General features: G+C 33.3%; 6 protein-coding genes across 14 annotated transcripts in view; 4 read left to right on the top strand and 2 right to left on the bottom strand.

Annotated features, from left to right (window-relative positions):
- The window catches only part of LOC127717647 (alpha-1,6-mannosylglycoprotein 6-beta-N-acetylglucosaminyltransferase A-like), a 106,052-nt gene extending 31,642 nt beyond the window's left edge, over positions 1–74,410 (top strand). For 2 of the 4 annotated variants that reach the window (XM_052223373.1, XM_052223374.1), the window contains exons 3-20: positions 2,042–2,141; positions 5,178–5,348; positions 6,546–6,596; positions 13,837–13,919; positions 19,098–19,187; positions 20,257–20,334; positions 21,439–21,609; positions 26,792–26,858; positions 29,960–30,062; positions 43,064–43,198; positions 51,444–51,577; positions 52,419–52,543; positions 54,077–54,094; positions 59,552–59,716; positions 60,426–60,572; positions 62,129–62,248; positions 64,229–64,412; positions 66,523–74,410. In XM_052223373.1, the coding sequence (XP_052079333.1) occupies positions 2,042–2,141; positions 5,178–5,348; positions 6,546–6,596; positions 13,837–13,919; positions 19,098–19,187; positions 20,257–20,334; positions 21,439–21,609; positions 26,792–26,858; positions 29,960–30,062; positions 43,064–43,198; positions 51,444–51,577; positions 52,419–52,543; positions 54,077–54,094; positions 59,552–59,716; positions 60,426–60,572; positions 62,129–62,248; positions 64,229–64,412; positions 66,523–66,782 (2,202 nt within the window). In that variant the 3' untranslated portion in view covers positions 66,783–74,410. The remainder of the gene's footprint in view (positions 1–2,041; positions 2,142–5,177; positions 5,349–6,545; positions 6,597–13,836; positions 13,920–19,097; positions 19,188–20,256; positions 20,335–21,438; positions 21,610–26,791; positions 26,859–29,959; positions 30,063–43,063; positions 43,199–51,443; positions 51,578–52,418; positions 52,544–54,076; positions 54,095–59,551; positions 59,717–60,425; positions 60,573–62,128; positions 62,249–64,228; positions 64,413–66,522) is intronic. The other 2 variants (XM_052223376.1, XM_052223375.1) reach the window with 2 other exon arrangements.
- Positions 74,411–145,520: 71,110 nt separating this feature from the next.
- Positions 145,521–164,676, bottom strand: LOC127717646 (uncharacterized). The gene is made up of 5 exons (XM_052223372.1): positions 164,575–164,676; positions 157,746–157,838; positions 156,921–157,052; positions 154,246–154,917; positions 145,521–151,387 (listed from the first exon to the last, which is right to left on the bottom strand). The coding sequence occupies exons 2-5, from the start codon at positions 157,830–157,832 to the stop codon at positions 151,076–151,078; spliced, it is 1,203 nt and encodes a 400-aa protein (XP_052079332.1). The 5' UTR covers positions 157,833–157,838; positions 164,575–164,676; the 3' UTR covers positions 145,521–151,075.
- Positions 164,677–187,328: 22,652 nt separating this feature from the next.
- Positions 187,329–214,013, top strand: LOC127717645 (heat shock 70 kDa protein 12A-like). 3 transcript variants are annotated; one of them, XM_052223369.1, is made up of 12 exons: positions 187,329–187,417; positions 190,312–190,403; positions 203,335–203,464; positions 203,880–203,930; positions 204,586–204,664; positions 205,511–205,578; positions 206,982–207,051; positions 208,916–209,105; positions 209,689–209,986; positions 210,750–210,971; positions 211,842–211,998; positions 212,894–214,013. In XM_052223369.1, exons 3-12 carry the CDS (start codon positions 203,363–203,365, stop codon positions 213,925–213,927), a joined length of 2,271 nt encoding a protein of 756 aa, XP_052079329.1. In that variant the 5' UTR covers positions 187,329–187,417; positions 190,312–190,403; positions 203,335–203,362; the 3' UTR covers positions 213,928–214,013. The 3 variants fall into 3 exon arrangements, with proteins under 3 accessions (XP_052079329.1, XP_052079330.1, XP_052079331.1); XM_052223370.1 differs by lacking the exons at positions 187,329–187,417; positions 190,312–190,403 and adding an exon at positions 194,549–194,700; XM_052223371.1 differs by lacking the exons at positions 187,329–187,417; positions 190,312–190,403 and adding an exon at positions 198,945–198,975.
- Positions 214,014–226,845: 12,832 nt separating this feature from the next.
- On the top strand, positions 226,846–235,097 carry LOC127718686 (uncharacterized). Its single transcript, XM_052224741.1, has 9 exons — positions 226,846–226,977; positions 228,886–229,015; positions 229,516–229,566; positions 230,619–230,697; positions 231,048–231,094; positions 231,560–231,620; positions 233,033–233,135; positions 234,913–234,962; positions 235,087–235,097. The coding sequence occupies exons 2-9, from the start codon at positions 228,920–228,922 to the stop codon at positions 235,095–235,097; spliced, it is 498 nt and encodes a 165-aa protein (XP_052080701.1). The 5' UTR covers positions 226,846–226,977; positions 228,886–228,919.
- On the top strand, positions 235,096–243,426 carry LOC127717644 (heat shock 70 kDa protein 12A-like). Of its 2 annotated transcripts, none has more exons than XM_052223367.1 (4): positions 235,096–235,210; positions 239,614–239,835; positions 240,603–240,759; positions 242,326–243,426. In XM_052223367.1, the coding sequence occupies exons 1-4, from the start codon at positions 235,190–235,192 to the stop codon at positions 243,327–243,329; spliced, it is 1,404 nt and encodes a 467-aa protein (XP_052079327.1). In that variant the 5' UTR covers positions 235,096–235,189; the 3' UTR covers positions 243,330–243,426. The 2 variants fall into 2 exon arrangements, with proteins under 2 accessions (XP_052079327.1, XP_052079326.1); XM_052223366.1 differs by lacking the exon at positions 239,614–239,835 and adding an exon at positions 235,950–236,171.
- A 5,043-nt stretch (positions 243,427–248,469) lies between these two features.
- On the bottom strand, positions 248,470–287,876 carry LOC127717643 (uncharacterized). Of its 3 annotated transcripts, none has more exons than XM_052223365.1 (6): positions 287,276–287,876; positions 281,945–282,091; positions 277,662–277,794; positions 276,664–276,858; positions 272,688–272,885; positions 248,470–248,607 (listed from the first exon to the last, which is right to left on the bottom strand). In XM_052223365.1, the coding sequence occupies exons 1-5, from the start codon at positions 287,863–287,865 to the stop codon at positions 272,688–272,690; spliced, it is 1,263 nt and encodes a 420-aa protein (XP_052079325.1). In that variant the 5' UTR covers positions 287,866–287,876; the 3' UTR covers positions 248,470–248,607. The 3 variants fall into 3 exon arrangements, with proteins under 3 accessions (XP_052079325.1, XP_052079323.1, XP_052079324.1); XM_052223363.1 differs by lacking the exon at positions 248,470–248,607 and adding an exon at positions 260,187–261,350; XM_052223364.1 differs by lacking the exon at positions 248,470–248,607 and adding an exon at positions 260,187–261,223.
- Between the last annotated feature and the right edge of the window lie 482 nt (positions 287,877–288,358).

The following is a 288,358-nucleotide window of genomic DNA, read 5'->3' as shown; positions in this document are numbered from 1 at the left end:
AAATTTGGGGGGGGGGATTTTTTTTCCTTTTTTTTTCTTTAAAATTTTCCATTTTAAATTGGTTATTTCTGATTTATATATAAAAACATATAATAATGATATGGTTTGAATAGGTAAATTAAAAATTTTTAAGTTCTTAGACCACTTTCATTCTGTGTCAGAAACCTATGCTGTGTCAAATATTTAATTACAATCAAAATCCAGTGCTGTATCAAGCTTGAATGTTGTGTCCATACTTGCCCCAACTGTTCAGGGTTCGACCTCTGCGGTCGTATCAAGCTGCGCCCCAGCGGAGCATTTTATTTTTTTCTTTGTAAATTTTCCATTTTAAGTTTGTTATTTCTGATTTATATTTAAAAGCAAATAATAATGATATGGTAGGAGATACACACCAAACAGGATGTGTAAATTATTATATTATAAGTATTGTGCAATAGCAAGAAATTTTCAATTGCACAGTATTGCACAATAGCAAGAAACCTTCAATTGCACAGTATTGCGCATGCGCAATAGCAAGAAATCTTCAATTGCACAGTATTGCACAATAGCAAGAAATATCCAATAGCACAATATTGCGCAATAGCAAGAAATTGTCACTTGTACAGTATTGCGCAATAGCAAGAAATATTTAATTACACAGTATTGTGCAAAAGAAGATACTTCGTATAAATTGCTTATTTCTTGACCAATTTCAATGGGGTTTTATTCTTGAATTCTTGGGGTTCTTTAATATGCTGAATCTAACCACATTTAGTTTTTGGATTTTGGGCCCTGTTTTTAAATTGGTCCACATTGAGGTCCAAAGGGTCCAAAGGGTCCAAAATTAAACTTTGTTTGATTTCATCAAAAATTGATTTATTGGGGTTCTTTGATATGCCAAATCTAACCGCGTATTTAGATTCTTAATTTTTGGTTCCGTTTACAAATTGGTCTACATTAAGGTCCAAAGGGTCCAAGATTAAACTTAGTTTGATTTTAACAAAAATTGAATTCTTAGGGTTCTTTGATATGCTGAATCTAAACATGTATTTAGATTTTTGATTATGGGCCCAGTTTTCAAGTTGGTCCAAATCGGGGTCCAAAATTAAACTTTGTTTGATTTCAACAAAAATTGAATATATGGGGTTCTTTGATATGCTGAATCTAACCATGTATTTAGATTTTTGATTTTTGGGCCCCATTATCAACTTTGTCCACATTGAGGTCAAAAGGGTCCAAAATTAAACTTTGTTTGATTTCATCAAAAATTGAATTCTTGGGGTTCTTTGATATGCTGAATCTAACCATGTATTTAGATTTTGGATATTGGACCATAATAGGTGAATGTCCAATTTAAAATTTTTAAGTTCTTAGACCACATTCATTCTGTGTCAGAAACCTATGCTGTGTCAAATATTTAATCACAATCCAAATGCAAAGCTGTATCAAACTTGAATGTTGTGTCCATACTTGCCCCAACTGTTCAGGGTTCGATCTCTGCGGTCGTATCAAGCTGCGCCCTGCGGAGCATTTTATTGAATTTGCATTGATATTGAATCCTTCAACTTCACTCAAAATTTTAAAATTCTATCTTGAATAGTTTTTGAAACCAGTAAGATAAGTGATCAGAAAACGGTCTTCAACCGTAGACATATTTTCTATAGAATATTTATACCCCGCTTTAAAAAAGTGGGGGTATACTGTCTTACCTCTGTCTGTCCATCCATCCATCCGTCCATCTGTCAGTCCATCCGTCAGTCCCACCGTCGGTCCCATGAATATTTTTCGTCACATTTTTCTCGGGAACTACATTACAATGATTTCTGAAATTTGGTTTCAGGGTTTATATGAGTCAGCTATACAGTGTGATGCGTTTTCAGATTCATCACTCAACAACTTCCTGTTTACCTTATACCTTTTAGCGGGGTCGGAGTATTATTAGTGAACAGTAGCTCACAGATTCACTTGTTGTGTATACCTCTATATCATGTAAATTGATCTTAGTTTAATAAAGTGGTGAATGATTAAATTGTATTAAATAAGTAATATTGTTTATTTTTAGGCTGAAATCATCCGACTAAGTGAGAATTATGTGCGAGCACTCGCCCGGGAGAATTCTGACATCGTAGATGGTCCGTATGCTGGCAGATTTACAGCTTATGGTTTGTTCACTATATTGTTATGAATATTTATAGATGTGGTATGATTGCCAACGAGACAACTACTACTGATTCATTATTATTCTTCGGATACCAATTGTCATGGTTTTTGTATTCTTCGGATACCAATTGTCATGGTTTTTGTATTCTTTGGATACCAATTGTCATGGTTTTTGTGGGTAAACATGAACCACAATTTAAATGTTTAATGAAGTATACATTTTTATATGCTTATATGCAGACTTGGGCAAAACCAAATATCAAATATCCACAATAATACAAATTACCCTAGGCCTCAATCCACGAAAATTCGTACCCACTATTATAAATGAATCCACGGTATCCACCAAAGACCAAAGGATGAGGATGTTACAGCTATACATTTATATGTCATTGTCCTGCCTTCAGCAATGATCAAAACCTATACTGAAATGACAGGGGGATGTGGTATGGTGCTGTATTATTGACATTGGGACAACTTTTCATTATTCATTGTTGGTTGCTTAACGGTACGACAAACTTTTAACTTAAGAACAAGAATCCTAAGAAATACATGTCACCATATGGCCTTCAGCAATGAGCAAAAACTAAACTAAAAAAATAAGGAGATGCTGTATTATTGCAAATGAGACAACTATTGACAAAAGACTAAAGAACAAGATTGCTAACAAATTCAGGTCACCATACAGACTTCAGTAATGAGCAAAACTTTACTGAAAAAAGTAAGGAGATGAAAGTGTGATTGCCAATGAGACAACTAATTATCCATGAGATTCCAATTGGTGTGGATGTAATCAACAGTACAGCCTTCAACAATGAGCAAAACCTTTACCCTAAAACAGTTTAGTCATCTATATACTGCCCTGTATAACAAAAAATGAAACAAACCAACAGAAAACTAACAGCTTGATCTAAGATTAAAACATTATCAAAAACAATTAGGATAAACAGCAACCATTGGATTACTTACTTCTGGCTTGAGACAAGCATATAAAGAATGTGGCGGGGATAAATTTTTATGCCCCCGACACAGGCAACAGGGGTATAAAGTGTTACCCTTGACCTTCGTCTCTCTGTCCGTCTGTCCAATTTTCTTTTGTTTGAAGCTTGAGTGGGGTCATATGGTCCTCAGACACATTCTTCTTTTATTTTATATATCATGTTTTTATAGGAATAAGATGATGTGGTATAATAACCAATGAATCATATAGTAAGCTATAAAACGATAACAAAATGTGTAATGATTGAAAAAAGAACACCCAACTGTACCAAGTCTGTTAAAGAATTATTTTAGAAGATTTAGTCAACTCAAAATGGTTATAGAAAAATTTAATTGAATTTAGAAGTTCTGAATAAAATATTAGCATATATATATATATATACATGATAAGTTTTATTATATCTGAATGTTTTAAGTTTATTGTCATGAATATGTAGATGTTTTGTATGGCTAATAAGAAATGTAATTCTATTAGTGTAAAGCTAATGACTCTTTTATTTACAAGATTTCTGTATAGTACTTTTTAATATGGTTTAGTGGGAAAAATATTTTAAATGAAAAATTATGGTTTCATGCTCTACTGATCAAGTTTTTATTTGTTATGATGGTTTCTGATTTTTAAACAAGTTTTTACTGATATTTAATTTTAAGACTAAAATTGTTTTTGAACATGTTGAATATAAAACGTTATTGGAAAATGTATCCTGTTTAATGATATGAATTTTATGGTTGATTAATTAAGAGAAAAACTGAACTTGATGAAGGAAATTATACACTTATTTTATCTAATATGAATTTTCAGTAAATATTTTGCAGAAAGCAATCTTTGACACCACATTACCTTCCTGTTGAATTTTTATGAATAAAAGATTGACTGTTGTTTACTTAATGTCGAATGACAAATATTTCATGCATATCAAGGAAGAAATAAAAAAAAAAAACAATGTTGTATAAACGCCCCAGCAAAAATTTATTAGAATCAAAGGATTAAATATAAATGCTATGTTGAAGACCGTGCTTTGACCTATAATGGTTTACTTTTATAAATTATGACTTGGATGGAGAGTTGTCCCATTGGCACTCATACCACATCTTCTTATATCTATATATGTAAACTTTCAAGGATGCTAATATTCTCGGATAGTTTTATATAGAAAGCATCAGACAAGATGAGGGGAAAGAAATTGATTGAGATGTTTTTTCTTGACTGTATTTTTAGTGTTGTTTGTCAACTTTTGTTGTGTCTTTTAACTTTTTTTGAACATTGTTGGTGTGCTCTTTAAGTCTTTTTCTTGTTTGACCCTCTAGATTAGTATACACAATCTCTCAACTGGTGCTTATTCCCGGTAAATTTTGACGTCATTGATGTCCAATGAAACATTTTACCCAGAATGACCTTAGGTCAACTGGGGCAGTTTATTTATAAAATTGTTATTGGTAGCTATCTATCAATAAATGATAATAATAGATAATTATTTATTTTATACTAAGTAGTAAATACATGTAAATTGTATGTTAAATACGATCAATGACAATCATACTGTATCATCCATCCATGATGATATCAATATCAGCACGGTTGTAAAGGCTTTATCACAACCTTAATCTGTGTGACGTCATGTCATCGACTGAAGACTTTATCAAGCCCCTAATCTGTATGACGTCACGTCACATAAAAAAACATCTGCTTGAGATCTATATAATAAAGTGTATATGATATGACTTTTTCAATATCACTCACAGTATCAACCCTCAACCAATATCATCCCTCAAGCAGAGCTCTCGGGATTATATTGGTGTCTCAGGTTAATACGGATGTGATATTGAAAAAGCCATATAATATTCTCTATATATATATCTTAAGCTGAAGCATCCATAACATGATACACATTTGTTATACATTTTGTAGATAGAAGCCCACATTAAGCTCCGTATTATGATGTCTTTATTTTTGAAACTAAACGTTGTTGCATTGCTTGACAAGTACGTAGAAAGATTAACTTCACAAAAGAAGATTATAATGAAATATTATTTTTCAGATCTGAAGAAGACTATAGCTGTATTACTGGAAAGCATGTTGGACAGAATAGATCATCTAGAAGCTAAAGTTAACATTACCAGATTGGGTGGATTGTTAGGCTTATCGTCCAATTTATCACAACATCAAAATAATAATGTCAATCCAGCTAAAGGCATCATTAACGCAGAAGGTAATTACAATGTTTTAGTATGAAGGAAATGTAAAGCTGAGTCCTTGTCTGTCAGTCGTTGTCACATGACCTGGACCTTATTTCCAGGCTGTAATTGTCAGATAAAGTTCAAGATTAGGACTATTCTTTAGTACTGTAACTATGATATGTAGACTCCTTGTTTCGAGTCTGACATAATTACATATACATGTGAAGAATGTAGATATTTGTCTAACATATGCCCCTCCTTTCTTTTCATATGATAATTGTTTAGTTAAGTTTTTGTCTTGCCTGCTAGTCAAAGGCATACTGTTGTTATCAATGGCATAAACAATTGTTATGCCCCACCTAGGAGCAGTATGTTTTTCGTTCTGTGCGTCTGTTTCGTTCGTCCGTCTGTCTGTCCCGCTTCAGGTTAAAGTTTTTGGTCAACATAGTTTTTGATGAAGTTGAAGTCCAATCAACTTGAAACGAAGTACACATGTTCACTATGAATATGATCTTTCTAATTTTAATGCCAAATTAGAGTTTTGGTCCCCATTTCATGGTCCACTGAACATAGAAAATGATAGTGCGAGTGGGGCATCCGTATACTGTGGACACATTCTTGTTTTTATCAATCAATCAGTCCTATTCACAATGACTGGAATATATTTTCAGGGATTTTGATCCTTGCTGAAGTGCATATACATGTATCAATAGTTTAAATAGATTGCTTTTGTTAAAAAATATTTTTGTTTTGGAAAGGAGGAAAAAAAGACGAAATAATTAACTGAAAAGTTAATGCTGTGGATTAATTTATTATAGTGGGTACCAATTTCATGGATTGAGGAAAAAATTTATTTTCGTAGATATTTGATTTTGTGGTTTGCAAATGTTTGTATACAAGCATATAGAAAATTTATATTTAGTTGAACATTTATATTTGTGGTTTCCCTAACGTTAGCTAAACAAACAAAATCATCTTTTTTTGGAATTCCTGATAACATGTTCTCCCTCATAACTATTTTATGTGTGATATAGTGCACTGTAATTCCTGATAACATGTTCTCCCTCATAACTATTTTATGTGTGATATAGTGCACAGTAAACCCTGTCCTTTTATTTTATTTGTTAAAAATATTCTTTGTGTGCATTTAAAAAGCATATGAATGAGTTGGAACAAACCTTGAATAGAAAGTAGCATATAAATATATGATCGTGAATTGATGTTTTCAGAGGGAATAGGTAGCTGGCTTTTTGGCAGAATCAGGCATGCCTTAGGAATTGGTAATGCTCACTTGTTACATATTTTGGACTTTGCTTTCTTTACTATACAGACCATTAGAAAGTTTATTATTATGTTTGCTGTTGGTTTTTTAAATCAAATTGAATCTTTATAACACTTTAAGAAAAGAGGAAACTAACGTTATCTTATTATGTTGAATGTATGCAAAACATATATGTCATGCAATTCAAATTCACGCTTACTGGTGTATGGTAAATTAACATGAATGTGTGATGATACTGATAATAAGTGGCTGCTTAACATCCAGTGACAAGTTTAATCATGTTCAGGCTGATAACATGTTTACCCAGACTGATTTTTGTCTTGCCTTGACAGAGTCAAAAAGCGAAACATATGTTTCCGGTGGCGGCGACGGCAGTGGCGGCGACAGCAGTGGCGGCAGCGTCAACAATGTATTAGTTTGTGATTAGGTCTAGTTCATGGTGAACCACTAGTGGTAGGTCAATGATATTTGGTATGCAGTTGTATTAGCATTGGCACATCTCATTACCATGGAGATTATTTGGCCCCGCCTCTCAGTCAAGGTCTATTGACTTTGAAACTTTTCATAGTTTACATGTATTAGTTTGTGATTAGGTCAATCTATGGGGAACCACTAGTGGTAGGTCAATGATATTTGGTATACAGTTGTATAAGCATTGGCATATCTCATTTCCATGGAAATTATGTGGCTCTGCCCCCTTAGTCATGGCCTATAGACTTTGAAAATTTTGCCAAGTTAACATGTATTAGTTTGTGAATAGGTCAGTTCAAGGGGAACCATTAGTGGTAGGCCAATGTTAATTGGTGTTCAGTTGTATAAACATTAGCACATCTCATTTCCATAGAGAATATTTGGCCCCGCCCCCTCAGTCATGGTCTATTTACTTTGAAACTTTTGCTTAGTTTACATGTATTAGTTTGTGATAAGATCAGTTTGAGATGAACTGCTAATGTTAAGTTAATGATATTTGGTATGCAAATTTATTGGCATTTGCAAGTATCGTTTCAATGAAGATTATATAGCCCCACCCCTGATCATGGTTCATTGACTTTGAAACTTTTACATAGTTTACAAGTTAATGTTTGTGTTTAGGTTTGTTTAAAGGGAATGACATAATAAGTCAATTGTATTTGGTATGCAGTTGTATTAGCATTGGCACATCTCATTCCATGGAGATTGTTTAGCCATGTACCTTCAGTCATGGTTCATTGACTTTGAATATTTGCATAACTTACATGTTAAAGTATTGCTATTTTGATTTCAACATTTGCATTATCAAAATTACAAAAAGGCGAGACATATCTCTGTGATAACATGCAGTTTATTCTTACTGCATGCTGACCGGTCTTTGATCTTACACTTAAATGCAGCTTGCTTAAAGGAGAAGCAGTGAATTCTAATTTTGAAGTCTTTGGTTTGAACTGGCTGGGCATTGAACCCAAGAAAATATGCACTCAGATGGAGCAGGCTACTTTGGAGACCATAGAGGTGGTCTATGATTATGAATTAGGAAGATTTGCTATTGATTGATTGATTGTTGGTGTTTAATGCCCATTTCAGCACTATTGGCTATTTTGTGGAGGTAAGTTTTTATTCGTGGAGGAAGCTAGAGTGCCTGGAGAAAACCACAGACCTTCAGCAGGAAAACTGACTATCCTAGCTATATATATATAGTCAATTAAGGTTGGAATCTAAATGCACCTGCCACGTGCTTGGTTTCGAACTCACAAATTCAGTGTTTACAGGCTAATTAAATTCTTAGAACACTCTGCCTCCGAGGCCCAATGATTTACAGATACCAGACTTTTAATTTGTTATCTCTGTTATGTTTAGTTCATTAACCGATTTTAATGTTATTATACTAGTGGTACAATAATTGTTTTATTGTTGTCTTTCTTTGCAATTGGCAGCTATATATATTTCTGTTTAAAATTGAGTAGTAACATCTTTGGGCTTCAATAGCGCTGAAAATTTCCAAAAATTAGGAAAAGCATTGATACATTGTAGCATAAATAGTAATTGTATATTCAGAATAAAGGCTGATATTAGCTTATGCTCTGGCTTGAAGGCATTATTTACTGTGCTGTTGTTTTAAGTGACAACATTTGGGATATAACTCAGATTTTAACCAGAAAATTGTTAGTTTTGGGAACATTTTGCTATTTGAAATAGAGCATGAATATCACTCAGAACTTATTTTGCAAGCTTCTTGTTCTATTTATATATTACCAATGGGACATAAATTTCTTAAATTTCCTGCATGCTAACATTGTATGGCTTTATTACCAATGAAATGAAAAGTAACTATTTTAAACGTAAACTTCAATATTTTATTAAATGCATAGATTCAAAATTAAATTCTTCTAATAAATAAAATATTTAAATACATTTGAAAAGAGGGCTAAAATGGCCCAAATTCTTACCTTCTATGAAAAATCCTGTATAGGTCAAATTGTTTAAGGAACTTAAACAACCTAATTGTTTTTGTCGAGCCTTCGACTTTAGTCGAAAAAGCGAGACATAGCGATCCTACATTCCGGCGGCGTCCACAAATATTCACTCTGTGGTTAAAGTTTTTAAAATTTTAATAACTTTCTTAAACTATCCTGGGTTTGTACCAAACTTGGACAGAAGCTTGTTTATGATCATAAGTTAGTATCCAGAAGTAAATTTTGTAAAAAAATAAATCCATTTTTTCCTTATTTTACTTTTAAATGGACTAAGATTTTCTGCCAGGAAACAACACATTCACTCTGTGGTTAAATTTTTTCAAAATTTTAATAACTTTCTTAAACTATTTTGGATTTGTACCAAACTTGGACAGAAGCTTGTTTATGATCAAAAGCTAGTATCTAGAAGGAAATTTTGTAAAAAAAATCAATCCATTTTTTCCATTTTTTATTTACTTTTAAATGGACTTAGATTTTCTGCCAGGAAACAACACATTCACTCTGTGGTTAAAGTTTTTAAAATTTTAATAACTTTCTTTTACTATTTTGGATTTGTACCAAACTTGGACAGAAGCTTGTTTATGATCAAATGCTAGTATCTAGAAGGAAATTTTGTTTTCTTCCAGTTAACATTACATTCAGTCTGCAGTTAAAGTTTTTAAACATTTATAAGATTCATAAACTATCCTAGATTTTTACCAAACTTGGACAGAAGCTTCTTACAATCAAAAGATAGTATCAAGAGGAATATTTTTATTGATTTACTTCCTCATTTTTGTTGAGCCTGCGAATTAACAGAAAAAGTAGGCGAGACACTGGGTTCCGCGGAACCCTTACGAATTTTTTTCAATCACTAATGCCTCGTGGTTCTTTATAGATGTCTTTAGGAATTTTTATACGACCGCAAAAAATTTTTTGGGATGGTATAATGGTATGATGTCATCGTCTTCTGCGTCTGCGTCGTCGTCTGAAGACACATTGGTTTCCGGACAATAACTTAAGTTTAAGTGAATGGATCTCTGTGCAATTTTTGAAGAAGGTTCAATACCACAAAAGGAAGGTTGGGATTGATTTTGGGGATGATGGTCCCAACCATTTACGAATTAGAGGCCCAAAAAGGGGCCCAAAACAAGCATTTTTCTAGTTTCGGGATAATAACTTGTGTATAAGTATTTCGATTGCTCTGAAATTGTACCACAATGTTTAATACCACAAGTAGAAGGTTGGGATTCATTTTGGGGGTTAGGGGGCCAACAGTTTAGGAATTAAGGGCCAAAAAGGGGCCAAAAACAAGCATTTTTCTAGTTTCCAGACAATAACTTGTGTGCAAGTGTATGGATATCTCTGACATTGTACCACAAGGTTCCATATAACAAAGGGAAGGCTGGGATCGAGTTTGGGGTTAAAGGCCCCAAACATGTAGGAATTAGGGGCCAAAAAAAGGCCAAAAACAAGCATTTTTCTAGTTTCCAGACAGTAACTTGTGTGTAAGTGTATGGATCTCTCTGAAATTGTACTACAAGGTTCCATAGTATGATACTACAAAGGAAAGGCTGGGATTGAGTTTTGGGGTTAATACTCCAAGGGGGGTTTCAAAAAGTTGGGGGGGGGGGGGGAATATTTTTCCTAATTTTTTTAAGGGATTCATATTTTTTTTCAAAATTTTTAAAATTTCAAATTTTTGAAAAGTTTCAAGAAGAAATCTTCAATTGCACAGTATTGCGCAATGGATTTATAAGATCTTTGACAACATTTATTTTGTGTGAGAAACCTATATTATGTCAAAAATTTGATCACAATCCAAATTCAGACAGTATCAAGCTTGAATATTGTGTCCAAATTTGTTCAGGGTTCCACCTCTGCGGTCGAATCAGTCTGCGTTCAGCGAAGCATTTTATTTGTATTTTGCTGCACACCAAAATTTGGTTCACACGTACACACAGACAAATTCTATTCTGTTCCGAGTCAGGAGCCTGTAATTCAGTGGTTGTCAGCTGTTACCAGTCATTTCCAAGGTCCGTCAGACATGCGGCAATGTCCAGTAATAAATGGTTTGGTCCAGTAAAATTTCATCAATTACTGGACCAAATGACCAGTGTAAATGTAAGAATTTGTAATACTCATAATTTAAAAGACTACTAAACCACTGACTGGACGAGTAATGCTTGAACAATTACTGCCAATACTGGACCAAAAGACCACTGAGGTAAAAAAAAAACCTTCAGAACCTCTGTGTTACTGTTTATCATCTTTTTTTTTGTTTGTTGTTTTGAACATAAATCTGGTTGTTGGTTTTCTCATTTGAATTGTTTTAAATTTTGTTATGTGAGGACCTTTTACGCTTGCTATGCTGTATAGGTTTTGTTGCAGGCTTTACTGCAATCTATAGTTGCTATAAACATATACGTCATTTTGTCACGATATTGGTAATATTACCACATCTCTTTATTTTATATTTATTGGATAGAAGAATGACCGTTAATGATATTTCATATACAAACAATAAAAATATTGTTTACACATATTAGTGATATTACAAATTGATAGAGGCATTGAAACGATTTCAAGCATAGCAATTTTACTGAATTTTCACCCAAAACATTCCTTCATTGGTATCACATATGTATTATTTTATAAAAGTTCAGTATGTTTATTGGGGCCTCGGTGGCCGAGTGGTCTAAGTAGTCGAACTACTGTATCACTAGGCAGTCAACACTGAGGTTGTGAGTTTGAATCCGGCAAGGGGCAGGTGCACTCGACTCCAATCTTAATTGACTAGGATTGTCAGTTTTTCTACCGGTGGTTCTCCAGGCACTACGTCTTCCTCCACCAATTAAAACTGACTGCCAGGAAATAGCACAATAGTGTTGAAAGTGGTGTTAAACACCAATCAATCAATCAATCAATCAGTATGTTTATTAACAGTGGCTATAATTTGCTTTTGATTTCATGGTTGCATCATTGCTATATATATGCTTTTTGCAATTCAATATTTGTTAGTATGCTGTTATTACTAATATTATGTACATATACATATACATGTGTTTTAAATTTTTACTATCTATCATGCCTTTTGGGTGTATTTTTATGAATTTGCATTTTAATTACCACCATAGATATGGGTTGCTGGTCATGTGCTTAATTTGCATATAATACCTTATCACAAATTATTATTTTTTTATATTATTATGTGTTTGCTTTGATTGATTAATGTTATTCATATTAATTTCAAATTGTTGACATATTTGCCATGGCAAAGAAATTGTGTGTTGAACCTTTCAGAAACACATATGTATTTTGTTTCAATTCAACCATATTATTGTAAAAAAAAATATGTTTCCAAAAAGTTGAATGTTGTCTCTGTCTTTTACATGTTGTACCAGTACCATTATCTGCATTTTCATCTACTAAAGATAAAATATACATATGTCAGACATTTATTATTAATGATGAACAAAACAAAATATCCACATGATTTTCCAATATATGGTAAGGCTGATCACAACCTTAAATGACATGACACCTAATTAAATAAACAGCTGATCACAACTTGTGCATGCTAAGCCTTAATTGACATGACACCTATTTAAATAAACAGCTGATCACAACTTGTGCATGCTTAGCCTTAAATGACATGACACCTATTTAAATAAACAGCTGATCACAACATGCGCATGCTTAGCCTTAAATGACATGACACCTATTTAAATAAACAGCTGATCACAACTTGCGCATGCTAAGCCTTAAATGACATGACACCTACTGTAAATTCAGAAATTATTGCGATGTTTTTATTATTGCGAAAAATGCGACAGGGTTATAATCGCATTAATTTAAACTCTCATTTTGAAATTTTTTATATGAATTAAACATGATTTTTTTCTCAATATCGCAAATATTAAAATCGCATTTTAGTTTAAAATGACAAAATCGCAATAATAAATGCACGCAATAATTTCTGAATTTACAGTATTTAAATAAACAGCTGATCACAACTTGTGCATGCTAAGCCTTAAATGACATGACACCTATTTGAATAAACAGCTGATCACAACTTGTGCATGCTAAGCCTTTAATGACATGACACCTATTTGAATAAACAGCTGATCACAACTTGTGCATGCTAAGCCTTAAATGACATGATAGTCTTACAATAAGGTCCTTTTTGAGTTCATGTCATCACACTGAACATTTTCCTGAGGTCAACACTTGATGGTCATGGTCATAGTCAATTCTGACTGAGGATATACTGTAAATTCATGAATTTCTGCTTGCATTTATTATAGTGATGGTTGAAAAAAAATGGACAAAATTAATTGTGAATATTGAACAATGAACACATTTATTGTAATTGTTGACCAATGGAAAAAAATAGTTACTGTAAATTCAGAAATTATTGAGAGGTGTTTATTAAAGCGAATAATTCTACTGGGTGAATATCGATATCGCAATACATGTAATAAGAACTCGCATTCTGATATCTGATACATATATCTGTATGCAGATTTTCCTGAAATCACGATAATTAATCTTGCATTTTTGTCCATTTTTCAAAAATTGCAATAATTTCTGAATTTACAGTATATCAAAATTTAATATGTGAGTTCTTATTTTTGGAATTTTTTTAATTAATCAAGAATCATTGATGAACACAACAGAACAAAATTTGACTGTACCGGTACTGTGTTGATTTCAATGGTGTTGTTCTATTTTACAGTTTAATAATTAAGTTAAAACAACTTTCAAGTTCTGAATTGAGTTGTAAATGTGATATTGACTATTTTTCAGATGTTATTAACGGTGTCACACAGGAATGTGCCTTAACTGCTGAAGATAAACAGCTCTTTCCCAACTGTGAAGGGAAAGTTATGGTATGAAATTATTTATAAGTGTCTATTCCAGTGTGGCAAACAGAATGCCTTTTAGTCGGATCTTGTTTAAACTGTGTACTGGTGTATTGACAGAAAGTCCAAAAAGAAGTCAATACATTTTTATGGCTATTTGATATCGTGGTTTTGCCAAAGTCTGCATATAAGCCTATAGAAAATTTGTACTTTGTTAAACTTTTAAATTCTGGGTTCACCTATACCCATGAAATCTAGAAAGTTTTTATCCCATGAATAATAGTGAATCCACTATATTGTTGATGACTTGGTTTGTATCTGGGATGTGGATAAATGCTTAATAGAGACATCCCAACTAAAGACATTACTGAGACTTACCTATTATCTAGGCAATCAATTTGTAAGGCCAATGGAAGAAGTACACCACTAGTGCATGGTCCCATTGCTTTCTATGTTAAATTCCTCAATTTCAAGCAGACACAGCTCTTTTGTCTTAAGTTCAAATAAAGTGACAATCACAGCATGGTGTCTTCTACTGAAAAAAAATCAACATACCTTTAATTACATATAAGAGAGACAGAGATGCAAACAGTTTTTTTTTCTGTTAGATATTGGGGCCTACAGGGTAGCAAGTTTTGTCGGACCCATCAATTTTTTGCCAGACCTACATTTTTTTATATCAGCTTTTTATACAGTAAGAGAAAGAAGATAGGATGTCTTTACAGTGACAGCTGCTTTAGTGGATTGTTTTTAGAAAATATCTAAAATTCAATTGAGTTCTTTTATTTGATAATTACTAATTTTTTATACGACCGCAAAAAAATTTTTGTGGTCGTATATTGGTATGACGTTGGCGTCGTCGTCGTCGTCGTCCTCGTCGTCGTCCGAAGACACATTGGTTTTCGCACTCTAACTTTAGTTTAAGTTAATGGATCTCTATGAAATTTTACCACGAGGTTCAATACCACAAAAGGAAGGTTGGGATTGATTTTGGGGGTTATGGTACCAACAGTAAAGGAATTAGGGACCAAAAAGGGGCCAAAAATAAGCATTTTTGTAACTTCCAGACATAACTTGTGTGTTAGTGTATGGATCTCTCTGACATTGTACCACAAGGTTCCATATCACAAAAGGAATGCTGGGATTGGTTTTGGGGGTAATTGCCTCAAAATTTTAGGAATTAGGGGCCAAAAAAGGGGCAAAAAACAAGCATTTTTCTAGTTTCATGACAATAACTTGTGTGTAAGTGTATGGCTCTTTCTGAAATTGTACTACAAGGTACCATATCACAAAGGGAAAGCTGGAATTGAGTTTGGGGGTAATTGCCGAAACGTTTAGGAATTGGGGGCCAAAAAGGGGCCAAAAATAAGCATTTTTCTAGTTTCCAGACAATAACTTGTGTTCAAGTGTATGGATCTCTCTGAAATTGTACTGCAAGGTACCATACCACAAAGGGAAGGCTGGGATTGATGATGGGGGTAATTGCCTCAATATTTTAGGAATTAGGGGCCAAAAAGGGGCAAAAAACAAGCATTTTTCTAGTTTCAGGACAATAACTTGTGTGTAAGTGTATGGATCTTTCTGAAATTGTACTACAAGGTTCCATATCACAAAGGGAAAGCTGGGTTTGAGTTTGGGGGTAATTGCCCTAAACGTTTAGGAATTTGGGGCCAAAAAAGGGCCAAAAAACACATTTTTCTAGTTTCCAGACAATAACTTGTGTTCAAGTGTATGGATCTGTCTGAAATTGTACTGCAAGGTACCATACCACAAAGGGAAGGCTTAAATTGAGTTTGGGGGTGATGAATCATAAGGGGGTTCAAAAAATTTGGGGGGGGGGATTTTTTTTTTTTTCCTTTTTTTTTTCTTTTAAAATTTTCCATTTTAAGTTGGTTATTTCTGATTGATATTTAAAAGCAGATAATAATGATATTGTAGGAGATACACACCAAACAGGATGTTTAAATTATTATATAATAAGTATTGTGCAATAGCAAGAAATTTTCAATTGCACAGTATTGCACAATAGCAAGAAATCTTCAATTGCACAGTATTGCGCAATAGCAGGAAATCTTCAATTGCACAGTATTGCTCAATAGCTAGAAATATCCAATAGCACAATATTGCGCAATAGCAAGAAATTGTCAATTGTACAGTATTGCGCAATAGCAAGAAATATTTAATTGCACAGTATTGTGCAAAAGAAGATACTTCGTATAAATTGCTTATTTCTTGACCAATTTCAATGGGGTTTTATTCTTGAATTCTTGGGGTTCTTTAATATGCTGAATCTAACCGTGTATTTAGTTTTTGGATTTTGGGCCCCATTTTTAAATTGGTCCATATTGAGGTCCAAAGGGTCCAAAATTTAAACTTTGTTTGATTTCATCAAAAATTGAATTATTGGGGTTCTTTGATATGCCGAATCTAACCGTGTATTTAGATTCTTAATTTTTGGTTCCGTTTTCAAATTGGTCTACATTAAGGTCCAAAGGGTCCAAAATTAAACTTAGTTTGATTTTAACAAAAATTAAATTCTTAGGGTTCTTTGATATGCTGAATCTAAACATGTATTTAGATTTTTGATTATGGGCCCAGTTTTCAAGTTGGCCCAAATCGGGGTCCAAAATTAAACTTTGTTTGATTTCAACAAAAATTGAATATATGGGGTTCTATGATATGCTGAATATAAAATGTATTTAGATTTTTTATTTTTGGGCCCCGTTATCAACTTTGTCCACATTGAGGTCAAAAGGGTCCAAAATTAAACTTTGTTTGATTTCATCAAAAATTGAATTCTTGGGGTTCTTTGATATGCTGAATCTAACCATGTATTTAGATTTTGGATATTGGACCATAATAGGTGAATGTCCAATTTAAAATTTTTAAGTTCTTAGACCACATTCATTCTGTGTCAGAAACCTATGCTGTGTCAAATATTTAATCACAATCCAAATGCAAAGCTGTATCAAGCTTGAATGTTGTGTCCATACTTGCCCCAACTGTTCAGGGTTCGACCTCTGCGGTCGTATCAAGCTGCGCCCTGGGGAGCATTTTATTTTATTGTGTACCACTGAACTGCAGGCTAGGGCCATTCTCCATTTTTTTGACAGTTCTCTAAGATTTTTAATTGATTACAACTTTCTCAGGAAAGTGAGGACTGAAAAGTCAATTCAGTTTTAAATTTCCCTCTTTAAAGTTCCCAGTTACAACTCTCATCACAGGGATACATGTACTTACAAAAAATCAATCAGATTGATATATATGCTGTGTGCAGCTTGTTTCCAGATCTTACTTTTTGTTATCCTTGTATATTTTGATATATTTGTAAATTGCATGAATAAATATGTTTAAACTTCAAAAAGCAACATTTGAAAATTTTATAATTTTTTTACCATTATGTTGGTACACAAAATTTTGTTTTAATGGAAGACTACTTTTCATATAATAAATGTCACATTTTAAGTGTTCAGATACATTAACTTTTATTTTGGTGAATAATTACTCATCAATTGAGGTGCTCCTTTATTGGAAGAAGATTCGCAATACAGTTACAGTTACAGAAAGAATGAAAACTGCCGTTTTTCTCTCCAATCTCATGTATCCCCATTGTTTACCGCGAAAGTTGACCAACAAAGCATTGATGTTTGAATCATATGATCTACAGCAAACATACTAACTAACTTTAATTAATAAATTTTCAACAAGGCAAATTTCAATTCCCCACTCAATAGGTTAGCACCAAAAATGCTAAATCTTACTAAAATCCTAGAGAACTGTCTGCTGGTCATTAGGTCTTGCACAAAAGCCAAATTTGCCAGACCTACTCAATTTCTGCCCCCTCGGGCCGACAGGTCCGACGATAAGTTGCATCTCTGGAGAGAACTCAGGTTCGCAGAACTTCGGATGTACCAAAACAGGTTCTTCAGATTTGCCTCGACCAAATGTTATGAAACTTATACACAATTCTTATTTCTACAAAACACAGATCAAGATTGAATTTTGGTGGCGTCACTTTTACCGTTCTAGAGTTATGCCCCTTTACAAATGGAAAAATTGCTGAAATATTCGTTTCTGTTCTCTTAAACTTAAGTTTGCCTCAATTAAATGTTATGAAACATAAACACAATGCTTATTATCACAAAACTCAGATCAAGTACAAATTTGGGTAGTGTCACATTTACAGTTCTTGACTTATGTCCCTTTTTAACGTTATATGCAAGTGGGGGCATCATCTGTGTCCCATGGACACATTCCCCATTTATTTCATTATTATTCACATGAGATTTAAATATATTCAATTACCTCTAGGGTAATTGTTTGATACAGTGTCACAATGAAACCTTTTCAAAATGCTAGCCAAATATCCATTTACCAATAAAAAGTGCCAGACATATGTCGAGTAAATTTTCATGTATTAAAAAGAAATTTCTGTATGAAATACGAAAGGTTGGAAATATTTGCCGCAGCTTGAAATATAGAGATGTCTTGGTCACACAAAAAAAGAAGAAAATAAATAAATGAAATACATGTAAGATGTTTTCATAATAAGGGCCATACATACTAAACTTATGTGGAATCAGTAAATTTAAAAACTGCTTTTTATGAGCCACAAATCCTTAAAACAACAAAATGACATATAGCTATGTACAATGCCATTTATTTGTTACAATGCTGAATTCCAGAATTGTTGTTAATTAAGGATCAAATACTTTTTGTAGAGTTGTAAGTCTGTAAATGAATCTTTTTGTACCATTTTGTGTGTACATAATTAATTTCCAGAAATACTAAAGATATAACTAAAAAATCCAGCAAAAGTTCTCTGATTAATAGAGTTAGCCCCTTGGTAACATTAATTATATGGAAAATTGTGTTATACATGTTGTAAGTGCTCTCACATGTACAATTCTTGCCAGATTTTTATCAATTAATATCAAAGGTTAATATCAGCAATGTATTGATCACTTTCAAAAAACAGTGTGGATTGACTTTTTTTTTTAAAGGGATATACCCCTTAGAAATATTAATTATATGGGAAATTGCACTGAAAGTGCTCGCAAACCTACATTTCTCTGAGGTATTTATAAAAAGTATTTGAGAAGAAAAGCCTATTATTTTTAGTTATTTCCCTTGGACAGATAAAATATGTGATGGGCTACATTGGAATATTTTCCATTAATTAATATTCTATTCTGTTTGTTACAGTGGATGAGGCAGATGTGGACATCAGATCCATGTTATGGAGGGTATGGTGTGGATGGCTCAGAATGCTCGTTTGTTATGTACCTCAGTGAAGTAAGTTGGTAGCTAATTGGATTAATGGGCTACTTAACATAGGGCTGTTTCTAAATTGATTGTGGGTGGGGTATGGGAGGCACCTAAATTAATTAATTGTGGGTGGTTGCATTTTCCTTAGAATTTTGGAAGAATTTGAGTAAAATAAAAATATTTATATTAAGCATGGTTGGGGTCCAAAAAAAAATAATTCCTATGTCTCCCATGCATTTAATTCTGGAACAGCTCTTAGATTGTACTCAAAAATGGTTTTCAATAATGAAAATAGACCATGGGATAGGGTAAAACACAAAACAGTACTATAGTCTTGTTATTTACCAAGCCTCATGGCATCTGTATGGAATAAAACTAAGAAGTGGTACAGTAATAAATTGGCTTTGTGTTTGCCAACAAACGACCTTTAAAAACATGAAAGCCAATGCAAGGTCATAAACATAGAATACAGACAACATAACATTCTTACTTTGTACTATTAACAACAGTATTTTAATATTGCTTAGCTTAAATTAATTAACAAAATATTTGATCAATTGAAGTACAGGAGGTCATAGGTTAAATCCTTGACCAGTTCCAACTGAATTCTTTAAAATAGTACAACTTATTCTCCCCTACATGAATAGGGCTAGTAGGAAGACCTAAGCATGGTCAATTCAAATGTTACTGAGGAGGGAAGACTTTTACCTTTTACATCTACATTGTACAATTACCCAACAACACACTGATGACTGTACATTAAAACCCTACGACAAATGTTTGTCTAAGGGCTGTTCCAGATTTAAATGGATGGGGGAGGGGTTAATGGGAGGCACTTTTTTTTTTACTTTTCGCTTTACTTATAATTCCAACAAAGTTCTAAGGAAAATACAACCACCCATATGTTATTAATTTGTGTGCTTCCCATCCCCACACCTTATAAATTTTGGAACAGCCCTTATTCTAATTTTGAATATGGATAATCAAACAGTTGACAGAAAAAAAAGTCATAAAAAAATTTACTTATGAATATTAAATGTGATATTAGAGGAAAGTATGCAACTAAAATTTTACAAATGTTTTGATATTTTCACAGGTTGAAGGATGGTGTCCCAAGAAAGCATGGAGAGGAAAAGTACAGATACTTCAAGAAGATACAAAATTGATAAGATATGTAAGAAAAAGAGTTTTTTATTTCATCTTTTTCATTTCAAGGAAAAAATTTAAAAAGGAATTTCAATCTGTCCTGAACCATTCAAAAACTGTCGACAGTTTCTGTAAAGAAATAGCATTTACTGTGGATTCATTTATTTCCGTGGGTACCAATTTTCATGGATTCAAGAAAACTTGCATTTTCATGGATATTTAATTTCATGGTTTTGCTGAAGTCTGCATACAAGCATATAGAAAATTTGTCATTCGTTGAACATTTAATTTCGTGGTTCACCTTTACCCAAGAATTCCACCAAAATTGGTTTCTAACGTATAATACTAAATCCACAGTATAGGAATTTAGGAGATATGATGTAATTGTATTTGCCAATATAACAAATTAATCTAAACTCTACTCTTGGTATTTAATGCTAAGATGAGCCTACATGTAAGCTGTATTCTCCCCAGGCAGATATGACGCTGTGGTCTTTCATAATTAATTGCCGAAAATAAATATTGAATTTTCTCATTGGTCAATTATAACAATCTATTTTGATACAACCAATGAGCGTGATGAAAACACGAGGTAACTTGCAATTCACAACTACAAATATTTAGGAAGTGCCTGTCTTTGTTACTTTGAATAGGAAAATTTAAATAAAAGGATATGGTAAAGGCTTGAGACGAGTTGGTTGCTACCAAGCTTTAGACAGAAAATAAATTCATTATTCAAGTTTGGAATTGTCAGGATCCATCAAAGAGGCCTTCACTATAACTGAAAATTGAAAATTATGCAGGATTGAACACTATTAGTTAATAATTTAATACCAAACCTACTAAAATCAAATGTTGATATAGCCTGTTAATTCAGAAATTATTGCGAAGTTTTTATTAATTGAAATAATGCAATTTGGTGAGTATCACTATAATATATACTCCCAATTCTGATATTTGATACACTGTATGTAGCCATTCTTAAAATTGCAATAGTTAATCTTGCATTTTTATTCATTCTTCAAAAATGGCAATGATAAATAATTTCTGGATTTGCAGTATAATCTTGCAGAGTAATAATACTTTCATGATGCAAGCAAAAATCCCCCTATTATGAATTTATCTCTTTCAGGCTAATATAAGTACAGATATAGAAGAATTAATGAAAGTATTGGTAGATCCGAATGAAAGACAGGGATATGCTTGGATCAGAATGAGAATACGGAGAATGTGGCCAAGGTTTAGTAAAGCTATGAAAAGTCTCCAATTAAAACAAGATATGAATGGCAGGAGGAAGAAAAAGGTAATACATATTTAGATATTTCTCTTTATGATGCCCGTTGCAGGAGAAAGAGTCCTATTAATTTTAAGGTCAATACCCCAAAGTATTAGGTCAACTATAATTTGATAAGATCCCTATTGATTTTGAAGTCACTTGTTCTAATGTCAAGGGCATAGTTGCTAAAAACCGATTGTATAAGACCATATTACTATCTAAAACCATATTAGAAATGGATTATACACTGAATTAAGAGAAAAAACTATGGCATCTGTTCATTTTAAGTTTTTATACGACCGCAAAAAAGTTTTTGTGGTCGTATATTGGTATGACGTTGGCATCGTCGTTGTCGTCGTCGTCCAAAGACACATTAGTTTTCGCACTCTAACTTTAGTTTAAGTGAATGGATCTCAATGAAATTTTACCATAAGGTTCAATACCACAAAAGGAAGGTGGGGATTGATTTTGGGGGTTATGGTACCCACAGTTAAGGAATAAGGGGCCAAAAAGGGGCTCAAAATAAGCATTTTTGTAACTTCCATACATAACTTGTGTGTAAGTGTATGGATCTCTCTGACATTGTACCACAAGGTTCCATATCACAAAGGAAATGCTGGGATTGATTTTGGGGGTAATTGCCTCCAAATTTTAGGAATTAGGGGCCAAAAAGGGGCAAAAAACAAGCATTTTTCTAGTTTCATGACAATAACTTGTGTGTAAGTGTATGGATCTCTCTGACATTGTATCACAAGGTTCCATATCACAAAGGGAATGCTGGGATTGATTTTGGGGGTAATTGCCTCCAAATTTTAGGAATTAGGGGCAAATTTAAAAAAGAGGCAAAAAACAAGCATTTTTGTCGAGCCTTCGACTTTAGTCGAAAAAGCGAGACATAGCGATCCTACATTCTGTCGGCGTCGGAGTCGTCGTCGTCGTCGTCGTCGGCGGCGTCCACAAATATTCACTCTGTGGTTAAAGTTTTTGAAATTTTAATAACTTTCTTAAACTATCCTGGATTTCTACCAAACGTGGACAGAAGCTTGTTTATGATCATAAGATAGTATCCAGAAGTTAATTTTGTAAAAATAAAATTCCATTTTTTCCGTATTTTACTTATAAATGGACTTAGTTTTTCTGCCAGAAATATTACATTCACTCTGTGGTTAAAGTTTTTAAAATTTTAATAACTTTCTTAAACTATCCTGGGTTTCTACCAAACTTGGACAGAAGCTTGTTTATGATCATAAGATAGTATCCAGAAGTAAATTTTGTAAAAAAAAAAATCCATTTTTTCCTTATTTTACTTTTAAATGGACTTAGATTTTCTGCCAGGAAACAACACATTCACTCTGTGGTTAAAGTTTTTAAAATTTTAATAACTTTCTTTTACTATTTTGGATTTGTACCAAACTTGGACAGAAGCTTGTTAATGATCTAAAGCTAGTATCTAGAAGGAAATTTTGTAAAAAAATAAATCTATTTTTTCCGTATTTTACTTTTAATGGACTTAGATTTTCTGCCAGGAAACAACACATTCACTCTGTGGTTAAAGTTTTTAAAATTTTAATAACTTTCTTGTACTATTTTGGATTTGTACCAAACTTGGTCAGAAGCTTGTTTATGATCAAATGCTAGTATCTAGAAGGAAATTTTGTTTTCTTCCAGTTAACATTACATTCAGTCTGCAGTTAAAGTTTTTAAACATTTATTAGATTCATAAACTATCCTGGGTTTTTACCAAACTTGGACAGAAGCTTCTTACAATCAAAAGATAGTATCAAGAGGAATATTTTTATTGATTTACTTCCTCATTTTTGTTGCGCCTGCGATTAACAGAAAAAGTAGGCGAGACACTGGGTTCCGCGGAACCCTTACGAATTTTTCTAGTTTCATGACAATAACTTGTGTGTAAGTGTATGGATCTTTATGAAATTGTACCACAAGGTTCCATATCACAAAGGGAAAGCTGGAATTGAGTTTTGGGGTAATTGCCCAAAAAGTTTAGGAATAAGGGGCCAAAAAGGGGCCAAAAATAAGCATTTTTCTAGTTTCCAGACAATAACTTGTGTTCAAATGTATGGATCTCTCTGAAATTGTACTGCAAGGTACCATACCACAAAGGGAATGCTGGGATTGATTTTGGGGGTAATTCCCTCAAAATTTTAGTAATTAGGGGCCATAAAAGGGCAAAAAACAAGCATTTTTCTAGTTTCATGACAATAACTTGTGTGTAAGTGTATGGATCTTTATGAAATTGTACTGCAAGGTTCCATATCACAAAGGGAAAGCTGGAATTGAGTTTGGGGGTAATTGCCCTAAACGTTTAGGAATTTGGGGCCAAAAAACAAGCATTTTTCTAGTTTCCAGACAATAACTTGTGTTCAAGTGTATGGATCTCTCTGAAATTGTACTGCAAGGTACCATACCACAAATGGAAAGCTGGGATTGAGTTTGGGGGTGATGAATCATAAGGGGGTTCAAAAATTTTGGGGGGGATTTTTTTTTCATTTTTTATACGACCGCAAAAATTGAAAATTTTTTGGTCGTATATTGGTATGACGTTGGCGTCGTCGTCGTCGTCGTCGTCGTCGTCTGGCGTCGTCCGGCGTCGTCCGAAGACACATTGGTTTTCGCACTCTAACTTTAGTTTAAGTGAATGGATCTCCATGAAATTTTACCATAAGGTTCAATACCACGAAAGGAAGGTTGGGATTGATTTTGGGGGTTATGGTACCAACAGTTAAGGAATTAGGGGCCAAAAAGGGGCCAAAAATAAGCATTTTTGTAACTTCCAGACAATAACTTGTGTGTAAGTGTATGGATCTCTCTGACATTGTACCACAAGGTTCCATATCACAAAGGGAAGGCTGTAATTGATTTTGGGGGTAATTGCCTAAAAATTTTAGGAATTAGGGGCCAAAAAAGGGGCAAAAAACAAGCATTTTTCTAGTTTCATGACAATAACTTGTGTGTAAGTGTTTGGATATTTCTGAAATTATACTACAAGGTTCCATATCACAAAGGGAAAGCTGGAATTGAGTTTGGGGGTAATTGCCCGAAACGTTTAGGAATTGGGGGCCAAAAAGGGGCCAAAAATAAGCATTTTTCTAGTTTCCAGACAATAACTTGTGTGCAAGTGTATGGATCTCTCTGAAATTGTACTGCAAGGTACCATACCACAAAGGGAAGGCTGGGATTGAGTTTGGGGGTGATGAATCATAAGGGGGTTCAAAAAATTTGGGGGGGGGGGGGGGGGGGGGGTTTTCTTTTTTTTTCTTTTTTTCCTTTTTTTTTTCTTTTAAAATTTTCCATTTTAAGTTGGTTATTTCTGATTAATATTTAAAAGCAAAATAATAATGATATGGTAGGAGATACACACCAAACAGGATGTGTAAATTATTATATAATAAGTATTGTGCAATAGCAAGAAATTTTCAATTGCACAGTATTGCACAATTGCAAGAAATCTTCAATTGCACAGTATTGCGCAATAGCAAGAAATCTTCTATTGCACAATAGCTAGAAATATCCAATAGCACAATATTGCCCAATAGCAAGAAATTGTCAATTGTACAGTATTGCACAATAGCAAGAAATATTCAATTGCACAGTATTGTGCAAAAGAAGATACTTCGTATAAATTGCTTATTTCTTGATCAATTTCAATGGGGTTTTATTCTTGAATTCTTGGGGTTCTTAAATATGCTGAATCTAACCGTGTATTAAGTTTTTGGATTTTGGGCCCCGTTTTTAAATTGGTCCACATTGAGGTCCAAAGGGTCCAAAATTAAACTTTGTTTGATTTCATCAAAAATTGAATTATTGGGGTTCTTTGATATGCCGAATCTAACTGTGTATTTAGATTCTTAATTTTTGGTTCTGTTTTCAAATTGGTCTACATTAAGGTCAAAAGGGTCTAAAATTAAACTTAGTTTGATTTTAACAAAAATTGAATTTTTAGGGTTCTTTGATATGCTGAATCTAAACAAGTATTTAGATTTTTGATTATGGGCCCAGTTTTCAAGTTGGTCCAAATCGGGGTCCAAAATTAAACTTTGTTTGATTTCAACAAAAATTGAATATATGGGGTTCTTTGATATGCTGAATCTAACCATGTATTTAGATTTTTGATTTTTGGGCCCCGTTATCAACTTTGTCCACATTGAGGTCAAAAGGGTCCAAAATTAAACTTTGTTTGATTTCATCAAAAATTGAATTCTTGGGGTTCTTTGATATGCTGAATCTAACCATGTATTTAGATTTTTTATTTGTGGGCCCGCTATCAAATTGGTTCATATTGAGGTCAAAAGGGTCCAAAATTAAACTTTGTTTGATTTCATCAAAAATTGAAATATTGGGGTTCTTTGATATGCCAAATCCAACCATGTTTTTAGATTTTTAATTTTGGGTCCCGTTTTTTAAATTGGTCTACATTAAGGTCCAAAGGGTCCAAAATTAAACTTAGTTTGATTTTAACAAAAATTGAATTCTTGGGGTACTTTGATATGCTGAATCTAAACATGTGTTTAGATTTTTGATTATGGGACCAGTTTTCAAGTTTGTCCAAGTTGGGGTCCAAAATTAAACTTTGTTTGATTTCAACAAAAATTGAATATATGGGGTTCTTTGATATGCTGAATCTAGCCATGTATTTTGATTTTGGACATTGGACCATAATAGGTAAATTAAAAAAATTGAAGTTCTTAGACCACATTCTTTCTGTGTCAGAAACCTATGCTGTGTCAAATATTTAATCACAATCCAAATTCAGAGCTGTATCAAGCTTGAATGTTGTGTCCATACTTGCCCTAACTGTTCAGGGTTCGACCTCTGCGGTCGTATCAAGCTGCGCCCAGCGAAGCATTTTATTTTCTTTAAAATTTTACATTTTAAATTGGTTTTTTCTGATTTATATATTAAAGCAAATAATAATGATATGGTTTGAATAGGTAAATTAAAAATTTTTAAGTTCTTAGACCACTTTCATTCTGTGTGAGAAACCTATGCTGTGTCAAATATTTAATTACAATCCAAATTCAGTGCTGTATCAAGCTTGAATGTTGTGTCCATACTTGCCCCAACTGTTCAGGGTTCGACCTCTGCGGTCGTATCAAGCTGCGCCCCAGCGGAGCATTTTGTTCACCTTTATATTGGGATGTGGGTAAGTGAGCTTGCTTACTAAAGGTTCTTTAATTTATTATTGTAGATCTTGGTACATTTAGGACTCTTATCCAAACAGTCAGGATGGAAGTTTGCTGAAAGTCAGTTTAAAGGTAAAATGCAATGTGCTTAATATAATATCAATACCAAGCTTTTTATCAGAGACAATTTGACTTACTTAGGGCTGTCCCATTCAAACATACATAGTACTGAACAGGCAAAGTAATGCATTATATTACACATTACATTTAAAAAAAATTATTATCAGAAGAAACATACATAAAACATTTTATTCTGCAATCTTGGTAACTATTAAATAGATATTGTAAAACTCCTTTCATTGCCCTATAGACCAAATGACAGCAGTCAAACAAATGTGATTAGCTTCCTGAAGGTTATAATACAATTTTTTACATACATCCTTGGCCTTAGTCTGTATCAATTTAAATGAGAGATGTTTCCCGCTTGGAATTTGAAAGTTTGGGTTAAGATTTTCTATAAATTTTCTAAACTTTTGCTTTCAACTGTTGAAAATGGGAGTAAATCACTCAGTCTGTCTGTCTGTCTGTCTGTCTGTCTGTCTGTCTGTCAGTCAGGCAAATCAGTTTTCCAGACTTTTTTTCTTTCTGCTTGAAGATATTGATTTGATATTTGGTTTATTGATTTATCATGACAAGTTACAGGTCAAGTTCAATTTTCACGATTTTAGCTTTTCTCTTTGTTCAGTAAAGCCCTTTCCCTAGAATTAAATATTTGATGAAATACTTATTAATTAGTAGATTTCTGTTCAAAGGGAAATAACTCACTTTTTAAAAGACAAAATGACATTTTGGATTTTTTTCCTTTTCTTTGGTAAATTGTTTGAAGAATTTAGTGGTAGGTTTGTTGGTCATTCTTGAAGATATTGATTTGATAATTAGTATATAGTTTTATCATGACAAGTTACAGATCAAGTTGGAATTTTGTTCCAGTCTGATGATTTTGTGCAGAGTTATGGTCTTTGGACATAGAAAATTCACTTAAATAATCAGTTTTCAACAGTTTTTTTCGTCATGCTTGAGGATTTTGACTTGATTTTTTTATGTAGTTTACACCATGATAAGTTATAGATCAAGTTAGAAATTCGTTCCATTACAATGAATTTATAACCGGTCGGGGACTATGTATTGCCATGCAATACTCACAGAATGCTTGTTATCCCTGAAATTTGTAGCAATAAATAGCACTATCAGACAAGAAGTAATGCTATATAATGCCATGTAATGCATAAATTACATGCATTTTTGCCATTGTAATGTATTACATTACAATTACATGTAATGCGTAAAATTTGGGTTTTACACATTACATGCATTACTTGGGGAAATGTAATGCATTACAGGGCATTACAATTACAAATAATCATTACCCCATGCCTGGTACTGAAGGAAGTCTTTTTGAAAACTAGGTAACTGTGAGGGGAAGTTATGGTATGAAATTACTTATAAGTGTCTATTCCAATGTGGCAAACAGAATGCCTTTTAGTCAGATCTTGTTTAAACTGTATACCGGGGTATTGACAGAAAGTCCAGACAGAAGTCAATACATCTGTATTCATATTTTTCCTGTCATAGCCGACTATACGGTACGGGTTTTTATCATAGTTGAAGGTTGCCTTTAATTGCTTACATCCACTTCATTTGTACTTTGTTGGATATTTGTCTTATTGGCAATCATACCTCATCTTATTTTTATATAGAGGCAATTTTAGAATTTCTCTTACACTTTCACTATACAAAAACATCCAACCCAAAGATAAGATTTTGAAATTCCATGTATTTTTAAATAGAACACCCAAATCAATGAAAAAAGATGAATGTATTAGCTTGAAAATTGTTGATACCTCTCAATAACTACTCTTTGTCACCATCATGGTTGAAAATTGTTGATACCTCTCAATTACTACTCTTTGTCATCATCATGGTTGAAAATTATTGATACCTCTAAATTACTACTTGTCACCATCATGGTTAAAAATTGTTGATACCTCTCCATCACTACTCTTTGTCACCATCATGGTTGAAAAAATAGCATAAAAAAAGCTACTTTAAATTCAGAAATTAATGCATGCATTTATTATTGCGATTTTTTAAGAATGAACATTAATGTGAGTTTAATCATTGCGATTTTAGGAAAAGCTTCATACAGATATATGTATAAGATGTCAGAATGCTAGTCCTTATTTTTGCGATACTGGAGGAGTCGCAGTATTCGCATTAATAAAAACCTCGCAATAATTTCTGAATTTACAGTATCGACTTTAAAAATTGAAAAGTCAATTTATCCATTCATACAACATGAGTTAATCTTGTGTAATAACCAAATAGAGCTGTTCCAAAAATAACTGTATGTGGAGACAATCAAAGGCCCTACAAACATCAGTCCATAAACAGGAAAAATTTGGACAATTTGTGACAGGATTCATGGTATTGGAGTGATTGGACATGCTTATCTTCAACATTTTCATGACAAGTTACAGATCAAGTTCAAATTTTTGTTTCGGTCTAATAATTTTGTGCAGAGTTATGGTCCTTGGACTTGAAAAATTCACTCATATATTCAGTTTTCCACACTGTTTTTAGTCATGCTTGAAGATATTGACTTGATATTTTCTTTTTGTTTACACCATGACAAGTTATAGAACATGTTAGCATTTTGTTCCAGTATAATGAATTTTTACCCGGTAGGGGACTGTATTGCCATGCAATACTCTCAGAATGCTTGTCATTATTAGAGGGTGAATAAAATCCATAGGGTATTCAGCCTTCGGCCTCACCCTCTATGGATTTTACTAACCCTCTATGGAGTAGGGGGTCAGTAGCGAACCATATAACTTATAGTAGGTGGACCTTTAGGAGAACTTGTACAGTGCAGCGATCAGGCATGGATAATATTGTTATTATTATTATAATCTGTATATTTGTAGGTGGACCTTTAGGAGATCTTGTACAGTGTAGTGATCAGGCATGGATGATATTGTTATTATTATTATAATCTGTATATTTGGAGGTGGACCTTTAGGAGAATTTGTACAATGTAGTGATCAGGCATGGATAATATTGTTATTATTATTATAATCTGTATATTTGTAGGTGGACCTTTAGGATAACTTGTACAGTGTAGTGATCAGGCATGGATAATCTTGTTATTATTATTTAAATCTGTATGTTTGTAGGTGGACCTTTAGGAGAACTTGTACAGTGGAGTGATCTTGTAGCAACTTTGTTTTTATTGGGGCATCAATTAACAATAACCAGTGAAGCAGAACAATTAGCAGGGTAAGTTAGAACTTGTACAGCATTGTTGTACAGTGGAGTGATCTTGTAGCGAATTTGTTTTTTTTTTGGGCATCAATTAACAATAACCAGTGAAGCAGAACAATTAGCAGGGTAAGTAAGCAGAATTTGAATGATGGAGACATAAAATGATGATTTCTCGTCAGCACATCATTTAACTGTTCTGCATAAAGAGGGAATTAAGTAAGTGTGGAGAATTTAATGATAAAGACTTTGTGGGATGATTTGATTGCTTGTTATTTAACTGTGCAAAGAAAAATCTAGAAAAAAATGAGACCTGTAAGTTTTATGTGAACTTAAAAAGATTGTATGTGATTTATATAAAGCATTGTATATCTTGTGAAGTTTCAGAGCCTACAGAGACAATTGCCAAATGGTTAGTGGATATTAGGGGCCCTTCATGGATTTATTTATGCTTGATTTTTCAAATTTTCAGGGGTAATTTTACAAGATGCATATCTTAATGTGATACTGATTCTGTTCACATTGGGTTATCCTGCTTACTTCTTTAAGAGATTTCTGATGGAATGTTAATAATAAATTAAAAGTTGTATGATTATTTTTATGCCCCCGCCGTAGCAGAGGGGGCATTATTTTTTAGAAGTTGCATAAAGTTCAAAGTTGCTTCAAAATTTTGACTTTATTTATGTCTTAAATTTCTGTGTTCAGTGTCATTTGTTTCCATAACAACACTATTTACTTTCTAAGAAGGAAACATATTTGAAATTGATTGCAGGCAGTCAAATACTTTTTAAGTAGATAAATGTTTTAATAAATGAAGATGATTTAAGATTCATTAAAGATTTGGTTCTTGATTGTTGTACTTACAGTTGTTTTCATCAAATCAATTTTTCAGAAATTATTGGACAAAAAGTAAGCTTGTGTCTGGTAATTGACCAACCTGTATCAGAAAAATATTTTTAACATTTTTAATATGCACAGACTCCACTGTATAATATTTGTGTATTATTTCACTACATCCACCATTTTCCAAGTAGGGGTTTATTTATTTGGAAAGTCTGTAATTGTAATAGTGAACCAACACCTGAAGTAGTTATCTTACGGTAGGGTAATGAAGAGTGGATACCACAGAGGTATTCACAGTTGTCTTTGAGAAATTGAGAATATATCGACATTGAAGACAACAACACTCATAGATTACCATATGATAATGCTTTTAATGGTTGACTTTTTTCACCGAATAGATCAGCGTCATCATGACAATAATAAATGTTTTTTATTTATTTGTGATTTAAGGTAACTATTGTCAGTCAGTTGTTGCTTTTGATATATTTTGATATGACACATATGAGCTTGTCCATTGACATTTTTTATAGACTATTAATGAAAGAAAGGTATGGGTACACATGCACCCTATATATATCCCTACCTACAACATTAGGAGAAGAAGACAGTGATATTTCTAATAGCATGCCTAAGATAGATTTATAGATAAGATAGATAGGGGGAGGGTTGAGATCTCATAAACATGTTTAACCCTGCCACATTTTTGCGCCTGTCCCAAGTCAGGAGCCTCTAGCCTTTGTTAGTCTTGTATTATTTTTAATTTTAGTTTCTTGTGTACAATTTGGAGTTTAGTATGGCGTTCATTATCACTGAACTAGTATATATATTTGTTTAGGGGCCAGCTGAAGGACGCCTCCGGGTGCGGGAATTTCTCGCTGCATTGAAGACCTGTTGGTGACCTTCTGCTGTTGTCTGTTCTATGGTCGGGTTGTTGTCTCTTTGACACATTCCCCATTTCCATTCTCAATTTTATTATTGTAGGAAAAATACAGAGAATTTTTTTTTTCTCAATTTTAACATATTTTGTTGATAATCACATGCATCATAAAACCTATGCTGCTGAGGGAAGCAACTTAGAGGTCCCAAGTTTATTACAGAATTTGAATTGGCAGGGAAAATATAAACGAGAAAAAAAAAATGCCCATTATTGAAAATGATATACTATATCATATCTATATATATATATATAATAATGTTTACTCTGAAATAAATTTTTTTTGATACCATTAATACAGAGAATATTCTGTATAATTCTTGAAAGATAAGTGGACAAAAAGTACTGATAAACAGTCAGAGCTCTGACATAAACAAGTCAGAATAAAATGACTTCTTCAAGTCAGAAAGTGTTTTGAAATTCTGACCTGTACGCGTCAATTTTTGTTTTGCGTAGTTTTCACTCGAGTCCGTCAAACCAGAAGTTATTTTGAATTTGCCGCCGATCTACGACACATACGATCACGTGGTTTTTTGCAAGAGATCACGTGTTTGAGAGTCGTTGTTTTGGAAGTGTCTCGAACGAGAAGTCATTGAATATTATATTGATTATTTACGATTTTTAGTGAAAATCTAGGTCATTGTGGGCATTTTTAGAAAGGTAATTCATATTACCTCCGTATTTTCATGGGCATTTTTATATTTTTTGCCTATAAAGAAGTTCCTTGCAAGTAATTTTTTTGCTGTTTCATGAAGGCGCGGGACCTGTAAATACGGACGCGTGGTCTTTGAGATGACCTGGTGTTTGACAATTCTGACTTGTTCAGGTCAGAAAATGTTGTTATGATAATGAATTGTTATTTTCGGGAGATAACTCGTGTTGTCTTAAACATTATTAACATTATTAACCTGTCATTGCAATTTAAAAAGTAAAATTATTGCTTCGAGCTGAACATCGTCACGTGATTTTTCTATTTTTAAACTCAATCACGAATTGATTTTTTAACCTTTCTGATTCGTTTCTCCCTATGAGAAAAACGATCATTGTGAATATTGATATGATGATAATGAAACGAAAATGGGAAAAATTTTAATAAAAGAAAAAGGAAGGGAGGGGTTTAACTAAAGAACCCAAGGGTTTTTTTTTATTTTTAAAGTTATAACTTGAGAACAATAAGTGATGCACACACCTGGTCTTCATTTATGATCATGGGACATGATAAAACAAATCAAATGAAATGTAGGGCAAGTCTCCAGGGATCACCCCTTTCCCTGTCATTTCTCTATTCCTCTTCATAATGTCAAATTGATTTGAATGAAATATTCCGGGCTAGTCTCCAGGTTTACCCCCACCCCCTGCCATTTGCAAATGTTCCTATATTTTGTAAACGGTAGAGATCCCCACCCCTAAACCATATATATTCCTGTATGGGACAATTTAACAAATCAAATGATATGTTGGGGAGGTCCCTGGGGGTCACCCCTACCCCTCCTGTTTGAAAACTTGTAAACGGTTGAGTTCCGCACCCCTAAACCATATATTTTCTTGAATAGGACAATAAAACAAATCAAATGAAATATAGGGGAAGTCCCTTGGGGTCACCCCCACCCCCTCCTGTGTGAAAACTTGTAAACGGTCCGGATCCCCTCCCCTTAACCATATATATTCTTGTAAGGGTCAATAAGACAAATCAAATGAAATAAAGGTGAAGTCCCTGAGGGTCACCCCACCCCCTCATGTTTGAAAACTTGTAAACCGTTGAGATCCCCACCCCTAAACCATATACATTCTTGCACAGGACAATAAAACAAATCAATTGAAATATAGGGGAAGTCCATTGGGGTCATCCCCATCCCCCTTTTTGAAATGTTCTGGATCACCACCCCTAAAGGTAAACCATATGATATCCCTGTTCGTCATTTCAAGAAGATTTGAATGACATGCAGGGTCAAACCCTAGGCGTCACTTATGCATAACACTTTACTAGACAAAACCAATTTGTACTGGAACTTGCCCAATGTCAGGCAACCATGGGGATGACGAATTATGGGAGCTTTGTTTGGGAGACTTCGTAACAGCATCCTGTTACAATTATTTCTTGTTTATTTTAATCTGCTGAGAGACCACCTTAATTTACATATTATATTTATCAGTGTTTGTGCAAACAGAATTGTCTATTCAGTATTATTTTCCTCTCACATGCATCACATCTTATTAATTACGTGGATATAGGAAGATGTGGTATGAGTGCCAATGAGACAACTCTCCATCCAAGTTACAATTTATAAAAGTAAACCATTATAGGTCAAGGTCCAGCCTTCAACACGGAGCATTGGCTCACACCGAACAGCAAGCTATAAAGGGCCTCAAAAAATTACTAGTGTAAAACCATTCAAACGGAAAAACCAACGGTCTAATCTATATAAAAAAAAAAAAAAATTTGGCATATTTGTTTTCCTCTGAAATTACACATCTATAATTCTTAACCCAGATGCTTAGCCACAGGAAGCATTTACCTTTTATTTGAGACATAGATAGTCTTTGTTTCTACAGAAGTGAGAAGAACATTGGAAGTCAGAATGTTCTGACTTATAAAAGTCTGAATGTTCTGATTTATAAAAGTCTGAATGTTCTGACTTTATAAGGTCAGAAAGACTCAGAATGATCTGAAAATACTGACTTTTTTCAATGTTTAGAGTATTTTAGAATATGAATGCACTTGTTATGCTAGTACCATAAGAAACCCTGACAAGATTTTGTTCCCAAACAACAATTTTTAAAGATATTAAGAATAACAAGTGTACAATGGAACATAAATTACAAAGTTATAAGTGTTGTGAAAAAAGCTATTTAAAAAAAAAATCAATAGATAGTTATCTTTCAACTTTTACATGTATTTAAAAAACAGTGAAAATATTATGGATTATATGTACGGCTTCTTGAAGGACAACAAAGTCACCATATTTGGTCTGAATTTGTATGTTTTTTCTCCTCAAAATTTTTTTAACATTAATAATGTCGGCTTTTTTCTTAACTAATTTTAAACATTCTTAATTATAATTAAATTTCCCCAACATTTTGCTTACAAACTCTTTAATTTCTAAAGTCAAATTGAAAGTTGTCTTCACAGATTCAATGTGTCTGAAAATGTTATATTGAAAAAACAATACTTTTATATCCTCAAATAAAATGGGCATACCATGAGTTTAATGGTCATGCAGATATGCAATCCAGGATGTTAACAATCAGAGTTTAGATTACGGTCATATAGTAATAGGCAGAGTTTTTCTTATATAATCAATAACCAGAGTAAAGATAATTCATTAATAGAGGTTTAGTTTAATATAAGTAATAAACAAAGCTAATTAATACACTTGCAATCACATACATGTAGTTAAATTAGTAAACACAGAATATTCATACAGAATTCAGACAGAAATACTGTAATAGGTCAAGTCATTAGGGACGACATCAAAAGTTCAATGAAGGATAAAAAACTTAATTCACATCACATAGTTTTTTCACTGACCCACCCACCCCCCACCCCCCTCTTAACTTAATTTGGGAAAGATTGATTGACCAATATGGATTTATGTAAAATCGATTTTGGATAAACAAAACTTGCAGCAACTTTAACCCCACCCCCACCCCCAAACAATTGGATTTAAGTTTTTTTATCCTACATTGGTCTTTTGATGGCGTCCCTTAGAATGTGCTGACTTTGTACATGTTGTAGTGATAGTTATGGCACCCATACAACATATAGGAATCAGTCAAAAGGAGAGAAAAATTCCCGAAATTTGTCACATAGTGAGATTTGTGAGTCGGAATAACAAAATATAGACTCATTAATCTCTCTATCTTTTCAAAAATTATGAACCAGATTTGATGCATATCCATTTAGTTTTTGACGGATTCTTTTAAGTCAGAACATGATTTGACCTGTTTGAGTCAATTTGCAGAACAAAATTTCCAATCAAAGCTATGTGTTCTTCCTCTTAGCCTCCTTTTGAATCTGCCACTGTTGAGTTTATTAATTGATTTTTCCATACATTATCATTAATATCAAATGGCAATGCCTGACTTAATAATTTCAATAAATTTAGTTTTTGACTGATTTTTTAAAGTCAGAACATGACTTGACCTGTTTAAGTCAATTTGCAGAACAAAATTCCCCATCAAAGCTAGGTGTACTTCCTTGAAGCCCTGCAATGCCCGGCTTAAATATTTCAATAAATTTATTTTAGTTTTGGACTGACTCTTTTAAGTCAGAACATGATTTGACCTGTTTAAAACAAAATACATTTAATATTGAATATACCAAATAAACTTTTTTATAGTCCTCATTATTTTGACTTTAGGGGACTTTATTCTCTCTGTCTTTTATCTGGCTCACCCATACATTTTTAAATCAATATGACAATACTATACTTAAAAGTTGTAATAAGTTTAGTTTTGTTTGACTCTTTGAAGTCAGAACATGATTTGACCTGTTAAAGTCAGTTTACAGAACAAAATTTCCAATCAAAGCTAGGTGTACTTCCTTCAAGCCCTGCTTCTGAATCTGCCATTTTCGAGTTTATTATTTGATAAGTTTTTTAGAAACAATTAAGTCAAATGGTTATTTATTTTAGGGGATCTTACATATATTTCTAGTGTCTTTTATCTGACGTTCCCATACATTCATTAAATAACATATGGCAATGCCCAGCTTATATATTTCAATAAATTTATTTTAGTTTTGGACTGACTCTTTTAAGTCAGAACATGATTTGACCTGTTTAAAACAAAATACATTTAATATTGAATATACCAAATAAACTTTTTTATAGTCCTCATTATTGTGACTTATGGCGACCTTATTTCCTCTGTCTTTTATCTGGCTTTCCCATACATTTTTAAATCAATACGACAATACTAGACTTAAAAGTTGTATTAATAAGTTTAGTTTTGACTGACTCTTTGAAAGCAGAACATGATTTGACCTGTTAAAGTCAGTTTACAGAACAAAATTTCCAATCAAAGCTAGGTGTTCTTCCTCTAAGCCCCCCCCCCCCCCCCCCCCCCCCCTTAATATGAATCTGCTACTGTTGAGTTAATTAATTGATAAGTTTTTTTAGAAACAATTCAGCCAAATGGTTATTAAAATATTATTTTTTTTGGCAACCACAAGTTCTATGTGTAAACTTAACAGAAAAGAAAAGTCATGAAAATACAGAAATAAAATAAAATTTTAAGATAATTTGATGAAAATCTTTAAAAACAAAATGCATTTGATATTGAATATGCCAAATAAACTTTTTTATAGACCTCATTATTGTGACGTAAGGGGACCTTATTTCATCTGGCTTTTATCTGGCTTTCCCATACATTTTAAAATCAATATGAAAATCCTAGACTTAAAAGTTGTAATAAGTTTAGTTTTGTTTGACTCTTTGAAGTCAGAAAATGATTTGACCTGTTAAAGTCAGTTTACAGAACAAAATTTCCAATCAAAACTAGGTCTTCTTCCTCTAAGCCCCCCCCCCCCCCCCCCCCCCCCCCCCCCCTTTTCCCTTTATCTGAATCTGCTACTGTTGAGTTAATTAATCATGTTAATTGATAAGTTTTTTTTAGAAACAATTCAGTCAAATGGTCTTTAAAATAATATTTTTTACAACCAAAAGTTCCATGTGTTAACTTAACAGAAAAGAAAAAGTCATGAAAATACAGAAATAGAATAAAATTTTAAGATAATTTGATGAAACTTGTAAACAAAATACATTTGAATACTACATATACCAAACAAACTTTTTTTTATAGTCCTCATTATTGTGACTTTATTATTGGGTGTCTTTTATCTGTTTTTCCCATACATTCTTAAATGCATATGACAATGCCAGACTTAGAAGTTGCAATAATGAGTTAAAGTATAGTTTTTGACTGACTCTTTGAAGTCAGAACATAATTTGACCTGTTTAAAACAAAACACATTTAAATATTGAATATACCAAATAAACTTTTTTATATAATCCTCATTATTGTGACTGTAGGGGACCTTATTTCCTCTGTTTTTTATCTGGCTCTCCCATACATTTTTAAATCAATATGACAATACTAGACTTAAAAGTTGTAATAAGTTTAGTTTTGACTGACTCTTTGAGGTCAGAACATGATTTGACCTGTTAAAGTCAGTTTACAGAACAAAATTTCCAATCAAAGCTAGGTGTACTTCCTTTAATCCAAGAAAGTCCTTGCTTTCCGACTGCTTCTGAATCTGCCATTTTCGACTTTATTATTTGATAAATTTTTAGAAACAATTAAGTCAAATGGTTATTTATTTTAGGGGATCTTAACATATATTTCCTGTGTCTTTTATCTGACGTTCCCATACATTCATTTAATATGATATGGCAATGCCCGGCTTAAATATTTCAATAAATTTATTTTAGTTTTGGACTGACTCTTTTAAGTCAGAACATGATTTGACCTGTTTAAAACAAAATACATTTAATATTGAATATACCAAATAAACTTTTTTATAGTCCTCATTATTGTGACTTATGGGGACCTAATTTCCTCAGTCTTTTATCTGGCTTACCTATACATTTTTTAATCAATATGACAATACTAGACTTAAAAGTTGTAATACGTTTAGTAAGTCAGAACATAATGTGACTTGTTTGAGTCAGTTTGCACAACAGTGTTTACCTCAATGAAATATTAAAATAATAAATGTTTTGCTCTTAATACATTTAGCTTAAAGTGGATGAGAATATATCTTTTATTAACATAGTCTTATCATGAATAAGTGTCTTGTTTTTCCTTGGAAGATTTGAAGTATTGTCATGGTACTAGTAAATGTATCCAATATTGTATTTTGTAAATCTTTTGATATTCCGAAAATTGTATGATCCATTTTTTCTCACCTGGTTTTTCTTTGTATTTTGAAATAATTGAAAGTGATGAGATAAATATATTATGTTTAGATTCTGGAAAGGAGAAGGTATGATGTCAGATGAGCCCCACTTTTTAAAACTCTTTAATTCCAAACTAGTAATCACCATATTTTTATGGAGATTGATAACAAAGTGGTAGTAATGACTGCTTCAAATCAGAACAAAAATGACCTCTCGAAGTCAAAATGCATTAAAAAGGGGCATAAGTCTTATTAGAATATGAAGATATTAAGTCACAATATTTTGTGCAAAAGCTGACCTGTGGAAGTCATTTTATGATAAATTAAAGTCTGACATAAACTGACCTGTACAAGTCATATTCTGTTGAGTGCAAGAAGGGAGACAACACTTACATCAAATTATATCTGACCTATGGAAGTCATTTTATTCTGACTTGTTTATGTCAGAGCTCTGACTGATAAATGATAGAAGTTTTATTGTATAATTTTGATAAATTAAATAACTATGGAAAATGCTGTTAAAAAAACTAACTTTCCCCCTCTTTTTCACCTGTAATTAGCCCTTTAATTTTGACAGCATAATATTATATTTTAGGGGATTCGATATGTAGCTTCCCTTATTTTATTATATTTAAAGTTTATGATATATTTATTCTAGCTTTATACTAACACACAAATCACCCATTTAGGGACATTTCCGTTTTATTTCAAGGATAAGGTACAGTTACAGGCTTATATGGCCCTGCAAATTTACCAAAAATAAAACCTTGCCTTTTTTAAGCCTCAAGAGAAAGTTTTTTCAGCAATACAAAACAGGAAAGTTGAGACAATACAAGAATTCACTGTATTGTGTTGTCAGAATAAGTCTCATCAGTAACAGTATGATTTTCCTACATAGGTGATACATGTACAGGTATGTTCAAAAGAGGGACTTGATAAAAAGTTGGACTTGCTTAAAAGAGGGACTCTTTTCATACATTTATCTTGTATATATCAAAAGTTGGACGCTCAAAAAGAGGGACTCTTTTCATACATTTATCTTGTATATATCAAAAGTTGGACGCTCAAAAAGAGGGACTCTTTTCATATTCATTATTTTGTATATATATAAAAAGTTGGACTTGCTTAAAAGAGGGACTCTTTTTGTATTCATTATTTTGTATATATAGAACAACAAAAACCTTGTACAAAATCAAAAGTGAGCCAGACATCCAGACCAAATATTTTTTAAATTTATTTACCTGGTTAATGTACATGATAACATTGGATGAATCATACATATTACAATAAATATCATGAAATCAAAAGTTTAATTAATTACTGTGGGTTGATATATTTTTGTGGATTCATATGTTTTCGTAGGTACCAAATTTCTTAGATTGATGGAAATTGCATGTTCCTGGATATTTTATTTCATGGTTTTTCCAAAGTCTACATACAAGTCTAAAAAAAAAGTTGTATTTCCTTGAACTTTTAAATTCGTTGTTCACCTGTATCCATGAAATCTACAAAAATTGATTTCCCAGGAATAATAATGAATGCACGCAGTGGCACATGGCTTCTTCATGGAATGGCTAAGCCTATACAGTGGTGATTTAGACTCCAATATTTTATAAAAAATAGTCACCTTGATGGCAGATAGGTGGAAAACTTGTCATTACCTCCCTTGCTTCTGACCCCTGAGGTTAATTACCTACCTTTCCTTTGGATGTAAAACCAATTCTATATTGAAGGAAGACATATAGATTGGTTGTCATCACAAATTTATTTTATACATTTCCTTATTTCATGCAGTTCTACCATAATTGGATTCAGGCAAATCATGATTATTTTTAGATATAGTCATAACATGGGCATGTTTTTATGCCCCACCTACGATAGTAGAGGGGCATAATTTTTTTTTGGTCTGTGCATCCGTTCTTTCGTTAGTCTGTTCATTCGTCCGTTCTTCTGTTTGCTCGTCCGTCTGTCCAGCTACAGGTTAAAGTTTTTGGTCAACATAGTTTTTGATGAAGTTGAAGTCCAATCAACTTGAAACTTAGTACACATGTTCCCTATGATATGATTTTTCTAATTTCAATGCCAAATTAGAGTGTTGATCCAAATTTCACAGTCCACTGAACATAGAGAATGATAGTGTGAGTGGGGCATTGTGTACTATGGACACATTCTAGTTTAGTAATTGGTTTATGATATATTGGGTAGTCAGTTTGGATTCAAAATCTTGAAGAGTCACATTAAAATATTTTTGTATTGATCTTGCCTTTTTTATATTTTGCCAATTAAAATTGTTTACAGCTCTTTTCATAATGTTAGCAAGGCAAAGGTTTGTTTGGCTTATGCTTTGTTTGTATCAATGTTTGCTCAAGTATTGTAATTAAGATTGACATCTGAAAACAACATAAAAAGGAGGATTTAAACTTGTATACATCAAATTTGATTGGACATTATCAAATAATCAAATTTATCTTTACACTGATTTAACTCCGCCTACTTATATTGTTTGCAGATGTCAATCTTAATTACAATGCATGAGCAAACATTGAGACAAACAAAGCAAGCAAGCCAAACAAACGTTTGTCTTGCTAGCATTATGAAAAGAGCTGTAATTGGTAAGGAAACTTGTAAACTCTTTATTATTAAGGATGTTTTTTAAAATATTGTCATGAATTGATAGTATATGAATAATGGAACTTAAAAAGTAGAAAATAAATGACCTGTACGTGTCCTTGTTTTTGAGATATAATCAATTAAAAATTTGGCAGGCAATAATTCTTTCTAAACTTTTCGTATATATATAACATTGGCACCTTTTTAGCTCACCTGTCCCAAAGGGCCAAGTGAGCTTTTCTCATCACTTGGCGTTCGTCATCCGTCGTCGTCGTCCGTCGTCGTTAACTTTTACAAAAATCTTTTCCTCTGAAACTACTTGGCCACAATCATCATTGGGGTATCTAGTTTAAAAAATGTGTCCGGTGACCCGGCCAACCAACCAAGATGGCCTCCATGGCTAAAAATAGAACAAAGGGGTAAAATGTAGATTTTGGCTTATATCTCTGAAACCAAAGCATTTAGAGCAAATCTGACATGGGGTAAAATTGTTTATCAGGTCAAGATCTATCTGCCCTGAAATTTTCAGATGAATCTGACAACCCGTTGTTGGGTTGCTGCCCCTGAATTGGTAATTTTAAGGAAATTTTGCTGTTTTTGGTTATTATCTTGAATATTTTTATAGATAGAGATAAACTGTAAACAGCAATAATGTTCATCAAAGTAAGATCTACAAATAAGTCAACTTGACCAAAATGGTCAGTTGACGCCTTAAGGAGTTATTGCCCTTTATAGTCAATTTTTAACCATTTTTCGTAAATTTTTGTAATCTTTTACAAAAATCTTCTCCTCTGAAACTACTAATACAAATTTAACCAAACTTGTCCACAATCATCATTAGGGTATCTAGTTTAAAAAATGTGTCGGATGACCCCGCCCACGAAACAACATGGCCGACATGGCTAAAAAATAGTACATAGGGAAAAAGGCAGTTTTTGGCTCATATCTCTGAAACCAAAGCCTTTAGAGCAAATCTGACAACAACCAAAATTGTTCATTAGGTCAAGATCTATCTGCCCTGAAATTTTTAGACCAATCAGGCAACACGTTGTTGGGTTGCTGCCCTTGAATTGGTAATTTTAAGAAAATTTTGCAGCTTTTGGTTATTATCTTGAATATTATTATAGATAGAGATAAACTGTAAACAGCAATAATGTACAGCAAAATAAGATCTACAAATAAGTCAACATGACCAAAATTATCAATTGACCCCTTAAGGAGTTATTGCCCTTTATAGTCAATTTTTTACAATTTTCATAAATTTTGTAAATTTTTGTAAATTTTTACAAAATATTTTCCACTGTAACTACTGGGCCAAGTTCATTATAGATAGAGATAATTGTAAGCAGCAAGAATGTTCAGTAAAGTAAGATCTACAACACATCACCATCACCAAAACACAATTTTGTCATGAATCCATCTGTGTCCTTTGTTTAATATGCACATAGACCAAGGTGAGAGACACAGGCTCTTTAGAGCCTCTAGTTTCTTTCAAAAACTCTCAAAAAATAACAAATATTTTATAAGATTTTTCAAGTATGGCTTTTAAGCTATATGCAATAAAATTATAGAAAGAAAAGTAGGGATTAGTGGGCAAAATTTTTATTGGAACTACATGGATAAAACCAGAGGATTCTGAATATCTGACAAAAAATTAAAAACATGAGTAGAAAACATCCTTAAATTGGCCAAGTTATTGCTTACGTTAAACTAATATGTACTTTGTCTTTTCAGGATTTTAAATAAACTCCCAGCAGCAAATTCTCCTTGCCAGAGTAGAAAAGAGCTACCTGTTGATATTATATATACTGACATAGTTGGTTTGCGGCAGTTTAAAAAGCATGTCAAAGGTGGCTATGGTAAATTTAGGTAAGAACTTTTGGAGAATTAGAGTTATTACTCAATAGAAGATAATATTCCGGTACTGTAAACTCATTAGTTCTCATGTACTGTTATGCAGGTTTATTTATCACTGCTTTTACTAAGTTATCAATTTTTGCATATAGAATTACTCTGTGTTGTATTTTGCTAGAAATACAAATTATTTAGATTTATTTTATTGTGTTGTTTGGCTGCTTTAATGTCTAATTGAAATATACCCACAGCTCTTTTTATCAGTGAGTTCCCTAGCACCTGATTCCCAAACTGACAAAAGAATTTCTGATCAATTTTGATACTTAGATTTGTGAAATTTAAGAAAAGGTTATTAAACTCCCAAAATTAAAAAAAAAATTGCCTTTTTAATATTTTTAGTTTTGGGTTGGATTAGGGTAGATGATGGGAAAACCTGCCTGACCTCCTCTATCTGGTCTCATGAGATTTTCTTCAGCTTATGCATGAAAATAGCAAAGAATAGTATACAATGTTGGGGCTTTTTATAGCTGACTATGTATACAGTATGGGTTTTTCTCATTGTTGAAGGGTTTACGGTGGTCTATAATTGCTTACATCCACAACATTTGAACTCCGGTTGAAAGTTTCTCATTGGCAATCATACTACTGTCTATATCTGATTTTTATAATGAGAATTATTATTCATAATGTTTGGAAAATCTTGTTAAAAGGTGTTTACTGAGGAAAAGTAAAATGGTTAAGGTTATCAAAAAGATAGGTATAATTGTTGAGCTATAGATGTATAAGTACTGTTAATTATGAATTTTCTGCATGCATTTATTATTGCATGAACAATGGACAAAAATGGGAAATTAATTCTAGCGATTTCAGTAACTGCTGCAGAAAAATAATATCAAAATTTAAAATGCTAGTTTGAATTTATGGAAAAGTACCCAATTGCAATTTTTGCAAAAATGAAAATATCACAAAAATTTCTGAATTTACAGTAATATATATATATGTAATGGTTTATTCATACTGCCTTGAAATTTGGCCATTACCAGTGCAACCCTGTTTCATGCAGTTTTGTTCATATTTTCCTGTTTTAGTTGTCTCTGATTCTAAAGATATTTGGGTGAGGGGAATTTTCTTTATTTTATCTTATTTTAGCAATTAGCGGAAATATATCGCTCCAGAAATTTTCCACTTTATTAATATAGTAGTGTTAAAACATATGACAGTGAGGAATATGAAATTTTCACATTTTATGTTAGAGAACACATAAAGATCTATATGGGAGATTCAAGAAGAACACATCTTATAATCTAATTACACAATAACACATACAATGAAAAGGTCAGAATACTGTAAATTCAGAAATTATTGTGAGGTTTTTATATGACCGCAAAAAATTTTGCAGTCATATATTGGTATCACTTCGTCGTCGTCAGCGTCGTCCGAAGACATTTGGTTTCCGGACAATAACTTTAGTATTAGTAAATAGAAATCTATGAAATTTAAACACAAGGTTTATAACCACAGAAGGAAGGTTTGGATTGACTTTGGGGGTTATGGTCCCAACAGTTTAGGAATAAGGGGCCAAAAAGGGGCCCAAAGAAGCATTTTTCTAGTTTCCAGACAAAACTTTTGGAACGGTGTATGGATCTCTCTGAAACCATACCACAACTTTCCATACCACAAAGGATTGGTTAGGATTGGAGGTCAATTCGCAACAGCATAGTGTATTGCACAAAAGCAAAAAAAAAAGGGGGGGCATAGTGTATTGCACAAAAGCAAAATATTGAATATAAATTCAAATCATATAACCAATTCTAAGTTCTTTGACTACAGTTATTCTGTGTCAGAAACCTACTATGTGTCAAATATTGAATTTTTGCCCCAACTGTTCAGGGTTGGACCTCTGTGGTCGTATCCAGCTGCGCTCGGCGAAGCAATTTATTATCATTGCGAATAATGCAAATGGTTGAGTATCTCAATATTAGAACTCGCATTCTGATAACTGAAACATAGATCTGTTTGCAAATTGTAATAATTAAACTCACATTTTTGTCCATTCTTGAAAAATTGCAATAATTTCTGAATTTACAGTATCATTATTGCGAAAGTATTGATCCTTTTCCACAGATTTACTTGAACGTTACTTGAACGTTACCTGTCCATTTAAACTTTTGTAAGTTCTTTTGTTCCATCTAATAAACACAATAGCTATTGTTCTCTGAGGAGTTTATTCAATGGAACCTTTGAATTTCTTCTAAGAGAAATCCATCACTCATTGATTAATTTACCTGAACAAAAAATTTAACTTTCAATGTTGAAAATGCATGTACCAATACTAAATAAGGACACACAAAACTGCTTGGGATGTTGTATTTATTCAATATCGATAAAATATTTTCAATGTGTTCAAAATAAACACTGATTCAAACATTAAAAGTTGATTGCAGTTTTGTGTGTCCTTATTTAGCAAATGTTTAGTATTGGTACACGTATTTTCATCATTGAAAGTTAAATTTTTTGTTCAGGTAAATTAATCAATGAGTGATGGATTTCTCATAGAAGAAATTCAAAGGTCCCATTGAATAAACTTCACAGAGAACAAAAGCTATTATATAAGTGAACTAACAAAAGTTTAAATACCTTGACCAAGAGGAGATGACTCTGTGGAAAACTTTCATTTGGTTGGTTATAACACAAACTTCATTCTCAGTGTTAGATGGAGATGTTTGTCATGCTTGATATTAAAGAGAGAGGAGACGATACAAAGTGGAAATCAAAAACCACAAGTAGATAAAAAAGACCAACACCATAGCTAATCGAAATATGACAAAAAGACTCAACAGTCCACAAAACACACAGAAGTATTTAAAAGATCAAGCTACACGAACCTTACAAAATTTATTCAAGTACAGTTTCAGAGTCTTTTTGTAAACTTTTTTCATTAAGCAAAAGTTTCAGTATATATAAGTATACATAATGATATTCAAACAGAAAGTTAATGCAGGAACACAGGTGAGTATTGAGCTTAGGATCTGGATTTTGTTGTTTTGTCCAACATAGAGAGTACACAAGGTGTAAAATTAAAAAAGAAGTGGGGAAATTTTACCATTTGGTCAGATTTTAGAAGTGTGGTTTTGTGAGCATCTGCAGACAAAGAATTAATATCCCCTGTAGTTAACATGGGCAAAAAGTTACATGAAGAGTTCATAATTATATGTCAGGCAACCGCCCTTCTCCCAATCGCCTCGCCATTAATACCATTAAATGACCATGGTTACTGTTGGTTTACTGTCAATTCATCATGATCATTATTCGTGGGATATCACTTTTTGTGGATTTTGTGGGCAAATGTGAACCATGAATTTAAATGTTCAGAGAAGTACACATTTTCTATAGTCTTGTTTGCAGATTTTGGCAAAACCATGAAATCAAATATCCATGAGAAAACATTTTTTCCTCAATCCATGACAATTGGTACCCACAAAAAGAAATGAATCCACAGTATATAGTTTTTAACCAGGATAAGAGTTATTGTGTATAAATGTGTCAGTGTGTTTGTCAGATGGAACCTGTTTAGCACTTTAAACCACCCTTTCATAATAAATTGGCGACTAAATGCAATCTACTCCTTAACACATGGTTCAGTTTAAAGAGACTTCAGTATTACACAGGGATCAATTTACAAAGGCTTTTGTTTGACACTTTTTTTAGCTCACATACAGTGCAACCAGTTAGTTGGTCCTACACAATACTTTGATCAGTAACATAGTTACACAGGTTTCAGTGTAGATATGTTTCTGTGTAAAACAGAGTTCAGTGTAACATGTGTAAACAGGGTTCAATTTAGATCGGCTTCTGTTAATGCCAGGTTTAAAATAGAGGCGAAAGATACCAAAGGGACATTCAAACTCATAAGTCAAAAATAAACTGAGCAACACGAACCCCACCAAAAACGGGGGGTGATATCAGGTTTAGTTTAGACAGCTTCCATTTAAAACTGGGTTACTCTTAGACAAGTTTCACTAGTACTGTACAACAAAGATCATTTGATCTGATTTCTACTTTTTCATGAGCATGTCCATTTTTACCAATCAACGATCTCTTCCATTTTCCTTATCCAAAAATCAGTGGCTACAAATAGACAAAGATCAGTGAGTAATATTGTAAGAGCTGTTTTAGTGCAATTAAAACTCCATTTTGAAAGTGTTGTTATTTTTAGTAAGAAGCAGAACAGGTAAGAGGTCACCACCTGATCATGTGCATGGCTGGTCACATGATATTTCTTGTTGATTTAAATGTAAATATTCGTTTCTATAGCAACCAGTTTGGCTTTTGTTTCTTTATGACTTTTAAATGTGCATATGCCTTTTATATTTATGTTCTATATTCCCAGTATTCTTGATACCTGAGTGATATATAAACATGCAAGTCTGGTCTTGACAACATTTCTAAATGACTCCCATCATGCATTTCCCTAGCTGCAGAGCCGTAGCTCTTTTGTCCTTGTGATAATTTTGACAATATGCAAATTGCACAAATCAGAAATCATAATGAGGACCATTAGAGTTACGGTTCTGCAGCTATCATTTCCCTAGATTAGTCTTCTCATCAGTGACCTCCTCAGTGATCTTTATTGCACTTATGGATGTGATCATTCAATCTCCCTTACAAGAGGCAGTTGTCCATTGAGTTTTTTCTGTGGTTGAAGGGGAGGTTAAAGTGCAAAAATTTAGTTGGTCCTTTATGATACTGGGGATCAGTTAGACTAAAACATGAAATCAGCAAAACAAACTACTTGGAAGTTATTTATTCCATATATATATATATATGTCGCTATGTTAGAGCTAGTTATCGTCCTTGATATTTGATGCTTTGAAGAATGCAGAGAACCTTAAACTTTGCTTACATGCATGTGCAGAATTTAGGAAATTGAAGTCAATGGAATGGCTATGCTTATGAATGCAGAGAACCTTAAACTTTGCGAGATATAAATTTTCATGGCTGAGTTACATAATGATTAATGAATTGCTTGAGACAAATGCTAAAGTTTACACAAATATACAAACTCATTGATAATGGAATTCTTCTCTCAGAAAAATAAATGAAAAACTACTTTTTTTAACTCAATTGTCCTAAAAGGCCATACAAGTGTTTGCCATCACTTGGAATCTGTTGTTGTTGCCTGTCTGTTGTAAACATTTACAAAGATCTTCTCTTCTGAAACAACCTAAACAACTTATTTAGACTGGCCGTAACCAAGAGATGTCCTTATAACCTTTGTTCAATCATCCCACAATTTGTATTTTCAATTTGTTTAAAAGGAGACTTGGTTTATATATCAACAAGACTGCAACCCAATGACAAAAATAACCAAAAGGTATCCAGAGGATGTCTTCAACAACATGATATAGGTGTCTATACAGCATGACGAAATCTCAATTATTCCAAGTCTATCAAAGTTCAATAAATTTAATGGAAACAATTAATAAAATCTGCCATTCACACCCAATTCTCTAAAAAAAGCAAAACATTGAGATATGACATAATTATGACAACTAGTTCCGTGGGATCTTATATGATTTAGACCTGTTAATTGTTGATTACCCAGGGTACCACACAATGACCTCTATATGGTTTATACCTGTTAATTGTTGATTACCCAGGGTACCACACAATGACCTCTATATGGTTTAGCTTTTTGTGACAGTTAGATGGTTTGGTTTACATTTGTTGTTCAATTAGAGTCTCATATAAAATAACATGTTTCTGGAATAACTTCTATCAAGTAAACTTGATACAAATAATTTGGGAAAAACAAAATATGTGAAGTACAATTATGAACTTGCCACTCAGGGGCATTGGCATAGATAGATACAGTGTTACTCATTATCTGTCCTTTTGTCATTCAGTAGTACACCAGGTACATGTATTTGGAATTTTAAGTTATTGATTCTAAGTTATTGATTGATTGATTGATTGGTGTTAAAAGCACTGTTGGCTATTTCATGGCGGCCAGTTTTAATTGGTGGAGGCAGCTGGAGTGAACCACAATCTTTAATTGGTAGGAAAACTGACAATCCTAGTCAATTAAGATTGGAGTCGAGTGCATCTTGCACATGCAGGACTTGAACTCACAACCTCAGTGTTGACAGGCTTGTGATACAGTAGTTGAACTACTTAAACCACTCTTCCACCAATGCCCCTTTAAAGTTATACATGTAAATATTAAGCAAATTTAGGTTTACAAGTAGATAATTGTGAGGACTGAGTACCTATTTTGATTCAAATGCCCTATTTTATTAGGAGTTATGGCCCTTGGAATTTGGCAGCAGAATGTGACAGTAATGTTGTCCCTACACACAGAGATGCTTTTGAATTACAACCCATCTTTCTGATCATTCTCTGAATAAAATAAAGATTTATAGCTATCAGTAAACCCCCTACACATCTTGTTTCTCTGGATTACAATCCCTCTTTCTGGTAATTCTCTGGATGAAGTACACTAATGACTACCAGTATACTATACTCCATTGAATCAACTCAATTCCTCTGTCTTCTCGTACATTTAATGTTGGTAGTTTAGTAACTTCATATTTTTTTTCACACATTTTCTTCTAATTTTTGAAATGATATATGTTTTTCATTGTTTAAATAAAAAAAGAATATGGAGTAGATGTCGTGATTTTTATTTGTCCACATAAGACATTATGCACATTTATTTATTTCCTAAAAATTTTTTAAAGTCTTTGTGAATCAAATTGGGCAAGAGTTACTTCCCTTTTTCACATATCCTGTCAGAGTAAAAAGAAGAAGGATGCTGGAGCCCTATAGTTTTAATTCGATAAAAAAATTTATATACAACAATTTTCAAGTAGCTTATTAGAAAAGAAATTATTCGATCTGAGATAAGTTTTCCCATTTAAAAAATTTTTTTTTAAGGTTATTTGCCCCTGATTTGTAGAGTAATTCATCGGCGAGATTCTCATTCCGTGCCGAGTGAACTAACGTGATTTCATAGAGTTGCCAATCTCTGTGTATATATGTCCCTGTAACTTAGTAGGATCACAACATTCTTGACAATGTATTATGAACATATTTTTATTTTTGGTAAACTAGCAATGAAATTTTGAAAAGTCCTTTAGTTTCTGAAACAAATTATTGAAAAATTATTGTAAGTTCAATCTCAACTTGGTGAGACATGAAAGTACTCAGAAATAATTTTTGTACCAAAACTTAAAAAAAATGTAAATTACCATAATATAAAAACATGCATTGAAAGTAGTGTAAAATCAGAAATTTGTGTGTACCTTTATTGTACAATGAATAAACATGCGAGATTTTATAATCATGATTTCTGGAAAAGCTGCAGATATTTAATGTTAATCATTCATTATACTATGCTGGGCATTGATATATTGAAAAATAATGGAATAAAGGATGTTTGCTTATCTGGTTTTTGATTTTTTGTCAGATATTCGAAATCTTCTGGCTTTACCCATGTGGTGCCAATAAAAACTTTGCCCACTAACCCCTACTTTTCTTTCATAATTTTATTACATATAGTTGTAAAAGCCAATTTTGAAAGTCTTATAAAGTCTTTGTTATTTTTTTCTAGTTTTTGAAAGCAAAAAGGTGCCAATAACAAATGTATGAAAAATTTAGAGAGAATCTTTTCCTGCCAAATTTTCAATGGCTTATATCTCCCAAAAAAAAAAGGGACACGGACCTTGCAACTTGTTCTGTTTAATTAGTTTTGTTATATATATACTATCAATTATAACAGTCTTTTAAAAAGCTTGTTATTTTTAAGAAATAACTGTAATATTTTTTCTGTCTATGAAGAAATAACATCAAAAATGTGATGCACACTGAATAACCCGCGTAGCGGGTTATTTTAAAGTGTGCATCACATTTTTTATGTTATTTCGAATAGACAGATAAAATATTACAGTTATTTCTTATAATTTAATTCTAAATTCCATTTTAAACCGGAGTAAACAATGAAAAAACGTTGATGACGTCACGGTCACATGACTAAATTATGTCTATGAGCTGATAAACAAAACAACGTCAGCCAATCAGCAGACGCGTTACATCCAAAATTAGATTATTGAAATTTAGTAGCGAACATCCTTAAAAGCTTTGTTACGACATAGTATTTACAGTACTCTGACATCAAACTAGTACCAAAACACCAATTTTACCATGATACTTTTTGGACTGTTTGGTAAGTTAGTTAACATTGTCTGCATTTCTTTTTCAGTTGTTTACTAAGAATAGTGGACTCTTTTGGAACAGAGCCAGCATATAACTTGAGGTCGTGGGCGAAGGCACATAAGATTCTCACCACGTGGGGAGGGCAAGATTTACAGCCACAACAATTTTTCACTATGTTTCGTAAGTCTTTATTAGAGGAAGATAAAAGATATTAACTCTTAACTAAAAACTAACAATTAAAAAAGTTCTTGACATTCATGGACAAGTTGAAGAATTAAGGGGGAAGAGCATAATTGCACACATCACATATATTTTCAAGTTTCATTTGCTTTTTCAATTTTATGATAGAAAATTGGCCTACACTAGGCATTGAAATATTGAAATATGAACATTAAGGGTATTTAAAGATTTGTTAAGGTATAGCATTTAAAAAAAAAATTAAATGTGAAAGTTTACAAATAAGGGAGAGAACTCTTGTAATTTTATAGATAGATTGAAAATCTCTTAATTGATCAATTGTTACTAGCTTAACATCCAGTGGCAATAATTTCATGCATATTTGAGACAAGAAACTGTAAACAATTATTTCAATAGGAAGGATTGATGCAAGATGGGATGACATGGATGAAGGGTGGGAAATTTGAACTGCCACCTGAAAATAATGGTATGTTTGATAGGGGAGAAATCTTGCTTGCCAAAAGCCACCTATTAACCACTGAAAGAGTTCTTTCAGGTGAAGAGAGGTTGGCGTTCTCTCTACACAAGACATCAGATTTCAATTCACCGTTCTGACCCATCGTTGCTGCAAATTTATACATCCAGCATACCCAAACAATCCCACTTTGTCAAGAGTTTAACTGCTGGTCAGAAGTAGACCAATGTCACCATATTTCTTTACTTAAGTTACCCATATGGTTATTTACATTGAGGAACTGTCCAATTTCTCAAGGGTTCATTGTTCAGAAATGAATTTGGACTCAGTATCATAAATTTAGTCAGTCTGTTCTTTTTTTACTTTCAGCTCATAGTCCAGATAATTCTTTCATGGGATTTGTAGTTGAACAACATTTAAATGATACCAATGTTGTAAAGATTGAAAGGAGAAATCAAGCTTTAGTTTATGGGAAAAACGAATATATGTGGGAGGTTAGTAGAATGTCATCATTACATTACTTACAAGAATTGAACCAAATTAAGGAGATGTACTGTCTGGAAAATAGATGAATCCACAGCACATAGTCTTATGTATCAAACTTACTATGACTTGAATGCCTTTAGAACATTACATTCTTGTTTAGATTGCTCCATGTCATGGTAAGGTCAAATGCAAGAATTTCTGAAGGCACACCTATCAATTTCCAAAATAATCTTGTATACTGTAAGTGCAAATTTATTTCTTGATACAGCTTTTTAAGATGACATGTTACTTTATATAGATGTTATTAAAAATTACTTTCTGTTTATTCACTTCTTTTTGGAGCATGAGCTGACATCAGTGCAATCTGTGATTAATTTGTGTGTCATGTATGCATGTTAACTTCAGATTGTGTAAATATATTTTGGATTTTATCACAAATAGATTGATCTTCTTAGTATACATGGTATAAGCCTCCTTTTTGAGGAGCACCACCATGATGTATGGTTTAAAGGAAGACATTTAGCACTTGCACCAACTTTATTTTTTATCTGATATTTTTGTTTCATGTTATTGAATTAAATATGCACTTAAAGTATTTATTGGTATATGAAAAAACAAGATAAGAAACAATATCATTTAAATTTTTATTTTACATTTTGTGAAATTTGCGAGACATAGCGATCCTACATTCCGTCGGCGTCCTTGGCGGCGTCCACAAATATTCACTCTGTGGTTAAAGTATTTGAAATTTTAATAACTTTCTTAAACTATCCTGGATTTCTACCAAACTTGAAGAGAAGCTTGTTTATGATCATAAGATAGTATCCAGAAGTAAATTTTGTAAAACAAAAATCATTTTTTCAGTATTTTACTTATAAATGGACTTAGTTTTTCTGCCAGTTAACATTACATTCACTCTGTGGTTAAAGTTTTTAAAATTTTAACAACTTTCTTAAACTATCTTGGATTTGTACCAAACTTGGACAGAAGCTTGTTTATGATTAAAAGCTAGTATCTAGAAGGAAATTTTGTTACAATTTTGTTCCATTTTTTCCGTATTTTACTTATAAATGGATTTAGTTTTTCTTCCAGTTAACATTACATACAGTCTGCAGTTTAAGTTTTTAAAACATTTATTAGATTCATAAACTATCCTGGATTTTTACCAAACTTGGACAGAAGCTACTTACAATCAAAAGATAGTATAGAGAGGAATATTTTTATTAATTTGTTTTCTCATTTTTGTTGAGCCTGCGATTAACAGCAAAAGTAGGCGAGACACTGGGTTCCATGGAACCTTTACAAATTTTTTTTTAATGTATAAGTACTTAGCATGCTATTTCATTGTTAATGTATACATACTTAGCATGCTATGAATATAAGATAATAAATCTATGCACAGTACAGCATGCATGGTTTGTTTGTGTGTGTTTGTTTGTTTTCAGACAATTTGAAACAATATTAAATGATGCAAATAAGTCGGTATGACCTTAGACCCCGAAAATAATTACCTTTGACCTATTAACCTTCATATCTTCCAGGACAATGATTTAGTTCAGGTAAGGTCATGGTTTTGGAGTTGCCGTTAAAGCATAAACCATTTCGCTGTTAACAAATTTTCTTGCAAGAGGTCAGTTATATTTAAAAAGTTCTAAAAGTAAACAAACTTCAGGCAAAAAAAGAAAATTCTTGTAAGGCAACCACAGATTAATCCAATTTCTAATTTACCGTTGCTAGTTTTCAACAATAAGTGTGTTTTTTTAAATTCTTTAAAAAATGTAAATAGAAACAGTTGCGGATCCAGGATTTTGAAAGGCAACATTATGAGTAGAAATTGTAAAAACCTATATGTAGCTACATGTCCACTGATGAAAATTGACCACATGCAAGAAAATTTGCGAACATTATTATGAATGGGTTTTGCTGTTAATGAAAATTATGTATTAAATATGTTTAATTTCAACACTCTTTTTATAGATGTACACTTGCTTTATAATGTTGCAGAGTGATTTTGTTGTTTTTATTAACAAAAAAGTCTCTCATTAAGAGGGAATATTAAACAGAGTGGTGTTGATGGGATTTTTATCACTGGAAATTTCTGTTATTATAGAGATCCTCTTTTTAAGTTTCTTCCCTTCAATATATGCTGATTTTGATTTTAAACATTTTTTTAAATTTTGGTGTTTGAATATAATAGAAATGAACGATTCCTTTGAAACAGTGGATTTAAAGGGCTATTTTTTATTATAACTGTTGATTTATACTTTTAGTTGATGTCTATTTTTGTAATTTGAAAAAGCATAATTTCATGGTTACATCATTTGCTTCTATCAAAGTTATTATACCCGCGCTTTAAAAAAGTGGGGGTATACTGTTTTACCTCTGTCTGTCCGTCCATCCATCCAACCATCTGTCCGTCCATCCATCAGTCCGTCCATCTGTCCCATGAAATTTTTGTCGCTTTTTTCTCAGGAACTACAGTACAAGAGTTTCTGAAATTTGGTTTCAGGGTTTATACAAGTCGGCTATACTGTGTGATGCTTTTTCAGATTCATCACTCAACAATTTCCTGTTTACCGAAATATTGGGACGAGGGTATCATCAGTGAGCAGTAGCTCGCAGTTTCACTTGTTTCTCTATATTTTTTTATGTTTTCTATTTCATAGTTTTCCCCTCTAATCAAAATCAATGAAAATTGTAAATAAAAAAAATCCATAGTGTTTGAAAATGAAATTTATAAAATTGAAAAAGAACCAGTTTTTATAAGGCCAAGAAACACGCTTGCAGAGCATTTCTACCTATTTCCATATAAGATATATATAAAATATGAGCAATTGAGCAACCATGTTGTGTTTGATTTATGTTTAAAATTGATTTGCCTATTTTTGCAGGTATTAAATGTTATAATGTCAGTTAATGTAATAAAGAGATGTTGTCCAATAAAAGTTTAATGTGATTATGATACACTAGTAGAAAGTCTAAATTACATTTAAAAGTCAGTTTCAAATTCAATGCACCAGTGCATTTATTTATAAAAGAATAGAAATTTTGGCTGAAAGCATATTTAAAAAGAGATTACGATAAATTATTGTGAATCAGTCAAGATGTTATCCATATCAGACCCTTGGCTATCAACTCAAGTTGATATGATAGTTTTGAGATGATATGGAAAATTATATTCTATCAATTTTAAATTTAATTGGAATTGAGAAATACCGTACTGATGGTATTGCATGGCTGATAGTATATAAAATGGAAAAATGCTTGGGACCAGAGAGCTTCTATTGGGATGATGATTTTTCTTGAAGACGGTAAGACCATTTCAGTTCTCACATGCAGGGGCATAATGTCCTGTATAAAATAAGAAGATGTGGTATTGTTGCCAATGAGACATCTATGCACCAGAGTCAAAATGAGATGGATGTAAGCAACCATAACTCACTAAACAGCATTTAACAAAGGGCAAAACCCTTACCCCACAGTCAGCCACAAAAGGACTTGCCACAACAAATTGCCAAACGAAAAAAATCCTGCCAGACCTTTGACAGACTTTTCCTTTTTTGGTTTAAAACTGACCATGGCATGCATAATCTATTTAAAGAATATGTGTTGTAAGTGATGATTAATGGTTTCAGAGTTCTCGAGTTTTCCCTTGAGGTCCTTATAGATTTTGTGTAAAATTGTTTTGGTTACCTTTGCAAAATTTTTGTGATCAGGACCTTCAGACAACACTTTTCTAGAACTCTTTATAGGCTTTATGAATAAAAGTACAAAAGTAGCTTAACCATTTCACAAACTCTGTAAGCAAATTCAGACAGGAGATTATAGGTAAAGGGTCACTCTGTAAGCAGATTCAGACAGGAGATTATAGGTAAAGGGTCACTCTGTAAGCAGATTCAGACAGGAGATTATAGGTAAAGGGTCACTCTGTAAGCAGATTCAGACAGGAGATTATAGGTAAAGGGTCACTCTGTAAGCAGATTCAGACAGGAGATTATAGGTAAAGGGTCACTCTGTAAGCAGATTCAGACAGGAGATTATAGGTATAGGGTCAGCGTCTCAGAAAATGTTTACAGATCATGTCAATATTGTATGGTTCGAATATTCTTAACTTTGATTATTAAATGCAGCAAGGTTTAGATACCTTAAATATAACGCTTCAATGTCTAATTGATTATTTGTTTTAAATTTGAAAATATGATATCAAGTTGTTACAAACTAGAGTAACTATTTTGTAACTATTTTGGTAGTAAAGAATAAGCTTCATTCTATGATGCTCTTAATTCAAGTATATTACCACATCTGTTATAGTATATAAAGAATAGCTAGTGAATATTAATTAAACATGTTAAATGTAATGAATTTAGTGAAGTGTTATTATACGACCACAAAAAAATTTTGGGGTCGTATATTGCTATCATGTTGTCGGCGGCGTCATCGTCATCTGCGTCGTCGTCGTCCGAAGACATTTGGTTTCCGGACAATAACTTAAGTTAAAGTGTATGGATCTCTTTTAAATTTGACCAAAAGTTTCAATACCACTAAAGAAAGGTTGGGATTGTTTTTGGGGGTGATGGTCCCAACCGTTAAGGAATTAGGGGCCAAAAAGGGGCCCAAAACAAGCATTTTTCTAGTTTCAGGACAATAACTCGTGTATAAGTATATTGATTGCTCTGAAATTGTACCACAAGGTTCAATACCACAAGTTGAAGGTTGGGATTCATTTTGGGGGTAATTTTTATACGCCCGTCAAATTTTTGACGGGACGTATTATGGTATACAAATGTCCGGCGTCCGTCCGTCTGTCTGTCCGTCTGTCTGTCCGGCGTAAACATGTCGCACCGTAACTTGAGAATGACTTATCCAAATTTCATGAAACTTAACATAGTTGTTTCTTATGATGGTCAAACGATCTGTATACTTTTTGGTGAAAATAAGATTAAAACTTTTTGAGTAATTACTAAAACAGGTGTGTGTTTTTTTTCACATGTTGCGCCGTATCTCAAAAACAATTTATGATTTTTGCTTAAAACTTTACACACTTCTTAGTTATATTAATCTTGAGATCTGTATACTTTTTGGTGATGATTCAAAATTTTATTTTAGAGATATTGAGTATTTTGTTAAAAAAGGGGGAGGGGTTTTTCACATGTCGCGCCGTATCTCAAAAACAGTTTATGATTATTGCTTAAAACTTTACACACTTCTTAGTTATATTAACCTTAAGATCTGTATACTTTTTGGTGATGATTCAAAATTTTATTTTTGAGTTATTGAGTATTTTGTAAAAAAAGGGGGAGGGGTTTTTCACATGTCACGCCGTATCTCAAAAACGATTTATGATTATTCACACACAAGACGACGGGCGTATCATGCGCTCATGGCGCAGCTGTTTATTTTTTTTGGGGTACAATTTTTAATCCTCAAGATTTAAGAAATTAACAAGAAAATTTCTTCAAATATTTATATTTGGAAAGGGGGGGGGGGGATGGGGGGGTAAAAAAAAATTATTGGGGGGGGGGGGGGTCAATTTTTTGTCTTCAAGATTTAAGAAATTGTCAATTTTCAAAATAAAAATTTGGGGTCACAATTGCTATTTCTTTGTATATAGTCTGAAAACAGATTCAATAAGTATTGCGCAGCAGCACAGTGTATTGCACAAAAGCAAGAAATCTTCAATTGAATATATATTCAAATCATATAACTAATTTTAAGTTCTTTTACTACATTTATTCTGTGTCAGAAACCTATAATGTTTCAAATATTTAATTACAATCCAAATTCAGACCTGTATCAAGCTTGAATATTGTGTCCATTTTTGCCCCAACTGTCCAGGGTTGGACCTCTGCGGTCGTATCCATCTGCGCTTGGCGAAGCAGTTTATTCAATTATCAAATTGAATGTCACTAGTCCCCTGTTAATAGCTATTAGGCTTTCTTATTGAGGCTTGTTTCTTTTTAATTTCCCTTTCCCATCTGCTATGCTTTTGTAAAGGAAATTGATGTTGTTTTGACCTCTATGTATTGATTAATATTTCACTTGCCCTTGCTCATAATAGGAGCAGGTTACCAGGTGATGTTATCAGTATATTATACAAATATTACATAATTTGCCTCATTGGCAATCATACCACATCTTCTTATTTTAATATCATTTAGATTGATTGGAAAATTGTTGGTTGCTTAACATCCAGTGGCAAATATTTCATTAAGACAGCAACCCAACATTATGATAAAACATGAAGACACATGCAGAGGTGTTTAGTAAATAAAATGGCTCTTTTCAGGATAAATAAGTTTCTTTATGTGTGTTTTAATAGTTTAATGCTTTAACACTAACACAGTACTGTCAAGGCAAAATTTTAAACATGAGACTTGAGAATTACTCTGATAATTTGTAGTAGTTAAGAGTTCACATTGATATCATGTGTCATCATGTGTTCAAGATCCTTAATTTTTTTTTCATTACTGGTATTTTTAACTGATATATAGATTAAAATGCATAATGTTTCTATGTTTGTATTCACACAATTTGAATTTTCCAGAAGGTTCTGGGAATTTTGGTGGTTAAATTATAAATAATTGTTCACAAAATTAATGGTTTTAGAATTGCAACTACCTTATTTTGAGACTTTCAGACTGAGAGACTTTCAATATACATTTTTTTTCAGATAAGTTTGTCTTGGTTGTATAAGGACTATACAATTTAGGCAGCTTTGCATAATTAACATTCTAACCAAAGTTACATATCCTATACAATTACTTTATGATATCAAGTCATGAATTTTAATACTGTAGATTCAAAAATATTGGCCATGTTTGTGTTTCGAGTTGTGAAATTTCATACAATTAATTGTATGCAGCATTTCCTAAAATAGATAATAATGATTAATGCACACACATAGTTGCTGAGTTTACAGTAATTGAATAACCATTTAAAGCTTTTTAAATGGGAGAATGCAGATGATTGTTGAAAATAATAAAATTTAAACATGTTCTTTAACTGTATATTTACAGGGTAAGGCAGCGTACTTAGACGTCATTAAATCATTGGTAGAAATACATGGGACAGTGTATATAGATACAGATGCTAAAAATAAAACTCATACCATTCCATCGTATGTAAATAATCATGGGTTATTAAATGGAGAAGATCTACACACATTATTACGTCAATCAAAAGTAAGTTAAAAAAATGAACGAATCTATCAATATCAAGTACTGTTCGCTAACTTATTTACGCAGATGCTTTGTTTTAGGTTTAGCCCTTTCTAGTCCACTTGACGGCGATCACAATTTTCAAATTTTCTTGATGTAGTTAAATAAGGAAAGATCCAAGTTTTACATATTTGAGACAATTTATTTTCATATTATTTATGTACTCTCGAAAAAATAAATCACTCCCAAAAATTTGTTGGTTTACAGTATTTGCAAATCTTATAAGAATTATATGTGTATATCCTTTCCAGATTGTTAATCAAACATTTTCTATTGAGATTTGATTCACGTCAAACATTATGTAGTAAAGCCATTGAATCTGTATTTCTTATGGTTGAATGAAAGAGTCGATTTAAAATATAATTTCTAATAATTTGGCCAAGAAATCACACTTGGTCTATTGAATACAAAGGTTTATTCAACTGGTCACAAATAATTATGTTTTACAGTGATTTCTCTCCACCAATTGCAGTTAGTTAAAATTGTGACCAAATTACAGTCAAACTGGTTAGAAACTTTACCACCCTACGTTAGAAGAACTACAGTCATGAGTTGTACAGTTTGATTTAATGAAACATATTGTAATTTAGTCAAAATTTTTAACAAGCTGCTATTGGTGGAGAGAAGTCACAGTAAAATGTAACTATTATAATTTGAACAATTTTATTTACAGATATTTATAGGACTGGGATTTCCCTATGAAGGACCAGCCCCTCTAGAAGCCATAGCAAATGGTGCTGTATTTATAAATCCTAAATTTAACCCACCTCATAGTAGTAAAAATACCAAATTTTTTAAAGGAAAACCCACAGAACGCAAGGTATGTATTAAGTACTGTAAATTCAGAAATTATTGCATGCATTTATTATTGCGATTTTTGAAGAATGGACAAAAATGTGAGATTAATTATTGCGATTTTAGGAATATCTGCATACAGTTCTATATATCAGATATCAGAATGCGAGTTCTTATTATTGTGATACTTACCCTGTCGCATTATTCACATTAATAAAAACCTCTCAATAATTCCTTAATTTACAGTATTTATTAATGATTTAATTTTTGATGTACACGTCTTCTGATTGGCTGAAAGTTTTTTGTCTATCAGCTCTTAGACATTATTTGTCATGTGACCGTGACTTCATCAACGTTTTTTCATGATTTACTCCTTGGAACTGGAATTTAGAATTAAATTATAAGGAATGACTGTAATATTTTTTCTGTCTATTCGAAATAACCTAAAAAATGTGATGCACACTTTTAAATAACCCGCTACACAGTTTATTCAGTGTGCACCACATTTTCGATGTTATTTCTTCATAGACAGAAAAAATGTTACAGTCATTCCTTAAATAATTTTTAAACCCCTACTCTAATATTCAGGGCTATATTGTAATCATCCTTGTCTGTTGTCTGTTCGTCCAACAAATATTTTTGTCACACTTCTCAAGAACTATTGAACTGAATGACTTTATATTTGGTAAGCAGCTTTTGTCACTGGTGTGTTGTAACATATGATATCTTTTGGATCTGTCAGATATCTACTTCCTGTTTACTGACACTTTGAATTTTCAATATGTTAGATGAAAATGAATATTTTTGTCACACTTTTCTCAGGAACTACTGAACAAAATTGCTTCCTATTTGATCAGCAGCTTAACAGTAATATGTTGTAAAGTATGGGCACTTTTTAGATCTATCAGACATCTATTTCCTGTTTACCAATACTTTGAATTACAAATGGGTGTATGCTTAACAATGAGGGATGTAACTTCTTGTGTTATCTCTTTCCTAGAAGAAGAAAATATTAGATGAAGTAAACGGAAAGCTAACCATTTAATTCACAAATTAATTTCTTATTTGGAACAAGCATTTTCAAATAAAAGTTTAGGGCCAGTTGTTGATTTAAAAGAAAACTTTTGTAACCAGCCTTGAAGCCTATTTGACCAACCGCCATTAATATTCACCGCTAACTACAATATCCGTTAACACAATCAAGATAAAATCTCTTATCAAGTAGACACAGAGTGAAGTCAAGGAGACTTTGTAATTTTTTTTCACCCCTCTTTTAGAAAAGTTTGATATGAGAAAAAAGTCAAAGTTTAAGCATGTGTGCTAAAAAGCTACAAAAAATTCAAGGGTGATAATTCAAATCTTGAACTGAATACAATTTGAGTAATGATAAAAAAGGTAGTATAATTTCTACCTTTGCAGTATTGGTTAATATTCACATTTGTCAATATTTTTATGGTATTAATTGGCAACTGTCATGTGAAAAATTAACTGAAATAATCCAATGCAAACAAAAGTTATATGATATGTGTAAATAAATTTGTTTAGATTTTTGGACATTAAAATTGTTTGTATTTTTTGTAGTTGACAAGTCAACATCCGTATGCAGAACAATTTCTTGGTGAACCATATGTATATACTATAGATATAAAAAATATACAGCAAGTCAAAGATACAGTGTCAAGAATATTACATAGAAATGAGGTCAGTTATAGATTAATAACTGGTAAAGACAAATTACTGGGCAAGAAGCAATTTATATACATGGAGAAAGCTTATTTTGGAGCTTTTTAGCCCTTTAAAATAAAAAAAAAATGAAACCATTATGGAAGTTGAAAGGTCTTAATTTGAATTACAGGAGATGTTGGGTATGTTTTCATGGTGATAACATATCAATCTATATAGAGCTAGTCTAAATAAATGCCAAAGCTTACCCATTAGTATAGCTAACCCATTAGTATAGCTAACCCTAACACTAGCCATAATTCTAAAACTTTACCCTGACCTAGAACACGCCTTAACTTAACCCTAACCATAAATGAACCCTAATGACAAAGTAAATTAAGACCAGCAACCCATTTACACAACAACACCAAAAATCATCAAGGGTTTAATATGACTGTCAAGACGATGAGACAAGTGTCAATTCAATATGTCAAGACGATGAGACAAGTGTCAATTCAATATGTCAAGACAATGAGAAGTGTCAATTCAATATGTCAAGATGATGAGACAAGTGTCAATTCAATATGTCAAGACAATGAGACAAGTGTCAATTCAATATGTCAAGACTGAGACAAGTGTCAATTCAATATGCCAAGACGATGAGACAAGTGTCAATTCAATATGTCAAGACAATGACAAGTGTCAATTCAATATGTCAAGACAATGAGACAAGTGTCAATTCAATATGTCAAGACAATGAGACAAGAAGTGTCAATTCAATATGTCAAGACAATGAGACAAGTGTCAATTCAATATGCCAAGACAATGAGAAAAGTGTCAATTCAATATGTCAAGACAATGACAAGTGTCAATTCAATATGTCAAGACAATGAGACAAGTGTCAATTCAATATGTCAAGACAATGAGACAAGAAGTGTCAATTCAATATATCAAGACAATGAGACAAGTGTCAATTCAATATGTCAAGACAATGAGTCAAGTGTCAATTCAATATGTCAAGACGATGAGACAAGTGTCAATTCAATATGTCAAGACAATGAGACAAGTGTCAATTCAATATGTCGAGACAAGTGTCAATTCAATATGTCAAGTCAATGAGACAAGTGTCAATTCAATATATCAAGTCGATGAGACAAGTGTCAATTCAATATGTCAAGACAATGAGACAAGTGTCAATTCAATATGTCAAGACAATGAGACAAGTGTCAATTCAATATGTCGAGACAAGTGTCAATTCAATATGTCAAGTCAATGAGACAAGTGTCAATTCAATATGTCAAGACAATGACAAGTGTCAATTCAATATATCAAGTCGATGAGACAAGTGTCAATTCAATATGTCAAGACAATGAGACAAGTGTCAATTCAATATGTCAAGATGGTGAGACAAGTGTCAATTGAATATGTCAAGCTCTAAATTATCTGAAGTCTAGAAAAAAATGTGACTGTATACCATCAAAGATCTACCATCAACATAAAAGCCCATGTAGGAAATAGTGATAGATGTCTTCTAACATTGTTCCTAACTTTAAAATATTTGTGAGTACTCAATCCTTTTACTCTTAATCATCTTAATCAGTGATAAACATTGGAGAATTAACCATAAAAATCTGTTTAGAAAAAGCACTTTAATAACTCAATTTTACCAGAATATTTTAAAAAAACCTTCTATTCAAATTTGTGTTAACTCACTTTTATTACTGACATAAATTGCAAGCTTAATTAAAAAGGTCAAATTTCAGTTAAAAAGTAAAAAGGTATATGCCCATAAGTTGTCTCCAAATTTGTGGGCTAGTATTTATAGAATAGCTAATCCAAGAATTTGAATATAGAAGAATACTCAATGAGACAGAACAACATATTATTTCACCATTGTGTGTAGCATATGAGTTTATTATCAGTCTTGTTTGGTCAGGAGTTGAATAATTTTCGAATATGTTAAAATCCTGTATAAACAGCAACATCCTTTAGAATTGTTTTTAATCAATTTATTTTCAGTTTCATCCTTATATGCCATACGAGTATACAGAGGAAGGCATGTTACAGAGAATGAATGCTTATATAGAACACCAAAATTTCTGTCAGTTTCAAAAACAACCAGCAAAATGGCCTCCAAATAGTGCTGTTAAGTTTATACTTAGTGAAAAAGGAGTCTCATGTAAAGATGCCTGCTGGGCTAAAAGTAAGTTGTTGTGTAAAGATGCCTACTGGCCAAAAAAGTAAGTTTCATGTAAAAGATGCCTGCTGGGCTAAAAGTAAGTTTCACCTATAAGATGCCTGAAGGGCAAAAAGTAAGTTTCATGTATAAGAAGCCTTTAGGGCAAAAAGTAAGTTTCATGTATAAGAAGCCTTTAGGGCAAAAAGTAAGTTTCATGTAAAAGATGCATGCTGGACCAAAAGTAAGTTTTATATAAAGATGCCTGCTGGGCTAAAAGTAAGTTTCACGTATAAGATGCCTGGAGAGCAAAAAGTAAGTTTCATGTATAAGATGCCTGGAGGGCAAAAAGTAAGTTTCATGTAAAAGATGCCTGCTGGACCAAAAGTAAGTTTCATATAAAGATGCCTGATTGTCTTAAAGTAAGTTTCATGTAAAGATGCCTGCTTTGCTTAAAGTAGTTATCATGCTAAAGATGCCTGCTGGGCTAAAAGAAAGTTTCATGTAAAATGCCTGCTGGGCTAAAAGTAAATTTCATGTAAAGATGCCTGCTGAGATAAAAGTAAGTATCCTATATGTGGAGAATGCCAAGTTCGCTGTATGTTCATAAACATATACAACAAGTACAGTTGAGGTCAAGGTCGCTGTATGTTAATAAACACATACAACAAGTACAGTTGAGGCCAAGGTCGCTGTATGTTAATAAACACATACAACAAGTACAGTTGATGCCAAGGTCGCTGTATGTTAATAAACACATACCGTATAGCGGGTTATTTTCGCGGGTGTAAAATTTCGCGATTTAGGGGCAACAAAGTATACGAAAAATTTTGGCGGTTTTTATTTTGGTGGATTCTTTAATTCCAATTAAATATTTTGGCGGATACTGAACTGGTTGCAGTTAAAAAGTTTTAAAAAATGACAAACACAGGTCTATTGTTATGGTTAAATGATTGTTTTACCTGCATGTCGTCTTATTTATTGATTATATTTTGATACAGTTAATCAATAGAATACCGGTGCATAGTTATTTGTCACAGGTGTACAAACTTCTTGTAAATGTTACGATTGATTAGTTATGAAATTGACCGGACCTTTGATGTACTAATTAGATTATAAAATTATCATGAGTGACTTGCAACTCTTATATAATTTGACACTAATCAATAAGGATAAAATACCTGACAAGCGTACCTTACACTCTTATATTATTATTTATTTTATAATGTAACCAAAAGACTAATTAACACCTAATGGCCAGTGAACAATGGCATTTGGCATTTATATTGTTTAAATTAACATAAACCGTTATTGATCCGTCGAACGGGAAAAATATATAGTTTACAAAACGCTTTAGCTATTAGAAAGAATCGAACGTATGCATAAATTTTAGCGGAGTTTATTTTCGCGATTTCTCCTGACCCGCGAAAATAACCCGCTATACGGTACAACAAGTACAGTTGAGGCCAAGGTCGCTGTATGTTAATAAACACATACAACAAGTACAGTTGAGTTGTTGATCTGTTACAAATAAAGGCAAAAGATGCTAAAGGGATAATCAAATCTCATCATTTATAATGAAGAAAGACCAATAATGGTATGGCAAAAAGACCAGTGGTTATCTCAGGTGAACCTGAAGGGCAAGCAGATCCTGCTCCACAAATGACACCTGTCCTGTATTCCAAATTCCTTGTTAAGTCTCATTTGGTGATATCACTAAAAAGAAAAAGGGGAACAAAGCAATATTTGAGCACCTTTATTTTGCAGCACGAAAAAAAAACAGTATCTAATATGAAATTGATAGTGTAATGTCAAGTTAAATTTTTATTTTCAATATCAAACCACTTATAAAGAAGCTTGTGCTATAAAGGAGCACATAATCCCTTTAAAGATCAGCAAGTGACTACAAAAGTAATGTAATGACTTCTAAAACTTAACCAATAGTTTGTGTCTTTATAAACAGTATCTAACATGAAGTTGATTGCAGGGATAATGTAAGTTTAAAATGTTTATGCCTTTCAAAGAATTAGAAAAAAGGGTTTTTTTGCTACTGGCACCAATATGCTTAATTTTGTTCAAAAATTCTTTGCAGTTGAATTTATAAGAAAAAAATATGAATTTGTTCTTTTCTTTTCAGATTTAATCTGTGATCCTAGTCACTTCCGAGATATAAACTCTAAGGAATCGTTGCTTGAAAGCGGATCAACATGTGCTCAAAGTAAAGAACTTACCGGAATTCTCTATCCATCATTTAATACAGTGACTAACGAGTGTGAGACTCAGAAAGAAGAATTCTTATTTAGTTGTGTTGGTGAACACTTGGAATTACAGAGACTATGTCCGTGTAGGAATTATATCAAAGGTCAAACAGCATTATGTCAAGGTTGTGAAGTATGATGTTGCCATGGATACAGTTAGAATGACATTATGTGATATTGTACCAATGTTTCATTGTTCAGGTCTGAAATTTGTTTTTGTTTAGAAATTTTGATTTTTTTTTCTGTAGGAGAAAATCAAACCATCTCATTTGTGGTGAGGTGTGTATTATCTATTTGGTACAAATTTTAGACAATTGAAGATATATTGTAGTTAATTTTAGGATTATTCCATAAAACTGTATGGGTTGGGTAGGAATGGACTTCCCAAATCACCTCACAACCAACATACTTTTGGTAATTTAACATACATCATTTGGACTTGCAACCTTCAATGACCCATGTTAAAAATGTCTTTCCTATCCTCCCATGATAATTTGTAGTTAGTCTAACAAATGTATTATCTGTTTTTAATGATGAGGAAAATTCCTCGTTATAACACTATATTTTAGAAATACACATTTTATTGTTTGATATCAAATTGGAATGTTGAAAAGGTGCTCATGTTTATAATGTCTGAATTAGTGCAATGTATCTGTTATTTTGTGACAAAATCCACATTTCAAAATTTATCTTTTTAATATATATGTCTACCTTGATATATATGGGGGAAATATGCAGTTTTTGTGAAACATATTGGAAAAATACTCTTAAAGAATAAGCATTCATTGTATTGTAATCTACCATACTTTATATAATAGTGGGGACATTGTCCATTTTCTGTTTATTGCCTTAAATATCCATTATTTACAGAAAATGTAATGCAACTAAACATTTTGGTGAATACATTTAAAATTATAACCTAGAAAATTAAGTTTATTATTATATTAATGATACCATCTGATTTGATATACTAGTAATCCTTTGATATGCATTTTCAAAAACAGCAATTCAAATCTGAAGATCAAGAACAGTTTTAAGTTTAAAGATGTGATAAACATCGCATTTGATTTAAACATCCTCAATTTATTTATGCCATTTGATTAAAATTCAGATCAAGTGCCCAAGCTTTGCTTACAAGGATTTGAAAACTCTTCATTCTACTTTCTGTTTTAAACACCTTTGGGGACCCTCTGGATTGTTCAGATCAACACACACCTTCACAAATTTGAAGGCTTAAATTTCATTGGCTGATGCAATAGTGAACAGAACAGAAAGTAAAACAGAGCTTTGTCAGATCCTTGTAAGCAAAGCTTGGGACACAGGATTTGTATTTTAATCACATTCTTTATTTATGTAAACCCGGAAAATATAATACATGTATAAATATTTAAATGCCCTCAACTTAAAAGTCAATGCTGTATAAAAGATATATGATCATCTACTTGCCCTCAATTATTATGGTGCAATTGAAATCATTATATCACTGACATTTCTGTATTATTTTATATGTTATAAAATATTTATTAAACATTGATTAATATCTATGAAGGTAGATTATTATTGCATAATTATTTTTTGTGTAGATCTCATTTATTGTTAACCAAAAATGAAACTTTGAGAAAAATTGGGAATGTTACTTATGTTGCATATATATGTATGTGATTAATATATAGTATGATATATTACATCATTTTAAGATATAAGAATCAATTTAAGATTTTATCAAATTGTATGCTACTTTAAATATAAAGATGCCAATTTAAAAAAAAAAAATGCAATAGTCAACCTTCCTAGCCTTGGTAATAGGTCAAAGTTGAGTAATTTGATAGTATTTCTATTATTATTAGAGGTTACTATTTCTGTCAAGGTTGTATGATATGCATAGGGAACTGGTTTAAGTGGACTTATGTCTTCAAATACTTTTTTTCTAAATTTGATATTTTTTACTTGAGATTTAAACATTTGTGAGTGTCACACTAACAGTTTACGATCATACCAATAGAAAAGGTTAAAAACATGCATTTAAGTACTTTCATAATACCTGTTACAACTGAACTAGTCGAGAGTGTACATTCAATCATTTTAAGTTTACTTGTTTGCTAGGTAACTCATGAATTCTTTATTGGCTATTGTAAATGAAGAGAAAAAAAATGTCAAACAGGTTTTTCAATCACCCTTTTGTTAACGGTCCCATGATATGATTGGCTAGTGATAACTATTGCTACTCTTGCAGTAGAGGTGGGTGACATGCTTTTAGGGATGTAGGGGATAAAAAAAGTGGGATCTGGGAAAAGGAAGTGGAAAAAAAATTACAAAAAATTGTGGAATTGGGTAAATGAGCACCCAGCGTAACCCCCTCCCAGTAGGTAGTATACAAAGGAACTATTGATTTTATGTTCCACCTGCAAACATACAAACTTAATTTCTCTGTGCTTTGTACACACTCAAGTGCATTTACTGTAAATAGATTTTAAAATCTGCTGCTTTTATCATAACATTGCCTATTCATATGATTATGTTCTACTCTTTTTCAGACCTGCCAACTTTCCTTCTTTACGGGGGATATGCCCCATAAGAGATGTTGACCTGACCCCTTATAAAACACAATTATTTAGACTAAATACTTCAAAAAAGGCAGAGTAGTAAAAAATACATTTTGAACACATGTATACTCATTCAAAACCATAGATGTTCTAATTAAGTACACTAATGACATGTATAGGTCTTTATTAGGTCCTCTTGAGCTGCATACCTGCCAACTTTTCAAAATCTCCATGGGGGATTTTAAATGCAAAAGGACCTGATGCTCCTCTTATATTGTCATAAATGTTTTAAATCTACTATTATATTGTTTGAATGCGTATATATGTGCTGTTTTCTACTCTTTGATCGGGTTGTTGTCTCTTTGACACATTCCCCATTTCCATTCTCAATTTTATTTAATACCCTTTAAACTCATTTGAATGCCTGTTTTGAGGTGTTCAGTTTATATAATAAAGAATTTCAAAATTCAGGTGAACACCTCTCATGGGGGATATCCCGAATAAATTGGGATAGTTGGCAGGTCTGTGTGCATAAAATCCCAAATGGAGATTTTTCAAAAGTTGGCAGGTATCTCTTTGACATTAGATTTTAAGACTAGTTATCAAACAGAATTTTAAAATTTTAATTGTTAAATGTCTTTAAAATGTTTTAAAATATTGGACTAGGATGATTGCTGAATGTCAACAATTGATTTGGGGATCTTAAAACATCATTGATCAACACACAGGTTTGTTGTTATAAATGGCATTAATGTAAATATAAAAAAGTTTTTAAATCAGAATTAAATATAATTTGTCAATTCATTTTCAGGTAATTTATCATAAGGTGTCCAATGAAATATAGTAGTACTTAGTAAAACAAGAAATGACTACCTCTCTGCTGATGCAGTATTCTTTTAACTATTTTTATTTTTGATCTGTCTTTTAGAGTTTCAGTTAAAGAAGTCAGAAATCAAAAGTTAGAGATTTTTCATTTTTCATAATGTGTGTTGGGTTAAATTGTTGTTAGAAAGGAAAAACAGATGCATTTTAATTTTTCTTTTGGGGAACAGATTTCTTGTCAATGAGTTTATATGTTAAAAAGTTAAAGCTATTTAAATGTGTGTTGTTACCGGTAATCAGTATATATATTTTATTGTATAATATATTCCAAATGTCAAATTATTCATTTTGTAATATTTTAACATCTACCTTTTCATTTAAAACATGTACTCTTCCAGTTTGTTGAATCCTTCCATTAATTAATCAAAAACAACTTCTACATGGTGAACCATAGTAATCCAATGTGATATTAAAACTTGTAATTTTAATTTATTTCTGGATTTCATAATTAGTTGACAAGATTTATTTAAATTTTAGTGAAAAAAGGGGGAAATACATGTTGGTCAGAAATTTTAAAAAGAGCTGTCGTAGAATTTTACACATGGGACAGGGAGGCACTTTTTTTGGTCTGAATTGTTTTTTTAAAACTGTATTTCTACCCTGCTAACAAACGAAGCAAGTATCGTTAAAATCTCCACCCACCTATCTGTAACAAAGCCGTCATTATGAATTCTGGAATGTATTGATATGTGATTTCTTTAATAATAAACAAAAATCATACCTTTTTGTGAAATTTGATTTTGTTGTGACCTCAGACCTCTTTTTACCTATTCCAAACAAATCTTTACTTAGTTTTTTTTTTTTTTAAGGATGTACTTAGGTGAAATTAAAAAAATCTAGAATTTAAAATTGATACTATATGTCAGAAGAGCATTTGTTATGGAACAAAATAAGCTCAAAATATTGAAGGTTATGGAGCTCCTTTTCGAGATATTTAATTTAAAAAAAAAAAGAAAAGGCTGGCTCGGACTTTTACCTTATATTTGCATTGGTATTATTTGGGTCTCAAATCGAAAGAAAAGAAATCTAGAATCTGCTTAAAATTTAGTAAATAACCATTTATGGGCCATGGAAGTCTGATATGAAAAGAAAAATGGGTGTTATGGGGCAAAATATCTTAACCTGTATCGTAGGGGAAAAAAAACAGGAGTCCGAACATCTGAGAAAAATTCCTAAACCTGACCTAAGTACATCCTTAATGTAAAATTTTGTAACATTATTTTAAACACAAGGGATTGGTTGGATTTTCTGTGAATTAGATAGTTTTTTTTTTTAGTTTTTTTAGTTTTTCGAAGGTATCAATCAAATTATTTTTTACAAAATTTAACACTATAAGGTATGGGGAAAATCTGGATTCAGAATATTTTTTTTTGTCATCTGCTTGACCACAATATTTTTTTCATCAAATTGGGGATCAGAATATTTTTTTTAGGAAAAAACCATAACCCCCTCCTTGAAGTTAAATGGTCGTTCCCTTAATTGACTAGGATGGTCAATTTTCTTTCCAAATGTTGTGGTTCTCTCCTTGCTTCCACCACATATAAAAACTGGCCGCCATGATATAGCTAAGAATGCTGAAGTGGCCTTACACACAAGCAATTAAATTTTTGCTTCAAGGATACCAACAAAATCTGCATTAATGAGTATCCAAAGAATGAATCGAGTGTATTTCTAAGCAGATTTGTTACGATAGAATTGGGTTATAGTTACCTCATTTATTTTAGTGTTCCATTGTATATAATATTTGTTACACAAGTGTGAAATAAAGTTACTTAAATCTACATTATTTGGTCTCTAGCGGATAGTTGTCTTATTTTTGCAATCATATCACATCTACTTATTTTTATATTAGGAGAAATCTTTGATATGTAATAATGTAAAAATGGGTCTGTTGAAATTTTTCAGTTGGAATTTTATGCATTGACGGTTCTATCTGATTCTTCATTGCATTTATATCTAGGAGAATTTTTTCTAATTTTTTTTTTTTGTGATATGATGACTTGCAAGTGAGTATATATTTCTCACCAAGAAGCAGTTTTGGGTACCCTTGTCAGAATAAATTTGGTTTTAGACATCAAAAATACAGTTAACAGTAAAAATATTGTTGTAAAAAATTTTAATTTCAACCAAGCACTCATACATTACTTCACAAACAGATAAACCAAATGTATTTCTTGAGAATTTTTTTTCCATTAGTAGGGATAGTCTGTATGCTAGAAAAATAATGCAAAAACAATCCTGTAAATATATATATATATATATTTATATATGATAAAACATTTTAAGTGCTGTTAATTCAGAATTTTTTGCGGTCTTTTTATAATGGCGAAAATTAGTAAGTTTCACGAAAATAAAAACTTTTGAACTTTGATAGCATTATTTGTATGCAGCATTTCCTAAAATCGCATTTATTAACATAGCATATGTGTCCCTTGTTCAAACATCATAATAATAAATAATAGCAAAAATTTGTGAATTTGCCGTAGCTTATATCAGCAAACTGAGAGACAGTTTTATAAGTTTTCATTTGACCTCAGCTAGAAATACACGTCATTATTTATAGTCTTGTTGATAACTGCTTTTTTATAAAGAGTAAACTATCATGTTTGATATTTGTATTTTTTCAATAAAAATATTGTTATTTTTCATAGAAATTAGACAGATAATTCACACTTTTGATAACACTCCTGTTACTTCACACGATTACTTTGGAAAAGCTACATACTAAAATATGTGTTTGAAAAAATATTTAGCTCTAAGCAGTCAATTACAAACTTTATAATAATGTATGGGTTGTTTATCTATTGATCAAGTTTAAAAAAAGGGGGAGGGTTGAGATCTCATAAAACTAGTTTAACTTGCCACATTTTTATATGTCTGTCCTGTGTCAGGAATTTTGTCAGTAAGTGTTTTATGTCATATCATATTTTTTGTTATTTTGAGAATTGGGTGTTGATGGCAGGGCTCTCGGTCATAAAACTTAACTCAGTACTCAGAGTACAAAATCTGTGGTAGAAACACCAAATCCAGTATTTAGATTGGTTAATTTCTGAGTCTGAATTCCATAATCTTTGATTGTTTCTGTTGAATTTATTAGAATTCATTTACAACTTTTACAGATTCCTGATGATTTTAAGCTTGACACGTTGTATAAACACCTGTGTATTGTTTTGAGACAGTATCATAAGTATGTTGCCCCAAGATGATTATTTTTGTCGTCAGCTTATTGTTTAAATGATGTATACCCCTTATATTCATATTTGAATTGAACTTATATTATTCTTGATTCAACAAGACTACACAAAGTTTTAAATCATTGATTAAGTTAATGGTGCTTTATTGATATAAACAGATAAGGCAGAAAATCAAACTTTTAATCATGTTAATAAGATTTTACTTATTTAGTGTGTTTTAGGGGTTTTAATATTTTTAGCATTTATCTGTCATACCTTGTATTTTAATTCTATTTTAATCATATAAAATGTGCAATTTCCTTGAAATAATTCCTGTTTTGTTTTAGGGTAAAGGTTTATATAAATACATTGACAATCCAAATTTCCGATAAAAATTTCAATATGATCAGTGCCTTCTGTACATACCAATTAATTCAAAATTTCCTCAATCAAAAATTGTTCAAAGCCATTCAAACTTTGAAATTTTATAACCAAAAAGAAAATAGTCACCTGTTTTTTCAGTTTTAGTCTAGAAAAAACATGATTATTTCAAATACCATACATATGTTTTTGCCTTTCAGAGCTGAATCTTTTGAAAGATCTTAGCAAATATGGTGCATTTAAAAACATTATCTCCTTAGATTGGGTTATCTTATCAAACAGGATTTACATTTTAAACTGGAAATATATATATACCACACCCTAAAATATACGATCGACAAAGTGTCATATAATATCTAAAATATACGGTCGACGAAGTGTTGTATAATATCTAAAATAGAGAGTTTTCTTTAAACGTACTGCAGAATAAAACTGAATTTCTAAGAAACCATAAAAAAATCACTCCAATGTCCTCAGTGGTGTACAAAGGTTGGGTTGATGTTGATTGGAGTGGGTAGTACCAATATCAAGAGCTCTATATATTTGAATAAGGTGGGTAGTACCTGTATAAAACAATTTTACCATCAAGATTTAAAACAACAGTTAGCGTATGATGCAGCGTATTGCTTTGTGTGAACTTCCATAATTAAACCCTCTTATTTTATGTTGTGAATTTATGTCTTTTTGTCTCATTGTTACTATAAATAGAAATGATGAAATTGTTATGAAAATATGTGATATTATGTCTATGTTTACATGAAATATACAAATAAATGATTTAACCTTTGTTTACCTGTTTATATTTCTTATAAAAAAGATGAAATGATGGAGGCAAAATGATGGAACTCATGTAACAAGGACTACAAAAAACATATCTAGGGAAGGTTATGTAACCATGCCACATAGATAATTGAACCTGTTACAGGTCAGGAGCCTGTTATTCTGTGGTTGTTGTTATGTAACCATGCCACATAGATAATTGAACCTGTTACAGGTCAGGAGCCTGTTACCCTGTGGTTGTTGTTATGTAACCCTGCTACATAGATAATTGAACCTGTTACAGGTCAGGAGCCTGTTATTCTGTGGTTGTTGTTATGTAACCCTGCCACATAGATAATTGAACCTGTTACAGGTCAGGAGCCTGTTATTCTGTGGTTGTTGTTGTGTAACCCTGCCACATAGATAATTGAACCTGTTACAGGTCAGGAGCCTGTTATTCTGTGGTTGTTGTTATGTAACCCTGCTACATAGATAATTGAACCTGTTACAGGTCAGGAGCCTGTTATTCTGTGGTTGTTGTTGTGTAACCCTGCCACATAGATAATTGAACCTGTTACAGGTCAGGAGCCTGTTACCCTGTGGTTGTTGTTATGTAACCCTGCTACATAGATAATTGAACCTGTTACAGGTCAGGAGCCTGTTATTCTGTGGTTGTTGTTATGTAACCATGCCACATAGATAATTGAACCTGTTACAGGTCAGGAGCCTGTTATTCTGTGGTTGTTGTTATGTAACCCTGCCACATAGATAATTGAACCTGTTACAGGTCAGGAGCCTGTTATTCTGTGGTTGTTGTTATGTAACCCTGCTACATAGATAATTGAACCTGTTACAGGTCAGGAGCCTGTTATTCTGTGGTTGTTGTTATGTGACCATGCCACATAGATAATTGAACCTGTTACAGGTCAGGAGCCTGTTCTTCTGTGGTTGTTGTTAGTGATTGTCTACAGTATTTGGGCAATTGTTTTGTTATAGATCAGTTCATTGACTTTTGAAATTTTGCATAGTTTACATGTTAACGTTTGTAATTAGGTCAGTTTAAGGGGAACCACATATGATAAGTCTCTGATATATGCAGTTGTATAATTAGCTTTGGCATATTTCATTTTTTTCAAATTATTTGATTCTGCACCTTCAATTATGGTTCATTGACTTTGAATGTTTTGCATAGTTTACTGTTTTTTTTTATTTGCATTTTACTTTTAAAATTTCTTATAGGCAAGAAATATATATATATATCTGTGTCAATAGGTTACTGCATCATATGATTTTCTGGCTTATGATGAGTAATAAGATAACTGTATCACTTCTGTACTTGTACTATAAACAACAAATTTATTTAAATTTACCTTTTGTACGTTATTTTATTTAACGCCATTTTGTCTCAGGTTATAGTTGTCTTTTGGACATTGTTTTGCATCCCCCTTTTTATTAATATTGTATTTATATTGTGTCGTAGATCAAATTTATTCGTTGAGTATATTTGCTTGTTTTTGTTAATATGTCATTTTGATCGAGTTAAGCCATTTCAACTGATATTTTATAGTGTGTCTTTCTATATTGTAATGTTACACTGTTGTTTCAGGTTAATGTGAAGGTTGGCAACTGTTAAAACGTTTTAACCTGCTGCATTTTTTTGCACCTGTGCTAAGTCAGGAGCCTGTTTTTCAGTGGTTGTCGTTAGTTGATGTGGTTCATAAGTGTTTCTTGTTTTCTATATAGATTAGACCGTTGGTTTTCCTGTTTGAATTGTTTTACACTATTTATTGTTCGGTATTAGCCAAGGTTCTGTGTTGAAGGCCATACTTTGACATATACATGTTTACTTTTTACACATTGTGACTTGGATGGAGAGTTGTCTCATTGACACTCATACCACATCTTCTTATTTCTAAGTATATAGAATCATTGCAACATATTCATTTCTAATAATGTATGTTGCTTGGGGCTAAGTCAACATGGGTCATGACAATTATTTTCCCCTTTGACATATTACAAAAAGGTAAATCTTTCAAGAGATTAAAAAGAATTTAGCATTTTCATTGGTCAGGATACTGGTATGGTCATGTTTTTACCAATTACAAATATTTTTTTTCGATTTTGATTCTATATCCATTTAACAAATGATCAAATCTCTGAGCCAAATTTGAAGTCAATCCTTCCAGAAATAATTTCTACCGGTTAGAACATAACAGTCAGGATACAAGTGTTACCAAGCATCACGGACTACTATCTTTGTACTTATAAAAACAAGTGCCATTTTGTTTGAAGAATAACAAATTTTAATAAGCTGGTGGTAAAATATCAAGGTATTTACATGTTATCTGAGCAAATGCTTAAATTATGTAACTTATGTTTCTATGCTCAGATCAGAAATTATTTGTAATGACAGATAGGATGGAGAGTACTTTAACACCTGCAATGTGTTATAGTAGTCTCAGAATGACACCAGCAATGTGTTCTAGTAATCTAAGGATGACACCGGCAATGTGTTCTAGTAGTATCAGGATGGCACTGGCAATGTGTTCTAGTAGCGTCAGGATGACCCCGACAATGTGTTCTAGCAGTCTCAGGATAACACCAGCAATGTGTTCTAGTAGTCTCAGGATGACACCAGCAATGTGTCAGTAATCTCAGGATGACACCGGCAATTTGTTCTAGTAGTCTCAGGATGACACCAGCAATTTGTTCTAGTAGTCTCATGCAGGATGACACCAGCAATGATTTATAGTAGTCTCAGGATGACACCGGCAATTTGTTCTAACAGTCCCAGGATGACACCAGCAATGTGTTATAGTAATCCCAGGATAGAATTTTTAAGTAGAGGGAACGACAGTTTGCATTGGAATAAAAGGACTTTATTCAGTTGCCTAGTTAAACAATGGGAAACAAGGAGTTAAATTGTACTTATTCAATTCAATATTTATGTGTAAAGGTTTGATGCGTTTGATAAAATAATCCTCATTTCTTCTGGATATCTACATTTTAACAGCGTAATTGCACCTGTCTGTTGTTAAGGGCAATGCATATTGCTAAATGATTTGCATAAATTATTGTCAGTTGCTTGTCTATTTAGCATATTTTTAAGAAAAAACAAGAATTGTGTTTTTTTTTCAATTTAAAAAAGTAAATGTTCAAATGTATGGTTGCTTTCTATAATATTTGTTTTTCGTTTATTGTCCTTATAAATGAAGATTATTGACCAATTGTAGCATATAACGACTTCTCAATGCTACATATATTTATGATATTCAATTTTTTTGGTTTGATATCCTAGTTCTAAGCCTTTCTCAAGGATTTAGAATACAATTTTACAATGTGGAAATTCTGATAAATATCTGATTAGGTGTACATGCGCAGGTATCCATTGATTTGTGTTATACTGATACATTTCATTATCACTCTTATTGTCTTGAACATGCATGGAATATTTGCCACTGGACGTTATAACCCTCAATAAATGAATTATTATCACACTTTCTCTCAGTTTAAAGTCAAAAATAAGGTGGTGAATGCTTAGTGATATTTGACATTTTTTCTTTGTATTTTTATAGCCAACTACTACAAACTACTCTGGTGTTTGGGTTCGTGAATGTCGACTTGATTCTGAAAATCATGTTTTTTTTTCATTTCAGAGTCATGCGTCTTTTTACAGTCTTTTTAATTATTAACTAATTAGGGACTATCTATACGTCTTACTAATATTCTCAATCAAGTTTATCTACAGAGCCATTTTACTCATTTCTGGTTAGATGCATTATAAATTTCCTTTTTATTCTCGCAAAAATTTCAATATGCCCATGACAAACATAACATGCACTCTGGAAGCAGCCTTTCAATTGAGTAGCTATCATGATGGTAAAAAAATTCTGGAAGGTATGTATTGCTCAAGTCTGGCAGAACTTTCTGAAGTTCAGCTGGAGGCTGTCTCGTGATTAGTTTAAGTTGTCTCAGGTTAGATTCCTGTTCATATTGACCATTGAAATTTAGTACACTTTTATTAGTACTAACTTTAACAGATGTATATTTGTGTTTATTCTGCTGTACTGTTTCTGTCTCATGGACTACTATTGTACTTCACTTTAATTAAACACAGTTAAGTATGACCTTGATTTGTATTCATGTGCAACTATTTATATCATGTGTCAGCAACTATCTTCAAATAAGATACTGTACCATGCAATTGAGAGAGAAAAACAACTAAATCAAGCCAGTGGCCAAAATATCTGGTGTAAAATGTTTATTCCACAATAATGTAATTAAATTATTTGACACAATTTTTTCTACCACAAGTGTTATATAAACTGCCATTTATTTACAGCTATATATATCATGTATATGGTGGTTGATAAAAAGGCTGTTTACGAATTTTCTTCAAAGTGAATAACACACGCATCTGTGTTACAGGTTCATAAGTTACGATGTTTGTTTTTGTAGTTAATTCAGTATATTGATATAGCCTCACTTATTCGTTATTTTATGCATTTAAAGTTCCCATCAAAATAACCAAATAAAAAAAAAACCACACACACAAAATCACTAGTCTGTGATTGTTTCTAGAGCCACTGTTCCTTCAAAGTATTGGAGAATTTCCTTGTCATTTATTTCTCTTCTTTGTCTCTCTGTAACTAGTCCAGTGGCATTAAAAATATTTCCGGTTGTCATCTGTGAAGATGTCAAGTTTAATACCTCTTTTCAAAAGTTTTTTCAAACCCCTCCTGAATTTTCCTATCGTCATGGTTATAGAAGTTTGAAAAAGGGATTTTGAACTCAATTGCTTGTACTTTTTCAAAGTCTGTTGGAACCACACCACCATCTTTATTTTTTCTTCCATCCAGAATGTGTTTAATTCGCAAGAACAATAACTACATGGTGAGTAACTTTGAATGACTTCTATGCTGTGTATATGTTCATAACTTTCTCTAAAAACTTTTTCTATGTTCTGCTAAATTTTACGCAGCTGTTCAATCATAATCTGTTCAGCATGGATTCCGTGTTTCGTTGGCTCATTGTCTACCTTTTCCAAGTCTTCTCGGGAATATCCATATTCTTATAGGTTGTATCTGAGCTGTATTTATACAGAAGAATTGTGGAATGAGGCCACTTTTCACCAGCTCTAAGATATTTAGATGCACTTGCAAAGTGAGTACGAAATTCCTCTAATGATGCAAGTGGCTCTTTATTTCCAAAAAAAAAAAAAAGGCGTTTCAGCTTATACTTCAAGTATAATAGCAACAGTTAAAAATTCATGTTACTAATATAAACATTGTCAAAATTAACTCTTTTTAGGTGATTAAATCAAATTAAAACAAAATTGATCAGTTTTACCAAACAGTTCTAAAGATACATTAAATTCTATTTCGTTTTAAAACGCAATTAAAATGATTAGCGTTATATCTAATTGTTGGTCACAGAAACCAGTTTATTAAACAGTTAAAGTGCATGTGAAATGAGATGTACTTTTCACTACACAGGACAAATGAATGAGTGAACATTCCATAGTAAATGTGTATCGAATGTTTAGAGTAACACTGTATAGTGTTATGTTTTGCTTAAACCGAATAATGAGTTGTCTGTGATATTTATGTATGCATGTTAATAGTGTGTTTTATATTGACTGCTATTAATGAATGTAATTTTTAGTTCAGAGTTTTGTACATTCTCTGGCAATAAACCACCCGAACTCTAGAAAGTCTCATTTGTTATTATACCTGAAGAGACCCCCACTCCATAAATTGAAAGAATGAAGACATACAATTACCTTCAAATTATTTTGAATAAATTTTTAACCAGGAACATTTCAACAAAAGATTTTTTTTTGGTATCCTCATTTGTAATCGTCAACGAGTGAAACTACAACAGTTGACATTTTGTATTATATCATGTATATAAAAGATCATTATTCAGTCGTATGATGGCCGAAGGTAAGTCTCTTGCTATGGAAACAGATTAATTTGGTTTACAAAATATCGATCGATTGTCATCTTCGAAATGGCCTCCAAAATGCTTAAATAAATCATAATGCTCGGACTTAAAACGGTACTATATATTTACGTAGAACATATCCTGAATTAATAACTGATTTTTTCTTCTTCAAAAAATGGCTAACCCATGAATATGTTATTAGTTTTGCACCAGTATTATTTGTTGCTTTGCCTCGTACGCATTTGTGTGAGCAGAACCTTGTATGACAGTTTTCCAATTTGTTTATGAAAATAAGGAGAAGTGGTATATATGATTGCCGATGAGACAAATATCCAACAGAGTTCAAATGACGAAGATAAAAGCAATAATTAGTCCCCGTACGGCCTTTCAATAATTAGCAACACCCATATCGTATAGTCGGCTTTAAAAGGCACCGACATGATTAATGTGAAACAATTAAAACGAGAAAAAAACTGACGGTCTACCAATAATTCATAACAATACAATTTGCGAAACACAAATATGACTGAAATAAACTAACGACAACCACTGAATTTCGGGCCTTTGTCTTGAGCCATTCACACATACAGAATCTGGCGGGTTTAAACGTGTTTGGGAACGCTCATTCCTCCCTAACCTGTGACAGTGGTGTAAAAGCACAACATAAGTACAAACTGTAAAAATCAGTTGCAAATGGCTGAACCCAATAGATCGGTAAGTAGCACACACAAAAACACAAAAAAAAGCAGTTAACATAAAAGCAAGACACAACAGAGTCCTCGCAGTTACTGAAAGCTAGTTCAAAGCCAACTACAACTATTAAATAAATCATGTTAGCCCCAGACTAATTTAAAAAACATTTGTCTTGGATACATGTTTATTATTAGTTGTTATTGACTGTGAACTATAGCTTTCATGCATGCAGTAACTGCGAGTACTCTCAGATCGGTATCATGTCTTTTGTCTTTTATTCTTTTTTTGTGCTTTGTATCGATCGGACGAGTTCAACCTTTTCAAATAATTTTTACAGTTTGTTCTTGTGTTGTGCCGTTACACCCCTGTCTCAAGTTATGGAAGGGTTTGGGGCCCGCCTCATTCTGTGTGTGCCTTTACAAGTGTTTTACATTTAACATTTCCGGACCTTTTACAGCTTGCTATACGGTATGTGTTTTGCTCGTTGTTGAAGGGCCTACTGTGACCTATAGTTGATAACATCTACGTTATTTGGTCACTGCAGAGTGGATAGATGTCTCATTTGCAATCATACCACATCTAATGTATATGTTAATAAGGTTTCATGTTATCCTTCTTCGTTAAAGAGTCCACGTTAAATTGGAGAGTACGAACAATATACGCACATTCTGGAGCCTCACTTTTCTTTAATTTAAATTTATTTTGTCTCTAATACAAACATTTGAATACTTTTACCATAAAACTCTTTGAACAAAATTTTAGCCCGGTTTTAGTGTGAAAAAGAAGCAAAGATTTAAAATGTGTACAACCATTATACAAGTCTTGTGTCAAAATAGGCAACTTTATTGTCATTTTATTTATTGAAAACCAGGGAAACTTAGATAATTGTCCTTCAAGATTCACATTTTTTTTACAGCGCATAAAGCGGTTGGGCCAAATTCCACTCCAGTTATTCCACCTACACGGTGTCAAAACCGTAACAATATTAAAACATTTTGGAATCTAAAGAGTGTATTTTAAATACATGTACAGTACGCTTAAAGCATTTTTGTCACAATTTAACGAATTTCTTTAAAACTAATATGTGTTTAGTCACATATTGCCTGTGGGGAAATATGTGCCAAAATCTATCAAAACTGCAGTTTGAGCAATTTATTATATATAATTTGGGCATATGTTTAGGAATAAGCCATAAGATTGTTCGAACATAAAAAGACACGAATCTGCAATACTGTACATTTAGATAAAGAATGAATCTTTATAGAATTGGTCCTGGTCTCAAATTATTTTTGTCATTTACTAAAAAAGTCTGTTTCAATCGTTCACAAATGAATAACGATTTCCTAGAGATTAAGAAGTAAAAATTAATGCAAAAAAATAAGTCACTTTTGATGTCCTCAGATTGAGTGTAATGTTATTTATGCCAGCCTGTTAAGAATTTAAAGTGATATGATGCCATAGATTTTAACTTCCAATTGAGCGCCGCATTTTATATTGAAATACAAAGAAACCTCTATAAATTCATGTATATGTATTGGTGTTTTGCAGTAAAATTGTTCACTGTAACGATTGATCAAGTGCTATATTTCTTTAATTGTAATTGAAATACAACTAGAGAGGTTATCTAGTGATTTTTTACATACTACCTCTCCAGAAGCAACTGAAAGATCATGATTTTGTTTCTGTAGCAGCATACTTTTGACAAAGTTCTAAGGCACTGAATATGTACAAAAAAAATCTGTATACCCGCAATTCAAGCCATATATACTCGATCAAAGAAAAAACCTTGTAGAATTTATCAGGTTAAATAGTCTGTCCGTTTGATTACTAGCTGTTTTCGTAAATACTAGATGACTAGCAAATTAATTAGAAAGGCTTAAAAAATGATTAGAAAGACTAGAAATTTACTATTACAGACTATGAATTGACTAGAAACACTGGTTAATTAACAAAATATATATACTAGTTAGAATTTCACTGTTACTAAGTTGTATATATCAGTAAACGTACTAGCCATGTTTGCAGTGTATCGGAGGCCAAGAAACGAACCACAAAAAAATTTGATTACACTCAAAGTACGGGGACGAATTAAAAGAAGGGAAAAAAGAAGTAACATTAAACAACCCCGATAAATTAACAAGTTTAAATGTAAAAACATTAATTTGAAAGATTATCATTTTCTTGATATTTGATATGTATGTGTTTAATTTCTCGATTTGTCAATTTGAGAAAGGGAACGTGGGATGGACAGAAGTGAATTCTAAAGACCAAAGGAGACAATATTTTTTCAGAAAATACTAGGAAATAACAATATACCAAAGAAACATCTATTTTTGCTGTTCTTCACACTGAAAGGCTCAAAGTTACTACCGTATAACAAGCATTAATACGGCCCCTTATTTGAGTAAACGGAAGCGGCAATGCAATCTTTATATTTTACGTTCCTGTATGCTTGCAACATTCTGCTACTTCCGATGTTAATATTGCCAGTGAAGTCAACATCCAGTTCTTGAAACTTAAAATTTTATGTTATGTTTGGACGTCATTTTGACCACATTGATATAGGAAATCAAAATAACAACGTCCAACACCGACACGTTATGCAATTTTTTTAGAATGGATTATTTATCGTCCACTTTCGTTTAATAACTGGAAAGAATATCGTTACTCGGTTGGTTACTTTTTGTGAATAAAAATAACTTAAAAAAATGAAACGCTATTCTGGATTTACCTTCATGAGGAACACTCCAACCTTAATACAGGTATTTGATTAATTGATTTGTTTTTAACGCCACTTTCAGCACTATTGTGCTATTTTGTGGCGGTCAGTTTTTACTGGTGGAGGAAGCCGGAGTGCCCGGAGAGAACCACCGACCTGACAATCCTAGTGAATTAAGATTTTCGTTGAGCACACCCGCCTCGTGCGGGATTCATACTCACTACTTCAGTGTTGAAAGAATAGTGATACAGTAGTTGGATTACTTAAACCACTCGGCCACTGAGGCCCCTACTAGTATTTGAGGGCTATGGTTGAGGTAGAAACGTTAGGAGTAATTTAACTAAAATGGACAAAAAAAAAAGATTTGCAAATCCTTTAAAGTTAAATTTGATGAGGAAATTGTAACCTTAGTTTTCAAAAAGAAGGGATGTGGGGGAGAACGGGTTCACCCCAACCCCCTTCTTTTTGAAAACTTGTAAACGGTCAAGATCCCCACCCTGAAACCATATATATTCTTGTTTCAATATTTCATTTGATTTGTTTTATTGTCCCATACAAGAATATATATGGGTTAGGGGTGGGGATCTCGACCGTTTACCAGATAAAAGCACATTCTCAAATTGAAGGGGGGTGGGGTAAGAATATACAGTCCTACTAGTAAATTTAAATCTGTATATATACAGTCCTACAGATCTTATCAGGAAACAGAAAATTTTCAAATAAATCTGTCACTCCAATGATTATCATATGCTAAGATATTTCCCAGATCTAATTAATCATGAAAATCATACTAAAAATGTCTAATAATATAGCTTATAATCATCACCACTTAGGAAATAGAAAATTTTCAAATAAATCTGTCACTCCAATTTTTATTGTGAGATAAGATATTTACCATACGCTTAGTCATAATATGATAACAAGAGAAAAATATTTAAAAAAAAACACTTTTGGATATTAAAAATGGCGATAACTCAAAAAGGAGAAATACTAAAATCATGAAAATTGAACTTGACCTTCATTTAGTCACAAGAAACAACATATCTTAATTTGAAAAAAAATCATCACAGCGTTTTCATGTTATTGAAGAGACACTGTTTTGCAGCCGCCCGCCCGCCGTATATCTCCAAATCAATTACCGATATTTCCTTCGAAAATCCGGTTAAAAATCATATGGTGGTGCACTTTTTGTTTTGCTACGGCCATTTGAAAGTACCCATTTCATCAATTTTTACCCATTTTTGGGCTATTTCATGAAAAAATCACAGTTTCACAATTAAACTTTTTTTCATACTTTCACTAAAGATGAAGTGGACCAAAAGGTTGGTGTTAATATTAGAAAAATTTATTAAATGTTGTTGCTTTTTTTGTGTCAAATTAACCATGCTGTCAATTTTGTAAATTAGGGATTTTTCTTTTAGAACAAATAGCATATTATTTCAACTTCTTTGTTATAAATGATTGAAAAATACATATCCAAGAACTTTGAAAAGAAAAAAATGTTATGAATGTACATATTTTTGGTAAAATCAATTTTTTTGTACTACGCACCCATTTTCTCAACATTTTGGCTGATGACACTGACCGGTCGAATTGGTTATAAAATTTGAAAATTGTACTACTAAAAAACTACTTATTGTTAGTACACAAGTTTTTCACAGAGTTTAATTTGATTATAATGTTTTTTAAGTTCATTGAGATTTTCCACTTGTATCACATGTTTTGGAAATAATTCCCGAACGAAATTTCAACGAGACTGAAAAGAGGGACGAAAGATACCAGAGGGACAGTCAAACTCATCGATCGAAAACAAACTGACAACGCCATGGTCAAAAATAAAAAGACAAATAGACAAATTATAGTACAGATGACATAACATAGAAAACTAGACTAAGCAACACGAACCCCACCAAAAACTGGGGGTGATCTCAGGTGCTCCGGAAGGGTAAGCAGATCCTGCTCCACATGTGGCACCCGTCGTGTTGCTTAGGTTATTGCAAATCCGGTAAATAGTTTAATTCGGTAGGTCACATTCGTGAAAAGGGAAGGGTATTGTAGTTACGACATAAGGAACATATCCGATATCATCTGTGAAACGGTTATTCCATAACGGTCAACCAACTCGTGATGGCGTCCGTAAAATTTACGAAGGGATGATTTCAACTTCACCATTTGGAACTCTTGGTTTAATAGATTCCTTGTGAGCAGCAATCCTCTATCAAGGAAATCATGATAGGACATACAAGCTTGGGAATATCGTATCAATTGGGAGATATTTACTCCGTATGCAGGCGCTGCTGGAATGTTGCTACATAGAAATGGAAAGTTCACAATTGGGAAGCTGAAATCATCTCTTTTGTCGTAAAGTTTTGTTTTCAACCCTCATTGTCAATTTCTAGATGTAAGTCAAGATATGAGGCAGACTTAACTGTATCTGTTGTATCCTTTATCTCTAGTTCGATGGGATAGATTCGTTCAACATAGTCACCAAATTTTGTATTATTTAGTGAGAGAACATCATCTAATATAGCGGAACGTAAAGTTAAAGGATATTGTTAACTTCTTATCTTTCTTCCTAAGAAGTTCCTGTATGAAGTCAGCCTCATAATAATAAAGAAACAAGTCGGCAAGAAGAGGGGCACAATTGGTTCCCATTGGAATTCCGACAGTCTGTTGAAAAACACGTCCTCCAAACGTAACAAATATGTTGTCAATCAAGAAATCAAGCATCTTGATAATGTCAGTTTCAGAGAATTTTTTGTTTGAATCAGAGTGATTCTTTACAAAGTAGGATTTATCCCTCCCCAAGACAAGATACTTGTATCTACGTTCGCCATTCTTTTTAATGAAACAAAGTAATACCAACTCTTTCAATTTGTCTTTTAGTTTGGAATGGGGAATACTTGTGTAAAGTGTAGGAAAATCAAATGTTTTAATACTATTGCAAGATGAGAGAGTCTTAGATTGTATGTACTCTAAAAGATCTTTGGATTTTTTTAGTATCCACATCTGATTTACGCCACCTCTAGAATAGGCAGTTTCACAATAACTTTGGAGCCCGGCTTTGATTGCTGATAAAATAGATGTTAATAATTTAGAAAGAGGTTTCGTGGAGCACTTGGAAGACCCAGCAATATACCGTTGTTTGTAAGGACACTTATGTTGTTTAGGTATCCAATACAGTGATGGAAGATCCAGTTCTTCATCTTTGGTTGAAATTCCAAAGGAACATAGAACAGGCCTATGATTATCCAGGATTTCCTCTTTGGTAAGTGTCGTGAGGGTATATGTTGAGTTTCCAAATGAATTGTCAATACCTAATTTATTTATCAAGCAGTTTATGTAATGATATTTACACACAAAAACGATGTTGTTTGGGGCTTTATCTGCGGGGACAACAACATATTTGTCATGGAGGTATAACCTTCAAAAGAATACATCCTTAAGGATGTACTTAGGTGAAATTAAAAAAATCTAGAATTTAAAATTGAAACTATAAGTCGGAAGAGCATTGTAATTTATAATTAGTTAAGGAACAAAATAAGCTAAAAATATTGATAGGTTATGGAGCTTCTTTTTGAGATATCTAATTTTTAAAAAAATGTCTGGAAAAGGTTGACTCGGGCTTTTACCTTGATTTGCATTGGTATTATTTGGGTCTCAAATCGAAAGAAAAAAATCTAGAATCTGCTTTAATTTTGGAAAATGACCTTTTATGAGCTATTGAAGTCTTATATGAAAAGAAAAATGGGTGTTATGGGGCAAAATATTTTACCCTGTATCGAAGGAAAAAACCAAGGAGTCCGAACATCTGACACAAATTAATTCCTAAACCTGACCGAAGTACATCTTTAATTTTATACTTATGTCAATGTTCTTTATAAACATTCCTTCATCTGAAAAACGTTCCAAATCTGGAATAATAGTATTTCTGAGGATCGTAGCTTCATTTTCTGCTTAGTACATCTAGTTAAGGCGACAGTACTTTACCCTTGTTCCAATCTTGTAAATTGACTAGGGAGAGACAAATCAAGGTTACAAACGAAAACTGATGTTAACCTACCTTGTGAGCTGCTTTGCTCAGATTTCGGTGCAAATTCCGTTATATAAACATTAACTGTCGAAGGAATTTAACTTCCTTGACAATACGAAGAAACCTGCGCATATTTATTTTATCTTTATCTACAAATGGGTGCCGTAGGAGGTCCACCGGAGTTTTGAGCGAAGATTTCTTGGCATGCCTTTCCAGTAAGTTCTTTTTTGAGATTTGGTGGTGTTACATCTTACAAAGACTATCCAAAATATTTTTGCAAAGAATTCCGCTCAAGCAGGTGATCGGGGTCGTCTTAAACTTGCAGTGAGGTAAGAGTTTTTTGGCTCCGTGTTGAAGGCCTTACTGTGACTTTGAGACGAAGAACAGCAATGTAAGTACTGTTCCTTTGCTTTTTGTGTGTTTTTTTCTGTGCATGTACTGATTTTGTATCATGGATGGATACCCCTTATTCTATGTGTTTCTATTACAATTAAACGTTACTAATATTTCTTCCAACATAATAAAATAGATTATACACATGCAATAAGCAGAAGTTATCTTTAGTTTTACAACATTAAAAAAGATACTTTTTGCTAAATCTAAACATCGACACATAAATTCTGTAATCTGATTTGCTAAAAACGCACAAATCGTCAAAGGAAAAATTTTTCTACATGAAGTATTCGTAAAATAGTAGTGTTACGATATATTTAAACATTATATAATTGCGTTATGTACAGCGGCAAGTATTACATTAGTTTATAAACACATGACCTAGCTTCTTTCAAAACAAAACCGCTCATCTTTCATTCCGGTGTTATAAACATGCAATCTGCGAAGAGTATATTTACTCGAAAATAGGAAAGTACATATAGAGCAAAAAATTATTTGTGTACCTGTTATTTGTACAATAGTTGGCCGATTGAAGATCGATAGATATATACACACAACAAAACAAACAGTTCAAAACAATAAAAAGGCTTATCATGTGAATATCGGCAAATGGAACTGAGACGAAAGTGACTGGGCGAACAGATCCATTTTCTTAAAACATTAGTGGAATTGCTCAATGACGTTGCATCTTTTTGTCATTAGATTTTTCGAAATTTGTAATTGTTGACATTTTTACAGACTCCGTTTTTTTAACGGTTTGCAATAGGTCATAAAGAAATAGTTACTTTACATGCATGATATTCAAGGTACTAATATAAAAGTAATAATAGATGTGGTATGATTGCCAATAAGACAACTATCCAGCATGATTAACTTGGTCTTCAAACAATAATCTTGCTACAACAAATCTAACAATCTTAATTTTTATAACTTTTTTAAAACATAAACTTTAAGTTAATTTCCTGTTACATGCTCTAATTATTTCATTTCAATTTGCATGACTAATACATAATTTTTTCCCATATTAATTTATGTATTCTTATTGCGAACTATACAAAAAAGGCAAAACTTTAAACAGTTGATTTAAAATTGATCCACGAAATTTATACTTTTGTCAATTTCTGATTTAAAAGTTTCTCAATTTACAGATGAAGTAGCAAATACATCATGTATATTTTTTTTCTTCATAAGTTGTGGTTGTCTGATCATTGAACTAGGCCTATATGTCATCATGTCTCGGCTTCCTGCAATAGCAATTCCCAACAGTCCATAATAAGAAGCCAAAGGAATATCATCACCGAGGAAAGTTAACAAAAGGAAAGGAAAAGTCGTCCCGCTTACCGTAAACTTTGACATAAACGGTAGGCTGGATATAGTCCATTATTATAAAGATAGTTTCACCGTTGGTTCTGACTTGTATTTGCGGCGGAACCCAATGCTTAACATGGAAATATAAATTTTTGTTTTTGTTTATAGATATAAGAAGATGTGGTATGAGTGCCAATGAGACAACTTTCCATGCATCCAAGTCAAAATTTATAAAAGTAAACCATTATAGGACAAAGTACGGTCTTCAACACGGAGCCTTGGCTCACACCGAACAGCAAGCTATAAAATATTTTGCATATGATTGTAAAATACGTATTTTTTTTTAAATATTGAATGCGTACCCCATCACCATAGAATATTGTGAAATATAAGTTTATACAACAATTGCCAGTGACGTGGTCTGGACACGGAACTCAGTTATGTGACACCAATAGTTCGGTGATTTGGAACATCGAAACAATAGAATAATGTAATAATAATAGTGATATTAATAATAAATGAGAGGAAAATAATTTGATTTTTATTGTTTTATAGTCATTGTTTAAAAATCTGTCTGTGCAAAATTTAGCCTGCAATTAACAACCCGGGTTTCATTTAGGCAACTGATAAGTTCTTTAATATTTTCAGCATGTACAATAGCTTATGATTTTATTATGTTGTATTCTGTGCATTTTCATAATCAGAATATACCAATTTGATATGTACATTAGGAAAGGATCTTTGGTCATCTTTATAAATTAAGCATTTTTAATTTTAGTTTCCTGTGTATAATTTGGAGTTTAGTATGACGTCCATTATCACTGAACTAGTATACATATTTGTTTAGAGACCAGCTGAAGGACGCCTCCGGGGGCGGGAGTTTCTCGCTGCATTGAAGACCCATTGGTGGCCTTCGGCTGTTGTCTGCTCTATGGTCGGGTTGTTGTCTGTTTGACACATTCCCCATTTCCATTCTCAATTTTATCATTCGTTTCCCGGAAACGTATCCGATGTGCATCTTGAGTTTATTATTTGAAGTTGTCTCCCTTTAAAATTCGTCTGCTGCAACCATAGAAACGTTTCAACAGATCTTTCTTGTACGAAGTCATTTTGCGCTGTCGTTAAACAAAGGATTTAAAATTTCCTATACTTTCAATATATGGGCAATTGCAAATCGGTTGAATTTAAGGAACTTCCAAATAGAATTCAAAAGACTAGAGTTTTAGGGATCATTTCTGACGACGCTGAATCCAGGTTTCTGTCTCCTCAAGAACTTGTTCAAGATCCCGATGCATTGTTGAAACCCAGAAAAAAGAAAGGTGACGATAGCTTCGAATTGTCCTTGCGTTATGGATTCACTCCAAAAATTGGATCGACGCCGCAGTATGAAAAATTTCTTGAACGGAAAAATAAGATCACAAAACAAAGAAAACTGCCACGCCCATTTTATATGAATGTCATTTACCAAGTTCGTCAAAGTAAGATAAACATTGATCCGTACAACAGTGAAACTAAAGGATTGAAAGCAAATTCAACTGGTAGATTACCATTGCTTGAAAACAACTTGGCTGCGAGAAACATCATGAAATACTTCCAAAGAAAACAGAGTGAAGTCTGAAGGATGAGATCAAATGGTGTCACTATACTGCCAAAACGGGCGGCTCCATGTCAAATGGAACACATCTTAATTATAAGAAAAATCTGCGTTTCTGATGGATAATAAATTCCAATCAAGAACCATCCTATATAGATTTTGGTCGGGTTTAACAATCAAATAATAATCAACGTATCCAACTCAAAATCAGAGTAAAACATCATATGTAAATGCAACACATGTACATTTTATATAATATTCAACGTAAGAACGCTAATTACCGTAAAAACTCTGTAAACCCTAAATTCAATAAATAATGCAAGCAATTCGATTTCTTATTTTCTTATTTATTTTGTGTTTTATGCTTACTTTTTGGCGAGACTGTGGCCTTTTGTCGCAAAAGCGAGACATAGCGAGACATAGCGATCCATTGTATCGTCGTCTTCGTCGGTGGTTTCCACATTAAGGTTAAGTTTGGTTAAATTAAAAAAAAATATCCATTTCTTTGTCAAACCTTCATGGAATTTTGAAACTTGGAGAGACGCTTTTTTTTGTGATTAAAAGACAGTATCCAGACCAAAATTTTGAAAATATAGAACTTCGTTTGTTTGCAGTTTACATTTTTAAAGCTTCGAAAATATATCATGAAGCAAAGAAAAACGCAAATAAACCTAATTTTAATTCTTTTTCTTTAGTAAATAAATAACATTACGAGACCTCGACAGTATAAGACAGATTGGCTATATAAACTAATGGTTCTAGTCGACATCAACCGATTAAAGACATTTTTATAGAAATTGTATTTTAATTTCCTGTCTTTATTGGCAGTAGTTTACTTGTAGAATAGGTGCATACAATACAGATACAAATATAAAAAGTAACATCGGAGAGTCACATTGATTGTTCTAACATCAGCAGATAAACAATACTTTAAGCTTAATTATATGACCGACCCATTTTGGCCATGCAAGATAGATTTTGCCATTATTTCATCCGCCGAAACCATCAGATCAGGGCATATGCAACTTAAATTGGTCTGAACTGTCCTTATGATAGATTTATAGTAACAAGATTGGGATGTTTTATCGAGTCAACTAACGAAGATTGTCCCCATTGCTTGAAATAGTTAAAACGGGACGAGTTTTCCTTTCCTTGATAGCGATGTTCCGTTAGCACTTTTTTATGGAGCGTATATTTCTAAGTTAAAAGATATAAGAAGATGTGGTATGAGTGCAAATGAGACAACTCTCCATGCATCCAAGTCACAATTTGTAAAAGTAAACCATTATAGGTCAAAATACTCATGTCAGTCCTGAGGAAATTAAGATAGATTTAGCATCTTGCTTTTTACATTATTATTATTTATGAAGATTACAAGTTTTGGAATTGTACTTCAAATCTTTCTTTTTGGTTTATTAGACTTATCGATATAGGTTGTATTTGTACTGTTTTTGTTCAAACGATGTTGGAGAAACATCAATGAGCTGAGGCAAAACTACAATATTTGTTTTGTTTTACTGCATTGAGTTTCTGTACAGTTGTTCTGTATAAAAATAAGAAGATGTGATATGATTGCCGATGAAATTGCTTTCCATCAGAGACAAACACATGTGAAAGTAGGAAACTATAGGTCACCGTAAGGCCTTCAACAATGAGCAAAACCCATTTCACATAGCAAGCTATAAAGGCTACAACATGACACATGTTAAACAATTCAAACGAGAAAACAAATATGATACACAGTATCAAACGATAACCACTAAATTACAGGCTTCTGACTTAGGACAGGCACATACAAAATGTGGCATGGTTAAACATGTTTGTTGGTTTACCAGATCGACACAAGGTACACAAAAGGCAACTTATAAAAAGACTTGAGTCATTTTTTTAAAGTGTCTTCCTGTGCTTTTGATACGTTATATTTGAAGTACAGTCACAAACATAAGAGTGCAGGACCTTTTCCCCATTGGTAGGCTTAGTGATTTGAACTTGCTGTCAGACACTGCGAACATTCTTTGAAACGATATAATATTCCTTAATATTGCTTTGTTCGTACTTGCTAAATGAAAGTGAAGAACAAAAAGACAAACAAACAAAAAGTACAAACTCGAACACAAACAAAAACCTGGGTTGAACTAAGCTTAAGGCGTGCATGAAGTCGGTGTACCGTTTCTGTTGCACTAGTGACACCCGACGTGTTGCTCATGTTCATATCTGGTAATAATTTGCATGAGGTGATATCACGATAAAGGAAAAGAAGGCAGTGACTACGAAAAGTTTGACATATCCGTGGTCACCTGTGACAAAGCTTTTCCATAACGGTCAACCAAATTATGCTGGTGTCAAAGTTCCAAAAGTGGAAGGTTGAGATCTAAAAAAATTGTACCTTGTGTTATATTAAGGTATATAGGAAATTTTTTTTCTGAGACAAGTGCCTGTGTCCGGAACACCTGAGATCCACGGTTTTTGATGATGTTCGTGTAGCTCAATCTTTAGTTCTCTCTGTTGTGTTTTGTAGATTGTTGTTTGTTTTTTGTTTTTAAGTTTTTTGCCATGACGTTGTCAGTTTGTTTTCGACTTTTTGCCATGACGTTGTCAGTTTGTTTTCGACTTTTTGCCATGACGTTGTCAGTTTGTTTTCGACTTTTTGTCATGACGTTGATAGTTTGTTTTCGACTTTTTGCCATGACGTTGTCAGTTTGTTTTCGACTTTTTGCCATGACGTTGTCAGTTTGTTTTCGACTTTTTGCCATGACGTTGTCAGTTTGTTTTCGACTTTTTGTCATGACGTTGATAGTTTGTTTTCGACTTTTTGCCATGACGTTGTCAGTTTGTTTTCGACTTTTTGCCATGACGTTGTCAGTTTGTTTTTGACTTACATACACAAGAATTGCGGACAGCTCAGCTGGATGGCTTTATCAGCTACCACACAGAGAACCGTAATCATTGAAATTTTTTTAACGTTATTGTCTATGGGGAATTATGACCACTAGCTAAATAAACGAATACTATGTCTATTTTATAAATCTCATATAAAATTAATAAATTATAGAGATCTCACCAATTTTTTAGCTTTGAAATGGTGTAATAAAATCCACTTTATCTTGATATTTACTGTTGTCCCTATCTTGTTGAACGTCGGGTTCTCTTTTGGTTGAGATATGTTAAATTACGAGGTATACATATTTTATAAAAAATCATATTAAATTCATTTTTTATTGTAAATCAAATTAACAAATTATACAGTATGGGCAAATAATTTTCCTATCAAATGGTATAAGAATTCTCATTTTAAAATAATGTTTACTGTTGTCCCTAAGCATTTGAAAGTGAAACTTCATTATTTATGAATACGATGTATATTCATTCAACTAAGATTGCTAGACTCAAGCTAGCAGCCACTCGCTAGCAGCCACTCCGCTAGCAGCCAGTTTTCAGATATGTCTATAAACCCAAAAGTTGCATAAGATTCAAACTTACTAAAACGTTTTTGTTTTATATAACCACAACAATACATGTTTTAACTTGAATTTAACAGTCGAAAACATAATTCAATGAATTTTGAAATTTCATTTCCTGTTCAATGTTTTAAAAACAGTAGTATGTGCTTTCAACATCGTGCTGCACGCTTTAAGACTTCAACTGTCAACACTGACAAAATGAAATTATTTAAATATTGGCCAAATTTTCTTACTTTTCCATCAGAAAATTTTTGTTCGATATTGTGTGAAATAGCTTTCCATATTCTCGGCATCCTGTAAAATAGTTCCTAAAAAGTAACAATATTTCTACGCTACAAGAATTCATAGTTGCGTTCGTACTTTAATACTTTCATGTTAGCCCAATCTGTTTTAGCGAATCATTCTCTTACTTTAGCAATGGGTTTCGCGCAGTTTTGATGGCACGCAGGGTTTATTTTTAGTAATCAAAGTATGGTGTGCAGGGATAGTACTAATTAGCTAATTTACCAATTTTAAAAAAAATCCGTGCTATACCCCACCTGGATTTTTTAGTCAAGCATGCCTAAGGGTCCCAACTTTCATTTGCACCTAGTGTGGAAAAAAGTATTGCCGTAGGAAATTTTTTATTAACTTTCAAAGTTAGGGTGGGGTAGGGGGTCGGACCCCAACTTTGGACCAATTTTAAAAAAAATCCGTGCTATACCCCACCTGGATTTTTTAGTCAAGCATGCCTAAGGGTCCCAACTTTCATTTGCACCTAGTGTGGAAAAAAGTATTGCCGTAGGAAATTTTTTATTAACTTTCAAAGTTAGGGTGGGGTAGGGGGTCGGACCCCAACTTTGGACCAATTTTAAAAAAAATCCGTGCTATACCCCACCTGGATTTTTTAGTCAAGCATGCCTAAGGGTCCCAACTTTCATTTGCACCTAGTGTGGAAAAAAGTATTGCCGTAGGAAATTTTTTATTAACTTTCAAAGTTAGGGTGGGGTAGGGGGTCGGACCCCAACTTTGGACCAATTTTAAAAAAAATCCGTGCTATACCCCACCTGGATTTTTTAGTCAAGCATGCCTAAGGGTCCCAACTTTCATTTGCACCTAGTGTGGAAAAAAGTATTGCCGTAGGAAATTTTTTATTAACTTTCAAAGTTAGGGTGGGGTAGGGGGTCGGACCCCAACTTTGGACCAATTTTAAAAAAAATCCGTGCTATACCCCACCTGGATTTTTTAGTCAAGCATGCCTAAGGGTCCCAACTTTCATTTGCACCTAGTGTGGAAAAAAGTATTGCCGTAGGAAATTTTTTATTAACTTTCAAAGTTAGGGTGGGGTAGGGGGTCGGACCCCAACTTTGGACCAATTTTAAAAAAAATCCGTGCTATACCCCACCTGGATTTTTTAGTCAAGCATGCCTAAGGGTCCCAACTTTCATTTGCACCTAGTGTGGAAAAAAGTATTGCCGTAGGAAATTTTTTATTAACTTTCAAAGTTAGGGTGGGGTAGGGGGTCGGACCCCAACTTTGGACCAATTTTAAAAAAAATCCGTGCTATACCCCACCTGGATTTTTTAGTCAAGCATGCCTAAGGGTCCCAACTTTCATTTGCACCTAGTGTGGAAAAAAGTATTGCCGTAGGAAATTTTTTATTAACTTTCAAAGTTAGGGTGGGGTAGGGGGTCGGACCCCAACTTTGGACCAATTTTAAAAAAAATCCGTGCTATACCCCACCTGGATTTTTTAGTCAAGCATGCCTAAGGGTCCCAACTTTCATTTGCACCTAGTGTGGAAAAAAGTATTGCCGTAGGAAATTTTTTATTAACTTTCAAAGTTAGGGTGGGGTAGGGGGTCGGACCCCAACTTTGGACCAATTTTAAAAAAAATCCGTGCTATACCCCACCTGGATTTTTTAGTCAAGCATGCCTAAGGGTCCCAACTTTCATTTGCACCTAGTGTGGAAAAAAGTATTGCCGTAGGAAATTTTTTATTAACTTTCAAAGTTAGGGTGGGGTAGGGGGTCGGACCCCAACTTTGGACCAATTTTAAAAAAAATCCGTGCTATACCCCACCTGGATTTTTTAGTCAAGCATGCCTAAGGGTCCCAACTTTCATTTGCACCTAGTGTGGAAAAAAGTATTGCCGTAGGAAATTTTTTATTAACTTTCAAAGTTAGGGTGGGGTAGGGGGTCGGACCCCAACTTTGGACCAATTTTAAAAAAAATCCGTGCTATACCCCACCTGGATTTTTTAGTCAAGCATGCCTAAGGGTCCCAACTTTCATTTGCACCTAGTGTGGAAAAAAGTATTGCCGTAGGAAATTTTTTATTAACTTTCAAAGTTAGGGTGGGGTAGGGGGTCGGACCCCAACTTTGGACCAATTTTAAAAAAAATCCGTGCTATACCCCACCTGGATTTTTTAGTCAAGCATGCCTAAGGGTCCCAACTTTCATTTGCACCTAGTGTGGAAAAAAGTATTGCCGTAGGAAATTTTTTATTAACTTTCAAAGTTAGGGTGGGGTAGGGGGTCGGACCCCAACTTTGGACCAATTTTAAAAAAAATCCGTGCTATACCCCACCTGGATTTTTTAGTCAAGCATGCCTAAGGGTCCCAACTTTCATTTGCACCTAGTGTGGAAAAAAGTATTGCCGTAGGAAATTTTTTATTAACTTTCAAAGTTAGGGTGGGGTAGGGGGTCGGACCCCAACTTTGGACCAATTTTAAAAAAAATCCGTGCTATACCCCACCTGGATTTTTTAGTCAAGCATGCCTAAGGGTCCCAACTTTCATTTGCACCTAGTGTGGAAAAAAGTATTGCCGTAGGAAATTTTTTATTAACTTTCAAAGTTAGGGTGGGGTAGGGGGTCGGACCCCAACTTTGGACCAATTTTAAAAAAAATCCGTGCTATACCCCACCTGGATTTTTTAGTCAAGCATGCCTAAGGGTCCCAACTTTCATTTGCACCTAGTGTGGAAAAAAGTATTGCCGTAGGAAATTTTTTATTAACTTTCAAAGTTAGGGTGGGGTAGGGGGTCGGACCCCAACTTTGGACCAATTTTAAAAAAAATCCGTGCTATACCCCACCTGGATTTTTTAGTCAAGCATGCCTAAGGGTCCCAACTTTCATTTGCACCTAGTGTGGAAAAAAGTATTGCCGTAGGAAATTTTTTATTAACTTTCAAAGTTAGGGTGGGGTAGGGGGTCGGACCCCAACTTTGGACCAATTTTAAAAAAAATCCGTGCTATACCCCACCTGGATTTTTTAGTCAAGCATGCCTAAGGGTCCCAACTTTCATTTGCACCTAGTGTGGAAAAAAGTATTGCCGTAGGAAATTTTTTATTAACTTTCAAAGTTAGGGTGGGGTAGGGGGTCGGACCCCAACTTTGGACCAATTTTAAAAAAAATCCGTGCTATACCCCACCTGGATTTTTTAGTCAAGCATGCCTAAGGGTCCCAACTTTCATTTGCACCTAGTGTGGAAAAAAGTATTGCCGTAGGAAATTTTTTATTAACTTTCAAAGTTAGGGTGGGGTAGGGGGTCGGACCCCAACTTTGGACCAATTTTAAAAAAAATCCGTGCTATACCCCACCTGGATTTTTTAGTCAAGCATGCCTAAGGGTCCCAACTTTCATTTGCACCTAGTGTGGAAAAAAGTATTGCCGTAGGAAATTTTTTATTAACTTTCAAAGTTAGGGTGGGGTAGGGGGTCGGACCCCAACTTTGGACCAATTTTAAAAAAAATCCGTGCTATACCCCACCTGGATTTTTTAGTCAAGCATGCCTAAGGGTCCCAACTTTCATTTGCACCTAGTGTGGAAAAAAGTATTGCCGTAGGAAATTTTTTATTAACTTTCAAAGTTAGGGTGGGGTAGGGGGTCGGACCCCAACTTTGGACCAATTTTAAAAAAAATCCGTGCTATACCCCACCTGGATTTTTTAGTCAAGCATGCCTAAGGGTCCCAACTTTCATTTGCACCTAGTGTGGAAAAAAGTATTGCCGTAGGAAATTTTTTATTAACTTTCAAAGTTAGGGTGGGGTAGGGGGTCGGACCCCAACTTTGGACCAATTTTAAAAAAAATCCGTGCTATACCCCACCTGGATTTTTTAGTCAAGCATGCCTAAGGGTCCCAACTTTCATTTGCACCTAGTGTGGAAAAAAGTATTGCCGTAGGAAATTTTTTATTAACTTTCAAAGTTAGGGTGGGGTAGGGGGTCGGACCCCAACTTTGGACCAATTTTAAAAAAAATCCGTGCTATACCCCACCTGGATTTTTTAGTCAAGCATGCCTAAGGGTCCCAACTTTCATTTGCACCTAGTGTGGAAAAAAGTATTGCCGTAGGAAATTTTTTATTAACTTTCAAAGTTAGGGTGGGGTAGGGGGTCGGACCCCAACTTTGGACCAATTTTAAAAAAAATCCGTGCTATACCCCACCTGGATTTTTTAGTCAAGCATGCCTAAGGGTCCCAACTTTCATTTGCACCTAGTGTGGAAAAAAGTATTGCCGTAGGAAATTTTTTATTAACTTTCAAAGTTAGGGTGGGGTAGGGGGTCGGACCCCAACTTTGGACCAATTTTAAAAAAAATCCGTGCTATACCCCACCTGGATTTTTTAGTCAAGCATGCCTAAGGGTCCCAACTTTCATTTGCACCTAGTGTGGAAAAAAGTATTGCCGTAGGAAATTTTTTATTAACTTTCAAAGTTAGGGTGGGGTAGGGGGTCGGACCCCAACTTTGGACCAATTTTAAAAAAAATCCGTGCTATACCCCACCTGGATTTTTTAGTCAAGCATGCCTAAGGGTCCCAACTTTCATTTGCACCTAGTGTGGAAAAAAGTATTGCCGTAGGAAATTTTTTATTAACTTTCAAAGTTAGGGTGGGGTAGGGGGTCGGACCCCAACTTTGGACCAATTTTAAAAAAAATCCGTGCTATACCCCACCTGGATTTTTTAGTCAAGCATGCCTAAGGGTCCCAACTTTCATTTGCACCTAGTGTGGAAAAAAGTATTGCCGTAGGAAATTTTTTATTAACTTTCAAAGTTAGGGTGGGGTAGGGGGTCGGACCCCAACTTTGGACCAATTTTAAAAAAAATCCGTGCTATACCCCACCTGGATTTTTTAGTCAAGCATGCCTAAGGGTCCCAACTTTCATTTGCACCTAGTGTGGAAAAAAGTATTGCCGTAGGAAATTTTTTATTAACTTTCAAAGTTAGGGTGGGGTAGGGGGTCGGACCCCAACTTTGGACCAATTTTAAAAAAAATCCGTGCTATACCCCACCTGGATTTTTTAGTCAAGCATGCCTAAGGGTCCCAACTTTCATTTGCACCTAGTGTGGAAAAAAGTATTGCCGTAGGAAATTTTTTATTAACTTTCAAAGTTAGGGTGGGGTAGGGGGTCGGACCCCAACTTTGGACCAATTTTAAAAAAAATCCGTGCTATACCCCACCTGGATTTTTTAGTCAAGCATGCCTAAGGGTCCCAACTTTCATTTGCACCTAGTGTGGAAAAAAGTATTGCCGTAGGAAATTTTTTATTAACTTTCAAAGTTAGGGTGGGGTAGGGGGTCGGACCCCAACTTTGGACCAATTTTAAAAAAAATCCGTGCTATACCCCACCTGGATTTTTTAGTCAAGCATGCCTAAGGGTCCCAACTTTCATTTGCACCTAGTGTGGAAAAAAGTATTGCCGTAGGAAATTTTTTATTAACTTTCAAAGTTAGGGTGGGGTAGGGGGTCGGACCCCAACTTTGGACCAATTTTAAAAAAAATCCGTGCTATACCCCACCTGGATTTTTTAGTCAAGCATGCCTAAGGGTCCCAACTTTCATTTGCACCTAGTGTGGAAAAAAGTATTGCCGTAGGAAATTTTTTATTAACTTTCAAAGTTAGGGTGGGGTAGGGGGTCGGACCCCAACTTTGGACCAATTTTAAAAAAAATCCGTGCTATACCCCACCTGGATTTTTTAGTCAAGCATGCCTAAGGGTCCCAACTTTCATTTGCACCTAGTGTGGAAAAAAGTATTGCCGTAGGAAATTTTTTATTAACTTTCAAAGTTAGGGTGGGGTAGGGGGTCGGACCCCAACTTTGGACCAATTTTAAAAAAAATCCGTGCTATACCCCACCTGGATTTTTTAGTCAAGCATGCCTAAGGGTCCCAACTTTCATTTGCACCTAGTGTGGAAAAAAGTATTGCCGTAGGAAATTTTTTATTAACTTTCAAAGTTAGGGTGGGGTAGGGGGTCGGACCCCAACTTTGGACCAATTTTAAAAAAAATCCGTGCTATACCCCACCTGGATTTTTTAGTCAAGCATGCCTAAGGGTCCCAACTTTCATTTGCACCTAGTGTGGAAAAAAGTATTGCCGTAGGAAATTTTTTATTAACTTTCAAAGTTAGGGTGGGGTAGGGGGTCGGACCCCAACTTTGGACCAATTTTAAAAAAAATCCGTGCTATACCCCACCTGGATTTTTTAGTCAAGCATGCCTAAGGGTCCCAACTTTCATTTGCACCTAGTGTGGAAAAAAGTATTGCCGTAGGAAATTTTTTATTAACTTTCAAAGTTAGGGTGGGGTAGGGGGTCGGACCCCAACTTTGGACCAATTTTAAAAAAAATCCGTGCTATACCCCACCTGGATTTTTTAGTCAAGCATGCCTAAGGGTCCCAACTTTCATTTGCACCTAGTGTGGAAAAAAGTATTGCCGTAGGAAATTTTTTATTAACTTTCAAAGTTAGGGTGGGGTAGGGGGTCGGACCCCAACTTTGGACCAATTTTAAAAAAAATCCGTGCTATACCCCACCTGGATTTTTTAGTCAAGCATGCCTAAGGGTCCCAACTTTCATTTGCACCTAGTGTGGAAAAAAGTATTGCCGTAGGAAATTTTTTATTAACTTTCAAAGTTAGGGTGGGGTAGGGGGTCGGACCCCAACTTTGGACCAATTTTAAAAAAAATCCGTGCTATACCCCACCTGGATTTTTTAGTCAAGCATGCCTAAGGGTCCCAACTTTCATTTGCACCTAGTGTGGAAAAAAGTATTGCCGTAGGAAATTTTTTATTAACTTTCAAAGTTAGGGTGGGGTAGGGGGTCGGACCCCAACTTTGGACCAATTTTAAAAAAAATCCGTGCTATACCCCACCTGGATTTTTTAGTCAAGCATGCCTAAGGGTCCCAACTTTCATTTGCACCTAGTGTGGAAAAAAGTATTGCCGTAGGAAATTTTTTATTAACTTTCAAAGTTAGGGTGGGGTAGGGGGTCGGACCCCAACTTTGGACCAATTTTAAAAAAAATCCGTGCTATACCCCACCTGGATTTTTTAGTCAAGCATGCCTAAGGGTCCCAACTTTCATTTGCACCTAGTGTGGAAAAAAGTATTGCCGTAGGAAATTTTTTATTAACTTTCAAAGTTAGGGTGGGGTAGGGGGTCGGACCCCAACTTTGGACCAATTTTAAAAAAAATCCGTGCTATACCCCACCTGGATTTTTTAGTCAAGCATGCCTAAGGGTCCCAACTTTCATTTGCACCTAGTGTGGAAAAAAGTATTGCCGTAGGAAATTTTTTATTAACTTTCAAAGTTAGGGTGGGGTAGGGGGTCGGACCCCAACTTTGGACCAATTTTAAAAAAAATCCGTGCTATACCCCACCTGGATTTTTTAGTCAAGCATGCCTAAGGGTCCCAACTTTCATTTGCACCTAGTGTGGAAAAAAGTATTGCCGTAGGAAATTTTTTATTAACTTTCAAAGTTAGGGTGGGGTAGGGGGTCGGACCCCAACTTTGGACCAATTTTAAAAAAAATCCGTGCTATACCCCACCTGGATTTTTTAGTCAAGCATGCCTAAGGGTCCCAACTTTCATTTGCACCTAGTGTGGAAAAAAGTATTGCCGTAGGAAATTTTTTATTAACTTTCAAAGTTAGGGTGGGGTAGGGGGTCGGACCCCAACTTTGGACCAATTTTAAAAAAAATCCGTGCTATACCCCACCTGGATTTTTTAGTCAAGCATGCCTAAGGGTCCCAACTTTCATTTGCACCTAGTGTGGAAAAAAGTATTGCCGTAGGAAATTTTTTATTAACTTTCAAAGTTAGGGTGGGGTAGGGGGTCGGACCCCAACTTTGGACCAATTTTAAAAAAAATCCGTGCTATACCCCACCTGGATTTTTTAGTCAAGCATGCCTAAGGGTCCCAACTTTCATTTGCACCTAGTGTGGAAAAAAGTATTGCCGTAGGAAATTTTTTATTAACTTTCAAAGTTAGGGTGGGGTAGGGGGTCGGACCCCAACTTTGGACCAATTTTAAAAAAAATCCGTGCTATACCCCACCTGGATTTTTTAGTCAAGCATGCCTAAGGGTCCCAACTTTCATTTGCACCTAGTGTGGAAAAAAGTATTGCCGTAGGAAATTTTTTATTAACTTTCAAAGTTAGGGTGGGGTAGGGGGTCGGACCCCAACTTTGGACCAATTTTAAAAAAAATCCGTGCTATACCCCACCTGGATTTTTTAGTCAAGCATGCCTAAGGGTCCCAACTTTCATTTGCACCTAGTGTGGAAAAAAGTATTGCCGTAGGAAATTTTTTATTAACTTTCAAAGTTAGGGTGGGGTAGGGGGTCGGACCCCAACTTTGGACCAATTTTAAAAAAAATCCGTGCTATACCCCACCTGGATTTTTTAGTCAAGCATGCCTAAGGGTCCCAACTTTCATTTGCACCTAGTGTGGAAAAAAGTATTGCCGTAGGAAATTTTTTATTAACTTTCAAAGTTAGGGTGGGGTAGGGGGTCGGACCCCAACTTTGGACCAATTTTAAAAAAAATCCGTGCTATACCCCACCTGGATTTTTTAGTCAAGCATGCCTAAAGGTCCCAACTTTCATTTGCACCTAGTGTGGAAAAAAGTATTGCCGTAGGAAATTTTTTATTAACTTTCAAAGTTAGGGTGGGGTAGGGGGTCGGACCCCAACTTTGGACCAATTTTAAAAAAAATCCGTGCTATACCCCACCTGGATTTTTTAGTCAAGCATGCCTAAGGGTCCCAACTTTCATTTGCACCTAGTGTGGAAAAAAGTATTGCCGTAGGAAATTTTTTATTAACTTTCAAAGTTAGGGTGGGGTAGGGGGTCGGACCCCAACTTTGGACCAATTTTAAAAAAAATCCGTGCTATACCCCACCTGGATTTTTTAGTCAAGCATGCCTAAGGGTCCCAACTTTCATTTGCACCTAGTGTGGAAAAAAGTATTGCCGTAGGAAATTTTTTATTAACTTTTAAAGTTAGGGTGGGGTAGGGGGTCGGACCCCAACTTTGAACCTATTAAAAAAAAAGATACTACACCCTGGATGTTCTTTCTCAAGCAAACCTTAGTTCCCCAACTTTCGTTTGTACCTAGTATGGGAAAAAGGACTTTAATGAGGTTAACCACTTTTTTGTCATCGTCGGTTTTACGTGATCGCTCAGATTCAGTCGTATGTTTCAATTGAACAATCACCCTGTCGAGGTATTTGGGTTTTTTTTGCCCATAGAGAACATGCTTTCAACAAGCTCATAAATCATTTTTTCATTTTGATATAGTTAATGAACATATTTTATAGGAGTAACACGACGGGTGTCACATGTGCAGCAGGATTTGCTTACCCTTTAAAAATATCCTTTTTGGCATCTTTCGCCTCTGTTAATCACAAAGTGAGCAGACCCTAACCTAGCAAAGAGAATACTGTAATAAAAAAAGATTACTGCGAATGTAACGGTGCCGGATCAAGGAACCTACCAAGATTTTAAAAACCATATGAGATAAATGAAAGTACCAATCATAGTGTACAGAAAGTGTTCAGAGAAATTTTCCCTTGATCCGGATGAATTCCAACTTAGGGCTTGCTATATCAAACGAATTACAGTAGACTCGACTACCCAGTAAACATGAATACGTGACTACCTAGCCAGCCTCAATGATAAATGTGTATTGCGTTACTTGCAGTAGAAGGGTTTTTCTTATGATACTAGACTGCGGTAAAACTCGGATTGCAAAATATAAGCTGGAAAAATTAGACACACACTTTAATTTACTAAGACCACATGTATGAGATTTACACAAAGAATGGTCACCAAATTTTACTGGCCTTTAATTTGTCGAAAACTACATACCTCGGCTGAGGTTTGGATAAACGTACACTCTTTTGTGTTCGATGGATTAATTTTTTCGCAAAGAATATATATCACGCAACAGACTGCCTTGATTAATCAATGGTGTTCCCAGAAAGTAAAAAGTAATTGATTGTGACATCACGTTTCCTGTTAAGGAAATCGATGGAGATATGATAGCAAAAGAAGGGTTACCTAATGATTGTCCACTGGCTCCACAAGCTTTGTAAATGAACGGAGTCAAATCAAGAACCAGTAGCTAATCTTCAGAACAAGACAACATATGTGGTGCATCATGGCACTTAAAGAGATATCTGGCCACGAGGTTGAAACTTAAGAATCTACATAAAGTTATCATGTTTAACCAAAGCCAACGGTTGAAACCTTACATTGACAAGAAAACGAAACTCCAAGCCGAACATATGACAAAATTTAAAAAAGAATTCAATAGGATGATGAATTGAAAGTGTTTGCAAAAGCATTGAAAATATCCGGAGCCGTGTTGGTATCCGTAACAACACAAAAGCTTTAAAACTAGCAATCATCCCCAAATTCAAGAAACGGACTATATTTAATGATTTATTGCCTGTAATCCACAGGACACGAACCAAGCTGGTATTTGACAAACCAATCTCCCTACGTCTGGAGATTTTGGACCTGCTAAAAACACTTATGACTGATTATGAATAAGACTACCTAAAAAACAAATACGGAACGCGAGCCACGATCTGCTTCACACACAATACTAAGTCTCGTTTGCAATATTCAGACCACAGACATTTACAAATACATATATAAACATGTGCTCAGTGGTACGAGATCTCCAATTACCCGACTGACCATAAATCTAAAGTTTAGACTAAGGTCAATAAGAAAGTTCTTGGAATCGTTAACGAGCCGGCTGGCCAATCTAAGATATTCTCCACGTTGCCCATTGTACCAGAGATAAAGGTAGATATTGCCTCTAAAATGGCCAATAGCACTTATACCTACACCCGTACGAACTTGTCACATTAGTGTGAGGGGTACCTGGTGTGTCACATACTAGTAGTCCAATAACTATTGCCGATTGTCCAAACTTAGATATTCTCCTTGTTGGCCATAGTACCAGAGGTAGAGGGAGACATTACCTCTAAATGAACTTTAGCACTTATACTCTAGACCCGTTGTTTATTCTCCTTCGATATATCATTGGATTTTTGATATTTATCTTACTGGCGCTCAAAAATCTTATTCAAGTTTATTCACAAAGATCTTGGCCACTGCATTGTACAATGTGTAGAACAAAGTGGTTCTCTAGTTAACACCCTGTCGTCATAGCACTTAATGATATAGCAAATTCCGGGCGGTGTGTGCTTCTGGTAGGGTTTGATGTCTGGTTTGCAGTCATTCATTCGGCACCAGTGACTCATGATTTCTGCGGCTGAGATCTCTTTCTGTTCATTGATCTATTTTACAGAGTCTTTGGCTTGATTTCTCTTCGATCCCTCACAATTTTTTGACTTGACGTCTTCAGTGTAGTGGCGATGAAGACATATAAAATATACAGCCGTTCAAGTGACCCATTTAATAACATCTTATTTTGACTTCCGCCCAAGACGACGTACCGACGTCGACAAACGAAAGTACAATAAAAGAGGAACGTAGTTCGCGCTATTTTCGCGACATTATCCGGGCACGCAAAGAAATAAATTATTTTAAAAAAAAAAATTTTCCAGTTACCAATTAATGACTTTAAATCAAATAATTCTCAAAACATGTCCATGGTTACGGCAGAAAGTGAAATTAACTTTAAACAGTCAATATTAGATTTCACTGAATTTAACAAATTATTGTCCGTGTATCCACTTGTGAATTCTTTCATTCGCTCGTACTGATGCTTCTGTCAATCTGATTTTCGGCAATGGTGGCTGGTCAGTTTCTCTGTGTGGTTTCCCGCTAACTTTTCGGGAAGTTATACGTTTGTGTAGAACCTTCTTCGCGTACTGGCGAATACATGGATCCCTATATGTTTGTCTTATCTGAGTTACTGTAGCTAGTACTCCAGAATGTTTCAATGTTTCATGTACATCCAGTACAACCAATGGAGTAATTGGGGGATCTATAGGTAATAAATAAGGGAATCTAGCAGTCTCTGTCAGTGGTTCGTTGTGAATCCTCCCACCGCAACGAATAGTTCCATTTAAATCAAAAAATAGTCTTAACTGTTTCACGAGTGACAATCTTTTGCTGGTCTGTGACTTCAAGTTGTTGTAATTCACTAGTATCAAGCAGCTGGTCGGTTTTTCTCTGTGATTTTGGAATTTTACAGTTGTCTACAAATCTCAGAATAAAGGCGGTCACTCGGATCGTTTTGTATAAGGTGCTATACCGAGTAATGTTCATAATAATATCAATTCCTGTTTCCTTTAGACTGTTCCTTTCTTCTGTTGGTGTGTTGTCCTTGTTGTCGTGTTCTACGAAGGATTATTATACGGTACTACTTGTGAGTTCCATGTCGGCCATTTTTTCTCTTCTGTTAGCCATTCGGGTCCGTTAAACAAGAGTGTGTTCTATAAAAACTGTTCCGCAGTCAGTCCTTGAGTCAGTAAGTCTGCTGGATTCTCTTTAGTTGGACAATATCTCCATTCATCCTGTGCAGTCAAATTTTTTATCTCATCAATTCTTTTCTGAACGAATCGTTTTAACTGTCTCGACGTATTCAACCAGTGTAGAACAATTTGGCTGTCGACCAAAATACCACTTTGTTGCTAGGTAGGGTAGTCCTGATGTGGCTAGCGAGGCGAGCGCCGATAAGTGCTTCCATTAGTTCTAGTTGTGGAAGAGTCAACTTTTTTAGTGGTGCTACGCGATTCTTCGCCATTACTACTGCTAAATTACTTTCATCACCAATATATACTACTGCTCAATATGCGCCCATACTTGCATCGACGAAAACATGTAGTTCATTGTGGTCCATGTTGACTGACGAGCTTGTGAAATAGTGTCTCAGTTCTGCAGTTGTTGTGATCTTTAAATATTTAGCACGTTTTATCCATAGATGTTGTTGTTCCCACGGTAGAGGTTTGTCCCAGTCCATTTTCTGTCTCCATAAATCTTGCATTAGTAGTTTGGCTCACACAGTAATAGGACTTAACGGATCGTAAATCCCTGAAGACTGGCTAAGAATCTCCCGCTTTGTGATATTCCCCATTTCCTGGTTCAATTTTACTTCCGGACTAGTTTGTCTGTTGTTGTATCCCAACGTAGTCCAAGTATTTTCGTTTTGGTGTCTTTGTCCAGTACATTTTCAGCTTGTGCAAGTTTTCGGGAGATGGTTACTACTTGATGTCCATGAGCGAAGATTAAACCCAGCTTCTGACATTAACGATCTTGCTTCACGGAAGTATTTAAGAGCTTTCATCTCATTTTTAAGGCTTGACAAAATGTTATCAACAAACAAATCCTTCTTCATGGAAAACACAGTTTCCGTTTGTATTCATCTAAGTGCTTCAGTAATGCTGCATTTAAGATAAATGGAGAGCATTTGGTGCCATATAATACAGATTTAAACCTGTAAGTAGTCAGCTGGCTAGTTTGATTATTCAGATCCATATGAAGCGTGTTACATCTCTGCCACTGTTGTCTAGGCCAACATGTAGAAAGGCGTTCTCAATATCTGTGCTCACTCCAATTTTGTTGAGTCGAAATCTCATCAGAATTTTTTGTTAGATCATTAAGTAAGTCGTTTAAGCTGGCATGGTTTTGCGATTGTTTGCAGCTTCAATCGTATACTATTCTAATGGGTGTGGTAGCTGATTCCTTTCTTACAGCATGGTGTGGAATGTGATGAGTTTTGACTGGAATTGTGTCTTAATTTACCTTTTCGATGAATCCTCTTTTCTCCTGCTCTTTAATAATATCCCCATATCTGTGTAGTAACTCTAGTTCCCGACAAAGTCTTCTGATTGGGCTCTCTGTTCCCGATTTAACGATATAAAAGTTTGATGGAAAGTCAAGGTGTTCATGTTTCCATGGCAATTTGGCCTGGTACTGTTCGTTTTCAAATCATTTAAGACTGTTTTTAATTCTTTTCTCCTCCATATGATGACTTGATGATGTTCAAAAGGACGGGAAAAATTGATGAAGTCGCTAACTGGTCCTTACAATAAAAAACCAATTTTGGAGCTAATTGCTGTGAGTCAATCACCTCTTATCACCTTAATCTATACTATCTTACAGTAAAAGTCTGCTCCTATCAGCAACGAAATTTCAAACTGTTCATGTGAAGTCAGTGGATACGCAAATTTAAGACTTCTCAAATACGGCAGATTTCTCATGTTACGTGTCATGTTGGTCTGCATAGGAACGTATATGGTTGGAACAATCAGTGCGTGAATTGGTATATTCTCTCCAGAATCGGTCTGTATATCAATGGTTGCAGATTCAAGTTGACGTACATTGTTACTCACATCTCCAAATGCAGCAAGTTGAACTGTTTCTTTTCCTGTGGCGTTAACATTCACTTTCCTGGCTAAACTCTCAGTTATGAAGGAACGATGAGCACCCTCGTGAAATAAAATGTTTGTTTCTGCGTAAATGTGTTCAAAATGTACTGGTGTTATTGCGGTTTTCAACAAAACATTCGAGTGTAGTTTAACTTTAGATGACGTGTGCATTACAACTGATACGGCTTTCTCTCCGTTTTGACCTTCCGTCTTTACTGACTGTGACTTCTGTCCAGTTACAAATCGACCTTCACACAGGATTGTATGCTTCTTGTTGCATTTTCGGCATTTATTCTGTGAATTACATTCTTTGGCGAGAAGCGATCCAAGGCAATAAAAACATAGCTTCTTACGTTTTACTACGGCAACTCTGGCGCTGGGGTCTTTTACCTTTATACAATCATTAGAATCATTAGAATGGTGTGTTCCGTCACAAAATACGCAAACATGTGTCTCTTTTGTCATTTTTGTCTGTTTATGGTCATAATGAGATTGTTGTCTCGACTTCGCTCCAGAAAAACAAGTAGCTGTCATGCTATTAACTCTGTAATCTGTAGTCTGGCCTACTTCTAGAATGCTGATTTTTTTTACAATCGATTTGCGGAATTCAATCAAAGAAATATTGTCGCTGCCATGTTCTCGTGCGATATTTTTGCGAATTTCAGGTGGAAGTTTTCCATGTACAGGGCTCCGTACATCTCTTGTTCCTGGCCTTTTGATTCTAGCCCCCGAACATACGCTTCAAGATTGTCTCCATAACTTGTCAGGCATTGTGAACTGTTGTTAGGAATCGGCATTTCCATTAACGCTATCATGTAGGTATGAATTATCTTATGGGGCTGTCCAAAACTCTCTTTGAGTAAATTGATTGCTGTGGTGTAATTTGCATTTGTCAGTGCGAAACCTTCAATTGTTTGGGCGACGTGACCAAATCTAGTTTCGATAATCTGTGGTTTTGACTGCTATTTGATACCGAAGAAAAGCCTTGGTTGTACAAATTACTTGTAGACTGCAAGTCACGATGGGTATTTAGCATGGAGCGGAAATCATCAAAATGTGTTTGTTGTACATTTATTCCATTTCCATTGCTGTGTATGACATTGTCATTGATAAGCGATGAATTCGTCGGGTAAGTTGGCGTAAAACTGTTTGCATTTGGATCTAAAGACGTTGATGCGACTCTTACATTTTGAGACAGGGAATCAGTGTGTGACAGTTTTTTTCGAATTTTGTCTAAGTCCGAATTCTTTCAATGTCCTCGAATTTCTTTAGTTACCGTGTCACTTGTCCTCTGTGTCCTGCCCGTACTGCTTTCAACTTCGAATCCATTATTTCCAACAGTCACGGCACCCAAATGCAGTGGCGGTAGGAGACATGTAAAATATACAGTCGTTCAAGTTTACCATTTGATAACATCTTATTTCGACTTCTGCCCAAGCCGACATCATTGACGTACCGACGTCGACAAACGAAAGTACAATAAAAGAGGAACGTAGTTTGCGCTATTGACACTCAGGAAAGCAGTCAAATTCTGCGTACACTACGAAATAATGGAACCTTCATTGTTCTTATGTGGTTTTTAAAATCTTCTTAAGCCCTTTGATCCGGCATCTTTACATTCACAGTTATCTTGTTATTATCTTACTCTTTTTGCTGGGATAGGGTCACTTTGGGAGTGATTAAAAGAGAGGCGAAAGATACCAAAGAGACATTTAAACTCACAAGTCGAAAACAAACTGTCAATGCCATGGCAAAAAACAAAGCACGACGAAAAAAAAACAAGTACACAAAGCAATGTGTCAATCCGTCTTTCTGAATCGTCAACAAGTCCACATTCAGTTCTCTTTTCGCAGTGTCCGATATCATCAGTGGGTAGATCCTTTTCTTTTCTAAACACTTCAAGTTGATGAATATATTTGGATTGTTTTTCTCAAACTTGGTAATGTTCTTGAGATTCACTGGGAAATCAATCCTTTCAACGTTAACTCATCTCCCATCGCTGGTACTTGTTCGCCCGGCCGTGACTCCAAGTCTAAACCTCCTGATTGCACCTGTGCTAGTTCCCAATTCACATATAATCCTGCTGGCCACGTTATTACCGGAGACCTCAACATTGTCAATAACACTTCCCTGCGAAATTGTTATCCAAAGGTCCGAAATATCGTGAGCCTAAATCCATCAATTGGAAATACAACTTCAAAATACTGATGGATTCAGTCGAGGATTATGCCAGGCAATGGGCTAAACGCGAGAAAGAAGACGTAGATACTCTTTCCGAATGGATTAAGGCTGTGAGGTCGTTGAAACAAATCCGAATTAAGAAACTAAATGGGTCTATCAATACCCACGCTACGTCAATTTTTAAAGACCCAAATCTTGCAAAACACATGTCCTACCTCCATGACAAATATGTTGTTGTCCCCGCAGATAAAGCCCCAAACAACATCGTTTTTGTGTGTAAATATCATTACATAAACTGATTGATAAATGAATTAGGTATTGACAATTCATTTGGAAACTCAACATATACCCTCACGACACATACCAAAGAGGAATTCCTGGATAATCATAGGTCTGTTCTATGTTCCTTTGGAATTTCAACCAAAAAGAAGAACTGGATCTTCCATCACTTTATTGGATACCTAAACTACATAAGTGTCCTTACAAACAACGGTATATTGATGGGTCTTCTAAATTATTAACATCTATTTTATCAGCAATCAAAGCTGGGCTCCAAAGTTATTGTGAAACTGCCTATTCTAGAGGTGGCGTGAATCAGATGTGGATACTAAAAAATTCCAAAGATCGTTTAGAGTACATACAATCTAAGACTCTCTCATCTTGCAATAGTATTAAAACATTTGACTTTTCTACACTTTACACAAGTATTCCCCATTCTAAACTAAAAGACAAATTGAAAGAGTTGGTATTACTAAGTTTCATTAAAAAGAATGGCGAACGTAGATACAAGTATCTTGTCTTGGGGAGGGATAAATCCTACTTTGTAAAGAATCACTCTGATTCAAACAAAATATTCTCTGAAACTGACATTATCAAGATGCTTGATTTCTTGATTGACAACATATTTGTTACGTTTGAAGGACGTGTTTTCCAACAGACTGTCGGAATTCCAATGGAAACCAATTGTGCCCCTCTTCTTGCCGACTTGTTTCTTTATTATTATGAGGCTGACTTCATACAGGAACTTCTTAGGAAGAAAGATAAAAAGTTAGCAATATCCTTTAACTTTACGTTCCGCTATATAGATGATGTTCTCTCACTAAATAATACAAAATGTGGTGACTTTGTTGAACGAATTTATCCCATCGAACTAGAGATAAAGGATAATACAGATACAGTTAAGTCTGCCTCATATCTTGACTTACATCTAGAAATTGACAATGAGGGTTGGTTGAAACAAAACTTTACGACAAAAGAGATGATTTCAGCTTCCTAATTGTGAACTTTCCATTTCTATGTAGCAGCATTCCAGCAGCGCCTGCATACGGAGTATATATCTCCCAATTGATACGATATTCCCGGGCTTGTATTTCCTATCATGATTTCCTTGATAGAGGATTGCTGCTCACAAGGGAGCTATTAAACCAAGAGTTCCAAATGGTGAAGTTGAAATCATCCTTTCGTAAATTTTACGGACGCCAACACGAGTTGGTTGACCGTTATGGAATAACCGTCTCACAGATGATATCGGATATGTTCCTTATGTCGTAACTACAATACCCTTCCCTTTTCACGAATGTGACCTACCGAATTAGACTACTTACCGGATTTGTAATAACATAAGCAACACGACGGGTGCCACATGTGGAGCAGGATTTGCTTACCCTTCCGGAGCACCTGAGATCACCCCAGTTTTTGGTGGGGTTCGTATGGTTAGTCTTTAGTTTTCTATGTTGTGTCATCTGTACTATTATTTGTCTGTTTGTTTGTTTTATTTTTGGCCATGGCGTTGTTAGTTTGTTTTCGATCTATGAGTTTGACTGTCCCTCTGGTATCTTTCGTCCCTCTTTTAAGGTCTACCATTCGTGGTGTATTGATGCCAAAACATTGCTCGTCCTGGTTCTTCCCATCCATGATCGCTTTATTGTCTGCCAGCCAATTATGTAAGACCTAGTATTGAGATCCGGCAATGAATCTATATTTGCCGATATCAAATTTTATACTAATCACCTCTTTCAGTGCCTCATCATTTATATCATATGTCCAACTGGCAAATTTCTCTCCAAAGTTTTTATACATCGTTTTCAACATATCTTCAAAGTTGGTAGCCTTTGTGAATACTTTGTCCAGCAATGCATAATTACTAAGCTTCTTCTTCTTCCTTCTTATCACCAACCATCTTTTCAATCATACAATGTAAAATCACATAATCCATCTAGACTGTGAGTTTAATTATCCTTGAGGCAAATAACCCATCCAAGGTTTTTTCCTAGGGTTTCCTACTTCTCTTACGATTGTTCCTTGTTTCTACTGGTTTCTCCACAACACTTTTTAACAAAGCAGTCTTTTTCATTCCACTAACACCCTTCATTCTCTGTTTCCGGGTCCACCTTTAAAGTTCCCTGTATGTCTTTTCCTTACCTTTCCTTTTTGTCCGTTTTGTTTGAATCAGTTTAATTATATGAGCTTTTTCTAATCTTTTAATTTTTTCAAGCAGTTGATTCCTTGCAATAACTGTTTTACTATTTCAACATCCAACATCCTCCTTTTTTTAATGCCATTTCGCTATTGTATATCTTTTTATCATCCTTCTAAACAATTGTTTTTATCATTTCAAAGTTTATTTAATAATTTGTTTATACCCTACCCCGATACTAGTTACTTATCAACAAGGAGGGAAAATAAGCCTATTATGATTTAGGGTTTATTTGTAAACCGTTACTTTTAACATAGGTTCCCATCAATTCATTTTCTTTTTTTTCTAGTCTAGTGAAAGCCCAGATTGTATTAATTTTCATTTCTTCTATTCCTAAGAATAAAAAACTTTTTACATCCAATTCTGTAATTCCTGTGATTTTAAATATCACATTTTCTGGTATTTTTTTTCCCTTTTTATAGCTTAATGATTCGTTTTCATTTAGATCATCAGTGTAATTACAATCTCCCTCACTTTCCATTTTATTTTTTAATGCCATGTCTTTATTGTATTTCTCATTTTTATCATTCTCATGCCAGGTCAATTGTTCTTTCGAACTAGACTATTATTTGTAATGGTTAAGGGTTAATGTTTCGGGTTTATATTTTAAAACCCAGTGCTATGTTTTTGTGCAGCCACACTGTCAATTATATAATACTGACCTAATGTTTTCTGGAACAAAATACCCAGGGGGAAAAACCCTCGATAGATCTCACCACAGATCCAATATCGAGGTCTGATAATACTTACCTCCTTCCTATGGTCTAAATTTAATTCGAAAAAGATCCCAACTGCAGTACTTTTATCCTGACTATAGCATATGAAAGATAGACTATAAGGTTTTACCGACCATAAGGCCAAGATATATTTACTAACAGAAGATCCACATCATAGGCTACAAATCGGGGTCTGAGATTACTGACCCCTTACCATCACTTAATTAAAAAGATTCTTACGACAATATTTTGATCCGCACATGATGCAAATTAAAAATGTCAAACCGCCAATTCAAAATCCCATCTATTCAACCAATTTTTTCCATTTTCACAGCTTTCGCAATATTTTACCTCAAGATTAACTTCATGGAAACCAGTTATATCTTGAATTGTACATGTATCACCTTTCTACATGCTAATTTTCAACCCATGTTCAACTCATCCAGCAGCGCCTGCATACGGCGTATATATCTAAAAGTTGATACGATATTCCAGGGCTTGTATTTCCTGTCATGATTTCCTTGATAGAGGGTTGCTGCTCATAAGGAAACTTCTAAACCAAGAGTTCCAAGTGGTGAAGTTGAAGTCATTCCTTCGTAAATTTTACAGACGCCATCACGTGTTGGTTGACCGTTATGGAATATCCGATTCACAGATCATAACCGATAACGGATATGTTCCGATTGTCGTTACTACAATCCCGTCCTCCCTTTTCCCGAATATGATCTACCGAATTAGACTTATTACTGGGTACCAACATGAGCAACACGACGGGTGCCACATATGGAGCAGTATCTGCTTACCCTTCCGGAGCTCCTGAGATCACCCCCAGTTTTTGGTGGGGTTTTGTTGGTTAGTCTTTAGTTTTCTATGTTGTGTTTTGTGTACTGTTGCTTCTGTTTGTCTTTTTCTTTTTTAGCCATGGCGTTGTCAGTTTATTTTGACTTATGAGTTTGAATGTCCCTTTCGCCTCTCTTTAAAGTCTTGTAGTAAAATACCAACGTTCCGAAGGTAACTACTACTGTCAATAACCCCTGGTTTTCAGGACATCTTGAATAAGTGTACTATGGACCGCATTAATCCCCAATTTTTAATGCAAGCTTATGGACAAGTAAATTTTGGCTCAATATATATTTTTCTTTCATCAACAGTATTATTTCTGCAAATTTTTTGGTCAGTTTAAGTAAACAATGACATCAAAAGCACTATTTGTAGTCAAGAAATGGGCTACTTTTACGTTCTAGATTGGAGTGAGTGAATTTTAGGTCTGACACCTAAAGGCAATGACTTCAGGTTTCCTAGACTAAAATGTCCCGGTATGAGGACTCACGCAAGGATTACCTTATATGTTGAATATGGGGGTCTGATATAACAGACCCCTTAGCTACTCTAAATCTAACTCCATACGCCAATGCTTTTATCCACACTAGTAACAAAATCAAACCAGTGACCTACGGTTTCTTGAGTCAAATTGCACATTTTGACACAACTCTTGGAAGGTCAACAACACATTTCTATTATCGAGTTCTGACGTTACTGACCTCTGTAGGTTGATATTTATTATCATTGACAATTATGGTCATAATTATAAATTAACAAACTTTAAACTTTTATAAAAAAGGATTTTCTCCCTCAGGAATAGGCTACCTTATAAATTAGCTGTATTTGCAAAACCTTTCGGAATTGTTTGGTCCTCAAAGCTCTTCAACTTTGTACTTTAATTTACCATTTTAAACTTTTTGATTTTGAGCGTCACTAACGAGTCTTTTGTAGACGAAACGCGGGTCTGGCGTACAAAAAAGTTTTTTTCACAGCCTGAATTTAATCTGTGAAAAGATTCCTATGTCGATAATTTTATTTGCACTAGGCGCATATGAAAGACAGAGGCCAAATATTTATTGGACTAAAAGGCCCAGGCGAGACAACTCAAGGAAGGTCTACAGCATTGGTTCCAAACCGTGGTATGAAATACCTGACCCCATACCTACCCTAATTTTTACCCCCCCCCCCCCCCCCACCCTAAAAAAATCGATCCTATAAGGCTTTTTATTCACAAAAGGTACAAATAAAAGCTAGTGGCCTATAGTTTTCTAGATCAAATTTTCTAGTGGGATACCTTTTACACCTTAGATGCAAATGAAAGGCAGTGGTTTATTGATTATTTAATCAAGATGCCCAGATAGGATACTTCACGGAATGTCTAACCCTTATCCATATATAATATATAGAACATAGGATATCGGAATTACATAACTGACCCTATCAACCATATTTTCATTCGTAAAAGAAGAATCAATACGACAATGCTTTTATCTGTACTATAATGTTCAAATACAATCCAATAGCCCTATATTTCCTGGACCAAAATGCTCAAGGGTGACAATTCACAGAAGGTCTATACCATGGGTCCAATATCAAGGTATGACTTATCCAACCTAAATCTAACTCATAAACAAATCCTTATGACCATACTTTTATTTGATCTCCACAAGGTATAAATGCAAACGAGGGGCCTAAGGTTTCCTGGACAAAGGCCCAGGTAAGAAAACTCACCGAAGGTCTTCACCACATGCCCAATATCGGGGTCTTACATTTCTGACCCCCGTCACTCGCCCTAAATTTAATTTGGAAAAAACCTCTGAAATTATTTTATATGCACTAGATTCCAATCAAAGGCAGTGAACTTTTATTTCCTGATTCAAAATGCCCAAACAACTCACGGAAAAGGTCTACACCATACATAGGCCTAGTTTGGACAATCCAGGAATGTCCAATATCGGGGTCTGACATTACAGACAAACTGCACTTGGCCTAAATTTGAATCGTTCCCTATAGCAATTCTTGTTTCGCACTATGTACAAATAAAAGTCAGTGACCTAATGAGGTCCTATATCGGGATCTGACATTGTGCCTCTTCCCTTTTATTTCTCTACGGCAATTCATTATCTGCACGAGGCCAAAGGCATCCTTGCCAAAAATCCCTGGTGGTACAACCAACGGAAAGTCTTCTACATAGGTCAATGTCTGACATAAATAACCCCCTAACCACCCTAAATTTACCCCGTAAAAATAGGTCACAGTCTTTTTGACTAAATGTTGCTGAAAAATGAATGATTTCCAATGTCTTGAAAAATGAGAGAAAAATCCCCAAAAAAATCAATAATAGCTTCAATATATGTACAAACGTCCTGCAAAGTTTCAGGAGACTAGCTTGAAAATTGTAGGACGAGATAATTACACAAAACTTGTACCCTCTTTCAATTTGCTGAAAACTTTACTAAGTTCCCAAGTCTGGAAAAAATGAGCCGGCTGGCCAATCTAAGACATTCTCCACATTTCCCATGGTACCAGAGATAGAGGTAGGCATTGCCTCTAAAATGGTCAATAGCACTTCTGCCCTAGACCCGTACGAATTTGTCACCATAGGGTGAGGAGTACCTGGTGTGTCACATATTCCAAATAACTATTGCGACTGGCAAAACTTAGACATTCTCCTCGTTGGCAATGGTAGCAAAGGTAGAACGAGATATTGCCTCTAAAATCGTCTTTAGCACGTATGATCTAGTCCCGTACGAGTTTGTCAGCATAGGGCTGTGGGTACCTAATATGTCACATAGTTAAAAATAACTATTTTCAGTATGCCAAACTAAGAGATTCACCACGTTGGCCATGATACCAAAGGAAGTGGAAGAGGTATATGTAGACATTGCCTCTTAAATGCCTTTAAGCACTTATTCCCTAGACATATACGAGTTTGTCAGCATCAGGTAAAAGGGAGGTACAAGAAATGTCACACAGTCTAACTTAAGTATTGCAAGAAGGCCAAACTAGAAGATTCTCTACGTTGGCCATTGTATCATTCAATACTGTTTTATCTAAAATTCAATACTGCAAAAGGCAAAGGGTGACATTGCTTCTTAGATGGTCTATAGCACTTATGCCCTAGACCCGTACAAGCTTGTCAGCATAGGGTTGGGGGTACCTGGTATGTCACATAGTCCGACTTGTCTATGACCGGCTGGCCAAACTAAGATATTCTCTAAGTTGGTAATGATACCAGAGGTAGAAGAAGACATTGCATCAAAAAAGGCTCATAGCACTGATGCCCTATACCCGAACACTTTTATCAGCATATGGTGAAAAAAGAGGGGGTACCTGCTATATAACACATAGTCCATCTTGACTATCGAAGGCCGACCAAACTAAGAAATTCTCAAAGTTGGCCTTTGTACCAGAGGTACAGGTAGACATTGCCTCTAAAATGGCCCTTCCCACTTATGTCTTAGACCCGTATGAGTTTGTCAACAAACTAGAGTGAGCCAGCTGGCAAAAATAAAAGATTCTCCACTTTGGCCATGGTACTAGAAGTAGAGTCATACATTGCCTCTAATATGGCCAATAGCACTTATGCCCTAGACCCGAACGATTTTGTCAGCATATGGTTATGAGGGGGATACTGGTATGTCACGTAGTCAAACTTAACTATTTCGGGATGGCCAAGACACGTTGGCAATGGAACCAGACGTAGAAGTAGAAATTGCCTCTAAATTGGCTTGTAGCACTTATGCCCCTAAATAATAACCCATACGAGCCTGTCAGCATAAGGTGAGGGATGAGGTGAATTAGGGTACCATGTATGTCACATATTCCGAGTAAACTAGTGCCGGTGGCCAAACTAAGAAATTCACTTCGTTGGCCATGATATCAGAGGAAGAAGAAGACAGTGCTTCTGAAATGGCTCATAGCACTGAAGCACTATGACCATACAATTTACAAGCATATCGTGAAAAGGGGAGGGGGTGGGGGTGGCGGGGGTTACCTGCCATATATCACATAGACCAACTTAACTATTTCCCGGCTGGCCAAAACAAGAAATTCTCCACGTTGGCTATGGTACTAGAGATATAGGTAGACATTGCCTCTAAAATGGTTCTGATCACTAATGCCCTAAACCTGTATGAATTTGTCAGCATCGGATGGGGCGAACTTGTTATATCTCATAGTCCGATTTAACTATTGGCGGATGGCCAATCTAAAAGATACTCCACGTTGGCCATGGTACCATACAATAATTTATTCTCTAAAATCAATACTACCAGAGGTAGATGGTGACATTGCCTCAAAAATGGTCTATAACACTTATGCCCTAGACCCATACAAGTTTGTCAGCATAGGGTGGGGGGTACATGTAGCTGGTATGTCACATAGTCTAACTTACCTATTGCCTGTTGGCCAAACTAAGAAATTCTCCACGTTGTCCGTGATACAAGAGGTAGAAGACATTGCCTCTAAAATGTCCTTTACCACTTACTAGTATGCCCTTGACCCGTACGAGTTTGTAAGCATCGGGTGGGGGGAACTTGGTATGTAACATAGTCCGACTTAACTATTGCCGGATGGCCAAACTAAACGATTTTACATGTTGGCCATGATACAAAAGGTAGAGGCATTGCCTCTAAAATGGCCTTTAGCACTTATGCCCTCGACCTAAACGAGCTTGGCAGCATTTGGTGAACAGGGGGAGGCGTTGTACCTAGTATGTCACATAGTGTGACTTAACTATTGCCTGCTAGCCAAACTAAGGGATTATCCACGTTAGCCATTGTACCAAAGGAAGAAGTAGATATTGCCTCTAAATGGCTCTTAGCACTTACGCCCTAGACCCGTATAAGTTTGTCAGAATAGGGTTTGGGGTTCTTGCATTTCACATATTCCGACTTAACTATTACCGGCTTGGCATAATAAGAGATTCTCCACAGTGGCCATGATACAAGATGTAGAAGAAGATATTGCCTCTAAAATGGCCCTGAGTACTTATGCCCTTGACCCATACGAGCTTGTCAGCATGGGGTGAAGGGTGAGGGGGTGTACCTGGTATGTTAACTTGCGAACTTGTTATATCTCATAGTCAGACTTAACTATTGCCGCCTGGCCAAACAGAGATTCTCCAAGTTAGCCATGGTACCATAGGTAGTGGTAGATATTACTTCTTAAATAGCTTGTTGCACTCATGTCCTAGACCTGTTCGAGTTTGTCAGCATAGAGTAAAAAGGGGGGAACCTGGAATATCACATAGTCCAATTTAACTATCAAACTAAGAGATTGTTCACGTCAACCATGATACCAGATGTGGAGGTATACATTGCCTCTAAAGGGGCTCGTAGTATTGATGCTCTAGACCCGTACGCGTACGAGTTTTCAGCATAGGGTTTGGGGTACCTGGTATGTCTCATTGTCGAACTTTACTATTATCTGTTGGCCAAACTAAGAGATCACAATGTTTGCCATGATACCAAAGGTAGATGGTGACATTGCCTCTAAAGTCGCTCAGAGCACTAGTACTTATGACCTAGACCCGTGCGAGCTTGTCAGCATTTTGGGATTGGGGTGGTGGGTGGGAAGGGGGGTCGTTGTATCCTGGTTTATTACATAGTTCACTTAACAATTGCCGGCTTGCCAAACTAAGAAATTCTCCACGTTAGCCATAGTACCACAGGTTTAGATACGCGTTGCATCTTAAATGGCTCTGAGCACTTTTGCCCTAGACAATTATAAGTTTGTCAGCATATTTCTGTGAGCCAGCTGCCCAAACTTAAAGGTTATCAACTTTGGGCTATGATACCAGAAGTAGAGACAGACATTACCTCTAAAATAGCACTTAACAATTATGCCCTAGATCTGTAGGCAGATTGTCAGCATAGGGTTAAATGGGGTATACCTGGTATGTCACATAGTCTAACTTCACTACTGTCGGCTGGTCAAACCTATATATTATTCGCGTTGGCCATGAAACAAGAGGTAGAAGAAGAAATTGCCTCTAAAATGGCCATTATGACTTATGCCCTTGACCCGTAAGACCTTTTCAGCATTGGGTGAAGGATGGGTCAGGGTTACCTGGTATGTCATACTCTCATTTAACTATTGCTGGCAAGCCCAACTAATTGTGTCAGCATAGGGCGAGGGAGTCGGGGTACCGGGTATGTCACATAGTCCGACTTAACTATTGCCGGCTGGCAACACTAAGAGATTCACCACGTTGGCCATGGTACAAGAGGAAGAAGAAGACATTGCCTATAACATGGCTCTGAGCGCTTATGCCCTTGACCCATACGAGCTTGTCAATATTCGGCGAAGGGCCGGTTGTACCTGGAATGTCACATAGTCTGACTTTACTTTTTCCGCCTGGCCAAACTAAGATATTCTCCATATTGGCCATGATACCAGAGGTAGTGGTAGATATTTCCTCTGAAATGAATCATAGTACTAATGTCGTAGACTCGTACGAGTTCGTCAGCATGGGATAAAAAGGGGGCACCTTATATGTAACATAGTCCAATTTAACTATTACCGGCAGGTCAAACTAAAAGATTATTCACGTTGACCATGATACCAGAAGTAGAGGCATGAATGGCCTCAAAAATGGCCTATAGCACTTATGGCCTAGAGCCGTACGAGTTTTCAGCATAACGTTAGGGGGATCTGGTATGTCTTATTGTCCAACTTAACTATTGCCGGCTGATCAAAATAAGACATTCTTCACGTTGGCCTTGGTACCAGAGGTAGAGGTAGATATTGCCTCTGAAATGCATCATAGTACTTATGTCGTAGACTCGTACGAGTTCGTCATCATTGGATAAAAAGGGACACCTAATATGTAACATAGTCCAATTTAACTATTGCCGGCTTGTCAAACTAAAAGATTATTCACGTTGACCATGATACCAGAAGTAGATGTATGCATTGCCTCTAAAATGGCCTATAGCACTGATGGCCTAGAGCCGTACGAGTTTTCAGTATTGGGTTCGGGGGACCTCTCATTGTCCAACTTTAAAATGGCCCATAGCACGTATGCTTTAGACCCGTACGTATTTGTTAGCATGTGTGGTGGCGGAGGGGGTGGGGGTGGGGGCTTCTTGCATCCTGATATGTCACATAGTCCAACTTCACTACTGTCGGCTAGCCAAACTTAGATATTATACACGTTGTCCATGATACAAGAATTAGAAGAAGACATTGCCTCTAAAATGGCCCTTATGACTTATGCCCTTGACCCTTAAGACCTTGTCAGCATTGGGCGAAGGATGGGGTGGGGGTACCTGGTATGCTATACTCTCACTTAACTATTGCTGGCAAGTCAACCTAATTGTGTCAGCATAGGGCGAGGGAGTCGGTGTACCGGGTTTGTCACATAGTTCGACTTAACTATTGCCGGCTGGCCACACTAAGAGATTCACCACGTTGGCCATGATACAAGAAGAAGATGAAGACATTGCCTCTAACATGGCTCTGAGAACTTATACCCTTGACCCATACGAGCTTGTCATTACTTAACGAAGGGTGTGTTGCTTTAGACCCGTACGAGTTTGTTAGCATGTGTGGTGGTGGTGGTGGGGGGGGGGGCTCCTAGTATCCTGATATGTCACATAGTCCAACTTCACTTCTGTCGGCTAGCCAAACCTAGATATTATTCCCGTTGGTACCAGTTGTTGCCTCTAAAGTGGCTCATAGAACCTATGCCCTAAATCCGTACCAGTTTGTCAGCAAAGGGTAGGGGTACCTGGTCTTATCTTTTAGTCTGAGCTGTTAAATATGGTCGAAAACGATTGTTTATAATAGGAGTACTGTATAATTGTGAAAGTGATTTAAAACCAGTAAAAAATGTCACGTCGGCATGTAAGAGAATTTAATAACAACCATTTTGTAATTCTATATGGAACGTGTCTTTACCGAGAAACATCTGTAGATTGTATTTATGGTTCAGCTTAATGTTTTTATATAAAAGGCTATTCATTGATGTTTCAATTGGCATTTTATATAATTTACCGAAAAAATATTTGTAATTGTCGGTTCTCCGTAAGCGTTCTCCTTTTATAATTGATTAATAAAACGCAAACCTTTAAGAAGACACACATAGTGTTCAGATTTTATTGTTATTTATAGCAATATCAAATATAAACAGCAAACATGATCTTATCCTAATAAACGATATTTCCTTACAACGCTTAATCGAACCCAGGTCATCTCATGAATATTATCGCAGGCTCATAAATATTATTGCAGATTGGATAGAAAGTTGCCGACTGTTATCGCCGACTAGCTTCACAATAGTCATTTTTGGGGCCGGCAAAGCCGCGCGAAAATTTACTTTCGATTTCGTACACAATAGTTCTTTATTTTGGATAGAATATTCATTTCATCCTGTTTTCGACAAGATGGGTTATGTTTAGTTCTCACTTTGTCTATGACAGCTTATTCATTTCATTGCTTACATTCAGTTCTAACTAGCTAAATCAACCAAATTCAAAATAAATAGTAATCACTTCCTTCTCATATCATTTGTGGATAACTGTTCATTGTGTTTCCGAAGCTGAAAAAAAGTTATTCGAACTTCATGAATATTCACAATGAGTCTCATGAAATAGGCATAAAATAAAACTGAAATTAGCTTAATTATATATAATTTCTGTAACTGTTTGTTACATGATCATTAATATTTAATGAATAAATGCTTGACACCTTATGATACAAGTATTTGTATTTTTACGCATCAAAGAAGACTTAATATTTTAATTATTCTAAAGTAGTAAGTTTTAAAGGGAGGTAAATCATATTTTTTAAAGATTTTTAACAAAAATTATATTCCACATTTCCGTTCTTTTGAGGGTTACAATTTAAATTGTTAAAAAAAATACTGCTTAACATTGTGTTTTACAAAAGTATTTCCTTATTTCTCCACTCTTGCAGTGTACTATATATATTTTTTTTATCTATATCTCACCCTTTCAACGCGTGAAGCGCGGTGTGTTGATAAAATATACAAATGTCTTTTAATTCTTGATCAAGAAATGAAAATGTAAAAGTCAGTTGCGGATTCAGATTAGGCGTGGAGGGCGTACGCCACCCTCCTCTTCCAACGGAAAATATCTTCTTATTTTTTGCATAAAATCGTCCAACAATTTTTTGTATCCCTCCATTCGGCGGTATATATATATATATATCGTTTTTGGCAATTACCCCCCCCCCCCCCCCTCCCTTTCCCACCTTCAAAAGTCTTGGATCCACCCCTAAAACGCATTCATAGTGTCTTCGATTGTTTAACTAAAAAGCGTTATATAGTATAGAAAAACATTTGAGTCTTATGCAACTTTTGGGTTTATAGACATACCTGAAAACTGGCTGCTAGCGGAGTGGCTGCTAGCGAGTGGCTGCTAGCTTGAGCCTAGCACTAAGATTGACCGTATTCAAAGACAAATTGGTTTTGTTATTTAGTTGAATTCTCATTTTTATGATGCGAACTTCTTTTTAATTACATCCATCATTTTAAATATCTAGTTAGGTTTTAAACAATATATTAATTTCTATTATACCAAGAGTTCTTTAAACATCAAAATTTTAAAAGTAGTGTGGTTTTGTTGACATCTTGAAGAAAAATATGCAAAAAGTGTTTCTTTTTTCTTTTTTTTAAAGGCTCTGTCTAATTAATCTTATTTTGATTTGAGTAATTATATTATTATTATCAAATATTTGAATACACAATTGCATGATGGTATTATTGAAAAAAAATGTCTACGAAATCTGAAAAACTAAATTGAAATAGAAAAGATGACAACGTGCAATTTTTAATGTTATTCAAAACATACAAAATTTTATACAAGTTTTGTATAATGAAAAGGTATAGGGAATATTATTCTTATCATTATAAGAAATGATCAAAGAAGTAAATGCAAGTATTTTGAATGTATACAGTAAGATATCATAGCATCAAAATTATTGTTAGGATATGCTATCTTTATGTTCTCCTTCATACCGTCATTAATCTTATTGTTCAGTACAAGGATTTGTATAGTACTATACAAATCCTTGTTAGTATATTCATAAAATGTCGTTTAATAATACAAATGACGAAAAACATCGAAGTCCTTTTTAAGAAAAGCTCCATAATTATCGATCTCAGCTAACATATAAACACGAATGTGTCAATATTTACATAGTATATTGTATAAGCGTCCCATGGTGCCACGGCAAATCCTTTCCGGTGCTGTATCACTATTCAATACCATATGTTACTATTTTATCTTATCATTTAAGTATTACATTGAAAATATAGTAGTCCACGCACAAGAGCTTGTTGGGAGACCCCCTTTTTTATTTTTTTGCAGTTGATTAATAATTTCAAAATAGTCTTTTCACATCAACTTTTTTACCTTGTCTAAAGTGTTCAAACTCTTATCAATGCGATTTAACAATAATAATGTATGTATGTTGCCCTCTATTCTTATGTTTAAGAGTATTCTACAATAAGAATATAGGGTAACACATATAAACTAATTTTATAAAGTCAAAAAAAAAAAATCGAGATACGGCTGAAATATGAACGAATATTTTCAAATAAGATTAATTACAACAAAAAAATAATTATAAAATTAACTAGACAAAGTGATGCCCCGCACTCTGAAGTAACTGTATCATAACAAAGATAATGTAGAACTTTATCTGAGATTTAATTGTGTCTGGGAGACACAAATGATGCCCCCGCAGATGCAAAGTGTTATTTTAAAATAACTTTAACTATCTCCCAAAAGAGCAAATATTAAACCCTGACCACATGCACACCTTCAATATATGTACACAAACCACTAAACTTTAAGGAGAAAGTCTGCGGTTTTATTTACTGATATCTATGTCTAATTAAGGGTAGTGAATTATGTAAATTTTATGTTCCTAGAGGACAGGAAAATATTACAATTTAATCCACAGGTGTTAATGATTTTACGTGTTACCTAGATCAAATAAAATTCAGCATGGAGTATACATCAGGCTTATACAATGTCAATATCGAATACATGTGACCTACCCATATCAAATAAAATCTAAAATTGACAGTAATGTACATCTTGTCATATTTATGATATTGCCTTTCTGTAGCTTTTATTTATATGTTTAATGAGATTTCAACCCTCCCTCTATACCTCTAGCCTATGTAGAATAAACAAAACACAGCAATACGCACAGTAAAACTCAGTTTAAAAGAAGTCCGAGTCCGATGTCAGAATAGATAACAAAAGACACTAAGCAAAATGACAATGATACATGATAAATTAACTAAAGGACTACTAGCAATAACTGACATGCCAGCTCCACACTTCAATTAAACTGATTGAAAGATTATGTCTTCGTCATATTCATAAATTGTCTATCCTTTTCCAGAACCACGTTGAAGAGTTAAATGCTATTTTTTTTTTATATAAAACATAATCTTAGATAATACTCAAGCCTGCTCGATGTTGAAAGGATTTGTATATTGGATTTTTATCTAACTCAATTAAAAAGAAATATACAAGGATAGATCAGTTTGCCTGCGGCTTTAAAATGTTTCTTTTATTGAACTTGTTAAAATCAGAAACACCGATGATAAATTATTTGGACTATCTGAAAGCTTCGGAAAAGGTCGTGTGTAGTATAAACAGGGTTACAAATTTCATACAATAAGAAAATTTACTAGATTAAGAAAATTAAAAAAAAAAAAAGTATTGATCAAGAGATATACATATATTATAAATATAGGAAATATAATAACATGTAAACGTATCTCTTTAGAACCATCGATAACAGAAAATATTCTTTGTACATCATAGGGCATGCAAAACTTTTCTTTTTTTTTAATTATTTCTTTTCTATCGGCAATTTCTTCATCATTCATCTGTGTATAGTGTACGCGGGGTTTCTTTCTTAAATCCAACTGCGTTCGGAATTATCGTATAACTGCTAATATCATAAATTACCCTATAGGCATAACGTCAAAGTGACATCTATTGACGGGGTGTTCGTTTATGGGAGTTATCTATTTTTATCTACTGGTCACCAGACGATGAGAGCAAGATGGGAACCAGAATAGAAAAGTAACACGAGTTATCTCGCCTTGAAATGTCCGTAATTCTTGTACATGTGCGTTCGAATGTCCCTTTAGTACCTTCTGCTGTTTTATGAATTTATTAATATTTTTTTCCAGATTTAGGAACATTGTAATTTTAAACAAAACTAAGATAAGTGGTTCGATTTTAGTAATTAACTCACCCTACATTTGTCTATCCGGATCCACGAAACCAAGTTCAAAATGAAGTGCACACATATTGAAGTTTTGCACCTGTAACTATTGAATTGTTTGACAATTTATTCCCCGACTTTTCAGACATGGGAACTTATATATAATTGGTAATTTGTCTAAAGAGAGGTTCGACTGTGGCCCTGAATTTGTTTCACTTACAAGTTCAAAATATAAAAGTTGTCAAATCAAATTTGAATTTGAATATTAAAGAGTCTTTACTTCTATGTCATTTGGTCTAGGTTGGAGAATTGTCTCATTGAATATCATACAACATCTTCTTATTTTTATATCTATGATAAACTTAAAAAGTTTTCTACAATATTACACATTTCCATAAATTCAAACTGTTATTCAGCGCTACATGTTACTGTTGAAATCATTTTAAAGTGGTACTTAACACTACAGGGAGATAACCATGTAAAATCAGCTAAACGTTTTAATTACGTTGTATTGTTAAGGGCATACGATACAGTTTTGATCCCGTAATGAAATTTTGATGAAAATTTGCATATATGCTATTTTTTACCTGATTGAATCAAATATGCAATAAAAAATATACCATCATGTGCTACTTTTTGAGTAAATTGAGGTTGAAATTTCAGATATTTCCTCAAAATTCGGATTTGTGGACCGTCGTATTTTTTCCTTTCGACAGAAATACATAACTTTTTTGTTTTAAAAGATAAACACAAGCTGTTGTTTGTTAAATTATTTGTAATTTCTGTTTTATATAAATGTTCTATAAATTTGTACATTTTATTTTTACAAATAACTCATATTTATTAAATGTTCATGAATGTTGAAAAAAAACGTCATTTGTTGCGGTATATTTATCAAATTTAAAATAATTGCACTATTGACTTTTTCATGAAAATTGGTGCACATAATCTTCATACGTAATCAAACCAAATGTCATTTTAAAAAAGAAGGGTCCATGAACTCGTTTTCAAGTTAAATTAGTTAGAATGATAAAAATCAGTCGAAAACTGCATCTTTTCCCGATAAGTCACAGTTTGACGTCGCGAAAATAACAATTTACGTTAGCAACGTCATTACTTCCCCTGTAACTGTATCGTATACCCTTAAGGAAATATTAAGCTTCTCAATGATTAAAAGTAGTGTTTGTCAAACTGCTATATATCCAATGAAATTTTTTCGAGAAAGTGATTGGTTCAAGTTTTTTTAAATTTTTATAATTTTTTCAAAGGGTCAAAGTAAATATTTTGTCAAAATTTATGAAAATTAAACGAGCCAAATTAATTTTAGTCAAGGTGTTGGGTACCACCTTAATATAAATTGCAAATTTGACATATGAAATGTTGAGCTCAAAATCCATAGTTTATGTTCCTTTTCTATATATACCACACTATAGCTCATGTAAAAGTATTGTATTCCCGCTTGTCCTTTATTGCCAGCCTACTTCTGCCAACTCAAAAATTGCTAGAACTCTTTAAAATTTCGATTAAAAAGCGTAAATGATTTTTCAAATGTATAAGTTCAATTCTAAAGATGAAAGAAAATAAATGTCATGTCCAATCTTTGGTATAGGCGAGGGGGCCTTCTAGAAGCTTTCTCAACTCTTTGCTCACTTCCACTGTGTACGGGGGGAAATGACAAAACCAACATGAGTTGTAGTGCACCATTCATTTGAAAAATCATGTAACAAGTGAAACTCAAGTCATTACCAAGAAACCAAAAATTGCACCTCATATTTTTATATTTTATTATTCATAATGTCTGTGACCTCTGTCATGTTGACATTCAAATTAATAAAACTCTTTGTCTTCCCTATGTAAGTCTCATTTTAATCCAATAAACAAAACTCAAGTTATCATCCCATACCAATATTTTCCCCATTTTTTTTTAAAATTGTTTACTAACATCAACCTTGACCTTTGACTTTTGAACTTTTGAACCCAGAAGCAATAAGCTTCGTCTGTTCCCTTTCATTTTATTCCAATCCATCAAGGGTTACTAAAGTTAATATCTGAAAACATTTGATTGGAGCATGCACAGTTTTCAAGAACCTCTGAACTAATCTTCTAAGTTTTTAAGAGCCGCACTTAGGCAATCCCGTCTAGATGGTAAGACATTGTATTTGGCTCAGTGAACTTAAATGTACCTGTAGAGTAATGGGACAGACTAACTATAACGTTAATTTGTTGATCAAATCCACTAATAATTCTTATTGATTTTATACAAGATCCCAATGAGTGGTTCTTTAAACACTGCAGTTTTCTCAAACATAACTGTAAAACTGGAAACATAAGATTTACTTCCAACAAACACTAAGAATATGAGTCACCTTACAGTTTGTTATTTCTTTCTAACAAGTTGTTGATTGCAGTCTCATCTATTAATAGTCCACATTTCATTACATGGTATTGCCGGGTTGCTGTTGTTTTATATTCCACATCTCCTTACTACGTATTGTCGTGTTGGAGTCTCATTGATTAATATTCCTCATCTCCTTACTAATTATTGTTAGAATGCTGTCTCATTGTTTTGTATTCCATATCTCCTTACTTCATTTTGTCGGGTTGCAGCCGCATTTATTTATATTCCACATCTCCTTACTTCGTATTGTCGGGTTGCAGTCTCATTGATTTGTATTCAGCATCTCCTTACTCTGTATTGTCGGCTTGCTGTCTCATTGTTTTGTATTCCAGATCTCTTTACTTCGTCTTGTCGGGGTGTTGTCTCATTTAATTTTATTCCACATCTCCTTACTTCAAATTGTCAGGTTGCTGTCTCATTGATTTATAGTCCATATCTCTTTTTACTCTGTATTGTCGGGTTGCTGTCTCATTGTTTTGTATTCCACATCTCATTACTTCGTCATGTTGGGTTGCTGTCTCATTGATTTATATTCGACATCTCCTTACTGTATATTGTCTGGTTGCTCTATCATTATTTTGTATCTCCTTACTTGGTATTGTCAAGTTGCTGTCTCATTGATTAATATTTCACATTTCCTTCCTTCGTCTTGCCGGGTTGCTGTCTGATTGACTTGTATTCGACATCTCCTTAATGCGTATTGTGGGGTTGCTGTCTCAATGTTGTATATTCCACATTTACTTACTATGTATTGTTTGGTTGCTATCTCATTGTTTTGTAGTCCACATCTCCTTACTTCGTACTGTTGGGTTGTTGTCTCATGTTTTGTATTCGAAATCTCCGCACTTCGTATTGTTGTTTGGGTTTTGCGGATTTATATATCACATCTCCTATCTTCGTATTGTGGGGTTGCTGTCTCAATATGTTATATTCCACATCTCCTTACTTCATACTGTCGGGTTGCTGACCCATTGTTTCGTATTCCACATCTCCTTACTTCGTATTGTCGGGGTGCTATCTCATTGATTTATATTCCACATCTGCTTAATGAACTTCGAACTGTCCGGTTATTATCAAATTGTTTTGTATTGTGTATTTTATATTGTGGGTTTTGCGGATTTATATATCACATCTCCTTTCTTTGTATTGTGGGGTTGCTGTCTCAATAGTTTATATTCCACATCTCCTTACTGCGTAGAGTCGGGTTGCTGTCTCATTGTTTTGTATTCAACAACGTCTAACTTCATTTTGTAGGGTTGCTGATTCATTGTTTTGTATTCCACATCTCCTTACTTCGAACTGTCTTGTTATTATCAAATTGTTTTGTATTCCACATCTCTTTACTTCTTACTGTTGGGTTGCTATTGTGGATTTATATTTCACGTCTCCCTACTTCGTATAGTGGGATTGCTGTCTCAATGATTTATATTCCACATCTCCTTACTTCGTATTGTTGGGTTGCTGACTCATTGTTTTGTATTTCACATTTCCTTACTTCGTATTGTTGGGTTGCTGACTCATTGTTTTGTATTCCACATCTCTGTACTTCTTACTGTTGGGTTGCTCTTGTGGATTTATATTCCACATCACCTTACTTCGTATTGTGGGTTGCTGTTTCATTGATTTATATTCCACATCTCCTTACTTCGTATTGTTGGGTTGCTGACTCATTGTTTTGTATTCAACATCTCTGTACTTCTTATTGTTGGGTTGCTGTCTTATTGAATAATATTTCACATCTCCCCACTTCGTCTTGCAGTCTCAATGATTTATATTCCTTATCTCCTTACATCGTATTGTGGGGTTGCTGACTCATTGTTTTGTATTTCACATTTCCTTACTTCGTATTGTCGGGTTGCAGTCTCATTGATTAATATTCCACATCTCCTTACTTCGTATTGTTGGGTTGCTGACTCATTGTTTTGTATTTCACATTTCCTTACTTCGTATTGTTGGGTTGCTGACTCATTGTTTTGTATTCCACATCTCTGTACTTCTTACTGTTGGGTTGCTCTTGTGGATTTATATTCCACATCACCTTACTTCGTATTGTGGGTTGCTGTTTCATTGATTTATATTCCACATCTCCTTACTTCGTATTGTTGGGTTGCTGACTCATTGTTTTGTATTCAACATCTCTGTACTTCTTATTGTTGGGTTGCTGTCTTATTGAATAATATTTCACATCTCCCCACTTCGTCTTGCAGTCTCAATGATTTATATTCCTTATCTCCTTACTTCGTATTGTGCGGTTGCTGTTTCATTGATTTATATTCCACATCTCCTTACTTCGTATTGTGGGGTTGCTGACTCATTGTTTTGTATTTCACATCTCCGTACTTCGTATTGTTGGGTTGCTCTTGTGGATTTATATTCTACATCTCCTTACTTCGTATTGTGGGTTTGCTGTTTCATTGATTTATATTCCACATCTCCTTACATCGTATTGTGGGGTTGCTGACTCATTGTTTTGTATTTCACATTTCCTTACTTCGTATTGTCGGGTTGCAGTCTCATTGATTAATATTCCTCATCTCCTCACTTCGTTTTGTCGGATTGCTGACTCATAATTTTGTGTTTCACATCTCCTTACTTCGTATTGTTGGGTTGCAGTCTCATTGATTTATATTCCACATCTCCTTACTTCGTATTGTCGGGTTGCAGTCTCATTGATTTATATTCCACATCTCCTTACTTCGTATTGTCGGGTTGCAGTCTCATTGATTTATATTCCACATCTCCTTACTTCGTATTGTTGGGTTGCAGTCTCATTGATTTATATTCCACATTACCTTACTTCGAATTGTCAGACGGGGCCTCGGTGGCCGAGTGGTGTATATAGTTGAACTACTGTTTCACTAGCCTGTCAACACTGAGGTTATGAATTCGAATCCTGCATGTGGCAGGTGAGCATGACTCCAATTCTAACTACCTAGGATTCTCGGTTTTCAAACCGAAGGTTAGTGATTCAATCAATCGAAGTGTTCGGTTGCTGTCTCATTGGTTTTTATTCCACATCTCCTTACTTCATATTGTCGGGTTGGTGACTCATTGTTTTGTATTCCACATCTCCTTACTTCATATTGTTGGGTTGCTGTCTCATTGATTTATAGGTCACATCTCCTTTTATTCATATCATGCGATGTCTTTTCCTTCTGTAGTAACAAATTACACATCTGTAGAAATGTCTTTAGTAAAGTAAGAAATGTTCACTCTTCAAAGGCCATTGATTGGCTGCGAGAAACATCATGAAATACTTCCAAAGAAAACAGAGTGAAGTCTAAAGGATGAGATCATACTGCCAAAACGGGCGGCTCCATGTCAAATGGAACACATCTTAATTATAAGAAAAATCTGCGTTTCTGATGGATAATAAATTCCAATCAAGAACCATCCTATATAGATTTTGGTCGGGTTTAACAATCAAATAATAATCAACGTATGCAACTCAAAATCAGAGTAAAACATCATATGTAAATGCAACACATGTACATTTTATATAATATTCAACATAAGAACGCTAATTACCGTAAAAACTCTGTAAACCCTAAATTCAATAAATAATGCAAGCAATTCGATTTCTTATTTTCTTATTTATTTTGTGTTTTATGCTTACTTTTTGGCGAGACTGTGGCCTTTTGTCGCAAAAGCGAGACATAGCGAGACATAGCGATCCATTGTATCGTCGTCTTCGTCGGTGGTTTCCACATTATGGTTAAGTTTGGTTAAATTAAAAAAAAATATCCATTTCTTTGTCAAACCTTCATGGAATTTTGAAACTTGGATAGACGCTTTTTTGTGATTAAAAGACAGTATCCAGACCAAAATTTTGAAAATATAGAACTTCGTTTGTTTGCAGTTTACATTTTTAAAGCTTCGAAAATATATCATGAAGCAAAGAAAAACGCAAATAAACCTAATTTTAATTCTTTTTCTTTAGTAAATAAATAACATTACGAGACCTCGACAGTATAAGACAGATTGGCTATATAAACTAATGGTTCTAGTCGACATCAACCGACCAATGACATTTGTATAGAAACTGTATTTTAATTTCCTGTCTTTATTGGCAGTAGTTTACTTGTAGAATAGGTGCATACAATACATGCAGATACAAATATAAAAAGCAACATCGGAGAGTCACAGTGATTGTTCTAACATCAGCAGATAAACAATACTTTAAGCTTATGACCCATTTTGGCCATGCAAGATAGATTTTGCCATTATTTGGCGTCCTTCATCACCGAAACCATCAGATCAGGGCATATGCAACTTAAATTGGTCTGAACTGTCCTTATGATAGATTTATAGTAACAAGATTGGGATGTTTTATCGAGTCAACTAACGAAGATTGTCCCCATTGCTTGAAATAGTTAAAACGGGACGAGTTTTCCTTTCCTTGATAGCGATGTTCCGTTAGCTCTTTTTTTATGGAGCGTATATGTCTTCAGTTAACAGATATAAGAAGATGTGGTATGCGTGCCAATGAGACAACTCTCCATCCAAGTCACAATTTGTAAAAGTAAACTATTATAGGTCAAAGTACTCTTGTCAGCAGTGACATAATGATAGAGTTTTAATGTGGATTTCTAGTGGAAATTAAGATGGATTTAACATCTTGCTTTTTACATTATAATTATTTATGAAGATTACAAGTTTTGGAATTGTACTTCAAATCTTTCTTTTCGGTTTATAAGACTTATCGATATAGGTTGTATTTATACTATTTTTGTTCAAACTATGTTGGGAAAACTTTAATGAGCTGAGGCAAAACTACAATGCTTGTTTTGTTTTACTGCATTGAGTTTCTGTACAGTTGTTCTGTATAAAAATAAGAAGATGTGGTATGATTGCCGATGAGACTGCTTTCCATCAGAGACAAAAATATGTAAAAGTAGGAAACTATAGGTCACCGTAAGGCCTTCAACGATGAGCAAAACCCATTTCACATAGCAAGCTATAAAGGCTACAACATGACACATGTTAAACAATTCAAACGAGAAAACAAATATGATACACAGTATCAAACGATAACCACTAAATTACAGGCTTCTGACTTAGGACAGGCACATACAAAATGTGGCGTGGTTAAACATTTTTGTTGGTTCACCAGATCGACACAAGGTACACAAAAGGCAACTTATAAAAAGACTTGAGTCATTTTTTTTAAGTATCTTCCTGTGCTTATGTTACGTTCTATTTGAAGTACAGTCACATACATAAGAGTGAAGGGCCGATTTCCCATTGGCAGGCTTAGTGATTTGAACTTGCTGTCAGACACTGCGAACATTCTTTGAAACGATATAATATTCCTTTTTTTAATATTGCTTTGTTCGTACTTGCTAATTGAAAGTGAAGAACAAAAGAAAAACACAAACAAACAAAAAGTACAAACTCGAACACAAACAAAAACAAAAACCTGGGTTGAACTAAGCTTAAGGCGTGCATGAAGTCGTTGTACCGTTTCTGTTGCACTAGTGACACCCGACGTGTTGCTCATGTTCATATCTGGTAATAATTTGCATGAGGTGATATCACGATAAAGGAAAAGAAGGCAGTGACTACGAAAAGTTTGACATATCCGTTGTCACCTGTGACAAAGCTTTTCCATAACGGTCAACCAAATTATACTGGTGTCCGTAAAAAATTCCGAGAGATAACTTTATAGACTATTTTGAGTGCTTTGTCATGTAGTGATTGTTCCTTAATGTACCTTGTATAAGTTCCAAAAGTGGAAGGTTGAGATCTAAAAAAGATTATCCCTGCCACATGTTTATGTCAATGTCACAAGTCAGGTGCCTCGTTAATGGTTTCTTTTATCATATATTTAAATTTTTTTTTCATTTTGGGTAATTTGGTGTTTATTGCAGATCGGTGATAGTTACTATACTTATCACCTAATTTGTACTTAAGTGAATAACACGACGGGGGTCACATGTGGAGCGGGATCCGCTTACTCTTCCGGAACCACAGGAACTTGTCTCAAAAAAAAAATTCCTATAAAGGTATATAGACAAGTGCCTGTGTCCGGAGCACCTGAGATCCACGGTTTTTGATGGTGTTCGTGTAGCTCAATCTTTAGTTCTCTTTGTTGTGTTTTGTAGATTGTTGTTTGTTTTTTGTTTTTAAATTTTTTGCCATGACGTTGTCAGTTTGTTTTTTGTTTTTAAGTTTTTTGCCATGACGTTGTCAGTTTGTTTTTTGTTTTTAAGTTTTTTGCCATGACGTTGTCAGTTTGTTTTTTGTTTTTAAGCTTTTTGCCATGACGTTGTCAGTTTGTTTTCGACTTTTTGCCATGACGTTGTCAGTTTATTTTCGACTTTTTGCCATGACGTTGCCAGTTTGTTTTCGACTTTTTGCTATGACTTTGTCAGTTTGACAAAACCAACACGAGTTGTAGGGCATCATTCACTTGAAAAATCATGTAACAAGTGAAACTCAAGTCATCACCAAGAAACCCAAAATTGCACCTCATATTTTTATATTTTTATCATTCATAATGTCTGTGACCTCTGTCATGTTGACCTTCAAATTAATAAAACTCTTTGTCTTCCCTATGTAAGTCTCATTTTAATCCAATAAACAAAACTCAAGTTATCATCCCATACCAATCTTTTCCCCATTTTTGTTTTAAATTGGCTACTAACATCAACCTTGACCTTTGACTTTTGAACTTTTGAACCCAGAAGCAATAAGCTTCGTCTGTTCCCTTTCATTTCATTCCAATCCATCAAGGGTTACTAAAGTTAATATCTGAAAACATTTGATTGGAGCATACACAGTTTTCAAGAACCTCTGAACTAATCTTCTAAGTTTTTTAGAGCCGCATTTAGGCAATCCCGTCTAGATGGTAAGACATTGCATTTGGCTCAGTGAACTGAAATGTACCTGTAGAGTAATGGGACAGACTAACTATAACGTTAATTTCTTGATCAAATCCACTAATAATTCTGATTGATTTTATACAAAATCCCAATGAGTGGTTCTTTAAACACTGCAGTTTTCTCAAACATTACTGTAAAACTGGAAACATAAGATTTACTTCCAACAAACACTAAGAGTATGAGCCACCTTACAGTTTGTTTTTTCTTTCTAACAAGTTGTTGATTGCAGTCTCATTTATTAGTAGTCCACATCTCATTACTTGGTATTGTCGGGTTGCTGTACCATTGTTTTGTATTCAACATATCCTTACTACGTATTGTCGTGTTGCAGTCTCATTGATTAATAATCCTCATCTCCTTACTATGTATTGTTAGAATGCTTTCTCTTGTTTTGTATTCCATATCTCCTTACTTCGAACTGTCCGGTTATTATCAAATTGTTTTGTATTCCACATCTTCTTACTTCGTACTGTTGGGTTGCTCTTGTGGATTTATATTCCATATATCCTTACTTCGTATTGTGGGATTGCTGTCTCATTGATTTATATTCCACATCTCCTTACTTCGTATTGTCGGGTTGCTGACTCATTGTTTTGTATTCCACATCTCCTTACTTCGAACTGTCCGGTTGTTATCAATTTTTTTTGTATTCCACATCTCCGTACTTCTTACTGTTGGGTTGCTCTTGTAGATTTATATTCCACATCTCCTTACTTTGTATTGTGGGGTTATACTGTCTCAATGATTTATATTCCACATCTCCTTACTTCGTATTGTCGGGTTGCTGACTCATTGTTTTGTATTTCACATCTCCGTACTTCGTATTGTTGGGTTGCTGTCTCGTTGATTTATATTCCACATCTCCTTACTTCGTATTGTGGGGTTGCTGTCTCGTTGATTTATATTCCACATCTCCTTACTTAGTATTGTCGGGTTGCTGACTCATTGTTTTGTATTCCACATATCCTTACTTTGTCTTGTGGGGTTGCTGACTCATTGTTTTGTATTCCACATATCCTTACTTCGTACTGTCGGGTCGCTGACTCATTGTTATGTATTTCACATCTCCGTACTTCGTATTGTTGGGTTGCTCTTTTGGATTTATATTCAACATCTCCTTACTTCGTATTGTGGAGTTGCTGTCTCGTTGATTTATATTCCACATCTCCTTACTTAGCATTGTCGGGTTGCTGACTCATTGTTTTGTATTCCACATATCCTTACTTTGTCTTGTGGGGTTGCTGACTCATTGTTTTGTATTCCACATCTCCTTACTTCGTATTGTCGGGTTGCTGACTCATTGTTTTGTATTCCACATCTCCGTAATTCTTATTGTTGGGTTGTTGTCTTATTGAATCATATTCCACATCTCCTTACTTCGTCTTGTCGGGTTGCTGTTTCATTTATTTATATTCCACATCTCCTTACTTCATATTGTCGGGTTGCAGTCTCATTGATTTATATTCCACATTACCTTACTTCAAATTGTCAGACGGGGCCTTGGTGGCCGAGTGGTGTATATAGTGGAACTACTGTTTCACTAGCCTGTCAACACTGAGGTGAATTCGAATCCCGCATGTGGCTCCTATTCTAACTGACTAGGATTCTCAGTTTTCATACCGAAGGTCAGTGGTTCAATCAATCGAATTGTTCGGTTGCTGTCTCAGTGATTTTTATTCCACATCTCCTTACTTCATATTGTTGGGTTACTGTCTCATTGATTTATAGGTCACATCTCCTTTTATTCATATCATGCAATGTCTTATAGTAACAAATTACACATCTGTAGAAATGTCTTTTGTAAAGTAAGAAATGTTTACTCTTCAAAAGCCATTGATTTGTTTGTTTCATTTGGTTTAACTTTACTATTTCATATGACAATACAATTTAATTTCAGTCATTTAGATTGGGGGAGGGAACTCTAAATCATTGTGACCTTAGAAAAGCATTTAACACATCATATCACATACTCATACTAGAAGATAGAACAGGTCTTGACTCTCTTTATGTTATTCTATTGATAGAATTATTTCCAGTATTTTTTATTAGAAATTCCATTTTAATTTTTTACGTCTGCTGTCAGAAGTTATCACCTGATGTGAACATTTTACACTAAAATCAGTTTGATCAGCAACTCAATAAAGAATTTGGTTGCACATTATGTATGTATGTTTGTTTGTTTGTGTTTATGCCAGTTTCAGCACTCTTGGCTTTTTTAATGACAGTTTGTTTCTATTGGTGGAAGAACCTGGAGCACCCGAACCATGACCTGTACCAATAAAACTGGCAATCCTTTTAAGTAAAGATAGGATTAAAACACTCCTCACCACCAGCAGGGTTCTAACTGAAAACCTCAGAGTTGACTGGCTAATGATCACTGTAGATGAACTATTAGGACCACTTGGTCACCAAGGCCCCTCCAGGCTAATGGACACTGTAGATGAACTATTAGGACCACTTGGTCACCAAGGCCTCTCCAGGGCTCATGATCACTGTACATGAACTATTAGGACCACTTGGTCACCAAGGCCCCTCCAGGCTAATGGTCACTGTAGATGAACTATTAGGACCACTTGGTCACCAAGGCCTCTCCAGGGCTCATGATCACTGTAGATGAACTATTAGGACCACTTGGTCACCAAGGCCCCTCCAGGCTAATGGTCACTGTAGATGAACTATTAGGACCACTTGGTCACCAAGGCCTCTCCAGGGCTCATGATCACTGTAAATGAACTACTAAGACCACTCTGCCATTGTGCCCACCCCCTGGATTATAGGGAAAATACATAAGAAACACAGATTGATTTAACAACATATATAATTAGGTATTATCTACAAAAATGCCAACATTAACAAAGCTAAAACGCTGTTATAAAATCAATATATAAAACTGATTCGTTTAATGTCCTGCAAATCAGCAAAAATCTGAATATCTGATGACAAACAACCTGTACATGTTATTGTACACCATCTCAGAATCTGATGCATTCTGGGTAATATTGTCTAAATTATTTACTATGTTGGGAGGTTGGGTAGCTGTCGTGTTGTGGTATACCCAACATTTTTTTCTTAATAAGAAATAGTTGTGATTGGCTAACTTTTATTTTTGGTAACAAATTAAAACATTACCCATAGAACTTTAGATTCTGAAACTGCTGATTAGACGTAATAACATGTTGTTGATGATTTCTGTTTATAGTATTATACAATAAAATGCTTCGCTGGGGCGCAGCTTGATACGACCGCAGAGGTCGAACCCTGAACAGTTGGGGCAAGTATGGACACAACATTCAAGCTTGATACAGCTCTGAATTTGGATTGTTATTAAATATTTGACACAGCATAGGTTTCTGACATAGAAAGAATGTGGTCTAAGAACTTGAATTTTTTTAATTTACCTATTATGGTCCAATGTCCAAAATCAAAATACATGGTTAGATTCAGCATATCAAAGAACCCCATATATTCAATTTTTGTTAAAATCAAACAAAGTTTAATTTTGGACCCCAACTTTGACAAACTTGAAAACTGGGCCCATAATCAAAAATCTAAACACATGTTTAGATTCAGCATATCAAAGAACCCCAAGAATTCAATTTTTGCTAAAATCAAACTAAGTTTAATTTTGAACCCTTTGGACCTTAATTTAGACCAATTTAAAAAACGGAACTTGAAATTAAAAATCTAAATACCGGGTTAGATTTGGAATATCAAAGAACCCCAATAATTCAATTTTTGATGAAATCAAACAAAGTTTAATTTTGGACCCTTTTGACCTCAATATGAACCAATTTGATAGCGGGGCCCACAAATAAAAAATCTAAATTCATGGTTATATTCAGCATATCAAAGAACCCCATATATTCAATTTTTGTTGAAATCAAAACAAAGTTTAATTTTGGACCCCAACTTGGACCAACTTGAAAACTGGGCCCATAATCAAAAATCTAAACACATGTTTAGATTAAGCATATCAAGGAACCCCAAGAATTCAATTTTTGTTAAAATCAAACTAAGTTTAATTTTGGACCCTTTGGACCTCAATGAAGACCAATTTAAAAAACGGGACCCAAATTAAAAATCTAAAAACACGGTTAGATTTGGCATATCAAAGAACCCCAATAATTCAATTTTTGATGAAATCAAACAAAGTTTAATTTTGGACCCTTTTGACCTCAATATGAACCAATTTGATAGCGGGACCCACAAATAAAAAATCTAAATACATGGTTAGATTCAGCATATCAAAGAACCTCATATATTCAATTTTTGTTGAAATCAAACAAAGTTTAATTTTGGACTCCAATTTGGACCAACTTGAAAACTGGGCCCATAATCAAAATCTAAATACATGGTTAGATTCAGCATATCAAAGAACCTCATATATTCAATTTTTGTTGAAATCAAACAAAGTTTAATTTTGGACCCCAATTTGGACCAACTTGAAAACTGGGCCCATAATCAAAAATCTAAACACATGTTTAGATTCAGCATATCAAAGAACCCCAAGAATTCAATTCTTGTTAAAATCAAACTAAGTTTAATTTTGGACCCTTTGGACCTTAATGTAGACAAATTTAAAAAACAGGACCAAAAATTAAAAATCTAAATACACGGTTAGATTTGGAATATCAAAGAACCCCAATACTTCAATTTTAGATGAAATCAAACAAAGTTTAATTTTGGACCCTTTTGACCTCAATATGAACCAATTTGATAACGGGGTCCACAAATAAAAAATCCAAATACATGGTTAGATTCAGCATATCAAAGAACCCCACATATTCAATTTTTGTTGAAATCAAACAAAGTTTAATTTTGGACCCCAATTTGGACCAACTTAAAAACTGGGCCAAAAAATCATAAATCTAAATACATGTTTAGATTCAGCATATCAAAGAACCTCATATATTCAATTTTTGCTAAAATCAAACAAAGTTTAATTTTGGACCCTTTGGATCTTAATGTAGACCAATTTGAAAACTGGACCCAAAATTAAAAATTTAAATACACTGTTAGATTCAGCATAACAAATAAATAAATGTGATCAAAGATTTTACAAATCTAATGCGCCATACTGTGCAATTAAAGATTACTTCTTGAAATTTTTCAATATTTGAAATTTGAAAAAAAAATAATATTTGAAGAATAATTCTTTTTAATTTCTGAAATCTGAAATGAGAAAAAATTGACCCCCCACAATTTCTTTTATCCCCCCCCCCTTTTTTCCCCCAAAAAATTCTTTCCCTCAAGATATGGTCATAATCTCAATTCAAATTTCCAATGGAGTTGGCAACCATAATTACCCATTTAAATTTACCATAGTGCTAACTTAATCTATTTTATAATAGAATTAAAAATATACTGTCAAATCTTTCATATGGATTTTTTTGTAAAAAAAAAAGATGCAACATTTGCAGATATTTTTACTGGTCTTCCTTTATAGATATGCATTTCTTTAAACATAATTTAAAAGCAGTGTAAGGGAAGTAACCAAAACGTTGTATTTTGATTACCTCCCTTACACTGTTTTAAATTATCTTTATTGTTCATTAACCATTACTTTATACATAATTTAAAAGCAGTGTAAGGGAGATAATCTCAATGATGTATTTGATTTATCTCCCTTACACTGCTTTAAATTATGTTTTGTACAAAAGTATTTGTCCATTAACCAGGACAACCTTGTTTTTCCCCCTTTTTTGCCCCTAATTCCTAAACGGTTTGAGCCATAACCCCCCAAAGCAAATCCTAACCATCCCTTTGTGGTATGGAAACTTATAGTATAATTTCAGAGAGATCCATACACCGTTCCACAGTTATTGTCTGGAAACTAGAAAATGCTTATTTTTGGCCCCTTTTTGGCCCCTAATTCCTTAACTGTTGGTACCATAACCCCCAAAATCAATCCCAACCTTCCTTTTGTGGTATTTAACCTTATGGTCAAATTTCAAAAAGATCCATTCACTTAAACTAAAGTTAGAGTGCGAAAACCAGTATGTATTCGGACGACGACGCCGGACGACGACGACGACGACGACGCCAACGTCATACCAATATACGACCACAAAATTTTTTTGCGGTCGTATAATAAAACTAGAACTAAACAGTAAAACCTATGTAGAATATAATAGAATGTACTGTTGATTTATTATCATACGTAGGATTCCAATTTTCATTGATTTGACTTGAGACTTTAACAAAAGCACAAGACTAATTAAAATATCCATGAAAATACAATTTTTCCTCAATCCTCGAAAATAGGTACCCATGCAAATAAATGAATGCACAGTAAGTAGGAAATGATATTGTCCTTTGTAGAATAAATACTGTACTTTAAAAGCAATGCAAAATAATATTATAATTAAGACAAATATTTGTGCAATTACCCTTAACATTACAAAGTATTTCTGAACTCTGTAGAATGTACCCAACAGATTGTATATTACCTCCCTTGGTTATCATTATACCAAAGAGTGCAATGTTACTTTTTATGCAATAAAGTTATCTTAAAGGGCACTCAATACAGTTACAAGGGCTGTAATGACGTTGCTAGCGTAAAATGTTATTTTTCACAACGTCAAGCTGCGACATATTGGGAAAAGATGCATTTTTCGAGTTATTTTAATTATTAGCTTGAAAACGAGTACATGGACCACTCTTTTTTAAAATGACATTTAACTTGATACTATAAGAAGATAAGTGGTTCCAATTTTTAAGAAAAAATCACAGATGATTTTTTTTTTAAATTAGATAAATAAGCAGCAAAAATTGCTGGTTTTTTTCTAAAATAATGAAAATTTAATAAAAATGAATTATCTACAAAGAAGTGTTACACAAATTAAGAGCATACTTTTGTAAAGAAGATATTCCAAATTTGAAAAAAAAATCTGCATGTGTATATCTTTTGAAACAAAAAAGTTAAGTTTGTCTGTTCAAAGGATAGAAATGTTCCAAGAAAACGAAATTTTAAGTAAATGTCTAAAATTTCCACCCCATTTATCTCTAAATTTAGCACATAAAGGTATTTTTTAATTACATATTTGAATTGACTAAGTGAAAAATAGCTTGTATGCAAATTTTCGTCAAAAAATCACTATGGGATCAAAATGGTATCGTATGCCCTAAAGAAATCTACCTAATTCTTCTAATCATTCAGAAAGTTTTGCATTAAAATAAAAGGTTACTGTATAGATAGCCCAAAAACCAAAATATTTCATCCTGCCATTTTACTATGCAAATATAAAAACAATATATTCCAATTGTCAGAAAATTATAAATTCATTTGTACTTGCTCAGAAACAGGAGAAAGCTAAGCAAGCCTTATGCCTTTTCTTGTTTCTTAATTTTGTACAAATAAATTTCATATTTTCCTACAATGTATATTGTATAAATTTTATAAGTTATATTTAAATCAGGACACTTTATTTGTTAAATAACCATATATATTTTATAGTTCTTCAATATTTAAAAAAAAAGTCATTACTGAACACAAGCTCTTTTTCTTTTAGAATAATATTTTTTTCTAATTTTTCATAAATATTAAATAATACTAAAATAAAAATAATGTAACGATAGAAATTTTGGCAATCATTTATTATTGCAGTTGTTGCACACAATGGTCTAAATGAAAAGATTAATTAATATGAATTCAGGAAACAGCATATAAATAATGCTGTCAAAATTTAAAGGGGGCCTCGGTGGCTAAGTGGTCTAATTAGTAACTACTGTAATCACTAGCCAGTCAACACTGAGGTTGTGAGTTCGAACCCCGCTCGTGCGGGTGCACTTGACTCAAATCTTAATTGACTAGTATTGTCAGTTTTCCTATCGAAGGTCAGTGGTTTTCTCCGGTCACTCCGGCTTCCTCTACCAATAAAAACTGGCCGCCACGAAATAGCCCAAAAGCGGTGCTTAAAAGTGGATTGATTGATTGATTGATTGTTGGTTGCTTAATGTCCAGTGGCAAATATTTCATGCTCTTAAAAGTGGATTTAAAACACCAAAAATCAAATCAAAATTTAAATAAGCCAGATTTTTCTGTGTGACTATCCTTCCAATAATAAAATCATTGCCAAAACTTTTGAATTTGCAGCATATCTGGGACTATAATTAATATTTAGTCTCGTTTTATTTATAGAGATGTTCGAATTCTTAGGGTGGTTCTGGCAGACAAAAGTGTAAATTTATGTCAATACAAAGTATATGAACATGAAGTCAAAGTTGTCAATATAATGGAATTCTATGTGACTGTCATACAAGTGAGGGGGTTTAGCTAGACATAAAACCAGGTTTAATCCACAATTTTCTACATAAAGAAATGCCTGTACCTAGTCAGGAATATGACAGTTGTTTTCTGTTTGAGCTTTAGATTTTGCCATTTGATAAGGGACTTTCCGTTTTTAATTTTCCTTGGAGTTCGGTATTTTTGTTATTTTACTTTTCAATACAATGAATAAGAACCACCCAAGGCTTTCTTTAAGTTGTGATGAGACAGAATCCAGATCAACCAATAATACGTTTTTCAAGCTAGATAGCCAATGCTGCCATCTTTATTTTTTCAACGTCAAACCAGAAAAGATATGACACTACAGACTTTAACTGGTGGTTTTGGTCATGTGATTAACAAACACAAACTTGAGATCAGTCTCAGAAGATTGGGAGTAATGAATTTGAACATCTCTGAATTCTCATTATTTTAATAGCAATGATTTATCAATACAATTATTTCTTTCTTGACAAAAAAAAATAACATTAAATAAATTAAAATAAATAATGGTAATACAACCAAATCAATTAAAAACACAAGACAAAACAAGATTGCTTCTACATGTATATACTGTAAATTAGTCACCTGTGAATTAATTATTTTCAATGGACTGGACCATTTACAAATTTTAAATCATTTCCACTAGAATTATCAAATAAACATAAATAGAATCATAAGTTGACTTCATTTGTGGTTTTACTGAATCATTGTCAGTCAATTGGAACAATAATGTATGTTTTGATGTTAATATCAATCATGAATTATAATTTTCTGAAAGGCAAAAAATATTTTTCAAAGGTACAAAGGAAGCATTACAAACATGTGAATCAACCAATCAAATCTCTTGTTACAAAATACTCAAAATGGTAGGAATTTGTTCCAACTGACACAGAAGTCATTACAAATGGAATGCAGTAGAATAAGTTCTGGTTTTCTTAGGATGCTTGATATTATACTTTTAGTTTCATGCGTAAACATTTTTTTGGGGGTCTAATCTGATTGAATTATAGATCCTGTGTCCACAATTTGTTTACAAAGACCTGACAACACAGTTCACTTTCTGTATGAATTACTACGGCATTAGTCAATGAAATTTTTGTCTCCAAGACAGTAACATAATTACTAAACCACAGGATCCCGAAAGGTCTTAAAAACAAAAGTAGAAACAAGCATTGTAATTAGAGCCTTGTAAGCATAGCGTGACCAAGGGATCTGTATTTCAAACAGGTCATTTAAAAAATTAAAAAATTCCAGTTCTGAACAAATACATTACAATACAACAGAGTTTCAGTAAGTAGATATGGTCATACAATTATGCATAATATTTTAGCTATTCAGCAATTCCAATATCTGATTATATCTGTTGCATGATAATTCTGCAGTGAGCCTGCACTGTGTTTTGAAACTCACATTTTAAACACTTCAGCAGTGTGAACTTAATACAAAATTTAATCTTCCTAGGATTACACCATGTAAGATTAAAAGTACTCTGGATGAAATTTGCATAAAACACGATTTGCATTTGTTAAGTTTACTTATCAATTAAATTTAAATTTGTTTATGTTGTTTTGTTTTCCATTTTCATTTCATGTCCTGTACACTTTACAAAATCAGTTTCAATTAAGTTAACATGAGTTAACTTACTTTATTGTTAAATTGAGTTATACAATTTGCACTTGCATATCTATGAGTTTACGAATCCTTTGAAATTAAGACTTCGAAATGGAAGTTCAAAAATATGCTGAGAACATTTTTTAGAAATATACATTACTTTATAATATTTGAAAGCCATACAAAGAAGGTGTCAAATGATTCTAGCTCTAATACCAGAATTAGTAGCTAATATTTCACTAAAAGATTGCTTATGGATGTTCGCTACTCTGTTTCAAAATAACAAGCTTTTTAAAAGACTGTTGTAAATTGATAGTATATAAATAAAGGAACTAAAAAAGCAGAAAAAAAAATAAGGGTCTGTGTGCTTATTTTTCGAGATATACGCCTTTGAAAATTTGGCTGGAAATAATCCTCTCTAGACTTTTCATACATTTAGCATTGGCACCCTTTTCCTTTTAAAAATTATGAAAAAAAAACAAGTATTTTATAGCATCTCCAAATATGGCTTTTTAAACTATGTGTAAATATATTATGAAAAGAAAATAAGGGGTTAGTGGGGAATTTTTTTTAATGGCACTACATCGATAAAAACCAGAGGATTCCGAATATCTGGCAAAAATTAAAAAACAAGAGGATTGAACATCCTTAATTCAAATTGCACCACATTATTATGCAAAACTTATTTGTAGCACTGCACACGTAGCACTGCAAACGTAGCACTGTCATGTTTTGTAGAATGTTTAAGAATTTGAGCAACAAATAAAAATGGTGAGACAGGGTTCACAAAAAATCTTAAACATATATATGTATTTATATGTTATCTGTCTTTAATCAAAACAGGCACTGAAGTGGTGTAAGCAAACACCAATAAATCATCAATCAAACAGGAAAAGAAAATACAAGATGGTAGTGTCTTCCATACCTAAGAGAAAATAGATTATCAAAATACAATTTCATGTAGCATATATATATTTGGTAGAATAATATACATGTAGCAGTGTAAAGAAATTGCCATAATTGTTTTGGATCTCAGTTCAATTTTCAACTTTGTTGGAAGACCCTTAACACACATAGTTTCTTATTCAGCCTCAAACTTCACAAAGAAAACCTTTTTTTAGAATAAATTGTATGGTTTTATTTTCTTAGAATAATAAAAAATAAAATAAAATAACTACTGTAAGTATGGGAAAAATGAAATTAGAATAATTGGGTTGATCAAGGGAGATAATGCAGTACACAATGAGAAGTCAAATAATTGTAATATCACCCAGCATTGTCTTATCACCCTGTCCACCCTTGGGGATTTACAACAACATCAATATTGTGGTGGTTCACACAATACATGATTCATTATATACAGCAAATGTAAAAAAGTGTAAAAATGTGTGTTTTACTATGTACTATCTGTGAATTTTATGTACAAAGTAGAGAAAAAAATATCAGACTGTTCAATTTTACCCTAATTTTTAGGAAAATTACAGCTTGAGCAGGTTGAGCAACACAGTTGACAAATAATGACAATACTCTTTAGAAAAGGTTGTGTTTGAATTTATACTTGTCCATTGAGATAAATTCGAAAAAAGAAATTGTTAGCCTTACACTTAATGAAATATTGCCTTGGTAAATTTGAGAATGTTAACAGAAACATCTATAGCTTCAAGTCAAACAGTTTTCCTATCATAATAGGATAAAACAGAACAGTCCTAACCTATCTAAATTTGTTATGTATTAAGGGGTGTAACAGTCCATTAGTTAAGCAATATATCAGTGTATTTTATGTACAAAGTAGAGATAAATATTCATTACAGTGAAACTCATCTTAAGCAATCCCTTTTAATGTTCATTTAAGAAGTACACTTTTAAATATGAAATTTTCACTGCATGTTGTAATGCAAAAGTTCACTTTAGACAGAAACTTCAGTTTCCTTAAGGTTTACTAAGAAATGTTTCACTGTACAATCCACTAGCCTTGACCTTATTGGAGGAGTTCTAATGTTATTTAATATATTACACTACAGCTTAGGTCATAAAAAATACTACTGGCAAAATCAGAATTTGTTTTCTATATGGATCAAGTACAAAACACGCCTTACATAAGAAGGCAACAATCCTACTGTGGTGTAACATTGTAAAACTATGATACTGTTAAACCCCATATGTTACTCTCAACCCTACTGAAGGCTATTCCATTAAAATAGTTGTGGAAGGTAATGAAGGGTAGTTTTAAATTTGGACATGGGTACATGGGTCATTTACCATTATTATTCTTGGGATACCAATTTCCATGAATTTCCTGGGCACAGGTAAACTAAGAATTTAAATGTTCAACAAAATACAAACTTACTATAGCATGTATAGGCTTCAGATTTTGACAAAACCACAAAATCAAATATCCATGAAACTACTTTTTTCATCATTCCACGAAAAAATAAATGAATCCACAGTATGTCCCTTTGATGTTCATGCAAAATTACACGACAAAAGTATGTTTGTTGTGTGCGGATTTTGGACGTACCTTCCTAGTCTATATTAATGGAATAGCCCTGACAAATATCAGCATTCATTAGTCATGTATAAATTCAATAATTATTTGTAGTAAATTGTAAGGCAACAGTGTTTGTAATCAGTCATGTCAGTCACATGACCTGTTGTCATAACTTATGCCCCAATAAGCATACACAAATACGAAACACAGATGTTTTATACATAAGTATAATAAATTAAAAATATTTCAACTGTCAGATAAGTGTCGCACCAATAAAACAACTAATTTTGATTCTACTTTGTTGTGTTCTCCCGTTACAAATAATTGGATTCAAACTTTGCATTGAGTAAAAAAAACATACAACATGCCTATTTTTATTTTCAAAGAAAAATTTGAAGGAAATTGTTCACTGGTTTGTATGAATATATTTAAGATGTTAGGAAAATTCTGTTTAAATGTATTTTAAGAGAATTTCAACTTCATTTTTTTGTTTTACTATGAACAAAAAGAGATCTAGAGTATGTACATCAATGAGACAGCAATCCAACAACACACCATTTTCATTCAATGATAGGGCATAGATTTGTGTTTTTTCTTCTCATTGAAATAATAAAGAGAAAGCTTTTTAAAGAGTAACTCTTACATCAAGAATGACTTATTTTTGAAACAAACCTTCTCTTAAAATTTGATTTTCATCATGATCATTCAGCAATCTGAACAAAATTGAATACACGTAAATTATAATGTTTAACAATTTAACACTGATATGTTAAAAATACCATTTTAAGTACTTTTGTAAAGTTATAAAAGAAACAATTATGCAATAATATTTATTACGTGGCATACAGTTGTATATGCATTTGTATTCTCTAAAAGATATGCCTTTAGACTTTTCCTAATGCAAAACTACCTAATATTGTAATAAAACTGTCAACCTATTCCAGAAATTATCAATTATAATTTAGTAATCAAAACCATGAACATTTTATATTAAGTACCGGTATGTTAACTTGTTTTCCTATATTTGGTAAAGTAAAAGGGAAAATAAAAAAGCAAACAGATGTACCTTTAATTTTCAATTATTTTTCTGTACCAGACATTATCAATTGCAAAAAAATACATAATATATGAAAATGTTGTCATACTAGAATTTAGCAGAGAATATCTCTAAATTAAATTTTCTCGAATTGAAAACTTTTAAATAAAATTTCTGTTTTTTTTTTTCAAAAATTTCTGCAGAAAATCTTCCTAAATTAAGCAGTTTCATAAACATGATAAACATGATGAATTTGTGAGTTGCATTCATGATATATAACTAAAATTTATATGCTTTCATTTTGTGTAAAATATGCACAGTTTTATACAAAAGCCGATTAATGCTTTATAGTTGATAGGTCCTTGAAGGCTTTAAATACAAAAGCCAAATGCTTATCCTTTCAAGTATCATATAAATTATTTCTATCAAAAACTGTAAAAACTTTAAAAAAAAAAAACTTAATACAAACATTCTTATTAATTAACATCTTTCGTCAAAATGCTGAAAAACTTTTCATCAGATAATTGAAATTTTGAAACGCCTGGTCTATTAACCTTATGGGTTATTGTGAAGGTTGCACAATTTTATTTTTCTGTATTTTTTTAAAAACTCCTCAAAAAAAGGTGAAACTTATTCTTTTAAGCCTTTATTTCATATTAGCACACACATGTGCAACTTCAACGAATTATCCTAATTTGAAATAAATTACCCTGGTTTAAAAACCTGTTTTTCAACAATAAATACAATCTATAAATACATTATATATAAAAAATCGAACAATAAATTTGCAGATGGAATTTTTTCTCAAGAAAACACAAGCATAAAATCCCTTTGTCAAAAAAATCCACTTCCTGCGAAACCATTCTCTAAGATACTTTGAGAGCAAGCTTTAAGTCTCTTACCCCCCAATGGGTTGTACACAAAATTGGAATTCTGGGTAGTATCTGCAAACACTCTCTTCTCACAAGGCCTTCTGGCATAAAAGATATCCTGGAATTCTGATCCCTGACTATTGGTTAAGTAACTGTAGGAGTTGTCACGACGGAAACTTCCTGTTGAAGTTGCCATAAAGATATCTCCTGCAGTGTAAGTCTGCGAAGATGAAGCAAATTGTGCCATAAACTCTTCAGGGGGCTTTTCTGTTCCCTGAAAAATAAGCATTCTGTTTAAAACTCTCTTAAAAGACATGTTTTATTGATTTCTCTAATTTTTTAGCTATTTTCACATTTCTTGATCAGTGTGAGAAAAATATTTCTCCTCACTAGTGAAATATCTGTTCTCGGCAAATTATTGGTCAAAATTTAATTATGACGTCAAATTTTCTTGGTTTCTACTGAATTTCTTATTGTGACGTCATGCAAAAAGGCGACCATGCCTGATGACATCACATACATGTATAAAGAACACAACTTTCTGCAAATCTTTCAAAAGGAAGGATAAAAATCATTAGAGAAACAGATTCCACCACTATAACTCGTGTATTACAATATTTCTCCACTCTCAACAGTTAAATTTTAATTATTTAAAAAGCTCGGCAAGCCTAGCCCTTTAAATATTAAAATTTAACTGTCTCGAGTGGAGAAATATCGTAACACACTTGTTGCAGTGGTGAAATCTATCTTTCTAAAACCTTAAAAAAATAAATGTGGATAGTGTCCACATGTGGACACAGATGATACCCCCGCTTGCATATCATATAGTTATAAAGGGACATAACTAAAGAACGGTAAAAGTGATGCTACCCAAATTTGAACTTGATCTAATTTTTCTATTTGTAAACACGCATAACTCTAGAACGATTGTGTATAAGTTTTATAACATTTGGTTGAGACTAACTAAAGTTAGAGAACAGAAACAAAAAATTCAGCAATTTTTATGTTTATAAAGGGACATAACTCAAGAATGGTAAAAGTGTCGCCCCCAATTTTTTTTACATAATCTGTATTATGTAGTAATAAGCATTGTGTATAAGTTTCATAACATTTGGTTGAGGCAAACTTAAGTTAGAAAACAGAAACAAAAAATTTGTACTTGATCTTAGTTTTGTGGTAATGAATATTGTCAAGCAAATGGAAGTTTTTAACGACCTTGACTGGATATACATCCCTCGCACGGTCGGCTCGGTGCCTGAAGGCGTTTGGTGAGCGTTTAAATAATTTTGTGCCATCGGTCAGGGACAGGTGGAGGACGCCATTTTGGTAGGCCGCCATCTTGGTTTTGTGAGTTGTTTTGGTTTTACTTTTGTTGACTATTTCGATGTTATGTCTTCACAACGGCTGTTTTCAGGGCCAGATTGGTCAAGCTGGCAGCCCGCTAACCTCGATGATGGAGTACTGGTAGATGAGTCTCGGACGTAGTATTAACGATGACAGGAAGCATTATCAGGACCAAAGTCGTGAGACAGTGAAATGGTGGTCCATCATCTAACACCTAGGATACAGCCCTCGGACGTCACTCGGCATACCACTCCCCCATCCATAATGGGTTTTGGAGTGTATGTTGACGCGGGAACTAGCCCTACGCGGATTATAGCCTAACGTAGTCTGTACAGCGTTGGATTGGTTTCTGTCATCGAAAGTAGTAAGTCGTTGATCCATCTAACAATAAACCCTCATCGAAGATAGCGGGTAAAGGAGAGCTGACCCAGCACGTCCGTTCAGTTGTAATGACTGAGACGTGACTGATGAATATTGTGTATATGTTTCATAATGTTTGGTTGGGGCAAACTTAAGTTACAGAATGGAAACTAAAAATTATGCAATCGTTCGATTTATAAAGGGGCATAACTCAATAATGGTTAAAGTGACACTACCCAAATTCAACTTGACCTGTGTTTTATCAGTGGAAGTCAAAATTAAACATTGCATTGTATAAAGCATTGATTGTAGTTGATTCACTAAAATTCAAACTTGATCTGTGTTTTGTGGTAATAAGCATTGTGTATAAGTTTCATAACATTTGGTTGAGGCAAACTTAAGTTATAGAACGGAAACTAAAAATTTTGCAATTTTTCCATTCATAAAGGGGCATAACTCTAGAAAGGTTAAAGTGACGCCACCAAAATTCAAACTTGATATGTGTTTTGTGGTAATAAGCATTGTGTATAAGTTTCATAACATTTGGTTGAGGCAAACTTAAGTTAGAGAACGGAAATAAATTTTTTTGCAATTTTTCCATTTATAAAGGGGCATAACTCAAGAACGGTTAAAGTGATGCCACCAAAATTCAAACTTGATCTGTGTTTTGTGGTAATAAGCATTGTGTATAAGTTTCATAACATTTGGTTGAGGAAAACTCAAGTTAGGGAACAGAAACCAATTTTGGGACGTATGTACAGACGGACAAGGGTAAAACTTAATGCCCCCCACTGCTACAGCGGGGGCATAAAAACTTTATTAACAATAGCTGCTGCTACTGTAACCATAAACTCCTGTCAATGTGTATTGTTTGCAATTGCCTGAATATAATACATGTAATAGTATATATATGCATTATTATTTTATTCCTCCTTAAATTTGTTTTAAAAAAGTCAGCAAGTTCATCTCTCATCAAATTGAATTCTCTAAAAGAAGTTAGTATACAATACCCAGAGTTGCGTATGGCCTTACATCCACTTCATTTGGACTTTTGTGGATACCACAACTCCTTATTTTTATAATGTACATGTATATATGAGACACCTTAATAAGACCCAATCATTATCAAAATGGTGGTCAAATATAATTTATGAAACAAGAGGCTTACAGGAGTCTGTATCACTCACTTGGCAGTTTTGCATAAAATTGTACAATGCAATAAGAATATTTCCATAATTATTGGCAAAAGCTAAAAATTTGGTGAAAATTGTCTTTCAAGATGATCACTCCTGATGATTGTCAGCCATGTAGACTTATATGAAGAACTTATCTTTCTGGTTATTTTTGTCATGTTTGTAACATGAATGAAGTCATTTCCTCTTTAACTTTTGTTAAATGGGAAAAACTGAATACTTGAGAAAAAGTTACCTCTGCATTAGCAATAGCACAATAAACCTCATCAAACTGGGACGCTAACTTGTTGTTCGAGTTAGCTTCGAGTAAAACTTGACTCAGGCGTTGTATTTCTTTCTGTAATAAAGGGGACTTATCTGGTAAACCATGATGCTGAACGAATTCCGAAAATTTCCGACAAGCTTGGGCGAGGTCATGTGACTTCTTACGCTGCTGCCGTAAGATTTGTAGTTTGGAAATGTCTGCCGATTCCTTCTTGTTTGACAGTTCATGACAATATTCCTTGTATGCCTGAAGTTCAGGGTAATATTCTGGTGGAATTTTTTTAATATCACATAACTGCATTAAAATGTCCATCTTTTTCTGCAAGACTTCTAAAGTGTCTTTTGGAGTGTTGTTAGGATCTTTCCAGACAAGACTTGTTGGCCATTTTTGTGGTTTTTTGTCTGGTGTCCAAATCTGTGATGAGCTTTGTGGATTCTGACCAATACAAATTCGTGAAAATTTTGGAACGATATCCCTCAAGAAATGGGTAAGTATGGTTTTAGTCTGCTCTTCTCCGTTCTCGGAATCAGTCTTCAGATTACAACATGGGCACTTTCCACTGGCACTTAAGTTTCGTTTTGGCTTTTTCATCAGAGGTCTGTGGTTTTGTGTGTTACAAGCATGGAAATGGTCTTCAAATGCCTGTAAAACAGATATCTTATCTTTATGTATAGTATGTCTACTTTCAACTAAATGATTATGGTTTATGTAAATACTGCTTAAACTATCATCAAGGTTAAAAAATATTAATATACATGTATATGTAACAATGATACTTCTACCCAAGTGTATCACCAGGCCAGTAGTCAGCACTTCTGTGTTGCCATGAATTATCATTGATATGGTCATAATCATAAATTAACTGCTTGTAAAACTTTGAATTTTTCGAAATACTTAGGAATTTTTATCCCAGGAATAGATTACCATAACTGTATTTGGCAAAACTTTTCAGAATTTTGGGTCCTCAACGCTCTTCATCTTCATACTTTATTTGGTCTTTTAAACTTTTTTGATTCGAGCGTCACTGATGAGTCCTTTATAGATCTAGATGAAACGCGCACATGGTGTGCAAAATTTTAGTCCTGTTATATATGATGAGTATATCTACATAAATTCCTAGTGACATTTTTTAATTCATGCAATTATATCTGCCTTACAAGTTGTTGTCATATACATATAGCCAATATGAAAATGGGGACTAATATACATTTTTTGGTCACCACACTTTAAGAAACCTATTTGAGAAGATAATAAATTGCTTCGCTGAGCGCAGCCGGATACATCCGCAGAGGTCCAACCCTGAACAGTTGGGGCAAAAAAGGACACAATATTCGCGCTTGATACAGGTCTGAATTTGGATTGTAATAAAATATTTGACACATAATAGGTTTCTGACACAGAATAACTGTAGTCAAAGAACTTAGAACTTAGAATTGGTCATATGATTTGAATTTATATTCAATTTTGTGCTTTTGTGCGAATTGAACCCCCAATCCCAAAGAAATAAAGCTTTTACCCCTTTTTTTGCTTTTGTGCAATACACTATGCTGTTGCGTATTGACCCTCCCCCCCCCCCGCCCTTTTTTTTGTAAAAAAAAAAAAAATATTTGAAGAAATTATCTTCTTAATTTCTGAAATCTGAAATGAAAAAAAAATTGTCCTCCCCCCCCCACCCACAATTTTCTATTTACCCCCACCTCTAAATTTTTTTCTTCACCTCCCTCCCCCTTTCCCCTTTTTCCAAAAATAATTTCTTTCCCTCAAGATATGGTCATAATCCCAATTCAAATTTCTAATGGTGTTTGCAACCGTAATTACCAATTTAAATACATCATAAAAGTCTTAAAATAGGAAATGACATTTGGCTAAAATTAATATAGATTAATAGTAACTTCTAAAAAATAAATTGACAGCTATAAATCACCCCAAGGCCAAGACAATCTACATTTCTTTATACATAATTTACAAGCAGTGTTAGGGAGGTAATCGAATCATACACAACATTTTACTTTAAATGTGTTTGGATTACCTCCCTTACACTGCTTTTAAATTGTCTTAATTGTCCATTAACCAAGAAACCCTTGTTTTTCCCCATTTTTTGCCCCTAATTCCTAAATGGTTTGAGCCATAATCCCCCAGAGTCAATCCTAACCAACCCTTTGTGGTATGGAAACTTGTGGTATAATTTCAGAGAGATTCATACACTCAAACAAAAGTTGTTGTCTGGAAACTACAAAAATGCTTATTTGGGCCCCTTTTTTGGCCCCTAAATTCCTAAACTGTTAGGACCATAACCCCCAAAATCAATCCCGACCTTCCTTTTGTGGTTATAAACCTTTGTGTTTGAATTTCATAGATTTCGGTTTACATTTACTAAAGTTATTGTCCAGAAACCAAATGTCTTTGGACGACGACATGATACCAATATACATCCGCAAAATTTTTTGCGGTCATGTATAAAAAGGTTGTCATAACCATGATAACATGCAAATTGACTATGGAAGAATTTTGCAATGATTACATCTAGTGTGTGCCAATTATCCAATGTGTCGTGTAAATCTGTCTCAGCTGTAATGTTATTTTTCCAGATTTTTCTCTCACTTAATTGGTACTTGAAATTATTATACAAAATGCAATATTCTTACATGTAAGCGTCTGAGGAACATGAAGCAGAGACTGGCCACTCTAAAATTACTTGTAGGCTTGTTGTGTCCATCATGTCCATTGTTGCTATGGTGATTATTCCCATGACGTGTTTGGTATGGTCTGATTGGTCCCTAGAATTGAACATTCAAGCCTTGTAAAGTTAATACAACTATATCTTGCATACATGGGCATATATCATGTATATGTAAAAAACTTTACAAAACAATATAATTCCAATGTATATGTATAAAGGGCTGTTCCATAAAAACATACATGGGACCCAGGGAGGGCACTTCCAAATCTCAACTATAGGTGGGTTTGTCATCTATGTTTTTGCATAGTGGAAATGTAAGTGAAATTTTAACTTGCCTCTATAGGTGTTGACCCCATAATGTGTTATTTCATAAATGAGAATTATAAAAAATTCATACATGTAGCAAACAAAAATGTCATATATACAGTGACCTATAGTTGTTAACATTACGTCATTTTGTCTTCAGTGGAGAGTTGTCTCATTGTCAATAATACCACATCTTCTCATTTTTATATTAAGCTCATATTAGTATTAGTTCCTTCACAGACGAAAACATTATTGAAATACTTTGATCAGAGATCAAAATGGTGGTTTATCCAATATTTTAGACAACTCCTGTTATATATACTTTTCTGTATTATGAGAACCCTTGATTCACTTTAAACATTCCAAGAGGTCTAAACAAACTAACTTAGAGTAGTGAAATATTTTTTTGATAAATGAAGAAGTGTGAACATTAAACGAATGAAAAAACAATTTTCTATTGATCTGTTAAAGGGAAATAACTCACATTGTTGATTCTGGACAGGAAAACAAAACAAATACTGATTTTCCGAAAAATTCTTTTCATTCTGTGTTGAACTGGATTGACAGGCATCTTAAACTATTAAAAAAATTAAAAAAAATTATGACATACATCATTGTACTCTTTTCACAATATAATGAAAAAATATCTGAATGTTCTTTTAACATGTCAGTGTCTGCTTTAATTTTAACTGGCGAGTTGCAAAACCATGCTTTGGTTGAATCAATCATGATATTATTAATTTTTATCTTCATGAAAAATCTTTTGAATGAACTTTTTAAAACATAAGCTCAGTGTCTGTTTTGTGTTTGTGCTTCTGGCAATGTCTGAGTAGAAATACCATTTTTTGGTTAGATTGGACTGTTATGATTGGATATTGAAAATCATTACCATCATGAAAAACTTTTGAATCAACATGTTGAGGAAAACAATTCTTCAATCATGTCTATACAATTTATTTAAGTTCCATATGCGCATGTTGGAGTCAGAGGTAATACTTTTCATGCTTACATGTTTAAGTGATTTTCATTTACTTGTACAGGTGAATTAATTTGGAGTAAGAGTAATATCCCTTAGGCATTTGGAAATTTCTAAAATTGGCAATGGTATAAGTACTGAAATTGATCATGAGTTGCTTTAGCGCCAGTTATGATGAAACTACACAAGGACATTAAGTCATTACTTAACTGCAATTGAATGTTACTTGTTTAATACTGATTTAGTCTAACACATGTACACAGTGAAGTTTGTTTACAATGGAGAGCGAAGAGAGAGAGCGGGCTAAAACATAGTTAACAGTTCCGGACAATAGAGCCTATTATGGCGTAGAGACATCAGAGTTAAATAAATGTGGATAGTGTCCACATGTGGACACAGATGATGCCCCCGCTTGCATATCATATAGTTATAAAGGAACATAACTGAAGAACGGTAAAAGTGACGCTACCCAAATTTGAATTTGATCTGAGTTTTGTGGTAATAAGCATTGTGTGTAAGTCTCATAACATTTGGTTGAGGCTAACTTAAGTAGAGAACAGAAACTAAAAATTCAGCAATTATTCTATTTGTAAACACGCATAACTCTAGAACGGTTGTGTATAAGTTTTACAACATTTGGTTGAGACAAACTAAAAAATTCAGCAATTTTTATGGTTATAAAGGGACATAACTCAAGAATGGTAAAAGTGTTGCCACCTAATTTCGTACTTAATCTGTATTATGTAGTAATAAGCATTGTGTATAAGTTTCATAACATTTGGTTGAGGCCAACTCAAGTTAGAGAACTGAAACAAAAAAAATGTACTTGATCCTTACTGAGTTTTGTGGTAATGAATATTGTGTATAGGTTTCATAATGTTTGGCTGGGGAAAACTTCAGTTACAGAATGGAAACTAAAAAAATTTGCAATCTTTCTATTTATAAAGGGGCATAACTCAATAATGGTTAAAGTGACACTACCCAAATTCAACTTGATCTGTGTTTTATCAGTGGAAGTCAAAATTAAACATTGCATTGATTGTAGTTGATTCAACTATAATCATGGTCAAAGGAAGATAACTCCAATTTTAAAAATATATTATATAAACTTGATATTTAGAAGAAAATAAAAATTTTGCAATTTTTCCTTTTATAAAGGGGCATGGAACTCTAGATCGGTTAAAGTGACACCACCAAAATTCAAACTTGATCTGTGTTTTGTGGTAATAAGCATTGTGTATAAGTTTCATAACATTTGGTTGAGGCAAACTTAAGTTAGAGAGCGGAAACTAAAAATTTTGCAATATTTCCTTTTATAAAGGGGCATAACTCTAGAGATTGGTTAAAGTGACGCCACCAAAATTCAAACTTGATCTGTGTTTTGTGGTAATTAGCATTGTGTATAAGTTTCATAACATTTGGTTGAGGCAAACTCAAGTTAGAGAACGGAAATCAATTTCGGGATGTACGGACGGACGTACATACGTACAGACGGACAAGGGTAAAACTTAATGCCCCCTCCGCTACGGCGGGGGCATAAAAAACTATAGGACCGTACAGATCACGGTTGTTAATTAGTTAAAAAATTTGTTCTAACTGCTGAATACAGAAGTTAACTGTGTTTTTTGAGTCTATTAAAATTAAATGAAGGTCTCCATGATGACGTCTGTCATTGTGTCTGTAACATAAAACTATCTAAGTGCAATAATGAATGTGGATGTACAATAATGTTATTTGTATTTCTGTCGTCATGGTCATGTTTAAGGAAAATCAATAAGTCCAGCATCAACTTTGCACCTCATTGCTTAGTCTAAATTAATGTCCAATATTGTACATGTACCATGTTCCTTGTGCATGTTGTGAGCACATGTACACTAAATGGAAATTTATCATCTTCGTTTTCTTTAGTGGTGCATAGATCATATGAACTAATTGGTTGCTTAGAATTTTTTGATCCTATGATAGTTTTGCAACTCAAGTGATAATTAAGTTACATTTACATCTGACATGTCTGAGATGTGTGATGAACTACAATGTACTAAGTTTTTAAAATTGTTTCCAGATAATAAAAATTGAACGTTACTGAAATTTCAGGTCCATCCAATTTTACAGAGTATGATTATAATATATTTTATACTCTCAGAACATGCAGAAAGTGAAGGATCTTTTGAAATCTAGGAAACCATTTTAAAAACTAAGTAAGTCATTGCACATCTCGGATTAAATTGGAACTTACATTGTATGTTATCATTAATTTTGGATATTTCTGGAAATAATTTGCATCAACATGCGTACATAGAGATAAGAATTTATTTTCAAAAATTTCTAGCTGCCAATGAAAATTTCAAGGCAAAATTGGGTATCAAAGATGAGAGCAAAACACTCCAGACGAAAAAAATTGGCTTCAGCGTTACCATGTTTATGATGACGTGGGATCATCATGGATGTGGTACATGTGGTACTGTAGCCTGTACATGCTGTAGGAAGGCGTCATATAAAATAAATTAAAATAGCCTTACAAAACGTCATAATTATTTAGACGCCATGTTTGACTGTGTATTTGTTGACAATGATAACGTTGATTGGTAATCATGGTAATAAAAACAAAAATTAAAGTATAAACATAATAAAATATTTAAAAAGTATATGCATACATAACACTGCATAACATGTACATCACTACATGTTTATACATGCATACAATAAGTATATAACACCTGTCTCCTATTAATATCTTAGGCCAAAAAAATAATACATGTATTTCTGCTAACATGCTGAAAAAAAATAGGGTAGGTACAGTACGGGTAGAGACTTATTACTATAAATAACGGACTGGGACATGTCGGAAATGAATAATCCGACTTTTTTATGGTAGGTAGTTTGGTCATTAATCAACAGATCCAGGTGTGAACGGTAATATAATTGTCCTTTCATCTCAATCCCTGCTACTAGATTATTACGCTTCACTGATTTCAGAAGCAGGTTACCTGTGATTTAAACCTCTCAGTCACTTTATTGATTAGTTCTACATCGTACATGTGTACATGTATTTGACATAAAATATTTTTACAGGTGAAATACTGGAGACAACTTTGTTTTAATAAAAATAGCCTATTTTTTTATATTTCAAATGCTGTTTATATTCCTCAAAATATTATTTTTTATGTTCCCTGGTTTTTTTTTTTTTATATGTATCTTTTTCGTATTTGTTGGCATACAGTTTTTAAAATATTTTCTTTTTTATTTCTGGAAGGTTATTTTTGTTTTACTGATTTATTTTCCACGTAAACCCATTGATTAGCAGAATAATGTGCAAAGTGCTGCTGCATACGTTTTAGTTTGACAACGCTACATTTGTATTTAATTTTCAGTCTGCGTTGGGTCGGTTCTGAAATAAAAATAATTACAGTGATCAATACTTGTATACTAGTAGTTTGGTGATTCTTTATAATTGTGAATTTACTTTTTACTGTAAACAATATTGTCCAAAAGTTGGTGATATATAACTAAAGTAGTACGCAAATAATAACACTAGAAGAAGATAACGAGTCTTCTTTAACTATTTTATTTATAATATTTATCAGTCAACACCCAGATTCCTATTTAAATAATTTATTCGGACACCTCCTTTAAAGTTCGGGAATTATACAATTTAAACTGCCGACATCAATTTACAATAATTACTGACTGCACGAGCTTTTGAATGGCTAGAAATATGACGCAAAAGTAAAGACGGCTGATCATGAATAGTGTAAAACTTTGATCTTCGTGTATTGATTGACACAATTCGTAAAATATGTTTATAAAAAACAAGATTTTCATTAAAATTTCAAACATGGAAATAGAAAGGCAATATCTTTGTTATAATACAACGAGTGTCAACAAATCTGTTATTTACATTATATTTATTAACAAACAAAATTTAAAATAATGCTGGGTCATAGAATATTGACGTGCATGTGAAAAGTTTATTTTATATAAAAACTAGGAATCGAAAGATGATCACGGCGTTATAAATATTGTAAAAAAAAACCCAATTGTTTCAAAGAGATTAACAGGAAATATATGTCAAAATAGAAAGCACGGATGATCTGGCTGACCAAATTGTTTTACTTGCGAGAAATGATAGACAGGTATGAATAGACGTAGAGGCTCCGACGGGTATCGAAAGGAAAATAACAGTTTATTCACAATGCCTATATTCAATTTGTTTATATACTTTATAAATACGATATGTTGGCCTTATACTTAAAATTGTGTTTCTATTAATAACATAAAGGAACAGGACGTTAAAAGGGGGAAATATTGTAACCATCAACGAAAACTCGTATAATTTACGGGATTGAAAACAGTCCTGGTTGTTATAATTTTGAATAAAATGAAATATTTACGGTTCACAAATACAAATAGTTTATTGGCACAAACACAATTATTATAATTGGCAACACATTTTTACAGTACATTGTTAAAAATTGTCTTTCTTTCATTTTCAAGTTAAAAAAAAGTTGATCCCATATTCATGATATTAAATTTTTATTTTTCTTGTGATTTTTTCTTTGAATACAAAACAATATTTTACATTTATTATCTATCCTCCATAAATACTAAAATACATACATGTGATGAACTGTGAAACTAAGATCAGGAGTTTGGGAAATTTTGGTCAGGAGATTAGGACTCAGATCAGGAGGTTTTTAATCGACATAAATTCTGTCGTAAATGTAACCGTGTGCTGTAGAAATTGTCTGTTAAAGTGTGTTTTCTTCAACTTTCCATCCGAATGTATTATGTTTATAGTACCCTTGTACTTATAAATTTTCTCTATCTTTTTAAACTTTCAACTTGTTCAATCTAACATTCTTCTTTTTTAGTATGTTCTTTAAATTTTTTAGGTCATATTTTTTTACCATTATTCATTGCAATCAGAACATTTGCTTATCTATCTGCAAGTAGATCTTTTATTTTTATCTTTATGCAAGTTGATTTTCAATGCATGATTAGTAACACATTCAAATTGTACAACAAACAAATGGAAGTTTTTAACGTCCTTGACTGGATAATCATGGCTCATATTTATTATATAAATTTCAATTTAAGCCTTGAAAGGAAGTATAGATCCCTCAAATAATTTTCAAATTATTATTTTTTTATTTGTCCTAAGACATTTAAAATCATTTAATTACGATCTTTTTATGATTATTTGTTCAATTTATATTTTATTTATATTCTTTTAAAAATTTACATTATTTAAAGGAAAATAACTTAAAACAGGACAAATCAAGGGAAGTAACCCAACATTCATTTTAAATACACAAAGTTTTATTACACAACGGCAGTTAGCCTGAGGTAAAAATCGTTGATTACCAGTATGTTTGACACCCAAGGTTACAAGTGAAGCCATATAATTATGCATGTTAATTGATTTACATGTAAAATATAACTTCAGGTAATGTCAGTTACACCAGATATGTTGGGCTGAAATTTTTCATTCATGAAATATTTCATACATGGGATTTTTTTGTCTTCAACTGGAGGTCGGGAGGAGACCCCTGAAAAAGGGATTATTGTACTCCCGTCGGGAGGTTCACATGTAGGAAAATATCTGTACCGGTAAAATTTAATTCTAATCAAGCTGGTACAGATTGATTTACGACCTTCCACTCGGATATTGTACAGGTTAATATCACAGCAGGTGTTACATTTGTAATTACACTGAGACAACTGTCCGACCAGTCTGACATCTAGACGGATTAAGACATCCATAATAATAAGTCTCTACCCGTACTGTAATTAGGCAATATCATTTCATTTTCAAACATTTTTTCATTTTTTAGCTGGTTACTACATGTAGTGATGTACTACTACTACTAGGGAATCAGTCTGACTTTAACCGTGCTTGTTCCAAAATGGCATAAAAAGTGTTAGGGTAGGCACTAAAAATTAGGGTAGGTAGGGTTAGCGGAAACACATGTATTATTTGTTTATGGTCTTATCAAAGACTGATTATTTATTATCAAAAATAATATCATGATTATTAATTATTAAAATAAAAAAAATAAATACAATACTGGTACCTAATTTCATACCAGTATAACAGTAGCCTGAAGTTCAAGTAATCCATCTCGTGAATTAACTTTGTTAAGAGAGATGGTATTATTGCTTTAATTGTCCATTATGTGCTATTACACCTGACATTATTTGTAAATAAAGGAGATTTGTTTATTTATTGATAAGGTGTCAGGTTTACCTGGGTCCATAATGCACTATTTTCAGGTTGTCACATTGATCAAAATATTAGTTTAATGAAAAGATGCATATTGTTGCGGAAACGCTTTACCTTGCTTCCTTAGATTCGTCAGAAGACAGAATTTATTACATTTTATCAACGAAAACAATCTAAACCTGAGCTTAAAATGGCTTCCTGTCAACATTGGGGAATCCCCTATTAAAATAGTCTGCATCACCTAAACGCTTTAAAATCAAAGATTGCGAATCAATCATTCGATGAACCATGGTCTTATTTGTGTTATGTACTTCTATTCGATTTATTTTGACTAGGATTGTCAGTTTTCCTATCGAAGGTCGGTGGTTTTTTCCGGGCACTCCGGCTTCCTCCACCAATAAAAACTGGCCGCCACGAAATAGCTCAAAGGCGGTGCTTAAAAGTGGCGTGAAAACACCAAAAATCAAATCAAAATAAAATCTATTATTTATTGACCCCGTTTGAGTCTATCAGAAATGTATAATGATAACCCGCATCTTATAAATGATATCTTATTAAAGTTGCCAAGTTTGGAAAAAAAAGGAGAGAAACAAGTAAAAACATTTTCATCATACCAGCTGGACAAATCATTCAGTCAATATGTGTTGAAAATTTCTGTGTAATTTTAAAGATTTGTATTGAAAACTGTACGAGTTAGGTATTTTCAGCAAAATTTAAGAAAGATTTAAAATCTACTTTGAACAGTCAACGCTTTTTTTTCATTACAAAAGGAAAAAATCAATTCTGAATTACTAGTAGATGATCTCCATTGCTCAGTTTCATGAGAAACATTTAATGTAACCGCTTGTCGACCATTATTGAGTCAATGCACTACAAAAGTCTAAAAGTCTGAAAAGACCAGTTTTTGTCTTAATTTGCATGAACTTTTACTCGACATTCTCCAAAAGTATGACTTGTGTCTTAATTTTTCTTGACAAATTCTCATTTATATTAAATTTGTATGAAATTTACTCGACATATTCTCGACATTCTGAATATGGTCTTAAAATTTCTTGACAAATTCTTGACATTTGAATACTGTCTTGAAATTTCTCGACATATTCTCGACATTCTTATTTTTTCTCAGTATGGCTTGACATATTCTGAACATTTTCAATCGTGTCTTAAATTTACTTGACAGGTCTGAGTTTTACAAATCATGACCAATATTCATGATATAACTTTAATCTTTATTTCTCTTTATATGATATACTGTTGTTTCAAGTTACACTTCTTTACAACAAAAATAAAAGTTGGGCATGTAAAATAATTGAAAATTGGGTATATAAATATTTTCAGAGACATATATAAATATGTGTATATATGTCTCTGATATTTTTACAAATGCAAATATGGCTATGAAATCTAAAGTATAAAATAATTCAAATGTGGGTGTGTTGATATAAAACAATTTCAATGTGGGTTTTTAAATAATTACAAATTTTGATTCCTAAATCTTATAAATTAAATGATTCAAACCAATCATACTGTAGACATATTTCATTCTACATTCATAATATTCAATGTTGATATGGTAAATAATTATTATACCAAAATGTGGTTTATATAAATAGCAAATTATGATATACAAATCATTCATTTAACAGAAGAAAAATTTGTGTAATGTCATCTGTTGGAATATATTAAGTATTACACATGGACAGGATGTTCCCCATAAAACTAAGGTATTCCACACCCCAGAGTACACGCAACTGTCAAATAGAAGTTATTGCTTTACCTGTAATCAGCCATACAACTTATCAGTTGACCGACCATGCCACTACAATTTAAAAAGTTTGTTGATAGATGAAAATGAAAATCATAATTTTGATGAAAAAAAATTGAATTGAAATGGATTTTCTTCATCAAAATTATGAAGTTAATTATTTCAACATAAAAACAAATTGAATAAATTCCAAAGATTAAAAGAAAATTATTATCTACTCCAGGAATAATAAAAAAAAATGTATTTATAATGGGTCCCATCAATGATTTCTATAGAAATCATCGGTCTTATGAAATGGTTCTCAAACAGACATGCATAATATAGATCTAAACATTTTTTTTTTCAGGAAGGAGTTATCACAAATATTTATTTTTGTTAAAAAATTATAAAATTCAACACTCAAATTTGAATAAAAAATGTTTTTGGGTTGTTCTAAAAAATAAATAAGGTTTTTGAATCAAGATGGGAACAAATTCTTTGACCTAAACGAAAGCCCCCCCCCCCCCCTCTTTTTTTAGCCACACACACCCAAAAGATGAATTGTGGGGTCCAAAAGAGATACAAGACACCTATTTTAGTAAAGCAAATTTGACTGGCAGTTTTGCGAACGGCAAAAATCTAAATGCTGTTTGTCAATACCTTCGACTTATATTCCAAGTGAAAACAATTACTTAAATGTTTTATAAAAATAAATCAAAATTAAACTACATGGGGGATTATTCGGGGTATTCCAACTTAGTTGCACCAAAAGGGTATCTTACTATACCAAATTAATCCTTGATTCTTCAAAGTTTAGTTTAGCCATAATAAAAAGGAGTATACAACAGCAATAGAATGTCATAAACAGTGCTGAATAAGTCTGTCCACATTTCAGGCGAATTTTATACTGTTGAGATAGTGTCAAGACATATCTAAGACTGTCAAGAATGTGTCGAGACATATTCAGACATTATTTAGAATGTCAAGAATATGTCGAGACATATTCAGACATTATTAAGAATGTCAAGAATATGTCAAGACAGATCGAGACAAATTTAAGACAGTCAAGAATTGGTCGAGACTAATCCAGACTCTTATCAGATGATACAGGAAGTGTCGAGAAATTTTAAGACAATGTTCATACTGTCAAGACACTTGTCAAGAAAAATTAAGAACCTTATTAGACAAATTCATACTATGTCAAGAATTTTTTTAAATTATTCAGACAAATTAAGAATGTCGAGTAAAAATTCATGCAAATTCAGACAAAAACTGGTCTTTTCAGACTTTTTGACTTTTGTAGTGATGGCTTAGATGACCACTCTACATAGAATAAATTTTTCATGCTGTAAAAAAACCCACCCAGATTACATACGATTTATTTTAGGTAGCTAGTAAGCTAGCTGCTATATAGATGACTTTTATGAAATCATTTAGTCTAGGGTGGGATTATTAAGGAAAAGTCAATAAATGACAATACATTTATTGTGAAATGTATCTGAAAAATCTCTGTCATCTATAATTCTATTTCATTATTTACTTTGTTTAATTTTTTTATATCCGCTTTTATCCTCAGGTACTTATGATTTCATGGTTTATCTTACAGATTAGGTAATCAGAGAAAGATTGAACATAATTATATTGAAGTTGTACACATACTAAATATTATAAAGTTGTTTGATGATTTTTTTCCCCAGACAAGGGAGCTTTTCACAGTAATTTTCATTCCAATTTACAATATAGAGTACCAATATTGAGAAAATCAACTGTCAGTACAGTATCCAATCTCTGAATTAAACTTCATATGGGTAGTACACATATTGAAATTGTGCCCCTGCTATTTTAAATTATTTTAGGTATTTTTCCCCATTATGTCAAACTTGGGAATTTTTTCAGCAGAATTTACAAAAGACGGCAAATATTTTTTGTTTTCGACTTCTCTTGGATACAGTTTTCAACCCAGACCATTTAAACTTCAAAGACAGATTGGACGTATCCGTACACATATTGAAGTTAAAATCGGCACCAGGTATGATGGAATTGTTTGATCATTTTTTAATTCTTTGTCCCCAGCATTGGGAAATATTTAAAGTCTAATTTTCAAAAGCTGATGCCAATTTATATTTATTTCAACACAAATCTTCATTACCTCACAGAAGTTATGCACCTCCTATTACTGAACTGTTTGAAGATTTTTCCAATTTTCCACATTTAACTACCAGTTCATCAACCTCTGGGACTATTATACTTACTCAATGTATTATGTCCTCGATCATCCTCAATCACACGAATGAAGTCTATCATTATTTTGCCATCTATTAATGTGAAATTATGTCCAGTTGCAAAATAGATCAAGGTGGTTTAATCTGCAGTACGTTCAAAGTTTGTACTCCAATGTTTTAGAATGTTCTGATCTTGCCTGGAATTAAATGTATGTGATTTTTTTTTTATAGAATGAAGATAATAACATCTGTCTGAACTTTTCAATGTTTCATTTTAATATATAAAAATGTTTTTCTGTTACAAATCATGATGTATTGTTTTATGTGTACATGTTATGTTGCCCGTCAAGGGCCCTTGATTGGAATAATAAATATTCTTCTTTTAGAATGGTCCGTGTCATTATTCCTTAAGTATTCAGTTTAAAACATATTTTTATTGACCAAAAAAAATGACAATAGGATCAGACACAAGTTTTGCAACTTAGAACGTCTTCTTCATTAATATGGAGACATGCAATGAACAAGAATGTAAAGGATATGGCTCATCGATTTCTAAAAGTCGAGTTGACCGTAAATTTATTTATGAAAGACCAAGTAGGCTGTTTTAATCTGGGAATAAATATTCACTCGAAAGGTAAGTTTTTATTTTTAAAGCAATTAAATTGCTGTTGTCAACTAATAGGATATTATATATAAAATCAAATGGATGAGCCATGTCTTTGGATAAATTGAACAATTTCATTCGAAGTCAACCAAAACTAGTTTATAGAGGCTAGGATGAAAAATTTTGTCCTGCATTTTTTTTAGTTGTAATCTCTGTCCTGCCTTTTTATTTTTCACTTTATTCGGTCCTGCCTTTTTTTATTAGTTTATCCTGACATTTTTTTACATAAATTGTCATCCTGCCTTTTTTTTGGGCAAAGTGTCTCATCCTGCCTTTTTTTCACTCAAAACTCCTGTCCTGCCTTTTTTTTCAAATTTCATCCTAGCCCCCCATAAAAATCAAATGGTAGTTCCCTAAGTTAAAAAAAAAAGGTATTATTTTATAACGAATAAGTATTCAGTATTATATGTCGTGCTTCTATTTTGTTTTTCCATGAATGTGTTTTGTCTGCTGGTAACAGGCTTATCTATCCTTTGTCCTAGAAAATTGTGTTTTGTTTCAACTGAATTTCTGTTTTTTATGAATACCGAGGGCTAGACGAAAGACATAAACTATACACTATTGTATGAGGGTCTGGATTAAGGGGTGGTCCTTCATTTCTTTATTTTTATTCAACTTTTAAGTCCTTTTTTCTAATCTTTATATTTAAGCACACCGTTATTCTCTACTATTTATTTTTTTGCTTATTTTTGTCTCGCCTGCTTTCGTCGCAGTATGCGAGACATAGGTATTACTATCCGGCGGCGGCGGCGTAAACTATTTGTTTAAAGCTTTATATTTCAGAAGATAGAAGACCTGGATGTTTCATATCTTGTATGCAGATACCTTATGTGACGAAGTTTTCGTCTGGCATATGTCAAATGTCATTGACCTCATTTTCATGGTTCAGCAACTGCTTGAAAAACAAATTAAGTTTTTTTGTCATGTGAATTTTTCACGTATTATGAGCAATAGGATAACCATATTTGGTATATGGTTTCCTTGCAACGTCTAAATGTCCGTCAGACAGGGTTCACCTGACCTCGACCTCATTTCATGGATCAGTGATCAAGGTTAAAGTTACGTTATTAGGTCCGTTTCTCAAATACTATAAGCAGTAGGTCAACTATATGTGGTGTATGGAATGACTGTGATGGATACATGCCAGTCTGGCAGGTTTCATCTGACCTTGACCTTACATAGCCAGAAATTAGTAGTACTTTTGCTAATTAATATTCATAATATGTAAATGAGAATTGTACCACGTGATAATAGTTTGAACTGGACTGGCTTGATATCATTAAAATCTTTAAAACACGGATATTATAAGTTGCCCGTCACAGAGTCCTTGTTTATAATCACTCTGATATTTCCGTAAAGTTGTCAGGCGGTCAAAATCAAAACAATGAACGCGAATTTAGTGAATTTTTCGTGTTTTCGTGAGTTTATTCTTCTTGAAATAGAGGCATTTTAACTTAACGTGGGAACCTAGAGTTCACCGACTACACATACAAGGTTTGGACTTTCTTATTCTTTGGACATTCAAGTTTCAAGTTTCACCCCGGCAACCTGTATTTCTAATGACCTTGTTAGCCAATTTTCAACACGAAGTTTGCAAATTTGACGTTTCAGCCATTTTAGCCTGTATTTTATACTGCAATGTTAAAAGCCTCTCGCTTCGATTTTTAAAATAGCTCAGGAACCTTGATTTTTGCAACGCCAGTCATTATATTTCGTTTAAATGGTGTATATTGTTGTGTATATTTATTTTCTGCCCCGGCAACCTGTCTATCACTTAAATCAAAGTTAAAACAGACATTTTTTCTAAATTCCCTATCATTTTAATATAATTTCCGTAACCCGTATCCGATTTCTTTAGTATAATATTCAAATAAGCAAAGTGGCGTTGATTTCTGGATATGATTTTCATGGTTCATTGGTCAATGTTAAGTTTTTGTGGTTTGGTCTGTTTTTCAAGTACTATAAGCAACAGGTCAACTATATTTGGTGTATGGAATGATTGTTTGGTGTACTTGTCTGTCTGGCAGGTATCATCTGACCTTGACCTCACTTTCATGGTTCATTGGTCAATGTTAAGTTTTTGTGTTTTGATCTGTATTTCAAGTACTATAAGCAATAGGTCAACTATATTTTGTGTATGGAATGAATGTAAGGTGTACATGTCGGTCTAGCAGGTATCATCTGACCTTGACCTCATTTTCGTGGTTCATTGGTCAATGTTAGGTCTTTGTGTTTTGGTTGGTTTTCCAAATACTAATAGCAATAGGTTAGCTATGTTTGGTGTTTGGGACAATTGTAATGTGTACATGTCTGTCTGACAGGTATTATCTGACCTTGACCTCATTTTCGTGGTTCATTGTTTAATGATAAGTTTTCGTAATTTTGTCAGTTTATCAGATACTATAAGCAACAGGTCAACTATATTTGGTGTATGGAATGATTGTAAGGTGTACATGTCTGTCTGGCCTGGTTCATCTGACCATGACCTCATTCTCATAGAACATTGATAATGTTAAGTTTATGTGATACTTGTAGTAAAACCTTCATGTCACAGACTTTCAACATAAATTCAATGATAAGTAAGACAGGCGAGACACTTCAGCGTGTGCACTCTTGTTTTTTATTCTTTATTGATTGCCCATTATTTTGCACTTTTTACCCATTATTCTCTTTTCTGTAAACCAACCAGACCCCTAATGTGTGTTGCATAGTCACCTGATATGCATTGTCAACGTATTTTAACAATGGTAACACGATGGTTGTCACTGGGGGGAGCTCAGCCTCATGTTTTGGTTATTGATCAGTTCTTAAAAGTTTGTATTAGGTATCGGATATCAAAATATTTGGTCTCGAGCAACACTAAGAGACATCAATTGTGGCGATGCGCATCTGGTTCAGTAAATTTGGTACCGTGTATGCTATTACTACCTCTTGGTCGATCTCCTTTTCCCCGAATGTGACCTACCGAATTAGACTTATATTATCACCGGGTTTGTACTAACATGAGCAACACGACGGGTGCCACATGTAGAGCAGGATCTGCTTACCCTTCCGGAGCACCTGAGATCAGCCCCAGTTTCTGGTGAGGTTCGTGCTGCTCAGTTTTTAGTTTTCTATGTTGTTTTTTGTGTACTGTTGTTTTTTTTGTCTTTTTTTTTAGCCATGGCGTTGTCAGTTTATTTTCGACTTGTGAGTTTAAATGTCCCTTTGGTATCCTTCGCATTTCTTCGACTGTTTATGTTCTTATACATCTTGGCTTTCAAATATTCGACTTTGAGCGTTCCTGATGAAGGTAAATCCAGAAAAGCGTGTTGTTTTCATTTTTTATATGTTCTGTTTCTTTTAGATGTTGAAAAACTACCTAATCATATATATACCGGTATCATAACCTACCGTTACTTAGAGAACTTAAACCTATCCCATCGATTTTTTTACAGAATAGACAAACCACATTATGTCATCAATTATATTTTTATAATAACCCGTACGCGTACATTGCTTCATATTTTCTTCCACAACATTTGTGTTTCGTTTGGAGTGGATGTTTTATAGCAAAATATAGGCGTTATAATGGGAACCAGCTGTTTTCCTCTATTTGTCAATATTGTCCCTAGTTCATATGAGGCAAACTTAATAGAACTTCTCCTGTTCCCACCGTAGAACCCTTAATAAACTAGGGTGCCAGGTTGGCTGTGTGGTAATAATTAATGATAAGATACACAATCACGACTTGTCAAAGTTAGGAAGTTGAATTGCGAAGAGAGAGTGCCACGCCCTCAACACGATACAGAATCATTGTAAAGTTCTTTCCATATCCAACATACCCTAATTTTCCAGTGGCAGTAAAAATTCCCCGCAATTAATTCCGGTCGACCCCTACCCAGTGCCCCTACGTTGCAGAACATCCCTATTGTATTAATCGTTAATTTGTTCTTGTCTTTAGCATGCATGAATTATGCCACTGGGCGTAAAATAGACAACTATCTATAATTCAATAATATAGAAGCTACTACATGAAAAATGAAAACAAGCAAAGTATTATCTTTAACTTCATGTTCCGCTTTAAAGATGATTCCACTAGAGGGACAGACTCTGATTACACTTCTGGGGCACATGAGACCACCTTCAATTTGAATGATGGTTTCTTGTGTTGCAGTCCTTAGTTTATATGTAGTGTCGTTTTTTCGACATTGAAATGTCCGTTTTTCAGCAACTTATGAATTAAGATTGTTAAATTAGAGACAACAGTAGTTTACTGATGTTCAAATAACATATAATCCATTCAGTTATATAGATACAATGGATGAGCATTGATTCTTGAAAAAGAAACCATGAGCCCGGAGGGCGAATGGTTTGTTTTTCATGAATCAACGCTTATCCATTGTATCTATAACTTAAACTATTGTGTTAATGCCTTTTCAAAATTATGCCTTTTCTTAATTAGAAGGTATTGTAAGTGAGTTTAAATAACCATGTTATCGTGTCCAACGATGCATTAATAAATCTAAGATCATAATTAATTGGTTAAAAAACTACAAACATAACACAACACGTCTGCCTTTAAAGATCTTTATATTATCAGGCATCTGAATATTATCGGTTTTTACAAAATAAGACATATTCGAACTTATTTCTAATAAGATTGAGAATTGAAATGGGGAATGTGTCAAAGAGACAACATCCATATATAATAGGTATGTTACCGACATTTCCAGCAAGAAGCCTTATTCTAGGCACATCACGATTTTCTCGCATAGGAATTTGCGAATAAACATTTGTAAAATTATGTAGCAAAACAGATGAAATCATACTATATTTATAAAACAAAAATGGACAAATAGAATGTAATCATTTTCGGTTCAAATATGTGAAATAGTCCATAATAGTCAAAAAATAAACGGTAAAACTCGATATTATTACAAAAATATCCACAATAACATACAAAACAAGAAAACAAAAAACAAAAACAACAGGAAAACTAAGGAATAGGGAAAAAAAGAGAATACAGGGATTCGAACCTAAACCGACAAATCCCTACCTTTAACTCATTGATCTTAACCATGCTAACCTCGCGGCTACCAACTTATACTATAGGATTGCCTATTATGTATATATAAAGGTACAAGCCCTGTGTGTCCGTTGTACCGATGTATATCACATGTTCATTAATATATATGAAATAGACATTTAAATTGTAACCGATTGGTAGCCGAGAGGTTTCGTCGATATGTTGATGTCAGTCACACATAACAGATTTCAAGGACGGGCTCGATTCCCAGTGAAGGCATATAAAAATAACAAAAATGAAAGATAAGTTTTTAAATTAGTTCCATTAGTGAACAGAAATCAGTAAATAAGCCAACTCAAACTTACTGAAATTAGACGCACAATTGAAACAATTGAACATAGTTTGGTGAGTCCGTTTCAGCGACAGATTTAGGAAGCGTTGATTCTAGAAAAAGAATCCACGGTAAATGAATAGGCTAACGTCACGACAATGCTTTGAGAAGATGTTTACTGATGTTCAAATGACATCAAATCCATTCAGAAGATGTTTACTGATGTTCAAATGACATCAACCCATTCAGAAGATGTTTACTGATGTTCAAATGACACCAAATCCATTCAGAAGATGTTTACTGATGTTCAAAAGACACCAAATCCATTCAGAAGATGTTTACTGATGTTCAAATGACATCAACCCATTCAGAAGATGTTTACTGATGTTCAAATGACACCAAATCCATTCAGAAGATGTTTACTGATGTTCAAATGACACCAAATCCATTCAGAAGATGTTTACTGATGTTCAAATGACACCAAATCCATTCAAAAAATACAAACCAAGGTAAAAAAAAACACCCAAAAATAAGGGAATCACACGAACTCAAAAAGGTGCAAGACCTTGTGTGTCATTTGTTCTTTCTTCCTCTGTGTACATTGTGCCGTAGCCAGATTTAACACAACATTTTTGAATTTACGGTTTCATTGCCCTTCAATTGCAATTGATTTGGCCTTCCATCTGTTCTGATTAGAGCGCCTCTAATGAGTTTCCTTAAATTCTAATTCGTAAACTCAAACGAACATAAAATATTTATCAAATAACCACAAACTCTTACATGGGAGACGCCACTTGCAGAGACAAGCGCACATTTTATTATAAATATGAGTATAATATTGTGGAAAGTTCATATAAATACACAGGTATTAAGCAGCTTGTACATGTACTGGTTTCCCCATACTAGTGGTCTACAAATCTGAAAATAAATAATATAATTAATAATATTATTTATTTGGCAAAATGCTACTGTACACTTTGACTGCAATGGCTCGAATGCTTTAAACCACCTGAGTTCACTCGTGCATGAACTCAATATCCCAATCGAACCGACCTTACTATAATTAACCAAACACTAGTCAACTATAAACAAACAACATTTTTACATGTTCGATTTTTGTACAACTTTGACAAATACATTTAAATTCTAATTCGTAAACTCAAACGAACATAAAATATTTATCAAATAACCACAAACTCTTACATGGGAGACGCCACTTGCAGAGACAAGTGCGCTCGAAACACAAAGAACGGGAAAATAGCATTGAATATTTATTTGAATTCCTAAATTTTGTTAAACAGATAACTGTGCTTTTAAGTCTTCTCTAACGTAACCATTCTTTCGTCTGTCCCAATTTAACCTGTTATGATTCAGAAAAATCCTATCAGAAATACAGGCGTTAGCACTGGCTCTTGTATATGAGAGACGTCTGGAATCATTTCGAAACCTATGAACATTGGACTTCTCAGAGAATGTTATTTTAACTAAAAATTTTAATCAAGGTGTATGTCAGCATCTTAAATATAGCTATTTAAAGAAGTTTATTCTGTTAAATAATATACCAATATGCATGTCTGAAGTTCAGCCTTATAGCTTCAATAACAATCAGTATTGTCTAAATATTCGCCCTAGTGACTTTAATAATAATATGCTAAGTTACTTTAATAATAAACAGCCCAGTGGCTTCATCAACAACCACCTGCCCGTTTTTTGTAATAACAAACCTGTCCAGTGTTTTCAACAGCAACAGCACAGTGTCTTCAATAACAACCTACCCAGTGTCTTCAACAACAACCAGCCAAGCGCCATTAATAACAACATGCAAGTGTTTTCAACGACAACCAGCCCAGTGTCTTTAATAACAAACCTACCCAGTGGCTAATACAAAAAACAGGCCCAGTGTCTTCAACAACAACCAGCCCAGAATTTTCAACAACAACCAGCTCAGTGTATTCAATAACAACAAGTCCAGTGTCTTAAATAACAACCTGCCCGATGTCTTCAACAACAACCAGCACAGTGTCTTCAATAACAACATGCCTAGAGGCTTTAACAACAACCAACCGAGTGTCTTCAACAACAACCTGCCCATAGTTTCCAACAATAACATGCCCAGTGTCTTTAACAACAACCTGCCCAGTGTCTTGAATAACTACCAGCCAAGTGTCTGCAATAACAACCTGCTCAGTGGCTTCATTAACAAACAGCCAAGTCACTGCAAGTGTCTTCAACATCTACTAGCCCAGTGTCCTCAACACCCAGCTCGGTGTCTTCAACAACAACTAGCCCAGAGTCTTCAATAACTACAAGCCCAGTATCTTCAAAAAACAACATGCCCAGTTGCGCCAATAACAACATGCCCAGTTGCGTCAAAAACAACACGCCCAGTGGCGTCAATAACTGTAACTATCAGCCCAGTGGCTTAATTAATTACTACATGCCAAGTGGCTTCAATAACAACCAGTCAAGTGTTTTTCACAACATACTTTTCACTTGTGTCAATAACAACCTGCTCAGTGTCTTCACTAACAACCTGCCCAGTGGCTTTAAAAACAACCTGCCATGTGGCTTCAATACCAACCTGCTCAGTGGCATTAATAACATGCCCAGTGGCTTAAATAACTATCAGCCTATAACTTTAATTACGCATGTCCAGTGGCTTCAATGACATCCTGCCCATTGGCATTAATAAAAAACTCTGCCCAATTGCGTCAATAATAACATGCCCAGTGGCTTAATTATCTATCAGCCCAGTGGCTTTAACTACAACTGGCCAAGTGTCTTCAATAACACACCCAGTGGCTTCAACAACCTGCCTGTCCATTGGCGTCAATAACAACTACCCAAGTATCTTCAACAATAAACTGCCCAATGATTTACAAGCAACCTGCCCAATGGCTTCAATAACAACACGCCCAGTTGCGTCTATAACAACCTGCCTCGTGGCGTCAATAACAACATACCCAGTGGCTTAACTAACAACCTGCCCAGTGGCTTCAATAACAACATGCCCAGTGGCGTCTACAACAACCTGCCCAGTGGTTTCAATAACAACACGCCCAGTGGCATCAATAACAATCTGTCCAGTGGCGTCAATAACAACCTACCCAGTGGCTTTACAAACAACCTGCCCAGTGGCTTCAATAACAACACGGACAGTGGCGTCTATAACAACCTGCCCAGTGACATCTATAACAATCTACCCAGTGGCGTCAATAACAACCTGCCCAGTGGCTTTACAAATAAACACGCCCAATGGTGTCAATAACAACACGCCCAGTGGCGTCTGTAACAACCTGCCCAGTGGCGTCCATAACAACATGCCTAGTGCCCTATAAACAACCTGCCTCGTGGCGTCAATAACAACATACCCAGTGGCTTCAATAACAACACGCCCAGTGGCGTCTACAACAACCTGCCCAGTAGCTTCAATAAACAACACGCCCAGTGGCATCAATAACAACCTGCCCAGTGGCTTTACAAACAACCTGCCCAGTGGCTTCAATAACAACACGCACAGTGGCGTCTATAACAACCTGCCCAGTGACATCTATAACAATCTGCCCATTGGCGTCAATAACAACCTGCCCAGTGGCTTTACAAATAAACACGCCCAATGGTGTCAATAACAACACGCCAAGTGGCGTCTGTAACAACCTGCCCAGTGTCGTCATTAACAACATGCCCAGTGCCCTACAAACAACCTGCCCAGTGGCTCCAATAACAACACGCCCAGTGGTTTCAATAACAACACGCCCAGTTGCGTCAATATCAACATACCCAGTGGCTTTACAAACAAACACGCCCAGTGGCGTCAAAAACAACAACGCACCCAGTGGCGTCTGTAACAACATGCCCAGTGGCTTTATAACTACCAGCCCATGGCTTAAATTACGACATGCCCATTGTTTTCAACAGCATCCTGCCCATTAGCATTAATTATAATCTGCCCAGTGGTGTCAATAACAACATGCCCAGTAGCGTTAATAACAACATGCCCAGTGGCTTAATTACAACTTGCCCAGTGTCTTCAATAACAACATGTCCAGTGGCTTCAACAACCTGCTCAGTTGCGTCAACAACAACCAGTCCAGTGGCTTCAACAAGAACGTGCCCATTAGCTTCAATAACAACATGCCCAGCGGTTTAAATAACTATCAACCAAGTGGCTTTAATTACGACATGCCCAGTGGCTTCATTAGCAACTAGTCCAGCGGCTTCAATAACAACCATCCAGTGACTTCAAAAACAACCTGTCCAGTGGATTAAATGATAAACAGCTCAGAGGCTTAATATAACTATCAGTCCAGTGCCTTCAATAACAACCAGTCCAGTGGCTTCAATAACAAACTTTCCAGTGACTTCAATAACAACCATTCCGGTGACTTAAATAACAACCTTTCAGTGACTTCAATAACAACCTGTCTAGTGGATTTAATGCCCATAGGCTTAATATAATATCAGTATAGTGCCGTCAATACAGCATGTCCAGTGCCTTCAATAACAACCAGTCCAGTGGCTTCAATAACAACCTGTCTAGTGTATTTAATGATAACAGCCCAGAAGCTTAAATAACTATCAGTCCAGTGCCTTCAATTACAACATGCCCATTGGCGTCCAGTGACTTCAATAACAATCAGTACATATACTTCAATAATAACCAGTCAACGGCTTCAATAAAATCAGCACAGTGGCTTCAATGACAACCAGTCACTTAGTATCAAGACAACCAGTCAGGAGCACGTGGTTTCAAAATTTTTACCAACACATGCAGTAATTTTAACAATCAATCAGCCCAGTGATTAAGACAAATAGATACTCAGAAAGTAGAAAACCCTAAAGAAATCTACTAGTATCATTCCCAGTGGTAATTAAGCAACAATAATCAAAATGAAATTCTTGGTAACTGTATTATAGTTTAGCTACAGCTCATGATAACTATACATTATATAACCTGCGCATGTCAGAACTCTGAACAAGGATAAACAAAACCAAAAACAAAAATTTTTATAGTCCAATTCCTTTCTCTGAATTAGCTTCTGAAACAAATTCAGCATTATTAAATATTTCTTGTTAAATATAACAGTATAACTGGCGGAACTGTGATAAACTGGATATAAGAACCATAATCAATCATGTCTAAAACAAATGAATGTGTATCATTATCTTTCAAATACTTATATATGTTCTTCTCATTTCCATAAACAGATCATGAAGAGAGATTCTTTTTCATAATCAAATGACATGTTCTGAATTACAACCTAAATGTTCATTTTTATAATATATTTAGTTTCAATATGATGAAAAACAATACATGATGTAAACAATACTTATCACCTTGATCTTTAAAACGCTCTTGTTCCTTGTGCTACTTGGTCCGTCAAGGTCCGTGTTACAGCAAACCTAATTTTCTTCTCAATCTCGGAATCCTGAGCAAGCTCGTCTGATAGGTATTCTTTGACTGTATCCCATTCTGCTGGTGACTTGTCAGCGATCTTAATACACTGGTTCCGCTTAAGAATTTTCTCCATAAGGTATAGCTAATATCCACGACTTTAGAATATTCATCACGCTCGGCTGCACGTTTGATCCTGGACACTATATAATCAATTTCAGAATTAAATTCGTGCTGAACATGCTTACTGTAACTTAAACTAATAAGAAAGTCTTGATTTAAGCTGTTTATAACAAGGTTTCTGATTTATTCGTCGCGTCTTCCAGAAGTTCCATCTTTAGGCTATCAATTTTACTATTTAAATACTGTTTAAAATTGTTCAAGGTTATGTCTGCAATTTTGGTTAACATATCTTCATTGTTATGTCAGTATCATAATATCATAAAGGTGATTTTCTTCACGTTCAGAATTTTCCATATTACGAAAAGTACAAGTTGAAGATAAACTAATAAAATGCTACTGTACACTTTGACTGCAATGGCTCGAATGCTTTAAACCACCTGAGTTCACTCTTGCATGAACTCAATATCCCAATCGAACCGACCTTACTATAATTAACCAAACACTAGTCAACTATAAACAAACAACATTTTTACATGTTCGATTTTTGTACAACTTTGATAAATACATAATGCTACTTCTGTTGATTTGTATAGTCTTGTTAGTAATTGTTCTTCGCTGGGCATTTTCAAAATATTCATGCTATGTCTGTTGGCCTGGAAAATGTATCCAGCCTTTTTTTGAAGACCTTAATCTGTAAATAAATTTATTCTGTGTATCTTACCAATTTTCGTAATTGGCGCAGCAGGAACAAACTACTACACCCGTAGTACCTGAGTACAACCCATTTTTTGGATTGAGCTTCTGTTTGTCAGATCTTTTTTGTATTTTGTATTTTGTAGGTCGATTGTTATTTGTCTTTCGTCTTACTTCGCCATGATTTGTCTGTCCTTTATTATTTCTTAAGTTAGGTTCCTACTTCCTTAATGAAATTTTGTAGACCTTTTTAGTATTTTATTTCGTATTATCTGTAGGTCTTATTGCTTATTTATTTGTGCACTTCGAAAAACCTTATCAATGCTGTAATGCTGTATTTTGTTCTCATCTAAATAAATCTTTGCAGAGGTTGAAGACTTATTATCCTAGATACCACACACAAAAAATTGTGAAGTTATGCATTTTTAGCTCACCATTCCAAAGGAAATGTGAGCTTTTGCCATCACTTGGCGTCCGTCGTCGTCGTCGTCGTCGTCGTCGTCCGCCGTCGTCGTCGTCGTCGTCGTCCGTCAGGTGTAAACTATTTCAAACATCTCCTTTGAACAAATTCCAACCATACTTAAGCTGAATGATCCTTAGGGTATCTAGAATAAAGTTTGTGTTTTATTTTTGGTTTCGTCCAAAAACATTGTCGCCATGGCTAAAAATAAAACATAGGGGTAAAATGCAGTTTTTGGCTTATATCTCAAAAACTAAAGCATTTAGAGCAAATCTGACATGAGGTAAAAATGTTCATTAGGTCAAGTTCTATCAGCCCTGAAATTTTCAGATGAATCTAACAACCCATTGTTGGGTTGCTGCCACTAAATTGGTAATTTTAAGGAAATTTTGCAGTTTTCGGTTATTGGCTTGAATATTATTAAAGATAAAGATAAACTGTAAACAGCAAAAAGTTCAGCAAAGTAAGATCTACAAATAAGTTTTATATGACCAAATGTCAATTGACCCCTTAAGGAGTTATTGCCCTTTAAAGACAATTTTTCACAATTTGTTCATCTAGTTTGCTTACTTTAAAAAATCTTCTCCTTTGAAACGGCTGGATCAATTTCAGCCAAACTTGGGTTGAATGAGTGTCAGAGTATCTAGTATTAATTTCCTTGTACGTCAAGAAACATAGCCACTATTGCTTAAATGGAACATAGGGGTAAAATGCATTTTTTTTTTGCTTTTGAAGAAAATATGAGATACAAAGAACATTTAAATGGCATGTTTAAGCCACTCATTAACATATATTGAAAAACAAAAATAATCATTGATGAAAGATTTAAGCAAACAATTACAGGTGAGCGATTCAGGCTCTTGAGAGCCTCTTGTTAAGATTCACTTGCAAAGTCTGTCGTCAAGTATTTTTAGTTGTTATTCAAACACACCTTCTCTGTTGTTATGATTCATTAGAAAGATATTTATTTCACTTGACCCATATATTTCATTTTTTAATACTATGAATTTTTAATGTTATTATATCAACCTGTAGCCTAAATATATAAAAATAGTAGAATCTGAAGCGAGATGATGTATCCAATATATTTGCTTTTCAAGACAAAAATGTCAAGTTGAACTCGAACACGCCTGAACACGAAAAAGTGTACTCGAATTTCTCTTTTCGATGAGATTATTACCCATTTGTAGGATTTTTTCACAAAAGACTGTCGCCGGGGGCAGAGATGCAAATTAATGCTTTAAAAAGATCATTCTTTTATCTTTCTGTGTTATTTTTGTCGGCGGAATGTATGCTTATGGACAAAAAGGATCCACATGTTTTTGGACCTACCACAATTGACTGTTTTGTGAAAATTTGTCTTCAATTGGAAAGTTTGCAGTTAAGTAAAAACACGTATATAATATGCAAAAAATCCTACATTATGCACCTACATTAAACTTTTAAAGCCCATAGAAACAGATGTAAACAATTCAAATATACCAACGTAGCCGTTTTAACCTTCTCTAATAAAGAGTTTCATTTCTTATGTTTTATTTCAACTGGATATCAGCCTGTTTCCATTTCGAAAGAGGATATCATTTGTATCTTATAATTACGGTTTGTATGTATTTTTGTACCTGTATAAAGTGATTTATGTACATGTATCTATTATATATCAAAATATCGCACTTTCTTGATTAATAGAGAACACCGAAATTCCTGTCTCCATGCATCTTTTCGAAGTGATGTGAAATATTATATCCCTATTGTTTATCTTATCAAGGCCATGAACTTTGTTTTGCAAGTCGTATTAGATAATATAAACAACGTGAGCTTTATATTGTTTATCCAGGTCACGTCGTTGTGGATTCAAAAATATTTAAGACGTAAGTTTACTTTATACACATATGTGACATATGTGGCATTGATATGAATTGTTTTGTTTGTTTGTTTAAAAAAAATGATTTGTATTTATTGTTTTGGAAAAATATCTGGATACTATTAGGATCATTCATCGCGAAAGATACCAAAGGGACATTCCAACCTTATAGTAGTCAAAGAGAAACTAACAAAGCCATGTCAACATGGTCAAAGAGAAAATGTTGAAAAACGTAGAAAACACCAATGGTTCCAATAAAAAACCATAAGTAAAAGAGAAACTGACAACGCTACGACAAAGATATTTTGTTTTTGAAAAAGGTAGACGTTACCAAGGATGCTATAAAATAACAAGTAGAAAAAGAACACTATTAACACCAATTGGCCAACAGAAATGGAAACAACATACTATCAGCCAACTGCAAAAAGTAAAATAACAAAAATACCGAACTCCGTGGAAAATTCAAAACGGAAAGTCCCTAAACAAATGACAAAATCAAAAGCTCAAACATATCAAACGAATGGATAACAACTGTCATATTCCTGACTTGGTACACGCATTTTCTGATGTAGAAAATGGTGGATTGAACCTGGTTTTATAGATAGATAAACCTCTTACTTGTATGACAGTCGCTTAAAATTCCATTATATTGACAAAAATGTGTGAACAAAACAAACAAACATACTAGTAATAGGTAAAAATTTCAAATATGGGGGTACAACAGTCAACATTGTGTTATAATCAAAACACTACATAGAAAACTACTGATTGAAGAACTACAACTCAATCAAACACCAGAGATGAAATAAGGTACTCCAGATCTTATAAACACTCTATTCGCCTTCCACGCCATTCTGCTATTCTGGTTCATCAATCGCTGCTCGTAATATCTGAAAATATAAGTATACATTCAAGACAAAGATTGAAAAAATATGACCAATATGTAAATAACGTTTGACTGTCACCCCATCCTCTATGTTTAGAATAATGTCGTCCGAATCAATATTTATTTTACCAACATGTCTTACATCCACAACTAAAATGATATTAAACTATTGCATCAGCAACTATAAGATAATGACAATAATAATAATACAATAAACTGGTGAACCAAAATTGTAAATACAAGAATCTATCTTAGATCTAAATTAAGATGAATCTATGTTGTTTGACTTCTAACTGTAACAATATGTATATTTTTTAATTAAAACTTTTTGTTATTAAATTTTGGAAATCATTTTGAATTAAAGAACAATACTCGAGGGTTTCACCTGCCCAGTAGTCAGAACTTCACGACTGGTATGAACCTGAGAATATTGATTGATTGAAATTACTGTTATGAAAGTTCAGAACAAATTTCAAATTCAAGAATGTGTTTCCCTGAGGCATACTACAATCTGTCGATACATATATTTTTGGCATTGCACAAAGTCAAGTTTTTCTCTGACTGTTAATGACGTCTTAACACTAAATCCATTGGATGTTGGATGTGTACTGATTGATATTTTAGACTTGGATATGTTGTATAATAATTTTGTTGTTGTTCTAGTAAAATTATGAATTGCCATGGCACAGACAAAATTTTAATATAACAGATACATGATTTTTTGTTAGTTGTTATTGGCTTAGAACTAGATGTCATGATCTTCGAATACTCTTAGATCTTTACTCTGTGTTTTTTATTTGTTTTGTTGAATGTATAAATACCCTGCCACGTCTGGTCTGTGTTTTTGGTATATGTTTTTCTGCTTTGTATCGATCTGAGGAGTTCATCCTATTCCAAATGATTATTATGTTGTACTGTTACACCACTGTCCTAGGTAAGGGAAGGGTTGGCGCCTTCAAACATGTCCCAAGTCAGGAGCCTGAAGTTCAGTGGTTGTCGTTGATTCAACCACTGAACTTCATGTCTGTCATATTTGTTTTTCAAAAATTGTTTTCTTATATATTAGGCCGCTAGTTTTCTTAATTGAATTTTTGTCATATTTTGCATGTCGGGACCTTTGACAGCAGACTATACGGTTTGGGTTTTTCTCTTTGTCGAAGGCCATACGGTTGCCTATATTTACTTACATCCACTTCTTTTGAACTTTGGTGGATATGTATCTCATTGGCAATCATACCACATCACCATATTTTTATATAGCTCTGATTAGTTGTCCTGTCCCAGTTTGTCTGTACTTTTTGTCCAAACCGTCAATTGTATGAATATCTAAAGTATGACATTCCATGTTTATCTGATATGTCGAAAAAAACCTGGTTTGGATGGAAAAAAGCTTTTACCAGCTCCAAAGTCAACCTTTTATTGAATTAAATTGAATATATTTGTTACATCCATCGTTGCTAGCCAAGGGTTACGATCCAGAGGAATGGACTTGATCGTAACCCTTGGCTAGCGAAGATGGTTACATTTGACATTTTACAAAAGCCTATATGCATCTGATAAAATTTTGACTTAGATACCTCGCGCTCGATTATGACTATCAATAAATCAAGACCATACATCACACACATATTTAAATCATTGAAAGAAAATGTGAAAAATTGGTTACTTCATACTTTTTAAATATGAAAGATATTGTTCAATTGAAATGAAAATTGAGGTTTTGATGTTGCCATTTGTTAAGGGACTTTTCGTTCTGAATTTTTCTTGGAGTTCGGTATTTTGTTTTTTTTACTTTTTAGTAACGGATTTTCATTATTCATAGCAACAATACAATGTATGAGCTTTAATCATAGAAAATTTTGGTTTTAAATATGTAAAAATTTCTGATATAAACGTTATTCAAAATTTCTGCCTTTTGAAATACTAGAAACATTATACATTTATACATGTTTTTATTTTACATATAGTATCATTTTTTGGGAATGTTTTTCTTTAATTTTCTTGCTAATAGCTATAATGGGACTTTTGAGGACTTCATATATAGATAGGACATATACGAGGAGCTTTATTTCATTTACCAGCACCAGAACGATTCTACTGTTGGTGGACTGTTAGTCCCAAAGGGCATCCTCATGTAAGTTGTTTCGGTACTGCCAGATTTATTACGTATTGTTATAAATTTAGAAGCTAAATCAATCCATAGAACTGATGATAAAGGTGAGGCAAAAAAAAAAATATAAAAAATAAAAAAATAACCAAAAAATGTGTCTTAATTTAGGGGGATCATTGGTATATATTTCCTCAGATAGATTTTTTTATACGTTCCCAGAATGTAGATTTGTCCATTTTTTTCAAAATATATAATAAAAAGTACGGGTCACCGTGCTATTATTCAAGCTACAAATCGTGCAAAATTGCCCAAAATTGCATAGATTGTTCATGAAAAAAACACTTTGTTGTGAATAAAAAAAAAAAATCTATGAGATAGAATTTTCAAATAAGATATGAGAAGATAGGTTTTAAAATATGCTTTAAGAAAATAAAAATAAAAAACTTGTTTTCTTGCTACAAGTAAAAAATGAAAATTTCTCTATCATTTCTTTGTAAAAAGATTACTGTTTGATTTATCTCCCCTTAAATGGCTAAGTTGACAAACACAAATATTTGGTATTTGATAAATCAGTCTAAATAATGCAGTTAATCACATAAAAGGTAGACAAATTGTATAAACACCTGTCTGCTTTAGAATTGATTGGAGCGCTTTATATTTTATACAGTCACACGGTAAGTATGAAAGTATGGTGCCCCTTCTAATTATTTTTGTCAATGTGTTGCAATCTCACTGACATACGTAATTCATATCCTTTTAATGATATCAGACCATTTGATTTTCTGGAGGGGGATCGGAAGGATTTTGTATATGAATATGGTAACTGAAAATAAATAATTTTGCATATGAAAGGATGAAAAGGTTTATTCTTCAACACAAATTCAGGAATCAATCGTGTACAAAAGTGCAAATCAATTTTCGCGCGAAAAAAAAACAACAAAAAAACAAAACACATGCGTAGCAACAGAGGAACCTAAATAGTCAATCCGCAAAAAACCTCCTGGCCCCTCAGAATATCAAATGGTCGCCCCTTAGTTAAACAAATAGATATGGTTACAGGTTTAACGACCCTTTAAATGTTTTATTGAACAATGTAACAGATAACAAAGAATTAAAGTATTCATAACACGTGTTTTTTTTAGATAATTAACAAAACAAGCTATTATGAAGACAATCAACATACTGTCATTGTCTTTGTTTATTATAAAATTTTAGAATAGAAAAAAATAAATACGCGTGACACGTAATGTACGAATGCCTTCATTGTTATTGTTTTTATTTTAATATATTTGTAAAATCATTTATATTTTATTTGAATTTCCAAATATACTAAATGTGCAACAGTCAGCAAAAGATATACATTGTTTACTATTGTTGTATTTAAACGAAAAGTTATTTATAGAATAAGTATTGACAATCAATCTTCCAAAATAAGGACTTTACATGTATGTTTGTAAAAGGTAAGAACACAGATCTCCGATATTGACTGGGTAGTTTTTGCCTTCTGATAATTACAATTTTAATTAAAGGAGATTTTATGTAAGATCTAATCCGCTGCAATTTCAAATATTTGGTTTTTGGTGGGGTTCGTGTTGCTCGGTCTTTAGTTTTCTATGTTTTGTATACTGTTGTCCATCTTTTGGTCCTTTTCTTTTTTTTGCAATGGCGTTGTCAGTTTATTTTCGACGATTGAGTGTGAATGTCCCTTTAATATCTTTCGCCTGTCTTTGAAAATATTTATGTTTGTTATATTAAGATTTATATATTAGTATCATCTTTTTGTCATGTATTTTTTTGCACTTATAATTTCATTTTTAACCTGTTTATTAGTAAGAAATAACGCCTTTCACTTTCAGTGGACTTGTGATAAAAGCATTTCCGACCTATTTATCGAGAGTCGAATTGATATTTCTAACAAAATCTGCACATTTCTTGCAGTACAGCAATAAGAGGATAATTAAAATAATAATAATAGAAATGTACCTTTTTATCTTTGTATTAGTTAGGCTGGTCCTCTCCCTTACAACACACTGGTATCTCAGACACCTTTGTCAGTGTCAGAGTCAAACAGATAAAAGACAGGGAACCAGTCTACGTATTAGTTTGCACTGGTTGTCTCCGGCGATTGCTGTTTACTTCCCTACAACGTGTCAACACAACGCCGATAAACGCACTGCAACGAATACTGTTTACATATGTAACTTTCCGAGTACAGAAAATATTAAATGGTGCCAGTTTATATTTATATCATGTTAGGGTAAATGTTAGGGTTTGGTTAGTACTTTGGTTAGGGTTATGGTAATGGTTAGGGTTATAGTTTGGTTAAGGTTAGAGTTAGTTAAGAGTTATTAAAAAGTAAAGAAAAAAGTCAAATAATATTTTAGATATTTTAAATTGACAGTTTGGCATTTATCTACAAAAACCGTAAATTTGTTTAGAGCTTGAAACAATTTGTAACTGTTACAATGGAATACTGATTGACAGTTGTTTTCCTTAATTAACCAGCACATAGCCATTATTGAAAATATAAAATGGAAGGAGTTTTAAATTTAATCTGAGTATCATAGAGCAAGATCGCATTTGGTTTTAAAGGATGTAAAAGTGATGTCGTACAGATTACATGCATGTACATTTATCGACTTCAATGAACAATTTCTGTGAATGTTCGATTTCTATATAAAATATATATTGTTATTAAATCCAAAACTTGTTACTATTTCTCAAAAATAATATCTAACCGCAATTTAAACAATCCTACATTGGAATGTGTATCCTTTAGATAATTAATGCTCTACGTTGTGAAACCATGTCTTTATATACATTTGCTAATGATTACCCCTATTTATAAACGTAACTACCACTAATTCCACTTGAGATATCTTTAATTTCTGTAAACTTGATGTAAATACGTACAGATATATTTAGATAACAAATATTCTGGTATTATTTATTAAGAAAATCTATATTTACAATGGTTTAGAAAGTAGTAAAAAGTTTCACGTAAGGAGATTTCTGCAAACACTACTATAGTAATGTAGATTGACATATACTGAACATCATTTACATACAAACCTTCCTTTACTCTGCAAATTCGTTAATCTTAGCGAAAACATTATTGATTAAATATTTAGATCATTCATCAAATGACTAAAACCATAGTAAAATTTTGTTAAAGTACAAATATTGACAAAGTCTTAATCAGTTTAATGTTTACCCTGAATGAAAGAATTAACATACCATGGACATAGATGAAGACTACATCCATTACATGCCTGCGATATACATCGCCAATAAAAAGATATGTATGTAGGGCATTCGTCATTTGACAGGAACCGAACGAGAAAAAATAACCAAAAAGTATCTAGGGAACAGCATGCAGTTTTCAACAATAGACAGAATATAAACGGTACCAATTTTTCTGCACCAGATGCGCATTTCGACAATCAATGTCTCTTCAGTGATGCTCGAGGCCAAAATATTTGAAAGTCCAAAGCTTATTTAAAAGATGAAGAGCTATAAACCAAAAAGGACAAAAAAATATAGCCAAAGCCGGGCAAGAAATCAGAGCTTTGCATGAGAGAGATACATTCCTTCATTTTAAATAATTTCCAAAATTTTGTAACAGCAAATTTTAATAACACAAAATGCGTATTTTCATGCCATTATTGAAGTACTGGCTCCTGGGCTGGTGATACCCTCGGGGACTATCTGTCAACCAGCAAAGGAATCGACCCAGTGGTGGTCATACCAATAACGGTACCAATTTTTCTGCACCAGATGCGCAGGTGTATATATATAGTATACAGGTATTTAGACCCCTCTAACAAGAAATTTGTTTTGCATGCACACGTATAAAAATTGCAGTTTTTATCCAACGCAATCATAGGTTTGAACGTTGTTTTCATTTTAGACTTGTTTATAGTATACAGGTGTATATTCAATATGTCAAGCTTTAAATCATCCCGAGTCTAAAAGTTCAAACTATTAGAGATCTGTCATCAACACTTCACCCTTTTTATGACTTTAAAGCATGGAATTATGGCACGAAACAACCATTGACAGACATAGGAGCATAAACATTAAACGTTTTTGTTTGCACGAGACGCCTTCAAACTAGCTTTTAACAAATCATTCAATAATAACTTATTTGAATTTATATACTCATGAACAAATCTTTCAATGGACAAAGTTTCCGCTTAAAAAGAAGATATATTATATCGCTGTGCTTTGTTATACTATGTAACACATGTGTAACAGTTCGTTGCTCCTGTGGTTAGCGACAATACCTGTTATAGAAAAATAAAAAGTCTTATGTTCTAAATACCACAATTTGAATAATTGTTTTGATTTCCAGGAATGAAAACCAATGTTATCTACACAAGATGCATCATTTTTCTTTCCACCAACAAATCTTGACATAAAAGAATCGAATTTAATCTTTAAAAGGTAAGTGATAACAAAGAAATAAGAAACAGATATACACACCTGCTGATAAAAATTCATACTTTATTTTTGTCTTACCTTAGAAAACGCCGGCATTTTAACCTCAAATTAAATTTTATGTCTAATGTCAATATTTTGATATAACAAAATAATATTATGTACAATAGGTAGATTTCAAATGTTGAATTCTTTATTCTTAAATGAGCAAATATTGATTCTCGTCTTATTATCTTGTTATAGTCTGAAAACAATATAACATAATGAAAATTTTCTAAAATATAGGTTAGGACAAATAAACAGAAGGAATTAAAATGTTGATCAATGAAAATTGTAAGATCTCAAAAGGAAAATACAAGTAACCTGATTTTATTGCAAAATAGTCCAAGTGTACTAGTTTGTTAACTATGAACTTGAGACGAATTATGTTTTATCGTATAATCCCAGCACGCAAAAATGTAATCTTTCCAAATTATTGATTAATTCTACCCTGAACTATACTGAAGGGCTATCTGATCAACCTATATTGCAAAAATACATATGTGTTTACTTTAAAACCAAATATTTGAAACGATATGGCTGTTTTAATTATGTCGGTTTATTGCATATGTTCAATTTGGCATACTTCCAAAATATACGAAAAGGGTCATCGTGAATAAATGGAATTTATTGCACAAACTGTGCTTTTTCAATTTATGTCGAACACTTACGTTAATTGTTCCGCAATAAATGTTAAATCTTTCTAAAGATCGGGATAACTTGTTTGAACACATTGTCCCTAATTTTCAAAGTAATATTCACCGATTTTCTATTGTCTTTTAAAAAAAAGCGTGAATTATGTCTCCGAATCGCTTTTCTGGTATAACGTCCGTCACTATCGCCCAAAACAACAATTTTGCGATCAAAAGATGTAAAAATACAAGAGTACATAAGAAGTTATATGACCAAAAGAGGCATAAAATAATTTGGAATAGCCAAATCCATCTGTGGTCAACTTTGTCTAAAGGAGTTAAAACCTTTATATTTGATAATATCTAAATTTATCAACAGAGAGTTTTATAGAATTTTAAGCTCTGGGATAACAATAGATTAGAGGTTTTCTAGCTAGCTTCATTTATTCGAATGACATTATACGAAAATCAATTATCATAGTAGTCTACAAACAACGACGTCCACTGGATTTTTAGGCGAAAGTAGTTTACCAATGTTCAAACCTCGTAAATCGGTTAAGTAGAGACAAATAAAGGTAGCAAACAAAAACCCGAGGGAATGTCATGAACTTCAAAAAGAAGCGGCGAGACCGGATTCTTCGACCGTATTGAATGCATAAGACTTTCATTCCTCCCAATTTCTGTGTAGTATTTAGGTCATTCCACTGCCACATTTTTTGTAGCTTTATCAGCTGGTAGGAACACGATATCCTTTCCGATGAGTACTTCTTAATCGTTCAGTAATTTCTAAATAACTTTAAAAATGTGATACGCTAATATCTACAATATTAATACATTTATGAGAATCAAGTGTTGTTGACAGATATCTCTCGTTAACTCCATATTTTTAGTAGGACGAGAAAAAGCTAACATGGCTATTCTTTTACCTTTTTATCTTGAATTGTTGGCGATATGTTATGCTTTTTTTCTAATAAAATATGTGTTGAACGATAATTTATGCCTACACTTGTTTTTGAAAAAAGATAACATAGTCTTATTTGTAAGATTATTTTGACGTTGAGTTAGTTTATTACGGCGGTTGATACGTTAACTATGAGACCTTTGATTGAGCTGTCCTCTACGTGCAAACTTATACTCTGGAATCTCAAGCATGTATAGAAATTGGTTATTGTAGCAATTTCAAATTCTTTAACATTCTTCAGAAAAAAATCTGAAAAGATGGTATTCAATTCTTAGAACGTCCATTGCATTCACGCGTAAAATATCACCAACTCGACAATGTGAAGCTTTTTCGCTCGTTCACTGCGCTCACTCGCCAAAAAGCTTCACATCGGGGCGAGCGGCTTATATTTTACGCACTCTCGAAAAATATTGCCGTATGATTCTGCTGTTGATACCGAACGTTTGCACACGGGCATGCATATGTCTGGGACAATAGATATCTTAACATATTCCTATGGCTTTTTCATGTTATTAGAAAATATACATTTTGTTTGAAGTACGCATTCTAAATTTATTTATAGATCTGATTTCGTTTATATAATCACGTACAATGTTTTTGTTGTTTGTTATGGTCACTGAAGTAAAGTGGCTTAAGATTTAACTTATACTTAATAGTTAAAGGAACATTTGAATTTCTGAAAACCTTTTGCTTACATTTGTTAGGATTTATTCATTTACAAAGTATTAGAATTTTAATAAATTTAAAATTCAAAATCATGTTTACTTCAGCAAATACAAGAAGGACTTCTTTAATGCACATTTATAAAAACTAATATGAAAAAGAATTAAGGACGCAGAAAGCTACAATATTAAAAAGAAATATAATATTTTTCAAAAAATACTGGGGAATGGAGGGTTTATCAATCCTACTGCTACAAGTAATTTTACCGATAGTTAAGTTAAAACAAGTTTTAAATCCAACACGTAATTTGAAGCATACAATTTCTGGTTTTCTGCTTGAAAATGTAAACTTAATATGTATGATCATATAAATACATTCTTTTATTATAGTGACATGTGTAATAACAGTTAAACAAAATACGAATATGTTACAAATACAAAAAATACACCCGACCGATTGGGTCTATAAATCACTTTCATATAAGAAATTGTTTTCCGGTACTCACAAATTTACAATAAAATTAAGCTAAATGTTTAAGCTATATATAGGTTAAAAGTAGATTACAAAGTATTAAATGAAAATTAAGCAACTAGACAAGACAGAGATTCCTCTTGAATGCAATCCAAATTCTTTGAAAAGCAATAATAATGGTTGGACGGATATTTTAATCTTGTAGGATGAATGCTTTGCCATAAAAGCGGGAGGTTTGGCTGGCCACAAAACCAGGTTCAGCCCACAATTTTTTTCTTAAAATGTCCTGTACCAAGTCAGGAAAATGGGCATTGTTATATTATAGTTCGTTTCTGTGTGTGTTACATTTTAATGTTGTGTTTCTGTTATGTCGTAGTTCTCCTCTTATATTTAATGTGTTTCCCTCAGTTTTAGTTTGTAACCCGGATTTGTTTTTTCTCAATCGATTTATGAATTTTGAACAACGGTATACAACTGTTGCCTTTATTGTGTCTGAAAAAAAGTTAAAGAGTAAAAAAAAATTATTACCACTTGAATAAAATTTTAGCTCAGATTGAACCAAAATAAATATTATGTGAACCGTAACATTCTAATTTTGGACATAATCATTACTGTGGCTAAATTCAACCTATTTTGGCTATCTTTCCTAAATTTTCAATATAATACTATTATTTGGTTGATATCACATGAACTCTTAACAAAAAGAAAAAAATAATAATCAATATTATCTAATAATTAGTATGACTTAAATAAATATATTGAACAATACGAAACATTGTTAAATTGAAATATTGTTTAATGACTGCCAAACGTCCAGAAATAATTTTTAACATATAAATAAACATATATTTGAAGTATACGTCAATATGACAGCAGCCTAATGATACTAAAAAGGAATAACAAAAAGTAAAATCACAAGAATACTGAACTCCGAGGAAAATTCAAAAAGGAAAGTCCCTAATCAAATGACAAAATCAAAAGATCAAACACATCAAACGAATGGATAACAACTGTCATATTCCTGACTTGGTACAGGCATTTTCTTATGTAGAAAATAGTGGATTGAACCTGGTTTTATAACACGCATTTTAAGGACTCAAATATGTAGATGTATTAGAAATATAGACTTTTTCTTGTTGCAGTTTTTCTTTCTTTCATATAAAATATAAATTTCATATTTATTAAAAACAAAAAAGTTGATACAAATAACAATTCAAATTATGAGACATGTGAGATTGTACTATGTTTTTACAAGTGGTGAATACATGTTTAATCTTTATAACTATTTATGTGAATCTTAATCTTGTTGAAAATACACAAAATCAATGTACTGCGTATTTACTGAAATTACACTCTCGCTCAAGATTTAAATATTGATAACCTGCAGCGAAGGTTAAAAAGTATTTATAATTTTCTGAAAACGTCTATTTATTCATACTAAGGTGAATCTAAATGTCATATCGAGGACAGACACATACCTTATTTAGCTTTTAACTGTTCATGATACAAGGTATTTGTGCAGCGCGCTATACATAAGGTAAGATCATCATTGTTATATTTCAGAAATAAATCCCCGCACTTTTTTAAATGATAAAATATTCAAATTAGTCGAGTAAAAATTTATAACGAAATATATATATTGCAATGTATAATCATTTTTAGTCCTTTTCGATAAACATGTACATAAAACATAAAAAGAGCACGTCTTTAAAGTTTTTATTCAATTAAGAAAGAGAAAGAACACACAAGTAAACGTAGATTCCAGAAAGTATACGAGGGCATCAGTTACGCGTTACTTTTAGCCCCCTTCATCGACCTCACGGAGAAAAATATCAAATTACAGTTTTCCTCTATTTAGTGATAGCTTTACCTTCAAGAAAAATATGCGATTTGTAATGAATGTTGACTCGTACACCTTATAATATAAACACCTACATATCAGATCAGCTTAAATGCATAACAACTTAATTACCATTATCGCACGTTGTTTCGAATAATCAGCAGATTGTGCAGTTATTTAGTTAATGACGTTGCTATGTATAGATCAAAAGTAGCCAAAACGTATGTAGTTTTCTGTTTTTTTCCCTATGCAATAATAGCTGCTGTGTATATTATCTTTTAACCATGTTTTTCGAAAAATAATGTTTCAGTACATCATATTTTTATTGTGAGATGTATAGGATTCTTTTAACCATAATGAGAAAGGGACAGTTTGATGTATAAAAAAATGCCACTAATAGGCCATTTCACGGTTATAGCAGCCATATTGTATAAGGGGGCAGATGTTTTTTAACAGAGGTGAAAATAGCATGAAAAGACGGGAAATCCTATGCTTCCAAGTAACTGCTCTGTTTCAATGATGTTTTTCCGTATTTTTCAAACTATTTTACCTCCATTATGAAAATCTGCCCCCTATTCCACATGGCTGCAATAACCGTGAAATGGTCGATTGGAATTAGTAAATTTGAACATTGAAAAAAAGCGAAGTCTACCGGCCAGCAAGAAATTTTGCTTAAGTTATAACCGAAGCCCAATTAAAAGTGACCACTTCAATCATCTGAGATAGACAACATGCAATACCTGTATATCTATTTCTATATTTTTAGGGTATATTTTTGTATGTTTGATCATCTATTCGATAACATTAACGCTATCAATTGTATTTCACCATATGCGAATTTCGACAATTAATGTCTCTTCAGTGATGATGGAGACCAACATATTTACAATTCCAAGACCTAATACAAACGTAGAAGTGCTGATAAAATCACCAAAAGTAAAACAAAACAAAAACTTGGAATCAAAGCAATGCACGAAGGAGATATATTTCTTAATCTGAATTGATTTCGTAATTCTAAAAAAACCAATATCCGTATTATCATGCCAGTACCGAATATCCATCAGCTCAGTAGTCAGTGAATGACTTATGACATGGTTTATAACAACCTATTCTTAGATACTCCGTTGATAAATTGGGAAAATATTTAGCAACTAATGTTTCAATTACCTCACGCAAGAACTACCCTTATTTGCTAACTCTTTTCAGATCAATATTTGTCTGATATCTCTTCACAAATTCAAATATTTATACATATTTTGCTTTCAAACGTTTAGTTTCAAACGTTATGGATGAAATTTAATCCAGAAAAGCGTTATCTTAGTTTTATAGCAGAATATTGTAAACATTCAAATAGCAATTCAACACTTGTATTATGTGTTTTCTAACAATTAGAGTATATATCATTTGATCTAAAAAATACACTTGTAAAAATACTTGACGAAAATATTTTGTCGGTTAATATCATAACCTCTTTGTAAATTCCTTAACCTATTATACAGTGTAAATTCATTAAAATTATTAAAGATTGGTTGATTATCTGATGTAACTGTTTTAACTTGCTTTGGTCCTTTGATTAATATCAACAATATTCGAGACGAAACGAAAGGAAAGGCGATATCTATCGACACTACTGAAACAAGTTATAAATTTTATTGGTTCGGGCAGAAATTTAGACTTGCAAAAAAAAAAAAAAACCAAATTAATTAAATTTAACGGATCTTAAACGCCCCCATTCGGACCTTATAAAAAGTGTTGTTAAAAGAAAAAAATAATGTTGTAAACATGATCATTGATGTCACTTTTTGCGAAGAAACAAATGAATAAGTTTAAAAAGAAACATAAATAATAAGATTATCTAGACCTTGACCACTTATTTTCAAGGGGATTATGTACTTTTTTTTTGATTTTCACACGAATCTTTAACATTTGTTAAGTTGAAAGGTAAATGATTCTATGTAAATATTTCAAGTGCACACTTTTCAAACTTGATTAAAGCAGATTATTTTTTATTTTTACCTTGTTTCACACCTATTCCCCCAAAGGTATTTACAACTTAAAAGTCTCACAACATGCAGTTATGCATCTTGCAATTATGAATAGGAATGCATGATTTGTTTTTATAAAAGTAATATTTATAACAGCATAATTTAGGCAACATGCTCTTTCAGTGATATTGTTGTCTTTTTTCAAAACTACCTCTACCGTTTTTTTTGGGGAAAAATGCATAATTTTTATTGAATTTGGGAAGTTGGTAAATTTATTTTAAGCAATATCCGATTTTTTGCTAAACTTTACTGTCTTGTCTGCACAGTTTTATCACGTATATTTTGATTGTCAGACATTTAAACCTGAAAGGTACTTTTTGGGGAGGTGAAAGAGACGGAAACAACTATGGTACTTAATGCATTGAAAACCACATGTGTTACAAACACCGTGATGATTCTGATCAGAAACATGGATCTCAAAAGCGCTTTCATAATATCAAAATAATGAACATGAATCCGAAATTTACGTTCATTAATACCAATGCCATCACTTTAGGGAAAAATGTAAAACTTATTGGGAGGAATTTTAAGCCATTTTTTTTAGTAATTGGGAATTTTCTCTAGGGGAAAAAGCCGAATTTCGGATGTAATTTGAGGCAAACAATATCACTGTCTTTATAATGGTGATAATTTAGATAGTGTGATTTGAGTATTTCTTTTTTTCTCAATAGACTGGTCGATGAAGGTTTAACGCATTATGTTTTTTCCCAAATATTGTATTTGTTATTAGGGTTACATACTCATTTGCCATACAGATTATTGTTTGGAGCAAGAAATTTTATATTGTTTTTCTAAATCAATTTCTGTATTTTCACATGGTCGTGTCGTCCTGTACAGTTTATGAGGATTATGTGTGAAACCCACTGTAATAGACTGATACCGATATATGAAAGTAAAACTACTTGATTTCATATCAGCGGTTATTAACAACACTGTTAAAATAAAGTATGATATATGCGGTAGGACACCTCCATGCCTTCAACTACACAGAATTGACCTTCAAATGTTAACGTTTTAGTGTTCCTTCTACTTTATTTGGTTTCTCCTGGGATTTTGTGCCATTTACAATCAATCCACATCTTATTTGTATACGAATAAAAGTAAATCTAGAAAAACGCTTGTCAGGAATATGGCAGTTGTTATCATATTGTCCGTTTCTATGTATATTGGCGTTTGTTTTTGTAGCAGTTCAATGTTTCTGTTGTTCCGTTTTGTTTCCTCTTATAGTTGATGTGTGTCCTCTCAGTTGGTTTGTGACCTGGATTTGTTTCAGAAAAATCGAAAGATGACTTTTGAACAGCGGTTTACTACTATTGTCTTTATTTCGGACTGATGAAATTGTAAGCTTTATTTGTATTTCGTATCACTTTAAAAATGAAGACTTGAAATAATGTTTGGTCTCCGAGGGTCAAATGGCAGTGTATGGATAGTTGATTTGATTAAAAATCTGATATTAACCAACGCTTCTCGTTTTGGGGATGACCGCCCAGTCTATACACAGTGCCATGAATTGTTTGTAAAGATTTCATGAAATCTAAATTGACCCTGCTTAAACAATGTATTGGAGTGCATAGACAGCATTCCAAAAACCAGAGTAAGATTTTCTGTCAAAGAGCCATAGATAACACTTGTGTCTAGATATTTTTATCAGGTTTTCCATTATCCTGTTGACTTGACATTGCAATTGTTACAGAGAAATTATAAGATAAACAAAAGTGATGAGGATTTCATTGTTCACCCTACAACCAAGCATCGATTTATCTATTACTCTATAAATGCACTCATTTATAACTTAGCTATAGAATCAGTTTAAAAATATTCGATATTAAGTGTATTGATGTGTTAACAGATAGTTTCTGCTGTAGCAGATGCAATTTAAATTTTAATCAATTACCCCCGGAAATGTTAGTATCGGACATATTGTAAAGTAGGAATATATTTTTACATGTTTTGAAATTATAATATTTACAAAGTTCGTGTTTAGGAAAAATAATTTATTCTTGTTTGTATCTTTTAAGTTTTTTATAGTGCGAAATTAGACACAGAAAACGCAAATGTAGCGTAATTTCTATCGGCATAACGGAGCGATATCATATATTTCAATCAATCAGAAATAAATTATTTAAAAAATAAACAATTTAATGTTGCATAAATACAATAAATATTAGAGGTAACAATACTATATTACTTAAACAGAAAATTTAAAGTAAAGATTTTCGAGAAATCTCTTTGTTTAGTAATGGCTGAAAAGGGTCTGGCTTTTTAACACACGAAACGAAATAAGTAAACGCACCTGGTGAATTAAAGGCAAGTTAACAGTGCTCGTTACTTAACGAACAATTCATGTCTCCAGTTTTTGACACCGAGATCTCGCAAATATAAAGAAATACACTATCTTCGTCGATACTATGATTTGATTTGATAACTGTTATTGAACATTTAATATTATACGAAAAAGTTGGAACTATTCATCTTAAAGATCACAGTTCACCTTCTCCAACCGATTATATTGTTCTGACAAATATCATGCAATGAGAATTTAACAGTTTAATGGTTGCACATTATTATCGTTATCCAACCGATCTGTTAATGATTCAATATAACAATGAATAGTTCCACATACTTAGTATGGAAATGGCAGATATATGGCCATCATTTAGCGCAAGAAACTACACAAGCTGTGTAAAAAAGTAAATAGAACCTATACGATTGTAATGTCAACCTCAACCCTTTACTGGAAGTTTAAACATTATATAGGCTGGGTTTATATTTTGAATGAAGCAATAAACAAATTCACACAGGTAATTTCACAAAAAAAGTTGCAAGGATACGTGATGAAGGCTTTTAAGGAAACTCATGGTGTGCACATGGATATTTTTTGTTTGTTTGATTAATTGATTTAAGTCAAAATGGCTGGTTTGAACTCAGTATCAAACATTTTTTTATGTACAGAAATAAGATCCTCCATAAGTCCGTGTGGGTATGATCCTCAAAAAATATAAGTGCATCAGTATAATATGAATTGTATATTTTAATTTCGGTCGTCCTAACCCCTTTTCTTGATTTATCTGACAAGTGCAAACCAAAACATTTGAAAAACATGGATGTAAAAGACATTAACACGCGAAGAGCAATGTGACCACACTGTAAATATAAACAAATCCAAATTATTATAGTCATTTTTGCCCGAAGTTGGTAGAACCTTAGTTTTTAATGAGTTTTGAATTTATCAACGGGGATTTAAGAAAAGTGTGTTAAAGTCATGTCGGTTAGGTAAGGCAATTATGCTAAAACACAAAACTTCTTCAGCAAGTATAACTCTTATTTAAGCTCTTCGGTTCATTACTCTTAAAAGTTTCTTGCGGCTTTTAGTAAGGTGCCGTGGGGAAGTTTATGTTGAACACAAAGACATCATGACATTTGTTTATGTAGTCTTAAGAAATATACCAGAAGGCCATAACCGATCAGTTATCAAAACATTACAAAAACTCCTTTCGAGTTCAGTGACATTGTGATACAGTACGTTAGAATTAAACTACGGTTAATAAGCACTAAACACCCAAGCAAAATTTGATAAAAATCCTAGGTTTGTACCTCTGACAACAGACAACAACCAACTATTCAGCGTCGTTGTCGAGTTGGCTTTTATAAAATAAACGGTACAAATTATTATTGCACCTGATGCGCATTTACAAACTCATTTAATCACCTTTATTTTTTAAATCTATTGGCCTTTCATTGCTCGCTATACGGTATGACATTATTTTATCATTGAAGGTGGTCTCTGGCTGACAATAGTTTCCATGATTTGTTCTTTTGCTTTCGATGGATAGTTTTTATCTCTGATGGATAGTTATAGTCTTCTTAGTGTATTCATGTTACCAATCACTGCAAACTTCAACTAACCATTTAACAAATCATTGCGAAAAATGAATGATATATTCAAATTATAGGAGATATTTTGTTTATTTTGAGATTATTACAATGCATGATTTTTAGTTTGTACTTATGCTGCAGATGAGAGGAGGTTTAGCGCTTTTAAACATGTTTAACCCCGCAACATATTTTTATGTGCATGTCCGAAGTTAGGAGCCTGTAGTTTAGTTGCTGTCGTTGGTTCATGTCTCACATATTTGTTTTTTATAAATTGTGTTGTTATTAATTAGGCAAATAGTTTTCCTAATTGAATTGTAACATATTCTTTCATGTCGAGGCCTTTTATAACCGACTATACAGTATGGGTTTTTCTCATGATAGAAGCCTGTACGTTTCCCTATAATTGATTACCTCCACTTCATTTAAACTTTGGTGGATAGTTGTCTCATTGGCAATCAAACCACATCTCCTTATTGTTATATTTAGGGACTTTGGGAAAATTTGAACTCAAAGTACAAACTTTAATTTCTTATTGTTGCATATTCAGGTATCAATATCATATCTCGTATGAATTGTGTGACTCATATTATTTATGTTATCATGTAGTATGTTGCGTGCCATCATCTTTACACACGCACTTAATGTATACAATTTTATCCTCCCACCAAAATTATAACTAGATAATGTTATTAAGTATAATATGATCTAACTACATCCGACCTTCTTTTTATAAGTATTCTATATATAGAAATCTTGTGATTATGTTTCCAACAAATCGAAGATAAACTTAAATAATTTTAGGTCCTGAATGCTTTTCAACTTTGAACTTATTTAGCCTTTTTAACCTTTTTGATCCAATAGACAAAACGCACGTCTGGCGTACACAATTTCGATCATTTTATCTTTGATGAGTTTTTTTTACAAATACTGGGTCGATGTTACTGCTGGTGATATTAACCAAGTGGTTGTTACCGCCGTTTTTGATAAGAAGTCTATACATTGAAATCTTGTGATTATGTATCCAACACATCGAAGAATGTGATTTAAATGATATGTTTATCTATTTTTAGTCTGATAAAGTGACCATGATAAATTGTAACTGTAATAAAAGTATATTGATTTTCATGGAAACCATATTATTTGAGCATTTCAACCATGTTGCCAATACAAGCTGACGGTCTTTATTCGCTTCATTTACCGATAAGACAGTTTTAATGTTTGGCAAGAAAAAAAAACCAGCACAATTTGCTTGTATAATACTTAGAAACAAAATAATAATTTGTACTATAACAATAGTGCTGGAAAATAATTACACTAGACGGTTTGTGCTCTTTATCCCGATCCTTTGATCTAACCTCTTGTCATGTAAGGGCCGTTTACATCTGACTATATGACAGGAGTTTACTCACTTTTAGAAACCGAACATTGTCGTCATATTGTTATCTACTGATTTCTGTAAACCAACATATTTTCGAGACAATAAAAAACACGCGAATGTAAATTGTCGCGAATATGTTAAACTTGGATCGTTCCTTATTAAACTTCATCAGGTAAATTTGAAATTAGCGAAACTAAATCGCCGTTAAGTTGGATAGAAAGAGCTACACTTGAAATAAAGTATCAACGAAAATAAGTTGGTTTACAGCAGTTATCCTATTGTTAAGTCATACCATTTCGATTTTTTATAATTATTATGTACACCAAACTTAAACTATACAGTACACTTATTGAAATTCTCACTAAAGAGGGTGAAAATTCTCATATCAGGTATTTTGAAAATTAACATGTATTGACAATTGTTTTAACCCGAACTAATTTAGAAAAGGTTTCTATAAATAAATTTTATCAATTGAGACCGATTTAATACAGAAGGGTGGGTTATATCGAAGGAGCAAATGCAGATATTCAGTTGATTGGAAAATGCATTGTATCAATTAGGTTCCCTTTGAAATGAGTAGATTTTGTTTGTTTGGAAACGTAAATCTTCATATCACCAACCACATCTATTCATTTTAATGCATGAATGAATGCTTTATTTGTAAGAAAAATATATATGATAATAGTAGTAAAAGAGTAAATATCATTATAACAATACAAGTAATTTAATTTCCTAGCTGATTTTAACAATTTGCCCAGTTTTACAATGAAATTTATCTGAATTTCACCTATTTCTCCATGAATAGTAGTAATTAGGTAAATATTTGTATTAACACAAATCTTTATGCGGGACAAAATAAAACAAAATGATATGTGTCCTCTAAAACATTTATGTTGCTGCATATACAGATGATTAATTGTTCTCTCGTCATAGGAAAAATATCAACAAGAGGTTGTGATGGCTACTACTATAAATCTGTGAACTTTAATTTACAGAATCTTAAGCTAAAACATATACTTTATTTTATTTTAGATTGTAGTGTGTATCAGTGTGTTGTGAGATGGGCATGGAAGGAATATTAAAGAGGAGGATCTCAATATTGAGAGGTTACCAAGACCGATGGTTTATCTTGACGGAAGATGGATTAATGAGACAACATGAGGTTCTATAATATTTTTATAAGTATAGTTACTGAGAAATATATTTTAGATTTTTTCCATAAGAAGGGTATGATTTGTATTTATATGTGAATTTTCTATTGTAACTTTTTCATGAAAAAATTAAAACACCACTTTATACCTTTTATGCTTCCGAACTGTTTTTCTAGATTTGTCTTCATCATGAACGTTCAAAGTCGAATAATGAAACGCCAAGAAAGTATAGGAACCGAAACAGTTGACTAGCTATATGCACAAAAACCACCAAAACAAATTTCATTTTCATTCATCAATTTCATAAACAACAGTCAAATTGTTTTCAGAATGAAACTTTAATAGTCTGTTTATAAATCAAATGAAATTATACGAATTATGCTTGATATGCAGACATTGATCTTCACATGTCATTTATTGTTTTAGAAAAAACCTAGTCATGCAACACAGAAGGCGAAATGGCAAATGAATATCATAGTAAGTTCTAAAAATATGAGAATTAGTGATTCTATTTCAACCCTTAATTCTTTTCTTTAAATGTCCAGTATCAAGTCAGGGATATGGCAGTTATCAAATAGTCAGTTTGTATGAATGTTGGCGTTTGTATTTGTAGCAGTTCATTGTTTCTTTTGTTCCGTAGTTTTCCTCTTATAGTTGATGTGTTTACTCGGTTTTTGTTTGTCACACGGATTTATTTATTGAGCAGCTGTATACTACTGTTGCCTTTATTTACACTGAAAAGGCTGTACGCATTGAATCAATGGAAACCTGTATATGATAGTTGAGTAAAAAAATCAGGATAATCACGATTGTTGACGGTACAAAATTCATATTCATATTAATCATTTTCAGATTGGTATATTAGACATATGAGCAAAATATTTTGAAATTTTTGGTCAACACACCAGAAACTGCTTCAAATGAACACACAAGACAGTATTTATTATTTGCATACATTGTATCTTTAACAAAAAGACTCACTACAAAGCCGCTATTTATATAGAAGGTAGAAAGGTTTTATACAACGGCACGCTTCACTGAAAACTATGTAGTTTAACAAAATCATTTTACAGATATCTATATCATTAGAAGTGTTTATTTTCAAAAAAATTTATATTGTTATCCTAAACAGCTCGCCGATATTGACAAAAAGAAAGACGGAAAATGTTTTAACTTAACTTCCAATGAAGGCCAAAGGATAAAATTGAAAGGTAACATGTTTATTAAACAGTTTGTAGTAGCTTGAGCATCCGTTCACAATAATTGCTACGTTTTTAGGATCGAAGGAATAGTTCGATTGTCCATTCCTGAAGACGTATGCAAACAAAGAGAAATCAAATTGATCTTTATTTAACCCAGATCAAACTAAATAGTATGGATTTCAACAAGTATCAAAACCCAAACTATTTGTCAAATTTGTAAAGACCTGGCAGGATGAAATGTGAAAAAAATTGAAAATGAAACTGCCTGATTTCTACTACCCAAATGAATGATAACCATTTGACACAAATAACCATTTGACACAAAAACCATATGACACAAAATACCATATGACACTAATAACCATATGACACAAATAACCATGTGATACAAATAATGATATGTCACAAATAACCATATGTTACAAATAACCAAATGGCACAAAACACCTTCTTAAATAGTTCTTGGTTTGGAACAGTCTAGTAAATAACGCGGACGGGTTAACGTGATTGTGAGGGCTAAACCCATCTCATAACCCTGCAAACTTTTTTCGCTAATCTAATTCTGCACGTAATATAATAATACCAAACGATAAAATACATTAATTCACAGAATTGCAGAATGCTATAAATGAATTGTTTCGTTGAGGTTGGGAATCTTGCAAGTTTTTTTTATATGGGACCGTCAATACTGAATTCATATTATACCTTAAAAAATGTCCTTTAAAGAATGTTTAACATGTACGCTGACTTATCATGTATTGTCAATAATTAAGAATGTAAAACTTTTGATTTTACAATCTGTGATAAATGGGTTATATACAACTTTATCAAAACATCGATCAAAATGTTTTTCAGCACAATCCGACGACGAAAGAGAGAAGTGGATTAAATGCTTCAAGAAGATAAATCATAAAATCTTTCCTGTGAGTACCTTAGATGTTCACTCCGAGGCATCTTTTTTTAACCTTTTAAATATGTATAGTACATTTAAAATTTCAATCCTGGTATCTATGATGAGTTTATTTACAACCTCTGGGTCGATACCACTGTTGGTGGAGTTTTAATTCCCCGAGGGTATCACCAGCCCAGTAGTCCGTACTTCTGTGTTGACTTTGGTTATCATTGATATGTTCATACTTATACATTAACTGTTTACAAAACTTTGAATTTTTGAAATACTAAGTCTTTTCTACCTCAGGAATATATTACCTTAGCAATTTGGCAAAACTTTTAGGAATTTTTGGTCCTCAATGCTCTGCAACTTCGTACTTTATTAAGCCTTTTAGACATTTTTTGATTCGAGCGTCACTGATGAGTCTTTTGAAGACAAAACGCGCGTCTGGCGCAAATATAAAATTTCAATCCTTGCATCTATGATGAGTTTATTTGGTGTATTGATCAGAAGAATAATCATACCTCTATATTTTATGGGGCTAAATGAGAAGTGCTTTAAGTTCCAAAAAAGCCAAAATTAGTTGTATTTTATTCGGTACCCAACAATAGCGAATAAATTGAAAAGATAAATACCTAATGAATACAAGTGCAATGTTGACATGTTTATCCCCGAATTATTATTTGTGAGTGGCCCCTTGATTGTTTTGTACTTGATACCAAAAGGTTGATTGGGGTATTGAAATATGGTTACTTTGGTCATATAGCGTTCGGCGATTAAACCCTTGCTTAAGTTAAACGTTCATATTGCTGCGTAAAATTACGAGGCACGTCGAGTTAGAATGTGGACAATACTTCCGATGCTGTATGTAGAGATCATGTATCATGATCACAGCGTGTTAGAACAGAAAGGCGAAAGATACCAATGGAAAATCCATACTCATAAGTCGAAAATAGACTGACGACTCCATGGCAAAGAAAGAAAATAAAAGCCAACCAATATTATACAAAGCATAATGTAGAAAAAAAAGACCGAGCAACACAAACCCCACAAAAAACTCAGGTGCTCCATAAAATAACGCTTGCCACAACTTTTGAGGGCGTGTTTAAAGGCATAATGTCTGCACCGATCCACTTAATCAATTCCATTTCAGGCTCTTGTACTGCATAAACAGTTTGTTGGCATCTTAATTAACTAATATTTACGCTTAGAGTTTTAATTTCATCTAAAGCTTTGGGCGAATCTACCTTATTCAATATGATGCTTAAAATCTCTTAAATATCTTATATGTACATTTGAGGTTATTTTTATACATGTTATAGTAACACGAATACATGAATGTTCAAAAAAGGTTTCATTGCCTCTCTTTTGTTTCAATCTAGTAGAAAATATGTCATGAAGGCTAATTGTAAAGTGTGGTTGTTATAATTTCAGCACAGTTTCCCAGATTATGTAGACGAGGAAGACGAGGATGACGTTTTTACCAACAACAGCAACCACAAAGGTATTTAAAGTTATCACGATCACAAACAGGTTGCGCAAAGCTTATAACAATACCAACAACAACTAATACTTCTACTCATATGTTGTCTTAGTTCTTAGATGCATAAAACATATATCTGAGAAATTAAAGCTTCGAACAGAAAACACAATAAATTTGGAAAAGCTGAGACAACTCCAGGTTTTTGGTAGATTTCGTGTTGCCCAGTCGTAGGTTTTCCATGTCGTGTTGTGTTTTCTTTTTGGTCCTTTTTGCCATGGCATTGTAATGTTTATTTTGAAAATGGTTTCATAAGACTTGAATAGTATTTTCAATGCAAATATATCATGTTTTCAATTCTTACACGACTCCTTTACTTTCTATGTAGGCTTATACCCGATGTATCTTTATCTCCTTTTTGAATACAATCTTTATAATGAAATTTACTAAAAGCTATCCGGAAAATGTTCAATCGGGCCTTTTTAAAACATGAATATTTCTTTCTTTCTGTCTTTCTATCGGGGTAGAATGAGAAAATGAAACTAGAGTATATAACAATCGAAAATCGATATATATTTCCATAAGGTTTATAGACAAATGGCATTGAAAAAGAATAGTAGAAGTTCAGGATATATACAAAAGGATTTCCACGAATATTTTTAAGTTTAATAAACAACAGCAACTGCAACACCTGACTCTTCCGTAATGGTAGGTATTCGAACAAAGACAAAGTACAAGGACAAAAGTTGTCTAGATAGCCTGATTTTGTCAAACATGTGCAGCACCTGAGATGACCCTAGCTTTTTATGGGTTTTGTTTTGCTCAGTCTTTAGTTTCCTGCATTGTGTTTTGTGTACTATTGTTTTTATGTTTGTCTTTTTTCTTTTTTTAAGCATGGTGTTGTCAGTTTATTTTCGACGAGAATTTAAATGTTCCTCTGGTTTCTTTTTCCTCTCTTTTACATTCAAATAGATAAACAGATAATGGTAATTTTTTTATATAAAAGGATAAGAAAACAAATCAACCTGATAAAGGATGTATTCTTCTGACGTTTCAGTCTCGTTGAAATCTTGTTATGGAATTATTTCCAAAACATGTGATAAAAGTGGAAAATACCAATGAATTTAAAAAATGTTATAATCAAGCTTAAAACTCTGTGAACAAATTGTGTATTTACAATAAGTAGTGTTTTAGGAATAAAATTTTAAAATTTTATTACCAATCAAGTCAGTCTTTTTAGCCAAAATTTTGAGAAAATGGGTGAGGGGTACAAGAAATGATTTAACAAGAAATATGTACATCCCATATCACTTTTTTTCTTTTTAAATTTCTTAGATATGTATTTTTTCAATCATTTATAACAAAGAAGTTTAAATAATATGCATTTTGTTTTTAAAGAGAGAAATCACAAATTTACAAAATTGACAGCATGGTAAATTTGACACGAAAAAGCATCAAAATATGATAGAACTTTCTTATGTTAACACCAACCTATAGTTGTTTCAAGTTGAATTTATTCAGATTGGTCCACTTCATCTTTATTGAAAGTATAAACAAAAGTTTAGTTGTGGAACTGTTAACTGTTTCACGATAATAGCCCCAAAATGGATAAAAACTGATGAAAAATGGGAAAATCATCAAAATTGGGTACTTTTAAAGGGCTGTAGCCAAAAAAGAAGTGCACCACCATATACTTTTTTCTTAACCAATTATTTTTTAACCGTCATAGAAACCCAAAAATCAGGTAAAGAAAAAAGTTTAGTTCTAAAAATGGTTGGATCCTCAGAGGTGTACATCCTTAAGTTCTTAAAACAGAAAAGCATAAAGATTAAAGATGCATTCTGAACTTGTCAATACCTACATATAACAGATGCTTTTTTTATTACAGCAAAAGAGGTTGATCCCGAACCAAAGCCAACTTCTCGAATATCATTCGGCGAGACATTTAAAAGTAAAGATGCTTTTCCAAACCAAAATAATGATCACAGGAAGTCAGAGGAAACAGTGAATGAACCACCAAGGGAAAGTGCTGCAGATATTACAAAGAAATTCAAAGAGATGACAATAGTAGACAGGAAGTATGACTTTTCTATGTGGTTGATTCTATATAATATGATGTTTTGCTATTTGCATGACTTTTAGTTATTTAGTACTAGTATGTCGAGTTATTATCAATGACAAAACAGAACTTTCTATAGTTTATCAAGACAAAGTACAAAATCAATCGTTATCAGTATTCAGTTGTGGTATTCATTGGTTCCTGATAAGAAATGTAGTGAGGTTCATCCCGTTGTTTTTGTATTCTTTCTTTTTTTTTTATATTTGTTTTTGCAGTGCTTTGTTAATTGCTGTTTTTTTACGTATGGGTTTGGATAGGTTCATTGCGATTTTTTTTTTGCTGTGAAAGCATGTTAAATTACACAAGATTAGATATTTAATGTAGAAAATATGTATTTTGAAAATTGTTGTAAATGATAACATGATCCTTTGTTATATTTAAATAAAAAGAGGGAACCATTGAAGTATTAAGAACGTCTTAAAACTACCCACGAAAAAAATGTGGTTTCACATCATGATTTAGTGAGATATTTGTCATTGGTTTGTGCTTGATATACATGATATACTAGTACATTATCTAATCATGATTTTTTTAACTTTTAGAAAACGACATTTAATGGTGGCAGCAATTGATTTTGGGTCAGCCTATTCTGGTAGTGCCTATTCATTCAAAGACAGGTTCATCAAAGACCCACTCGAGATAAATGTAATGGGAATAGGAAAAAAAGGATTGGAGTCATTAAAAGTACCAACAGTGCTCCTTTTAAACCCTGATCGAGAATTTGTAGCATTTGGATTTGAAGCGGAATCGATGTACTCTGAATTACTGCAGAATGACCCTGACGAAGCACAAACGTGGTATTACTTTAGTCGGTTTAAAATGCAACTGTATAATAATATGGTGAATATCTTTCATATTGTTTATATCTAGAATGGTTATTATCTAACATAACTATCAAAAGATTAAACTTATACTTCGGAACATATCCGGAACACAAAGAGGGAAAGAAAAAAGAGAGAAAAATATAAGAACTCTTGTGAATGACAAACAATACCAAGGTCGAATGTAAAATACAAAACGAGAATTATTTTGAATTCTAGTCCTAGGCTCAATCAAGCCATTTCAACTATCATGCTATTGATAATAATTGTCACCTGTGTCAAATATATTATAAACCAAACTATGTTATCATATTAACTAATTCAAATACTTAACCCGATTCACTTAGGTTACGCTTCAATTGACTTTGTTGTGATGTATTTTTTTTCCATTCTTAATAAATAACTAAAAGTTGGTACAGGTACAGGTCATTGTTTACTAAACCTCCAAAGATTTAGAGATTTAAATTTCTTATATATGTGTATAGTACACACAGAGGGATTAAGATAAAAACGTGATGGCAATTTTTTAGCTAGTGGTTAGTGACGATTCGCTTTAAAATACAACTCTGTATATTCCATTAAAAGGTAATGAGTGAGTCGTAAATCATACTGTGATCACCTCAAATCACCAGCCATAAACCTGATTCACTGTGATTTACTCTACGCCAGCATGTAATTTGTCTGTTCTATCCTGGAGTTGACCTTATTGATTCTACGAACCATAAAACTGTAACATGTATATGTATTATTCTCAATAACAACCATGTTTTACTTTTCTTAAGAATCTAAAGAAATCAATGACAATTAAAGACATTACCGGAAAGAAAGAAATGAAAGCGGTTGATGTTTTTGCCTACTGTATTGAGAACATAAAAGACTCGATTTTTGGAAAAGCAAAAGAAAAGGTTACGGATTTACAGGAAAATGACGTTCATTGGGTTCTTACAGTCCCTGCAATCTGGAACGAGGCTGCACGACAATTCATGCTTGAAGCTGCAGAAAAGGTACAAAGCGGATACGTTGATGATAATTTGTTTTGAACTTAACTACCATTTGATAAGTGGTGCATGTCAGCGGGAGACGCTTATATAAAGCTATCATGTTAGTGCAAGTCTTGTGTTTTACTCCGCTTATGGTATATTGTCCGTCCAACTATTTAGAGTTGAGTGTCACTGATGATTTGGATGAAGGCAAATATGGCTTCTAGCATAGCAACGTTTAAGCCTGGATCTTAAATTGGATTTCATACCTGGACTTTATATGAAAAAGCAAAAATACCGAACTCCAAGTAAAATTTAAAACGTAAAGTTCCTTGCCAAATGACACAATAAAAAAACTCAAACACATCAAACGAATAAATAAACCGCTTTCATATCCCTAACCTGGTACAGGCATTTCCTTATATAGGGAATGTTGGATATAACCTGGTTTGATAGCTATAAACTTATCATTTGTTAAACAGTTGATATATTGATATACATTAGTAAATCTTGCCTTTATTTATTAATTAAAGTTGTCGTAAACACATGTTAAACTTTTAACCTTTTAATTTTGTTAGAAGGGGATATACGTAATTATTATGTCACTAAACGCCAAAAAATCATTAATATATTTAAATAATAACACATTATTTATATGTCCTCATTCAGACAATAACTTGAAGATCTTTGACAGGAACAAACATATTTCAAATATTTCTTATAATTTAAAGAAAGTCTTTATACAAAGTTTAAGATCGTTATAAATAAAAAAATCCGGAAGGTGGTGGCAATCTTTTATACTGTACAGCAGTAGGTTCTTGTACAGTTAAAAAGAAAATGCATATTTGCAAAAAAAAGAAGAATTTTGAAACAGATGGGTGAACTTTATTTCAGGCAGGAATAGATCAAGAAAGGTTAACTCTAGCATTAGAACCAGAAGCAGCCGCATTATGTTGCAAGTGTTTAGAAATACAAAAACGTACAACTGGAAAAGGTTCAAAACTTGGATCCTTTGATACTGGTGCAAGGTTCCTCGTGGTAGATCTTGGAGGTAAATGTTTGAATAAAGTTTCTAGTTATATACATACATAAGATAAAATGCATACAAGAAATGTTAAAAAATCAATTCTGTTAGAGACTTATCTCACTTTACTGACGATTTCAGTTATATAAACTTGCATACATGCATTAATAATTTCTTTGAAGAAAACTGTAATAACCTAAATATTGTTCTCTCCCTAAAGACTTTATTTATACTATGTTTAAGAAAATCTAGGATGGCAGTACATTCGGATTTGTCGAATTAAAAAAAGTTTCAGTAATAATGGTAATCCTGGAAGCAAAAGATATTTTGGAATCTGAAACACAAATTACGATGCTATTTACCTTTATTTACTTCAATTTGACCAGAGCAGATTCTCACGGTTGTCACTGCAATATGCTTGTAAATACTGCTCGTTACTTCCAACGAAATAGTTCTAGTTATTTGGATTTTAATAAAAATCGGTCTTTGATACATATTTTAACCAGTTCTGGTTTTCGAGTTAACAATATCTTTTCCAGAATATTATATGGTACTATCTTTCTAGATTAACCATGGTAAGATATAAGCTGCATCGGATTGAATTCGACATTATGCAAATGAATATCAATACATATATGTTAACCTATTTCGGGTTGTAAAATCTCTAAGGAAAGTCTGTAACTGTTTGAATATTGAGTTGTTATAAGAACCTTACAAAATACAAAACAGACAAAAAATCTGCCTATCAAACGTATTTGAATGTTCCAAAATCATTCAAACTTAAATACATGTACCTGTATACGTTGCATATAAGGTCGATTTCTATCCAACGAAACTTTTATCTTATCACAGACGTATTTATCGTTCTTGAATATCGAATAATTTTGATGCTTTAAATATTTGTTGTTTTTTTCTCTTTAAGGTGGAACAGTCGATATAACTTCAAACGAAGTATTAGCATCGGGGCAGTTAATGGAAATACACAGCGCCTCCGGTGGTCCATGGGGAGGAAATACTATCAATGAAGGGATATGGAAACTTTTGCGCGATGTTTTTGGTGAAAGTACAGTAACTAAGTTCATTGCCGAAAACCGGGACGATTACCTCGAACTAGCGAGAACAGTTGAGTTGAAAAAGCGAACTGTTACATCTAATAACAAAGTCACAATAGAGATTCCAAGATCATTAATGATAGAAGCGAAAAAGTCAAACCCGGGCGTAATTGCTGAGGAATTTAAGGATCAGGTTAAACTAGTAACAAACAAACTTCAAGTACTCCCTGGTGTTTTGCCGCAAATTTTCAAAGAAGGAATTGACACAGTCAGCAAATATGTTCAAGATTTATTGGATCAACCAGAAACAAAGGGGGTTTCAACTATCCTTCTAGTAGGTGGATATGCAGCATGTGACCTTTTAAAGGATGCAATGAAAACAAAGTTTACTAATCTTACCGTCATATGTCCACTTGATCCGGATGTAGTTGTTTTGAAGGGAGCAGTTATTATGGGCCATATGGAAACACCTATTGTTGGTAGAATTGCAAAGTGTCACTATGGGATAGCAATTCTGGTTGGTGTTGACAAACAGAATATGTACCAGTGCTTTGATCGGTCTTTCAAACCTTTGACCTCGACTGAAGAAGAGTTCCATACGATTATTAAAAAAGGTCAACCTATCCATGTAAACGAGGTAGTTACCGAGTACGATTTTCCGATAACGTTCGAACAAGATGAAGCTTTTATACGAATTTACGCATCAGATGATACAAAGCCACCAAAAATTATATCGAAGAATAACTGCAGGGAAATAGGTCACATCCGTGTCAAGTTACCAAAATTTAGAAGGGAAACACGTCTTAAGATAGGAATATCAAATAGTGAAACGGAATTCAAAGTAGTGGCCCGGGATGAGCATACGGGGAAATGCTTTGCAGGTGTTTGCAGATTCCTGAATTAAATTTTATGACATGAGGTAGCAACTACATTTTGATTGTACATATAGGCAGCGGCTTTTAGTTTCAAATAAATGATCTTTTGATAGAATTTGTTTATCAATAGTTATACAAGATTTCAAATACTGAAGTTTTTTCCAATTTTAGAGCTAGTGTCTCTTTTTTGTTTGTTTCGGCCATGTGTTGTCTCTTTTGTTTTCGACTTTTAATTTTTTACTGCGGATGGTATTTCTTCTTTCTTGTTTTCATTGCGAATTATATACATTCAATTACACATTTTTTATAACGATATGTAAATATATATGATAGAGGTCATATTCAACTTTATGATGCCGGTTTCAGATTTTTTTGGTTTTTGCTAAGTGGCGGACTTTTTACGTCTCAAAGTTTAGAAAAAGGCATACTTGTTTAAAGGATAAGAAGTCAAAGTTGCTATATTAATGAAAGAACAAAGATAATTAGTGATTGATTATACAAAAACATATCTTTTGGAATGTGAAAATCGTGTAAGTATTCACAACAGATTCATACCACCACTAGGTAGTAGGAAATAGGTAGTTTCATAACGACTCTGAAGATAGACTTTTCCTACCGATACAATAAATGTTGATATAGATAAAGAGACACGACAAGATTGCCAATAAGACAACTTCACAGAGGTTAAATGTAGTGAATTTAAACAACTATAGGTCAAGGTTCGGCATTCAACAATTAGCAGAATCCATATCGTCAGGCCACAACATGACAAACAGCGTTTTCAGTAAGAAAAAACACTTTGATTTATGACAAAACAATAAACGAAATACAGATATAACAGACATTAAACAACGACAACCACTTGAATACAGCCTACTGGCTAAGGACTCATATTTAAATGAGTGTTTGCATCTCATATAATCCAGTAAACGTGATATTAAGAATACTACCGGAAGTTGAATGTCTGTTTCATATCTTGAACTTTTTGTTGATCGTGACACATAACTTCACAGCAGAAACATACCCTCTGCTCCATCGTATAACAATTACATATCTGCATATCATAGTCATACGTTGAGCTCGTGGATTTTCACCCTCAACGGATTTCGTTTAAAGAACTGTTCTACCTACAGAAACATTTCTCCAAAGGAGTTATTTACAAGCATGTTCGAAATGGCATTGCGGCAAATGTATGTAAGCATGATTATATGATATGGATATAAAACCGGCTTTGTAATATACTGGCACGCTTTGTTGGAATGTTAACGTGATATTTCACTGGGTAACAATCCACAGAGATTGTTGGTAAAAAGAGGAACACTAACTGTTACAAAGTGTACTGAAAAATTATGAAAAAATGTGTTCATTTGTTAAGTTGAAACATCATCGAATGAGCGTTATGTTTAAGTATATATTAATTGAAATAAGTTGTCATAAAATAATATTTCATAGCTGGTTTGAGTATATTTCGTGTCAACAAAACGTTTGATGTGGTTACATGTATCTTAAGTCGGAAAATTAAATATTATGTGCATCGATTTCTGTTGAAATATGATTCCCAAAATATCCTTTTTTACGACTAATATAACAATCCGTTGATATATATTTAGTCACTTCATTTATGTCCTATATATTTTAGAATTTTATGCAGGATTACTAATTAGTAGTAATTGATGGGGTTCGTATTGCTCAGTCTTTAGTTTTCTATCTTGTGTTTGTGAACTATTGTTTGTCTGTTTGTCTGTTAGTCTTTTTCTTTTTTGGTCATACTGTTGTCAGTTGATTTTCGATTTATGAGTTTGAATGTCCCCTGGTATCTTTCGCCCCTCTTTTAGTAATAATCTCACTTTTTTTAAACAAGATTTTACTACGAACCAATATTTAAAAGCAAGATATGAATGATCAGATTTATGAAGCTGAAAGTTTAAACAGGTCAGTTGGTTAATGATGTAATGTATATTTACTTAACATTTCTGATTTAATGTTTGCGGAAATCATTTTAAATGAAACCTTATACTACTTTATTGATACAATTTGTTAAAAAAATAATACCAGAATAGTTATAATCTAAATATGTATCCCCAAACCTTGCAGAAATATCACAATACATGGAGTCGAACTATTGGTTTGGCTTTATTTATTGTTGTAATCGAAATATATACATATATAACATGTATATTTTTTGGGGCCCTTTATTGCTGTTCGGTGTAAGCCAATGCTCCGTGTTGAAGGCCGTACCTTGACCTATAATGGTTTACTTTTATAAATTGTAACTTGGATGGAGAGTTGTCTCATTGGCACTCATACCACATCTTCCTATATCTAATAACCACATATTGGAGAATCGTAAATTCTTAGTTCAAATTGAGCAGTAGTTAAATTCCTGTCTGACGTTAAGCAAAAGTGACGAGTGATATTGTCTCCTGATAAACAAATCAAAACAATTATCAAAACAATCAAAAAATATGAAACTTTACAAACTACAGGCACATTCATATCAGTTGTAGAACTCCTTTTTTTCTTTGTATGTCAGTTATAATAAGTATGAATGAAATACTTTTCAGAAACATGTACGTTCTATCGCCTCGGTGCTCTCGTCGTAATATGCACGCCTTTAGTTTGGTTGATTTTAGGTTCGACCATAGACGGTGTTTAACAATAAACTTGAAAATACTTGTTACTTATCTGCTAAGTTCACGACATTAGGGTGTTAAATCAGAGACTGGTCAGCCAATATTATGAATAATGTGTCCGGCTGGGTTGGCGCATATTCCAAACAGTAAATTATGGGTAACACATTTTAGATCAAATATTGTTAGTTCCGGGAAATGGTTTTTGATAAATATCTGTAAAATCTGCATGAGAGACACAATTTCAAATTCCACTAAAAATTATGTTGACCTGAAAATGTTGATCCGAATCCTTTAAATGATGTGGCTAATAAAGGATAAAAAAAGCAGTGAGAACAAATATTCTAGATGCGTGAACTGTTACATTTCTTTTTTTTTAAATTTTGTATATATTGATAGGATGTTTCCTATTACATAATATGGATTTGATGTATGCAAAACAAATAATGGTAAACATCAATAGAAATATCAAAATATAATAAAATTGAGAATGAGAATGGGTAATGTGTCGAAGAGACAACAACCCGAGTTGAAAACAGCACAGGTGCAACAATAGATCTTATATATATACACCGACAAAAATCCAGCACTCGGAGGCGGGCTCCAGCTGACCCCTGAACAAAACTGAATACTAGTTCAGTGAAAATGGACGTCACATTAAACTCCGAAAAATATAATTGAACTAAATTATAAAACATACAAGTCTTACAAAGACAAGAGGATCCTGACTTGAAACAGTCGCAAACATGCTGGGGGTGGTGGAAAGGGGGGGGGGGGAGGTAAACATGCTTTGTAAGATCTCAACCCTATTCTTATACCTCTAGTCAATGTGGAATAACACTATTTTTTCTTTTATCATGTTTATATTGAAAAATGCTTTTTTTTTTATCAGCATTTAATATACTACTTGTTACATTAGTGAACATTTCTGTAATTTTAAATAAGCTATGATTGATTGATCACTGACAACAGTATGAAAACAATTTCTTATGACAAGTTTTAAAAAAACCCAGCTTAGTACTAATAAACGGAATAAATACATATGTTTACTATATATATATAAAAATATTAATTTTCGCGAACCATTTAGGTCACGGAAATTCAATTTTTTGCCATCAGTAAGGAGAGTTGTACAAATAATGTGAATACACAGAACCCCGATCCAGTTCATCTTTTGCTAAAAATATTTATCATTTTCTGTTTTATATCTCCTAACATCATTCCATTTTTCTCTAATTTCGATTAAAATATGCCAAAACCTGCAGTAAAAATAGATGTATGCCCCAAATAAACATTCCCCGATTGGTTGAACTACTATGGCGTCAATGTAAAGCAACGCAAGCCTCGATGTAAAGCAACACAAGCCTCGATGTAAAGCACACGCTTCCCAAGAGTAAGGAGAGTTGTACAAATAATGTGAATTCACAGACCCCCGATCCAATTTATCTTTTGCTAAAAGTGTTCATCATTTTCTGTTTTGTATCTACCAACAACATCCCATTTTTCTATAATCCCGATTTAAACATGTCGAAACCTGCAGTAAAAATAGATGTATGAGTAAACATTCTCCGATTGGTTGAAAAGCTGTGGCCTCGATCTAAAGCAACGCAAGCACACGCAAAAATTTCCGTTGATATGTTGAACTTTGACCCCAGTATTCAGCCGATTCACATAGCGATTTTCTTGCACTGAAATGTAATTCTAAGTGAAGTATACTGGTAAAGTAAAATTATATTCTTTTACAGAAATATTTACACATTTTATCATTAATGTATTGTCATGCTTCTGCATATTTACGCTGAGCTTTAGTAAAATATAATTCTATACAAATTTTGTTACGTCAAGCATTAAGAGTAAGAATATATTTCGCGCCAAAACAAGAAAATAATCTGTGTCACCAAATAAGTTTATCAGCATCTTTCTCAAATTTTCCAACAGAAAATAGCGTTAATTATAGAGAAATTTTGGTGAGTATTACTTATTAATGTTAAGGTTCTTCAGAGGTGGTTCTCTACACCTTCTTGGCGGTCTATTTAATCCCATTTATCAATTATCCCCGATGGCGATGACACCCAGTCAATTTGTGTCACGAGTGAAAATCTTATCTACATGTATTTGATGAAATGACTTCTTCATTAACTGTACATGCAATATTTTTGTAGTTTTTGATAACCGTGCACATTCCCATTGCATGTCCGCAAGATAAATGGGTTAAGCATTTGTGAATTGTGCAAGTACAGTAATATTGTGTAATAAGATTAATGGCGGGGGATAAAAATTTGTGACGGTCAGTGCGTGATCACGTGACATTATTATTTGTAAACAAACGGGCTCCCCATGTAACACGTGTCGGAACTATCCATACAAGGTGCAATCAATCTTATATTTCACTATTTGATGATATTTCTGTGTCTGTTTGTAGGTTTTGCAGATCAGATGTCATAGTGTAGTTTCATAGACAAAAAAGTACCATGATTGTTGTGAATTTTTTTATAGAATTAGAAGGTAAGTCTACATTAGTCATTATTTAAATTAAGTCTGAAAAAAATGACTCAACTCTCTGCGTACTTTTTCCCCAATTTTTGAAACATGCATAATTTAAAGAGCATTTGCTTCCCTTAAACCCTCGCCCCTACAAATTGCCTAAAACTCATACTCATAGTCCGAGATTACTCTGATGTCCAACATCTGTTTTTGCGATTCCGGCATTTTAACACCTTATTTTCAAATTGAACACACTCAGCCATTCAGCTTATTTGCATCATAAATGAACGAGGTGTTAGATTATGTTTTGCCATTGAATAAGGGTCATTTTCATAAATCAGCTCTCATAATGCATTGTAAATTACTTTTTCTGTTGGTCATGTCACAATCTTTTAAAGTTAAAGTAAAAATGCCAGTATTGATGTGTCAATGTGAAAAGTGTCCAAATATGAGAAAATAGCGGGTGGCAGGTCGATTAAACTTACTTAAATTAAGAGAAAAATGAACTAATTGAGGCTCGATTTATATAGATTATGTTTTCCTATTGAATAAGGGTCATTTGCATAAATCAGTTCCCATAATGTAGGTCATGTGACATTCTTATAAAGTGAAAGTTAAAATGAGGGTGGTAATGGGGGTACCTTCATGACGAATAACGGTAAAAAATCTTGCCAAATGACGTTAACGGTAATTTTTGGTGCATGACGATAAAATGAAGACTTTCTTCAAGACGATAAAAAAATCGACAGATTTTGACGAATCACGTTAATTTTTTGCCAAAAATAACGGTAACGATAATTATTTGAGACATCTGACGAATCACGATAAGGATATGTTGACGAATCACGGTAAAATGTTAACATATTTGACGCTAATTAACGGTAGCCGAAAATGACCGTTAGACGCCTGATGGTAAAGGGCATTCATACCCGCTAAAATGTCAGTATTGATGGCAGAGGCGGAGTTAGGAGGGGGGGCCCGGGCCCCCCTTTGGTGGGAAAAATTTGGTTGATTATATAGGGAATCACTGAAGCATGACTGGAGCGGGCCCCCTCTTAGGGAGTCAGTGGACCCCCTCTTATGAAAATTTCTGGATTCGCCACTGGATGGGTCAATGTGAAAACTGTCCAAATATGAGAAGATAACGTGTGGCAGGTTGATAAAACTTACTTAAATGAAGAGAAAAATGAATAAATTGAGGCTTGATTTATATGGATCCAGTCGCCTCAAGAAGCAACGAAGCAGCACATCCACTTTGGATGGGCAAATATCATCTATCTGATATGGGGATATGGGACCAGCTGAAGTCCCACTGCCCTAGCTGGTGTCGCAAAACAGTCGTTGGAGGTTAGAGTAATCCCTGACTACAAAACTCAATTCCAATGACAAAAATGCCCTAATCTTAAATTGAAAGCATTGGAAAAGTAAACAGTAAATTATAATTTTGACAATGACCACAATTTGTTTTAGTTCAATGTACATGTAATAATACATGAACTTAATACTGCTTCAAGGTTATACAGGTTTGTCAATGTAAAAATAAAATAATTTATTTGCTAACTTAGGGAGCTACCATTTGATTTTTAGGGGGGGGGGGGGGGGGGGGTGTCTAGGATGAAATTTGAAAAAAAAAGTAGGATGAGACAATATGAAAAAAAAGGCAGGATGCCAATTTATGTAAAAACAAGTCGGGATAAACTAATAGAAAAAAAGGTAGGACAAAAAAGAGTGAAAAATAAAAAGGCAGGACAGATTACATCTCGAACTAAAAAAAAATGCAGGACAAAATTTTTCATCCTAGCCCCCCCCCCTTTTTCCCCCATAAAAATGGAAAGGAAGCTCCCTTATAGTGTTTCCTTCAGAGGGTGTTGGCCTGGAATGATACCCTGCAGTTTTCATACGCCTGTTCATGAGAAATATTATGTTATGCCTTTGTCCGTCTGTCTGCCCTGATCTGTCTGTTTCTAGCATGTTGTTCACTAACTCAGTAATATTTTCACCAATTTGCATGAAACTCTGGTGAATTGATTATATCTACTGACGTGAGCTCCCTTTTAGATTTTTAGGAATTTCATAATATACATTTTCAAAATGTGAGGTTTTATTCATTAAAAAAGGGGGATTTTCATGTTAACGCCCATTAACTCTAAAAATGCTTTGTTTACTAACTCTTCAACGCTTTCACCAATTTGCATGAAACTGTTGTGAATTGATTATTGTATAAATTTTAGGTTTCCCGTTTCAGAGTTATATGGGATTATATTCATGTATTGATGTGAGCTCCCTTTAGATTGTTTTGGAATTTTAGAATTTACATTATCCAGTTACAATGTAAGGGGTTTTATTCATTCAAAAAGGGGGATTTCCATGATTTCGGACATTAACTCGAAAATGCTTTAATTAAGCAGTTGTCATTTTTCATGAAACTTTGGTTAATTGTTTATATATATCTATTGATGCAAGCTCCCTTTCAATTTAATAAATTGTGGAATTTTATTCATAAAAAAGGATGGCTTTCCCAGTTGGCAGATCAAATTCAAAAGTTTGTACATGCACTTCTCTGGCATGTTTCAGTAAATGTGTAAATTATAACTGACATAACTAACTTTGACAATGACCACATATTTTTAAGTTCAATGTACATGAAATATACAAGGTAATGCATGTAGACTTGATACTGCTGCAAGGTTATACAGGGTTGTCAATGAAAAAAAAAATTGTTTGCCAACTTTGTGTTTCCTTCAGAAGGTTTTGGTGTGGTATGACACCGGTATACCGTTGTCTGTCTGTCTGTCCGTCGCCAACATGTCGGACATTAACTCAAAACCGCTTTAACTTTAACTAATTTGCATAAAACTTTGGTGAATTGTTTATATCTTTTGACATGAGCTCCCTTTCGTTTTTTATAAATTTTAGATTTTACGTTTCTGAGTTATGGGGTTTTATTCATTAAAAAAAGGGGGATTTTCCAGATTTCGGAGAATAAAAGCTTTCACCAACTTGCAAGAAATTGTGGTGAATTGTTTATATCTATTGACATGAGTTCCCTTTTGATTTTTATAGATTTAAGATTTTACATTTCTGAGTTGCAAAATGTACAGGGTTTTATTCATGAAAAAAGGGGGGATTTTCCAGTTTCGGACAAAAATCAAAAATGCTTTCAGCAGTTTGTATGAAACTTTGGTGAATTGTTTATATCTATATTGATGTAAGCTCCGTTTAGAATTTTATAAATTTTACATTTTACATTTCTGAGTGATGGGGTTTTTTCATTAAAAAAGGGGTGATTTTCCAGTTTTCGGACAATAGCTCAAAAATGCTGTCAGCAATTCTCATGAAACTTAAGTGAATTGTTTATATCTATTGATGCAAGCTCCCTTTACATTTTCATAAATTTCTAATATGACTGGGAATTAATTGAACTTTATTTATTTATAGTCTGACGACAGATTTACTAAGTATTGCACAACAGCAAGAAATCTTTAATTTCATCATGTTCTAATGAAGTAACAAGCTTATTTTGCCGAAAGTTAGAATGATTTGATCTACGCTTGAGTAACAAGTACGAGAAGTGATAAAACAGTTGTCTTTATGAAAATAACATGCAACCAACTTTAAAATCAATGCTTAGACCTCCTAAAGAAAATAAATCGTTTATGTCTTTGAATTTCTTTACTTTCAAATGAAAAATTGCTGTTTCATCGACTTGGTAAATGTTGAATATTGTCGATGACGAAAGCGACTGAATTTGAGTATCGTAAACAACAGGGTGACTAGATTTAGCTTTTGAAGGTCGGTCAAAGCGAAGTGGCGACCGGGAAAGCGACTTTGCCGCCCCAGTAGCATGGTAACGTGAGCCCTGCACAATGCTTATTACTTTAAAACACAGTCCTGTAATATTTTTTATTCTACTTTGAATATTGCCTGCTTATTTCAGCAACTATTCTTACAAAACAATCCTCTATTTATCCTAGGTGTTGCACTCAGTATTGTTGATTATATTTATATGTATATGTAGTAAAGTGAATGCAACCCCCTTTTTGAAGGTAAGTAACAGTTAACAAACTTTATCACTTATCAGTAGTTTAGAATGGTTTAAAAAAAGATCTAATAGATGTTACATGCATTATGCCTTCCTCTCAATAAGTTTGCATGTGTTTTAAAGTGGTTATTTAGCAATGTAATTTTTTCACTCAGTATTAACATTAATTTGGATGTAAGTTAAAAGATTTCAGTTAACCAAAATTATTTCACGCCTAATTTATATAAACAAATCCCACGTCGATATATAACATGTACAACAATCAAACATCAACCCTCGCCAAACTGGATGTAATTGAAAGACATCTAGAGGTCAATATACAGTCTTGAACAAAAGACAAAATAAGGAAAAATATAGCAAATTTTTGAGAAGAATTATTATTACATGTATATTTGCAATATTTAAAATGCATAGTTTAAAATCTTCTGGGATTTCATTGCAGCTAGTCTATTAGATAACATTTTATAGTTTTGAATGTTTCTTCATCAGTTAACTAAAATTAGGTGGAGGTATGTTCTTATTTCTGACAGAGGGGTACTCAACCTATATCAATTTGTGCATGAAGCAATTGATAGTTGCTAGATACTGAATAATTTTACCACAAATTTGTGAAAGTTTTAACCGGTGTATATACTTAAAATATGTTAATAAAGTTCATGTCTTTTTCAGGATTTCTGATCCAACCATGTAGTATGGCATGTTTGTGAGATATGATTTTGGCCAGTAGGATGTTCATGAAGGACCTGTAGTACAAAGTATATCACTGGATTGAGCTCATTGTCTAAGTGTATTATTGAAGTGCTTTGCTTTGAGCTCAGTTCATTGTTATGCAATTCATTCTTTGTGAAATAAAGATTTGACGGACAACTCTCATGTACAAGGAATTGTCAAAGTAGTATCCATTCTATGTACAATGTAAGTAATAGGGAGATAAAAACATTTTATTTAGATTTGAACCAAACATTTTTTGTCAATTAGCCAAACTAAAAAAAAAGCACAAATTCACCAAACAATGCTACTGGCGCTACTAGCAATATAATGCTAGGTTCTTTTGTTACACTTTATTTTTATGCCCCCGCCGTAGCGGAGGGGGCATTAAGTTTTACCCTTGTCCGTCTGTACGAAGGTACGTACGTACGTCCCAAAATTGGTTTCCGTTCTCTAACTTTAGTTTGCCTCAACCAAATGTTATGAAACTTATACACAATGCTTATTACCACAAAACACAGATCAAGTTTGAATTTTGGTAGGATCACTTTTACCGTTCTAGAGTTATGCCCCTTTACAAATGGAAAAATTGTTGAATTTTTCGTTTCCGTTCTCTAATTTTAGTATGCCTCAACCAAATAATATGAAACTTATACACAATGCTTATTACTACAAAACACAGATCAAGTTTGAATTTTGGTGGCGTCACTTTAACCGTTCTTGAGTTATGCCCCTATGTAAATGGAAAAATTGCTAAATTTTTATTTTCTTCTAAATATCAAGTAATTGTAAAATTGGAGTTATCTTCCTTTGTCCATGATTATAGTTGAATCAACTACAATCAATGCTTTATACAATGCAATGTTTAATTTTGACTTCCACTGATAAAATACAGATCAAGTTGAATTTGGGTAGGGTCACTTTAACCTTTATTGAGTTATGCCCCTTTATAAATCGAAAGATTGCTAAATTTTTAGTTTCCATTCTGTAACTTAAGTTTGCCCCAACCAAACATTATGAAACCTATACACAATATTCATTACCACAAAACTAAGATCAAGTACAAATTTTTTGTTTCCGTTTTCTAACTTTAGTTTGCCACAACCAAATGTTATGAAACTTATACACAATGCTTATTACTACATAATACAGATTAAGTACGAAATTTGGTGGCGACACTTTTATCATTCTTAAGTTAGCCTCAACCAAATGATATGAGACTTACACTCAATGCTTATTACCACAAAACTCAGATCAAGTTCAAATTTGGGTAGCGTCACTTTTACTGTTCTTCAGTTATGTCCCTTTATAACTATATGATATGCAAGCGGGGGCATCATCTGTGTCCACATGTAGACACTATCCACATTTTTTACATCTGTACTGCCTACTGGCGACTCAGTCCTGAGTGTAAATGGTCATTCAGTATGTTAAGAAAAAGACCAAAATTTATAAGGCCTATCTGGCCTAATTAATTTCTAAAATATATTTCATTGTACATGTTCAACATTTATCATTCATTTGTTTATTTCTTAATTTGTGTGAATTAACAGTAAATGCTAATTACTACACTTTCATACCATAACAAAACTGCCTTACTGTATTGGTATCACTTATATTTGTATTCATGTAACAAAAAAAAACTGAAAAGAGAATACTTTTGCAATAGCTTTTTCATATTGAATACTAAAACTTTTTAGATATTTAGACATATTAAGTAGATGTTCATAATATCCACTTGACATTTTATCATATGACTTCTGTAGTTAGTTATGAGTCTTTGAAGCATGCTCACAAAGGTTCTTTTGTTGATATCATTTTCATACTGGTCAAAACTTTCTTTTGCTTTGACCAGCTTTGGAGGAGATATTTTCAAAGAATTAATAAAGAATAACACAGAAATTCACTTTCTAGCTCATCTAGCCCCAATCATCATGTCATGACTAAAAATTATCTAAACTGAGAAACAATTTCCACATTTAACCGAAATCTTTTACTTATGTTACTGACAATCCCCCACAAAGTAATATAAATAGAACCATACAAATAGTAAGCAAATACATGTTCTCAAATACCATCTCCCATATAAAAAAATCACATTAAGAAAAAAATGAACCTATTACATGTATTATGTATTAAGCTGATATGGGTTGAAGGTAAAAAAGTCTACTACTTTATTACACCTGTGGTGCACATGGCCTCAGAAGTATTTACGTCATTCCCCTATCACGTTGTTGGCCGCTTTGTCGGTCGATCGAAACGTAAGATTTAAATATACATAACCGGTAACAAAGGTAAAGAAGTATTGTTAATTTTCTAAAATGTGTATTTATTCATACACGGGTGAATTTAAATATAATTTAGAGGGCTGAACTATTTACCTTATTCAGCTTTTAATCGTTTAGAATGCAAGGTATTTTTACTGTGCTATATATGTTAGGTGAGATAATCATATTCATAGTTCATAAACACATTCCCGCTCTTTTTGGTTTCGGAACGTTTCACAAATCCATTTAGAAAATTTAAAAAGAATTACGTAAAGCTAAATATTAGAAATACTTATTTTAAAGTTTTACTTCAGTAAAAAGCAGACACCATATACCAAGTTAATAAGAATAAACACTAGATATATTTAGTTCGATTGAAGCGTTTTTATGGGTTTATCTTCTTTAAGATAGTCCGAACCTTAACATTTGAGAATCGACTATTTACAAATTATGAACTTTTTTTTGTATTGACACTGTATTCAATTGTCTCGAGGCTATATTTGATTTGTCACCTTTGCAAGCAAGGCTTTAACTGTAAACGATGTTAAAATTTCCTATAAAGAATGTGTAGCATTTATGTCATTCGACTTCCATAGTGTTGGTTCCTTTGTAGGCCGGATGGAAATAAAACGCCAAAATATACAAAGAATGTTAGACGCTATAAACCCCAAAAGGGACCTTGACAGAATAAGAATTATGTAAAAACTATTTTTCTCTCCACATTAACATACATGTTTTTTTAAGTTGATTAAAAGACAGTTCATTGACTGAAATTACAATCTATTTCAACATTTAAATCTAAACAACCTACTTTGAAGGTTAGCTAGTATTTTTAATTTTCTGAAAACATAACAATTATAACCAAGTGAATTTAAATATCATATCGAGGACAGCAATACTCATTGGTCAGGTTTTTTTTTAGTTCAGACTTCAAGGTATTTGTACAAGGTAAGATTATTATTATTTTAATTCATGGTAAAGTCCATTACTTTTCGGTTTAAAAATAGTTTATATATAAAGAAAATTGAGATGGTGTATATGTAGTTTTTTTCAGGTATATATTAAATAAATAACGTAATTATTTTTAACAAAGACATTAATCTTTTCATTCAAGATTTCTAGAGACACACAAGTAAATGAAAATACCATATGTAGCGCTTTTCTCAATGTACATTTAAGAATCATTAAAATTAATCATTTGAATGATAGGGATACTTAAAAACGTAGAAAATGTTGGAGCTATATAACCATACCACGTTGTTCTAATCAATCAAGTTACGATTTCATCACAATTTTCTTCCCGAAGTATTTGAAAGAACTTTGCAACAGAATGATTAGATACGGACAGTTTTATATATTAATGGAAAACAAAAACTCTCCTTGTTTTAAATGAAGAAAAAAAAAAAATAGGACAGTAACACCATACTTTTGAAGAAGAGTAAAATTGAGAATGGAAATGGGGAATATGTCAAAAAGACAAGAACCCGACCAAAGAGTAGACAACAGCCAAAGTCCACCAAATTGAATGGGTCTTGGAAGTGCATTTTCGTGTATTTTTGATCATCGGTTTGAATAGGTTCTACTATGTATATGAAAAAATGACTATTATATATACCTATGAACATAACCCTAATATCTAGGAGTAAATACACATTCCTTACGTCTTAGTCTTTTCTTGTTTTAAGGCAATCATCGTTTTGTATTGTGGCTTCAAGCATAATTTTTGCCGTACAACTAATCCCTTACAGATCATATGTTGTATGCACTGAAATTTTCGCGGCAGTTTAATTTTCATTATTTTCTCGATAAGGATTGAAACTTGAATATAAAGCGACCGTGAAAGTTTCAATGAAGAAGACCATAAATGTACGTATATCAATATGATATGTAGATGACTACTGTTACACTACCGGTGTTACAATCAACAGATCTATATCGCAAATCATAACTGTATTTTCTAAATGAAAAGCAATGTTATAAATAATAATAATTACTCAAGTTTACAAAAAGAAGTTGTATGCTTTTTACGAAAAGTAGCTGGCTCATTTTTAATCGATCGGTATATTATACTATACGGTATGGGTTTTCACATTGTCGAAGGCGAAAGGTTACCTTTAATTGCTAACATAAACTTCGTTTGAACTTTGGTGGATATTTTTCTCACGGGCAATCATACCACATCTCCTTTCTTTTATAACAATAGATATCATCCAAAGTAGTACGCACAAAGTTATTTTACCAACTTAAACATCTTTTTGCAACATCTACTACTAACAATTCTGTATTGAGCAAACCTTTTGCTCATACATGTATCTAGGTGTATTAAATAGATCTCAAACTGAGGATTTTTTGATACTGTGGATTCATTTATTTTCGTGGATACCAATTTTTGTGGAATAAGGAAAACTAGCATTTTCGTGGATATCTAATTTCGTTGCTTTGACGAAGTATGCACAGAAGAGTATAGGAAACTTGTCATTCGTCTAACATTTAATTTTGTGTTTCACCTTTACCCACGAAATGCACGAAAATTGGTATCCAACGAATAAAGATTAATCCACTGTTGTTTGCAAAGCTAGTGATACAGAAGTTCGACTTTTTAGACCAATTGGCAACCAAGGCCCCATAACGACTTGACAAAAATCATACCGCGATTGACAGGTCTGTCAGCATGTATCTTGGTATCGAAACAGTACTTACTCTTCAGGAAAATAATTGAATAACAAGTTCTTTGATGAGACTATATTGGTGATGACATAAAAGAGAAAAGAGGTTTGGATTATTGCTAAGACAAGATCAAGTGTGAACATTTATTAATAGAATATAGAGCTAAAAACCATATCACTTTTATTTTAGATTGTTATTTATTGCAAGTTTTTGTGAGTTTAGTATGGATGGAATATTAAAGAGGAAGATATCAATATTTAGGGGTTATCAAGACCGATGGTTTGTCTTGACGGACGATGGATTAATGAAACAATATGAGGTGAATATATCATTAAAGTATTACCAATGAAGAATATATGTTTGATTTGTTTGGCAAAAGAGTGTAATTAATATTATTATTCTGCGAATATTTGTTTGTTTTCTTTTCACCCACCAGTAAAACATACCACACAGATACCCAATTCCAAAGTAGGAAAGGTCCATGTAAACCAACAAAAGCACCGTTATTAACCAACGGAATAAATGTAAAACAATTGTCATATTCCAGACTTATTGCAGGCATTTTTCGAGAAAAAAATTATGGGGTTAACCTGGTTTTGTAGCTAGCTTAACCTTCTACCTTTTTTGTCAGTTGTTTATAGTTTCGTTATATTGAAAAATTTGGTGAGCAATGACTTTTAGTCTTCAACAGACGTTTTGATCTAAACATTATCGGAAAGTCAATTTTCAAATTGATGCACTGTGGCCTGTCCTGTACTATTCAAACAATTCGTTAGACAAAATCAGTACTGCTATATAATTTATCATTTACTGTTTTAGAAAAAGCCCAGTAATGCATCACAGAAAGCTAAATGGGAAATGAATATCATGGTAAGAATTAGAACGGATAAGAACACTCTGAATATACATAACGCTAAAAAAAAACAAGTTAGAATGCGGTGAACATATGAAAAAAAATCCCCCCTCCCAAAAAAAAAACCCACCCCAGTTAGAATGTGATGAACATACATAACAATGAAAAAAAAAACGGTAAGAATGCTAAAAAAAATTTCACTGAAAACTGGTTAGACTGCTTTCTATATTACTGGATAAAAAGATAATAGAGAGGTTATTGCGGTTAATATATATGACACTGACAAAATAACGAAAAAAGACCACACCACAAACAAAAGAATACAAAATACAACATAAAGCTTATATATAACACTGAAAGCCTGAATATGATCAAAGCATTTTAACATAAATAAATTAGAAAAATGTTTGCATTCTTCAAAATTTCAAATGACAGTTGTCTTCAAAAAAGATTATCCTGATTTAAGGATGTACTTAAGTAATTTTAGAACCAGATCTAGAATTTAAAATTGAAATTATAAGCCAGAAAAACAAAATAAGCTACAAAAATTTATAGGTTATGGATCTCCTTTTTGAGACATTTAATTTAAAAAGAAAAATAGAGGGAAAAGGCTGACTCGGACTTTACTTTATATTTTCATTTGTAATATGTGGGTGTCTGATCGAAAGAAAAGAAATTTAGAATCTGCTTAAACTTGATAAATGACCTTTTATGAGCTATTGAAGTCTTATATGAAAAGAAAAATTGGTGTTATGGGCCAAAATATTTTACCTTGTATCGTAGAAAAATACCCAAAGGAGTCCGAAGATCTGATAAAATTCTTAAATCTGACCTATGTACTTATTTAAAGTACGCAACATATTGCCGATATTTTAAAGATTTTTTTTTCATGCAAATGATGTTCTACTTATAATCATTTTTATGCATGTCGATCAGTATATCGTAACTAAATAATACAAGCTAAAGCAATAATATAAGAACGTTTCACTGAAATCTATTGGCAACAAGAAACAAAATGTTGTATTTAGTGGATGCGTTACTTATGTTTGTATACCATTTCTTTTAACAGCTCGCTGATATTGACAAGAAAAAAGACGGACTGCGTTTCAATATTACTTCGAATAATGGTCAAAGCATAAAGTTGAAAGGTAACATGATCATTGATGTTAAAAAAACGGTTTGTTAAAGCGACCGTACCAAATCTGTGCAATTCAAGGATCAGGGCCAATGAATTTGATTGCCCGCGTGTCAGGTATGTGAACAATTACAAAAAGAATAGAATGAAATTTGATAAAAACAGATCCAATAAAATACTATACTGAAAGGCAAAATGTCATAGACACCTTCAAAAGGATATATATTTGGCTATTAAAGTAGAATTCAAATTCATGTTGACACTTGGTTCACTGACAATAATATACAAAAGAATATCTATAAAAAAATTAAGCTCAGTGATATTTTTGTTTATTTTTACAACCTTTTATAATTTATTTCACAGCACAATCGGAAGATGAAAGAGAGAAGTGGATGGAATGTTTTAAGAAGGTAAACACAGACTTTTCCCTGTGAATACGTCGGAGTTATACCCCGACACATCTTTTCAATCGTCTGATGTAATTATCAGAAGAACAATTATAGTTCATCTTATAATGCATTATCAGATGTCTTTTATCTCAGAAAATAGTCCCCGAATGACAACTTAAATCTACAGTTTCATTCAAATTGACCATATTCATTATTCTCAAAAACTGTTATTTTTTATAAATGAAACAAGAAACAAATGAGACCGATAATTTAAAAAAGGAAATAAAATTGCAAAATGGACAAGAAATAAAAAAAATGAGAATGTTGTAATCAGATCTATAACTTTCATCACTTGCATGGTTTCCACAAGCTATTGATACTGTTTACTTGCATTATATCTGATTGAATGATTGTTCATATATGTATCATTGTCGCTCGACTGCTTCGGTAGAGTAAAATTGTAAAGTATTGTTGTGAACATTTCAGTGCAATTCCCTGGACGAGGTAGACGATGAAGAAGTTTTCACAAGCGACAGCAACCAAGAAGGTATTAAAATTCATCTTTCATAAAAGCATTGCTTCTTGGTAATATAAGCATACTGTATTCATATGAAAACTCTTTTCTAAATTTCATCGAAACGTTCACAGAATACAACTAGCTATACATAAAAAAAGGGTGCATGGATTTGCTATAGTAGTTTTCTGTGAGGTTCGTTTTGCTCAATTTCTATTTTGCTATATTAGGCCACATCTAAAAATATTTTGGTTTGCCCAAACCCTACCCAAAGGTATAGACAGTGGGTAGGTAGGGGATTTTCTTTTCTTTTTTTGGCAAAGAGAAATTGAAGTGTCAGATTGTGTTTAGTCTTCATGCCTATCTGATTAAAAAAAAAAATTTCACATCAAGACAATAAAAGATTTTAAGTAGGCAGATATTTTCAGGGCAGGTAGGGTTAGGGCAAACAAACATATTCTTTTTTATGGCCTTATGTTTTGTGAACTGTTGTTTCCTTTTCCGTATATTTTCTTTGTTCCATGGTATTGTCAGTCTGTGTTTGAATATTCCTTCGGTATCTTTCGCCTCTCTTTTAAAACTTTTTTGCTGGTAGTATAGTTTTTTTTACCCTTTTAAGACTTTTAAGTTTTTACTTATGATACTTATACTCTTTTGTTTTACTTTACAATTGTTTTGCACTTCAAACTCCTCACCCGTACTATCATACATTTCAAACTTTTAACTAGTAGTATTATATACTTTTGCAGGAATTTCAATACTTTCCATGTCTTTTGTTTATACGAAAAATGGCAGATAACGTTTATAGATATCGATATTCGAACTACATTTGCAATTAAGTTAAAAAAAGGCATTGGAATACGAGGTTGTAAGGAAGTAATACAAAAAAAAATATTTAACACTTTAACATACTAAATGAATTGTAACTACCAACATCTCACTTCTCCGAAGAAGAGAAACAAAAGATACCATAAAAAAAACTCAAACTCAAAACTTGAAAAATAACTGTCAAGCTGACAATGCTTTAGCAAAGAACGAAAATGACTAAATGACAAACTGTAGTGTACAAAACACAACATAGTAAAAAAAAGACTGAGCATCATAAACCCCACAAAAACCTGGTGGTGATTGCATGTGCTCATAATTGGTAAGAGGATTCTGCCTGACACGGAAAAATAGACAAACGAACAAAGATAAAGAACAAAGAATAAAACATGGCCCAGACAGCCTGACTTTGGGCAGACATCTGTTGCTAAAATTTAACATTGAGTATATAGAGCTCATAGTTTTGTACAAACCAAACCGATAAATCCCGAAAAATAAACGCAAACTAACCTGATTAAGTCCTAAAAAATGCATAACGATTGCACATGCATTCTGAAAGCAACTATACCTTCATATAGATATTTGTTGTTTTAAATACAGAAATAATTATTTTACGACAGCACGTTTTGATGAACCCGAGCCAAAGCAAGGTACTCGGAAGCGTAAGGAAAGTGATGCTGATATTTTGGAGAAGTTCAAAGAGATGACTATATTCAAAACGAAGTATATATTTTTTTAAATTTCTGTCTTTAATTCATTTAATATATTATTTTGCAATGAATTAGAATAAAAAAAACTATATTATAATTACCTAAACATGGTATGTAATTCATTCAACCGAAGTAAGAATGCAGTTTTGGTGAAGCATTGGTTCCAGACACAAAATAAAAAAAATTGTTGAGAACAGATTATGGATGCTCAGCTGAGAGGTTTATTTAAGAATAACATTCATTTATTTTTGTTCTTTTGTAGAGGGTTGATTCCGTTCCAAATGATAACTTATTTATCATTTTTATTTGACGTTTTACTTTCGCTTTGGAAACAAAAGCCATTTTCTCATTCCATTAAAACATGGGCTGTTCGTGATTGACGTCACAATTAAAGTTGCAGCGTCAGCTGTGTTTTGAACACCGGAAATCAAAATGAACATTTGTTTTCGTATTCTGTAGGTCATTAAGTTAAGATAATTTTATTTATCGTTGATTTTCTGAACCGTTTCGCCTTCAAATCAAAATGGATGCCTTTTGAACTTGTATGAAAGGTACGCCAAAAAGGACATTTTTTTTTAATTAACCTATAATAATCAGAATTTAATTTTATCTTGCCAATGCTAGATTTAACATGGGTAGGCATTATTTTTGTCCATATTTTACACCTCGGTTACGCTGGTATAAAGATATTGACTTTGGACCGATACACGCATGCTTCAAAATGCAGGTAGTCCAGTACCAACCTATTCATCCCATTTATAAACTCATTAGATATTGTAGGCGTATTCTTTGGTACGTCAAACATGCACTGCGTCTGCATTGGGCTCACCATTGTCGTGATTGTTTAAAAAGTCCTTATCAATTGAAATTAGACCAATGAAATGACGTTATTTTCTCTTTGGGGTAGGACCAATTGAATTTCCCACAGTTCTTTAGAATCTGAAATGGCCCATAGGAAGGCCAAGTCGAATAAGAAATTCTGAAATATTGTGCCAAATATGCATTAGAGGACCTATGCCAGGAGGAAATCTGAGTTTTATGAACACACACTTTTAATGAAAATGAACATACTAGTATGAATGAAATATCACATTAACATAACAGTGCTAACTTTACGGATGGAGATACCTAGCATTAGCATCGATCTTGCGCTTATAAATATTCATCAAAGATATCTGACTTTTATCTCGATAGGATAGTTAATATACCTTTATATGAATTTTAAAAGAAGCAGTTTCGCGCATACATGTACTATAAAGCTTTAGAGAACAATTCTTGAGCAGTGTTGTGTAAATTTGTTTGTGATATTTTTCGAAATAATGTTTTTATGGGCTCAATAGTAACTAACGATTTGTACGGAATAACATACTTATTTTTGAAAAGTTATTTCTCTTTCATTAATAAATTTTAAAAATAGAAGTAGTAAAAAAGTCAATGGAGTAACAAGTCTTTTTAAGAAGATGGACAATATGTTATAACAAATCCCCAAGTTTTTATAAGAAAAAAATTAAGTTATACGAAATGCTGATGAAGGTTGTTCCATGGAGGCAAATCGAAGCCAACACATTTTAAATTGGGATTTTAGTTAGTTGTCATGACTTTTTTCGTCATATACTAATACAACATATCAAGTATATGGTTCATTCGGTAGTACATTGTTATTTCTTGAGTTATTTGAATTAGATAGTGGTTGCACATTTTGCTATTGATCTATTTATATCATCCATTTTGTGAACTCATTCATGGCAAATTACTTGGCAGCCTCATCTCAAATTTTTAATTTATTCCAGGAAAGATTATTCAATGGTGGCAGCAATCGATTTTGGATCAGCCTATTCTGGTCGTGCTTTTTCAACGAAAAACAGCTTCATCAAAAACCCACTTGAAATATTTGTTATGGGACTAGACCAGAAAGGAAATTCGTCTTTAAAAGTGCCGACAGTGCTACTTTTAAACCCTGATAGAAAATATGTAGCATTTGGACATCAAGCAGAAGATCAATACACTAAATTGCTGGAGGAAACCCCTGACGAAGCACACAAGTGGTATTACTTTAGCAGGTTTAAAATGCAGCTTTATAATAACATGGTAAATATCTTTTATAATGTTCATACTGAGTGAAGAAAAAAAATTAACTACGAGGTTACTTGACATATCAAGATCTAAAAGTGCAGAACAGCTCAGGAAATGAAAGAAATAAAATAAAATAATATGTAATAGGTGAATATTAGGAAATACAATGTTTGGTAATAAATTGCACTCCAGCTTCCTCTATTAATAAAAACTGACCGCCACGAAATAACACAATAGTGTTGAAAGTGGCGTTTAACAACAATAAATCAATCAATAGAAATATACAGTGAAATGTGTAAACTGTATTTATAATTACAGCAGATTCCATTGAGTGTGTAGCCAAAGGTAATATCTTTGGTTAGCTTGCTTGTTAGCTGAACCGTGAAGTCATTGTTAGGTTAGGTAAACTACCCTACTTTAAGAATAGACTAGTCCAACAGATAACCAATCGATCTGTCTGTTGGACTATGCTACTTCGAAAGGAGGGTAGTATACCTGACCTAATAATGACTTCACGGTTCAGCTAACAAGCAAGCTAACCAAAGATATTACCTTTGGCTACACACTCAATGGAATCTGCTGTATAACAATTAGAAGATGTGTTATGTTTGTTAATGAGTTTACTGTTAAATGCATCTGTTTCGTATGGTTTTATGTCTCATTCATATAATGTCCTCCGCACTTTTTTTTTGCAAGTACCTGTCACCTGTGATATTTATTATCAGCACTTATAATTCTTCCTACTTTTCTACAGAAACTTAAGAAATCAATGACTATTAAAGACATTACTGGAAAAAATGAATTGAAAGCTGTAGACGTGTTTGCCTTCTGTATTGAGTATATATGGAACACGCTTTTTCGAAGAATAAAAGAGCAAATTGCGAATCTAAACGAAGAGAACATTCATTGGGTGCTCACAGTTCCGGCTATTTGGAACGAGGATGCACGACAATTCATGTTAGAAGCTGCAAAAAAGGTACAAATTGTAAAGTTTATTGAAGATTATAAGATTTCCAACCTTTTATACTAGTAGTTCATTCAGTCTAAACTATTTACGACCCAACAAACAATTAAGGATTGATTACAATGATGTTGTCGGTCGTTTCTCATCTAATGGCCCGAGACCACAGTTATTTCGTAGTGCATTTTTAGACAATAAATCAAAATGAGAAAAATCCCACTTGCACTTTCTCAATAATATTTTACAGTGTGGTGTTACGGTACTACTTTTGGGAAAAATTATATCAAAATTAAAGAAAACTTCATCAGCTCTAAATCAAAATATGGACAATTTTACGTTAAGTGGGTCTTGGAATTATTTTTGACAGCTTCCGAAATACTAATGTTTAACTACTTTACTTTAAAATTCATGACCCAAATTTCTTAACAGTGTAGTTTCATCCCCTAACTTGCTATTTGAAGCATGCAACGTAAGGAAATTAATTTAGAAAGGGTATAAACAAATGGCAAGAAACAGTGTCCGCACTAGGGACTATATTTGTAGACAACGAAAATCAAGTAACGATAACTGTGTTCGCGGACCAAATGAGTTTTAATTATTTATTTGGTATTCTTAATAATAATTTAACATTGAGTATATAGAGCTCATAGTTTTGTACAAACCAAACCGATAAATCCCGAAAAATAAACGCAAACTAACCTGATTAAGTCCTAAAAAATGCATAACGATTGCACATGCATTCTGAAAGCAACTATACCTTCATATAGATATTTGTTGTTTTAAATACAGAAATAATTATTTTACGACAGCACGTTTTGATGAACCCGAGCCAAAGCAAGGTACTCGGAAGCGTAAGGAAAGTGATGCTGATATTTTGGAGAAGTTCAAAGAGATGACTATATTCAAAACGAAGTATATATTTTTTAAAATTTCTGTCTTTAATTCATTTAATATATTATTTTGCAATGAATTAGAATAAAAAAAACTATATTATAATTACCTAAACATGGTATGTAATTCATTCAACCGAAGTAAGAATGCAGTTTTGGTGAAGCATTGGTTCCAGACACAAAATAAAAAAAATTGTTGAGAACAGATTATGGATGCTCAGCTGAGAGATTTATTTAAAAATAACATTCATTTATTTTTGTTCTTTTGTAGAGGGTTGATTCCGTTCCAAATGATAACTTATTTATCATTTTTATTTGACGTTTTACTTTCGCTTTGGAAACAAAAGCCATTTTCTCATTCCATTAAAACATGGGCTGTTCGTGATTGACGTCACAATTAAAGTTGCAGCGTCAGCTGTGTTTTGAACACCGGAAATCAAAATGAACATTTGTTTTCGTATTCTGTAGGTCATTAAGTTAAGATAATTTTATTTATCGTTGATTTTTTGAACCGTTTCGCCTTCAAATCAAAATGGATGCCTTTTGAACTTGTATGAAAGGTACGCCAAAAAGGACATTTTTTTTTAATTAACCTATAATAATCAGAATTTAATTTTATCTTGCCAATGCTAAATTTAACATGGGTAGGCATTATTTTTGTCCATATTTTACACCTCGGTTACGCTGGTATAAAGATATTGACTTTGGACCGATACACGCATGCTTCAAAATGCAGGTAGTCCAGTACCAACCTATTCATCCCATTTATAAACTCATTAGATATTGTAGGCGTATTCTTTGGTACGTCAAACATGCACTGCGTCTGCATTGGGCTCACCATTGTCGTGATTGTTTAAAAAGTCCTTATCAATTGAAATTAGACCAATGAAATGACGTTATTTTCTCTTTGGGGTAGGACCAATTGAATTTCCCACAGTTCTTTAGAATCTGAAATGGCCCATTGGAAGGCCAAGTCGAATAAGAAATTCTGAAATATTGTGCCAAATATGCATTAGAGGACCTATGCCAGGAGGAAATCTGAGTTTTATGAACACACACTTTTAATGAAAATGAACATACTAGTATGAATGAAATATCACATTAACATAACAGTGCTAACTTTACGGATGGAGATACCTAGCATTAGCATCGATCTTGCGCTTATAAATATTCATCAAAGATATCTGACTTTTATCTCGATAGGATAGTTAATATACCTTTATATGAATTTTAAAAGAAGCAGTTTCGCGCATACATGTACTATAAAGCTTTAGAGAACAATTCTTGAGCAGTGTTGTGTAAATTTGTTTGTGATATTTTTCGAAATAATGTTTTTATGGGCTCAATAGTAACTAACGATTTGTACGGAATAACATACTTATTTTTGAAAAGTTATTTCTCTTTCATTAATAAATTTTAAAAATAGAAGTAGTAAAAAAGTCAATGGAGTAACAAGTCTTTTTAAGAAGATGGACAATATGTTATAACAAATCCCCAAGTTTTTATAAGAAAAAAATTAAGTTATACGAAATGCTGATGAAGGTTGTTCCATGGAGGCAAATCGAAGCCAACACATTTTAAATTGGGATTTTAGTTAGTTGTCATGACTTTTTTCGTCATATACTAATACAACATATCAAGTATATGGTTCATTCGGTAGTACATTGTTATTTCTTGAGTTATTTGAATTAGATAGTGGTTGCACATTTTGCTATTGATCTATTTATATCATCCATTTTGTGAACTCATTCATGGCAAATTACTTGGCAGCCTCATCTCAAATTTTTAATTTATTCCAGGAAAGATTATTCAATGGTGGCAGCAATCGATTTTGGATCAGCTTATTCTGGTCGTGCTTTTTCAACGAAAAACAGCTTCATCAAAAACCCACTTGAAATATTTGTTATGGGACTAGACCAGAAAGGAAATTCGTCTTTAAAAGTGCCGACAGTGCTACTTTTAAACCCTGATAGAAAATTTGTAGCATTTGGACATCAAGCAGAAGATCAATACACTAAATTGCTGGAGGAAACCCCTGACGAAGCACACAAGTGGTATTACTTTAGCAGGTTTAAAATGCAGCTTTATAATAACATGGTAAATATCTTTTATAATGTTCATACTGAGTGAAGAAAAAAAATTAACTACGAGGTTACTTGACATATCAAGATCTAAAAGTGCAGAACAGCTCAGGAAATGAAAGAAATAAAATAAAATAATATGTAATAGGTGAATATTAGGAAATACAATGTTTGGTAATAAATTGCACTCCAGCTTCCTCTATTAATAAAAACTGACCGCCACGAAATAACACAATAGTGTTGAAAGTGGCGTTTAACAACAATAAATCAATCAATAGAAATATACAGTGAAATGTGTAAACTGTATTTATAATTATAACAATTAGAAGATGTGTTATGTTTGTTAATGAGTTTACTGTTAAATGCATCTGTTTCGTATGGTTTTATGTCTCATTCATATAATGTCCTCTGCACTTTTTTTTTGCAAGTACCTGTCACCTGTGATATTTATTATCAGCACTTATAATTCTTCCTACTTTTCTACAGAAACTTAAGAAATCAATGACTATTAAAGACATTACTGGAAAAAATGAATTGAAAGCTGTAGACGTGTTTGCCTTCTGTATTGAGTATATATGGAACACGCTTTTTCGAAGAATAAAAGAGCAAATTGCGAATCTAAACGAAGAGAACATTCATTGGGTGCTCACAGTTCCGGCTATTTGGAACGAGGATGCACGACAATTCATGTTAGAAGCTGCAAAAAAGGTACAAATTGTAAAGTTTATTGAAGATTATAAGATTTCCAACCTTTTATACTAGTAGTTCATTCAGTCTAAACTATTTACGACCCAACAAACAATTAAGGATTGATTACAATGATGTTGTCGGTCGTTTCTCATCTAATGGCCCGAGACCACAGTTATTTCGTAGTGCATTTTTAGACAATAAATCAAAATGAGAAAAATCCCACTTGCACTTTCTCAATAATATTTTACAGTGTGGTGTCACGGTACTACTTTTGGGAAAAATTATATCAAAATTAAAGAAAACTTCATCAGCTCTAAATCAAAATATGGACAATTTTACGTTAAGTGGGTCTTGGAATTATTTTTGACAGCTTCCGAAATACTAATGTTTAACTACTTTACTTTAAAATTCATGACCCAAATTTCTTAACAGTGTAGTTTCATCCCCTAACTTGCTATTTGAAGCATGCAACGTAAGGAAATTAATTTAGAAAGGGTATAAACAAATGGCAAGAAACAGTGTCCGCACTAGGGACTATATTTGTAGACAACGAAAATCAAGTAACGATAACTGTGTTCGCGGACCAAATGAGTTTTAATTATTTATTTGGTATTCTTAAGCTTTTTTAACATATTAGACATACAACCGATAAGATTATTGATTTATTGATTTTTGATAATGTGCAAAGTTAAGTTATTTTCTAAAACATGTATGGGAAAACAAGAAAAAGTATTTTTGCAAAAAGCAATAAAAAAAAAAAATGAAATAAGTTTATATAATTGTAGGCTGGAATAGAGGAAGAGCGTTTAACACTTGCACTAGAACCAGAGGCAGCTGCATTTTGTTGCAAGAGCGACGAGATACAAAAACGGGCAACTGGGCAAGTTGGAAGATTTGGATCATTTGATACGGGTGCTAGATTCCTAGTGGTAGATCTTGGAGGTAATAAAAGAGTCATGTTTAACAACCTTTCAAAATTATATTTTTTGGAACAAAAATGTATATTTGAGACATGAAAGAACCGAAAACAAACTTATCAAGTCAACTGTGTGAGGATATCAAAATGAAACGGGAAAGTATCGCGTCTTGATGCACTAGCAACGCTTAGTTGCAAGTCGTATCGAATTCGGCAATGTAAAATATATTCTGTCTTAACTTTCCATATGAGAAATCTTTTTAAAATGATATTGCTCTAATTATACCGATTTCAATATGATAATATTTAATGATAATAATCCTGGCAGTATATGCGCAACCGTCCACAAAATGTTTCCCGAATAATAAAGGCATTGATAGGCCAGCATACTTTAAAATCCAATACCCAAAAGAGACAACATTTTTCTTCTTTGATTTACCACCATTGAATTATGAATTTACATATTATTATATCAAAATTTAATGTAATTATATTCATCTGTAATTACCCAATATACCGTCTATAGACTTGATTGATAAAGTGTATTTAGGAAATAAATTTGGATAAATTTGCTAATTTGGAGAAAACTAAAATTGCATCTTAACGTTCAATATGAGAATAAGGAGGAGTCCTTTGATCATTTATGTATCATTGTCATTTTGCTAAGTTTCTTTTGTTACCTATTCTGACATTGGACTCGGACTTCTTTTTAACTGAGCATATTGCTATGTGTTTATTTATTCTACATTGGCTAGATGTATAAGGGAAGGGTTGGGATCTCACAAAATATGTTTAACCCGCCACATTTTTGCGCATGTCCCTAATCAGGAGCCTCTGGCTTTTGATAGTCTTGTATGTTTTTTAATTTGAGTTCATTTATATGTTTTAAAGTTAAGTGTGACGTCTATTTTTACTGAACTAGTACACAATTTTATTTAGGGGCCAGCTGAGGACCACCTCCGATTGCCGGATTTTTTCACTGCGTTGAAGACCCATCGGCTGTTGTCTGCTGTTTGGTCATGTTGTTGTCTCTTTGACATATTCCCCATTTCCATTCTTAATGTTGCGTGGTATTTTGCTCATGAGATAACTATCAGCCCGAGTTCACATGAAGTGAATATAAGCAATTAAAGGCATAAAGGCAACAGTACAGCCTCTAAAAGATGAGAAAAATCTGTACCGTACAGTCAGTTTTTAAAGGTCACGACATGACAAATTTGATTAAATTTTAACGAGAAAACTAACGGCCAAATTTATAACAAAACAGTATACGAAAATGTGATATGACAAGAATAACTACTGAACTACAGGTTCGTGATTTGTGTCAGGAACAAAAAGGAAATTTCTATTTCTATTCACGTATTAAGGTCTGAAATAGTTTTCAGGCTTATAATTTAATACGCCAGACGCGCGATTCGTCAACATAAGACTCATCAGTGACGCTCAGACCAAAATAGTTAGAAAGCCAAACAAGTATAAAATTTAAAGAGCATTGGGTTTCAAAATATTTGGTTTTCAGTTATTTTGCGGAAATCTGCTACAAAAAGCGCAACGGATTGGAGAAATTAATCAAGTTTGTCTTCGATTTGTAGGGGGAACAGTCGATATTACATCAAATGAAATCTTAGAATCGGGACAATTGAAGGAAATACACAGCGCCTCTGGTGGACCGTGGGGTGGCAACATTATCAATACTAGAATATGGAAACTCTTGCGAGGTATTTTTGGTGATAAAACAGTTACAAAGTTCATTGCAGAACATCGAGACGATTACCTCGAACTTGCAAGAAAAGTTGAATTGAAAAAGCGAACTGTTTCTTCTGATGGAAAAATGAGACTAGAGATTCCAAGGTCGTTAATTATAGAGGCTAATAAATCCAATCCGGACACGTTTGCTCAGGAATATAAGGATAAGGTTAAACTAATAAAAAATATGCTAATTTTTTCACCCGATGTTGTGCTGCAAATTTTTAAAGACGGCATCGACAAAATCATCATTTATGTGCAAGATTTATTGGACCAACCAAAAACAAAGGGGGTTTCAACTATCCTTCTAGTTGGTGGATACGCATCATGTGACCTTTTAAAGGATGCAATGAAAACAAAGTTTAATAATCTTACCGTCATTTGTCCTCTTGATCCGGATTTAGCTGTATTGAAGGGAGCAGTTATTATTGGTCACATGGACACTCCTATTGTTGGCAGAATTGCTAAGTTTCATTACGGAATTGCGATGGTGCCTGGTATCGAACAGTCGCCACCATTGACTTCAACTATAGAAAAATTCCATACAATCATTCGGAAAGGTCAGCCGATCCAGATTAATGAAGTAGTCACTGGATACGATTTTCCGATAACGTTCAACAAGGAAGAAGCTTTTATACAGATTTACGCCTCCGATGATGAAGAGCCACCAAAAATAATTTCTTCGGATAACTGCAGGAAAATTGGTCACATCCGTATAAAATTGCCGAAATTTAGAAGGGAAGCACGTCTTAAGATAGGAATATCAACTAGTGAAACAGAATTTAAAGTAGTTGCCAGAGATGAACATACGGGCAAATGCTTTGAAGGTGTATGCAGCTTTCTTAATTAAACCTTTTAAATTAAAGAAATTGTTATTCAGATTGTACAGGACTACATGTAGCAGCTGATTTGTATATTACTTTTTCAAATAGATTTCTGTCATTGAACTTATGTTTCCTTAATTACACGATGTTCAAATCTCGTATCAAATGCATTTAGAATATAAAAATCAAGATTCAAGGCAAACCTTAGAGAAATCGTGAACTTGAAAAAAAAAAAACGGTATGTCCAGGTTCCGTTTTCCATTTTAGTTGTTCTTGTTAATAACTTTGATTGAACAGCTATTGTGTAAGGAATCAAACATTTAAAGATCATGTTCGTAAATTATTGTATATTGCATCATCACAAAATGCATTATATTTAGTTTTAGGCCTATGTTGACCTTCGTTTAAGATATATACTATAACAGGTTTATGACTACGAAACCTTTCCATTGGCCAAAACTCTTTAATGTCATTGCTTAGTTTAACTAATAGTCATGTCAGAAATGCCACAGATGGGTTAAGTAAGGTAGAGTTGCTAAAGATCCACCTATCAGTTTACCTCCACCGACGAACAATTTCAGCGTACACCAATATATATTTTGTTGGTTCACGTCCTTCATTTAAATATATAAATATTTTTGTACGGACTATATACGTCTAGGTACCCATACATATAAAAAAAAATCCTGTTTAACCGTATTTTACTCATATATGTACTTAGTTTTTCTGCCAGTTAACATATCATTCACTCTGTGGTTTAAGTTTTTCAAATTTTAATAACTTTCTTAAACTATCCTGGATTTGCACCACACTTGGACAGAAGCTTGTTTGTGATCATAAGATAGTATTCAAAAGTAAATTTTTTTGAAGAAAAATCCTGTTTATCCGTATTTTACTTATAAATGGACTTAGTTTTTCTGCCAGTTAACATTACATTCACTCTGTGGTTAAAGCTTTCAAAATTTTAATAACTTTCTTAAACTATCCTGGATTTGTACCAAACGTAGACAGAAGCTTGTTTATGATCAAAAGCTAGTATCTAAAAGGAAATTTTGTAAAAACTTATTTCCTATTTTTCCGTATATTACTTATAAATGGACTTAGTTTTATCCCAGTTAACATTACGTACAGTCTGCAGTTAAAGTTTTAAAAACATTTATTAGATTCATAAACCTTCTTGGATTATTACCAAACTTGAACAGAACTTCTTACAATCAAAAGATAGTATCTAGAGGAAAATTTTTAATAATTGTTTCCCCATTTTTGTTGAGCCTGCGACTAACAGCAAAAGTAGGCGAGACACTGGGTTCCGCGGAACCCTTACGAATTTTATTTAGTTTCAGGCCTGAATTGACCCTTCATTTACCTATTATAGTTACATACATGTGTATACAGTTTCTACGATGTAGGAGCTGGAATATTGAGAAGTTCTGCTTATTGTTAACTTTGATACATATATGTTGTATACCTATCTTTCATACGCTAAGATTTCTATTCAGCTTATAATAGATATTCGGCAAGTTGACGAAAATCGTGTTTCTCAGTCTTTCTTATGTTTTCTATGTTGTATTTTGTGTACGCTGTTTGTCTTATTGTTTTTTAATATCCCTTTTTAATGTTTACGTCTCTTTTACATATGAATTCAAAACCTTTTTATTTACCATGGGGTACTTATAAGTTTGAATATTCATTTGCTATCTGTTGCCTCTTTTTTTCAGGCCGATTAAAAGAGAGGCGGAAGACATTGAAACTCTTAAAACGAAGACAAAATGATAACACCTTGCAAAACTAATAAAAAAACCACGATTATATAAAAACAACAAATAAAACTATTGAGTGAGCAATATTAATATAAATCCCAACAAAAATTGGGAAGGATCTTAGGTTCCTGGAAGCGTAAGCAGATCCTCCACCATACGAGGAAACAGTCGGGTTTCTCATGTAAGTACAAATTCGCTAATAAGTAAAATTTGGTGATTTCATAGTCAAGGAAAAGAGGACGAGATTTTTGGTAGGACATATTAATTATCATCTGTGAAATATATCGGTCAAAATTCCTAATGCACATCAAAGGGAGGAACTCAAATATAAATAGAAATAGAAATAGAAAAAATAGGTATGCAATAATATTGGACATGATGGTATTTTAAGTAATTGGCTAGGTTTAAATATTAGTGATTTTTGTGGATCAGAAGACTGTACAATAAAGATGTAAACACTGTGAAGTTATTAAATGTTCGAAAAGAACCGATCATAAATTTCCAGTGACTTTAATTGTGTACAAATACTTTTTACTTGCTGAAGCAGCATATTAAGGGACTTTCGGGGTTTCCAATTTTGTGGAAGAAATTATCCTCACTCTGTACCACGACAATTTGACCACGTCTGTGAAGATGTCTCAGCTTGAAAACCAGCCATCATACATATCCAAGATTACGAAATGAACAGAGGACTGGACGACAAGGCTACCATTGTCGCCTACTTTAAATGAATTGCACATATTGACCCAGATATTCCATAACGGCCAACCAACTCTCTATGGCGTCCGTAATATATTAGAAGAGATGACTTCAGTTTTTTGTACTTGGAACCTTTGGTTTATATTAATAGCTTCCCTCTAAGCAGCAACACTCTATGATAGTAACTGGGCGGTTATTGACGACCTTGACTGGCTGTTGAGCTCTCGCTCGGTCGGTGTATGATAGGAAAATGAAGCACCGACATATTGTATATACTGGGATTCATAGTATTGATTACCACATGCTTATCACTCACGATGTGTGTCACTGGCGGATCATGAGCTTTTAATTGCACATTGGATTTCTGTTTACCTTGATTCATGAATTATTTCTAGAGTTTTGAATATAAATATTTGGATTTAATATATACAGACGGAAATCCAGTTTTGATATCTAAACGAAAATTGAAAAAGACCTAGATAGTATATGTATACTATGCATTGATCACCTGTCATGGTGATGTATACTCCAAATGCCTCTTCAATTGAGAGAGGAAGAGGAATGTTAAGATGTTCATCTGGCGCCTGAATTTGCTTAAATAATAGAATTGATGCAATCGCTTAAAAGCTATGTTTGTGTATTACTATGGGAATAGTCAAATCTAGACACTTAAGTACAAACTTTAGGTTGCCGCAATGACGTCATACTTATGTCGAAATTAACATAATTTGCCTTAAATTGCCATTTTTAAATGGGTTTAAGCAAATAAGATATCAGCCTAACTTAAAACGTATTTTACATGATAAACATCTTTTTGAAAGACATCTCGCAGTAACATATCTTTTGGATTGAGGTTTCGATTAACACGATCACCAAATGATGCTCCTTGATAGTTTGCAATTTTGCAATGAAATCAAAAGAAATAAAGTCCTAAAACAAATACGCAAGACAAAACCAGAACATTTAAATTATGATATCTAACAAAGTAATGTCTATGAACTTGTGGTGAATGTTTATTTGATATGATACTTGATTATTTTCAAATTCCAGGGGTAAAAAAGTCGTTCTGTCATTCCCTTTTCTTTACAGATAAAACGACTATTCTGATATTTTCCTCACAAATATATTCCTGTTTTTCTTATAAGTTACATTGCTATTATATATCAGAGTAGCAAGTTTGCAAATCGAAAATAAAATTTTATAAATGTTGTGACAGCGAAGATTTCCTGGACTTATATTGACCAGTATGAAGGGTCATTCAAGACACAATGCAGTTTTTGACACGGACATTGAACCAATGCGTTGATTCGTGTACCCTAGTAAAGCATCTTTAATTTACAAATAAGCCGTTATCCCATTTTCACTCTCGGTAAGTAAGACGCTGTTCATCAACTGCTGTTTATAGTCTAGTAACAAGTTGCCAGATAACATAGCCAAGGACCAATTTTACCAAGCAGACAACCATTACCATGTTTGAGTAGACTACATGTATACATTTTGTTTGTTTACCTCTTTTCAAAGTACTCATAGAAAATATTTTCATTAGTAAAATTTGATAACAAAACTTTTGGTATTTAATTTGACAATTCGCCGATATTCAAGTTACACATGTTACAATTAGTAAACTTTCTGGACATATTTTGTCGCTATCTGTATTGTGAGTTGATCATAAAATGTTGTTAAAATGTCCGATTTCTGGATTTATACACTATTGAGTTATTGATCATGTATGCACTGTTGATTTTTAAATGCTTCTTAAAGTTAATATACGTTGAATTAATTAAACGAATTTGGTATTCATACAAAAATTAATACGGAGAGTTATCATACATAAAACACTCACTATTCCACAGGCAATATACTATTTTCATATTACCGACTTTTGACTCCGGATTATATAATTTGTCGACTGGTTACCTTGGACATCATGGTACTCGGTCAAGTAAGAGCAACCAAATTAATTAAAATAGAACATATAATCGGTGTAATTTGAGGGGAAAGTTTACTGTTTTCCGATGATTTTGTAGTGAAAAGAAATGTTAAGCAGGTAATTTCCCCCCAAAATTGTACCGATTGAAAGCTTGGTTTTACTTCTTTATCTTGCTCTTACCTGACTTGGTACCATGATGTCCAAGGTAACCAGTCGACAAATTATATAATCCGGAGTCAAAAGTCGGTAATATGAAAATAGTCTATTATATAGCTTATACACCAATCTATTCCGAGGCGTTACTGTACACAATGCCAATCACAACAGGGTGTACAAGGAATATCAGAGTATCACTTATCCCTAATCAAACGGCAAAACCAAATGCTCAGAAACATCAAACGAATGGAAAACAATTGTCGTGTTCCTGACAAACATTTCCAATTAGAAAAACACTAAGGGAAACATTTACACATGTGTTACACTAAAACACGACGTTTTTAGTTTTTCTTTAAATACAACACAAACGATGTAGACACGGTTGTTAATTCATTGTAGACATCGCAATGCGCACTATATCGGTTTAACATTGTGCACTGGACATGGATGAACATTTGCGCCAATGATAGTCTTGTCTGTTCTTCGTAGTAATCTTTGATAATTCCATTCTACTTGTTTAATATAGATTGGTAGTAAATGTATCAATGAAAAATATTCTACTCGACGTTCTATTGTTACATGTATGTGTATAGCTTTGAAAAAATCTATAACGATAACAGCTAGGGAACTTGCTTTATGACTTTTTAAAAGTAATGGAGAAAAGACAATATGGAAAAAAAATGATTCGCACGATCAGGAATACATTGTTATATATAGCTCATCCTGTGTGAAAATTCACGACTGTCTTTTTTTGTAAACCTGCAAGAAAAATGTTTTAATAGTACATTAGTATTAACTTATTTTTGGACCTTTCATTTTCATGTGTAACATTAATGCAGGAGGGGGACCTCGGTGGCCGAGTGGTCTAAGTAGTTACTTCTGTAATCACTAGCCAGTCAACACTGAGGTTGTAAGTTCGAACCCCGCTCATGCGGGTGCACTCGACTCCAATCTTTATTGACTAGGATTGTTAGTTTTCTTATCGAAGGTCGGTTGTTTTCTCCCGGCACTCCGGCTTCCTCCACCAATAAAAACTGGCCGCCACGAAATAGCCCAAAAGCGGTGCTTAAAGGTGGCGTTAAAAACACCAAAAAAAATCAAAAATCAAATGAATGCAGGAGAGACGAGTTTTAAATAACACTGACGATAACAATTTTACTGTATCATATAAGATGGTAATTAAAAACCATACGTGGAAAAAAGCAACAATAAAATAGAATAGACGATCAGTCAAAAAAACATTTCCAAAACCACTTCACAGGAAAAAAAAAGATTGAGCAATGTGAACAGTGGTTCAACTCGTATACTACCAGTTCCATCTCTACTACTGACATTCATTTTGTTGTCCATGGCAAATAAAATGCTAGGGGAAAGTCGCAATCCGATATGTTCTAAACGAGAAAATACAGCATTTGTGAGTACGACAAGTTGAACATATCTGTGCTAATTTTTGACACATGTATTCATTAATAATTTAAACGGTACGAATTGTACTGTGCATGAAGCGCATTTCGACAACTAATGACTCTTCAGTGTGCTCGAGTCTAAACTATTTAAAAATCAAAAATATAGTACATTCGTTGAAAAGCTGATAATACCAAAAATTACCAGCGGTAAGACAAACACGAACAAGGAATAACGGAGTACTGGTTACTGTTCTTGTGAACTCTCGGACAGTCTTCATATAGAGGTTAAAACAGTGTTTGTTATAACTCAATGCTCATTGGTACCAAATTTACAATATTCTCATTGCAGTCTCCTCCAATAACTATTTGGTGTGTTTGTTTATACGTACTGACTATTTCATGTAACTGAGCAATACAGTCTTGAAAATCACTAAGGTAAAATTGAGAAAAGAATGGGGAATGTGTCAAAGAGACAACAACCTGACCATAGAGCAGACAACAGCCGAAGGCCACCAATGGGTCTTCAATGCAGCGAGAAACTCCCGCACCCGGAGGCGTCCTTCAGCTGGCCCCTAAACAAATATGTATACTAGTTCAGTGATAATGGACGTCATACTAAACTCCAAATTATACACAAGAAACTAAAATTAAAAATGATACAAGACTAACAAAGGCCAGAGGCTCCTGACTTGGGACAGGCGCAAAAATGCGGCGGGGTTAAACATGTTTTTGACAGTCTACATATAGAGGTTAAAACTGTGTTAGTTATAACTCAATGCTCATTGGTACCAAATTTACAATATTCTCATTGCAGTATCCTCCAATAATTATTTTGGTGTGTTTGTTTATACGTACTGACTATTTCATGTAACTGAGCAATACAGTCTTGAAAATCACTAAGGTGTTGAGATGATCCTTTACAAGGTAAGTATACAGAAAGAATAATTAAATTAGGCTCACTAGTGACTTCTATTCCTTGAATTCTTTCGTTACCTATTGTTAATGGTGAAATTATAGAGTCCAAATCTTTTTTCCATCATGCGTTCAACTTGTTCACCAGATAAAAATTTGTCCAAAATGATACCTGAAACTACTATTATATAAATATCTCGAGATAAATATAGTAGTCTCAGATGATACCAAGGATTTGTATAGTATACATGTAAAAATAAAAGATACAAATCATTGATGATATATATACCTAAATATTTCACATTTGATTTACTCTCAATTTTAATATTTTAATATGGGTTAATGTAGCCATCGTAGAGCAGTGAAATATAACGACTGAATATATTCGGGTTACGATGATAGATATTATATAATCTTTATTGCAAAATATATTATAGTAGCTGTGTGCGCATTTCTTAAGACCTTTTGGAAAGTAATAGAAGTATGTGGAAGTATCAAGACAAGGTCACGGTGAGTAAGAATTACAGGATCGTAAGCCGCAGAGAATCTTTTTCAAAGGGGAAAACTCAACATCGCTTGCGAATAGACACTTAAATTTATCAATATTTATATCTCTTAGTTTAACTTATTAGATCAGGGTAACTGCAGTTTCCACGATCCCAATATGGCGGAGGTAGCAATAAGTAAAATCGTTTTCTGATAATTTCTCTGTGTAAACGTGTTGTTTTGGCTATATCGAGTTTCTATCCAGTACGGGATTGAAGAAAAATGCAGATTTTCAACATATCTAACACTGCGGTATTTTCTTATAAATACAAGTGTGGACACAGATGAATGTGGATAGTATGTTTGGATGTTTGACAGTGTTTTATATGACAAAAGGAGTTCTATGTTTTTCCTATATGGTGTTATTAACTGTGTTGCACGATGACAACCAACCTGAGCATGAGGAGTGTTGTTTATTTAATATTTAGATTTTATGTTCAAGAGGGCATGGAAGAGACACTAATTGCATTAATGACCAAATGATTATGATAGAATATTTTCCACATCTTTGATTTTGGATAAATTTTGTAGCTAGGAGAGCAACACATAATAGGTTCATTTTTCATGTGATTTTTTTTTAAATGGGAGATGATATCTGAGAACATGATATCAGGAGGCTGTAATTCAGTGGTTGTCGTTTGTCTATGTGTTACATAATATTTGTTTTTCGTTTATTTTGTGTACATAAATAACATAAATGACTATGGGTTATGGGCTTTGCTCATTGTTGAAGGCTGTACGGTGACCCGTAGTTGTTAATTTCTGTGTCATTTTTGTCTGTTGTGGAGAATTGTCTCATTGGCAATCATACCACATCTTTTTTATATGTATTTGCTCACTATTTGTATGGTTCTATTTATATTACTTTGTGGTGGATTGTCAGTATCATTAGTAAAATATTTTGTTAAAATGTCAACATTGTTTCTCAGATTAGAAGACATTTATTGGTTTTTAGTAATGAAAATGCCTGACATGATGCTTGGGGCTAGATGAGCTAGAAAGTAAACTTCTGTGTTGTTTTTTTATCAATTCTTTGATAACATCTCCTCCAAAGCTGGCCGAAGCAAAAAAAAAGTTTTGACCAATATGAAAACGATATCAACAAAAAAACCTTTGTGAGCATGCTTCAAAGACTCATAACTGATCCAAAAGTAATCTGATAGAACTTCAAGCATGTCAAGTGGGTATTATGAAAATCTACATAATATGTCTAAATATCAAAAAAGTTATAGTATTCAATATGAAAAAGGTATTGCAAAATTATTCTCTTTTCAATTTTTTTTTGTTATATGGATACAAATATAAGTGATACCAATACAGTATTTGTTGTGGTATGAAAGTGTAGTAATTAACATTTACTGTAACAATGTTAATTCACACAAATTAAGAAATAAACAAATGAATGAAAAATGTTGAACATGTACAATGAAATTTAGTTTTAGAAATCAATTAGGCCAGATCGGCCTTATAAATTTTTTTTTTTTTTTTTAACATACTGAATGACCATTTACACTCAGGACCGAGTCATCAGTAGGCAGTACAGATATATTAAAACAACCTAGCATCATATTGCTAGTAGCGAGTGAAGCATTGTCGGGTAAATTTGTTCTTTTTTTAAAATTTGGTTAAAGGACAAAAAATGTTTGGTTCAAATCATAATAAAATGCTTTTATCTCCTTATTACTTACATTGTACATAGAATGGATACTACCCTGACAAATCCTTGTACATGAGAGTTGTCTGTCAAATCTTTATTTCACAAAGAATGAATTGCATAACAATGAACTGAGCTCAAAGCAAAGCACTTAAATAATACACTTAGACAAAGAGCTCAATCCAGTGATATACTTTGTACTACAGGTCCTTCATGAACATCCTATCCACCAAAACCATATCTCACAAACATGCCATACTACATGTACATGGTTCGATCAGAAGTCCTGAAAAAGATATGAATTTTATTATCATATTTTAATTATACATACACAGGTTAAAAGTTATATACTCCAATGGCAGTCTTTCCTGCTTAAATGTCATGTGTAGAATGTGATATACCATTTTTGGGTCTATATGGGTACTGTCCTTTATATTCATTAGGTCATTTTGACACAACAAAATATATAGAAAATGTTAACTTTGATCTGGAAATTGAGTTCTTTTTCGCAAAATAAACCCACTAAAACTAAACTTTGAATGCAAAAGACCCCTAAATGGCTAACAGATATTGCTATAAAGAATAGTCCATGATGATTATTGTTATTAAAGAGTTCATGAAATGTACACTGATTCTGTCAGTTGAATGGACTAGAATGAGATAAGTTATATAAACATAAAGGTTTTTTCAACAGTTGTGGTGTAAATTAAATCAGTTTTATTTTATGGTTGACATATTTAAGTATATATGTAGACCATTGGCTTTTCAACACATTGATATTTTACAATATCGATTATCTATTTATTGTTATATTGTTGGTATTTTTCACCTTCCTAAAACAGTTTTAACGCAACATGAACGCAAGCTTAATAGATCTTGATAGTGTGTCCTCACATATTTTGACGTTGCTGAAAAATTTTGGTTGACATATGTATCCTCTTCTCATCGTTTTTCGTGCTATTAAGAATGCATACTGTCGTCACAATTTCCATTGATAAGGCATGCATAGTACAAATTCATATGACGAACGAAAACATATGATCTGACCATATACATGTACATGTATGTATAGGTTATCAGCTTTTCTACACATATTAGCCAGTAAGCCGCAATGAACCTATTATGGCGAGTGAGCGAAGCTAATGAGCTTAAATGAATCAAATTGTGTCCTCAGTGGGGGATATTTTAAGGGATCTATATGAAGAAAACCTGATCATCTGTTTATCGTTCTATTACTGGCTTTTTCACCTCCCTAACTTGGCCTAAGACAGTTTTTACAGACGAAAGCAAGCTTGATAACTACTCCTCACACACATGTATAGATTATCGGCTTTTCTACACGAGTCATGAATATCGTAAAATGTTAGCCAGTGAGCAGGCCCGCAATGAACCTTTTTAGCGAGTGAGCCCAGCTAATGAGCTAAAATGAATCAAATTGTGTACTCAGTCACAGTTGGTGATATTTAAAGGTATCTACACAAAGAAAACCTGCTTATATAAATCTTAGTGGCGGATCCACAACTTTTCATAAAAGGGGGGTGGCCGCTGACTGACCTAAGGGTTGCCCACTCCCGTCATGCTTCCCCAGTGGCGGATCCGGGGGGACGGTTCCGAGGGTTGGAACCCCCCCTTTTTTTGGACGATCAATGCATTTGAATGGGGACACATAGTTGGAACACCCCCCCCCCCCCCCCACCCTTTGTCCCGAGTTAAGAACCCCCCTTTTATAAAATGGCTGGATCCGCCCCTGCTTCCCTATAAAATCAACCAAATTTTCCACACCCCTGGATCCGTCTATGTAACTGTTTATCGTTCTGCGTAATACTGGCTTTTTTCACCTCCCTTACTTGGCCCTAGACAGTTACTTATCTGTTTATCGTTCTGTCACTGGCTTTTTTTTTTAGACTAGAGACTTCATGTGTACAAACCTGACGTCAAACTCGTGTACTATAAAAGAAGAGACAAATAATTTCACATTAAATCCTGTAACATTACATCTAAAGATAATTACAATCCAAAGTAAATTATATTACGATGTCAATGGACTAAATTCCCGCGCAAATGTCATCACTGGGATAGACCAAAACGAATTTTAGGTTTATGTATCATTCACATTCCGATCAATTTACTCGGTTAAATAAAATACATGTGTTAACTATTTTTATATTGGTTTTGAATTTAGTTAATCTATCAGAAAAAAGGATTTATTTCTCGCAGATAGCCCTCAATACTATACACCAACTCGACACTAAAGCTATAAAACCCTAAAACATTATAGTATATGGAATCGTCCAAACGGATTACCTAATATTGATATAGGTGAAATATGTAGATTCAGAATTGTGTACACAGAAATAAGATCAGAAATAAAGCCCTATGTAAGGTGAAAACAATAACACAACTGTATAAAATCATTGTTTATTAAATTTGCTTGCATAAGAACCATGAAGTTAAAATTTATAACGATTACGTTTATCCTGTCAACCCCTTTTCTTCATTGCATCAAGGCTTCCGTTGCTTTACATCGAGCAGCAATTCAACCAATCGGGGAATGTTAAGTTGGGACATACCTCTATTTTTGGAAGCGTGATCTTTACATCGAGGCTTGCGTTGCTTTACACCGAGGCCACAGTAGTTCGACCAATCGGGGAATGTTTATTTGGGGCATGTGACCTATTGAACTGCAGGTTTTATAATATTTTAATCGAAATTGTAGAAAAATGAAATGTTGTTAGTACATACAAAACAGAAAATGATGAATACTTTTAGTAAAAGATAATTTGGATCCGGGTTCTGTGTATTCACATCATTTGTACAACTCTCCTTACTGATGCCATTTTTTGGAATTTCTGTGACCTAAATGGTTCGCGAAAATTAATATTTTATTATATATATAGTAATAAAGGAAAGATTTTATATATATATATATTTACACGGGGGGCGAGGGGTCTCAACATGGGTTTTTTTGGTACAGATGTGCAGCTGGGATTTCAAAAACACCCCCCATTCATACATTGAAGTCTTGTGAAATCCTGACCCATATACATATTTCATGGCAAAATCATAACCCATTAATAATATTCCTCAGCAACAACTACGATCACACGAGCAGTGTCACAAACATGCTAAATCAGTTGGCCACCACTAGCTGAGAGACGTTTACAAACCAGACTTATTTTATTTTATAAAGTAATACACTTGTTTTGTAGCCATTCCATCGCATATTCTTGAACAAACAGACAGCAGAACAAGACAAAACCATACTCAGAACATGAAAAAGAACCAAAGAGGATTATTTCTAAGGCATTGATACATCATTTACAAACACTTACATTGTTATTAAATATTTTTTATGAATTTGTTTAAATTTTTGTCAATCACGCATGGAAAACAAATTTCTTGTTAGAGGGGTCTAAATACAGCACAAACATTTTCCAAAAGACTAAAAAAGTGAAAAAGTATATTTTAACAAAACGCATTTGACTAACAGGTCGAACAATAAAATGTTCTTAAACCCTGCTGAATGCCATTGCCAAATAAACGGATCACCGATGTAATAAATGGATCTTAATTTTAAATTTAATACTAAACAGAAAACAATGAACTTGCGGAGAAGATGCTATACCGCAACCAAAAGGTGCAAAGGTTTTTGTACACCATATCCGGATTTCGACAAATAATGTCTCTTCAGTGATGTTAGGAATCGAAAAGGTATTTGGAAAGCCCAACAATTTACCTCAATTTAGGATAGACTCTTGAATTTTGAGGAGTCAAATTAGGATGAACGGATTATATAAACCCTAAGGCAAATATAATACAAGCCCAAACGAAAAAATATAAACAAGTCTAAATTGAAAACAACGTTCAAACCTATGATTGCGTTGGATAAAAACCGCAATTTTTATACGTGTGCATGCAAAACAAATTTCTTGTTAGAGGGGTCTAAATACAGCACAAACAACATTTTCCAAAAGACCAAAAAAGTGAAAAAGTATATTTTAACAAAACGCATTTGACGAACAGGTCGAACAACAAATGTTCTTAAACCCTGCTGACTGCCATTGGCGATTGCCAAATAAACGGATCACCGATGTAATAAATGGATCTTAATTTAATATATATATATATATATATATATATATATATATATATAACTGCAAATTTCATTGTTCGAAATGTGCCTATTAATATGCTATGTAGTATTGTTTAATTGCTGCATCATTACTATTTGTATACTAGTTGTATGGGCCGTTGCCAATTATTGTAATTGAGTTTGTACCAATAAAATATTTGTATTGTACATATACTGATCCTCATTCTATCCTGTATCTTACATAAATCGTCTTATATATATACTGATCCTCATTCTATCCATTTTCCTTAATATTCAAATGATTGATTAATAAAAGATTGTATCAATCTAAGTGTTTTTCTACACTAAGTCTTACTATTAAGTTGTAGTTTGATATATTCATCCTCAGTTTTGAATTGTTTGTCACAATTTTTAAAATTGGACAATTTTGATAAAAGTACATTTCTTTGTGATTCATATTTTGTACAGTGCAAGATAAAATGTTTTTCGTCTTCTATATTATTAATATGACATAATTTGCACAACCTTTCTTCTCTGTTAACTCGCAGGTACCTGCCTCTTTCAATTTCAAGTTTGTGTGCACTTAGCCAAGTTTTACCAAAGTTGCCCTATCTTTCCACATAATCAATTGATCAACATAGTGTGCACGTTTATTTGAAAAACAATAATGTTGAAAAATGATAATTTTGATGATTCCATAATATATGAATTTTGTTCCTGTAAAATTTGATAATGAATTCGTTGTTTTATCTTAGCAACCATAGGTTTAAAAATTAAGTTACTAAGGTACGTCAAATACATAACAGATAAACCATAATTATGACAAACAAGAAATGTTTCAAAGAGACAAAATCTACCAGACTGGAGTCAGTGAACTGTTCGCTCAGATCTAAACATATCCCTCAGAACAGCCTGCCATGAAATGGCCTTGCAATTCCCTATTCCAGTATTTTGTTTATTTTTTTTTGTCGTGTGGCCAATGAGATAACTGTTACTCTCCATCCAAGTCACAATGTATTTAAAGTTAATAATTATAGGTCAAAGTACAGCCTTCAACACTTGCATGGAGCCTTAGCTCACCCGAACAGCAGTCTCAGTTTGTTTTGCGTAAAAATTGCTTCCAGGTTCAAGCAATACTGTTGAGTCTTAAAACATGGAAATCGAAGGAAAACTGATCATTTTTAGCCATTTTACTGAGAAAAAAAAACAATCGGCTGGGGCTTCGCCCCCCGAACCCCCAACCTCTCTGGGGGCCTCAATCGGCGGCCCCCAAATTCCTGCCTTCCCTGAATTCGTACCCTAGTTACGGCCCTGATATATAAAGAGAATTTCTCTAAAACTAGAGGCTCTAAAGAGCCTGTGTCGCTCACCTTGGTCTATGTGCATATTAAGCAAAGGACACAGATGGATTCATGACAAAATTGTGTTTTGGTGATGGTGATGTGTTTGTAGATCTTACTTTACTGAACATTCTTGCTGCTTACAATTATCTCTATCTATAATGAACTTGGCCCAGTAGTTACAGTGGAAAATATTTTGTAAAATTGAAAAAAATTGACTATAAAGGGCAATAACTCCTTAAGGGGTCAATTGACAATTTTGGTCATGTTGACTTATTTGTAGATCTTACTTTGCTGTACATTATTGCTGTTTACAGTTTATCTCTATCTATAATAATATTCAAGATAATAACCAAAAGCTGCAAAATTTTCTTAAAATTATCAATTCAGGGGCAGCAACCCAACAACGTGTTGCCTGATTGGTCTGAAAATTTCAGGGCAGATAGATCTGGACCTAATGAACAATTTTATCCTCGTCAGATTTGCTCTAAATGCTTTGGTTTCAGAGATATGAGCCAAAAACTGCATTTTACCCTATGTACTATTTTTTAGCAATGTCGGCCATCTTGGTTCGCGTGCGGGGTCATCGGACACATTTTTTAATCTAGATGCCCTTATGATGAATGTGGACAAGTTTGGTTAAATTTGTCTTAGTAGTTTCAGAGGAGAAGATTTTTGTAAAAGATTACAAAAATTTACGAAAAATTGTTAAAAATTGACTATAAAGGGCAATAACTCCTTAAGGGGTCAACTGACATTTTGGTCATGTTGACTTATTTGTAGATCTTACTTTGCTGAACATTATTGCTGTTTACAGTTTATCTCTATCTATAATAATATTCAAGATAATAACCAAAAACGGCAAAATTTCCTTAAAACAACCAATTCAGGGGCAGCAACCCAACAACGGGTTGTCCGATTCATCTGAAAATTTCAGGGCAGATAGATCTTGACCTGATTAACAATTTTACCCAATGTCAGATTTGCTCTAAATGCTTTGGTTTCAGAGATATAAGCCAAAATCTACATTTTACCCCTATGTTCTATTTTTAGCCATGGCAGCCATCTTGGTTGGTTGGCCTGGGCACCGGACACATTTTTTAAACTAGATACCCCAATGATGATTGTGGCCAAGTTTGGTTTAATTTGGCCAAGTAGTTTCAGAGGAGAAGATTTTTGTAAAAGTTAACGACGACGACGAACGACGGACGCCAAGTGATGAGAAAAGCTCACTTGGCCCTTTGGGCCAGGTGAGCTAAAAAGTATCTTTTCATTCCATATAAGGGATAGAATGAGGATCAGTATATTTACGACGATTTCTAAAATAAGTGTCTTTTTTTTAAGATACGGGATAGAATGAGGATCAGTATATATACAATCATTTCTATAAAAGAAAAAGTGTCTTTTTATGTTTACAACAATTTCTAAAAGAAGTGTCTTTTTCTTATATACTGATCCTCATTCTATCCCGTATATGGAATGAAAAAAAACTTTTTTTTAACGAAATCCTCTTATATAAGATACGGGGTAGAGTGACTTGATGAAGAAGCATATTTTTGTTCTCAGAAATCTTATTCTTCTTGTCCTTTCTGTATGCTCTCTTCTATGTTTTTATTAATTTTCTAATATCTGTCACCCCCCCCCCCCCCAAAAAAAAAACCATCACTGAAACCTTTGTTAGCAGACTATCAGACCCCGGGTATATCACTTGCACAGTAGCCACTAATTAGGTTCTAGCATTAAAATACAGATATTTTTTTCATTGCTTATATAAAAAGTTTAGAAATCATTAGGTATACTTTAGGTCCTCTATGGTTTGAATTATAGTCATTTTGTACCTTGACCATTTCGTACCTCCCATTGCGTACCCTGGCAATAACCATTTCGTACCTTGACCATTTCGTACCTCATGGAATATTAACATGTATGTCATTTCGTACGTCATGGAAGATTTATATGTAATACCATTTCGTACCTCATATAAGATTTATATGTATGCCATTTCGTACCTCATGGAAGATTTATATGTAATACCATTTCGTACCTCTTGGAAGATTTATATGTATGCCATTTCGTACCTCATGGAAGATTTACATGTATACCATTTCGTACCTCATGGAAGATTTATATGTTATACCATTTTGTACCTCATGGAAGATTTATATATATACAATTTCGTACATCATGGAAGATTTATATGTATGCCATTTGGTACCTCATGGCAGATTTATATGTATACCATTTCGTAACTCATGGAAGATTTATATGTATATTATTTCGTACATGATTTTCATGTGTTACGTGTCTTGGTACAAACTGTTTCATAGACGTATACTCCACATGCCCTTATTAAACAATCACTCAATCATGAATAACTAAAAACCAAACAGACTTAACAAATATTTTATTTTACTGTTGGTATGCATATACAAAACAATATAAACAGAAAGCACTAATAAAAACAATCCTATAATGCCAAAATGGCAAACAAGCATATATAAACACATGAGATCTTCTCAGGACTATTTAATTTATTTTTACTAAGTTTAAAATGTTATACTTGTTTCATATTATATTTTTTTCCTTTGCTTCAACTTGCATAAATCTTTCCTAATGACATAATTGTTAGTTAATTTTATTTTTCTGTTGGTATGCATATACAAAACAATATAAACAGAAAGCTCTAATAATAACAATTCTGTAATGCCAAAATGGCAAACAAGCATATATATCTATGCACATATATATGGCACTAAATTTGAACCTTTTATAGCAACTATTGTATAACTGTTTAAATACTATTACATTACACTGTATATTTAGTGTAATAAACAAATTAGTTTAATGTTATAAAATGTTTAATATTTGCTATGAGGTTGGGTTTTGCACATTGTTGAAGGACGCACTAATGTTCATGTTGCTGAGCTGTGTTTTTACATTTCAATTATTTTGAATAAGTTAAGGTATTAATTATTTTGAATAAGTTAAGGTATTAATTATTTTGAATAAGTTGAAGTCAGTACTTTGACCTATAATGGTTTACTTTTAGAAATTGTGACTTGGATTGAAAGTTGTCTCATTGGCACTCATACCACATCTTCTTATATCAATTTTATTAAATTTTCGGATAATAAATTTCATATCAATCATATAATTATTGTAAATATTCTGATAATACTGGAAGGAACCATTCACTTGGTTCAAATCATACCTCAAAGTTTAAATCTGTTGGATCTTTTGGTCTGCTTTTCTCACGTAGACGGTAAGTGGACCTCTGAAGGTTGTGTACATAAGGGCTGCTACCTGCTGGTGCTGTGTGGTCGGAATGACTAACCATGGCATCATTGACTATCTGTGCTGCTTGAAGGCATTGGTTGCGGCATTTTGCTTAGACTGTGAATAATCTATTGGCTGTCTGTAATTTCTAAAATTTAAAAGCCATAGCAAGTTCTTCGATTGGTCACATAAGGTGCAAATACTTATGCAAACACTTTGACTCACGGCTTCCTTCTTGAGTAAAAATCAGCTTGTGTCCCTTTTCACTGCATTTCCTAACAAATACAACTATTAATTACTATGAAAACAGTTGAAGATAATTATTTCTTTGTTGGTTAATTAACCTCAAACTTTTAGTGTTTAACAATTAATATATAATTAATTAAGATCAAATCCTGCAAACAAACAAAGTGTAATTAAAACTACTAAAGTTTCCAAGTGCTGCTTAATCAAACCAATCCTTGGTCTTTATAAAATTGTTACGTCTAGATGCAAAATTTAAACATTAACATTAAAATTATGAAAAACTTTACAAATATAATACGAAATAGTTAACATGTTTTAAGTCCATGAGGTACGAAATGGTAGATGCATTTAGCCTATAGGGTACGAAATGGATATTATCGTGGGTACGAAATGGTAAATGTTGGGTACGAAATGGCAGAGGTGCGAAATGACTTGCTTCCTATGGTTTTATCAGCTCTGCTGTGTTTGTGTTAGGTTTTGGCTTTGAAAATCACTGAAGAGACATACATTTGTTAATATGAGTTGTCGAAGTACACATCTGTTGCAGCTTAAGATCATTGGTACAGTAAATCTTGTAAGTACTATATTGGTATCAAGTCGTATCGTCCGAAGACATTTGGTTTTCGCACAATAACTTAAGTATAAGTAAATAGAAATTTGAAATTTAAATACAAGGTTTATGACCACAAAAGGAAGGTTGGGATTGATTTTGGGGGTTATGGTCCCAACAGTTTAAGAATTATGGGCAAAAAAGAGGCTCAAGTAAGCATCTAGTTTCCAGACAATAACTTGTGGAATGGTGTATAGATCTCTCTGAAATTATACCACAAGTTTCCTTACCACAAAGGGATGGTTAAAATTGGCTTTGGGGGGGTTATGGCTCAAACCATTTGGTATTAAGGGGCAAAAAAGGGGTGTTAAAATGTGTATGTAAATGAACTAAACGATCTATATGTAAATAATTAGTTGATCTTTAATCAAAACTCAAGTGCAGATTCAGGAGTGAGGCGCACCAGAGTACCTCTTCTCAACAGACACATTCCTAGCCTCCAATTCTAGACCTTTGCCTTTTTCTATTATATACAATTAAATCACACAAAGAGAGAGAGACAGTTTAATTTTCTAAAAACATAAATCACAGAGAGAGAGACAGTTTAATTTTCTAAAAACAACTAAGCTTTTCGTTTTTACTTTGAGCGTAAGAGAACGAGCATTTAACTTCAAGGGAGTTATGTTCTTTTTTCCTAAAAAAATATTCTGGTTCCTAATTTGATGAAAAAAAATATTGTGGTCTAGCCATATTAAAAAAAAAAATCTGAATCCCGATTTTCCACATACAATATAGTGTTAAAATTTTGAAAAGAAATAATTGATTGATAGTGTTGAAAAACTAAAAAAAAATGATTCTGACTTTAAAACCATAACCCCCTCCCCCTTTTTAAGTTAAATGGTTGCTTCATAACTTGTTTGTTTATCTTTTCACATTACTTTTTAAACCATTGAAGCATCCTTGACTTGCAAATCTTGATGATCCACGTTGACAATTTGCTGATAAATTTAAAGTAACTTTCTTCAATAATTTCATTAAAATATTAATCGTTAAACTCATGCTTGAACAATTCCCACACAAATATGTGTGATCGTGGTTAACATAAGCAGAGACATATATACACATGTATCTGACAAAAGCAACGTATCGGACGTAAGTGTATTTGACACTATTTTTCTTTATTTTCAGATATTAAAAGCGTGTATTATTTGCGAAATGCTAAATTTTTTAAAGTTAAATTTGATTCAGAAAAGAAGCGAGGATATCCCACAGGTGGGTTTTTGCTTGCATCTAAACAATTTGTATGTATCCTAGTTCATCCTCAACAAATATGAATTAATCTTCGAAACATATAAATGAACCAAAATTAGAAGTGAAAAAACCATACAAGACTAACAAAGGCAAGATAATCCTGACTTAGGAGAGTCGCACAAATGCGGCATGTTTAACATGTTTAGTGAGATCTTACCTCTATACATCTAGCCAATGTGAAATAAACAAACACACAGCAATACGTATAGTAAAAAGAAGTCCGAATCCAATGTTAGAATGGGTAACAGAAGAATACTATATATCGAAAGGCGGTTATTGTGATTGTATAAGCTCTACAGGGACACATTTGAATGTTTGCATATTGCGAAAGGGCACGAAAAATCGTTCTGCATGTAACACCCCATGAAGAGGCTACCCATGACTACGGCAATAAACCTGAGTGCTGAAATTTATTAAAACTACAAAAAGACAAAGAGTCTACACGAAACAACATCAAAAACTTAGTAACAAAACCCCTACCAAAAAAAAAAAAAAAAAACAGAAAGGGAAGCAGATACTGTTCCACCTTTCCATGCATCTCTTACAAAAAAATAAATTGATAAGTTTTACCAAGATTTATTCTGAAAGTTATAGAACTTTTTATTGGGGAAAAAAGATCGTGGATTTAAGACTGGTGCCTGATAAAACCTATCAATTGAAAATTAGTTTTAGCTGCTTTTCCGCTAATCAGGTGTAAAAGAAAATCTTGTATTCCAGGAGTCAGAATAATGTATTCGTGTAGCAACTCTTCAACTTCGAACTTTATTCGAGCGTCACTGATAAGTCTTTTGTAGACAAAATGGGCGTCTAGCCCAAATACAAAATTTCAATCCTTGTATCAATGATGAGTTTATTCGACTTACCTTAAGAACTAGCTCTTTAAATAAACCGACCCAGTGCCTCATTCTAGTACAAAGTTTTAAAAGTTTTTAAATCTCATATATCATTTTCCCGTCATAAATATGCATTTAACAACTCTTGGACAAGTTCACTTTCAACCAAATACATGTATGGCTTTGAAATTCAGCTTTTTATTTATAAGGGAACAACTATTTAATTTCATTAAGGGGGTTTTGGGATCCCCAGTGTGATGAAAACAAAGTTCTGGTCAAGCAGATAACAAAAATAAATGCAGATCTCTCCCGTACCTTATAGTGTACGTTAAGGGCCTCAGGGAAGATTAGTTTATTGTAACTAACTGAGTTTACCCTCTTTAAATAAAGAATTTATTATTATTATTATTATTATAAATGGCAAAAGTTTGGTTCCTTAATGGATCTATTGCAAAAGATTTACTTCTTCATTAAAAAAAAATCTCTTCATAAGAGTACACTTTGGCTTCAAAATCAGAAAAATGTTGGATTAAATATCTTCCATGCAGGACTACTTAGTTATTTTTATCTGTACAATTAACATCCTCTGCGCTAAAGTTTACGTTTTCTGGACTGAAGTATATATATATATATAAACATCTACAGTTGAAACAGTGGCCATCGAAAGCTTTATTATTGTGAAGCCTAGGTGGCCGAGTGGTCTAGTGTGTCGGATATTTGGTGTCAAGATATCTCAGTAGCATGAGTTCGAATCCTGGTGAGGGAAGAACAAAAATTTGCGAAAGCAAATTTACAGATCTAACATTGTTGGGCTGATGTTTAGATGAATTATATTTACAGAATGTATTGTCAGCCGTGTATCACCATCACTGCTGGTGATCCGATGGATAAATCTGTTGTAGAGTTGTCACTGGTTCAGACGTACTTATAAACATAATTATTTCTGTGACTGTATCTTGCATTCATTTGTAGGATCCTAGCCTTTACAATATATAATTCAGCTGATCAGTAACAATTCCATCTTCGTGCCTTATGTATCATGTACTGTATTACGACGCAAGATTAAATTTAACCTGGAAGTTGTTCAAATTGCTATAGCAGCATTTGGGCTTTCTTTCGGACCATACAACCTTGTTATAAGATTTCGACTGACGTCTACAGAATCATCTATTTCTGGGACACGTCATTGAACTGATCATGTGTTTCCTTCAGTGCATTAAGCATTGTTTTTAGCATATACCAAAACTTCCAGTGGAAATTTAACAACTTCTCTGAACAAAAGTCTCAACAAAACCCAAACTGAGTACTAGTATGGTTGAGCTTTACAACTTTCGGAACAGGATATCTAGTATATCACAGATCATTTGAATATCCGTTTCACGGATGATATCTGTTCTTTATGTCGTAACTACAATCCACTTCTCTTTTCACCACGAATGTGAACTACCGGATTAGACTATTTACCGGGTTTGTAATAACATGAGCAACACGACGGGACGGGCGCCACATGTAGAGCAGGATCTGCTTACCCTTCCTGAGCAGCACCGGAGATCACCCCAAGTTTTTGGTGGGGTTTGTGTTGCTTAGTCCTTAGTTTTCTATATTGTGTCTTTTGTACTATTGTTTGTCTGTTTGGCTTTTTATTTTTTAGCCATGGCATTGTCAGTTAATTTTTGATTTATGAGTTTGACTGTCCCTCTTGTATCTTAAGCTCCTCTTTGGCACTCTTTCGACAGCTAGGACCGGGCACTTGTTTGGATTATTAAATGGTATATAGTTCATCCAAGACATGGTTCACTCTTCGACCGTTAGGGATCTTTCTTGCCCTGGTATAACTTTTATCTGTTCAACAGAGCTTCAATCTGTCATTTCTGTTTGCAGTTAAAATACAGCCCTAGCAATAGAATTGAAAGTATCCTTGCCATTTACCGATTCGCATTCTGTATTAATGTTTATGTTAGCAGATTCTTTTCTAGATAGGACAACCATAAGATGGCACAGGAACAATACCGTTTGGAATGTACATGCCATTTTGATCTTATCAATTTCATGACTTGACAAGCTTGTTATGTATCGCCTTATCTCATCATATGAACTGCCAAACTCTTGAGCATAAATGAATCAACTGATTATTTTGATTCTAGTTCGTGATACAATTGCAAAGCAAAACCAATTAGAAATGAAGTGATTAAATAAGTACTCAATTGTACTATTCGATCTGTAAGCGACATGCATTTTAGCATTTTAAAAACGGTCGTTTGATTTTGATTTGTAATGGCCAATTTGGTCAGGTTGGGAGGCATTGATTGAATTGACAACAAAAGAGACCATTAGGAAGGTGTATGACTGTTGTTATCCATTCGTTTGGTGTGTTTAAGCTTTTGATTTGCCATTTTATTAGGAACTTTCCGTTTTGACTTTTCTTCGGAGTTCGGTATTTTTTTATTTTACTTTTATTCTAGCAAGCATTATACCTAACCATCAGCATTTTCAGCTTCATTATCCAAATTCTTTCTGGCTGCCTCTTGTATATTCTTAATTCTATCCTTTAACAGTTTTTATTCGAGCGTCACTGATGAGTAGACAAAACGCTCGTCAGGCGTTAATACAAAATTGCATTCCTGGTATCTATGATGATTACATTGAGAACTGAGTTTATTTACAACCACTGGGTCGATGCCGCTGCTGGTGTTGTTTTTATTTCCCTAATGGAATCGCCAGCCTAGATGTCAGCATTTCTGTGTTATCGATTTTCTCTCATTAGTTTCCATAAATTCTTGTTTATAACGAGTAAAATTTTGTTAGCTTGTGTATGATTTACAACAAGATCTATGGTATTTTACCTCAATATTTTTTAAATGATATTCATGATTGAAAGAAGACAACTCTTCTACAATCTTCAAATATATCTCATCTTTCCGTACTTTAGTAGCTTCAACAAAACTTACTTTGCCCTAGTCAGTGAATTTTTTTTCAGGCTTTTAGCCTGACAAGTAATGCATTCACGCCAATCTAACGACGTTTTCTCTCTATTGGCACTTGTTGGGTCAAGTTTTTAAGGACTTCCTAACTGTGACATTTCCTAGAAATGTTTCACAACGGATCCGGAATAGTTTTAAACGATTATCTTAGGTAGCACTCCACAGTTATAAAATTAAATTAAAATTGAACCACAAAACGTTTAATCATCTTTTATTCCTGGATTTCTAATACATTAACCTAACTGTTTGTGTTAAACATGTGCATATGTATGTAATCAGTATCTTCCATAGATTTGATTTTCAAAAGTTAAAAGGGTGAAATATAATTCCTTTTTGGTGTATCCATGGCATCATTTTGCATTTATATACCATAAAATATTGCAAAAAAGGGGAGTGAAAATGTCACAAATCCCCCAAAATTTGGATCTAACTAGAATGTCAATGCCTTTGAGTGATACCTTTTCAGAAACTGTTGACATTAATCTACCTAATGATCAAATACAAGAGTGCACACGCTAAAATGTCTCGCCTTCTTTACTAACCATTGATATTATGTTGATAGTCCTAAATATAAAGCTTTACTACAACTATCACATAAACTTAACATGATCCAAGCAAATGAGGTCAAGGTCATATAAACCGAAGGAGAAATACATGTACACCTTCCAATCATTCAATACACTAAATATAGTTGACCTATTGCTTATAGTTTCTAAGAAACAGACTTAACCAAGACAAAGATCAGCAGGAAAACTTAACATTGACCAATGAGCCATGTAAATCAGGTCAAGGTCATATGATATCTGGCAGACAGACATAAACACCTCATAAATATTCCATACATCAAATATAGTTCACTTATCAAAAACAATATCAGAATAAAAATGGAAAAAGACACAAAAAAATTTACACTGAGCAATGAACTGTGAAAATCAGGTCACGGTCAGATGACACCTGCCAGCTAGACATGTACACCTTACAATCATTCCATACACCAAATATAGTAGACCTATTGCAAACAGTATGAGAAAAACAGACTAAAACACAAAACTTAAGTAAAACCACCAAACCATGAAAATGAGGTCAAGGTCAGATGACACCTGCCAACTAGACATGTGTACCTTACAATCATTCCATACACCAAATATAGTAGACCTATTGCATACAGTATAAGAAAAACAGACCAAAACACAAGAACTTAACACTGATCAATGAACCGTGAAAATGAGGTCAAGGTCAAATGAAACCTGCGGGACTGCATATAGATCATAATATATTTCTATACACTAAAAATAGTTGACCTATTGCATATAGTTTTAGAAAAAAAGACCAAAACTCAAAAACATAACTTTGACCACTGAACCATGAAAATGAGGTCAAGGTCAGATGACACCTGCCAGCTAGACATGTACACCTTACAATCATTCCATACACCAAATATAGTAGACTATTGCATACAGTATAAGAAAAACAGACCAAAACACAAAAACTTAACTATAACCACTGAACCATGAAAATGAGGTCAAGGTCAGATGACACCTGCCAGTTGGACATGTACACCTCACAGTCCTTCCATACACCGAATATACTAGACCTATTGCTTATAGTATCTGAGATATGAACTTGACCACCAAAACTTAACCTTGTTCACTGATCCATGAAATGAGGTCAAGGTCAAGTGAAAACTGTCTGACAGGCATGAGGACCTTGCAAGGTACGCACATACCAAATATAGTTATCCTATTACTTATAATAAGAGAGAATTTAACATTACAAAAAATCTTAACTTTTTTTTCAAGTGGTCACTGAACCATGAAAATGAGGTCAAGGACATTGGACATGTGACTGAAAGAAACTTCATAACATGAGGCATCCATATACAAAGTATGAAGCATCCAGGTCTTCCACCTTCTAAAATATAAAGCTTTTAAGAAGTTAGCTAATGCCGCCGGATCACTATCCCTATGTCGAGCTTTCTGCGACAACAGTCGCAGGCTCGACAAAAAAATGGTTGTCTTTAGCCTCATTTTTTCGTAAAATTTAATCACAAAGTTCATGCGACAAAAAGTTGGCAAATAATTGCAGGACCAATGTTTGGTATGGATATGCAAATATGGACTGTCAAACTATAACAGCCTATATTATACACATTATATAATCTTGATGTTCATATAAACCCACTATGAAGGCTTTTTTAATCTTCAGCCGTCCAAAATGCATTTTATTCCACACTAGCCCTCATATTTAAAAAATCCACAGGGGCAAAAATGCGAAACTACACAGTCACCTAACTGTGGAGTGCTACCTAACACAATGTAAACAATGATGAAAATAATATTTATGCCCTCTAATGATGTTCAAAATATCAAAAAACAATGAAATTAACAACAAAGCACTTATCAAGCGAATGTAAAGGCAGATATAAACACTTAAACATGTTAAAGTGAAATAAAATTAAACTATGTCAATGGTTTGCACAGTGACAGAACTGATCGGAATGAGGACTAAATAAAAATAAACAGCTCAAACAGCAATTCCATAATTAAATTGTGTAATGGATTAAAGATAAATGATTTTTTACAACTTCAAAAAACTTAGTACTTACAATTATTTAAGGAACATATGTAATTGTTTTTGATTAACATTCAATTTATAAATAACTTCAAGTCTTAATTACACCATTTTTAACGGAAAATCTACCATACGATTTTCTTACGGTTTAAAATATAAGTTTAACATGTATTCATTCATTTAAAAAAATCCAGGTGTGTGTTCTTTGGGTGCATTAAACTCCTTAACTGAGCATCTTTTCAGATTTCGCTGCAGCACTATCAGATTATATTTACTGCATTATACCTTTATTTATTTTTTATTTTCATTTTATATAGTAAAACTTTAAAATATATTTATATTTCAAATATAAAATTTTAGTATTTATTTGTATCGTGTGTATTGAAAAAGCTATGATAATTATTAAGAAAATTCGTAAGGGTACCCAGTGTCGCCTACTTTTGCTGTTAATCGCAGGCTCAACAAAAATGAGGAAAAAAATCAATAAAAATATTCCTTTAGATACTATCTTTTGATTGTAAGAAGCTTCTGTCAAAGTTTGGTACAAATCCAGGATAGTTTATGAATCTAATAAATGTTTTAAAAACTTTAACTGCAGACTGTATTTAATGTTAACTGGAAGAAAAACTAAGTCCATTTATAAGTAAAATACGGATAAACAGGTACAAAATTTTAAAAAAATTTCCTTCTAGATACTAGCTTTTGATCATAAACAAGCTTCTGTCAAAGTTTGGTACAAATCCAGGATAGTTTAAGAAAGTTATTAAAATTTCAAAACTTCAACCACAGAGTGAATGTCTTGTTTCCTGGCAGAAAAACTAAGTCTATTTATAAGTAAAATACGGAAAAAATAAAAAAAAAATTTGAACAAATTTACTTCTGGATACTATCTTATGATCATAAACAGGCTTCTGTCCAAGTTTGGTACAAATCCAGGATAGTTTAAGAAAGTTATTAAAATTTAAAAAACTTGAACCACAGAGTGAATGTTATGTTTCCCGGCAGAAAAACTAAGTCCATTTATAAGTAAAATTCGGCAAAAATAAAAACATTTTTTAACAAATTTACTTCTGGCTACTATCTTATGATCATAAAAAAGCTTCTGTCCAAGTTTGGTACAAATCCAGGATAGTTTAAGAAAGTCATTAAAATTTTAAAAACTTTAACCACAGAGTGATTGTTATGTTTCCCGGCAGAAAAACTAAGTCCATTTACAAGTAAAATACGGAAAAACAGGAATTTTATTTTTACAAAATTTACTTCTGGATACTATCTTATGATCATAAACAAGCTTCTGTCCAAGTTTGGTAGAAATCCAGGATAGTTTAAGAAAGTTATTAAAATTTCAAAAACTTTAACCACAGAGTGAATATGTGTGGACGCCGCCGCCGCCGACAGAATGTAGGATCGCTATGTCTCGCTTTTTCGACAAAAGTCGAAGGCTCAACAAAAATGTTTTGAAAACATTTTCTTTCTGCAAAGACTTGATACCAAGCATTGTACAGTAATATTGAAGAATTTATCATCACCCTTTTATAGATTTAAAAGTAATATTTTTGACATTATTTTTTAAAGTAAATTCTTAAAAACTACATTTACTCCATGCTTCATTTGACATTTAAAATAACTATTGAGTTATTAAAAAGTTAAAAAAAAATATACTTATATAAGTGACTAAAAAAAATAACTTGTTTGAGAATTTGAGAATTTTTTATTATAAAAAAGGAATGATTATTAAATATAAAAATTCGTAAGGGTTCTGCGGAACCCAGTGTCTCACCTACTTTTGCTGTTAATCGCAGGCTCAACAAAAATGAGGAGAAAAATAAATAAAAATATTCCTCTCTATACTATCTTTTGATTGCAAGTAGCTTCTGTCAAAGTTTCGTAAAAATCCAGGATAGTTTATGAATCTAATAAATGTTTTAAAAACTTAAACTGCAGACTGTATGTAATGTTAACTGGAAGAAAAACTAAGTCCATTTATAAGTAAAATACGGAAAAAATGGAACAAAATTTAAAAAAAATGTCCTTCTAGATACTAACTTTTAATCATAAACAAGCTTCTGTCCAAGTTTGGTACAAATCCAGGATAGTTTAAGAAAGTTGTTAAAATTTTAAAAAATTTAACCACAGAGTGAATGTAATGTTAACTGGCAGAAAAACTAAGTCCATTTATAAGTAAAATACGGAAAAAATGGATTTTTTTTTTTACAAAATTTACTTCTGGATACTATCTTATGATCATAAACAAGCTTCTTTCCAAGTTTGGTAGAAATCCAGGATAGTTTTAGAGTTATTAAAATATTAAAAACTTTGACCACAGAGTGAATGTAATGTTTCTTGGCAGAAAAACTAAGTCCATTTATAAGTAAAATACGGAAAAAATGGAATTTATTTTTTACAAAATTTACTTTTGAATATTATCTTATGATCATAAACAAGCTTCTGTCCAAGTTTGGTAGAAATACAGGATAGTTTAAGAAAGTTATTAAAATTTCAAAAACTTTAACCACAGAGTGAATATTTGTGGATGCCGCCAACGACGCCACCGACAGAATGTAGGATCGCTATGTCTCGCTTTTTCGACAAAAGTCGAAGGCTCCACGAAAAGGAAATATTTAAATGACTTTTACTTTTTGTGGAGACTTGAGATTTCTTTCCAAGCATTACACAGTACTGTTGAAGAATTTCTAATCTATTTTATAGTTTTGTAATATTTCATGCAAAATGTATTTGAATAGACCAGATGTTTACACAGGTGTTAATTGAGCTTACTCTATAATGCTTTACTTTCCTTATTATAGAAGTGCTACAGATTTGATTGACATCTTAATGGAGTATGATAATTATTGTCACATAAACTGCTGAGAAGAGCCTACTTAAAAAGCTCCGAGCATCCTCCGAGCATCCTCGTAAGAACAAATCTATGATCCCTTAGGAAAATTTGTTAATTCATTTCAAGTTATTGTCTGGAAACCTCAAATGGACTGACATACAGGTGGATCAAAGACAATATTACCCCTTTGCAACAAAGTTGAGTAGGATATAATTATACTTCTAAACTAAGTTTAATGTTTGACAAAAATGTTTGAAGAGATAACTAATACAAACAAATACCTAGTTCATTATTTCCTGTGACATACAATCAAGTAAAGTTGACATTCCAAGGAAGGTACTGACAAGTTCTTGTCTTCCCTTGGTAGACAGCATATTAACTGCATTGCTGTACTTTATTGTAGCATGACAATTCTTCATTTTCCCTTCATTAAGGTTATTACAATATTCTTGACTTGTTGCCAGGGATACAAAAGTGATCTGCAAATAAACAGGATACACTTGATCAAATAGTAGAGATTTCGTCTGTCATTTGTTATGTGTACTTTGTACTGATTATCAGTTTTCCAACTTATAATACTTCTTTCCTAAATAGCATCTGAAGAACATGCTGTTTTGTGAAACATGTCAGGTTGAATATATAAAATAAGAATACAGATTAAAATACTTCTGTTTGAACCTCATACAGAACCCAGACATAAAAGCTTGTCAACTCAACAAAGGCTCTAATGTGCCTGTATTGCTCACCTTGCAGACTAATTGGCACCAAATGGATCAATCCTGTAATAGAATTTCAGTCCATGCAACAATTTATTCCTGCAAAATTTTCATAAAATTTGATCTAGCAGTTTGATTTCCACCAAAAAAAGGAACTATAGTAGGGTCTAGGGACCTTCTAAGCATCATTCCGAGGGTTGTATATTGAAATTTATGAAAGAGAGGACATAACAACTGGAAGAGTCCAGGAAACACATCACAGTGTGATAAAGCATAAAGTACATGTAAGTACACATAGTGATATTGATAAACAAATGTAGAAAATAGAAAACCCCAAATATTGATGTGATAAAAATTGATTTTATCAAAAATAATGTATGTCTTGCACAACTACACCTTGTGTACATAAAATGTGTAAAGTTTCATTCCATTCCATTTAAAATTGTAGGCAATTTTGAGTTCACAAACTTTCCTATATATAGAAATTGCCAAGTCCATGTCATAGTAAAGATAAATAAGGAATGTGTCCATGTGTCACAGATGATGCCCCCGCTTGCATATCATATAAAGTTATAAAGGGACATAACTGAAGAATAGTAAAAGTGATGATACCCAAATTTGTACTCGATTTGAGTTTTGTGGTAATAAGTATTGTGTGTATAAGTATCATAACATTTGGTAGAGGCTAACTCAAGTTAGAGAACAGAAACAAACAAGAGGCTCTCAAGAGCCTGAATTACTCACCTGTAATTTTTTGCTTAAATCTTTCATCAATGATTATTTTTGCTTTTCAATATATATTAATGAATGACTTAAAACTTCCATTGAAATGTTCTTTGTATCTGTCATATTTTCTTCAAAATCAAAGAAATGCATTTTACCCCTATGTTCCATTTTAGTCATAGTGGCTATGTTTCTTGACATACAAGAAAATAAAATATAAAATTTATACTAGATACTCTGAAACTCATTCAGCCCAAGTTTGGCTGAAATTGATTCAGCAGTTTCAAAGGAGAAGATTTTTTAAAATAAGCAAACTAAATGAACAAATTGTGAAAAATTGATTTTAAAGGGCAATAACTCCTTAAGGTGACAATTGACAATTTTGGTCATAGAACTTATTTGTAGATCTTACTTTGCTGAACATTTTTGCTGTTTACAGTTTATCTTTATCATTAATAATATTCAAGATAATAACCAAAATGCAAAATTTCCTTAAAAAATTACCAATTAAGTGGCAGCAATCCAACAATGGGTTGTTAGATTCATCTGAAAATTTCATGGCTGACAGAGCTTGGCCTACTAAACATTTTTACCGCCATCAGATTAGCTCTAAATGCTTTGGTTTTTGAGATATAAGCCAAAAATTGCATTTTACCCCTATGTTCTATTTTTAGCCATGGCGGCCATGTTTTTTGACAAAACAGTAAATAAAACACAAACTTTATTCAAGATACCCTAAGGATCATTCAGCTTAAGTTTGGTTGGAATTGGTTCAGTAGTTTCAGAGGAGAAGATGTTTGAAATAGTTTACACCAGACGGACGAAGAAAGACGACGATGACGACAACGATGGACGCCAAGTGATGGCAAAAGCTCACCGTGGTGAGCTAAAAATTCAGCAATTTTTCCATTTGTAAACAGGCATAACTATAGAACGGTGAAAGTGACACCACCAAAATTCAAATTTGATCTGTATTTTGTGGTAATTAGCATTGTGTATAAGTTTCATATTATTTGGTTGCGGCAAACTAAAGTTACAGAATGGAAACAAAAAATTCAGCAATTTTTATGTTCATAAAGGGGCATAACTTAAGAATGGTAAAAATGAAGCCACCCAATTTCAAGCTAGATCTGTAATAAGCATTGTGTGTAAGTTTCATAACATTAAGTTGAGGCAAACTACAGTTAGAGAATGGAAAAAAATTCAGCACTTTATAAGTTTATAAAGGGGCATAACTCTAGAAGGGTAAAAGTGAGGCCACCTTATTTCAAACTTGATCTATATTATGCAGTAATGAGCATTGTGTATAAGTTACATAACATTTGGTTGAGGCAAACTAAAGTTAAAGAACGTAAAACGAAAAATTCAGCAATTTTTGCATTTGTAAAGGGCATAACTCTAGAACGGTTATAGTGACCCTACCTAACTTCAAACTTGATCTGTGTTTTGTGGCAATAAGCATTGTGTGTAAGTTTCACAAAAGTTAGTTGAGGCAAACTAAAGTTAGAGAATGGAAACTAACTTTGGGACATACATACAGACAGACAAGGGTAAAACTCAATCCCCCCTCTGCTACAGCTTGGGCATAAAAACCTTGAAAACTGATTGGATAAAAAAAAACTAAAGCCTCTGAAGAGCCTGTGTCGCTCACCTGTATTTATTGTGGTTTTGGAAATCATGTAAAATAAGGTTTAAATCATAGTTAATAGTATAAGATACCCTTATAATGATTGAGGCCAAGTTTGGTTTAATTTGGCCCAGTAGTAATTAAAAGCAGGTCAACCCACTAGTAACTAGACTTATAATAGTTACTGAAGACCCCTTATCATTATAAGGTCTTTCCACTATTTTGTGGAAAGACTTATTGTATTTGTTCTGACTATTTTTTTTTCTTATTCCGCCAAAATTGTTTCGTGCCCTGTTTTGTGGTTTCGCAAGATGTTGCTTAGATTTTTTGCATTTGATATAAAACAGTTATTGTGCTTTTGAGACTGACCCTGTTTAGTCAAAGACTTTTTATTGTAAGAGTTATCTTCCAAAACACTGTTTTCTTTGTTGTGAGATCTCCTCCATAACCGTAAAAGAAAGCGACAAATTTATTTTTCCAAATTGCTCCCAATATCCTCAGGATTTTTGTCCAATTTTGAAGGAAGCAATACGAAGACTCCATTTGAGAGTTATTTTCCCTAATGCATTTGAAATAAGTGATATGAATTTGTAACTGGTAAACCATAAATGATAGAAACCTAGGGTCTGTTGATTTGAGGTCCTTGGTCCAAAGAATAGAAAACTAGGTCAATGTCATGAATGCAAAGGTTCAGGTCAAATTCTAAATTTTGACTTTTCCTTGTTCCTTGATCTCCTCTATCATTTTTAAAGATATATATAAAAGAACTAGTGCAAAAGATTTGCCAAATTGTGATTGAGATATGATAATTTGGTCTGAAACAATCCAATGACATCTTATTAGTGTTATTGGACCTAAAATGATTCAATTTGAGGTTAATTGATTATTACTCCAACTTGGTAAATGATAAAGCTATAGGATCTTTTGCAAACTCAAACTGTTGGTTGACATGTGACCTTAAAAAATTTCAACAGGGAGTGACCTTGAGTAAACCCGAAGTAGCAATTTTTGCACTTATTTCATGGCAAAGTACCTAGAAACTATATATTTTTTTAAATGTGCATACATAAACCTATCATTTGAGATGATTCCACTGTATAGTAAGCCGCCCTAAAATTGGCCTGAGCCTCCAAAAAATGTATGTGAAAATCCCAATTCATGGGCAAGCTACAGTCTGCGATAAATCCCTACCATTGTTCCCTGTACTATGATTCCATATATTCCATTAGAATCAAATACAGATGAAGGAATAACCGCTAACATTTCTCCAGCGTGCTGGCCTTTTAGTCCAGAATCAATATGCTTAATAACTGATGTCTTCCTTTCCGAATTTCTGGTCTGCCTCACAGTTTCCAGATTTGAGTGTCTGGTGTAGTTTTTCTTTACCTTTTAAATATATGAATATAGCATATACATCTTAAATGCCAGATACAAATCAATCCTCACAACTAAATGCATCATGAAATAGAAACGATTCACATGTAGTTAAGAAATTACAATGCAGAGAAGTTGTTAATAAATCTTACTTTTACTTTGAACAATGGTGAAGTAAATTATTTAGAAGATAACTGTATTGTATTTTAAGCTTGGCCTTTGTAAAATGGAGATTTTACTGTCGCAAATTGAGTTTACCTAGCGATGTGTAGCTGAGCTAGGTAAACAGATATTTGCGACAGTAAAATCAAGTTTTACGAAGGCCAAGCTTAAAATACAATACAGTTATCTCCATTCTAATGCAGCATATCAAAATAAATACCACTTAATAAATATTTTGGCGAAACATGACATAAATAAAAAAAGTCTGCGAAACTGTTGCATTGTCAGGATTGTCTTTAGCATGATTGTCGTTGACAAAATTAATATTTTTGAGGCTCAAAATGTGACTTTCATATTTATTTTGTAAGAAATTATATACAAAAAAAAAATGGATTTCAAAATGGTGGCTTTCTTAGTTACGGACTGGTAGAACGTTTTCAACATATGTTTGGGGTTTTTAAAAGCAAGAATATTTGAATCAATTGGATTTTCAGTTAATTCAATTGAGTAATTACCCAAAAACCCAGCTTATCTGGAGTCTGTAAATTTTGTCTAAACATCATATGCTACTTACAATGTACCTGTACATGTACCTGTACAACAGATTAAGTGAGAAGTCAGATTAACATGGTATCATATGCAACAATATTTACCTCTACAACAGCAATAACTTTCTTGTTTACTTCTTCTCCATTCCTAACATAGCTACAAACAACAGCATCAGGTATTGAAGTTACTATCCTGTCCCCAATTGTCAGATGATAAGCACACAGATTTGGAACAGCTCTTTAAATTGAAAATGAAGATACAATGTAAATAGTCTTTCAATAAAGAATAATATTATCACTGGGGGAAAGCAGACGTAGGTGCTGAAGGTGACATTGCTAAGAATTTTAACTCCTTGTATTTTTTTTTTTAAGTATTGCATAATATGTTGCTCTACTTGGATGTATATTACATGATTGATCATACCCCTAAATAAAGTTGATAAATGACTTTGAAAAAAATGAAAAAACCTAGCTATAGGTAACTTGTGTCATGAAATAATAAAAGATGTAGGTAACTAATTTTTTTAACCGAATTTTTCAAATATGTATAGAAATCATTCTGTACCTGGACAACTCGATATTTTATTTAAAATTATTTGAACAATACAAATATTTGAAAAAACAAAAATGTGGAACCCTGTCTAATCAAGAAAAGATGGAGTTAAAGTCTATACAGTAACTTTCTTTCACTTGCAGTATATTTATTTGCCAATTTGCATTATTTTGGCAGCAGAAATATCCTTAAATATTTTTCAGCTTGTATCATTATCAACCATGTCAACCGATTACGCTTTTATTTTTTTTTAGCATTTCCAATACTAAGGAAAATGTGTTACACACACTCACGATTTGTATGACAATACTGTACAGTACAATCATGACAATGGGTATACTTGCGTTATAGAGTAGAATTTGTGGTAACATTACAAGCAGACATCGATAACGTTGCCGAATATTTTATAATTTTCAGCTTAAAATCAAACTTCAAGAGAATATAGCTTGAAAACTAGCATGGTTGCTAAGGACTTTCTTTGCACTAATGGAATTGTCGTTTATTTTTTAATCGCATTTCGTATTTAAAAAAAATTCTGTTGACCAACGAATTAGAAAATCATGATAAAGTAAAAATATCTGCCATTTTTTTATGATTTTCCCTATATATCCTTTGTATTTCTGGCGTATCATGCTGTTGGTTTTAACAGCTTGTATCTAAAAAACTTAAACTGTTACCCCCTTTTTTTATTTCATATTCTGATGTAATTTTACAAGCAGAATCCACATGTAAAATGTAAAAAAATTCTGTGGAGTAGTTATATTACGTACACTTCGCCTTAAGAAGTATCTGCATGGTAGTATTTGGTAATTACTCTTGGTTCGAACTCGTGACTGTGTTATTCAAGGAAAACTTATGAATTAAGAAAAATCACACATGTATGTTTCACCAAATCATCAACTCACTATAATATATATGTTTTTAAATATTGCGTATTTGTGAATGAATGCGTATAAATATTATGTATTACTGTACATGGGGTTTGGTGTGAACACGGCCTTAGAATCTGAATTTAATGAATAGATTTCAACAATTTGTAGTAAAACAGGCACAGGGGTTAACGTTTAATACAAATACTAGATCAGACATTTGCGAAAGTATGGTTGGCCTACATAATATTGTGTCAGAAATAGAGAAACTTACTTTTTTTTTTTTGGAAAACTTATTTCATTAGAACATTATCATTTACCTAAACAAATGTTCTTACAGAGACTGTATACATGTTGGTCAAGCAAGAGGACTCATCTTGGATTTATTCCCAACTTTCAAACATTCTTATAAAGTACAACCTTGTTCAATTCTTAGACAATTTCATATCTGATCAGATGGTCCATTTCCTAGTAAATTGTACTGGAAGTGAATTGTATATCATGCTGTTTATGAACGCTTCACATGAGACAGCTGGCTAGCAAGAATTAACTCTTGTAAAAGACTTAGTTCAATTCGCTTTAAAGATATTCACAATATATTAAAAGCAAAATTTTTTGTTCAGTGTAATCTCTATTTAGAGGAAATAAAGAAATGAATGAATGTGAGAGATTGTTGGAAGTAATTTAGAGGTGTGAATTTCTGTGTGACACTGTGAAACACCATACATGCCATAATCTGTGATGGGAGTAGGAGGATCAATTCTCTCTGACTATATATACTGTAATTGATACCCTGTCCCAACATAGGATACATGAATGGCAAAGTCCATATTTCAGCAGGTTTAATCTTATTAATGAGCTTTGACTGATTAAATTCAATTCCGTTGTTTAGAGGAGATGCTGGTAGGATACTGGTACCCCCATCAAAATGAATGGTTCCATTTCCATTCATTTTGATGGGGGTACCAGTATCCTACCAGCATGTATGCAGTAAAAAGTCCATGTTTTGGTACTGTAAATTCAGAAATTAATGCGTGCATTTATTATTCCGATTTTGTCATTTTAGACTAAAATGAGATTTTAATTTTTGCAATATTCAGAAAAATCCTGTTTAATTCATATTACAAATTTCAGGAATTTCAAAATGGGAGTTTAAATCATTGCGATTATAACCCTGTAGCATTTTTTTTTTTAATAATAAAAACATCGCAATAGTATTTGAAACCCCAATTGTTTAGATATAAAATAAAAATAATAAACTGTTATCACAGAGATATGTCTCGCTTTTTTGTTTTCGATAATGCAAATGTTGAAATTAAAATAGCAACACTTTAACATGCAAGTTTTGCAAATATTCAAAGTCAATGAACTATGACTGAAGGTACATGGCTAAACAATCTCAATGGAAATGAGATGTGCCAATGCTGATACAACTGCATACCAAATACTATTGACTTATCATAAGTAGTTCCCTTTAAACAAACCTAAACACAAACTAATACATGTAAACTAAGCAAAATCTCAAAGTCAATAAACCATGACTGAGGGGCAAGGTCAAATATTCTCCATGGAAATGAGATGTGCCAATGCTAATACAACTGCATACCAAATATCATTGACCTCACACTAGTGGTTCACCATAAACTGACCTAATCACAAACTAATACATGAAAACTAAGCAAAAGTTTCAAAGTCAAAAGACCAGGACTGAGGGGGCGGGGGCCAAATAATTTCCATGGTAATCAGTCAGGGGTACTACTTAAACAAGTGATTTCAGAATCACTTCTTCAAGTGATTTTGGCTGTGAAATATTAAAAAAATTCACCAAAATAGACACAGACTTTTTAAAATCACTGAAACAAGTAATTTTAGAAGTTAAAATGTAATCACTTTAATAAGTGTTTATAACATTTTTTTGATATTTTTCCCACAAGCTTGATTTTTTTATTGGTAAAACGACAAGAATTCCATTGAAAAACACACTATGTACATGCAGAAATTGTCTTTTGCTTGATAAGCCTGTCATTTTTACAGTTTATTTAAAATATGCAAAAACTGGAATAATTTCTAGATCAGGTCATAACCTTGAAGTAGATCATTCTAACTCTTAACAAAACCAATCAGGTCACCTAATATTGTTGACCTTTGTCTGATAGTAAGAATAGTTAATGAATATTTGATTACAGAAAAATTCCCAAGGGTACTTTTAAAAGCTTTAGCGCACTAACACACTAACTTACTGCCCAAGTGCACTGGTGAAATTAATATACAAAGAAAAAGGGATAATTGATTTATGTAGGAAAATTATAGAAAAATTTGTGAAAATATGGAAAATCAATGAAATTAGCATTTGAAGATCAAAGGAAACACCAAAATCACTTAAATAGGTGATAACTGAATTTATCAAATCACTGAAATAGGTGGTCATGAAATTACTTGTTTAAGTAGCAACCCTGGTAATGAGTAGACCTAATCACAAACTAATGCATTGTTGACGCTGCTGCCGCCGCCGCAAACAGCTTACCTATGTCTCGCTTTTTGACTCTTGTCAAGCGAGACAAAAATGCACATGTAATAAAGATCCTATAAAAGTTTCATCAAATTCCATTTAGTGGATTAGGAGGAGTTGCAGATGGCATCATGGTACCCCCTACCACAATGAAAGTCCATGTTTTGCTATGGGAAACCCCAAAATTGGTCTTTTCAAATTCTGAAATAGGAGGTGCATGATGCTATCAAGAGATGGAGATTCTCTGAAAGTTTCATCTAGTTTCATCCTGTGTAGTTTAGAAGAAATAGTACTAGTGGATACAACAGTCGGCCAAACGGGCAGAAAAACACAATGAATACTATATAAAGCGGGGGTATAATTAAACCACTGGCACCAAATAGGGTTTTTAGTATGTTGATATCATTATTGCAGTAATAAAAGAATATAAATAAACATGTACATTGTATATACTTACAAAACAGTAACACCAAATATTCTCAAAAAGGTCACAAATAATTCTCGATACATAGCCTCTGTCAGGTTATCAGAATTCTGGCTAGTATGTGTACACTCCACCATAACCAGTAGCTGCTCACAAAATTGCTGTAATCGTGGATATATGCTTAAAGAAACAAAAAAGATTGTGCTAATACAATGTACAGTTTTGTACCTGCAAATTAAGACTGTCAGACAGCAATAGCTGGACACAGTAAAATAAATGTATGTTTTTGTACATATAACAATGTATAATAAAGAATGAAAATAAGGAATAGTGTATACATGTCAAGAGCCAGGAACTCCACCAAAAACAGGAAATAAACATCACAAGGCCACCTATAAAATGTATAATGTAAAAGTGTATAACATGTATAAATATTCTATAATAAAATGCTTCGCAAAGTACAGCCTGATACGAACGCAGAGATCGAACCGATGATGAACAGTTGGTGCAAGTTTGGACACAATATTCAAGCTTGATACTGTCTGAATTTGGATTGTGATCAAATTTTTTACATAATACAGGTTACTGACCATGACACAAAATAAATGTGGTTAAAGATCTAAAATTTTTAAATGCGTTAAAAAACTTAAATAATTTGTATTAAATTTCAATTAAAGATTTCTTGCTATATTGTGCAATACTGTGATATTGTGCAATACTGTGCTATTGCGCGATACTGAGATATTGTGCAATACTGTGCAACTGATGATTTCTTGCTATTGCGCAATACTGTGCAATTGGATATTTCTTGCTATTGCGCAATACTGTGCAATTAAAGATTTCTTGTTATTGCGCAATTCTGTGCAATTGGATATTTCTTGCTTTTGTGCAATACTGTGCAACTGAAGAATTCTTGCTATAATTCATTACAATTTTTTATTTCATTTTTTCATGTATGTGTACATGTGTTTGCTTGATACTTTGTAATTGTTTGTTATATTTCATTGTATTTCATGAGGGTCTCAGGGAAGATTAGCTTTCTAGCTAACTGTGTAACCCTCTTTAAATAAAGAATTATTAGGTCTTTCCACCTTTCCGTATGAGATATAAACAACATATTTTTACTAAATTGTTAATTAAGACATGTCGTAACACATACATTTAGGTTGAAAGAGTACTCTTACATTAAACTGAAGTTTCCTCCCCCTTATATTTAAAATAACACGTAAGGTGATATAACTCATTAACTCATTAACCATATATAATTTAGACCTAGGATCTTTTGATTTGAGGTCCTTGGTTTATGACCTTGAAATTGAGCTCAAGGTCATTGGTAAATTTGACATTCTAGATTTTGACCTTTGTTTTTACCACATACATTTTGTGTACATGATATAGTCATGGGACTTTTTGCATTAGGTTGCAAACCACTTGACCAGTCAAGGATATAACTCTATAGGGTTATTAGAGAAAAATAATATACGCTTGTTATTGTGGACAAAAAAATCAAAGAACAGTGATAACATATGTATGTTACATGTTTCAAAGGGACAATGTACATCATTTGTTTTGTTAAAATGTATACAGGTTCTATTGATATTGCTACTATCTTTATGTATACTAAACTATAGAAAGATATAACAGTTCATAGTTTGCCAATCTTGCATATCACACCTATGTTATTACAGAACAAATATGCCTGTAATAACTAAAGGGTGTTATTACCACTTCTCTACATCACTTCAAAGCCTTTGCTCAGACATAGATCATGCTCAATTACAATGTATTTTAATTTATTGTAAGAAGTAATGATCAGAGCATGTAATGAGGTTCTGCGCAAGTTTCCCAGTAATTCCCAAGTGTCTCATTTGTTAAGTTACATGCCTTTAATAACTAAGCCTTGTTATTACCGCTAAATTAATCACTCAAAAGCCTTGTCTCATTGATTTACCATGGTTAATGAAAAATGTATTAATCTAAATTAATAGTTAATCAAGGCTATGCATTTAGTTTCTGCGCAAAGTTTCAAGAGTTCCTTAGAGCCCACTAAAAATAAAAATATTTATGATTTATTTTACAAATAACAAACATATGTTATTACAGTTTTAGTAAATTTAAGGATTAAAGAGTAGACAACTCATAAAAGTATCTGTAATAACACATGCAAGTTATTTTCTGTAATAACCCTATAGAGTTATATCCCTGACTGTTGACCATACTTATTTAATGTAAATGTATATTGAACCATATATTTTTGGAATCAGTGTGAAGTAAACCATCAAATAAAACCTGGAAATGACATTTTCAAAACCGGAAGTAACAAATTATCTCCCTTTTTCATGTTTTTTTTAAAAAGATGTACATTTACATGTATAGAACCATATATTTTTGGAATCAGCATACAATAAGCTATCATTTAACGCTGGAAATAACATTTTACACATTGTTTACTTGTATTTCAGGCATGTTTGTTTCATTAAAATTATCTTCACTCATGCCTCAAATACATACTGCATGAGGAATCCTGGTCCGTTCACCCTGATTCACGTTCGCCCTAGTACCTAGCAGAAATCAACTTGCAACTATTATCTCACTGCATAATCATTATCCTTATAAAACGTCTAAATGGATATTTTAAAATCATTTCTATTAAGTTGGAACTGTATAAAATCCTTTTTGGGACGTTTACAATGACTTTAAGGAGGTTGTAAACAAATCAAGAATAGATCACGTTTACCACTTTTGGTTTTAAAATGAAATGAAAACAGGAAAAGACATGTGGATATTAAATTCAAAACGAGTCTGGATTCATCTATGAATTAGTTCGTGTTTGTTAAAAGCAGGCAATTAACATTTTTCAATTTAAATACCTTAATATCAAATATATATTTGTCTCTCATTTAATTGATACTTATTGACATGACTGATTTTATATTTACGTTTTTAGTGTCTTTAAATTCATATGAATACTTTCACGCATGCGCAGTACATAGTACAGGAAGCACCTGTTTGAGTCGTGAAAACATTTCTGAACGTTTTGAATAATCATGATCATGTTTTGAATAAAGTTCTATTTTTTAAAAGGAAATTGTAGAAAGTTTTAAATGAAAATTTATATTAAATATGACGAAAACGCGATCAAATGACAAATCTAGGACAAACGAAGTTCAAATTGTGACCGCTAGAGAAATATTTAAATTCAAATGCAAACTGTCTGGGGGGAAATAACGAAATTATACTCCTGTTTGTTGAAATGCTGATCGACTGATTTTCCTAGGGAAAATAATTATCATGGTCAATTATGAGGTTTATTAATTATTGACGGATTAGTGACCCATGTGATGGCGATAAGCAGATTAGTTGTAATGACAACTTGTAAAACCTGTTGTAAATGTTAATAACCTGGGGTCATAAACTTGTCAAAAACATGTAGACCAGTAGATTTATAGTATTTTCATGCGAAAATATTTTTACACTTTCAAAATTTAAGTGACGAAATTGATTTGAAATACTTTCCTCATTTTGAAAACCGTTTTGTAAATTACGAAAATGACGAGCGCTAGCAAAATCACTGCTGTTCGCCCTGATACCTGTTTGCCCTGGGTCCGATTCGCCTTGATTTTTATTTATTTCTTAATCCATCAAAGATTAGTATTTCAACAATCAGTGAGAAGTATTATGTCATTGAACAAGCTTTCCATGTGTTTTCATGAATTCCAAGAATATATACTATATACATGTAAATATCTGAATAAGTTTATTAAATTTGTATGCATGAGAAATTACAAGGAGAAATAGTGCACAGTATGAGGAATCTACTGTACAAGAGAAACAAGTTGTGTCAATTTTTGACCTTAGGATCAGGTTCAGAATATGCCCTTAATATTGATAGTTTTTTTTTAAAAGAAGGGCGAACGGACCGAATACCCTCCATTAGCAGTTAGGATTTGTGATAGTGAATTTTCACGCTCTAGAGTAAAAGTTCTACTCAGACACAAAGCGGTAAACAATGGCAACATTCATTCATTATTTACAAAAAAATGTACTTAGCAACACAATGTCATCCTCAGTAATGCACAGATGCTGAAACTTACAAGACTGGTATACTTAAAACGAATTATAGTTATCTCCTACCATTGTAAACTCGTACCAATGTCAACTCGTACCACTAAAAAAAACCCGTACCAATGCAAACTCATACCACTGCTAACTCGTACCACGGTAAATTCATACCATTGTAAACTCGTACCAACTTATTTCAGTCAGGGGTACTACTTGTACAAGTAATTTTTATTTACTTGAAGAAGTAAATATTAATATACTTATATAAGTAAATTTGTAGGATACTTATACAAGTGTATTTTATTTACTTGTATAGGTAAAAAAAAAAAGGGCTTAGTTATGTGCCTTAGACATTCAGATTTTTTTACTTATACAAGTAAAAAAGTCATCCTATCTTCTTTTCTTGAATTCTTAGGACTTCTTTGCCATTATAGAATTTTTGATTGTCTGTCCTTTGCAGATGTCTTTACTAATCATTTAAGTGTAATTTCATGGACAATGAAAATCTCATTTGTCTGTTATCTTCAGAACACTGCTCATTTACAAGCCCCCAAGGGGCAATTTTTGAAGGCCTTGTGCAAATACTTAAGATCTTTGCGCAATCAGTTTCTTTGTTGAATTAATGAGATGAAACATTGAACTGTAATCAAAAATTATGAGCTAACCTGAGAAACATTGTGGTTATGAGGAGCCGCACAAACATGCCCCATTTTATGAGGAAAGTGGGCTTTGAGACAACTCATGTCAGCTTGTGTTTTGATAATAAGGAATTTCATTTGATAATAAACATTATACATTTAATTCCAAGCTGTTAAATTATATAACAACAACCAAAATTTAATAATATGATTAAACAAGTTGATTAGTTTATAATCAACCAATAATCACACAATCAAAGGAATTTAATATATTAATTAGCATGGTGATTAAGAAATTACATTCGTATTTTTGTCTAAGTTTTCATTAAAATCTGGTATAAAATTCAGATATTTTAATTTTTTGTATAAAGCTTAAAAAAAATAATCATAAAACATTCGTATTTTTGTCTAAGTTTTCATTAAAATCTAGTATAAAATTCAAGTAATTCAACTTTTTTTATTAAGTTTACCAAAAAGAAATCACAAAACATTCGTATTTTTGAATTGGTACGAGTTTGCAGTGGTACGAGTTCTGATTGGTACGACTTCCCAGTGTAACGAGTTTAGGTTGGTACAAGTTAACTTTTTTGGTACGAGTTTACGTGGTACGAGTTTACAATGGTATGAGTTAACTTGCTTCCCTTAAAACTACCCTTACACTTACTTTTTGCAGATATTTCTCATGTCCTTACTTTCGTGTTTTTCATTTACAAACAGCCATTTGGCAAAACATGAGTCCTCAAATGGTTTTTTGAACTCTTCAGTTAACTGCAATGCTTTAGAAATTGTTACATCACTAAGAACACTGCAGTCTACATCAAATGCTTTGTTAAGTGCAAATTCATAGCAGTCGTGCTTTGATCTGTGTTGATGGTCTTTGTCTACCCTTAACATGTAATCTCTAATTTTTGCATGGTTTTTCAAGAAACAGTCAACATATCCGTTATTGAAAACATCGAGAGGAGATGGGCTTAGCATGTCTTTAATTTGCAGATTATTAAAAATAGTTTCTTCCGTCCAGTCTCTTGTCTCCTTTGGAATATGGTCGATGCCGATGTGACTCGCGTTTGATGAAGTCTGAGACTGAATCTCAGAACTCTCACTCGACGTCCTTTTCACTGTAAACGAACGTGGAGGACAATTGTTGTCCGATGATTCTCCTGTAAGTGTATCCTCTGATTCAGAATGCCTCCGTTTTCCAAGGTAACTCTTTGATAGGTCGGTTGTGCTCGTGGGGTTCTCCTTGGACGCCATATTTATACAGATATTCGGGTTGTTTCGCCCCAACTCCCGTTCGCCCCTCATTTATAGGATTTGATTGATTTTTGGTGTTTTAACGCCACTTTTAAGCACCGCATTTAGGCTATTTTGTGTCGGTCAGTTTCTTTTGGTGGAGGAAGCCGGAGTGCCCGGAAAAAACCACCGACCTTCGAAAGGAAAAATGACAATTCTAGTCAATTAAGATTGGAGTCGAGTTGTCAACTTGTGACGTATATTTGTTCCGCCTAACAGAAGTTCCACTGGAAACTTTGTTATAAACCATGTCATTATATTTGTTCCTGTTGGAACAAATATTCTATACCATTTATTCCGTCAGGAACATTTACTGTAGTATTTATTCTAGTGGAAATAATATTCCAGAATATTGTTTCCATTTGGAACTTATATTATGAAGGAATTTCTATTCGGAATCCGTGACAGAGTGCACTTCATTTATAGGAATACACATCGATATTCATCAGAGTTG

This window comes from Mytilus californianus, unplaced genomic scaffold (assembly GCF_021869535.1).
Source record: "Mytilus californianus isolate M0D057914Y unplaced genomic scaffold, xbMytCali1.0.p SCAF_10, whole genome shotgun sequence".
In the NCBI taxonomy this organism is placed as follows: Eukaryota; Metazoa; Mollusca; class Bivalvia; order Mytilida; family Mytilidae; genus Mytilus; species Mytilus californianus.
This window is presented reverse-complemented; position numbering and strand designations above follow the sequence as displayed.

Excerpts from the sequence above, each read along its gene's own strand:
- LOC127717646 (XM_052223372.1), bottom strand. The coding sequence starts at position 157,832 with ATGCCTGTCAATCCAGTTCAACACAGAATGAAAAGAATTTTTCGGAAA. Across the intron at positions 157,053-157,745 it reads TCCTGTCCAGAATCAACAAT|GGACCAATCAGACCATACCA; the intron begins GTGAGTTATTTC and ends GTTCAATTCTAG. Across the intron at positions 151,388-154,245 it reads GTGCTATTGCTAATGCAGAG|GGAACAGAAAAGCCCCCTGA; the intron begins GTAACTTTTTCT and ends CTTATTTTTCAG.
- LOC127717645 (XM_052223369.1), top strand. The coding sequence starts at position 203,363 with ATGGGCATGGAAGGAATATTAAAGAGGAGGATCTCAATATTGAGAGGT. Across the intron at positions 205,579-206,981 it reads TAAATCATAAAATCTTTCCT|CACAGTTTCCCAGATTATGT; the intron begins GTGAGTACCTTA and ends TTATAATTTCAG. Across the intron at positions 209,106-209,688 it reads ATGACAATAGTAGACAGGAA|AAAACGACATTTAATGGTGG; the intron begins GTATGACTTTTC and ends TTTAACTTTTAG.
- LOC127718686 (XM_052224741.1), top strand. The coding sequence starts at position 228,920 with ATGGATGGAATATTAAAGAGGAAGATATCAATATTTAGGGGTTATCAA. Across the intron at positions 230,698-231,047 it reads TCAAAGCATAAAGTTGAAAG|CACAATCGGAAGATGAAAGA; the intron begins GTAACATGATCA and ends TTTATTTCACAG. Across the intron at positions 231,095-231,559 it reads GGATGGAATGTTTTAAGAAG|TGCAATTCCCTGGACGAGGT; the intron begins GTAAACACAGAC and ends TGAACATTTCAG.
- LOC127717644 (XM_052223367.1), top strand. The coding sequence starts at position 235,190 with ATGCAGCTTTATAATAACATG. Across the intron at positions 235,211-239,613 it reads TGCAGCTTTATAATAACATG|AAACTTAAGAAATCAATGAC; the intron begins GTAAATATCTTT and ends ACTTTTCTACAG. Across the intron at positions 240,760-242,325 it reads CCTAGTGGTAGATCTTGGAG|GGGGAACAGTCGATATTACA; the intron begins GTAATAAAAGAG and ends TTCGATTTGTAG.
- LOC127717643 (XM_052223365.1), bottom strand. The coding sequence starts at position 287,865 with ATGGCGTCCAAGGAGAACCCCACGAGCACAACCGACCTATCAAAGAGT. Across the intron at positions 282,092-287,275 it reads ATGAGAAATATCTGCAAAAA|CATATATCCACGATTACAGC; the intron begins GTAAGTGTAAGG and ends TGTTTCTTTAAG. Across the intron at positions 276,859-277,661 it reads AAGTTATTGCTGTTGTAGAG|GTAAAGAAAAACTACACCAG; the intron begins GTAAATATTGTT and ends TATATTTAAAAG.